The sequence below is a fragment of the Pan paniscus genome, chromosome 4 (assembly GCF_029289425.2).
Source record: "Pan paniscus chromosome 4, NHGRI_mPanPan1-v2.0_pri, whole genome shotgun sequence".
NCBI lineage: Eukaryota > Metazoa > Chordata > Mammalia > Primates > Hominidae > Pan > Pan paniscus.
This window is the reverse complement of record NC_073253.2, coordinates 67016542-67304899: the sequence shown is the minus strand read 5'-3', so window position 1 is coordinate 67304899 and position 288358 is coordinate 67016542. Positions and strand designations below refer to the sequence as shown.

Here is a 288358-nt window from a genome sequence, read left to right as displayed (position 1 = left end):
ATATCCCTGTGATTTCCTATGCCTGTCTTTACTTTAATCTCTTAATCCTGTCAGTTGAGGAGGATGTATATCATCTCAGGACCCTGTAATAATTGCGTTAAGTACACAAATTGTACAGCATGTGTGTTTGAGCAATATGAAATGTGGGCACCCTGAAAAAAGAACAGGGTAACAGCAATTGTTCAGGGAATAAGAGAGATAACCTTAAACTCTGACCGCCGGTGAGCCAGGCAGAACAGAGCCATATTTCTCTTCTTGCAAAAGCAAATGGGAGAAATATCGCTGAATTCCGTCCCTGAGAAAGAGAATGCGCACCTAGGGGTAGGTCTCTGAACTGGCCCCCCCGGGGCGTACCTGTCTCTTATGGTCGAGATTGCAGAGGTGAAATAAACTCCAGTTTCCCATAGTGCTCCCAGGCTTATTAGGAAGAGGAAATTCCCATCTAATAAACTTTGGTCAGACCAATTGATCTCAAAACCCTGTCTCCTGATAAGATAATATCAGTGACAATGGTGCCAAAACTTCATTAGCAATTTTAATTTCGTTTCGGTCCTGTGGTCCTGTGATCTCGCCCTGCCTCCACTTGCCTTGTGATATTCTATTACCATGTTAAGTATTTGATGTCTGTCACCCACACCTATTCGCACACTCCCTCCCCTTTTGAAAATCCCTAAAAAAACCTGCTGGTTTCGGTGGCTTGTGGGGCATCACAGATCCTACCAATGTGTGATGTCTCCCCCAGACGCCCAGCTTTAAAATTTCTCTCTTTTGTACTCTGTCCTTTTATTTCTCAAGCCAGTCGACGCTTAGGAAAATAGAAAAGAACCTATGTGATTATCGGCGCAGGTCCCCCGATAACCTGTGATCCTGTTTTGTGATATCAAGTGTTTTAAGTCTTTGATGTTTGACAAACTTTCCAAAATCCAATTCTAAATTCAGTCATTTTCATCTCATTAATTTTTTTGACATTGAGTCCCCTGAAATCCAAAGAGACATATTTGGCTTAGTTGGTATAATCACACAAGAAGTATTATCAAATATAAAATGATAGGTAACCATCTTTGCATTGTATTTATGTAAATGTGTTATTAGTGTTTTAAAATTGTATGAGATTCTTCTGATTGTGATATGTCTTAGTATATGTTTTCAGAACTAATTATGATTATTATATTCAAATGTTATATATCATAGATATAACCACATTTCTTTGTCAGTTGTGTCTTAAACCATGGCTATCGTAAGACTTTTGTCATCTACAATTATTGTTTTACTTTGATCCTTTCGTAGAGTGGTTTATAATCAGTTATAGAGCTCTGAGACTACCCTTTTTGTTGTTGTTGTTGTTGATGTTTGCTTTTTGAGACAGGGTCTCAATCTGTCACCTATACTGCAGTGTGGTGGCATAATCACTGCTCACTTCAGCCTTAATCTCCTAGACTCAAGCAATCCTCCCACCTAAGCCTACCAAGTAGCTGAGGCTACAGGCATGCACCGTACACTCAGAGAATTTTAAAAATTTTGTAGAGATAGAGTCTCCCTCTGCTGCCCAGGCTGATCTCAAACTCTTGGGCTCAAGCAATCCTCCCACCTCAGCCTCCCAAAGTGCTGGGATTACAGGCATAAGCCACCACACCCAAGATTTTAATACATTTATCATGTCTTCATTAACAAATACCAAGTGTCTATATTGTACTACATAGTGAACAAGGTCCCAGAGATAAGTAATCAACAAGCAGACATGGACTTGGCCATAAAGTGTTTGACACCTTCATGGATTGTAAAAAAAAAAAAAAAAAAAAAAAAAAGCATGACAACAAATCAATAAATAAAACAGTATTTATATGATAAATGTTATCAAGAAACTTAATGCAACTTAGTTGAAAAGGTAACTAGGAGGATGCTATATTAGCAACTATAGTAAGGATAGAATTGTCACAGATACTTCCACTTCGATATGAGTAATGCAATGAACAACACCAAAAAACAAACAAACAAACCTAGGCTGGGTGCAGTGGCTCGCACTTGTACTCGTAGCACTTTGGGAGGCCAAGGCAGGCGGATCACTTGAGGCAAGGAGTTCAAGACCATCCTGGCCAACATGGTGAAATGCCATCTCTACTAAAAATATAAAAAAATTTGCTGGGCGTGGTGGCCAACACCTGTAATCTCAAGTTACTCAGTAGGCTGAGGCAAGAGAATCATTTGAACCCGGGAGGCAGAGCTTGCAGTGAGCTGAGAACACACCACTGTACTCCAGCCTGGGCAACAGAGCAAGACCCTGTCTCAAAAAAAAAAAAAAAGGTGGAGTTACCATCATGAGAGAATATAAAGTACAAAGATTCTAAGACTAGAAAACTTTATTATGGGCCGGGCATAGTGGCTCATGCCTGTAATCCCAGCACTATGGGAGGCTGAGGCAGGAGGATCACTTGAGGCCACAAACTCAAAACTAGCCCAGGCAACATAGTAAAATACCATCTCTAGTAAAAAAAAAAAAAAAAAAAAAAAAAATTAGCTGGATATGTTGGTGTCTGCTTGTAGTCCCAGCCACACAGGAGGCTGAGGCAACATAATTGTTTGAGCCCAGGAGTTCAAGGCTGAAGTGAGCTGTGATGATACCACTGCATTCTAGCCTGAGCTACAGAGTGAAACCTTGCCTCCAAAATAAAAATAAACGTTTGTTACAGCCATGGACAAAGAGAAAGCAATTAATGGCCTTCAGTGAACTAAATGGGAGGTATCTAGACCAAAAAAATCTTGTAGTCTTCTGCCCAAGATGGCCTGCTGGCCTCTAGGCAAACATGATACATGATTAGATAAAGGTGGAAGTTTTGATTTAGTTTTGATTGAATTGTTAAACTACTGATGATACAGTGCCCACGTATATGATATTGACTCCATAAATTATCAGGTTGGCCAAAGATGTAGCAAAGGCATTTGTAAGAAAGCTGTAACTGATAACGCTTGATGGTATATTTCTACATTTTCTTCCTAAGTTTATCAGATTAGTTGACCCCTATATCAGCTGAGATCTTTATTCTCTAAGTTATGACACGCTAATTCTTGCAGGATGTAACATAATATAAATAACATGTAAAAGCAAAATACTATAGGCAATCATTTAACCCATTTCCCATTTGTCCTGAGAATACTTGCAAGTGGGGCTTGCAGCTGCAGCATTTACCCTCAGATCACTTGCAGATTTCTTTTTTTTCAGATAATATTATAATTGCAGTTTGTGTAAATCAACATTCCCTGAGAAAGTATCACCTGCCTTAACAGTTTTTGTCTGGGGAAGTTGAAAAGAAATAGTACATTCCTTTGCACATGTTGGAGGGAGAAGCATGTCTGCATAAGAGTCTGGACAGCAGGTCTCTGCCTGTGTGACATGGGTCTCCTTTGGGAATGGTCACTACTCTGTGTGTTATACCCATGCAGAGCACTGCCAACTCTCTACAATGCAAGGTTCCATCCACTGTTCACATCTGGAGAGACACATCCAGGCTACATGCTCAAAGAAATGCTAAAGAGGCCGGCCGCGGTGGCTCACGCCTGTAATCCCAGCACTTTGGGAGGCCGAGGCGGGCGGATCACGAGTTCAGGAGATCGAGACCATCCTGGCTAACACGGTGAAACCCCGTCTCTACTAAAAATACAGAAAATTAGCCGGGTGTAGTGGCGGGTGCCTGTAGTCCCAGCTACTTGGGAGGCTGAGGCAGGAGAATGGCATGAACCCGGGAGGCGGAGCTTGCAGTGAGCCAAGATCGCGCCACTGCACTCCAGCCTGGGCAACAGAGGGAGACTCCGTCTCAAAAAAAAAAAAAAAAAAAAAAATGCTAAAGCTAGTTTTCTGGGATCACCACTGGTACTTCTCGAGTAATACTGGCATGTAGGAGTTGCTCCTGCTCTCAGGATTCATTCTCCAGACACCTAGAGTCCATAAACCTTTCACCTAACAAGAGCTTTCAATCTTCTGCCTTCTGAATCTATTCTGTCATTCTCATTCTGTTTCATTTTTTTCACTTCCTGTTGTATAGTTGCATATTTTCCTTTTTTCTAGTAAAAAGAAGCATGGCTTTGAAGGGAAGCTTCAATTCAGACCTTTTCTTTCTGGTCTTCAAATCAGCTCCTGGAATAAACACAGAGTTAGCTGTGTTCTGAATGATCTCCTGACAGAGTCTTTATTCTCTCATTAGTAAGAGTTGTGAAAACTGCAGCCAATTCCTCATCTTTGTATTTGTGGCTCCCTTTATAGCCCCTGGAACACAGAAGGGTATCAAAACATGCTTGCTAAATGTTGGGATCAATCAGATTTTACAATAGTAAACAATAATGTTTAATTAGGTAATTCTATAATTGTATCCATTGATGCTTTGCAAATAGCATGTTTAACTCAGACAAATTCCAGTTTCACAGAGGATATGAGAAGGAAAAAAAATCCACAGCAAGAATACAACAAAGAAGGATTCATTTTACATTCGTTCTGATTAAGAATATCTTTCAGTTTATGATAAAATCAACGATAATATTGTTAAAAACTGACCTAATTACTTTCAACTAGATACTGTCCAAACATTAACTTTTTCCATCAAAAGTATCCCTGATAGTTACTTTGTAAAATGAAAGCACATTTGGCTTCCATTTCTGAGGTGGTTAAAATAAAGGCTACCGGGTTGGATAACTTACAGAGGTTCACACATCTAGAATGGCATGTAACCTCTCTGTAACCGAGCCAGTGGGGCCTGAGACTTCTTACTATTACACACAAGCAGAAGTGTTGAAATCTTTTTTCTTTCTTTCTTTTTTTTAGATGGCATTTTGCTCTTGTTGCCCAGGCTGGAGTGCAATGTGGCGATCTCAGCTCACCGCAACCTCGGCCTCCCGGGTTCAAGCAATTCTCCTGCCTCAGCCTCCCGAGTAGCTGGGATTACAGGCATGAGCCACCATGCCCAGCTAATTTTGTATTTTTATTAAAGACGGGGTTTCTCCATGTTGGTCAGGCTGGTCTCGAACTCCTAACCTCAGGTGATCCTCCCTCCTTGGCCTCCAAAAGTGCTGAGATTACAGACGTGAGCCACCGTGCCCAGCCTAAATCTTTTTTCTTTTTGTTTTTTGAGACAGGGTCTCACTCCGTTGCTCAGGCTAGAGTACAGTAAGCTGAATCTCGGCTCACTGCAGCCTCAACTTCCCAAGCTCAGGTGGCTCTCCGGCTCAGTCTTTCAAGTAGCTGGGACTATAGGCATGCACCACCTTGCCCAGTTGATTGTTGTATTTTTTTCGCCATGTTACCCACGATAGTCTTAAACTCCTGGGCTTAAGTGATCCGCCTGCCTCACCTCATAAAGTGCTGGGATTACAGCTCTGAGCCACTGCACCTGGCCAAAATCTTTTTAATACAGCAATTCAGCAGAAGACAAAACTGGGAGAGTGAAAGACCACATTAACAATTGGGCAACTATGCTTACCCAGCTCCTCAATAACACCCCATATCTGCTTTATACATTAACCCCAAGCTTTTCTCCTGGTAGAAAGGATTCTAGTCTCTGCTCTAGGACTAGCGATGTGATTTGGGGGCAATAATGAACTTTCTAAAGCCAGGCACCATAAAAACAGCTTTTCCTCCACAGACATGGTAGTACTTTTTCCTTTCATCTGCAAAACCAATCTGTCCTAATCTAGACAATTTCACCCCAGACGGTAGGATTTTATGTTAATATCATTAATTCTATCTCCTAAGGAAATTTGCTTCTAAGACTGAAGTTATCATCCAGTTTCTTGTTATCTGGTTAGAACCACCCAAGAGAGCAGAAGAGTATAGAAACACAAATGCTGGAGATTTCTAAGTTCCAGATACTCTGTCACCAATTGTGAGATGGATGCCATGAAGCAGCACTTTCCTCCTGGGGTGCAGCAGGGGCAGGACTTTCCTCTGGGGTGCATCAGGCCTGGGATTCAACAGACTAGGCACCAGGACTCCAGAGGCCACCAACCCTGAGCCCAGGGGATTGTGTGCCCTGTCTGCTCCATTGTATATTATTGCACACATACAAACAAATTCTGCAATACTTTAAATTTAGCAATTCAGCAGTAGAAGATAGTACTGGGAGAGTGAAAGACCACATTAAGAACTGGGCAATGACCAGCCTGGGCAACATGGTGAGACCCTATCTTTACAAAAACAACAGTAAAAAAAATGAGCCAGGTATGGTGGCACAAACTTGTATTTCTAGCTACTCTGGAGGCTGAAGGGGGAGGATCACTTGAGCCTGAGAGTTCGAGGCTGCCAAGGCCATGCCAGTGCATTCCCATCTGAGTGAAAGAGCAAGACCCTGTCTCAAAAAAAAAAAAAAAAAAAAAAAGAATTGGTCAAGTAATAGGCAAAGCATCCTAAGCAAAAAAAAAAAAAAAAAGAAGCCTGAGGCATCACATTATCCAACTTCAAACTATTCTGTAAGGATGCATTACCCCGAGCAAATTAATGCAGAAACACATATTGCATGTTCTTACTTATAAGTGGGAGGTAAACCTGATACACAGGAACATAAAGATGAGAACAGGGCAGGGTGCAGTGGTTCATGCCTGTAATCCCAGCACTTTGGGAGGCCGAGGCAGAGGGGCAGGGAGGGATCATTTGAGGTCAGGAGTTTGAGACCAGCCTGGCCCACATGGTGAAACTCCATCTCTACTGAAAAAAAATATATATATATACACATATATATATAATAATTTGTTATATATATAACAAATTGTATTATATATGATATATATTATAAAATACATTATATATAAATAAATATATAATATATATAATATATAAATATATAATATATATTATATATATAATATATAAATATATAATATATATATTATATATATTATATATATAAGATATATAATATATAATATATATATAATATATATAATATATATAATATATATAATATATAAATATATAATATATATATTATATATAATATATATAATATATAAATATATAATATATATAATATATATAATATATAAATATATAATATATATAATATATAAATATATAATATATTACATATAAATATATAATATATATAATATATAAATATATAATATATTACATATAAATATATAAATATATAATATATAAATATATAATATATTATATATAAATATATAATATATGTAATATATTATATATTATAATATATATAAATATATAATATATAAATATATAATATATATTATAATATATATATTATATATAAATATATTATATATAATATATAATATATATTATAATATATATTATATATAATATATATTATAATATATATTATATATAATATATATTATAATATATATTATATATAATATATTATAATATATATTATATATAATATATATTATAATATATATTATATATAATATATATTATAATATATATTATATATAATATATAATATATAATAATATATATTATATATAAATATATAATATATATTATAATATATATTATATATAAATATATAATATATAAATATATAATATATATTATAATATATATTATATATAAATATATAATATATAAATATATAATATATATTATAATATATATTATATATAAATATATAATATATAAATATATAATATATATTATAATATATTATATATAATTATATAATATATTATAATATATATAATATATAAATATATAATATATATTATAATATATATTATATATAAATATATAATATATAAATATATATATTTTAAGTTATATATATATATATAAATATAAATATAAATAGCCTGGCATGGTGGTGGGCGCCTGTAATCCCAGCTACTCGGGAGGCTGAGGCAGGAGAATTGCTTCAACTCAGGAGGTGGAAGTTGTAGTGAGCCAAGATCATGCCACTGCACTCCAGTCTGGGCGACAGAGTGCGACCCTGTCTCAATAAAATAAGATAAACATGAGAACAACAGGAAACTGAAGGACAACAAAAGGAGGTAAGGAGATAAGGGGGTAGAGGCTGAAAAACTTCCTACTGAGGACTATGTTCCACTGAGGACTACTGAGGACTATGTTCAATACTAGTATTGACAATATCAATAGAAGCCTTAGCATCACACAATAGACCCTTGTAACCTACACATGTACCCCCTGAATCTAAAATTAAAATTTAAAAAGTGGCCACATAACACACAATAGTATTATGAAATACCATAAAAGGCCAGGCGCGATGGCTCACGCCTGTAATCCCAGCACTTTGGAAGGCCGAGGCGGGAGGATCACCTGAGGTCAGGAGTTCAAGACCAGCCTGGGCAACATAGTGAAACCCCGTATTTACTAAAAATACAAAAAATTAGCTGGGCATGGTGGCGGGCGACTGTAATCCCAGCTACTCGGGAGGCTGAGGCAGGGGAATCATTTGAATTCAGGAGGCAGAGATTGCGGTGAGCCGAGATCTTGCCATTGCACTCCAGACTGGGCAACAAGAGCAAAACTCCGTGTCAAAAGAAAGAAACAAACAAACAAAACAAAACAAAACAGGTATTTTTATTTTAAAAATGGGCGACTACCCTGGCCTGCTCCTCAGTAACATTATGACACATCAAGCATCTGACAAGCATTGCTCTGGGGTAGAAAAGGATCCAAGTCTGCTCCAGTACTAGTAATGCATTTGGGGGCAATAATTAATTTTCTAACCAGGGTCCCCCAAAACAGATTTCCCTGCACCAGATAGTATTTTTTCTTTTCAATCCCTAAAGCAAACTATTTAACTAGATAACTTCATCTCAGATGATAGGACTTTATGTAAATCTCATTAATTCCATCTCTTGATGTAATTTGCTCCTAAGATTGTTTCCACCCACCTCCCTGAAATCTGATTTGGACCCCCAGGAGGCCAGAAGAGTATAAAAACGCAAAAGATGTTGACTTCTGAGTCCCACATACCCGGCGTCAGCTGGTGAATGAAAGACACGAAGGAGCTGCTGTGGAGCTGCTGTCTCCCCTCGGAGTTTGGCAGGCCCGGGATTCCGCAAAGGAGTTGGAGGGGCCAGATGCCTCCAGCCCTGAGCTCAGTACATTCGGTGTCCTGGATGCTCCCTTCCTTTCCTTATCACTGCGAGCTCTCCTGGGACGGCCTAGATTTCCACTGGGACCTACTTTCTGCTCCCTGCGTGCTTCATTGCTGAAACTGCCAGCGAAAAGATCTCTTTCTCAAGCCTCAGAGCACCTTGAGGCGGGGCGCAGAGTCGCCCGCTCTGGATCCCGCGCCAGAGACCCAGGAGGATCCGCAGGAGCCCTCGGGAGAGCAGGAGGCTGCATAGGGTCTCAACGTACTCCCGTCCCCGCAGCCTCCCTCGCAACTCGCCCCTCGCTCGGTAGGCAGACAACTCCAGCCGGACAGGTCCGTCCGAGGAGACCTTTCAGAGTGTCAGCCTACTGCTGACCTCGGAGCCACCAACCAAAGTTCCAAGACTGCTGGCTGCAGATTGCATGCGCTTGGGGCAGACGCCCTAAGAATGTGTCCACCGAGTCCAATGTGTCTTTGGAGTCCTGAGCCCTGAGATTTCCGCTAAGACCTTCCATTGGACGATCTCTTGTAACAGATGTTGTTACAGTAACACGTGAGTTCGCTCAAATGCGATGGAAGTTTTGCCTTTCGATCATTTTGTGCCTTTGTCTTTCCCCTTCTCAATAAAATCGTACACAAATGTGAAATTCTTGTTGCCTGTGTTCCTGTTGATGTTGGGTAAGGATGAGCCTCAGAGGCGGGGTGGCTGGTTGCTGGTGCCAGGACTATCACGGGGACCCTGAATCCCCTAGATTTGCTGGTTGCAGGGCAAACAAAAAGTACAAGAAGTGTGTGTCTTATGCAGAGATTGGAGGGGAGAATAGGCCAGGGGTCGTGCATGGCTGGTGACTCACAGACTGAGCCTACAGGAAATCCGGTGAACAGGCAGCAGACCTGAGAACTTACTGCAGGAAATTCTCCTGTTCTGAGGCCCTGGAATTTTTTCCCTCTGAAGGTTTGCACCTTTCTATCTTGAGGCCTTGTTAAACTCATAATTTCTGGAAGTTTTCTTCTAGACTCTTTAAGATTTTCTCCATAGGCTCATGTTCTGCATGTATGAATAGTTTCATTTTTTCACTTCCAATGTATATGCTTTCTTACTCCTTTTCTCACCTTATTGCACTGGCGAACAATTCCAGTACCTTGTTGAATAGAAATGGTTGGAGCGACTATCTTGGCCTTGTTCCTGATTTCATGAGAAAAGCATTGAGTCTGTCACTATTACATACAATGTTGCTACAGGTTTTTGTCGACGTTCTTTGCACGGTTGATGAAAATCCCTCTATTCCCACGTTGCTGAGAGTTAGTTTTTAAATTTTAAATCACAAATGCATATAGATTTTCTTAAATGCTTTTTGTGCATCATTTGACAGGATTATACAGTGTTTCTCATTGAGCCTATCAATAGGGTGAAATATGCTGATTGACTTTTGAGTATTAAACCAGCCTTATATATGGAATAAACCTTACTTGGGCATGGTATTGTTCTTTAACATACATTTCTGATTTCTATTTGTTAGTATTTTGGTGAGGATTTCTGCATCTATGTTTAGGTGCAATCTTGGTCAGTAGTTTTCTCTTAGTGTCCTCGGTTTGCCAGGAAAATGCTGATCTCATAAAATAAGTTGGGAAGTATTCCATATTCTTTTATTTTCTAGAATAAATTGTGTAGAATTTGTTATTTATTCTTTGAATATTAGGTAAAATTAGTCAGTGAAATGGTAAGAACCTCTAGGTTTTTTGTTTTTGTTTTGTTTTTTTTTTTTTGGAAGATTTTTGACCATGAATTCAATATCTTTAATAATTGCAAAAATTTACAGATTATTTTTCATGAGTTGGGTAGACTGGATCTTGCAGGATTGATGCATTTTATCTAATTTGTTGAAATTATGAGTACAGAGTTGTTGTTAGACCATTTTTAAAAGTTACCATTGTGGTCCAGGTGGGGTAGTTCATGACTGAAATTCTAGCACTTTGGGAGTCCAAGGTGGGCAGATCACTTGAGGCCAGGAGTTGGAGACCAGCCCCACCAACATAGCAAAACCCGGTTTCTACCAAAAATACAAGAAGATTAGCCGGGTGTGGTGGTGCATGCCTGTAATCCCAGCTACTCAGGAGGCTGAGTCACAAGAATTACTTGAACCCAGGAGGCAGAGGTTGCCATGAGCCGAAATCGTGCCAATGCACTCCAGCTTGGGTTTCAATGGGAGATTGTATTAAAAAAAATAAAAAAATTAAAAAGTTACCATTGTGAATAGGTTGATCAACATAAAGACACTGCTAGGTAACAGTCTGCCTCTCTAGATCCGCTTAAGGCTCTTCAGTCAGCACTGCGTTGCAAGAAACAACCTGTATGGACTGCACTGGAGAGCTACTTTTGCTCCCAGGCTTCTGATTGACTTTAGACACTGAAAGACAACAGCTGTTCAGAGATATGGATTAGTAATTTATTACCTTGTTTTGTTTCACCTAGACCTCAGGGTACTGAAATATTTTATCTGAAGTAAAATATAGGCTGGCTGTGGTGATTCACACCTGCAACCACAGCACTTTGGGAGGCCGAGGCAGGAGGATTACTTGAGGCCAGGAGTTCAAAACCATCTTGGGTAATAGAAAGATAAGCCATCTCCACACACACACATACATACACACACACACACACACACACACAGTAGCCAGGCATGGTGGCACGTACCTGTAGTCCCAGCTACTTATGAGGCTGAGAAGGGAGGATTGCATGACCCAGGATGGTTGAGGCTGCAGTGAGCTATGCTTGTGCCACTGCACTCCAGCCTGAGGGACACAGCCAGACCCTGTCTCAAAAAAAGTGAAAAAAAAAAAAGCCAAAAAATACTGTGGAGTGGCCCTTTCTTCAAGCATCTGCTTGCTTTCTCTAACACCACTCATTCTATTGCCCGTACTGAGCTTGAAATGATAATGCTTTCTTCAGGTGCCAGGTCTGGAGTGCTGGTGCACCTATCTCAAAACGCTGTCTCAAAACTCCAACAGGGAGCACCTAACGGTACTGGGTGCAACATTGCTAGCACGGAGCAAACAGCAGTCCAGTAACCTGGAAACAACAGGCTCTGCGAAACCAAGGACTCTGACAAAGAAAAATTGCCAATTCCAAACATAGCCTGTTTTAGAGAAATGAATGGCGTTGTCATCGAAAAAACACAGACTCGATTGTGACAGAAATACCGCCACAAACGCAGGTACAGGGACAGCCGACACCGAGAACCAAGGGAAGCGGCTGAGAGCTGCGCCTCCACGGAATAACTGCCAGCCGACACAGTGCGAGTGAGAAACCGGCCACTCCATGAAACGACCAGTACTGCCACGGAAAAGAATCCGACGTCGCCAACAAGCGGTGCTACCATGAGAAACGGCTGCTTTTGAAGAAAACAGCCAGGAACGCGACTGAAAGACACTTGCTCCCAGGAAGAATTGGCATTTGTTCCAAAACACAGCTGGATAAACCGAGAACCTTCGGAGTGGTTGCACCGAAACGGGGTCACCCAGCACCTCAGCGTCCTGGGCTCTAGCAAGCCTCACAGAAGCAACCGGCAGTGCTAACACCAAGGAGCACCTAGAGCGGCAAAACTAGCAGTAATGCCATCGACGAAAGGCCAGTTAGGCCAAAAGAATAGAATATTTAGTTCCGGGAATTATAGGCCAGCGCAAACCAGACAGCATAAAGCTGAGGGTCAGCAAAACAAAAATTAGGAACAATTTTTTTTTTTAAAGGGCAAGTTAGCTGAAAAACACACGCACACACAATAAAAACAATACATTTGGGAAGATTCATCAAATGAAAATTCAAAACTAAGCAAAACATGGAAAAATGGACTCTACAAAGAAGAAAATGCAAACACTTCTAAACAATGTGGTTTCACAGAGGTAATATCGCTGTCAGGCCTATATCAATATCTGCTCGGTCTCACCAGGACTTCTAACTAAGGGACTGCAGACACTGTTAAACCGCTACTTGCTACTCCTAAAATATCTTCTTCACCTACGTGCCTGGATTTCTATATTTAAAACTCAGGCATAAGTAAAGCAGGGTAAGTTATTATGAAACCGAAAGTTACTGGGACTAAGGAGTCGCAGGCATGGCTATGCTAGTACTGGTTGCGACTAAATATGGACTTGCAAGAGCTAAGAAATCACATTCACAGGGGCACTTAAAATCGAAGCATGCACTTGTTACTCGAAGAAATCCCTAACCCAGGACTCGCTCAGAATATTTCGAACGCAGAATTAAGCATCTTTATCGCAGGCGAAATAAGCCGATACTTATTTCGCTTAAGTCCGAACTTGCTATGCAGAGAAACCACAATCAGGGCTATATTCCGAGTGTAGGAGGTTTAAAACTCCCGAAAAGGCAGTCAAAGCAGGCAGGGCCAAGCCGGACCTGCTGTGCCTACCGGAATTGCTAAACCCAGTTGTGGTACCATTAAGTAACTGGTAGTTCTCTTATAAGCCAAGCTAAACTGTTCCAAAGAAAAAGACGCTGGAAACACTGCTAGCCCTGAGACCCATGAATAAGTAGTCTTTTCAATTATTTATTTATTTTGAGACAGGCTCTCGCTCTGCTGGAGGGCGTTGGTGCTATCCGGCTCACTGCAGCCTCGACCTCCTGAGCTCAAGCAACTCGCCCACCCCAGCCTCCGAAGCAGCTGGGACTACAGGTGCGCACCATCTCACCGGGCTAATTTTTGCATTTTTTGTAGACACAGGCCTCACCCTGTCGCCCAGGCTTTTCTCAAACTCCTGAGCTCAAGCAATCCGCATGCCTCCGCCGCTGAAAGTGCTGGGATTACTGCCGTGAGCCATGCTGCCCCGCCAGAATAAGTAATATTAAGAACTGGTCATCTGTGAAGTTGTATTAATATAAGTAATTGCGTGGTCCTTCCACGAGAAATAGCAAAGATTGATAAACCTCTCAGTCTTATGATCGTGAATAAAATTCCTGAGTGTAAAACAATGAATCGATATACTCAAAAAAAGAAAGACCGCTGTTAAAAATAAAATTAACAATTAAAATTAAAAAGACGTTATAATAACGTAAAAGACATGATATAAAATTAAATGTAAACAAACAATACATTTAAAAAGCAATAATTAGAAAAATAGTAGGAATAAGATTTAAAAATACAATGGAAAAAAACAAATTTTAAATTTGCCAAAAACTCTAAGAATTCTACAATCGTAAAATAGATTTCTCAAAGTGAAAACAGATACGAATGAAATATTTAATGAAATAAATACAAATATTTAAAATACAAGAAAACTGAAAGTAATAAGCGACGCGAAACAAGAAAGAAACATCAGGGAAAAAGAGAATTTAAAAACTGACAACCAGCAATGAAAGCACATCTTAACGTATTTTTATTTTCTAGGTGGAGACGTTTGGTAACTGAGAATCTTTTCAAGGAGGAGAATCCAAAAAACCTTCTGCTGCTATCTAAGGCTGCTTAGCTCCACAGATCCGTGAACAGCACGCCCAGAGTACAGAGAGCGCGGCAAAACCAACGCGAAGAATCCACTCCAGGCAGTCTGAGAAACCCGGGAGGTGGCGCCACGGCTGGAGGGCAGGAGGATGGCGGCGTTCCAAAAGGCACCCGCTGTCACAGACCTCGGTGTCCTGCTGTCTGTCCCAGGGATGGAGAGGACTGCTCCAGGGAAGCTGCTGGAGCCTGAGTCTGTCGGGTTCCTCTGCCTGCCCCACCTCTTCTACGGGTGCCTCTTGCTGCTTCTGTGTCCCCGGCCAACTGAACTCAGTGGGCTTCGCTGTACTTGGTTCCAAGGTGCTCTGGACTCCAGGAAAGAGTCCGTTTTGCCAGTAGACTCCGGGCAGCCGCCAGCAAGGGCTGGAAAGCAGTCCCAAATCACAGCTGTCCAGTGAGTACTCTCCTAGTACAGGATACAAAGGAAGAGGCCACGGCCCACGATCTTCTGAACTCACAATAGGTGGAGGCTGGGGCTCTGGCGCCACCTCTGCGGAATCCCAAGCCCGCTTCACACAGCCAAGAAAATGTTGCTCCATCCCTTAAGCCTCAGACCAACGTTTGCGCTGATCAAGGAGGGAGAGTCTCTGCACTACCATCAGCCTGAGTATTTATGCTCCGCAGAGCCCGTGGGCGGAGGCCAGTCAGATATTAAGAAACTCAGTAGTAACAAATGCACGAAAATTAGTAGACAAATGAAAAACGATAACATTTTAGAGAGTACATAGAACCAAAACGAACCGTAATTCCGACAGAAAAACATAGCGAGAAAAGAAACCGAAATGAAATGACACTAAGCAAATCTTGCAGAGAACTAGCGCTACAGAACGCAGGTATTAAAGAGCGCTGCAAGGGCCAAGAACCACCCGTTTCCGGGAAATGAGTGTTGCTGCCACCGGAAAACTGTCTGCTAGGGCTCTGCCCTAACCACCTTGCAAACGAGAAACTGGCGCGTTGAACTTAGCAAGCGCCGGCACCTAGCGGATAGCGCTGGTATTGCCAAACAAATATCCGTTTCGGCGCCATAAAGGGTGCTGCTAAAGAGAAACAGCATGGTCTTAGAACTAAGAGCGGTGCTTCCACACCTAAACAACCTGTTTGGAGGAATGAACCAACTCTGCTTCAATGTGTTGTACCAGAAAAATGTGTTGCGGCATTTAATTTGTTTTAATCCGTTCAATGTGTTTGATAGGTTTAATATGTTTTAACCCGTTTTAATGGGTTGTGACAGAAAAAGCGCCGGCTAATGGTACCACAGAATTACCAGTGCGAACAGCGGCTCGGTGCAATCACCGTTCTGCACGGCAAAACGGGGTTCAGGAAGTTCCTAGGAGATACTAGCGGTTGTAGGAGCGAGAAAGTGACAGCACTGAGAACCTAAGGACCCCGCGAACGGGAAATGTTACGTTGGGTGCAGCAACTGAGAAAACGCCCAGTGGGCGCCACTGGCAAACGTGCTAATACAAAACCGCCAGCTCCGCATAGGAAGCGGAGCCTCCAGACAGAACTCGGAACCTGATACCAGCGAGGCTAAGACCGAGCTCGGCTCCCCGGCTCCTGAGAGAATGAAAGTCAAGAAGCACGAATCTGAGACGCTCAAAATTAGAAGAAAAAAAATACATAATTTAAAATAATGAAAGTCTGAAATGCAAGTAAAAATGAAAAACACATCGGTAACGTTGTCCTCAGAGCAAGACACAAAAATAATTTTAAGGTAAGCAAAAGTTACAGAGAACCAACCCTACAAAGAAGAAATTACAAATATGGCTAAGCGATGCAATGCCTACCATTAGAATATTTCTGTCAGATCTAAACCCCTGCAGGTTGCTCCTGTCATAATTTCCTACGAGAAAAAAAAACAAAAATAGCCACGGTTAAACGTGTTTAGCTACGTCTAAAAAATCGTAGTAGCTGGTACATCCCGATTTGGTCTACAAGAGGAAGAAGTCTCGATGGGCAGGACTTGCTATTGTCAAAGGGAGCTTGGTAAAACTGAGAAATCGCGATCGCCGGCATTTCCTGACTTCCACGGGAGTTTTAAAAACACACAAGCATAGCTAAGACAGGACTCGATATTGCGAAACCAAACTTGGTATAAGAGCTCCCAACACTGCTAAACTGGTCATCACTAAACCTTTAAAAAAAAAAAAAAAAAGGATTCGCTGGTACCCAGATTTCCACAGGAGTTAACCATTTCCTGCGCAGCTAAAGCAAGTCTTACCAGTAGGAAACCGGAACTTGCTAGGACTAAGAAACTTGAGGCTAGGCTGACCCCATGGTTGTTATGATTAGAAATCCGAGGCCACTGGAAACCCGGAGCTGCTGACAAACGAGTCACAGAGTAACTTCGCCTTCGCATGGGGAAACGGGTGACTTCCTACGGCCTAGATATCGCAGCCAGGACTAGACCGGTGTTTGTCTTAAGTCAGGACTTGCTTGGGCTGAGAAAATACATTTTGGCTATTCCCCTACTTGGACAGAGGGTGGAAATCCCAGGCACCGCGAAATCGAAACTTGCTGGGACCAAGAAGCCAACGACGCGCGAAACCGTGGGGTCCTGCGACAGAGACGCCGGCGGCGCCGCCACAGGACTGCGTTCTGGAGGCCGAGCCGGAACCCGTGCGGCGGCGCTGGGAAGAGACTGTGCCCCTGCAGCTCCCCTGTCACCGGCTCCAAGGAGCGTCGGGCTCCCCCCGCCCAGCCCTGCAGCACCCATCCGGCAACGCCAGACTCGGCGCAACGGGGGCAGCTGCGACTTTAAATCTCTCAGATCCGCGGCCTGAGGGCTGCCGCCACCGAGAAATGGAGGCACAGAGCTGTGAACAAGAGACCACGGCTCGCCGAAATGGCGGTGCCAGGAGCCTGAAAGGGAATGCAGCCGGCGGGGTTGTCAAGGACAACATTTGTTTTGGCGCAACCAACGGTGCCGTCACCAAGAAACCGTCGACTCTGAGAAAAAAAGAGAAGTTCGGCTACCGAGAAACTCCGTGCAGCAAGTGCTGTGACAGCAAAACCGCCGGCTCCGCGCCGCTGGCGAAAGAGCCAACGGAAACGCTGGGTGCTGCGATCGCGACGCCGGCACTAGAGGGCCTCGGATGGAGAAAGCCCCGCACCGAGACGAGGAAACACTGCACAGCACGACTAGCAGTTGACACAAACAGAAAAGTGTCTCGTCTGCTCTCTGGGAGAAAGCGTGGATCAAAACCAGCAACTCAGTGGAGGGAACCCCGCAGCCACTGAAGAAGTTGCCCACGTGGCGGTGGGGCCAGAGAAACACCGCGATTTCGACGACAGCCGTAGGGATACGACAGAGAAACATGCGCGGCCACAGAAGTACATCCAGCTCCGCGCAATCAGTGGTTCTGCGATCCAGAAACCGCCAGCTGGGCTAGACTAGAAACTTCTAAAAAACTGTCGTCCCATAGCAGCTTTCCTAACCACGACAGACAGTCGCCTTTAGAGAGCACCTAACGGTGCTGAGACCGGCCTGGGCCAGCAAAAGCGCAGAGCGGTGCCGGTGCCAAGAAACGCCCGACTTGGTGAAACCAACCTTGTGACCACCGATTCCACTGGCTTCGCAGGACGCAACGGGCGAAGGCGCGGCTGAGAAACCGCAGGCTCCCTTCACCGATTATGCTGCGGGCTGGGGATGGTGGGGGGCACCCGCGAAATTGTGAAACCAGCGGCGCTGGGACCCAGCGATCAGCTGCCCGTAGCAAATGTCTGTGCAGTTGCAAAAGATAACTTTTGGCGGAAAGAAGGTTGCCGCCAGAGAGCATCCGATAACGCTGACAAAGGCGTGGCGTTGCTAGTGAGAAACAGCCGGCGCTGGGAAAGGAACGGTGCAGCGACCGACCAACTGCGCGCTCGGTGCCACCAAAGTGCTACTGGCTCTACCCACTCTGTCCCCCACGGGTTTAGGGAAGTCTGATGTCTTTTTCTTTTTTCCTCTGTCGCCTAGGCTGGTGCAGTGATGTCATCTTGGCTCAGTGCAGCCTCGACTTCCTGGGATCCAGCGATCCTCCCGCTTCAGCCTCTAGAGTAGCCGAGACCACAGGTGAGTGCTACCACCCCCGTCTAATTTATATATATTTATATATATAAATATATATTAAAATACATAATATTTTATATTTATATATAATATAAATAAATATATAATATTTTATATTTATATATAATATAAATAAATATATAAATATATATTTATTTACATATAATATATAAATAAATACATATATTTATATATTTATATATAAAATATATAAATATACAAATATATATATTTATTTATATATTATATAAAATATATAAATAAATATATAAATATAAATGTATTTATTTATATATTATATATAATATATAAATAAATATATAAATATAAATATATATTTATTTATATATTATACAAAATATATAATATATAAAATATATATTATATAAAATATATAATATATAAAATATATATTATATAAAATATATAATATATAAAATATATATTATATAAAATATATAATATATAAAATATATATTATATAAAATATATAATATATAAAATATATATTATATAAAATATATAATATATAAAATATATATTATATAAAATATATAATATATAAAATATATATTATATAAAATATATAATATATAAAATATATATTATATAAAATATATAATATATAAAATATATATTATATAAAATATATAATATATAAAATATATATTATATAAAATATATATTATATATTATATTATATAATATATAATATATAATATATATTATATATTATATAATATATAATATATAATATATTATATAATATATAAAATATATTATATTATATATATTATATAATATATAAAATATATTATATAATATATAATATATATTATATATTATATAATATATAAAATATATTATATAATATATAATATATAATATATTATATAATATATTATATAAAATATATAATATATATTATATAATATATAAAATATATAAAATATATAATATAATATATAAAATATATAAAATATATATTATATAATATATAATATATAATATAATATATAATATATAAAATATATAATATATAAAATATATAATATATAAAATATATAATATATAATATATATTATATATAAAAATATATTATATATAAAAATATATTATATATAAAAAATATATATAAATATATATATTAGTGACGGCGGTCTCGCTATGTTGCCCAGGCTGGTCTCGAACTCCTGAGCTCAAGCGATTCGCCCGCCTGGGCCTCCCAAAGTGCTGGGATCACAGGCGTGGGCCACCGAGGCCCGCAGGAAGTCTGTATTGTTCTTGCATTCCACCCAGTGCATTACGCAGGGGGAGAGTAGTGGGCTTATGCGCCGAGAACCAAGCAGATCCTGTTGGTCCCAGGAACAAAGTATAAACCATTCTGGTCGCCAACAGCTTCCTACGCAGGAAACAGCCATCCACCCTCTGTGACTGGGCTTTTCCAGGTCACCCCTCGCTGCCAGGCTCTCTTCCCGGTCCAGAGCCCACAGGATCCTACAGGAGGGGCCAACAACTGCTTGCCTTTGAAACTTGAAATTCTCGGTCTAAGGTTCCTTAGAAGCGTAAAAGGCACAGCGTTTTCTGATCGCAGCTTCAGGTCTCCCCCGCCTGTCCCGGTACCTCTCCTGCAGGACGGAACTCTGTGGGAACCGCTCGTTGATTCTGATGGTTAACTGTCAGATATCCTTGATATTGGGCATAGGATTTGCAAGAGGGCAGGAGAGAAAAATGAACTGCAAGACTCCAGCACAAGAGGTGGGATTGCTGGCAGATGTCTGCTCCCTCTCCAAACCTAATGAACATCTCAAAGTGCCATCCACTTTCCTATACCCTTGATCTGTGAAATGGATCACTGACGCTTTCTCTGTCTTTCCGGAAATGCAAAACAGGTGAATTTTCAAGCGCTTGAATTGTCTCTCACACTTTTCAGTCAAGAGTGGGGCTATAAACTCCTTCCTCATAGGAAATAATGAACTGCCACTGCTTGGAAGTAAAACGTATTTTTCCCATAAGCTTTCACATTTCCCAAAAAAAATTATACATCCAGATGTAATCCCCCCAAGAGGCTTACAGACCCTACCAGGAGCGTTCCCACGCGAACGCATCATCTCCCAATCGGATCCTGAAAACACCATGCAACCAATTCCATCCTTTTCTGGATCAACCTGGGCAGAGGACAGGTGCAGAGGAGCCCAGAGAAGGGCCTTGACAAGTCAGGAGACCCAATTTGGGGTCGCAATTGTCACTCACTCCCCAGGCGTTTGCTTTGATCTTCCCCTCCCACCATACTACTTCTTCTGCTACCTGGTTTCTCCCTGGTATTTGAGGATCCTCCAATTGCCTTCTGGTCTTACAGACGGGAGAATAAAGGAAAAATGGCATCGTTTCCACCTTAAAAGTTACAAGCACTTCACCAGATGGTACAGCCTAGGTAGAGCCTTTGTAAAACAAATGCCCGCCCACTGCTTCACCCTCCTCATTTCCACCTCAGCAAAGCATTTTAGCAGAAAAGCTGACCCAGAGCAGTAGCTCCCTGCTGTAATCCCAGCACCTTGGGAGGCTGAGTCAGGAGGATCTCTTTAGCCCAGAAGTTCAAGACCACCCTAAGCACAAAGTGAGATCCCGCCTCTACCAAAAAAAGAAAAAAAAAAAATTGAAAAATTAGTCGGATTTGGTCTCGAGTGCCTGTAGTCCCAGCTACTCGGGAAGCCGAAGTGGGAGGATCTCTTGAGCCCTAGAGACGCAGGCTGCAGTGAATGGTGATCTGGGACCGCACCACTGCAGTTCAGTCTGGGTGACAGAGGGAGACGTTGTCTCAGAAAATAAAATAAAATAAAAAATAACATAACTGGGATTACAACCTCTGTAAGAAGGGGTCACCTGAGACATAATTACATATACCATTAACAGAGGAAAATGCTGCAAATTATACTGTGTCCCAATGGTAAGAGGCCACCCATTTAAAAATATATACATATTTCAGAGATACTAAAGGAGAAAAATGTTTACCCTAGAACTGATTAAATTCAGGTATCCACTCCTTTATTTTCAATCTTTAGTGCCATTTTTTAGTTTGTTTATGTCTTGAAAATAGCATAGAGATTAGAGTTGTAATTTTTTATTTTTTAAATTATTTTTATTTTGTTCACTTATTTATTTATTTTTGAGACAGAATCTTGTTCTGTCACCCAGGCTGGAATGCAGTGGCACGATCTCAGTTCACTGTAACCTCTGCTTCCGAGGTTCAAGCCATTCTTGTTCCTCAGCCTCCAGAGTAGCTGGGACCACTGGCTCCTGCCACAACACCCGGGTAATTTTTGTATTTTTAGAAGAAACGGGGTTTCACCATGTTGGCCAGGCTAGCCTCGAACTCCTGATCTCATGTGATCCACCCACCTCGGCCTCCCAAAGTGCCAGGATTACAGGCATGAGCCACCATGCCAAGCCAAGTTGTAATTTTTTGAAACCTATTTTTTGATTGTATTTGTTTTTTTCACAGTGTAGCTCAATACACTGAAATGGTTGGGTAAGTGGGAAAATCATCTTCTCCACTCCTCCAGTATCTGTAAGGTGCAATTTCTCATAAACACTTTCAGCTTCTTGCCTCCCCTTTTAGTTCTCCTCACATATTGTGTGATGAAAATCATTATTTGTGACAGACACCATACCAACTATATTTTGTGCTTTATCTTGTTTCATTCTCAACCGAAAAATGTGGTAAGCACATGCTTTGTGCTGGGCTTGCTTCTTAGTTCTCTCCATTTTGTAGATGCACAGCCTCACTTAGGGAAGTTGGAGTGCATATAGCTCTGTCTGTGGCTGAATAGATGAATGTAATTTTAGCATTCAGTGTTAAGAAATCAACTCTTGGTGCAAATTTAAGGCTCATCTTCTAATGTAGTGTGTGTGTGTGTGTGTGTGTGTGTGATTTTACTGTGTCCCTTCTCCCTAATACTCCAGTTCAAGATAGCAACCTACGTTCTGAGTTGATTATTCTGGACACACTCTCTCAAAATATGACTGTTGGACACCAGAATACACCACCCCAATATACCAATATACCTCTGGCATATTGATTATTTCAGGCCTAGCATGGTAGCTCACACCTGTAATCCTAGTGCTTCGGGAGCCCAGGAGTTCATGAGCAGGCTGGGCACATAAGGAGTCCCATCTCTACAAAAGTATTTTTTAAAAATTAGCTGGGTGTGGTGGCATGAGCCTATAGTCCTGGTTACTAGGGAAGCCAAGGCAGGAGGATGGCTTGAGTCCAGAAGTTTAAAGTTACAGAGAACTATAATCATGCCACTGCATTTCAGCCTGGGTGAAAGAGTAAGACCCTGTCTCTAAAACAAAAACAAAATAGGGCTGGGAACTGGTGGCTCACGCCTGTAATCCCAGCACGTTGGGAGGGCGAAGTGGGCAGATCACTTGAAGCCAGGAGTTTGAGGCCTGGCCAACAGTCTCTACTAAAAATATAAAAATTAGCTGGGTGTGGTGGTGCATGCCTATAATCCCAGCTACACAGAGGTTGAGGCACGAGAATTGTTTCAACCCAGGAGGCAGAGGTTGCAGCGAGCCCAGATCATGCCACTGCACCCCACCCTGGGCGATAGCGCAAGAAGACTCTGTCTAAAAAAAAACAAAACAAATTAAAAAAAAAACAAAACAAGATGAGAGAAAACCTTCATCTGTACTGTACTGCTATACTCCTTACTCCTCTTTATGACAGAATACAGAAAGATAAAGACAAAGAAAAGACTATTCTGGGAGGAAAGGGGATGAAACAACATGATTCATACTACAAAGTACCAAAAAGTACACCAGAGTCGATACACCAGCACTAGTCACACAAATCCTTTTCTCCCATCAGTCAATATTTTGGACAGGAAAAATAGAGAGTGATTTTTACTGTCTACTTCACCAGATTCCACAGAGTGGGGCCTGGAATCTGGCTGGTAAAAATTCTTTATCCTTATGCTGGCTGATCAGCTCCTGGTTTCCCTCAACTGTGGGCTTCCAAAAGAGCCAAACTTTGGGTTCCTGCTCACAGAACCAAATTTTCAGGGGCCAAGGGAAATCTTTCTCTGCGCACTCTGAAAGTTTGCTCTAAAATCGACTCACAGAGGCAGATTAATAGGAGAAAACACATACAAAATGTATGATTGCTCAGCCCCTCAGTGAGGTGCAGGAGGTTATATACCATCTTGAGGTTACACAAAAAAGTGCATCATGCCAAAACAGGTTATAGGAGAGAGAAAACTTGTAAGGGTTCAGACTCTGTTAATCCTTCCTAGATCCAGACAAGAGAAGGCCCGTATGAATCAATGCAGATTTTCTACAGATGCAAATTTTTCCCACAAACAACAGCATTGCAGGGCTACTTATTTTGCTGGTTCTCTGGCAGCCATCTGAAAATATTTCAAATAAATATATTTTGGGGTTAAACATTTTTATTTCTTTCAAGGTGGAATATTAACTGTGTATGTCTCTTATAGATATAGTTTTAAATAAATAAGGGAATCCACTTTTTCTAATTTGTTAAGATATGTTTTGTTTTAATAATGACAAGGGGTTAAATTTTTAAAAGATTTTCTGCATCTACTGATATTATCACATGGTTTACTTCCTTTTTAATGTTAATGTGTTGACTAATATTAACTGATTTTCAAGTGCTAAACCAATATTGAGTTCATGGAATAAATCCCACTGGATCATGATGTATTTTTTAAAACATATATTGCTGGATTCAATATGCTAATACATTATAATTTTTATCACCTGTGATCATGAGAGCTCTTGGCTAACCAAAAAATTGGGGGATTGACAAGAGTGATATACAAAATAGGCATATAAATATTCATACTTGCTTGATATTTAAAAGGGCCTTTTAATTTTTCTGCCCTGCTCAGGCAGACTTATTAAATACTGGCATCATGTCTCATTCGGGGCCATTCAAAGGTCAATAGTGACCTGAATCATTCTATTTTTGTAGGCATCCTCATAATCTTTTCAATACAGATTGAATTATTTAGGATTCAGTCTGCAGAAGAAAAAAGTCAAAGCATATAAGGTAAACAGAGAGGCATATTTTATTGGCCTGGCTTCCACAGGAAGCATTAGCTAAAGTGAAAACTTATGTGCCACTTTTTAATTCAAAAGTGGTTTTTTTAAGAGAGTGGGAGTTAAAAGACAGGGTAATTAGAATAGGAAGGAGTAAGAGACAATTCAATGGTGTGCTACTGAGGCAGAAAATTTAAAAATAAATACGCATTCATTCACTCCAAGAAAAGTAACAGGCAGGGCAAGGGTTAAAAAGAAAGGAACAAGTTCTCCTCTGCCTAGCAAGCTCACTTCAAGGACAGTTATAAGATACCCCTGTCCGGAAAGCCAAGTCCAAAGGAATGGGCTCCAGACACCCGCCCCTGCTCCAGAGCAAGGTTGAATGAAAAAAAAAAAAAAGAAAGACAAATTCTTTTACTGTTACTCCTCTCCCAGGCTTCTTAAGCGAGATTATGTTTTACAAATGTCTGTATTTAGCCAGTTCTTGTTTTTCTTTCAATGCAGGCACAAGACCACCGGCTATGCAAGGCCACAAGTTATGCTATGCTATAGATTATGTGACCTATCATATGATTAGCTGCTTTTGTTTTACTTTTGTAAGCCAGCTTATAAAAACCCCACTCTGTCTTTGTTCTAGGCTCAGCTTTTTGGATGCAAATCCACTGAGCTGGTGCGTACCTAAAATAAACAATCCTCCTGTTCTCCATATCAGTCTCTCTGGTCCTCAGTTTCCTGCAACACTACCTCATTGGCCCACACTGGGTATCACGCAGGGTCAGAGGCGAATTTACCATGCAGCTAAGGAAGCTTAGCTTTTAGGATCCATTTGAACAGGTCTGTAATTTTGTACTCAAAATTTTTATTCTTTTTCTTAAAGAGAATCCCCCACTACTTTTATGAACATTGGGTTCTATTAACTGAACCTACCCTGAACACAACAGTTTGCTTGATCACATGGAACCATCTTCTAGGAAGCCCTATCTATGATAGCTTCTAAGAATAATCCACTTAGGATGAAAGAAAGGGGAAGAATATATCCACTGTGGGAGAAATAAAACAATCCTGACACAAAAAGACCCCTGTGTACCCAACAGAAGAGAGACAGAACACTAGTATTGAATTAGCCTTAACAGATTTACATGCATGTAAGGTAGCATGACAATAACTATAAAGCTGGCTCATATCTCATATGCTTTGAACAAAGAATGGGGAAGAATGAGAACTGCTTTTACTGCTTCAAAAGAAAAGAGGGTACACCTTGTGACAGTTTCCCCTATACTGAGAAACCCTCAGCTCGTCCTTGGAGGTGCTGTTAAAAAACATCTGGATGTTATTTTCCTATGGCCCGGGTACATTCTGGAGACCGGGCTTAATCCCTAGAGATATTATATTTCCACTGTTAGAACAAAGATTCAGAGTTGTTACCACGTTGAATGTAATATCACTGTTTTCTTTCTTTTGTGGTTTTTAGGAACAGAAACAACACACTCAGACTTGAGAAACTGGTCTGGTTTAAAAGGGTTCCTGGCCTTACAGGTGAGTAAGAAATGTCACTTCCTGGCAGGCTGAGGAACATCAGGATATTTGGAGGACCTTGACAAGGGAAGAATTCACCGAAATCTATAGGTATTCCAGGCAAAGTGTGACAGCAAGATCCTGGTATGGTTTCCTAGCCTTGAGAGGCTTTTAAAAGTCTAATTTGAGATTCCTTATTAAAAGATCCAGAAAAGCCAACCTAAAGAGAGCTTGTGTGGTAAAACACTATTCCTGCTGCACTTGTGTAAATATCAGGCCAACTTTAAAGACACTAAATTTATTTTGCAAGCAAATTACTCTTACTAATACTTTGATGATGTTTGATAAAAAGGGAGTAAGTATAGAGAAAAAACTTTCAGAGAAAAAAATATAGTGCACCTGTTATTAGACTCTAGCTCATTGTTTTTGAGGTTTTTTCGTCTACCTGAAATCTAGACTGGATCTTGAATTTTTTGTTTCCTGTAATATCTGGCAATGGGCTGGGTGTCAGAGCTCGCACCTGCAATCCCAGCACTTTGGGAGGTCGAGGTGGGAGGATTGCTGAAGCCCAAGACTTCGAGACCAGCCTGGGCAAAAGGCGAAACACCGTCTCTACAAAAAGTTCAAAAATTTGCTGGGCATGGAGGCATGCGCCTGTGGTTGCAGCTGCTTGGAAGGTGGAGGTGGAAGGATTGCTTGAGCCAAGGAGGTTGAGGCTGCAGTAAGCCTTGTTTGTGCCACTGCACTCCAGCCTCAATTACAAAGCAAGGACCCCATCTCAAAAAAAAAAAAAAAAAAAAAAGGGCTGGACGCATTGGCTCATGCCTGTAATCCCAGCACTTTGGCAGGTTGAGGCAGGTGGATCACTTGAGGCTAGGAGTTCGAGGCCAGCCTGGCCAACATGGTGAAAACCCATCTCTACAAAAAATACAAAAATTAGCTGGGTGTGGTGGTGTGCGCCTGTAATTCTAGCTACTCGGGAGGCAGGGGCAGGAGAATTGCTTGAACACAGAGGTGAATGTTGCAGTGAGTGGAGATGGTGACACTGTACTCCAGCCTGGGCGACAGAGCAAGACTTCACCTAAAAAAAAAAAAAAAAAGTCTAGCTATGGCTCTTAAAACTAATATTTCTGATTTTTCTTCTACCCTTCTGGCTTTGAACTGCTGAAATTAAACTGCACTTTTCCTGAAGTCTTGTCAGCTGAAGCTGGATGGGTTAATATAGACTGCAGAGAAATCACCACCACTCATACATGGACTACTCAGAAATTTCACCAGAACACCTCATGCAAACTGCAAACCAGGAAATTCTGTCAGATTGCCACTGCCTACCCCCATTCAAACTGAAGATACTTCAAGCTTAACATCTAAAAATTTCTGACTGGCTGCCCTCTGGACTAAAAAAACTGAGTTTATAGTCAGTTCCAATCATTAACCTTTGTTTTTCTCGTTTCAATGAAAATATCTTTTTTTTTTTTTTTTTTTTTTGAGACAGAGTTTTGCTGTTGTTGCCCAGGCTGGAGTGCAATGGTACAATCTCAGCTCATTGCAACCTCCACCTTCTGGGTTCAAGTGATTCTCCTGCCTCAGCCTCCTGAGTAGCTGCGATTATAGGAATGTGCCACCACACCTGGCTAATTTTGTATTTTTAGTAGAGACAGGGTTTCTCCATGTTGGTCAGGCTGGTCTCAAACTCCCTAGGTGATCCGCCCGCCTCGGCCTCCCAAAGTGCTGGGATTACAGGCATGAGCCACCACACCTGGCTGGAAATATCTCTTATTAAATGAATGATTGCTTAGGCCTAACTTTGGTGGATGCCATTCTGCAATCCCACCACCTGACTCGAGACAGTCCTGTTAACTGTTTAACTGGACTGACCTACTCTCAGGACTGAGAGACTGGTATAATGACTAGATAATATAGTGACCCAGTTCCTGAACCGAGAAACTTTATAAGGAGGTTTCATGGTACCTTGGCAATTGAGAAAACCACAGAAGCAAGAAGGTTGGTATTACCACAATCACTATGCCTTTCTGTGTGGCAGCTGGCCATAAAGGAATGCTCTGACCTACCTCCCCTGAAAGTAGAGCATAAAGCCCTTATTCCAGAGGAGTACTTCTTTACCCAGAGGCCAAAAGAATCTGAACAGACAGCCATTTCTGGGCTCCCCAGTGCCCATTTATTAGCACTAGATAATACACTTATTGTCCAATCATACTTCTACTTGACTTGTCCATAGAATCCAAGCCTAAAAATACATACTTTTCGTTGGGTCTTTGGTCCTCATTTCTGAGGGCTCCCTTGTCATGGAAAACTTTGTTAAATAATTTTTTAATGGTTTCTCTTGTTAATCTGTTTTGTTGTAAGATTGCAAGCCATAACCCTGGCAATGGGTGACAAAAAACTATTAACTTCTTGTCTCCTACAATAGACACTGTTAGTAACTGGACTCTACCCTCCCATGGAATTTCCCTCACTTCTTTTCTTGCCTGATTCAATCATAACAACCCTGCTGACTTTCAATTGTGCCTACAATTTTCACCTTAATCCTACCAGGTCCTGAAGAAATTTTTCCAGATGAATTAGTGATCATCTCCCAACTATTTGGACTTTGGTGTCTGCCATTCTGTATATGACAGAACATACTATAAAAGCACAGTCTGTACTGGACAGAATCATTTACTCCCTTTCCTAGACCAGCCACGTAGCTTGGCCTGATCTGGAGGCTAAAATATGGAGCCCCATTCATCATCTTTGGAAGAGCTGTCTTGAAGGCAGCATGTCCAGAGCCCCACATGCCACCTGACTTAAGCCTAAAGTAAGCTGGGATTGGGCACTGGACAACTTCACTGCACTGAGCCACCACTGCCAATGTCCCCAGTTCTGTGCACATATGAAGTGCAGTGCATTCAGGCTGCCATGCTGGGCTTACATAGGCTAGAGTCATTTCTGAAGTTTAAAGGGGACAAAAATGTTGTTGAGACCCACACTCTGGGGCCAATGGCTGAAACCACAGAAGAGCTACACTCACTTGAAAAATAAGTGTATGCTGAGATCGTTCGAAGATGGCCGAATAGGAACAGCTCCAGTCTAAAGCTCCCAGTGTGAGCAACACAGAAGACGGGTGATTTCTGCATTTCCAACCGAGCTTTGAAGAGAGCAGTTGTTCTCCCAGCATGGAGTTTGAGATCTGAGAACGGACAGACTGCCTCCTTAAGTGGGTCCCTGGCCCCCGAGTAGCCTAACTGGGAGACACCTCCCAGTAGGGGCCAACTGACACCTCATACAGCCGGGTTCCCCTCTGAGACGAAGCTTCCAGAGGAAGGATCAGGAAGCAACATTTGCTATTCTGCAATATTTGCTTTCTGCAGCCTCCACTGGTGATACCCAGGCAAATAAGGTCTGGAGTGGACCTCCAGCAAACTCCAACAGACCTGCAGCTGAGGGTTCTGACTGTTAGAAGGAAAACTAACAAACAGAAAGGAATAGTATCAACACCAACAAAAAGGACATCCACACCAAACCCCATCTGTAGGTCACCATCATCAAAGACCAAAGGTAGATAAAACCACAAAGATGGGGAGAAACCAGAGCAGAAAAGCTGAAAATTCTAAAAATCAGAGCATTTCTTCTCCTCCAAAGAATCACAGCTCCTCGCCATCAACGGAACAAAGCTGGACAGAGAATAACTTTGACGAGGTGACAGAAGTAGGCTTCAGAAGATCGGTAATAACAAACTTCTCCGAGCTAAAGGAGGATGTTCAAACTCATCGCAAAGAAGCTAAAAACCTTGAAAAAAGATTAGACAAATGGCTAACTGGAATAAACAGCATAGAGAAGACCTTAAATGACCTGATGGAGCTGAAAACCATGGCACAAGTACTACGTGATGCATGCACAAGCTTCAGTAGCCGATTTGATCAAGTGGAAGAAAGCGTATCAGTGATTGAAGATCAAAAGAATGAAATGAAGTGAGAAGTTAGAGGAAAAAAGAGTAAAAAGAAATGAACAAAGCCTCCAAGAAATATGGGACTATGTGAAAAGGCCAAATCTACATTTGATTGGTGTACCTGAAAGTGACAGGGAGAATGGAACCAAGCTGGAAAACACTCTTCAGGATATTATCCAGGAGAACTTCCCCAACCTAGCAAGGCAGGTCAACATTCAAATTTAGGAAATGCAGAGAATGCCACAAAGATACTCCTCGAGAAGAGCAACCCCAAGACACATAATCGTCAGATTCACCAAGGTTGAAATGAAGGAAAAAAAGGTTAAGGGCAGCCAGAGAGAGGTCAGGTTACCCACAAAAGGAAGCCCATCAGACTAACAGTGGCTCTCTCAGCAGAAACTCTACAAGCCAGAAGAGAGTGGGGGCCAATATTCAACATTCTTAAAGAATTTAAGAATTAAAGAATTTTCAACCCAGAATTTCATATCCAGCCAAACTAAGCTTCATAAGTGAAGGAGACATAAAATCCTTTACAGACAAGCAAATGCTCAGAGATTTTGTCACCACCAGGCCTGCCTTACAAGAGCTCCTGAAGGAAGCACTAAAGGAACAACCGGTACCAGCCACTGCAAAACATGCCAAATTGTAAAGACCATTGGTGCTAGGAAGAAACTGCATCAACTAACAAGCAAAATAACCAGCTAACATCATAATGACAAGATCAAGTTCACACGTAACAATACTAACCTTAAATGTAAATGGGCTAAATGCCCCAATTAAAAGACACAGACGGGCAAATTGGATAAAGAGTCAAGACCCATCAGTGTGCTGTATTCAGGAGACCCATCTCACCTGCAGAGACACACATAGGCTCAAAATAAAGAGATGGAGGAAGATCTACCAAGCAAATGGAGAACAAAAAAAGCAGGGGTTGCAAACCTACTCTCTGATAAAACAGATTTTAAACCAACAAAGATCAAAAGAGACAAAAGAGACAAAGAAGGCCATTACATAATGGTAAAGGGATCAATTCAACAAGAAGAGCTAACTATCTTAAATATATATGCACCCAATACAGGAGAACCCAGATTCATAAAGCAAGCCCTTAGAGACCTACAAAGAGACTTAGACTCCCACACAATAATAATGGGAGACTTTAACACTCCACTGTCAACATTAGACAGATCAACAAGACAGAAAGTTAACAAGGATATCCAGGACTTGAACTCAGCTCTGCACCAAGTGGACCTAATAGGCATCTACAGAACTCTCCACCCCAAATCAACAGAATATACATTCTTCTCAGCACCACACTGCACTTATTCCAAAATTGACCACATAGTTGGAAGTAAAGCACTCCTCAGCAAACGTAAAAGAACAGAAATTATAACAAACTGTCTCTCAGACCATAGTGCAATCAAATTAGAACTCAGGATTAAGAAACTCACTCAAAACCGCAAAACTACATGGAAATTGAATAACCTGCTCCTGAATGACTACTGGGTACATAACTAAATGAAGGCAGAAATAAAGATGTTCTTTGAAACCAATGAGAACAAAGACACAACATACCAGAAACTCTGGGACACATTTAAAGCAGTGTGTAGAGGGAAATTTATAGCACTAAATGCCCACAAGAGAAAGCAGGAAAGACATAAAACTGACACGCTAACATCACAATTAAAAGAACTAGAGAAGCAAGAGCAAACACATTCAAAAGCTAGCAGAAGGCAAGAAATAACTAAGATCAGAGCAGAACTAAAGGAGACAGAGACACAAAAAACCCTTCAAAAAATCAATGGAATCCAGGAGCTGGTTTTTTGAAAAGATCAACAAAATTGATAGACCACTAGCAAGACTAATAAAGAAGAAAAGAGAGAAGAATCAATACACGCAATAAAAAATGATAAAGGGGATATCACCACCGATCCCACGGAAATACAAACTACCATAAGAGAATACTATAAACACCTCTATGTAAATAAACTAGAAAATCTAAAAGAAATGGATAAATTCCTGGACACATCCACCCTCCCAAGACTAAACCAGGAAGAAGTTGAATCCCTGAATAGACCAATAACAGGCTCTGAAATTGAGGCAATAATTAATAGCCTACCAACCAAAAAAAGTCCAGGACCAGATGGACTCACAGCCAAATTCTGTCAGCGGTACGAAGAGGAGCTGGTACCATTCCTTCTGAAATTATTCCAATCAGTAGAAAAAGATGGAATCCTCCCTAACTCATTTTATGAGGACAGCATCATCCTCATACCAAAGCCTGGCAGAGACACAACAAAAAAAGAGAATTTTAGACCAATATCCCTGATGAACATCGATGCAAATATCCTCAATAAAATACTGGCAAACTGAATCCAGCAGCACATCAAAAAGCTTATCCACCATGATCCCTAGGGTGCAAGGCTTCATCCCTAGGGTGCAAGGCTCATTCAACATACACAAATCAATAAACCTAATCCATCATATAAACAGAACCAAAGACAAAAACCACATGATTATCTCAATAGATGCAGAAAAGACCTTCAACAAAATTCAACAACGCTTCATGCTAAAAACTCTCAATAAACTAGGTATTGATGGGACTTATCTCAAAATAATAAGAGCTATTTATGACAAACCCACAGCCAATATCATACTGAATGGGCAAAAACTGGAAGCATTCCCTTTGAAAACTGGCACAAGACAGGGATGCCCTCTCTCACCACTCCTATTCAACATAGTGTTGGAAGTTCTGGCCAGGGCAATCAGGCAGGAGAAAGAAATAAAGGGTATTCATTTAGGAAAAGAGGAAGTCAAATCCTCCCTGTTTGCAGATAACATGATTGTATATCTAGAAAACCCCATTGTCTCAGCCCAAAATCTCCTTAAGCTGATAAGCAACTTCAGCAAAGTCTCAGGATACAAAATCAATGTGCAAAAATCACAAGCATTCCTACACAACAATAACAAACAGAGAGCCAAATAATGACTGAACTCCCATTCACAATTGCTTCAAAGAGAATAAAATACCTAGGAATCCAACTTACAAGGGATGTGAAGGACCTCTTCAAGGAGAACTACAAACCACTGCTCAATGAAATAAAAGAGGACACAAACAAATGGAAGAACATTCCATGCTCATCAATAGGAAGAATCAGTATTGTGAAAATGGGCATACTGCCCAAGGTAATTTATAGATTTTTTTTTTTTTATTTTTTGAGACGGAGTCTCGCTCTGTTGCCCAGGCTAGAGTGCAGTGGCTTGATCTTGGCTCACTGCAAGCTCCACCTCCCGGGTTCATGCCAGTCTCCTGCCTCAGCCTCCCAAGTGGCTAGGACTACAGGCACCCACCACAATGCCCGGCTAATTTTTTGTATTTTTTTAGTAGAGACAGGGTTTCACCATGTTAACCAGGATGGTCTGGATCTCCTGACCTCGTGATCCGCCCGCCTCAGCCTCCCAAAGTGCTGGGATTACAGGCATGAGCCACCGCGCCCGGCCGGTAATTTATAGATTTAATGCCATCCCCATCAAGCTGCCAATGACTGTCTTCACAGAATTGGAAAAAGCTACTTTAAAGTTCACACGGAACCAAAAAAGAGCCCACATTGCCAAGACTGTGGGGGAAAGAAAGAGAGATCAGGCTGTTACTGTGTCTATGCAGAAAGAAGAAGACATAAGAAACTCCATTTTGTTCTGTACTAAGAAAAATTCTTCTGCCTTGAGATGCTATTAATCTGTAACGCTAGCCCCAACCCTGTGGTCACAGAAATATTTGCTGTGTTGACTCAAGGTTTAATGGATATAGGGCTGTGCAGGATGTGCTTTGTTAAAAATGTGTTTGCACGCAGTATGCTTGGTAAAAGTCATCGCCCTTCTCTGGTCTCAAGTACCCAGGGACACAATGCACTGTCGAAGGCCGCAGGGACCTCTGCCCAAGAACGCCTGGGTATTGTCCAAGGTTTCTCCTCACTGAGACAGCCTGAGACATGGCCTCGTGGGAAGGGAAAGACCTTACCGTCCCCCAGCCCGATACCCATAAAGGGTCTGTGCTGAGGAGGATTAGTGAAAGAGGAAGGCCTCTTTGCAGTTGAGATAAGAGGAAGGCATCTGTCTCCTGCTCGTCCCTGGGAATGGAATGTCTTGGTGTAAAACCCGAACGTACATTCTATTTACTGAGATGGGAGAAAACTGCCTTATGGCTGGAGGTGAGACATGCTGGCGACAATACTGCTCTTTACTGCACTGAGATGTTTGTGTAAAGTCAAACATAAATCTGGCCTACAAGCACATCGAGGCACAGCACCTTTCCTTAAACTTATTTATGACACAGAGTCCTTTGTTCACGTGTTTTCCTGCTGACCCTCTCCCCACCCTGCCACATCCCCCTCACCAAGATAGTAGAGATAGTGATCAATAAATACTGAGGGAACTCAGAGACCAGAGCCGGTGCGGGTCCTCCATATGCTGAGCGCTGGTCCTCTGGGCCCACTGTTCTTTCTCTATACTTTGTCTCTGTGTCTTATTTCTTTTCTCAGTCTCTCATCACACCTGATGAGAAATACCCACAGGTGTGGAGGGGCTGGCCCCCTTCAAAGACAATCCTAAGCAAAAAGAACAAAACTGGAGGCATCATGCTACCTGACTTCAAAGGATACTACAAGCCTACAGTAACCAAAACAGGATGGTACTGGTACCAAAACAGAGAGTTAAACCAATGGAAGAGAACAGAGCCCTCAGAAATAATACCATACATCTACAACCATCTGATCTTTGACAAACCTGACAAAAACAAGAAATGGGGAAAGGATTCCCTATTTAATAAATAGTGCTGGGAAAACTGGCTAGCCATATGTAGAAAGCTAAAACTGGATCCTTTCCTTACACCTTATACAAAAATTAATTCAAGATGGATTAAAGACTTAAATATTAGACCTAAAAACCATAAAAACCCTAGAAGAAAACCTAGGCAATACCATTCAGGACACAAGCATGGGCAATGACTTCATGACTAAAACACCAAAAGCAATGGCAACAGAAGCCAAAATTGACAAATGGGATCTAATTAAACTAAAGAGCTTCTGCACGCAAAAGAAACCACCATCAGAGTGAAGAGGCAACCTACAGAATGGGAGAAAATTTTTGCAATCTACCCATCTGACAAAGGGCTAATATGCAGAATCTACAAAGAACTTAAACAAGTTTACAAGAAAAAATCAAACAACCCCATCAAAAAGTGGGCAAAGGATATGAACAGACACTTCTCAAAAGAAGACATTTATGCAGCCAACAGACACATGAAGAAATGCTCATCATCACTGGTCATCAGAGAAATGCAAATCAAAACCACAATGAGATACCATCTCACACCTGTTAGAATGACGATCATTAAAAAGTCATGAAACAACAGATGCTGGAGAGGATGTGGAGAAACAGGAACACTCTTACACTGTTGATGGGAGTGTAAATTGGTTCAACCATTGCGGAAGACAGTGTGGCGATTCCTCAAGGATCTGGAACTAGAAATACCATTTGATCCAGCCATCCCATTACGGGGTATATACCCAAAGGATTATAAATCATGTTACTATAAAGACACATGCACATGTATGTTTACTGCAGCACTATTTACAATAGCAAAGACTTGTAACCAACCCAAATGTCCATCAATGATAGACTGGATTAAGGAAATGTGGCACATATACACCATGGAATACTATGCAGCCATAAAAAAGGATGAGTTCATGTCCTTTGCAGGGACATGGATGAAACTGGAAACCATCATTCTGAGCAAACTACCACAAGGACAGAAAACCAAACACTACACGTTCTCACTCATAGGTGGGAATTGAACAATGAGAACACTTGGACACAGGGTAGGGAATATCACACACCCAGGCCTGTCGTGGGGTGGGGGAAGGGAGGAGGGATAACATTGGGAGGAATACCTAATGTAAATGATGAGTTAATGGGTGCAGCACACCAACTTGGCACATGTATATGTATGTAATAAACCTGCACATTGTGCACGTGTACACTCGAACTTAAAAGTATAATAAAAAAATTTTAAAAAGAAAGTAGCATTTTAGAAAACAACTTCTCAATAAATAGCCTATAAACAAAAAAAAAGTAAAAAGAAAAATAAGTGCATCCTATAGACAACACAACACAATGGGCCATGACCCAGCCAGGAGATGCCAACCTGCGAAGTTGGACAGATAGATGCCTAGAGCAGAGCCCAGGCTGCCCACAAGAAATTGCTGAAAACTAAGGCTTAGGACAGACTGGAACCCAGAAAAGAAAGGAACCCCAGTCTTGGTCATGGCTCATGGCACCACTCCTTTATAACAATGCCCTGGAAGAAGCCCATGCACCTCAGTGGGAGCACTCATGCTGTTCTTGGGGAACCTTCATAGGACTGTGCCCTGCCTTGAGCTGGAAGTCTCTGCAGTAGACATCCTTCCATATTTTGTTCTTCATCTTCTGAACGCCTTCAAGGTTTTTCAATTGGAAAAATTCTATCTGCATAATCAACAATGTGCTAAGGAACTCTACTTTTAGATCTTCTTAGAATTCATAGTTCTTTGTACATGAGGATTAAAGCATTCTTCTGTATTCTCCACCTGTGAAATAGATTTGAGGTTGGTGGAGTCAGGATTGGAAACACATACAGGTGGGCAGGGGCATGAAAGGGACTGGGACCCAGATCAGAGCTGGAGGCTGAACTCCAGGGAGCCTTTGAATAGCTATGGATATCACCAGGGTGGGAAGGGACAGTGGTCCACTGTCCTGGGATTCTCTTGAAACTGAGCTTGGCCTCCCTGCTGAGAGCAGAGAACAACCATCAATAAATATTCCTTCAATGGTCTGAAGTTTACGTTTACAGGGTGGAGGTGGAAATTAAATTTAGGGAGCCATGAGGAAGACCCCCAGCCCTGTGCCTTTGGAATTGACAACCATGGCATTTCAGGGCATCAGCTCCAGGTCAGGCATTCTCAGGCAGTTGCATAATTCTGCCAATGTGGGGCCCGCCCACCTCAAAAATCCACATGGATTGGATCCAGCAAAACCAAATATTCAGCAAAACTTCAAGATCTAGCAACACTGAAGGCTCAAGTACATCACCGGTGCATACTTGGCCCAAGGAGGCTATTCTCTCACAATCTCTACCCAGCTCTGGGCCTGCAGCATCTGAGACTCACTCCTTCAAGCTGCAGATATCCCAGGAAAAAGATTTATGCATCCTCATAGCTTCAACATGCAGTGTGTCAGGCACAGAAAAATGGTTGTCTTCAGAAAGTGATAAAAAAAACATGCAGTAGCAATCACCCTTTGGACTTTGAAACTTTTCTGTCACCTTAGATGTCAGAAACTAAAACCCAGAAACTTGGTGTTGGCATTAATTTGGTCTAGCTATGAAGACTTTTTTTTTTTTTTCACACAGTGACAGTTCTGAATTTGAATATAAAGGAGCTTAGGTGCTATAATCTGAATGGAACGTGGGAATAAAACTGTCTTTGCCTTGTACTTCTTGTTAGATTAATTAAATACCAATTATCAGTATAAGAAAATGGCAATAAATTGTCAAAGTGGAATTGGAAAGTGTTTTTAGGATTTGGATATGAAGCAGGCTTCCCATGTGACCATTCTCACTTCTTATTCTGAAGTCTAACACTGTGCTTTTCTTTCTCTCCCTCTCTTCATTGATTCTTCTAGTGGCTGGTGTTTGGGTATTGTGGGAACTGAGCTTTCATCCCCTATGTTAGCCATAGAGATGAGGGCTTTGAGGGCACCATGGAATCCGATTGCTGGAAATAAATCAATCTTAAAGGAAAGGAAAATTTAAAAATCAGGTGCAACAAAAGCAAAATGAGAAAACTGCTAAACTCTACAATTCTATAAAGAAGAATTGCATAAAAAGGAAATAACAGGAAAAGGTAAGAAAATTTAAAAGGATATCAGAAAATATAGCATACAGGGTCAGAAAGATTTGAGAATATGACGAGATGGTTTTAGAAGGCAGGATGGGGCCGGGCACGGTGGCTCATGCCTATAATCCCAGCACTTTGGGAGGCTGAGGCAGACGGATCACGAGGTCAGGAGATCGAGACCATCCTGGCTAACACGGTGAAACCCTGTCTCTACTAAAAATACAAAAAAAAAAAAAAAAAAAAAAAAATTAGCCGGGCGTGGTGGCGGGCACCTGTAGTCCCAGCTACTCGGGAGGCTGAGGCAGGAGATTGGCGTGAACACGGGAGGCAGAGCTTGCAGTGAGCGGAGATCGCGCCACTGCACTCCAGCCTGGGAAACAGTGAGACTCTGGCTCAAAAAAAAAAAAAAAAAAAAAGGCAGGATGGGCTGGGCGCGGTGGTTCACGCCTGTAATCCCAGCACTTTGGGAGGCCGAGGCGGGCCGATCGCCTCAGGTCAGGAGTTCGAGACCAGCCTGACCAACATGGAGAAACCCCGTCTCTACTAAAAATACAAAACTAGCCGGGCATGGTGGCCCGCGTCTGTAGTCCCAGGCAGGAGAATTGCTTGAACCCGGGGAGGGGGTGGGGCGGAGGTTGCAGTGAGCCGAGATCTCGCCATTGCACTCCAGCCTGGACAACAGGAGTAAAACTCCGTCTCAAAAAAAAAAAGAAAGAAAGAAAGAAAGAAAGAAAAGAAAGGTGGCAGGATGGAATTTGGAAAAAATTAACATTTTAAAAATAGAAATGTAAAGGCGGATGGAAGGAGAGAAATTGAACAACAGGAAATGGATACCATGCATCTCTGAAATAATAACTGTTGAAAATTAGCGTGTCAATTTTAGGGTTTAATGCATTATTATAAACAAGTGGATAAACAAATATAAGTGCATATACCAGTTATGAAAACATGTCTTAAGGACTATGATTAGGACTTATCTATTACTCAGTGTCATGCTTCTAATGGCCAGTTGTGTTTTTTTTTAAAGAAAGAAAAGCCCCTATAAATGTGGCTCCTAAATATCCAGCCCTCGAGGTTGTTCCTTTGCAGGAGTCTGTTCCTTTTGGCCGGCTGCTGAACCTAGGGAGGCAGCGTGGGATGGAGTTGGCAAACATGCTGCAAGTCCACGACCCATGAAGAGCCGCTATGGTACCACTAGCAGTGCTAGGACCCAGAAACTAGCGAAACTGTTTAGGAGAAGCTGTGGGCTGGACCCACCAGCGGTGCTGCCATGGAGGTCAATCCTGCTTTGACAAGTGAGCGGTGCTGCAACTGAGAAAGTTCCAGTCTGAGGAACCAGGGGTACTGGGACACAGGAAAAGGAGTCAGCCAGCTTGCTTTAGGCACACAGTAAGGGAAGGGTCCCCAGAGAACCTCCGGAATAAAAGAACTTGCACAGGCGCCTGGCCTAAATGTGCCCTTGCTGACTAAGGGCCCGCATATGCACTGGGGCAATGGGGGTGGAGCCACCAGGAATTTGCGCCTTATACAAACAGGGAACCTAGCCCCATCAGCTTTTAAATAAAAGCCCTTGTATTTAAATATTAAGGGGGCAACCAGAAACCTGTTCTCAGGACCCCTCTTTTTGCTGTGAGCTTTCCTTTTCGCTTAGTAAATTCTACTGCACTCACTCTTCGATATCTGCGTGCCCATTTCTTCATGATGGTGAAACAAAAACCTGAACTTAGCCGGGCGCGATGGCTCACGCCTGTAATCCCAGCACTTTGGGAGGCCGAGGTGGGTGGATTACCTGAGGTCAGGAGTTCAAGACCAGCCTGGCCAACATAGTGAAACCCTGTCTCTACGAAAAATACAAAAATTAGGTGGCAGTGGTGGCGTGTGCCTGTAATCCCAGCTACTCAGGAAGCTGAGACAGGAGAATCGCTTGAACCTGAGAGGCGGAGGCTGCAGTGAGCAGTGATGGCGCCATTGCACTCCAGCCTGGGCGACAGAGCGAGACTCCGTCTCCAAACAACAACAACAACCTGGACTTAGCTGAGCTGAGGAGCCAAAATCCTGCATCAATATCAAGTGTCACACTGAATAGCGGTGTGTCCTGCGGCAAACTTTATTTTTGGCGCAGTTAAGGCATTGCTACTAAGAAACTCGTCTCTGAGAAATATCGGTGGTTGGAAGGTTGTAGGGTGCTTCCACCGAGAAAGCGCCTACCCAGTGAAATACGCCTGTGACAGAAAAACCGAGGCCAAGCCCTGCCAGCAGTCTTGCCCAATCACGGTGCTGAGACAGTGAGACAGCCAGCCCGGGGAAAGTAGCCTTGCTAGGACACAGGAAGCGATACCACAAAGAACGTCTGAGTCTTGTGAACAAGGAATGTTGTTTTGTTCAGCGCTACCAAGAGCGCGGCAACCGAGAAAACACGGAGTCGCCCCTAGTGGCGAAAGTGCGGATGCGAAACCGCTGGCTCGGCATAAGAGCAGAGCCGCGGAAGAGAACCCTAGCGGCGGGGAACTAGCTCGCCTTCAGTGCTCACGGGAGAAGGCAAGTTAGAAAGAACCTGAGACGTGACACTGAAAATCAGTAGAAGAAATACGCCACATTTATTCTACCGGAGAAGACAGTGGGTAAGAAAAAAATACCGTAACATTTAAATTAAAAAATAATTAAAATTTTAAAAGCAAATAGAAATTAAAATACACTGATAACCTCGCTGCCAGAACAAGATACACCAAAAAAAAATTTTTTTTTGAGTATACAAAACATACAAAGCATCCTACAAACAGAAAGAAATTGCAAACAGGGTCGAATGGTGAGATCCTACCATTATATTTGTCAGCACTAAACCCGTGCCTCTTGCGCCTATCCGAAGTTTCCTCGGATTAAGAAGAAACAGCCATGGTTAAACCGGTATTTGCGACACCAACAATTATCTGTAGCCTACGTACCCCAACTTCTACATGAGTGAAAAATCGCCAGCATAGCCAGGGCGAGACTATTGCGAATTCTAACTTGGTATGATTTAAAAATTCCAGACACTGCTAAATTTTTTTAAATTGCATTCTTCAGTACCTAGATTAATAATAAACCGCACGCATGGCTATAATGGGGGCTCCTATTACGGAACAGGAATTTGCTACTACTAAAATTATGTAGGCATGGTTAAAGCCAGAATTGTTACAACTAGAAATCGCAAACTGGAATAACTCCCAACTTGCTACGGTAAGAAATAACTAAACTCTGACTTGGTCAGACTAAGAAATCAGGAGTTTGAGACCAGCCCAGGCAACAAGGCGAAATCCTGTCTCTAGGAAGGATACAAAAAATTACCCGGGCGTGGTGGCGCGTGCCTGTGGTCCCAGCTACCCCGGAGGCTGGGGTGGGAGGATCGCTTCAGCCCGGGAGGCGGAGGTTGCAGTGAGCCGAGATCGCGGCACTGCACTCCAGCCTGGGCGACAGAGCCGGACCCCGTATCAAGAAAGAAAGAGAAAAGAAAAAGAACCAAAGAAAAAGAAAAGTCACCATCGCACGGTTAAGTCTGCCTTGCTACAGCTAAACAGTGACTTCCTAGGACCAAGAAATCGCAGCCAGGGCTAGACCGCTGTTTGCCCTAAATTGGGACTTGCTTAGGCTGAGAAATCACATTTTGGCTAGTTATTTGGACAAGAGGTAGAAATAGCGGGCACCGCGAAATCGAAACTTGCTAGGACCAAGAAGCCAACGACGCGCGAAACCGCAGGGGCCTGCGACAGAGACGCCAGCGGCGCCGCCAGGGGACTGGGTTCTGGAGGCCGAGCAGGAACCCGTGCGTCGGCGCTTGCGGCGCTGTGAAGAGACGGCGTCCGCGCAGCTCCTCTGCCTCTGGCTCGGAGGAGCGGCGGGCTCCCCCGCCCAGCGCCGGCGTCGCCCGGGAACCCCAGACTCTGCGCAACTGGCTGCGATTCCAAATCCCTCAGATCGGCTACCAGAGCGCTGCCGCCACCGAGAAAATGGAGGCACCGAGGAACAAGCTGTGCCGCGACCAAGAGAACTCGGCTTGGCGAAATGGCGGTGCCGGGACCCTAAGAGTGACGCCAGCCGGAGGAGTTCCCAAGGACAACATCCATTTTGGCGCAACCAACGGTGTTGTCACGCAGAAAATGTCGACCCTCGGAAAAGAGAGGTTCTGCGACCGAGAAATTCGGTGCAACAAGTGCTGTGACAGAAAACCCCCCGCTCGGCGCTGCTGGCGAAAGAGCCAACAAAACGCTGGGTGCTGCCACCGTGACACCGACTTTAGGACCCCGGCCTCAGATGGAGAAAGGAGGGCACGGAGCCACCACATAACTCCCTAATGTCTTCAAATAGCGAAAGTGCTAGCCGGAAACTGCCGGCTGGGTTTACCTATTGGTGCTCGTGTGGGACCAGCAGATTCGAGAAACCAGCGGGACTGGAACCTAGTACACTTCGGCAGTTGAGAAATGACTTACCAGGACAAATACTGCTTCTGGCTCGATGGTGCTGCCCATGAACATCCGCCGGCTCTGAGAAACGAGCTGCACTGTCAGTGAGAAACCGTGGGCACTGAGAAACGAGCGGACTGCAACTGATAACTGCCCACCCAGTGCCACTACGACAAAGTGCTGCTGGCACTACTCCCACCCTCCGTCCTCAAATCAGTCCCCTCTCGCCTAAGAAGACCTTTATTTTTCATAGCGAAGTCATACTGAGGGCCCCATCAACCGATCCCTTGCGATGCGCATGGGAAAAGGAGGCAGTATAGGGACCGAGAATCGGGCGGATTGGGCTGGCCCTGGTAACAAAGTAAAAGCCATCCGGGTCGCCAACCGTCTTCCACTGCAAGAAACAAACCTTCCAGTGGCTGGGCTCCGCCCTTCTCCTTGGTCAGAGCCCTCCAGGCTCCTCGGGGCGAAGCCGACACCTCATCCATTTGGAACTTGAAGTTCTCAGTCCAAGACCTCCGTGAAGAGTGAAAGACTCAATGCCTCCTGACCGAGGCTTCAGGCCTGCCCCGGCAGCTAGGTACCTCTCCAGGGGATGGAACTCTGTGGGAACTGCTATTTAATTCTGATGGTTAACTCTGTCAGATGGCCTTGATATATGGGAATAATCGTTGCAGGAGGGTAGGGGAAATAAGAATCGCAAGACTCTAGCACAGGACGTGTGGATTGATGGTGAGGCCTTTGCTCCCTCTCCCCTTGAAATCCTCAAAGGGCAGTTCCCGATTTCTATCACCTTTGAAATTCATCCCTGATGTCTTCTCCATCTTTGGGAAGTGCAATGCAATTTCAAGCTCTTGAATCTTCCCTCTCCCACATTTGTCAAATATACTGACGCTACAAACTCCTTTCTTACAGGAAACCTGAAACTGCCATTGAGCAGAAGGAAAACATCCCTTTCCAGAACCTTTCTCGTTTTTCTAAAAATCTGCACTTTTGGAAGTGATCCCCCAAAGAGACCTCCAGACTCTACCATGAGTGTCTCCAGCTGAACTCATCGTGTCTAATCCTCACCCTAGCTTATCCTGTTCAAATCATTTCCATCTTTTTCTGGATGAACCTGGGCGGATGTCAGACCAGAGAAGAGCACAGAATGTACCAGAGAGGTAAGAAGACCCATTTTGGGCTCTCACTTCTCACCCACTCCCAAGATGGCCACCTCCAGTCTTCCCCCCTATACCTTACCCTTTCTTCAGCTAGCCAAAACCTGCCCTGGTACTTGAGGCTTCTTCAATTGCCTTCTTTTGCAGGCAGTAGAATAAAGGAAAGAGGGCAGTGTCAATAGAAGAAAAGTTACAGCCACTTTATCTAATTGAAGATACTGTGCAGAGCCTTTGAAAAAAACAAAATATCTCACCCACCATTCCTCTCTCCGTTTCCACCCTAGCTTCCTATTTTAGCAAAAATGGTGGCATCAGCACCTCTGGAGGGAAGGGGTCACTCTTCCAGGTTAGGAATGTGGACAGGAGTTATGGAGCTTACTTCCCTAAAGGAGGAGGCATTCTAGTTCCGGCATTCAGATTCTGTCTGATTCCAATATGGTGTTTGTGTGGGGTGGTCAGAGAAAGGGCAAGTCGGGAACTGTATATTCCTCAGCAAGAGACTATAAGACATTTGCATTTGGAAAATCAGGAGAGATGCTGATATAGTTTGGCTCCGTGTCCCCACCCAAATCTCACCTTGAATTGTAATAATCCCCATGTGTCAAGGGTGAGACCAGGTGGAGATAATTGAATCATGGGGTTGGTTTTCCCCATGCTGTTCTCGTGTTAGTGAGTGGGTCTCACGAGATCTGATAGTTTTATAATTGCCTGGCATTTTCCCCTGCTGGCACACATTCTCCTGCGGCCCTCTGAAGAGGTGCCTTCCATCACGATTGTAAGTTTCCTGAGGCCTCCCCAGCCATGCAGAGCTTTGAGTCAATTAAAACTTCTTTCTTTATAAATTACCCAGTCTTGGATATTTCTTCATAGCAGTGTGGGAACAGACTAATACAGATGTGGTAGAGTTGGGTGCTGGGTGGCAATGCTAAGTGTATGCAGGTTCTAGGCACCAGATCAAATCTGGAATGCAAACTGTGGGACACAAACCACAAATGATGCCCAGCCTTTAATACTTTCTTTCATTGTTTGTCATATAGAAGAAGAAACAAAGAATAAAGAAAAGCATTTTTTTTGAGACGGAGTCTCGCTCTGTTCCCCAGGCTGGAGTGTAGTGGTACGATCTCGGCTCACTGCAACCTCCACCTCCCAGGTTCAAGTTATTCTCCTGCCTCAGCTCCCAAGCAGCCAGGATTACAGGTGCATACCATCACACCTGGCTAATTTTTGTATTTTTAGTAAAGACAGGGTTTCACCCTGTTGGCCAGGCTGGTCTCAAAGTCCTGACCTCAAGTGATCCACCTGCTTCGGCCTCTCAAAGTGCTGGAATTACAGGCATGAGTCACAGTGCCCAGCCGCAAAGTATATTTTTGTAAAATTTTATCAAGATAAACCTAGCTAAACCAATAAACTAATAATAACAAAACTTGGGTTATTGTTGACTAAAGGAAGGTGGCACAAAATGGAAACATTTTTAAACATTCAAAAAAAAAAAAAAGACTGGTCAGGCGCAGTGGCTTACACCTGTAATCCCAGCACTTTGGGAGGCCGAGGTGGGCGGATCATGAGGTCAGGAGATTGAGACCATCCTGGCTAACACGGTGAAACCCCGTCTCTACTAAAAATACAAATCCTGGCTAACACGGTGAAACCCCGTCTCTACTAAAAATACAAAAAATTAGCCAGGCGTGGTGGCGGGTGCCTATAGTCCCAGCTACTCAGGAGTCTGAGGCAGGAGAATGGCGTGAACCCAGGAGGCAGAGCTTGTTTGCAGTGAGCCAAGATCGCGCCATTGCACTCCAGCCTGAGCGATAGAGCAAGACCCTGTCTCAAAAAAAAAAAAAAACAAGGATAGTCTTTACACAGAAGTGCTATGCACAGGTGAATTGTCTGGGAAGTCAGGATGTTGCACAGAAGCTATGCAAGTCATAGATTAGAAAAGCAAGAATCCACATTCATGCTTTCCAGCATAGATGAGGAGATACTTTTTCTCCACCTTCTTAGATTCAATGGCTGGGCAGAGAGTGCTGTGAATTCATCTGACAACAGGCAGATTAACATGAGAAAAGGAATATAAGTTTTTTATTTTTTATTTATTTGTTTATTTTTTTTGAGACAGAGTCTCACTCTGTCTCCCAGGCTGGAGTGCAGTGGCTCACTGCAAGCTCCCACCTCCCAGGTTCACACCATTCTCCTGCCTCAGCCTCCCAAGTAGCTCAGACTACAGGCGCCCGCCACCATGTCCAGCTAATTTTTTTTATTTTTTAGCAGAGACAGGGTTTCACCTCCCAAAGTGCTGGGATTACAGGCATTAGCCACCGCGCCCAGCCAAGTTTTTTAATGTTTAATCTAATGTGCATGGAGGCATCATAGAAAGAACTGAATATCCAAAAGTGTGGTGAAATTTGAGACTTTAGATACCATCTTAATGATAGTGGCAGGAGGCAGACAAATCCTAGGGAGACAAGGGTGGGTCCCTGGTGAAACCCCACCTTCAAACCAAAGACAGTTTAAAGCATGAAAGCCAAGCTACAAGTCTCCAGTAAATCCATGGACCGGATTAAGAATCTCTCTTCTCCTTTAGCACACTTCCCTCTGATTGATCCACACACTTCACTTAGTGCACTTTCCTCTGATTGATCCCCACACTTCACCTATTTTACATATACCTGCCCTTCCCTAATTGTTTTTTTACACAGTTGTGTCCATCTTTGAGTGGTGCCTTTGTTTTAGCCTTTTTTGCATATGCACAAACCAATCAGCATGCACTCCCCCATTCTGAGCCTATAAAAGCCCCAGACCCAGCCACATTGGGAGAGAGACCACCCAACTTCTGGTGGGGAACCATCCTCGAATCCCCTGTCCACTGAGAACTGTTTTGTGGCTCAATAAAACTCCTCTCTGCCCTCCTCACTTTTTGATTTTCAGCGTAACCTCATTCTTCTTGGATGCAGGACAACAACTTGGGATCCACCTAACACGGGTACAAAGAAGGCTGTAACACGGGAAGCAGCTGTTGGGCCAAGCCAGCCCTGGAGCTGTAGGCCAGAGCAAGACCACAGGACTGACAGAGCTGTTAACACGCTGACATCTTTCGGGCTGCAGAGGGCGGGACTGAAAGAGCTATTAGCATGTTGTAACACCCACTCTGGGGCTTTGGGGTCACGGGCATCCCTGTTTGGGTGCCATCACATTCCCCTCATCTGGATGCCAGAGTCCACCATAGGAGTCACTTGCAACATGCCTGGTCCAGCCACAAGTCCCACACAGAGCCTGCTCCTGTGCTGGTGCTTGGAGCTACCAGTGGAACCCCACACTCACTAGCTCACACACCCCTCCCGCCAGGGGCTGAGTGCACAGTCACGGTGGCCACAGGATCTGCACCAGAGGACATGCCAGGCACAGCCCAGCAAGCCGAGTAGATGGGGCATCTCCTGTGGTTAGCCTGGGCTCCAGCAAGGCCTAGGTAGGGCATCGCCAGCCAGAGGTCTCTGGCTGGCAAAGTTGCCGAGAAACATCCTATGTCATTAAGGAGATGGGGAGGGGCAGAGGGGCACTTATGGAAATATGAATGATTTTTTTTTTTGAGACAGAGTCTCGCTCTGTCGCCCAGGCTGGAATGCAGTGGCGTGATCTTGGCTCACTGCAAGCTCTGCCTCCGGGGTTCACGCCATTCTCCTGCCTCAGCCTCCCGAGTAGCTGGGACTACAGGTGCCCGCCACCACACCCAGCTAATTTTTTGTATTTTCAGTAAAGACAGGGTTTCACTGTGTTAGCCAGGATGGTCTCGATCTCCTGAACTCGTGATCCATCCTCCTCAGCCTCCCAAGGTGCTGGCATTACTGGCATGAGCCACTGCACCAGTCACAAATGATATTTTAGAAGATAAATGGTCCTTTAGAAGAATAGATAAAAGATATAACAGTTTTTAGAGAATGTCTTTTTTTGGGTAGGGTGGGTGTAATCACCCAACGGTTTCATCTTGCCCATTGTCCACAAAGGCCAATGCACTGAGAACAGCAGCTTTTTTGCAGCAAAGAAAGACTTCAATAATTGCAGGGCTGGCCAAGTGGAAGGACAGGAATTCATTCCCAAATCCATCTCCCTGAGAATTCTTTTTTTTTTTTTTTTTTTTTTTTTGAGACGGAGTTTCACTCGTACTGCTGCCCAGGCTATATAGTGCAATGGCACCATCTTGGCTCACCGCAACCTCCGCCTCCCAGGTTCAAGCGATTCTCCTGCCTCAGCCTCCCGAGTAGCTTGGATTACAGGCATGCACCGCCACGCCCAGCTAATTTTGTATTTTTAGTAGAGATGGAGTTTCTCCATGTTGGTCGGGCTGGTCTCAAACTCCCGACCTCAGGTGATCCTCCCGCCTCGGCCTCCCAAAGTGCTGGGATTACAGGCGTGAGCCACGGCACCCGGCCAGGCTGAGAATTCTTAAGACAGGATTTTTTAAGGATAGTTTGGTAAGCATGGGGCTAGGGGATGGGTTGATGTGTTGGGTACTATGGGGAACGTGGAAGTGGAGAATAGTGTGGACTTTTGAAAGGATGTCTGCCTAGGAGTGGAGTTGGGCATGAGGGCAGGACTAAAAAAGAGTGAGTGAAGGAAAAGGTATGCAGGGAGCAGAAGAGTGGAGGGGTGGCTCGGGGTTTGGAGACTTGCCCGTCAATTCCCACAACAGAGACTTGGGAGGACTGGGTGGGTCCTGAAAAATTAGGTAAAGCAGAGTAGGTTGCCCGGTATTAAATAAGAAAAAATACTGGCCTACCTGCCACCATCAGGGTTACCCTTGTCTTAGATGAAGCAATGGTAGTTGCGGGGGCGTCCGTTCCAGGGCCCCATCAGTCTTCAGTGGCAAGGCCAGTGAGATCCAAGTAGGAGGTTTTGGCCAGCTCAGGAAGGGATGGGAGTGGTCCTTGTGGGGGCTGCTCACAGTCCAACTTCCAGTGGGGTCCTCTGCAGAGGGGGCATGGCCTGGTGGGCTTACCTGGGTTTGGGCATTGTCTAGACCAGTGGCCTTCATTGCCATACTTGAAACATGCGCCAGGTGGAGGTGGATTGCTAGGAGGCTTCTGTGTGGAGCTGCGGCCCTGTGGGCCTGCAGGGCCCCTGATGGCGGAGTCAAGCATTTGAAACTCTGCATGTTTTTGCCTTTTATTTTCCTCACCATGATTGTTAAAGACTTTGAAGGCTAAATTAAGAAGGTCTCGTTGTGGGTTTTGAGAGCCATCATCAAGCTTCTGTAGCTTACGCCGAATATCAGGGGTGGATTGGGACGTGAACGGAAGGTTTAAAATAGTGGTTCCTTCTGGGTTGGTTGGGTCTAGGTTGGTATATTTTCTCATGACTTCAGTTAAACAAGAGAGAAAAAGGGTCGTTTTTTCGTCAGGATCCTGGGGGATTTCTGAAAGTTTTTCATAGTTTATCACTTTATGGGCACCCTTTTTGAGTCCTGCAAGGAGACACAATCGTGGTCTCAATGGTAGCGTCCAGAGGCCCTGTCTTGATAATCCCAGTGGGGGTCCTGGTTGGGGACTGCCTGTGCGCCACTAGGCTGGGCAGGAGCTTGGTGATAAATTGATCAGCATGCCCCTGAGCTAGGGTCCAGATATGGTCCCGGTCTTCTGGGGTGAGGGTGGAAGAGAGGATAACGTAGAGGATATGCCAGATTAGTTCATAAGACTGGGTAAGGTACTGAAACTCCCTAATATAAGAGGTCAGGTCTTCTGGAAATGAACCCAGTCTTTTGTTAATTTGAGAGAAATCAGTGAGGGAGAAGGGAACGTGAACTCTAACAATACCTTCAGTTCCTGCTACTTCCTGAAGAGGGCACTCTAGCACAGGCACTAAAGTAAGGGTGGGGCATGGCCAAACATGGCACCTGAACAAGTGTGGATGGAAGAGAAGGAAGAACCTGGAAGTGGTTCCTGCTGAGTGTTTGAAGGGGAAAGGGGGATTGAGTTAACAGGCAGTGGAGGATAGATAGGGGCGTAAGGTGGTGGGATGGGTTTACAAGCCTCAGGAGAGGGCAGTAGGGGAGGAGAATAGGTACAGGCAATACTAGAATTGTCCTGAGGAGGGGGTGGTGTAGGAAAAGAAGCAGATACTGCTGACTGGGAAGATGGTGGCTGGGAAGATGGCGGTTGAGAAGACAACGAGGAGGCTTGGGCTAAAGAAGACGATTGAGAGGAAGAGGTAGGGGTTGGGAGGGGTGGACAGCAGTCTGCTGGATCTAACGAGGAAAAAGAGGTAGGGTTGGGAGGAGAAAGGCAATCAGGGTGGCGAGAATGGAGGAGAAGGATTTGAACAGGTGAGCAAGAATTGCAGAGGTCGGGTTGTGATCTGAGTGCAAAAAGGCCTGGACATAAGGAATTTCTCCCCATTTCTCTAGTCGTTGTCAATAATTGCTTAACTCAGTTAAAACTGTAAAGTCGAATGTTCCATTTGCGGGCCATTTGGACCCATTATCCAATTCGTATTGTGGCCAGACTGAATTGCAAAAAAAGACAAGGCGCTTAGGGTGGATATTTTGCCTGAGGCCTAAGGTTTGCAGGTTTTTTATGAGGCAGCCTAGAGGGCTGTTTTTTGGAAGGGAGGACCGGGAGTTTCCCATAACAGAGGGTAGGCTCAGGAGAACAAGGAAAAAGGAGACCGTCCTGGACAGCCAGAGGGAGACAATAAAAGGAGCAATCATCATCACCGCTGCCTTTTTCATTCCTAGAACGGGATCAAATGGATTAGACGCGTCTCCCTAAGACCAGGTGATGAGATGATCAGCGAGTGCCTGGCACACGCCGGAGCCTTGCTGGACCGACATTGGATTTTTGGACCGTAGACACCAAGAGAGGCCATGTGGCTTTTCCCTTGTTAACTGGGCTCCTAGGGAAACTTACCAATAGGCAAGACCAGTGACCAATGTGCATGCACAGAGAGGCAACTGGAGGCTGAGGAGCTTCCTTTGTCCTGCTGCTGTGGCCTGTTCTCCAGGGTGGAGGGGTAGGTCCATGGAGGATGTGGACCAGAGCCCCTCCCCGGTTTCGGCACTAGATGTAAGGTTCTTGTGTTGGTTCAAACCCTGAGAGCACGCCAAAAGACAACACGAAGTGGTGTGGAGCAGCAACATGCTGTTTTAATGAGCACGTGAGTGCAGGTGGGCTGAGGCCTAAAATGGCATCAGCCCCAAGTGAGGACGGGACAGGGGGTTTATAGTCCTCTGTAAACAGGAAGTGTCCCAGTCTAACATGACTGCTATGTAGTATGCGACGGCCTCTTTCTCGATCTTCAGGGGTACGTGTCTTCTGGCCAGGGAATGTGTCTTCCGGCTGGCTCTCTTCCTGCTTCTGCTATCTTGCTGACACACGCTGCTGGTGCAAGTGGCCTTGTGCCTTGGGACTGGGCCTGAGAAGGGAGGAGTTACTCATCCCTTCAAGCTTTCGGTCCCCGGGGAGAATCTTTCAAGTATGAACCTGGCCTTGTGAAAGCAGAGCTCCGGTTACACAGTGTATCCCGAATCCATGAATGTTATGATGGTGCTAATTTGAACCACTAAGAGGCCTTGTGAGAGTCTCTTCTTTCCCAGAAAATGTGGGGAACACAGAGAGTGTCTTTCTGGATAGACATACCCAAGAAACTTCTGCTGAGGAAAGTGAAAGCAAAGATACAACTTATCCCAGAAAGGGGAGTGCATATGTAGATGGTGATAAGTAATATAGCCTGAAGTATTCACACGGATATAATTAGAGTTAGGGTTATAGTTAAGGAGGAAGGGAAGGGAGACAGAAAGAAAGCAAGTAAGAAAGGAAGCAAGAAAAGATAAAACTGTGTCCAAGTTTCTTACTTGTATTAAACAGAGTGTTTTTCTAGATATTATTAACCAAGATAAGGAATCCCTAAAGAGAGGCAGGCTTGATTTAGAGCTGTCTGAGGGCTTCCAAAAGAGCTGTTCAGTGAATAAGAAGGAATCCAACCATGGAGCATCAGAGTCTAAGTTGGATGTATAGGTTTGTGTGTCTTCAGTATTGTCTTGTATTTTAAGACAGAATTAGATGTGCCCATCAGAAATGAGTGTATGGCATGAAAAAGTTGCAGATGGTAGGCCGCAGTGAACTCCAATTGTTTGGAAGGCTTAACTTGAACCTTCCTAGGCTAGAGAATTTTAAATGACTGAGATGTTTCTAACGTGCCTAGAGCTTCTTTTCTAATGAGCCCAAGGAGGGCTAGAATCTCTATCAGAGTTAGTCTGGGATGTAAAGGGGATCAGGATGTGCCACCCCAATATATGCCACTTTAGCCTATGGATTATTTTGAGCAGTTAAAAAATTAGAAATAGCAGGCCTGGTGCAGTGGCTCATGCCTGTAATCTTAGCACTTTGGGAGACCGAGGCAGGTGGATCACCTGAAGTCAAGAGTTCGAGACCAGCCTGGCCAACATGGTGAAACCCCATCTCTACTAAAAAAAAAAAAAAATACAAAAATTAGCCAGGCGTGGTGGGGCACGCCTGTAATACCAGCTACTCAGGAGGCTGAGGAAGGAGAATTGCTTGAAGCCAGGAGGTAGAGGTTGCAATGAGCCGAGATCGTACCACTGCACTCCAGCCTGCGTGATGGGAGCGAGACTCCATCTCAAAAAAAAAGAGAAAAAAAGAAATTAGAAATAGCAGACATATGAGGATCTCTGACCTCCCTTTCCTGCTGAAAAGCAGGGCATACATTTTGCTTTTGTAAAAAAATTTCCATTTATAAAAGCTTCCACCTCTCCCCTACCTGGAAGAGAAGGAAACTCTTCTACTCTAATACTTGAAGGGGGCCTGCCTCTCCACACCTGTGGGTATTTCTTGCAAGGTGGAGACGAGACACTGAGAAAAGAAATAAGACACAGAGACAGTATAGAGGAAGAAAAGTGGGCCAAGGGGACTGGTGCTCAGCAAGTGAGGACCTGCACCAGCATTGGTCTCTGAGTTCCCTCAGTATTTATTGATCACTATCTCTACTATCTTGGCGAGGGGGATGTGGCAGGACTATAGGGTAATGGTGGCCAGAGGGTCAGCAGGAAAACATGTGAGCAAAGGACTCTGTGTCATAAATAAGTTTAAGGAAAGGTGCTGTGCCAGGATGTGCACATAGGCCAGATTTATGTTTGACTTTACACAGACGTCTCAGTGCAGTAAAGAGCAGTATTGCCGCCAGCAGGTCTCACTTCCAGCCATAAGGCAGTTTTCTCCTATCTCAGTAAATAGAATATATGATCAGGTTTTACACTGAGACATTCCATTCCCAGGGACAAGCAGGAGACAGATGCCTTCCTCTTGTCTCAACTGCAAAGAGGCCTTCCTCTTTCACTAATCCTCCTCAGCACGGACCCTTTATGGGTGTCGGGCTGGGGGATGGAGGTCTTTCCTTTCCTACAAGGCCATATCTCAGGCTATCTCAGTGGGGGGAAACCTTAGACAATACCCAGGCTTTCTTGGGCAGAGGTCCCTGTGGCCTTCCACAGTGCATTGTGTCCCTGGGTACTTGAGATTGGAGAATGGTGATGACTTTTACCAAGCATACTACCTGCAAACACTTTTACCAAGGCACATCCTGCACAGCCCTAAATCCATTAAATCTTGAGTCAATATAGCACATGTTTCTGCGAGCACAGGGTTGGGGCTAGGGTTACAGATTAACAGCATCTCAAGGCAGAAGAATTTTTCTTAGTACAGATCAAAATGGAGTTTCTTATGTCTTCCTTTTTCTACATAGACACAGTAACAGTCTGATCTCTCTTTCTTTCCCCCACAATGCTTGTTTGAGGACATGTATTTATCACCAGAGAGGACTTGAAACTGCATAACAAACCGTACTTGCCAGACATTTCCTAATCACCTTCTCACTGTTTACTCCCTCCCCCAATAATCGCAAAGCTCCCTTTCCCTTTGACTATTCTATTCTCTTCACAATTTATCACCCCTTGTTAAATGGTATGTAAGCCCCCAGCCCTAAACTCCTACTTGGGTTTTCACTTCTCTTTTGTGAAGCCTCATTATGTATGCAAAATAAAATTTTTCTACTGTTAATCTGTCGTTTATCAGTTGAAGTGACAGGCTGGGGCTGGGCGCGGTGGCTCACTCCTGTAATCCCAGCACTTTCGGGAGGCTGAGGTGGCCGGATCACGAGGTCAGGAGATCGAGACCATCCTGGCTAACACAGTGAAACCCCGTCTCTACTAAAAAATACAAAAAATTAGACGGGCGTGGGCCGGTCGCGGTGGCTCCCGGCTGTAATCCCAGCACTTTGGGAGGCCGAGGCGGGCGGATCACGAGGTCAGGAGATGGAGACCATCCTGGCTAACACGGTGAAACCCCGTCTCTACTAAAAATACAAAAAATCAGCCGGACGAGGTGGCGGGCCCTGTAGTCCCAGCTACTCGGGAGGCTGAGGCAAGAGAATGGCGTGAACCCCCCAGGGGGCGGAGCCTGCAGTGAGCCGAGATTGCGCCCCACTGCACTCCAGCCTGGGCAACAGCGAGACTACGTCTCAAAAAAAAAAAAAAAAAAAAAATTAGCCGGGTGTGGTGGCGGGCGCCTGTAGTCTCAGCTACTCAGCAGGCTGAGGCAGGAGAATGGCGTGAACCCCGGAGGCAGAGCTTGCAGTGAGCCAAGATTGTGCCACTGCACTCCAGCCTGGGCGACAGAGCAAGGCTCTGTCTCAAAAAAAAAAAAAAAAAAAAGTGACAGGCTCTACACACTGAATTTAAGAAGGTAGAGGTCAGGTTTTTTCATCATCTACAAAGGTATTCTGCTTCTAAAATGAGTTAGAACAATGGATTTGACCACAATCAGATGGACATTAAGGGTAAGAAAGAAAAGTGGCTCAAAGCAGCCTGAGGAATGTAAGTATGCAAAATTTATCAGGCTCAGAGAGACTTGAGCAAGATCCTTCAGTCATATCCCTCTCAGCCATACCCAGGAATAACTGTTTCAAGGCATTCTGACAGGGGCGGCAACTCAGCTCTTGCCTGTAATCCCAGCTACTCAGCAGGCTGAGATGGGAGGATCACATAAGCCCAGGAGTTTGAGACTGCAGCAAGCTATAATCAGGCTACTGCATTTCACCCTGGGCAACGGAGAGAAAACCCATCTCTAAAAAAAGTTAAGATAAATAAAAAATAAATAAGCAAAAAATAAATTTGGAGCCGGGCGCGGTATCTCATGCCTGTAATCCCAGCACTTTGGGAGGCCGAGGTGGGTGGATCACCTGAGGTCAGGAGTTTGAGACCGGCCTAGCCAACATGGTGAAACACCATCTCTACTAAAAATACAAAAAATTAGCCAGGTGTGGTGGTGGGCGCCTGTAATCCTAGCTACTCGGGAGGCCAAGGCAGGAGAATCGCTTGAACCCAGGAGGTAGAGGTTGCAGTGAGCCAAGATCGCACCGTTGCACTCCAGCCTGGGCAACAAGAGCAAAATTCCATCTCTAAATAAATAAATAAATTTTGGTGTTTTTTTTTTTTCTTTCCTGTTGTTTCCAGACTAATAACCTAAAATGTTACCACAAGTTGGGCAATGTGAGTCTCACTCATTACCTTCTTTTTCCTGAAATTAGTGACATAAAAAAAAATGTATAGCCAACAATAGCTTATGTTATTTTAATAAACCAATGTACAATTTTGTTTGTTTGTTTTGTTTTTGAGACAGAGTCTTGCTCTGTCACCCAGGCTGAAGTGCACCCAGGCTGAAGTTGGAGGCTATGGTGAGCTGCACCACTACACCACTATGGGAGGCCGAGGCGAGTGGATTGCCTGAGCTCAGGAGTTCGAGACCAGCCTGGGCAACGTTGTGAAACCCCGTCTCTACTAAAACACAAAAAATTAGCCAGGCCTGGCGGCGTGTGCCTATAGTCCCAGCTACTCAGGAGGCTGAGGCAGGAGAATTGCTTGAACCCGGGAGGTGGAGGTTGCAGTGAGCCGAGATTGCGCCACTGCACTCCAGCCTTGGTGACAGAGTGAGACTCCGTCTCAAAAAAAAAACAGAATATAAGGTGAAGGCCAAGCAGGGTGGCACATACCTGTTGTCTCACCTACTCAAAAGGCTGAGGCCAGAGGAGGATTGCTGGAAGTGAGTTCAAAGCCAGCCTAGAGAATATATTGAGACTCTGTCTCTAAATTTTATATATATATGGTGAATTCACCTTTACCATGTCTTTTATGTATAAGCAATGGGATTGATTAGCAAGTAATGGGACTCTGAAATCAAAGGGGTAAATTTGGGTAAATCTTTATAAATATAATAACCTTGAACCCCACAAATCTCTCTAAGCGTCCTTTAAAAAATAGACTTTCTGTCTGAGTAGGTGAGTCCTTTTTTTTGTTTGAAGATACTAGAAAGCTCTTACTTGAGACAGCTCCTAAAAGAATGTCAATTCAACAGAAGTCTCATAGCCAGTATAACTAATTCTAACCCCCTAACTAGAGTCAGATACTAGGATACCCCTAAGGGACAACAATGAAATCTGAATTTGGGTGTCATTGCTTACATATCAAAACAGTTGCAAGAGATAGTTAATTTATATTTGCAGAAACCATATGAATTTGTATGAAAATGATTTTTTAAAGTGCTATATCAAGAAAACTAGAACATAATGCAGAACAAATAAAATTTACTTATATGGGTGCCAAGAATAGAAATTCTGGGTTCCGCATACATCAGCATCTAGAATAATCTGCAGTAGGTATGGATGGTTGATTGAGGCCTTTATTCAATGGTAGTCTACAAAGAATAAGACAGAAGTAAGAACTTTCCTGTTAAAATGGAAAGATAGAGTAAACAAGTTTAGGAATATCTCATAAGCCACTGATTCCATTCTTAGGTCTATATCCAAGGGAAGTTCTTGCACGTGCACACAAGGAAACATGGAAGAGAATGTCCATATATGTACTGTTCACAGTAACAAAAATTTGCTGAGGAGGAAGGAACTAAAACTCCAACAATAGGAGAGCGGATAGAAAGGAACATATTATATTCACAGAACGGAATATTTTACAAAAATCAGAATAAACTACAACATTACTCAAAATCATGGCTGCATTATAGCAACATAATATTCAGAGAAAAAGTTTAAAAGACTACATAGAACTGTCAATTGAGGAAAATGACAAGATAAGTCTCAATCATTTTAGGAGGTTTATTTGCCAAAGTTAAGGACATGCCCGGGAGACAGGTCTATGCCTTTCTCTGATGATGATTTTGAGGGCTCCAAATTTAAAGGGGAAAGGGCAGGATATTGAGAAGCGCACAGTTTTCACATAAACCAAAGGGGCAGAGGAAAAATATGGGGAATCTGCATTTTACATAAGACAACAGACAAAATGGGGTAGAGGGAACAATCAGATATGCATTTGTGTCTGGCGAGCAGGGTGACTGCACATGTAAAGATAAGCTATCAATTTGCATTGCCATGGTGAAGTTTTAACAGCTCACCAGGAATTTCCCTGTGGGCAAAATATGGGAGAGGCATGTAGCTTTTCATCTTGTAGCCATCTTATTTAGGAATCAAAAGCGGGAGGCAGGTTTGTGTGACCCAGTTCCCAGCTTAACTTTTCCCTTTGGCTAAATGAGTTTGGGGTCCCAAAGTTTAATTTCCCTTCACAGAACACAGTTTTATTTTATAAAATTAACAAAAACACACAATATGTAGATACATATTGATAAAAATAAAACTATGTAAAAAGGTAAACAACAGAATATTCAATTTAGTAATAAAATAACCAACTGTGGATGGTTATCTTGAATTGAAGGGTTGGAAATAAGGGATACAGGAAAATCACACACAATAAACTAAATTGGAAGATGGGCCTAATGCTAACACCAAAAATGGACCTCTTGACGGCAGAATTGCATTTATCTATCCAGCCTCAGGAAGAGTTACACAACCTCAAGTTTCCTCAAGTGAGGCTGTGTGTCTACGAAATGTGGGGCATGGAGAAGCAAGCATAGCACAGTTTTCCAGGAGGAGCTGGCTTAATAAAAGAGGGTGGAATGTGAGGGGCCAAACTTTTCATGTGTAGATCCCCTCTCAAACTCTACAACCAGATAATTCATTAGTTTAGTGGTGAGAACTAAAAGATGAGACATGAAACTAAAATTATTCAGGTATAATTGTACCTTATAGAAACTGGACAAGGGGGATGCCACTTTTCCCACTTATACAATCATTCAGTGTATTGAACTACCCTGTGAAAAGATAAGTACAATTGCATTAATAGATTAAGTAAACTACAACAAGGTATGGGGTCACACACCTGTAGTCCCAGCTACTCAGGAGGCTGAGACAGGAGGATTGGTTGAGCTCAGGAGTTAAAGGCTGTAATGAGTTATAATCATGCCACTGCACTCCAGTATGCGTGACAGAGTAATACTTCATCTCTTGAAAAATAAAGAGAGAAAGAAATTATAGCTTCAAACTCTGTGCTATTTTGAAGACATAAAGTAAAATGATAAAAAGAGTTGAAAATAAAGGAGTGGACAAAGATACATCTGAATCTAATCAATTTTTTGAACTTTTATTTTAGGTTCAGGGGTACATTGGGTATATTTTAGGTTCTGGTGGGTGGAGGGATGTCCTTTAGTTCTGTCCTTTGTCCAGTACCCATGAAGATAAGCTGTTAATTTACATTGTTAGGGTGAAATTCAACAGAACTATTTTAGGGTACAGATATCAAGGTCCACAAGAAATTTCCTTGTGAGCAAACTGAAGATGGTATATAGCCTTTTGTCTTTGTAGCTATCTATTTAGAGGAAAAAATAAGAGGCCATTTTATGTGACTTGGGTCCAAGCTTGACTTTTCCCTTCAACTTAGGGAATTTGGGGTCCTAGTGTTTTTATTTGCCCTTCCTAGCTGTTATATGTAAGTTGCTCTGGTGATTTTTCCTGAAGTTTATATTGCCTAACTTCAGTTGGCAGGGCTTTAAGAAAAAGCACAATTTTAATCTTTAGTGAGTCTAACCAAGAAAAATGGAAACATCAGTTCAGAGACTTGTAGAGACAAAAATATTTAGTATTTGGTCTAAATTGTAGCCAAATAACAAAAACTCAAAAACAATGGGCAGGGCTAGAGTCTAATAACAGGTGTACTATAGTGTTTTTTCTGAAATGCAATTTTTCTTTCTTTCTTTCTTTTTTTTTTTTTTTGAGATGGAGTCTTGCTCTGTTGCCCAGGCTGGAGTGCAGTGGCACTATCTCGGCTCACTGCAAGCTCTGCCTCCTGGGTTCACACCATTCTCCTGCCTCAGCCTCCTGAGTAGCTGGGACTACAGGCACCCGCCACCACACCTGGCTAATTTTTTGTATTTTTAGTAGAGACGGGGTTTCACCATGTTAGCCAGGATGGTCTCGATCTCCTGACCTCATGATCCGCCTGCCTCGGCTTCCCAAAGTGCTGGGATTATAGACTCGAGCCACCGTGCCCGGCCCCCGCAATTTTTCTTTCTTTAGTCTCTCATTTATACCAAAGACAAATCATAGTAAGACTAATTTACTTGTAAAATGTTTTAGTCTTACTATATTTGGCCTGATTCTTTGCATAAAGTATAGCAAGAATAGTGATTAGTGATATAGGCATTTTTTAAGTTGGTGTTGCTAGAACTTTTTCTTTCTTTTTTTTTTTTTTTTTTTTTTTTTGAGATGGAGTCTCTCTCCGTTGCCCAGGCCGGAGTGCAATGGCGCGATCTCTGCTCACTGCAACCTCTGTCTCCCAGGTTCAAGCAATTCTCCTGCCTCAGCCTCCCAAGTAGCTGGGATTACAGGCACTCACCACCGCACCTGGCTAATTTTTATATTTTTAGTAGAGATGGGGTTTTGCCATGTTGGCCAGGTTGGTTTCGAATTCCTGCCCTCAGGTGATCCGCCCACCTCGGCCTCCCAAAGTGCTGGGATTACAGGCATGAGCCACTGTGCTTGGCCACTAGAACTTTTTCATAAGGAATCTCAGGTTACACTTTTAAAAGCTTCTTAAAGCTGAGAAGCCAAGCCAAAGATTTGCCATCAGACTGTGCTTATAAAACCAGTGTATAAAACTGTATAAAATATGTGTGTATAAAACCAGTGAATTCCTCTCTTTTTGAGGTTCCCAAAATATCTGGAGAGTCCTGGGCCTGTCATAAGGTGATATTATTTACTTACCACAAGATCATCAGGAACCTCGTAAGGGAGCCGTGTAGATGAGGCACCAAGCCAGTCTTTCCAAGGGGCTTTTTATTTGCTCTATGAAGACAACCTAAATTGCTCAAAGCAGTCTGGTCATATCCAAAAATATATCATTCCAGTTAAAGCCTTGGTAAAATAACCAGTATATCCAATTGTGAGCTGTTACAAAAGAAAGCAGATTCTTACTGTGTATGCAAATAACTATATTGCCATAAATTAAGAATACTCACAAATAGCTTCCAAATTTTGGAGAAATCAGGTAGAGAAAGGTAAATGTTTCCTTTTTTTTTTTTTTTTTTTGAGACAGAGTCTCGCTCTGTCAACAGGCTGGAGTGTAGTGGCGTGATCTCGGCTCACTGCAACCACCACCTCCCAGGTTCAAGCGATTCTCCTGCCTCAGACACCCGAGTAACTGGGACTACAGGCGCGTGCCACCACACCTAGCTAATTTTTGTATTTTTAGTAGAGATGGGGTTTCACCATGTTGGCCAGGATGTCTCAATCTCTTGACCTTGTGATCCGCCTGCCTCAGCCTCTCAAAGTGCTAGGATTATAGAAGTGAGCCACCACGCTCGGCAAATGTTTCAATTTTATTCACAAAAGTATACTTTACCCAATTGTTGTAAATTATAAATATTAATGTTTAAAATAAAAGTTTTTCTTGACTCAAAAACAAAACAGGAAAAGAATCAGCAATATTTTAAGCAAAACAGTTACAAAAATTATTTTAGTCTTTTATCAGTTTAGTTCCATGTAATTCATTCCTGTTCTGCTTGAAGTTATCAACTTTCATGAACCTATTAACTTTGTTTACTAGAGTCTTGAAAAATTTCACATTGTTCAATGTTATGATCTCCAAAGTTATCAAAAACCTGTATTCAAGAGTACTTGTCAGGATCCTTATTATGAATTTTTTTGAAGAAGAATCAAATTTTGGACTATAGCTGATTATAAACTGTCTTTCAAGAAGAATGAAAATAAAACAATAAATGTCTATGGATGGCAAAAGACTTAGAATAGCCGTAATTAAAGACACAATTGACAGCCAGGTGTAGCGGCTCATGCCTGTAATCCCAGCAATTTGGGAGGCCAAGGTGGTCGGTTCACAAGGTCAGGAGATCAAGACAATCCTGGCTAACATGGTGAAACCCCATCCCTACTAAAAATACAAAAAAAAAAAATTAGCTGGGCGTGGTTACAGGCGCCTGTACTCCCAGCTACAGGTAGGAGGGAGGTAGGAGAATGGCATGAACCCAAGGAGGTGGAGCTTGCAGTGAACCGAAATGGCGCCACTGCACTCCAGCCTGGGTGACATAGTGAGACTCTGCCTCCAAAAAAAAAAAAAGACACAATTGACAAGAAAATTTGCTTATTTCTGTGGCATATAACAATTTAACACAATAATCATATGACTCATAACATAGGCCAAGACATATCATAATTTTAGGAATCTCATACAATTTTGGAGCACATATTAATAACACATTTCTGCAAATGTAACTCAAAGTTAAATGCCACTTCTATTTGACAGTGTTTTCCATATGATTTTTATATACCAAAATTAAAAGTTAGTTTCAGGTCAAAAAGACTTAATTTTAGAATATAAAATTTGATTTTGAGAAGTTTGTCAACTATTAAAGGCTTAAAACACTTGATAGGAAAATAAGAAAGGTTTCAAACCCTGGATCAAAATAGAATTACACATAAGTAATCCTTATCTTACACAAATAAGTTACTCATTTAGCCAAAGTGATAATTCAAAGATTTCAAAAAGCAAAAACCCTTACTCTTTGATAGAGAGGAGACTCAGTTCTCTAAACAATCAAAAAGACAAAGACAGCATGAGGCAAACTCTCTTTTTTCTTTTGCAATGTATTTAAAAGGTGAACAAAAAATCTTGCATTTGTTATCTCTTATATGGAAATTTTGTTAAAAAATTTTTATCTCTATATCTGTATATTATTAATGCTAAAGCTAATTTTAGTAAAACCTTATGAACAGGTCTATCTAACCTCAATTAGTTTTGACCACAGAAGATAAGATTTGTATAAACCTTTTATAACCTTTTATAATTTTTTAAATTTAGTTTTATCTGTTATTAACTATTAAAAATTTAAAACATTAAAACAAACATCTAAACTAAGCTAGGTGTGGCAGCTCACACCTGTAATCCCACCACTTTGGGAGGCCGAGGCAGGAGGATCCCTTGAGTCCAGGAGTTCAAGACCAGCTTGGGTAATAAACTGAGATCCCGTCTCCACAAAAAAAATATTTAATTAGCCAATTATGGTTGTGTGCACCTACAGTCCCAGCTACTTGGGAAGCTGAGGCAGGAGGAACCCTTGAGCACAGAAGTTTGAGGTTATATAGTGAGCTGATAACACCACTGCAGTCCAGCCCGGGCAACAGAATGAGACCCCGTCTCGAAACCCTCAAAACTGAACAACATTTTTCTTACCAACAACTATATTTTTATGTCTTTTTAATAACCTTTTTTTTTTTGAGACTAAATCTTGCTCTGTCACCCAGGCTGGAGTGCAATGACACGTTCTCGGCTCACTGCAACCTCTGCCCCTCGGGATCAAGCAATTCTCCTGCCTCAGCCCCCTGAGTAGCTGGGATTACAGAAGTGTGCCACCACAACCAGCTAATTTTTGTATTTTTAGTAGAGACAGGGTGTCGCCATGTTGGCCAGGCTGGTCATGAACTCCTGACCTCAGGTGATCCACCCACCTCCTCCTCCCAAACTGCTGGGATTACAGGCATGAGCCCCTGCGCCCTTGCCAATCTTCTTTATTTAAAACATCTTTTTTGTATACGTTGCATATAGAAGTGTTTTTGTGTATGTTGTATATATTTTGTATGTAGAAGCATTTTTTGTATCTAGAAGGCTTTTCTTTTCCTTTTTTTTTTTTTTTTTGTGAAATAGAGGATCTTACTCTCTTACTCTGTTGCCCAGGCTGGAGTACAGTGGCATGATCATAGTTCACTGCAGCCTAGACCTCCTGGGCTCAAGCAGTCCTCCCACTTCAGCCTCCTGAGTAGCTGGGACTACAGGCATGTGCCACCATGCCTGGCAAATTTTTTTTTTTTTTCATAGAGACAAGGTTTCACCATATTGCCCAGACTCATCTTGAACTCCTGGGCTAAAGCAATCTACCAGCTTTAGCCTCCCACAGTGCTGGGACTACAGGCATGAGCCACCATGCCTGGCCTAACCTAGAAGTTTTAATTATACATAATAATTATAATATTATTATATTATTATGTATATAATATTATATTATTATGTATATAATATTATTATGCTTAATAACTCTGATTTTTAGTGAAAAATCAAGGAAATAAGTAATTTTAACTGTTATATACCAGATGTAGAGACCAATACAAAGGAAAGAGCTCTCAAGACAGTCTCTGTAGGACCTAATTTCTCTCAGAATGGCCAGGAGGCACAGCTGGACTAGGGAAAGTGAGGCACAGGTCATGTCCCCAGTCCTCACAACGGCCACTGGTCTAGGCCACTGGTATGGGCCTCTCATATATATATATGGCTTGAATATCAGCTTTTAGTTAAGCTGACTTCTGACCATGTAGCTCTTTTTTAATTAAAAAAATCTTTCAAAATTTCTTATTATCAGATTTTAGCTGAGACAAACAGCTAACATTGCTGGCTTTTGAACTTTTTAACCAAAGACACCCTACATAACCAAGAATGCATGAGGTGTCTCCAAAGACGCACAAAGAAGTACTCACAAGATCCAGAACTAACTTCAAAGATAGCTCAAAGAAGTAAGAGTTTTGCTAATCACAAATGGGGTATAATTTGTATCTGTCTGATTATATTCTCTCTAGGGTCTCAGCTTCTCATCTGGCCATCACAAAGGCCCAAAAAGCCCCATGTGCCCTTACAGATGGAATACAATCAGAAGCTGTCCATGGAAAGGAAAAAGATGAAAAACAAATGGGTACCCCCAAAAGTAAAAAGTCACATGATTATCAAACCAAAAGGGGCTGATTCCCTGCCCAGGAGTCAAACCCAGGCCACTCTGGTGAAAGCAGAGAATTTTATCTAAACTACAAGGTGGAGCAGACTACTTAGTGAATCTTGAATGGGATCCAAAGTAAGGAGTTTGAGCTCATAAAGGGTTTTAACTTTGTTTTCAGTTAGGGGTTTGCTCTTTAATTTTGTCAAGAGAATTTCTAAGGCTAGCCATGACACCATTGTATGTCTTTCTTTTAATGTAATCTTCCTATAAATACAAATAAGGCAATTGTTGAGAATGAGAGATCTTTAAAAATGTTTTTTGAGTTTAGGAGTCTTTCTAATTTAAAGGATCCATCGTCTGGACATTGGAAATTAGAATTTCCACTGGTATACTTAATTCAATGCAACAGCCTCTTCATTGGAAAACCCAAGATATAAATTTCTAGGTTTAATGTAAGTTTTTATCATTTAAGAAAAAGATGTTTCTTGAAGAGGCATAGAAGTGGCAATCCCAAAGAGTCTCTCCCTCAAAAATTTACTCCCAGGAATAGGCCAAGATAGAAAGATTCTTATTGCCACACATGGTTAAGGATGCTGTTTGTGCATACAGTGCCTCTGGTGACTTAGAAATTTGTGGGGATCACCAGTCACAGACCTCTTAATTTGTGACACCAAGTAGGCTCTTTTAGGATAGGACTTTCCTAGCACTAACCAGGCAACAAGGGTTGAGGCAACAAAAACCCTGTAGAGATGGGACTTTTAAAGACAAACTACCTCAAGAGCTTGACACATTTGGAACAAAAAGTGTATTGCTTCAAATCTTATATGACTCTGGTTCCCAGCCATTTTCAGACTGGCCACCAGACATGATCCAAAAATCATGCCACCCAAATGACGGAGACAGAGAGTGCTCCCACTTGGTCACAGGTCAAGCTCAAGGACATAAAACAAGACAAGAAGGGAACCTCATCCAGTTTTTATTTTGGAAACCCACAGCAAAGTTTATACGCTGCTCTGATCACAATCAAAACTGACCAGTTTTCAGGGTTGGCTTGAAAAACGGGCTTATAGGAGGTTTAGGCCCATGTTCCACCCTATGGTGTCCTTCTTTATCACAGAACAACACAAAAAGACAAAGAAGAAAACTGTTTCTGGGAGGAGAAAGACCAAACAATACGAATATTCATACCAAACAGTACATCAGATTTGTTAGACCCACTACTAGCCACACAAATTTTTTTCTCCTATTAATCAAAATTTTGCAGAGGAAAAAGAGACATACAGTGATTTTTGCCATCCACTTGACTGGATTCCACAGAGAGAGACCGAGAGGCTGGTTGGTAAGAAAATCTTACCTTTCTGCCATCTAGTCAGGTCCTAGGTTCCCTTCACTGCAGTTTCCAGAACAGCAAAGAGACTTTGGGATCCTGCTGACAGCACCAAAACTGTAGAAGCTAAGGGAATATTTCCCTTCATCCTCTGAAGGTTTGATGAAAAATCAACTGACAAAAGGCCAATTACTAGGGGAGATGGCATAGAAATTTACTAGCATGCATTGGGGGAAAGTCACAAGTGATTACCCTAACAATGGGGTATGAATGTTTATATACCAATTTAAGGTTACCAGAAAGAATGGGGGCTTAAGTCTGGCTACATCAATACAGGTTTTCTCTACAGATGAAGGTCTCCCTCATAAAACACAGTTTTTAGGACTACTTCTGTTTGCAGGCCCTCTGAACCACTATCATGAAGTATGTCAAACAAATAGATTTTGGAGTGAAATGTTTTTATTTCCTCAGGAAACCAGCCCTAACAACTCTGAGGCAAGAAGAGGCTTCAGGACTGGATATGGGACTTAGGTGACAGAAAGTCTCCTACCTCTTCAAAAGCGCAAACATACTTTATTTCTGTTAAAGAGAAAAATGTAACACAGTTGTTAAGATGGTAAAGCAGACTTCATTCAGCATTATTGCCATAGGTGTACTTTGCAGTAGAGGATTGAGATTGGGATCAGCTCCTAATACAAGGAAAATAAGGGATTTACAGCCAAAGACTGAGAGGTAGGGATGGAACGTGGGGCAGGACAGGGGTTAGTGAATGGAAAATTACTAAAAGTATACGTTAATTTTTTCTAAAGTGACCTAACAGTATTCTTGCTATAGGCAGACCAGGGTGATCAGATATCAATTGGAGAATAAGGAATGTGGTCAGATATCGAGGGCGAATCAGATATTGAAGATAGGGGATGCTGGCTAAAACTGGGCTCTTGAGGCAATGTCCAAGGTCCAAGCATAGGTGGGAAAGGGGTGAGGAGACTGTGTCTAGGGTTTGGTCAAGGAGGGTCTTTGTCAGTCCCTTCTACTTCACTCTGTAAAACCCCCTAGTAATTTTATTGGAACCTTAGGGAAGGTGTTACACAAACACAATTTAAGCTCAAGGTTGCCAGGAGATTTTGACCCCTTCATCCTAGAAATTCATGTGGTGGCCACTGTGATGAAGGAAACCCACATATCCTGGAAGAGGGAAGGCCTTGCCCATTTCTCACAAATCTGCTCATCCAGAATTGGCCTCACCAGTTAGGAGACTCAATTCATTTGGACCAATCCTGTCTTTCCACTAGAACTTTCCTGGCTCTACTTAAGCCCATTTTCCCCAAATGTGCTCTTCCAGAATTGGCCTTGTGAAGTGACTGCTTGGTTCTCTCCGCTTCTTCCTCATGCATCTTCCCAGTTCAGCATAAGCCACCATACTGATCCTAGGTTGACCCTTCTTCAACACCTGGAACAGCATCCAGGAACCTAGACAGACGTCAATTTGGAGATTTGTTTGGCATCCTGGTCCCCACCCAAAATTGAGGTCCTAGCTCTGCAAACCACCCCCAGAGTACTCTGGTATCTCCATCCTGCACTCCTGGCTTCTCTTTCCATTCCCAGCTTTCCTATGGTGCAGGAAGGTGCCTCCCCTTTGGCCCCACATCCCCAGTAACTTATTTGAGACAAAGTTGCAATGTAAAAAGCCATGTTTGCTCATTTCCGTTGCCAGCATAATTTCACAAAGCCCCTGACTCTGTGACGATGTCCTTCTGTCTGGGAGAATGCTTTAAAAACAAAACAGGGGCTGGGCACAGTGGCTCATGCCTGTAATCCCAGCACTTTGGGAGGCCGAGGCAGGTGGATCACTTGAGGTCAGGAGTTTGAGACTAGCCTGGCCAACATGATGAAACCCCGTCTGTACTAAAATACAAAAATTAGCCAGGCGTGGTGGCAGGTGCCTGTAATCCTAGCTACTCGAGAGGCTGTGACACAAAAATCACTTGAACTCGGGAGGTGGAGGTTGCAGTGAGCCGAGATCGCACCACTGCACTCCAGCCTGGGTGACAGAGTGAGAGTTTGTCCAAACAAACAAACAACAACAACAACAACAAAAACAGGCAGGATACAGCACATTGCCCCCCACATCTCCTGTCTGAGTCACTATGTTCCTTAAAAGATAAATGAGCCGGGCGCAGTGGCTCATGCATGTAATCCCAGCACTTTGAGAGGTCAAGGCAGGTGGATCACCTGAGGTCAGGAGTTCAAGACCAGCCTGGCCAACATAGTGAAACCCCGTCTCTAACAAAAATACAAAATTTAGCTGGGCGTGGTGGTGGGTGCCTGTAATCCCAACTACATGGGAGGCTGAGGCAGAAGAAACACTTGAACCCAGGAGGCAGAGGTTGCAGTGAGCCAAGAGCGCGCCACTGCAGTCCTGCCTGGGCGACAAGAGCAAAACTCCATCTCAAAAAAACAAACAAACAAACAAACAAAAAAACACATAAATGAACTCAGTCCTTGCACATAATATGTGACACATATTTTCCTACACATAATATGTGACAGGGTTAGTGATTATGCTCTATAATCTATAACCAGATGTACTCTTGCACCCAAGCATTGATGTGATTCTGCTTTAATGTAAAATCTGAGCAAGTTTGACGTAAGTTCTGAAGGCATACTGAAACCTCCATGACCTGTATATAAGTTATGAGCAGAAACGCTGTTTCTAAGCAGTCTGCAAAATCTCTCTAAAAGACTCCTCCAGGGCTGTAAGTCCTCAGTCTGTAGTCCTCAGAAAGACTTCTAAATAAAACTAAATTTAAATATTTAAAAGCTTGATTTTTTTTTTCTTCAGTTGACATTAACAAAGATTATCTCCTTGACCAATCTCTAGACAGGTTCCTGGGAGTACTCTTTACTAAGCTTCAACCTTGGTCTATAAAGACTTGAAAAACACTAACACAGTGTCTAACAGCTCAAGGCCACAACTCTGGGATGACCCTAGCCCTCCTTTAGATGCCTGACTGAGAAAGATCAAGGCTACAAAAAGAATATACTGTGTGTTCCAGGCAAGACCTGAAAATAGGGCTCCTGTCTCCCAGCCTCTGTGGGAGGGCAGGAGCCTAGCTTTGTTTAGCCCCAGTTAGGAGACTCAGTTCATATGGACCAATCCTCCCTTTCCACTTTCTATAATTTTTCACTTTCCTGTTTCTACGCAGGTCTTCCTCACTCACACACCTCCCTATTCCCTCAGTCTCCCTTTAAAACACCCAGTCACGTCTATACCAATAAAAGTTGTGTTCATGCTGGCCTCCTCCCTATTGCACCAAGGGCCATGCACCTGTCCTGGCCCAGGCCCGGCCACCAGCTCCTCTGCTCCCTGTCCTTCCTCAGCAGCCAAACCAGAAACATGCATGGGTAAGAATTTTGCATTTTTGCACAGTTTTATCACGTGGGCAAAAACACATGTACAAAGTTCTCTGCAGGCACGATCTCTACCATTGTGTTTGAGCAAACCTAGAGGTGTCATGGTAGCAATACCTTTTGGCACAGGATCACCCATTGAAGAGTCTCAGTGAAAGAAATCTCAAGGAGGCCAAAGGCAGGTGGCAGAGGCAGCCTTGCATCAACTCAGCCACTGCTCCTGGGCTCTACTCCCAACAAGACTTGGAACACTGGGTGGTGGCTGTTGGGAGGCAGGAGGAGGGTGATGCTTGGTAGGTCTCCATCATCTGATTTCTCAGGCTCCAGTTGTCTGTTCCTGGAGCAGGGTGATCCAGCCAAGTGAGGCAGTCAGGGAGTGCATTGGCAGGGCTCAAGGGAGGCTGTGACCTGGGGGCATCTCTGGGGGCATCTGTGTCTCCTCCTGGGTTGCAGTCATCGGTTCCTAGGTGGGTGGTTCTGTGCCCGTCCTAAAGGTGCTAGGCACTCTGGGTTCTTGTCTCAGGTGGGCCCATTTCAGAAGTCCACAGGAATGGGAAAGCAATTCAATGTCCTGGTGGTCCCAAGAGAGGTGACCCAGCTTTGGATAGAAAGCAGGCTGCCAGGGACTTGAATCCTCTTGTACACTGGAACATGCTCTACAGAATCCCAGGCCTCAAGCACAAGTTGTTGAAAGTGCTTCACATCTGTCCTGTTTCAGGTGACAAAGGATGAGTGCCCTTTTTTGTGGTCTTCTGGCTGATTAGGCAGTCCCAAGCAGATAGGGGGCAAGCTGGGTGGTGACAGGAAGCCCAGAGCTGATCGCAACAGAAGAATGGCCTGGTGTTATAAACATAAAAGCCAATCACCTTTGATGAAATTTTCTAGAATGAAATCCTTTTGGTGACAGACTGGGTTAGAAGTTGAAAAGAAGAGTATTAGCTTCCTAGAAGGAAGCTCTTTTGGGGGACACTGGCTTGTAGTATGCTGCATGATTTGGGGCATGATTATTGCCCCAAATCACGTAGGTAGTTCTGAAACCCAGGTCTCTTAGCAGAGGAATTCTTGGGGAGATGCCTAAGGAATGGTTTGGGTTTTGGATTAGAGGTGGGGCAGAGATAGTTGTACATTCCTAACTTGGACTTTCACAAGCCCAGTTTTGGCTTTTACTGATGAATTGCTAAGTTAGAAGGATTTCAGAATGTGTGTGTATATGTGTAATAGCAAGAAGCCAAGTTTTCCGGCTGGCTGACTTGGTTATTTTATCATCTCTGAAATGGAAGTGAAATTTGCTCTCATTTTACAAGGTAGCTTTCATGAAGGCATTCCATATAAAAGTGACTATTCAACATAGCATAGCAGAAAATAATTTGGTCAATTGCTATTAATACTAATATCATTATTATTGATTTTATCATGGATTCAAAGATAAAGTAATGAGAACAAATGTAAAACGGTACCTTTCTTGGAGTATTCTGTCTGAAAGTGGATTATGTTTCCTTCTCATATCATAGCCATAATGAAATTGTATTGTAATACGTTTTCATCTGAGTCAAACATTCTGTTTGCAAAAACATCAAGGGGTATGAGAACTAAAAATAAAATCCTAAGGCCTCCAACCAATTGAATGGACCCTCTATTGGCCAAGGGGACCCCAGAGAAACCTGAGTTCCTAGCTATGACAAGACAGGAGGTCAGACATAGCTTGTTATACCTACTCCCTTTTGCGGTTTAAATATGACTGACTAGCATTATTATTACAATAGGGATCATGAGACTGACAGAACAGACTCCTTATAGCATTAAGACACCAAACTATAAATGAGACCTAAGGCTGTGCCAGGCAAGGGTTGAATCACACATCTCTACACTTAAAAAACAAATTATGTTCTAACTACCACAAGGTTTTTTTTTTTTTTCTAGCAGCTAATCAAGCGCTGGCCTCGAGATAATCACTATTAAAACCATTACAGTTCATCCATCGCCAGACAGTGACTAACTGAGGCCCTTGTTCCACAAGCTATAAATGCAGCTTTGATTGGACAAGAGACTGATTTCAGTAACTTTCTCCTAATAAGAAGACCACCAGCATGGACTGTTCACAGAGGCTGTGCACTTGAGTGCCTTCGTGTCCCTGTTTCACCTTTTGACATATATGGCCTAACTGTAATACATTTGAATGTTGTCTCCACCCCAGAATGAATATGGGCTGTATGTAACAGGCATATTTATTCAGTACACATGCATTAGGAACACATTCATGAATATTTATATGCCTCCTGTAACCTGTTGAATATGTATACTTGGTCAACCCATTCAACATAAATCCCTGTTCCACCCTCCACTTCCTCAAAGTGCCTGCTTCTGTCTTTGGCTGGGGACTACACTTTCCAGCCTGTCAGAATAACCACCCTACAGGCCATAACACATTATAAGAAATAAAATTAAGTCTGTGCATGGTGGCTTACACGTGTAATACCAGCACTTTGGGAGGCCAAGGTGGGCAGATCACTTGGGGCCAAAACCAGCCTGGAGTTCAAAACCAGCCTGGCCAACACGGCAAAACCGCGTCTCTACAAAAAAAAAAAAAAGAAAGTTGTCCGGGGACAGTGACTAACACCTGTAATCCCAGCATTTTGGGAGACTGAGGCAGAGGGGTCACCTGAACCCAGGGGTTTGAGACCAGCCTGGGTAACATGGAGAAACCCCATCTCTACAAAAAGCACCAAAATTAGCCAGGCATGATGGCACAAGCCTGTAGTCCCAACTACTAAGGAGGCTGAGGTGGGAGGATCTCCTGAGTCTGGGGAAGCTGAGGCTACAGTGAGCCATGATTGTGCCATTGCACTCCAGCCTGGGTGATAGAGTGAGACCCTGTCTCAAAAAAAAAAAAAAAAAAAAAAAAAAAGAAAATCTCCTTTCTAAATTAATAATTGTGTGATTCTTTTAAGTTGACAGATACAAATACAGATTTTTTTGGTCAAATATCATTCTTACTGTAAAAGTCTGATTATCTTCAACATTTCACAAGCATGTGTTGATATCCTTCCATATGCCAGATGCGGTGATGGGAGCCATATACACAAAGATGAAGGACTGGCTACAGCTTTCACAGACCTTACAACCTACTGAGAGAGCAAAGACACAGTGAAGAGACCTTTCAGAATACAGTCAAACTCCAAGATCATTGGGAGAGCTTATTTGAAGACCAGAAAGGTTACTGAACATGGTGACTCTCTTCAAAGCCAGACCTTTGTCCTTGAATTTAGGGCTTAAAAAAACAATAGTAGGGCCGGGCGCGGTGGCTCATGCCTGTAATCCCAACACTTCGGGAGGCCAAGGTGGGCAGATCACCTGAGGTCAGGAGTTCGAGACCAGCCTGGCCAATATGGTGAAACCCTGTCTCTACCAAAAATACAAAAAAAAAAAAAAAAAAAATTACCTGGGCTTGGTGGGGGGTGCCTGTAATCCCAGGTACTCAGGAGGCTGAGACAGGAGAATCGCTTGAACCCGAGAGGCAGAGGCTGCAGTGAGCCGAGAACGCGCCATTGCACTCTAGCCCGGGCGACAAGAGTGAAACTCCATCTCAAAAAAAAAACAAAAACAAAAACAAACAAACAAAAAAAAACAGTAGAAAACCTAATGAGAAACCATGGCACAGGAAAACAGAATAGCAGAACAGTCAGAGGAAGCATAGCACTAGAAGTTTACCTATTTGAAAGATTTATGAGACACTTAAGACAGAAGAGCTCTGCCTGTCTGGTTAAAATGGTGGGACAGACAAGATTTATTTGAGCTCAACAGCACTTGAAGTCCACTGGAGAGGTGTAGAGCAGCTAGCCCATGTTATGGTTGCAATGGAAAAAAGTCAATAGGGTGAGAATCAAGAATGGATCCATCTTGTGGATGATGACATCATTCAGCAACAAGGTACAATTGCTACAATAGAGGATCATATTTCCAAGCCAGGTCCAAAGAGGCATCAGGGCTGTCAAGCTTAGGTATAAATGTTGACAGAATCTTCCTTTGGATTACCTAAGGCTCTGAATTTCTGGGAAGATCTTGATGCCCTCTAACCCCAGCAAATTGATGCTAGCTATACATTGAATCTGACAGTGGCAGCTCAAACAGATTTTAAACACATTTTGTATGTATCCATTCATACACATTTACATATTAAAAACATGTCTTCAAGTTTGAGCTTTCTTGGTGTATCTCAGGTACCTTTTGACATGGTTCTCTTTTTATTGTATGTACTAATAGAGTGAGAACCTACTTATTACTTGGGGACTGCACCAAGCCATTCATGATAGCTCGACCCCCATGACCCAAACACCTCCCTTTAGGTCCCACTTCCAATATTATCAAAATCTTTTTTATTTTATTTATTTATTTATTTATTTTTTGAGATGGAGTCTTACTCTGTTGCCCAGGCTGGAGTGCAGTGGCGCGATCTTGGCTCACTGCAAGCTCCACCTCCTGGGTTCATGCCATTCTCCCGCCTCAGCCTCCCAAGTAGCTGGGACTACAGGTGCCCGCCACCACGCCTGGGTAATTTTGTGTGTGTGTGTGTGTGTGTATTTTTAGTAGGGACGAGGTTTCACTGTGTTAGCCAAGATGGTCTTGATCTCCTGACCTTGTGATCCGCCCGCCTCGGCCTCCCAAAGTGCTGGGATTACAGGTGTGAGCCACCGCGCCTGGCCTTTTTTATTTTTATCAAGACAGGGGTCTCTCTGTGTTGCCCAGGCTGGTCTTGAACTCCTGGCCACAAGCTATCCTCCCACCTTGGCTTCCCAAAGTGCTGGGATTACAGGTGTAAGCCACTGCTCTGTCCCGAACCAAATTTCAACATGAGATTTGGAGGGGGACAAATATTCAAACAATATCATTGAGATTAAAAATTATTAGAGAAGTTTCAGGGTTAGAGCCATGCTTCAGTTTAATCCTCAGCATAAGAATTATGTAGAACTAAGACAAAATGATGAGGAAAAGATTGCTAGAATAATAAGGAATTGTTATATATCATGGAAATATTGACACAAAACTATCAAAAATAATTGAGGGCCGGGTGTGGAGGCTCATGCCTGTAATCCCAGTACTTTATGAGGCCGAGGCAGGTGGATCACAAGGTCAGGAGATCGAGACCATCCTGGCTAACACAGTGAAACCCCGTCTCTACTAAAAATACAAAAAATTAGCTGGGTGTGGTGGCAGGCACCTGTAGTCCCAGCTACTCAGGAGGCTGAGGCAGGAGAATGGTGTGAACCTTGGAGGCGGAGCTTGCAGTGAGCCGAGATGGCGCCACTGCAGTCTAGCCTGGGTGACAGAGCAAGACTCTGTCTCAAAATAAATAAATAAAAAATAATAATTATTGAAGCTGCACGTGGTGGATCATGCCTGTAATCCCAACACTTTGGGAAACCAAGGCAAATCTTTGGTTTCTGATGACCCAGAAGTGTAAAAGTACAAAACTGGAAGACTATCGCATCCTTCTCCTCACTCTCCGCACAGATGTATTGTTTCACCATCTAGGAGCTTGAAGCTTTGAAGGACTGTAAGTTTATCTGCATGCAAGAGCAGAGATCCCAGGTTACTGCCTGCCTGCACAGGACAGAAGTCTGGACAGCTTCCACGTGCTGAGTGATACTCAGAGAACACCCAGTTTTGCTAAGATGGGAACTACTCTGTGAGCAGGGAAATGACTGGGACTCAGAGACTTTCTCATTGCCATGAGCATTTTGGAAGGCTGTCCAGACAGGCCTGTTTGTGGACAGATGTCCCAGTTTCAAGTGCCTTCAAGGGAAGTGAGTGCTACAAACAATGTGGCTGAGTGAGACTAAGAAAAGCCAGAAGACACAAGAGCTGACAGACATGAGAGACTAGGGTCATGTTGTCCATGTGGACAGGGATCCTGGAACTCTGCCCTTCTCTAAGGGCTTTTCTTTCCTACTTAACATCCTGCCCTCTCAGCACTGGTGCTATAGCCACCAGCCTGCCCAATGCTGAGTTCTTCTTACTGCACATGCCACCTCTTGGATATCTTTCAAATCATGTATCCCATTTTATTTCCAAGGGCTTAATCATTTTGGAATTTGCAGTTGCACTCTAACTTATTTTTTCCCAATCCTTTATTGAAAAGCACATTTGAGCCAGGCGCAGTGGCTCACACCTGTAATCCCAGCTCTTTGGGAGGCCGAGGCGGGCGGATCACAAGGTCAGGAGTTCCAGACTAGCCTGGCCAACATGGTGAAACCCCATCTCTACTAAAAATACAAAAATTAGCTGGGCGTGGTGGCAGGCACCTGTAATCCCAGCTACTCGGGAGGCTGAGGCAGGAGAATCATTTGAACCCAGGAGGTGGAGGTTGCAGTGAGCTGAGATACCGCCATTGCACTCTAGCCTGGGCGACAGGGTGAGACTCCACCTCAAAAAAAAAAAAAAAAAAAAGGAGAAAGAAAGAAAAGGCCGAGCGCAGTGGCTCACACCTGTAATCCCAGTAGATTACAGTAGTAATCAGTAGTAGAAGAAGTGTGACAATTCTAAATAGATCTAGAAGCAAAATTCTTTAGTACATTAGTACGTGTCATTCATGAAGAGAGTTTTTCTAATTGAAAAATCTTTAAGTCATTCAGAAGAATAAAACTGAAAATGTTTCCAATAACTGAGCCCTAGAAGCTCTTAGGTCTGAAGGGTTCAGTCCCAGTGAAGTCCACAAGGGCAATATGAGGGCCCTCACTGGGGTGTCTCTGCATGGGGAAGCAGGTAGTACTGTGAGCCAGGAGCAAGTCTGGGGTTCCTTTCCTTTCCTGCTTCCACCATGTATTTAGCCTTTTTTCACAGCTTCAGGGGTGGCCTGTGCTCTCCAAGGCACTCTGGACATGTGTCTGTCCACCTCCCCAAGTGCTGGCTTTTAGCTAATGTAAGCTCCATTGGGATGCAGCATCTGTGTCTTCTTGAAGGAATTGCGGCATCTTGGCAAGTTCAGTCATTGATTCTTAGGCAGGTGGGTCTCAGTGTTTTGGCCTCTCTCAACTCTGGGAATGTCTCCTTGCCCTGTGTATACCAACACAACAGCCAACATGCACGAGAGTTCAAAAAGGGCAGCTGGGGTGATACTTACCTGATTCGGTGTTTTCAGATTTCTGAGTTTCACCCTTAGGGAGCTAGTTTGCAGTTTGGTTCTTTGCAGTTTGGTTCTGAGAGCCATTCCTGAAGTTCAGTTGAAAATCTGCCTTCACCTTTCCATCAAATTTTAAGTTATCTTTAACCCCTAATAAATCTCTATATGCTTAAACTATTTGAGTGTGCTGTTTCTTTTCCTAAAAACCAGAAAAGGAAATATGAGTGATATCACATTCAATTTTATGTCTACAAACTTATTACATCCTTTTTAAAAATAATGTTCTTAAAGAAATGAATCTAGGCCGGGCACGGTAGCTCATGCCTGTAATCCCAGCACTTTCGGAGGCCGAGGTGGTCGGATCACGAGGTTAGGAGATTGAGACCATCCTGGCTAACACAGTGAAACCCCGTCTTTAATAAAAATACAAAAAAATTAGCCGGGCGTGGTGGCAGGTGCCTGTAGTCCCAGCTACTCTGGAGGCTGAGGCAGGAGGATGGTGTGAACCTGGGAGGCAGAGCTTGCAGTGAGCCGAGATCGCGCCACCACACTCCAGCCTGAGCGACAGAGCAAGACTCCGTCTCAGAAAAAAAAAAAAAAAGAAAGAAATGAATCTAGATTCCTTAATAAAACATGTAAATATTCAAGATATATTTTGTTTTTAGGATATTTTGAGAATGTTTATTTTTTATGATCACAACTTTTAGATAAGAAAAACACAAAAGAAGAAAAACTCTCAACATTTCATCTTGAAAGTTTATAAATATTTTTTCTTAATACTCTCCCACAAAGAAGTACAATATTTAAATAGACATTTTGGTCTCTTTTGTACATGTTAATTCCTATCTTTTTTATTATTATTATTTTTTTCATTTTACTTTGTGTGTGTGTGTTTTGACGGGGGCGGGGGGCGGGGGGCGGGGGGCAGTGTCCCCGTGTTACCCAGGCTAGTCTTCAACTCCTGGCCTCAAGCAATCCTCCTACTTCAGCCTCCCAAAGCCCTGGGATGACAGGCATGAGCCACCACGCCCTGCCAAATTCCATTAACACAGTGTTCAGAACAGGAGCAAGGAGCTCCTCCAATCCCTGCTGAGTACCGAACTAGTCCAGAAATGGGGGCATCAGGAGTGTGATGTGCTTAGGAAATGGGAGTGCTTGTGGTTGGGTGGGGTGTGGGAGAGAACTATGAAACTGAAAGTGAAACATGAAGATGAAAGTGCTGCTTCTTAGATGAAAATTGTCCAAGGAAAGTTTTCCCACGTAACCAGATTCCAGACCTACCCCAATCCCAAGTCCCAGCTGTACCTAGATTGTATGATTGAATTTGAGACCCATAATTACAGCTCCATTGTCACTGACCATGCTGGAGCCTCCCACACACAATCCCTAGTCTACAGGCCTACCCTGCTTGCAAACAGAAAAATGTCATTCTCTAAACCCATGCTAGGATGACTGCAGAATAGGCCAGAATCAGACGTCTGTCCCCTACCACTTGCTCTTCTCCAGCCCAATTATTTGATCCAAAGCATTAAGAAGCAGGAGAATGGTAGAGATGTCAGGGAGAGCAACAGGAAGGCGTCAGAAAGGCACCCTGGCACACTCGGACTAAATGTTAGGAGGACTCAGTAGAGGCATTTCAGGGCTAAGCACAGTTGCCGGGGCTGTTGTCTGTCTGCTGAATCTTTCGGCAGCCCAACCCATGTCCGCAATTTTGACTTCTGGCAGCTCTCTACCCTTGGCCGGCTTCCCCCTCCCAGAAGCCCTCAAATCCTGACCACAGACAACCCCACCACACACCCCTTGGCCAACAAAGCCAAGATACCCAGGACCAAGGGCCAGTTCCCCCAATGAGCCTTCCCACCACCACCCGCCCCGCCAATCTCCTCTTTCCTCAACGACCAACCAGGAACACAAATGTAATCCTAGCACTTTGGGAGGCAGAGGCGGGTGGATCAACGAGGTCAGGAGCTCGAGACCAGCCTGACCAACATGGTGAAACCCCGTCTCTAGTAAAAATACAAAAATTAGCCAGGTGTGGTGGCATGTGCCTGTAATCCCAGCTACTCAGGAGGCTGAGGCAGGAGAATCGCTTGAATCCGGGAGGTGAAGGTTGCACTGAGCCGAGATCGAGCCACTGCACTCCAGCCTGGACGACAGAGCAAGACTCCGTCTCAAAAAAAAAAAAAAAAAAAAGCCTGCATGAGTCCTGATGATGGCCTTGGAAAAGACGATGAGGGCACAGGATCTAGGAGCTATCAGAGCAAGTGAATCTAGGGAGAAAAATAATGTGAAAGAAAGAAAACTGAGAGGACAGGAAGCCTTGATTGGGAAATATAAACAACAACAAACCAGGAGAATTGAAGAGTGAATCAAACTACAATGGACATATCACCTTTTGTCCACTAGAGACACTACTGCCACATGCCCTCCCTCCCAACGGTAACCTTCATTTTCGGGGGGGGGGGGGCGGAAGAGTGGGGAGAAAGACAGTTTGGCTTCGGGTTCCTGCTGGCAGATCCATTCTGTCCTCGGTCCTCGTCCCCTTGGTTTTGTATCTTTGAAAGCAGGGAATGACACTGAAGAGGACTAGCGGTGCGATCCTGCATTTTAGTTGAAGGACCAAATCTCATCTCTCCCAGTGTTGGGACTGATGACTCCTGCACTACTTGATGATCTCCGGTGCCTTGAGGGGAGGACCATGGACTTGGATGGTTTCAGCAGCCCAGCGGATTTCAGCGTTTGACAACCTGGAAGTTTTGCTGCCCCCTCACGGTGGTAGAAAAGCGGTGGGTCCTGCACAGGCCGAAGAACCACTAGAGGGCAGCAGCACACGGGCTCCATAAGACTGTTGTTGCGTGTCGACCCTGGCTCATACAGTGCTAAGAGAATTGATCAATGCTGTCGTTCTAAATTCAGCCACGATGAGGTGGTGCTGCTTTCCACAGACTGGGATGTTTCTAGAACTTTCTAGGACTTTCATGTCTAGCATACACCTGAGATGACTGTAGAAAGTCCCTCAATGAGTCAACTCTTGGTTTTATCCCTAATAAAATGGGTTCATGGGGTCAGGAGTTGAGGTATTTACTGCCTTCCCTCCCCCTCCACACACACATCCTTTATGCTTAGATTTTTCCATACCAGAAATTTGAATCATGTTGGGAAAGCATGAAAGACAATCATCCACTGTAAGTTTAGTAACAGTTTGGCAAAGCCTGAAAATTATGTGTAAAATAGTGCTTTAGGAGTTCTAGAAACTGAATAACAAACTCATTTTCTGGTATCTTGACTTTCAGAAGGCAAATGAATCATTCTTAAAACCGTTTAGTTTAAAAACAAATGTCAACAAGCATTTGTTGAGTGTCCGCCATGAAGCAACCACTGTACTAGGCTCGTGGTACAAAGATGACAAGACCAGGGCCAAGACAAGAATTTGGGCTGAGGGAGACAGCAGGCACATTTGACGTGACACTTCTTATATGTGGAAGGCCTCACAGACAGAGCTACAGTGACAGGACTGAAAGATGCTAATTCTTCAACTTTAAATTTTTGTCCCCCTAGGGCACGATGAATTATTAACAATATGTTATTTCTTAGAATTCCGAAAATTAGCTTTTGAAAAGCATGATTATATTGTATTATATTCTGATTTGTGAAAAAGTAGAAATTTGTTAAATGTAAATATTTAAAATAGGCTACAATTTTTGGAAACTTGGGATTTCTTGATTTTTTTTTCTTTTTGAAACGGAGTCTTGCTCTGTCCCCCAGGCCGGAGTGCAGCGGTGCGATCTCGGCTCACTGCAAGCTCTGCCTCCCAGGTTCACGGGATTCTCCCGCCTCAGCCTCCATAGTAGCTGGGACTACAGGCACCCGCTACCACGCCCGGCTAATTTTTTTGTAATTTTAGTAGAGACAGAGTTTCACTGTGTCAGCCAGGATGGTCTCAATCTTCTTACCTCGTGATCCGACCACCTCGGCCTCCGAAAGTGCTGGGATTATAGGCCTGAGCCACTGCGCCTGGCCGATTTCTTGATTTTTTAATATACCAGGAACCTCTAAAATGAAAGTGGCCCTGATGACCTCTAGGAGACCACAGAGAAGATATAGTCTCAGTTTCCTCAAAAAAATTCTAATCTAGGGGAGAGAGATACATTAATAGGCCACTTTAGTACCATGTAAGAGGAAGCTTTCTTAAGCCCTATGCATGAATCCTTTAAGACAAACCAATATCAACAATTTGCCAAAAACATGTCCTAAACTGCACTGCTCAGTGCTGAGAGAAAGCATGCTGAATTTTTAAAAATATTTTTTTTAGTCAGAGCTATGAGAGTGCTGAATTTTATCATTCTATGTATTCTTTATTTTTCAATTAATTCCATGTCCTATTCTGCTATTCTTATTTTTTCAATAAAGATTCTAAATGTGTTGATACAGCTACCTTGTCTGTTTTTATGTAACTAATGTCATCTTATTAAGTGATATTATTAGTAATCTCTATTTCAGGAAAACACAAGTTATTTGATTACAAGTATATTCAAATCACGGGTCTGCACTAAAACCATCCAGATCTTCTCCCTGTCACAGGTTATCAATACAACCCTCAATGTCTCTATCTTCACCACTATAATGTTATTTTTTGGCCAGGACTCTGTTTGCTTGGCCCTCAAAGAAAACAACAGGAGCTTAAAAGATTCAGAAGAACCCAATGAACATATAAAAGTGTTACCTTCATCACTAAAAATAATGCTCTGGACTCTAAAGTTTACACACAAGGGGTGATGAGGGAGGGAGCCTGACTAAACTCATGCTTTCTCACTATCGCTCCCTGGTTTTCTCCTAGCCTTTTGAAACTCATTGATCACTATCACTATCAAGCTAGCCATGAGCATGGGCACTGATTCCCTTTTAACTCTGTCTGACCCAACTAAGGACAAAACATTGATTACCAACTTACACAAAAATGGAATATTTAAAGGAGTCTTTAGTGATAACATCTCAGAAATGAACAATGAGAATAAATCCAAACAATCTTTTTTTTTTTTTTTTTTTTTGAGAAGAGTTTTGCTCGTTGCCCAGGCTGGAGTGCAATGGCGAGATCTCAGCTCACCACAACCTCAGCCTCCCGGGTTCAAGCGATTCTCCTGCCTCAGCCTCCCAAGTAGCTGGGATTATAGCATGCACCATCATGCCTGGCTAATGTTGTATTTTTAGTAGAGACAGGGTTTCTCCATGTTGATCAGGCTGGTCTCGAACTACTGATCTCAAGTAATATGCCCGCCTTGGCCTCCCAAAGTGCTGGGATTACAGGTGTGAGCCACCGCGCCCAGCTCCAAACAATCTTAATAAAAAGGAGGACTCAGATGTGGGTTAAAAGCCTAAGGTGCTACACCCTAGGAATAAAGGAGAACTGGTAATAAACTAGTCCTCAAAAGGAAGTAAGTTAATCTTTGAATTATCTCCCTTTCTTTTTTTTTTTTTTTTTTGAGACAGTTTCGCTCTGTCGCCTAGGCTGGAGTGCAGTGGCGCAATCTTGGCTCACTGCAACCTCCACCTCCTGAGATCAAGCGATTCTCCTGCCTCAGTCTCCCAAGAAGCTGGGATTACAGACATGTGTCACCACACCCGGCTAATTTTTGTATTTTTAGTAGAGACAGGGTTTCACCATGTTGGCCAGTCTGGTCTCGAACTCCTGACCTTGTGATCCGTCTGCCTCAGCCTCCCAAAGTGCAGGGATTACAGGCGTGAGCCACTGTGCCCAGCCGAATTATCTCCATTTCTAAAATTGAATTAAGGTTATCCCAATTGCCAATACCCCTAGCTGCCAACCAAAAGCAAAATTCTTCTATAGAGAAAGATAAAATTATTGCAGGCCTCAAAGTATTTGTAAAAAATTTCCCATACAGTATCCAGCATTCAATTTTAAGAAAATGAAAGACAATAGAACATGAAGAAACACTGAGAGAAGCAACAACGAAACAGTCTCTAGATACCGAGACACAGACTGTAAAATACCATTCAATATGAATAAGAAAATAAAAGACAAGATTGAGAAACTCATAGAAAATTAGAAATGATAATAAAGAAGCAAAAATAACTAAAACATAAAGCAGCCATGGCCAGGCACGGTGGCTCACGCCTGTAATCCCAGCACTTTCGGAGGCCGAGGCAGGTGAATCACTTGAGGTCATGAGTTTGAGACCAGCCTGGCCAACAGGTGAAACCCCGTCTCTACTAAAAATACAAAAATTAGCCGGGTGTGGTTGTGGGCTCATGTAATCCCAGCTACTCGGGAGGCTGAGGCAGCAGAATTGCTTGAACCTCGGAGGCAGAGGCTGCAGTGAGCTGTGATTGCGTCACTGCACTCCAGCATGGGTGACAAAGTGAGACTCTGCCTCAAAATAATAATAAATGAAACATATAGCAGCCAAATCAATAACTCAATGAGTTTAACAGAAGATTAGCACAGCTGAAGAGAATTAGTGAACTGGAAGAAAAATCAGAAGAAAATGTCCATGAGGAAAGAAGGAGAAAAGACAAGAGATGGGAAATACAGAACAGATGGGAAAAGACACAGAGTGTACAACAAGAAAACCTAATAAACAGGTATTTGGAATCTCAATAGGAGGTTGAGAATTGAGCAGCAGCAACATAAAAAATATTGTGTCATGTCCTTCTGTCCTCTGTGGTTTCTGATCAGAGGTTTGCTGTCATTTGAATTGTTTTTCTCTGTAGGCAAGGTTTTGGGTTTTGTTTCTTTTTCTGACTGCTTTCAATAATTTTTTTGCCTTTAATTTTTATAAGCTTAATTACGTTTCTTGGTGTCGATTTATTTCAGTTTATACTTTCTAGGGTTTGGTCAGCATCTTGAATCTGTACCAAATCTTACCACATTTGGGATGTTTTCAGCCATTATTTCCTCAAGTACTTTCTCAGCCTCACTCTTTCTCCTCTCCTTCAGGGTTTCTGAGAACACAAATGTTAAATCTTCTATTACAGTCCCACAGATTCCTGATGCTCTACTTATTTTTTTCCCCTGTCAATTTTTTCTCTGCTCTTTAAATTGGGTTGTTTTGATTCTTTTGTTTTCCACTTCACTGATTCTCTGTATTCTCTAGTATGCCGGTCAGCTCATCCACTGAACTTTTAATTTCAGTTATTGAATTTTCAGTTATAAAATTTCAATTTGCTTCTTCTTTATATTGTCTATTACTTTACTGAGGTTTAAAAAAATTGTTTCGGCCAGGCACAGTGACTCATGCTTGTAATCCCAGCAGTTTGGGAGGCCAAGGCGGGCAGATCACGAGGTCAGGAGATCGAGACCATCCTGGTTAACATGGTGAAACCCATCTCTACTAAAAATACAAAAACAAAATTAGCCGGGCGTGGTGGCGGACGCCTGTAGTCCCAGCTACTCGGGAGGCTGAGGCGGGAGAATGGTGTGAACCAGGGAGGCGAAGTTTGCAGTGAGCCGAGATTGCGCCACTGCTCTCCAGACTAGGCGACAGAGCGAGACTTCATCTCAAAAAAAAAAAAAAAAAATTGTTTCAAGCGTGTTCATAATTGCTCCTTGAAGTATTTTTTATCATGGCTTTTATCATGGTTTTGTCTACTAATTACAACATCTCTTTTATCTGTTGGCATGTATTTACTGTCTTTTACGTTTAGTTTGAGAGTTTCCTGATTTTTGCTTTGAAGTATGAGTGATTTTAAAAATTGAAACCTGTATATTTTCAGAAGTTATGAGACTCTGAGTTTTCTTTGAACCATCTATTTTACCTGGCTTTTTATGACACTGCTCCCGTAGAGGAAGGAGGTGGGGTGCCAGCTCATTACTGCTAGATGGAGGTAGAAGTCCAAGTTTCCCACCTGACCTCCATTTGACACCCAAAGAGGAGGTTGCACCTGGTTATTACTGGGGCGGAGCAGGAGTTCTGGCTCCCCTCATGGCCTGCATCAGCACTGCAAGTGAAGATGGTCCTATTCCTGCGGAATAATGGTGAAAGTCCTGACTCTCCATCAGGCCTCCTCTGACATTACCTTAGGAGAAGAGGAAAGAGAACCTTGTTACTGCTGGGTGTGGGTGAAAGTCTGAGCTGCTACTTGGCCTCTGACACCACCCTAAAAAGGTGGGAATTGAGGTGCCTCGTTATAGCCTGAAGAAGGCAGATGCTTAGGCTCCTCACCACAACAGGTCTTGCTCTGTCACCCAGGCTGAAGTGCACTGACTTACTGCAGCCTCAACCTCCCCGGGCTCAGGTGATTTTCCCACCTCAGCCTCCTGAGTAGCTGGGATTACAGACACGCCACCACACTTGGCTAATTTTCCTGTTTTTAGAAGAGATGGGGTTTTATCACGTGGGCCAGGCTGGTCTTGAACTCTTGAGCACAGGCAATTCGCTGGCCTCAGCCTCCCAAAGTGCTGGGATTACAGGTAGGAGCCCCTGTGCTGGCCACCACAGCCTTTCTGACATGGATGCAGGTGGGGTCACATTTCTTACTGTGGTATTTGGCCTCAATACTAGGACTTTTGTCTAAAAGTTTTGTTTTGCTAGACAGCCCCTTTCCTGAGCCTTTGGCTAAAGAGCAGGCTTTCGTTAAGAGTTTTGTTTTTGCCTGTGCTCATTGGCACTCCTGGCTTGCCCAGCTTCTTTAACTCAAAGTCTGTGACATGTAAAAAAGAAAATTCAAGGAGTTTGCCACTGTGTTGTTCTTCAGGTTCTGAGATGCCTATAGTCAGTTTGCTTTTTCCTCTCAATCTTTCGGGGTTTTTTTTTTTTCTTTTTTCACTCTGTCCCTCAGGCTGGAGTGCAGGGGTGCGATCTTGGCTCACTGCAACCTCTACCTCCAGGGTTCAAGAGATTCTCCTGCCTCAGCCTCCCGAGTAGCTGGGATTACAGACGCCCGCCACTAGGCCCAGTTTAGTTTTTTGTAGAAGCGGGGTTTCACCATGTTGGCCAGGCTGGTCTCAAACTTCTGACCTCAGGTGACCTGCCCACCTCACCCTCCCAAAGTGATGGGATTACAGGTGTGAGCCACCTTGCCCAGCCAATTTTTTTTGTTTTCTAGATCACATCCAGAGTTTTAAATTGTACTTAGTGGGAGAAATAAGGAAAAATACAACTACTCTAGCTGCCCAAAAATCAAAGTCTTGTGTTCATTTTGCTTTTATAAATGTTGTGGCCGGGCGTGGTGGCTCACGCCTGTAATCCCAGCACTTTGGGAGGCCGAGGCGGGTGGATTTCCGGGTCAAGAGTTCGAGACAGCCTGGCCAACATGGTGAAACCCCGTCTCTACTAAAAATACAAAAACTGCGTCCAGAATTGGTTCCTTCCAGTGGGTTCTTGGTCTGGCTGACTTCAAGAACGAAGCCGCAGACCCTCGCGGTGACTGTTAACAGTTATTAAAGATGGTGTGTCCGGAGTTTGTTCCTTCAGATGTTCAGATGTGTCTGGAGTTTCTTCCTTCTGGTGGGTTCGTGGTCTATGCTGACTTCAGGAGTCAAGCCGCAGGCCTTCGTAGTGAGTGTTACAGCTCTTAAAGGTGGCGCGTCCAGAGTTGTTCATTCCTCCCAGTGGGTTCGTGGTCTCGCTGACTTCAGGAGTGAAGCTGCAGACCTTTGTGGTGAGTGTTATAGCTCATAAAGGTAGTGCAGACCCAAAGAGTGAGCAGCACCAAGATTTATTGCAAAGAGGGAAAAAACAAAGCTCCCATAGCAGGGAAGGGGACCCAAGCCAGTTGCCACTGCTGGCTTGGGTGGCCGGCATTTATTCTCTTATTCGCCCCGCCCACGTCCTGCTGATTGGTCTATTTTACAGAATGCTGATTGGTCCATTTTCACAGAGTGCTGATTAGGGTGTTTACAAACCTTTAGCTAGACACAGAGCACTGATGGGTGCATTTTTACAGAGCGCTGACTGGCGCATTTACAAACCTTTAGCTAGACACAGAGCGCTGATTGGTGCATTTTTACAGAGCGCTGATTGGTGCATTTACAAACCTTTAGCTAGACACAGAGTGCTGATTGGTGTGTTTACAATCCTTTAGCTAGACAGAAAATTTCTGCATGTCCCCACTCAACCCAAGAAGTCCAGCTAGCTTCACCTCTCAAAATTAGCCTGGCATGGTGGCTTCTGCTTGTAGTCCCAGCTACTCAGGAGGCTGAGGCAAGAGGATTGCTTGAACCCAGGAGGTGGAGGTTGCAGTGAGCCGAGATAGCGCCACTGCACTCCAGCCTGGGTGACACAGTGAGAATCTGTCTGAAAAAAAAAAAAAAAAGTTGTGTTGGCCTGGTGCAGTGGCTCACACCTGTAATCCCAGCACTTTGGGAGGCCGAGGCAGGCGGATCATGAGGTCAGGAGTCAAGACCAGCTTGACCAACATAGTGAAACCCCATCTCTACTAAAAATACAAAAAATTAGCCAGGTGTGGTGACGGGTGCCTATAATCCCAGCTACTTGGGAGGCTGAGGCAAGGAGGTGGAGGTTGAACCCGGGAGGTGGAGGTTGCAGTGAGCCAAGATCGCGCCATTGCACTCCAGCCTGGGCAACAGAGTGAGGCTCCATCTCAAAAAAAAAAAAAAAAAAAAGTTGTGTTAAACCATTACTTTCTGAGTTTTTGGCACCCCAAACAAATGTCTCACTCTCCTCACTCTAGCCCTGGCCTTCTTTGGAAATCATCTTAGAGGCTGCCTATACAGCAAGTGAAAATAAAGGTGACTTCAGACAAAATCTGTGAGAATTTGTCGCCACCAGAAAGTGAAAATAGTTTGAAGTTTGGAAGTAGAAATTAAATGATGAGTAACAAAGGATTTACCCTTATGTGCAAATCTGAATGGAAGTTAACCACGTGAAACAATCAAAACAACGTCTTGTGGGATTTAAAATATATGGATTTAAAAAGCAAAAGACCTGGGTGGAGGGAGAATGAAGGAAATTAAAGTGTCATTTGTTTGGGAAAAGGGTAACTGTGATTTAGATGTTTTAAATCTAGAATTCATGATGTAATCTCTAGGTTAACCACTAAAAGAATATATAACTATCAAGTTAATAGAGAAATTAGAATCATTAAATAATCCAAAATAAGGTAAGAAAGAAAAGTAACAGAATAGTAAGACAAGTAGAAAACAAATGTTAACGTAACCGATTTAATCCCAAATATATTAGAATGACATTAAAACTGACGAACTGGCCGGGCGCGGTAGCTCACGCCTGTAATCCCAGCACTTTGGGAGGCCGAGGCAGGTGGATCACGAGGTCAGGAGTTCAAGAAACAGCCTGGCCAAGATGTTGAAACCCCATCTCTACTAAAAATACAGAAAAAAATTAGCCGGGTGTGGTGGCGGGCACCTGTAATCCCAGCTACTCCGGAGGCTGAGGCAGGAGAATCGCTTGAACCTGGGAGGTGGAGGTTGCAGTGAGCCAAGATCACACCTCTGCACTCCGGCCTGGGTGACAGAGCAAGACTCTGTCTCAAAAAAAAAAAAAAAAAAAAAAGAAAGAAAAAAGTGATGAACTGGGGCACTCCAGCGCTAAGAGGTAGAGGAAAAGAGGTTGATCCACAAAAAGATCAACGAGCAGGGTCCAATGAGTTCCATGTTTGCAATAAAAATAAAACAATAAAGGCAGCAACACTTGGATATTAGTGGACCCTTTGACAATAACAACATCCTGGAGGTCTCCAATCTAGGAGAGCAGCAACTATTTCCACACCTGGTTATTATTCCATTTCATATTATTATGCCAAGATGGGACAAGAGCCAAACTTGGACAAAGGATTTAGCAGCCACTGTGAACAACACTGCTGAAAAGAAAACTTCTGGCCTGGTGTGCAATCCGTACTTAGCACACTCTTCTGTGATTTTTGCTACCTGGCCCCTGTCCTGCCTTCTTTCCCAGCACCACAGGAATGATGCAGTACCCTCCAAATTGGGAGTTTCCAAGCCAGAATTAGAGTTTACTAAGTAAAGGCCAATATCCACCAGCTGGGAAACAACTAAGTAACTTTCCTTAAGTGCGTGCTACTTTCCTGAGTCCAGCAGGTTGCCTGAAAAAGAAAAGAAGGAAATAGCCCTAAAAATTGTGTCAGTTTCTTATTTGTGGCATATGTAAAATATCATGTGCTCTTCCAAAAAAGTTTGGACCTGTCATGATCCTTTTTTCATCTTGCTGCATCTGAGGGATCATTGGGGATGCCCTGAATTTTCAGTTCCTTTGGGCAAACACAAAGACAAGCTCATTTTTTGTTCCATAAATGCTTTTTTTTTGAGACGGAGTCTCACTGTCACCCAGGCTAGAGTGCAGTGGTGGAATCTCAGCTCACTGCAACCTCCACCTCCTGGGTTCAAGCGATTCTCCTGCCTCAACCTCCTGAGTAGCTGGGATGACAGGCGTGCGTTACAACGCCCGGCTAATTTTTGTATTTAGTAGAGACGGGGTTTAACTATGTTGGCCAGGCTGGTCTCGAACTTCTGACCTTGTGATCCGCCTGCCTTGGCCTCCCAAAGTGCTGTGATTACAGGCATAAGCCACTGCACCTGGCCACTTTTTTTTTTTTTTTTTAAATCCAGCAGGTAGAATGTAAATCTTATGCTGGAATACAACGATAATGACCGCTTGCTGAAAGCTAATGTATACCAGCTATTAATCCAAGTGTTTCCTGTATGTTACCTCATTTGCTTCCCACAACACTGTTTCAAAGGTGAGGAAATGGAAGCTTAATGAAGTTAAACTACTTGCCTGAAATCACCCAGCTATTAGGTTGAAACAAGATTTCAGCTCAGGCTCCCAAACCAACCTTCTTAACCACTCTGTTATTTCCTTCCTAATGTTGCCTTAAAACATATAAAAGTGCCTGGATACCACTAGGGTAGCCAGAACTATTTGTCAATTCTTACTAAATTTGAATAATCTATTTTGATTCCACAGAAAATCTATAAACCTGCTTATTAACTGGCACAACATCTGCACCACAGGGAACTGTGTTTTAACACTAACTTATTCTAAGTCATTTACCATGTACCTGACTACGAATGTTACTAGTGGAAATCATAATGTCTGGCAGATTGCTATCATATAAATTCCTGGCCACCAACTCCTACTGCATGCTGTTACTGCTGTGCTTCCTGTTGATGCTACTGTGTTATTACTGTGTCCAGGGTCCATTTCAAATCCTTTCCATTCTGTTCTGTGGTAGGCAGCGCCTATGATTGTTCCCAATGATCATGCCTTCTGCTATTTGTGCCTTTGTTCATTACTTTCCTTTGAATGTAGGCTGCCCCTGGTGGCTTGCTTCTAAAATATAGAATATGGCAAGAGTGATGGAATGTCACTTCTGAGATTGGAATACGAGAAGACTTTGGTTTCTGTCTTGCTCACCCTTTCTTGCCCTCTCTGATGGACTCTAGCTGCCATGTCCTATGGAGAGCCTGGCATGAACAGAGGCCTTGCGGAGAAATGAAGCCTTCAGTCCAAGAGCCAGGGAGGAAATGAATTCTGTCAAGAACCACTTGAGTGACCTTGGAAGCAGATCCTTCCCCATTGGAGCCTTGAGATTAAAGCCACCTTACCTGACAACTCGATAGGAGCCTTGTGAGTGACCCTGAAAGCCCAACTATGTGACACTTAGATTTCTGACCCACAGAAAGTGTGAAATAATAATATTGTTTTAAGCCACTAGGATTTGGGGTAATTGGTTACATCGCCTTCGATAACTAATACATCTTCCAGTCTCAAACTTCTTCATATCCAACACATAAATACTTTTTCTCTCCTATTCTTGAATTTTTAGTAGATGACCTGACCATCTATTTCAGGAAGAAAATAGAGGTCTTCAGTTTGATAGGAATTTCCTTAACTTTTTGAAAGCAAATCTACACTCCTGATAACTTTCAATCCATTAATCCCTCTCTTGTACAATTAGCTCCTTTTCCTCTTGTACTTTTATTTTCTTCCTCTGCTGGATCCTTCCCCCTCACCATTTAAATAGCCTAAGTCTCTCCCATCAAAACACACAAAAATAGTAAAACTGGCTAGACTCTATAGGTACTCCTTTCAACTCTTCTCTCATTTTTAAATGAAAGTTCTAAAACTGCTGTCCCAATTTTCCTAGCTATTCCTTAACCTACCTGAATATAGACTTCTCACCTCCCCTCTCTTCCCCTCAGAACTCCATTAAATCTTTTCTTGCTAAGGTCTTCTGCCAAAGACATTCATGATGCTAAATATACCAGACCATTTCCAATCTTTTTTTAGCTTGACCACTTGGCAGCATTTGGCACTGCTAACCACACCTTTTTTTTTTTTTTTTTTTTTTCCTTGAGATGGCGTTCTGCTCTTGTTGTCCAGGCTGGAGTGCAATGGCGCCATCTCGGCTCACTGCAACCTCTGCCTCCTGGTTTCAAGCGATTCTCCTGCTTCAGCCTCCAGAGTAACTGGGATTACAGGCGCCTGCCACCACACCTGGCTAATTTTGTATTTTTAATAGAGACGGGGTTTCTCCATGTTGGTCAGGCTGGTCTCGAACTCCTGACCTCAGGTGATCCTCGGCCTCCCAAAGTGTTGGGATTATAGGCATGAGCCACTGCACCTGGCCCACACCCTCTCTTTTGAAACACTCTCCTTTCACGGCCTTATTGATGTCATACTCTTCCAGTTTTCCATCTTTCTTCAGCTGCAATACTCAGTCCTTTCAGCTTCTTCCTTTTCTACTCAATCCATAAACATTGATACTTTTTAGATAAAAAGTCCTACACTCTCTTCCATTCTGACCCTATAGACTAGGAGTCCCAAACTCAAATGCCTTCAGGGACTAAGCAAATAAGGAAAATGAATGATAGCTGAGTCTAAAACATTAGAAATTGGTGGGGATTATAGTGAACTGGACAGCTCAAATCCTATGTAGAAAAGGGTTCTCCATTTGGTTAAATTCAATTGCTGTAAAAGAAGAGCAGTCCTATATACTGGAATTTCCAAAAAGCCTATTTTTGTGTCCAATTTCTTCATCTTAAGAAATACCGTGGCCAGGCACGGTGGCTCATGCCTGTAATCCCAGCCCTTTGAGAGGCGGAGGCAGGCGATCACCTGAGGTCAGAAGTTCGAGACCAGGCTGGCCAACATGGCAAAACTCTATCTCTACTACAAATACAAAAAATTAGCCAGGCATGGTGGCGGGCTGTGTGAATAATAACAATTATGATAATATTTAATTTAATTTATGTGTTATTTTATATTTATTTATTTTTTTGAGGCAGAGTCTTGCTCTGTCACCCAGGCTGGAGTGCAGTGGCACAATCTCGGCTCACGCCATTCTTCTGCCTCAGCCTTCCCAGTAGCTGGAACCACAGGTGCCTGCCACCATGCCCGGCTAATTTTTTTGTATTTTTAGTGGAGACGGGGTTTCACCGTGTTAGCAAGGATGGTCTCAATCTCCTGACCTCGTGATCTGTCCGCCTCAGCCACCCAAAGTGCTGGGATTACAGGCGTGAGCCACTGCGCCCAGTTTATTTTTTTTTTTTTGAGACAGAGTCTCGCTCTGTTGCTCAGGCTGGAGTGCAGTCGCACGGTCCCAGCTCACTGCAACCTCCGCCTCCCGAGTTCAAGCGATTCTCTTGCCTCAGCCTCCCGAGTAGCTGGGATTACAGGCGCATGCCACCATGCCCGGCTAATTTTTGTATTTTTAGTAAAGACAGGGTTTCACCGTGTTGGTCAGGCTGGTCTCAAACTCCTGACCTCATGATCCACCCACCTCGGCCTCCCAAAGTGCTGGGATTACAGGCATGAGCCACCAGCTGATGATAATATTTTAAAACACCAATTCAATCTACAAGCAGCTAGCCTATCACTCCTGCAGACTCTCTTTAAACAATCCCATCTATTCTTAACACTTCAATATTCCTTTTATGCTGTAAACTTGCAAATCTCTATCTCTACGGTTAGTCTTTTTCCCTAAACTATATGTAGGCCCATATATCCAAGGGCCTCTAACATTATCTCCTTATAATAACACCTCTGGTTCCATCCTCTCTCCCCATCCAGCTCCGCCAGTTGTATTTCCTATTTTGGTAGATGGTGCCAACAATCTACTGGCTCAAGCCAGAAATCCAGGAGCCATCTTTGACTATTCCTTCTCCCTTGTCACCAATATATCCAGCAATATTTATCGAGTATCTATGGCATGCTTTACAGCCAATGTTGGTTCTATCTCTAGATTTTTTTTTTTTTTTTGAGACAGGGTCTCACTCTGTTGCCTAGGCTGGAGTGAAGTGGCACCATCTTAGCTCACTGCAGCCTCAACCTCCCTGAGCTCAAGCGATCCTCCCACCCCAGTCTTCCAAGTAGCTGAAACAATAGGTGCACACCATCACTAATTTTTTTGTATTTTGTAGAGACGATGTTTCACCATGTCACCCAGGCTGGTCTTGAACACCTGGGTTCCAGCGATCCTCCCCGACTGGGCCTCCCAAAGTGATGGGATTACAGGCCTGAACCACTGCGCCCAGCCTATCTCTAGATTCTGACCAGCTCTCTAATTCCATTTTCCCCCATGGTTTCATCTACATTACTAACAGTCTCCCAGTTGATCTCTATTCCTAGCAGCTTGTCCCATTTAATCTGTTCTCCATATTGGGGCTAGAATTATCTCTTTAAAAAGTAAATCTTAGGATGTCACCATGCGGCAAGGCTTCCCCTTGCAAAAAGAAAATCTGACATCTTCAACACTTTTTATAAGGCACCCTTGTGCGTCTATCCAGCAACATTGTTTCAGTTTCCTGAATGCTATAATCTTGGTGCCTTTGCATGTGCTATACTGTTGGCTAAGAACACTTAGACTTCACATCACTTAAAAACATTTTTTGTTTTAATACAGATGGGGTCTCGCTATGTGCCCAGGCTGGCCTCAAACTCCTGGGCTGAACTCCTCCTCCCCAACTCGGCCTCCCAAAGTGCTGGGATTACAAGCGTGAGCCACCGCGCCCGCCCACATCTCTTCTTACAGGTCAACTGGCTTTCCTTGACACCCAGTTACTTGTTCAGGTGTTGCAAAACTCATCAGTAAGCACCTAGGCAATTACTGTTCAAAATATCTATGCAGTCTACTAGACTTAAGATTCAGAAAGGCAGAAACCACATATACCTTGTTCACAGCTGGACTTCTCAGTGTCTAGTACTAGGATTCTCAATACATATCTGTTGAAGTTATGATTACATTATTACCATATAGCTATTTGAGTTCCTCCGTAATCCCAATTCTCAAGTTCTTTGAGAGAAAAAAATAAGTAAATCTCAATTATAGAATTATCCTCAAAATGTATTTATATATAATATTTCTTTGGAGGAATTAAGGAAGCAGTCACATGCAGCTGACTGTGGGTCACTGGACTTTTTTTTTTTTTTTTTTTTTTTGAGACGGAGTCTCGCTCTGTCGCCCAGGCTGGAATGCAGTGGCACTACCTCAGCTCACTACAACCTCCACCTCCCCGCTTCAAGCTATTCTCCTGCCTCAGCCTCCCGAATAGCTGGGATTACAGGCGCCCACCACCATTCCCCGCTAATTTTTGTATTTTTAGTAGAGACGGGGTTTCGCCATGTTGCCCAGGCTGGTTTCGAACTCCTGACCTCATGTGATCCACCCGCCCAGGCCTCTCAAAGTGTTGCGATTACAGGCATGAGCCACCGCGCCGGCCTGGACTCTTTAAAGGAGTGGGGAAGGCCTGCACTAACGGGATCCGGTGTAAATAATTCTGAGCAGCTCCCGGTCCTGAGCCCAGCAAGCACGTGCTGCGGCAGGGCGCGGGGAGGGCGCGCTTCGCGGAGGAAGATTCCGGGCGGCCCGAACGTGCTCGCGCCCGTCGCTGCCGCTGCCGGGGCCGCGGCCGCCCGAGTGCCCAACCGAACGCACGTGCGCCAGCGGGGCCCGAGCAGAAGGGGAGCCCCGGCTCTCACGAAGAAAATGGAGGGCGACCCACGGGTTAGGGGTCAGGAACGGCGTGGGGCGCATTATGCCCTGGGAGGGGAAAGCACGGAACAAGAGGCTCTGAGGGACGGAGAGGAAGGAGGGCGACCCACGAGCTAGGTAAGGCGGGCCAACCCAGGTCTCGGAAGGAAGGGGGCGGGGCAGGACGGGGCGGGAGGGGCCGCGCAGTAGCTGGGCTGTGAGGACGGTTGGCGAGTTCATTCCGGGCTCGGGTCGGGAAGTGTCCGCCCCTGGAGTCAAGCTGGGGAGGGTGAGAGGTTGAAGGGCAACGACTTAGGTTCCCAGCTTCTGGCCCTGCCAGGCCCTGCACTAGCCCAAGCCCACCGCTGCCCGGTTTCTTCTCAGAGAGCAAGCTCTCGCCCTTCGTGAGCGCCAAATCCCCGCGCTCGGCCCCGCCCATCCACTGAGGGGTGTGGGTAGGGGCGTGGCCCGTTCCCTTGCTGGTCGGCGCCCGGAAGGCGTCCGCGTCAGCCGGAGCTCGACGCGGTGACGGTGTGCGTCGACGTAAGTGACGCGCAAGCCTGGGCCGCTCCTCCTTCCCTCAGTGAGTGCCGGCCCGGTCGGGGCGGGGGAGAAGAGGGAGGGCGGGGGAGGGAGAGGCGACCCGAGAGTCGTTGTGGGTCGCGGGCCGGACCGGGTCCCGGGGCGGTGGGAGCCCCGGCCGGGCAGAAGGGCTTGGCGGGCCGTTAGAGGACCGCCACGGCTGTCGAGTCCCCTCCCTTGTTGGACTTGCGCGCCCTGGCGCTCGGAACCTCCGGCGCTGTGCCCACCCCGCTCTAGCTCGCGTCTCCCGACTCCAATTAGGTCAGGCTCGGAGTCCCGCGGCCGCGGCTCCGGTCTTAACGCGCCGGGGCCGCTCGGCTCGCCTTTCTTCCCTCGTCTTTCTCTCCTCTTGCTTCACCCTCCCCCCTTCTTTTCACGTTGCTGGGTTTTTTTGTTGTTGTTTTATGCTTTAGGGGTTTTGTTCCTCGGCTCGAGCTCATGGGTGTACATTATCATGCTCTTCTTTTGTAGAGCAGCCCGACGGCCATGGAGGCTGAAGAGACGATGGAATGCCTTCAGGAGTTCCCTGAACATCATAAAATGATTCTCGACCGATTGAATGAACAGCGAGAGCAGGACCGGTTTACTGACATCACCCTAATTGTCGACGGTGGGTAGGGCAGTGGGCAGAGGAGCGAATTTTTGGCTTCAGTTTTTTTCTGTCCTTCGGACACCCGCCTTTTTTTTTTTTTTTTTTTTTTAAACCCATCCTCTATGGTCTCCCTACCAAAGTCTGCAGAGTGCGTGCACTGGGACCAGATTGCACTTGTCAGTGTCTACTCACACAGCGTGCTGCAGAAGGCTGGTTGGTCAGTCATGCCTTCCACGTAGTCTGGTGTTCATCTCATTTTAACTTCTTACATCCTGTTGAGTGCAAGATGATGTCGTTGGGGACAGATTGTCTCAAAATGTTTGGTTGATAGCCTCTTGTTGGTAAGCTTTGAGAAGTCCCTTAGAGGAGTCATTTGGGAAGTGTTGATTTTTTTTCTAGTTTCCCAAATGGTCTTGAAGGGAGAATGAGAGAGATTCCTTTGCAGCACTCATACCCCCTTTGAGAATCTCCAAAATAAAATGGGGTCTTTACCAGGCTTAGGAGTTGCCTCTATAATGGAAGGAAATCCAGCGTGGGTATGTTTTCTGTTTAGCGAAAATAGGTTTCTCAAGGTAACCTGTTTTTAAAATTATGGGTCTACCATAGATGGAGCTTCCAAATATTAGGCATATTAAAATGTTTTTCATAGCAGACATATGTAGCTTTGTGCTTATGGTTTTTTTCTCTCTTTCCAAATGATATGTGACCTTTTGGGTTGTCCTTTTATTTAGCAGTTTCAACTGAGTTGGATATGGTTCTCACTACTTAATTGGAAACAACAAAGTGTCAAGAGGCTCCTTACCTAGTGTTGTAAATTAGCCTTTATAAAACTAAAGGGGTTTGAAGTGAAGATTTAGCTTTATATCTAATTGAGATTAACATTTGCCAAGATAGCTGCCAAGAATATTCTGCATTTAGTTCAATAATTTCTGTAGTTATGTAATGAAGGAAGACCTATTTTGCTTTATATGATTTTTAAGTCTATTTTGTAGTTATACATTTGATTTTCGTGCTTGTGTATGATTTTCTTTTTTTATTTTACCTAGGACACCATTTTAAAGCTCACAAGGCTGTTTTGGCTGCTTGTAGTAAGTTCTTCTACAAATTCTTTCAGGAGTTTACCCAAGAACCGTTGGTGGAGATAGAAGGTAAATGATTCTTGTTGTTGTTTTATTTAATAAATCAAAGAAGCCATTTTATTTAAATGCTTGTTTTAAATACAATACTTAGCAAACAATTGGTGAAGCAGTTTTAGACAGTTTATCAAGACACCATAGGAAATAGGCATCAGTAGTTCCTGTAGGTAAAGGTAGATAAATTGTTCTTTTGATACCTGAGAAGTCTTACTTTCAGTGAAGTGCTTGGTTGAATGATCTGCCAGGAAAAACTTAGATGGTAGATGTTGGTCTTTTCCATTGTGGAAACTGGTGGTCATTGTTTTTTGAAAACAAGTATTAAACGTGAATTACTATCTTTGTTCAGTGGGCTTATGTTTCAGACTGCTGGAGATGCTGCAGGTTACAGTAGAAGCTTTTACTGTACTCTATAGCAGAAGTAGTGATGTATTAGCAGAGGTACAGATGACATGCAGTGTGAAGTGGGCTGCCATAATAGGGAGAAAGCTAGGAAAAATGAACTGAAGAAGCATTTAGAGGAAATTCTGGCTCTACAATGGGATGGATCAATACCTGTTACCTTGAAGCAAAAAGTGATTTTTGTACTTTCTAGACATTTTTCTAATAATAACCTGCCAAGTGCCAGGCGTTGTGATATGTGGTTTTGTGTATTGTCTGAGGCTCACAGCAATCGTTTGATGTTGGGCAGGATGGCTTGTGCTTGTAGTCCCAGCTACTTGGGAGGCTGAGGCAGGAGGATTGCTTGAGCCCAGGAGTTCGAGGCTAGCCTGGGGCAACATAGACCCTGTCTTTTCTTTTCTTTTCTTTTCAAAAAGGGAAGTGTAAGTTATTTGTAATAATTTACACTTCAGGAAACAGACTCTAAAAGGTTACTTGCCCAGGGTTGTCCAACTAGCAAGGAATTAAGTTTGTGCTATTAATTACCATGCTTTTTCTTCTGCTACTGCAGTAACTCCTCCCCTACCACCAGCATCAAAATCTAAAACAGCAGGAAATAAATGTTTGCCTACGTAGTTGCAGAATTTTAGCTTCTTTTAGGGTTCTTGGGTTTTGGTTTTATATCTATTTCATTGTGTACGTATTCTTTGTTCTGAATGGGTTGCCTAGAAACATTCCTTTTTTCCCTTTGATGCCTAGGGGAGTAAAGAAAACAAAAAAGAGTTAAGAATATTCTTTAATTTTGGTATATTCCAGTTTAGCATTATAGCTGATATATTTACAGCTAGAGTATCTTTTAATATCTATAATCAGGACAGAGACATAAGTATGAAAATCCACAAAACTTAATAAAGTGAGAATCTAACTGCCCAGATGATAGTGGTTTCTACTACAAAGCAAGCCTCCATGAATTCATTCACACCTGAGGTTTATTAAATATGTGACCCCAGGCGGGTTACTTTACCTCAATTGCATACTTTTCTCCTCATCTGAAAAGTGGGTTCATAGGATTATAAAGACTAATTGCGATAACATGCAGAGTGCATGGCATGATATTTGGTGCATTGTCAAAGCTTGATAAACAGGGTCCAGTCTAAGAAACATTAGGGAGACCTCTTCTTTACAAAAAATTTAAAAAATTATTAGCTGAGTCTGATGGCACATGCCTGTGGTCCCAGCTATTCAGGAGGCTGAGGCGGTAGGATTGCTGGGGCCCAGGAGGTCAAAGCTGCAGTGAGCCATGATTTTGCCACTGCATTGTATTGTAGCCTGGGCGACAGAGCAAGGCCCTGTCTCAAAAAAAAAAAAAAAAAAAGTCAGTTTATCATATTGAATATCTATAATATATCATGTACTATGTTAGACCCAGGAGATGATGAATTAATGAATAACATGTCCCTTAAAGAAGTCGGAAAATTTCATAGCAGGTGAGCAACAGGCAAATAAATGAGTGCAAAAAGTATTACAAAGACTATTACTGTGAAATGGTATCACTGAAGAGGGAGAATGAGTGGTTTGGTCTTCCTTAGAGAGGAAAGATTTCAAAGAGGAGTTTTGAGTCTGAGCAGAATTTTTTTTTTCTTTTTTTTGGAGATAGATTTTAGCTCTTGTTACCCAGGCTGGAGTGCAATGGCGTGATCAGGCTGTTCTCAAATTCCCCACCACAGGTGATCCACCCGCCTCTTCCTCCCAAAGTGCTGGGATTACAGGCGTGAGACCACGACTGGCCAAGTCTGAGCAGAATTTTTAAGTCTTAAAAAATAAGTGGCTGGCCGGATGCGGTGGCTCACGCCTGTAATCCCAGCACTTTGGGAGGCCGAGGCAGGCGGATCACCTGAGGTCGAGAGGTTGAGACCAGCCTGACCCAACATGGTGAAACCCTGTCTCTACTAAAAATATAAAATTAGCCGGGCGTGGTGGTGGGCACCTGTAATCCCAGCTACTCAGGAAGGCCGAGGCAGGAGAATCGCTTGAACCCAGGAGGCGGAGGTTGTAGCAAGCTGAGTCACGCCATTGCACTCCAGCCTGGGCAACAAGAGTGAAACTCCGTCTCAAAAAAAAAAAAAGGAAAAGTGGCCCAAGCTGGAATATTTGTTGCTGGTAGAATGAGCACACATTACCTGGAGAAGTAGAAGTAGAGCCTGGTCTTCTGAAGACTAGTCACCTTGAGATTTAGGTCTGTGGCACACACAAGTCTTAAGTATTTGAATTCTAGATAGATAAGAAAGCAAAATAGACACACACTTTATTTCTGTCATTTGGTCAGATTCAGGTTTAAATAATTAATTTGGTTCAGTATCTTAAGCCCTTAACTTTGGGGTTACAGTACTGTCTAGCAAGGTCACCTGGCTGTGGAGAAAGCCCTGGGCATATAGTTAGTTAGAAAACTTGAGTTTTAGCCCTGGCTTTAACTGTTTGTGTGCTGTGTGACCTTAGACATCTTGGCTTCCTTATTTTTCATGTCACATAATTTTGGAGTATGTCATGGACATTTGAATATTTTGTTACAAAACTGGATGCTGTTAAAATCCTCTGGAAAATATTTTTGGTTTTTTGGTTTCACTTTAGCGGGCAGTTAACCTGGTTAGGTTCAGACTGCCTCTGTGGGCTGTGGATCCAGTTTGAACTTAGTTTTCAAAACCTTCGTATTGCTGTTCAGGTCCCAGGTGTGCCATCCATGCCATTGTGCAATTCTCAACGCCTTTGCTCTGCCGCCTTAGGTCAGTTCACACATGGGCATGTTGGTGGTAAACTTGAGATTGTATACACAAATTTAGAGGACGTTTCTTCTCTCCATGACTTCCCTTGTACACAAGCTCCCAAGAGTTTCTTTTCGTGGTTCTTTGGTGAGAAAACTGGAATTTTAGCTTCTTTGTGCTTTCATACGTTTTCTGTAGAGGGGCTCATTTCCTGAACAAAATGGAGAGAGAGAAAAGTTAGAGAAAAAAATAAAATGAATTCCCTCTTCCATACTCTTCCGATCATCGTCTTTTTCCTAGTTCTTTTGTCAGAAGAACTCTCTTTTAGAGTTTAGGAGACAGCTACCAGCCACAGGTGTGCAGACTCAGGATTGGGGCTTGCTTTGAGGCAGAGCTGAGAGAGAAGAAAAATTACCAGATATCCACCCCTCCCCATTGTCCCTCTCCCATTCATCATCTTTTCTAGTTCTCTAGCCAGAAGGAGTTTCTCTTGGAACTTTTCTCTGTCTTCACTCACTGCACAGTTAATGAGATTTGGGCTGTCCTCAAGTCTAAGCTGACACATGTGGGAGAAAAAAACCAGGAAACTCACTACTGTTTTGAGTTTTGATTTCTCTCCCCAGTCTGCTTGCTTCAACTTACTTTTCAGAGTCCTTGTATATTTGCTTTATGTATTCTTTCCAGGATTTTTAGTAATAATCAATGGACAAGATAGGGTGGAGTGTGCTTTCTCCATCTTAGCTAGAACTGGGACCCCGTCCCCCACTCGTAAAATATAAGTAATGACTTAGCATGGCACATTAGGTGGGCATTAGAGACACCAGGGAAGCGATTACAAATATAAATGCCCAGGTTGTATCTCCAGATAATTAAAAATCTTTCAGGGGTAGGATCCAGAAAACTATATTTAAAAGTTCTCTAGGTTCTTGATATACTATGTAGGTTGTGGTCTAAGGACCACTACATGGGGATCATTTGGAAACTTGTTAGAAATGTAGACTCAGGTTCCATTCCAGACCTGCTGAATTGGAACAAGATCCCCAGATGGTGCCTACGCACAGTAAAATTTGAGCAGCACTGCCCTAGCATGATTCTAGTGTGCAGTCAATGTTGAGGACCACCGTCTTAGAGGATTGCATAAAAGCAAATGACGTGTATATAAATTTAGATTGTAATATTCTCTGAGTATAAACTCATTAGGTGCAAGCTGAGCTCACCCTCCATGTTTTCTGTGTTCCTGGTTAAAGTAAGTTACCTTTGATGAAAACCACAGGTTCATCTTTGACTTCAAATCAGATTTGTTGCTGTTGAAGCTAATTGGATCCCAGCTCAGCTTTGTAGCTTGGATTCACACCATATAAAATCTTCAACAGACATTCATTCCTTTGTTCAGAACACACAACCTTCTAACGTGAACCTCCAATTTTCTAAATTCATTCTTTTTCTACTTCACCTGAAACCACAGATCCATGGCACTTAGTTTCTCTGTAACAGCAGCTCTACCATGTTGTCCAGAAATTTTAGCCCCTACTATCAAGAACAAAACATCCTTGTACATGTTTATACATCTTTTTGAGTAGGAGTTTTCCACCAGTTGCAGGGATTCCCTGAGTCTAGAGTAATGCCACAATGCTGCTCCCTTTTACTCCTTTCTAAGCATTTCTGTCAGGGAGAAGACTTAGATTCAGTTGTTCACTTTAACATTTTCCTTAGATACTCTCTTAGAAAAGTTGTATTCTGCGCACTTCTGTTATGAAGGGAGTAAGGGATTGCTGAGATTTGTTAAGTTACCAAACTAGTCTTGATAGATGTATAATTATTACATATCCACCATCACTTCATTTAGCTGGGCAAGTGTTATCAGTTTGGTTCATGTTAGCTAATTAGGTCACTGGTTTGTTCCTAGGACAGTGTTGGGCTGGTCATATAAGTTAGAAGCACCTGGGGGCTGGGCACGGTGGCTCACGCCTGTAATCCCAGCACTTTGGGAGGCCGAGCGGGCGGATCATGAGGTCAGGAGATCGAGATCATCCTGGCTAACAGAGTGAAACCCCGTCTCTACTAAAAATACAAAAAAAATTAGTTGGACATGGTGGCGGGCACCTGTAGTCCCAGCTACTTGGGAGGCTGAGGCAGGAGAATGGTGTGAACCTGGGAGGCGGAGCTTGCAGTGAGCTGAGATGGTGCCACTGCACTCCAGCCTGGGCGACAGAGCGAGACTCCATCTCAAAAAAAAAAAAAAAAAAAAAACACCTGGGGTGCTCATAATAAAAAAACAAAAACCCAGATATTTATCCCAGTTTTGATTCCAAAGATCAGGTACCAGTACTTTCTTTTTGGAGACAGGGTCTTGCTCTGTCACCCAGGCTGGAGTGCAGTGTACCATCATGGCTCATTGCAACCTTGACCTCCTGAGTTCAAGCAGTCCTCTCACCTCAGCCTTCTAACTACAAGCACATACCACCAAGGCCAGCTAGTCTTTATATTTTTATTTATTATTTTTTATTATTACTATTTTTGAGACGGAGTCTCACTCTGTTGCCCAGGTTGGGGTGCAGTGTGGTGTGATCTTGGCTCACTGCAATCTCCGCCTCCCGGGTTCAAGCAATTTTCATGCCTCAGCCTCACAAGTAGCTGGAATTAAGGCTCCCACCACCATGCCCAGCTAATATTTTTTGTATTTTTAGTAGAGCTAGGGTTTCACCATGTTGGCCAGGCTGGTCTCAAACTCCTGACCTAAAGTGATCTGCGTGCTTCAGCCTCCCAAAGTGCTGGTATTGCAGGCATGAGCCACCATGCCCAGCCTAGTTTTTGTATTTTTTGTAGAGAAGAGATCTCACTACTTTGCCCATGCTGGTCTTGAACTACCAGCCTTAAGCTAATGCTCCTGCCTTGGCCTCCCATAGTGCTAGGATTACAGGCATGAGCCACCACACCCAGCCCTTGGTACCAGTACTTTATTTAGTCTATAGGTGATTCTCATCAGTCAAGACAGGGAGCTAGGTCCACAATTCCTTATTCAAATCTTCTCGGAGGCCAGACATACTTCTCAACATTCCAGATTTTAGAATTTTTCTAAGGGTAATGAAAAACATAATACTCACAAATACTAATAGTTTAGCAGCATAGCATGTTAGTATTCACTCTTAAGTGGGATAAAGATGACATAGCCTCATGTCAGCTGAGATCAAATTTTGCTGCCAGATTTATGGAGAAACTTCTGTGTTTTTTGTTTGTTTGTTTGAGATGGAGTCTTGCTCTGTCACCCAGGCTGGAATGCAGTGGCACAATCTCGGCTCACTACTGCCTCTGCCTCCTGGGTTCAAGCAATTCTCCTGCCTCAGCCTCCCGAGTGGCTGGGATTACAGGTGCGTGCCACCATGCCCGGCTACTTTTTGTATTTTTAGTAGAGACGGCGGGGTTTCACCATGTTGGTCAAGCTGGCCTCAAACTCTTGACCTCGTGATCTGCCTGCCTCGGCCTCCCAAAGTGCTGAGATTAGAGGCATAAGCCACCACACCCAGCCGAAACTTCTGGTTTTAAGAGAAATGGGAGGCCAGGCGCGGTGGCTCATGCCTGTAATCCCAGCACTTTGGGAGGCCGAGGTGGGCAGATTGCCTGAGCTCAGGAGTTCGAGACCAGCCTGGGCAACATGGTGAAACCCTGTCTCTACTGAAAATACAAAAATTAGCCGGGCATGGCAGCGCGTGCCTGTAGTCCCAGCTACTGGGGAGGCTGAGGCAGGAGGATTGCTTGAACCCAAGAGGTGGAGATTGCAGTGAGCTGAGATCAGGCCACTGCACTCCAGCCTGAGCGATAGAGTGAGACTCTGTCTCCAAAAAAAAGAAGAAGAAAGTAGAGGCAACGTGGCTGAGAGATAATAAGGCAGAATAAAAAAGATCTGGCATTGATTCAGTATGGTGGTGAGGGAGAGAAAGAAATAATGTATACATTTTGTGAAATGAGTAATATAAAAGTAAGAGCAGATTCAAAATGATATTTTTTCTTTGATAACTTTCTTCTCCTAACTTCAAAATTAGTTTTCCTGAGTGTTAATAGTGCTGGTTGTTAAATGAGAAAAGTTTTGAAGTGGTTGATGCTTCGATTCTTTTACCACATTTTTTAATTTTAATTTTAATTTTTTTTTGAGACAGCGTTTTGCTCTTGTTGCCCAGGCTGGAGTGCAATGGTGTGATCTCGGCTCACCGCAACCTCCGCCTCCCGGGTTCAAGCGATTCTCTTGCCTCAGCCTCTCGAGTAGCTGGGATTACAGGCATGCACCACCATGCCCAGCTCATTTTTTGTATTTTTAGTAGAGATGGGATTTCTCCATGTTGGTCAGGCTGATCTCGAACTCCCGATCTCAGTTGATCCACCTGCCTCGGCCTCCCAGAGTGCTGGGATTACAGGCATGAGCCACCCCCGGCTATTTTGTTTGTTTTTTGAGATGGAGTCTCACTCTGCCACCCAGGCTGGAGTGCAGTGGCATGATCTCAGCTCACTGCAACCTCCATCTCCCGGGTTCAGGTGATTCTCCTGCCTCAGCCTCCTGAGTAGCTGGGATTACAGGCACTCACTAACCACACCTGGCCAAGTTTTGTATTTTTAATAGAGATGGGGTTTTGCCTTGTTGGCCAGGCTGGTCTTGAACTCCTGACCTCAGGTGATCTGTCCGACTTGGCCTCCCAGAGTGCTGGGATTACAGGTGTGAGCCACAGCGCCCGGCCTCCAAGCTTACCACTGTTTTTTATTTTGAGATGGAGTTTTGCTCGTTGCCCAAGCTGGAGTGCAAAGGTGCAATCTCGGCTCACTGTAACCTCTACCTCGCAGGTTCAAGCGATTGTCCTGCCTCAGCCTCCCGAGTAACTGGGATTACAGGCGTGCACCACCACACCCGGCTAATTTTTTGTATTTTTAGGAGAAATGGGGTTTCACCATTTTAGCCAGGCTGGTCTTGAACTCCTGACCTCAGGTGATCCTCCTGCCTTGGCCTCCCAAAGTGCTGGGATTATAGACGTGAGCCACCGTGCCTGGCCCTTATCACATTTTTTGACCACCTCTGTGTTGACATGGCATATGTACATGTACATTTTGTACATATGTGCGTATGTACAAAAAAAAATGGGACTTTAGTATTATGAGTAAGAGATTGTGAACCTATAGTGAATGAGAACATGTATCTTCAAACTTTTCCAAGCAGGAAGGAAAAGTTTGAAGTTTTTATCCTGTTAGTATCCTATTTAAAATCTTTGTCAGAGACTTAGGAGTCAGACCATCTGGGTGTTATCACTTCATAGAGTTGTTATGAGAATTAAGTGAGTTAATGCTTGTAAAGTATTTAGAGCCTTGCTTTATATATATATAGTAAGTGTTACGTATGTGTGTTTGATTAAAAATCAAAATTTCATTCTACTTTGGAAACACTTACACATTGTTTTAAAAAGGATTTTTCTTGTGCTTTTAAACTTTTGGCCAAAACTTCTGAAAGACAGCAAAAGCTAGTTGTATTTTCCTTGGGCTACTCTCATATACTAAAGAATAAATGAAAGCAACAAGGAGAAAAAATACAAAGGGAACCAAATAAAACTAACCTTCAGTGAGTCCAGTTATTTTTGTTTGCTTATTTGGTAGAGTGTAACTTGGTCTTTTTATATTTTATGGTGTTTCTCAATATTCAGATTGCTTTTAGATGTTTTGAAAATGAGTTTGCTGAGGCTCAGAGGTTCTGAATTGCCCCAGATCACTCAGTTCATGGAAGAGCTGTGAGTAAAACATGAAAGTTCTAACTTCCTGAATGGTATCCTTTTTTTTTTTTTTTTGAGACAGTGTCTCGCTGTATTGCCCAGCCTAGATTGCAGTGGCATGATCTCAGCTCACTCTAACTTCCACCTCCTGGGTTCAAGCGACTCTCCTGCCTCAGCCTCCCCAGTAGCTGGGATTACAGGCGCGCGTAACCACACCCGGCTAATTTTGTTATATTTTTGGTAGAGATGGCGTTTCACCATGTTGGCCAGGGTGGTCTCGAACTCCTGACCTCAAGTAATCTGCCCACCTCGTCCTCCCAAAGTGCTGGGATTACAGGCATGAGCCACTGCGCCCAGCCAGGAACGTTTCTTTACACAAATAGAGGATGCTGCTTTGAACACTTAAATGATATTCCACCAGCATTCTTACTGCTGTCCTGAAGGCCGCATTCAGATGTGTAAAACAGATGGGAAGAACATATTTTTGTGAATTGCAGTTTTACCTATTGTGTGCGGTTTGGACTTGGGCATTTCTTAGTCTAAAATCTATGTTAAATGTAGGTTTTCTTTTTGTTTTTCTTAATAGTGTCTCGTAGCCTTTCATTAGCAGACTGAACCAATAATATATAGCATTGAGATATAAAGAAACAGTATCACTTTAGGACTAAATTTTAAACACAAAACCGTCAAAAGTATCAATGATAAATGCATAATTTTGAAAGTGACTTTAGGCCTGGTGTGGTGGCTCACACCTCTAATCCCAGCACTTTGGGAGGCCGAGGCAGACGGATCATGAGGTCAGGAGTTTGAGACCAGCCTAGCCAACATAGTGAAACCCCATCTCTACTAAAAATACAAAAAATTAGCCAGGCGTGGTGGTGGGCACCTGTAATCTCAGCTACTCGGGAGCCTGAGGCAGGAATCGTTTCGATCTGGGGAGGAGGCGGACGTTGCAGTGAGTCGAGATCACGCCATTTCACTTTAGCCCAGGCAACAGTGGGAAACTCCATCTCAAAAAAAGAAAGAAAAGAAGGTGACTTTAGTATTTATTCATTTATTCCTGCTTTGTGTTCTTGCATTTTAGGAAGCACTGTTAGGTACTGTGATATGAGTGTACAGATCAAAAATCACTTTCCTGAAGTAGTTTACAGTCAAGAGATGTCCATGAATTGTCATTATCAGAATGGGTACAGAGTTTACAGAGTTGAACCTTGGAGAATTAAAGAATGTTTAATGGTTAACCCATTTATGCCTGAAATCATAATTTTTTGAATTTGAAAAATCAGACCTTGGTGATGACCTTGAGCAGTAGGATATTAATAACTCCCACATGCTTAGCGTTCAAATAATGGAACACTAGGCATAAATGGATTAAATAATGCAGGAATGGAAAGTGTGAACAGACGTACAACTGCTGTAGAGCTTGTATCAGTTGTCAGAAACCTTCCAACAAAGAAAAGCTTAGGACCAGATGGGTTCATTGATTAATTCAATGAAATGTTAAAAGAAATTAATGCCAGTCCTTCTCATAGCCTTCCAAAAAAACCGAAGAGGAAGAAATATTTCCAAATTCATTAGTAGGCCAGCATTACCCCAGTACCAAAGCAAGACAGGCCACAAAAAAGAAAACCCAAAAAAGGCCCAATATCCTTGATGAATATAGATGCAAAACTTTGCAGTGAAATACTAGCAGAGTGATTGTAACAGCAAGGTACAGGTATCATATTCCATGACTAAGTGAGATTTACCCTTAGGATGCAAGGATAGTTCAACATAGGAAAATTAGTTAATGTGATATACCATACTAACAATAAAGAAGCAAAATGACGTGAGTATCTCAATAGATGAAGAAAAAGCCTTGGACAAAATTTAATACCCTTTCCCAGTAAAAACTCTTAAACAAACGAGGAATAGAAGGAAATTATCTCAACATAATAAAGGCCCACAGCTAGCATACTCAACGGTGAAAAACTGACACTTTTTTCTCTAAGATCAAGGAACAAGACAAGGATGCCTACTCTTATCACTTCAATATAGTACTGGAAATCCTCGTTAGAGCAATTAGGCAAGAAAAAGAAGTAAATGCCATCCAAGTAAGAAAGGAAGGAATCAATCTCTTTTTGCAGATGACATCTTATATATAGAAAACTTTAAAGACAACACAAAAAACTACTAGAACTAATAAATTTAGTAAAGTTGCAGAATACAAAATCAGCATACAAAAGTCAGTTGCTTTTCTTTTTTTCTTTTTTTTTTTTGGGGGGGGGAGACAGAGTTTCACTCTTGTTGCCCAGGCTGGAGTGCAGTGGCGTGACCTCGGCTCACTGCAACCTCCGCCTCCTGGGTTCAAATGATTCTCCTGCCTCACCCTCCCGAATAGCTGTACAGGCTCCCCCTATCACACCCAGCTAATTTTTTGTATTTTTAGTAGAGACGAGGTTTCACCATTTTGGCCAGGCTGGTCTCGAACTTCTGACCTCAGGTGATCCATCCACCTCAGCCTCCGAAAATGTTGGATTGCAGGCATAAGCCACCGCGCCCGGCCATCAGTTACATTTTTTTTTGAGACTGAGTTTTGCTCTTGTTGCCCAGGCTGGAGTGCAATGGCGCAATCTCGGCTCCCCACAACCTCCGCCTCCCAGGTTCAAGCAATTCTCCTGCCTCAGCCTCCCGAGTAGCTGGGATTACAGGCATGCACCACCACGCCTGGCTAATTTTGTATTTTTAGTAGAGACGGGGTTTCTCCATGTTGAGGCTGGTCTCGAACTCCTGACCTCAGGTGATCCACCAACCTCGGCCTCCCAAAGTGCTGGGATTACAGGTGTGAGCCACTGCGCCCGGCCATCAGTTGCATTTTTATACACTAACAATGAACTATCTGGAAAGGAAATTAGGAGAACAATCCCATTTATATTGACACCATAAAGAATAAAGTAACTGGGAATAGGCTTAACCTTTCACCTCCTTAGGTGAGAGACATGCAATACTGAGAACCATAAAACATTAAAGAAATTGGGCTGGGCACAGTGGCTCACGCCTGTAATCCCAGCACTTTGGGAGGCGGAGGCGGGTGGATTGCTTGAGGTCAGGAGTTCAAGACCAGCCTGAACAACATGGTGAAACCCTGTCTCTTCCGGAAAAAAATACAAAAATTAGCTGGGTATGGTGGCCCATTCCTGTAGTCCCAGCTATTCGGGAGGCTGAGGTTGCAGTGAGCATGGATTGCACCATTGCACTCAAGCCTGGGCGACAGAGTGAGACTCCGTCTCAAAAAAGAAACTAAAGACACTCAATAGATCTTCATGGATTTGGAACACTCAGTATTGTTAAATTGTCCATACAGATTGAGCATCTCAAATTTGAAAATCTGAACTGCTTGCCAGGTGCAGTGGCTCACGCCTATAGTCCCAGCACTTTGGGAGGCCGAGGCGGGCATATCACAATTTCAGGAGTTCAAGACCAGCTGGCCAACGTAGTGAAACCCTGTCTCTACTAAAAATATAAAAATTAGGTGGGTATGGTGGTGCGTGCCTGTAGTCCCAGCTACTTGGGAGGCTGAGGAAGGAGAATCACTTGAACCCGGGAGGTGGTGGTTGCGGTGAGCTGAGCCTCTGTACTCCAGCTTGGGCAACAGAGTGAGACTTGGTCTCGAAGAAGAAAAAATGAACTGCTATAAAATTTGGAACTGCTATAAAATTTGAAACTTTCTGAGCATCAACATGACTCAAAGGAAATGCTTGTTGGAGCATTTTGGATTTCGGATTTTCAGATTTGGGATGCTCAACCTGTGTCAAGTATAATGCAAATATTTCAAAATCCAAAACAGTTGTGATCCCAAGCTTTTCATATGAGGGATATCCAGCCTGTATTACAGAAAGTGGGCTACAGATTCAATACAGTCCTTCTCAAAATCCTGATGGAATTTTTTTTGTTTTATGGAAACAGGAAAAGCAGTTCTAAAATTCATATGGAACCACAGAAAATCATGGACTAGCCAAATCAATCTTGAGAAAGAACAAAGCTAGAGGCATCATACTTTTTTTTTTTTTTTTTTTTTGAGGAAGTCTTACTGTGTTGCCCAGGCTGAAGTGCAGTAGTGTAATCTTGGCCCACTGCAGCCTTAGCCTCCCAAGTAGCTGGGATTACAGGTGCGCGCCACCACCCCCATCTATTTTTTTTTTTTTCAGTAGAGATGGAGTTTCACCATATCGACCAGGCTGATCTCGAACTCCTGACCTCAGGTGATCCACCAGCCTTGGCCTCCCAAGGTGCTGGGATTACAGGCATGAGCCACTGCAGCCAGCCGACATGATACTTCTTGATATCAAAATATTTTACAGAGCTACAATAACCAAAACAGTATGGGACTAGCTTAAAGAGACATACAGACCAAAGGAGCAGAATAGAGAGCCCACAAATAAAAACATGCAAATAATATCGTCAACTGATCTTCAGGGATGCCAAGAATGCACAATAAGGAAGGAATGTTTTCTGCAACAAATGATGTTGGAAGAACTAGGTATTCACATGAAAAAAGATGAAATTGGACCCCTATCTTCTACCATAAAAAAGAAAAAAACTCAAAATGAATTGGAGACTTAGACATAAGACCAAAAAATGTAAATCTCCTGGAAGAAAACATGAGGGGAAGCTTCACCACATCATTCTTAGTAATTTCGTGGATGTGACGTCAAAAGCACAGCCAACAACAGAAAATAAGACAGGTGGGACTACATCAAACTAAAAAGCTTCTGTACAGCAAAGGAAACAACTGAGTGAAAAGGAAATCTAAGGAATGGGAGAAAGTATTTGCAGAACCAAATAAATGATAAGGAATGAATCCCAAAAATATATGAGAAACTCCCACAACTGATAGTAAAAAATATCTGCCCAATTAAAAACAGTCTAAATGATGCAGAAAAAAATTAAATTAAAAATGTTTTTTTAAATGTGCTAAGAACTTGAATAGACATTTCTCCAAACAGATGGCCAACAGATACATGAAAAAAAAGTTCAGTGTCACTAGGCATCAAGGAAATGCAAATCAAAACCACTATGAGGTATCAGTCACTTCACACCTTTCAGGATGGCTATCAAAAAAAAAAGACAACTAGTATTGGTGAGGATATAAATAAATTGGAATCCTTGCACAATGTTGGCAGGAATAGGTGCAGCCATTATGGAAAACAGTATGAATGTTCCTTAAAAAATTAAAATACCATACAATTCAGCAATCCCACTTGCTGAACATTTATCCAAAAGAACTGAAATCAGGATCTTGAAGTTTTAGCACTCCTATGTTCATTGCAGCACTATTTACAGTAGCCACGAGAGGAAATAAATATTCGTCAACAGATTAATGGATAAAGAAAATGTAGTATATGTATCCAATGGAATACTATTCAGCTCTTAAGAACAAGGATATTCTGCATATGCAACCACATGGATGAACCTTGAGGACATTATGCTAAGTGAAGTAAGCCAGTCACAGACATACACTGCATATTTCCATTTATATGAGGAATCTAAAATAGTCACTTCCACTCATATGAGCTATCTCAAATAGATTGAAAGAGTGGAATAGGGGTTGCTAGGGGCTGGGAGGGAGGAGGAAATGGGCAGTTACTAATCAGTGGGCATAAAGTTTCAATTGAGCAAGATGAATAAACTAGAGGTCTGTACAACATTGTACCTAGAGTCAACAATAGTGTACACTTAAAAATGTGTTAAGTGGGTAGATCTCATGTTCTTATTACAATAAATGTTAAAAGGTTTCATTGAACATGTGACATTAGAGTTGGACCTTTAAGGGGTGGGTGGTAGGATGAGTATAACCAGAGATGAAATGATTAAGCATCCAACTAGGGGGGTGTTAATAAAGGCAAGTCAGGCTGGGTGCGGTGGCTCACGCCTGTAATCCCAGCACTTTGGGAGGCTGATCGGGCAGATCACCTGAGGTCAGGAGTTTGAGACCAGCCTGACCAACATGGGGAAACCCCATCTCTACTGAAAATGTAAAATTTAGCCAGGCGTGTAATCCCAGCAACTCGGGAGGTTCAGACAGGAGAATCTCTTGAATCTGGGAGGCAGAGGTTGTGAGCCAAGATCACTGTATTGCACTCCAGCCTGGGCAACAAGAGTGAAACTCCGTCTCAAAATAAATAAATAAAGGCAAGTCAGCTATTAGAAAGTGCAGGTTTTGTTTGAGAAATAGTATATAGTGTGTGTGTGATGTCGTTTAAAATTTGGAAAGGTAAATAGGAAAATAATGTGAAGGGCCTTGAAATAAAGACAGAGAGGTACTAAATTTTGTTTGCTAAGTTGTGAAAAGCTATTGAAGATTTTGGAGCTGAGTTGGCACAGCTGTAATCTCCCTGGCAAGAAATGTAGCATGTCTGACATGTAATAGCCAATTCATATATTTGAGTGATAGAATCTTACTGTTCTCCAAGAGCCTCAGGAAATTTAAAGTAGTTTAAGATTTTCCAGCTAGGTAGTGCTGAAATTTGGCTGTAATATTATTGTATTGCTAATGAGAATTTTTCCAGAAAATAGTTTTCAAAAATAAATACTCAACAAGCTCCAAGCCCTGGGCTTTTCTTTCTTTACTAAACATTGTAAGATTTGAGTCAATATGATTACATGCTCTAAATGTACATCTTCTTTACAGGTGTTAGTAAAATGGCTTTTCGCCATTTAATTGAGTTCACATATACAGCAAAATTAATGATACAAGGAGAAGAAGAAGCCAATGATGTATGGAAAGCAGCAGAGTTTCTACAAATGCTAGAAGCTATCAAAGCCCTTGAAGTCAGGTACTTAATTTCTTTAATGGGGTTCAGATAGTCATATTCAGTCATGTTCATTCTGTTAGTGAAGAACTTACAGTATGTGTCATGCCATGAAGAACAGAGTTCTTCAGAAGAATTAAGAATATTTAAGGATCTATTAAAAAATTTTCTGGATACTGATTGTTCTTTCACTTGACTTTGATTTTCTGATCATGTGTTAAAACTGCTAATATTAAAGTAGCATCTTTGGTATGTAATAAAATAAGTCTAGACAGCTTTTTAAGGATCTGGATCCTTATAAACTGTTTTGTTGGATTCAAGTTATTGTTTATACCAAGCCTTATCCTACAAAGGGTTTGGCTTACAAAGATTAACATAATACTGTTTAAAAATAAGGAAATAGATGGAAATAAATAAATTGGTTTAATAAGGAGATAATCATTTCAAGTTAGAAGTATGATAGCCAAAAATGCATACCATAAGTCTATAGTAGATGTGCTAAATCTAGCTCTAAGTGCACCTAGTTCAAAGAAAAAGAGTATTCAGTTACATTATTCCTTGTTAGAAGACGAGAACAAATCAATTGCTGAGGAGCCATTCCTATTCCTAGTATTAAAATTTCTCCTGAGAAGTATTAAGAAAACATTAGGCCAGGCCCAGTGCATTATGCCTGTAATCCCAGCACTTTGGAAGGCTGAGGTGGATGGATAGCTTGTGCCCAGGAGTTCACAAACAGCCTGGGCAACATGGTGAAACCCTGTCTCTACGAAAAATACAAAAATTAGCTGGGCGTGGTAGTGCATGCCTGTGGTCCCAGCTACTCAGGAGCTGAGGTGGGAGGATCACCTGAGCCTGGCAAGGTTGTGGCTGCAGCGAGCTGTGATCACGCCACTGACTGCATACCAGCTAGGGGGAACAAAGTGAGACCCTGTTTTTTTAAAAAAGAGAAAACGTGAAAGGATATAATGAACAAAGACCTCAACATCCTTACTTGATGAATAATGGCAGTGTAACATAGTTACTAAGAATAAGAGCTCAGGAGTCAGTTTCCCTGGGTTAACATCCTGCTTCTACCACTGTGTGGCCTTAATTAAGTTACTTAACCCTCCTGTCAGCTGTGTCCTCCTCTGTCAAATGAGAGTAATAACGGTACTTTCTACATGGGATTTGATTGTGAGGGTTGAATGAATTAATGCATGCAAAGCGTTTAGCATGGTGTCTGGCTAAATGACTCTGAGTACTCTAAGTATGAACTATTATCTCCTGGTACTGTTTTTTATGTTTCTCAATACAGATCATTGGCGTGATGCCAAAACAGTTTGGTAAAATCAGTTTCACATAGCGGCACAATGATTTAATCTTAACTCACTGTTGTGGTTTAGTTAAAAGATAAAATTTATTTCTCTGAGGACTCTACTGGAATTTTATTTTATTTTTTTGAGATGGAGTCTTGCTCTGTCTCCCAGACTGGAGTGCAGTGGCACAGTCTTGGCTCACTGCAACCTCCACCTCCTGGGTTCAAGCAATTCTCCCTGTCTCAGCCTCCTGAGTAGCTGGGATTACAGGTGCCTGCCACCATGCCCAGCAAACTTTCGTATTTTTAGTAGAGGTGGGGATTTCGCCATGTTGCCCAGGCTGGTCTCAAACTCCCAACCTTAAGTGATCTGCCTGTCTCAGCCTCCCAAAGTGCTGGGATTACAGGTGTGAGCCACCGTGCCTGGCCGAATAAAAGTTTTTTTTTAAGAGATAAAAATTTAGATAACTCTAAGAATACTGAACTGTACTCGTCCATAAATATCATCTCTTAGTTTGACAGTTCAAGATTAAACCTTTCTGACAAGAGCTTGATATGTATATATATTCTTTGATGCTTAGCACCTGGCATATAACAGGTGTACAGGAAACATTTGTGAATAGATAGATGGATACATGCTAATTAAAACCAGATCAGTACTCTTGCAGAGAGCCCTGAGCATGGATGTCAAAATAGAGATGCGTTCTGAGGATATAAACCTGATCAGGCCATCTCTTCTCAAAAAGATTAAAGGAAATATATATGGATGGGGTGATGTCAGATTGTGGTTAAATATTGAATGAGAGCCTTCCAAAAGAATGTTCTCTGTGGCCCTTTTGCTGCTCATGATAGTGAGTGGTATGTCACTTTGGAGAAGATTCAAGACTGGGATCCCAAGCCTGGCGCAGTGGCTCATACTTGTAATCCCAGCACTTTGGGAGGCCAAGGTGGGCGGATTACTTGGACCTCAGGAGTTTGAGACCAGCCTGGGCACCATGGTGAAACGCCAACTCTATGAAAAATACAAAAATTAGCTGGCACTGTGGCGTGCAGCTGTAGTCCCAGGTACTCAGGAGACTGAGGTGGTAGGATCGCTTGAGCGTGGGAGACTCAGAGGTTGCAGTGAGCCGAGATTGCACCACTGCACTCCAGCCTGGGAGAGAATGAGACCCTGTCTCAAAAAAAAAAAAAAAAAACTGGAATTCCAATAGTACCTAAAACCATCAGTGCTTTTCAGTATAAACACAGTAACATGTTGAATTGTTTCTTGAACCAGATAGGCATGTAATATGTTCTGAAGAGTTCCCTTTGAAAAGAGGAAGACAGTAGTATTATATGTTGGCTGTTTATAATAATGCAGTGTTTAAGCTTCTACAGGGATGGTTTCTGTTGACTTTTTCCCCCATGCATGAGCCGTATTTTACTGTTTCTTTGTATGTCTCATCATTTTTTTTGGTTAAAAATTAGATTTTTGGCCTGGGCACGGTGGCTCACACCTGTAATCCCAGCACTTTGGAAGGCCGAGGCGGGTGGATCACTAGGTCAGGAGTTCAAGACCAGCCTGGCCAAGACGGTGAAACCCCATCTCTACTAAAAATACAAAAAAAGTTAGCCAGGCGTTGTGGCGGGCGCCTGTAATCCCAGCTACTCGGGAGGCTGAGGCAGAGAATTGCTTGAACCCGGGAGGCGGTGGTTGCAGTGAGCCGAGATCTCACCAGTGTACTCCAGCCTGGGCGATGGAGTCTTGCTCTGTTGCCCAGGCTGGAGTGCAGTGGCATGATCTCGGCTCACTGCAACCACCGCCTCCCGGGTTCAAGCAATTCTCTGCCTCAGCCTCCCGAGTAGCTGTGATTACAGGCTTCCGCCACCACACCCGGCTAATTTTTTTGTATTTTTAGTAGAGAGGGTGTTTCACCGTCTTGGCCAGGCTGGTCTTGACCTCCTGACCTCGTGATCCACCCGCTTCGACCTCCCAAAGTGCTGGGATTATAGGCGTGAGCCATGGCACCCGGCCAAAAATTGGATATTTTTAAATAAGTTTTATTTAGATCCCACCCCCTACCTCCCCACCCCCATTCTGTCTCTCAGACATGATTTGTTTGGGTTTGGTTTGGTTTTTTGAGACAGGGTCTTGCTCTGTCACCCAGGCTGGAGTGCAGTGGCACAATCTCAGCTCACTGCAGCTTCAACTTCCCGGCCTCAAGAGATCCTCCCACCTTAGCCTCCCAAGTAGCTGGGACCACAGATGCTTGCCACCATGCCTGGCTAATTTTTCTATTTTTTTTGTAGAGACAGGATTTCACCATGTTGCCCAGGCTACTAGTCTCGAACTCCTGGGCTCAAGAGATGTGGCCACCTCAGCCTCTCAAAGTGCTGGGATTGCAGGCATAAGCCACCATACTTGGCCAGACATGGTTTCTTTTTTTAATCTTTCAAGCTTTTTTTTTTTTTTTTTTTTTTTGAAGACAGAGTCTCACTGTTACCAGGCTGGAGTGCAGTGGCGCGATCTCGGCTCACTGCAACCTCTGCTTCCCGGGTTCAAGCGATTCCTTTGCCTCAACCTCCCGAGTAGCTGGGACTACAGGCACACGCCACCACGCCCAGCTAATTTTTGTGTTTTTAGTAGAGATGGGGTTTTCACCATGTTGGCCAGGATGGTCTCATCTCTTTACCTTGTGATCTGCCCGCCTCTGCCTCCCAAAGTGCTGGGATTACAAGCACGAGTCACTGCGCCCGGCCTCAAGCTTTTATTTAAGTGCAGTGATCCAGGATGGATTTTAGATCTTGTTGAAAGCAGCCACATCCATGGACTGCACATAGTCCTCAAAAGCAGTGATCTGCTTCTCCACTGTTGCAAGTTTATCATCTTCAACTACACGCTGTATTTGAAGTTTCTTAATTTCCTATCCCACTGGAACTAGTTTAGATGAGCCAGACATCGTTTCTTATTGTTGTTACTGGTTTAGCGACTTTCCTGGACTTCTGTAATCCCTTTCCTGTAATTCTGTACAGTCTACATTTTGTGTGTATGGCCACTGAAGTCTGCATAGGTAGTTTACTGAACAAACTGATCATTGGACAGAAATTTTCTTAAAAGTCTTAAACCAGTAAGTCTCCACATTTTTGTTGGGGAGCTCTTTATAGGGTACACCATCAGTGTCCCATCAAGCAGTTTACAACTGCTTTAGCCTTTACTTCCTGTGTTAACAGAACCTTAAGGTCAGATAGAGATGAGAGTTGCTAAGGTCTTTCCTGGACATGTATACAGCTCTGTGCATGTGTATGGCCTTCTAGGTTCTCTGGAATATGTCAGAGCTTGTTTTTTTTTTTTTTTTTTTTTTTTTCTTGAGACGGAGTCTCGCTCTGTCCCCAAGACTGGAATGCAGTGGTACGATCTTGGCTCTCTGCAAGCTCCGCCTCCCAGGTTCACGCTATTCTCTTGCCTCAGCCTCCCGAGTAGCTGGGACTACAGGCACTTGCCACCACGCCCGGCTAATATTTTGTATTTTTAGTAGGGACGAGATTTCACTGTGTTAGCCAGGATGGTCTCAATCTCCTGACCTCGTGATCCACTTGTCTCGGCCTCCCAAAGTGCTGGGATTACAGGCGTGAACCACCGCGCCTGGCCTTTTTTTCTTTTTTTCTTTTTTTTTTTTTTTTTTGAGACACAGTTTTGTGTTGGCACGATCCTGGCTCACCGCAACCTCCGCCTGCCAGGTTCAAGTGATTCTCCTGCCTCAGCCTCCTGAGTAGCTGGGATTATAGGTGCTCACCACCACGCCCAGCTAATTTTTTTTATTTTTGGTAGAGTTGGAGTTTCACCATGTTGGCCAAGCTGGTCTTGAACTCCTGACCTCAGGTGATCCACCCGCCTCGACCTCCCAAAGTACTGGGATGACAGGCATGAGCCATCACGTCCAGTCTGTCAGAGCTTTTTAAAGCCCCCTGTGAACATCTCATTCTCCAGTTTTTCCTTTCAGTTTTTGTTCAGCTTCTTGATAGCCCAAACTTGTAATGCCACCACACTAGTTGCGATGATAAACAGTTGCCATTGATTGTTTTTTGACAAATGTCTTGTAGTTAAGGCTATTTGAAAAGTGAGCTGTGGGTCAGATCAAATCTCCAGATATTTTATCCTGTCTTAGATTTATGTTTTAAGGAAGTGGTACACGTAAAGCTCTTAAAACAATATCTGCCACATAATAACATGATTATGCATATGTTCTTTTCATTTCTTGGAATGCCATCTGTCTGCTTGTTCATGGCAAAATTTTACTCATCTTTCTGGTCTCAGGTGAGAGCCAACAACCTGTTCTCTGAAGCTTTTCCTTACTGAGCCAAGCAGATTGACTTAGGCACTTCTATTATTCTGTATTTTTATGTTTTACATTTTCCATTACAACAATAATCATATTAGTGTTCCCACATTTTTCTAATAGTCTCCAGCCTCTCTGAGGCAGGGATTATGTGTTTTTTTCATCTTCAGGAGGCATTTGTGGATGGGTTTGAAAAACTACCTCGAAATTATGCCTCTGAGACTCAGTTGCCAGGTTTATGTCCATTCCATCATAAGCCTCTAAAATCTCTTTCCTTGCTGTTCAGTTGTGAATACAGGCTGGCTTATCCCACTCTGCAAAACAAAAGCCTGGTAGGAGCACTTTTTCTTGTTTTTTAATTACTCCTGTTTGGGATAGGGATCTGAGTTCAGAGGTCATACCTGTAGTTAAGACAAGCTTAAGAAAACTGGCTAAGAAGTAGTTTACGGCCCGGGTGCAGTGGCTTATGCTTGTAATTCCAGCACTTTGGGAGGCCAAGGCAGGTGGATCACTTGAGGTCAGGAGTTTGAGACCAGCCTGGCCAAAATGGTGAAACATCGTCTTTACTAAAAATACAAAAAATTAGCCGGACATGGTGGCACGCCCCTGTAATCCCAGTTTTCACAAGGCTGAGGCAGGAGAATCGCTTGAATCCGGGAGGCGGAGGTTGCAGTAAGCCAAGATCGCACCACTGCACTCCATCCAGCCTGGGTGACACAGTGAGACTCCATCTCAAAACAAACAAAAAAAGAAGTGGTTTACAGTTTACCTCAACACTTGTACTTGAAAAGAACAAAAGGAAACCGTACTTTTTCAACATAAGATGCACAATTTTTTTCCTCATTTTAATATATTTCAAATAGGAATTCCTTTTAAAAGTGAGTGGCCAGGCAAGAGTTAACAGTTAGTTTCAACTGTTAATAAATTCTAGTAGTTATTTGTGTTACCGATACCAGACAAGTTGAGTTTGTCATTTAAAATGTCTTCCAACTGATTATACCATGAGTTGGTCCTTAAGCGCAAAGTTATGGTAGAATTGGTATTGGAGCATTCCAAAGTGGGGTATTAATTTCATATTAATGGAGCAAATATTTGTCATCAAAGGAGTGACCACAAAAGCAATAACCAAGGGCTTTATGGGGCCTTAGGAAGACATATAATTTAACAGGCTAAACAATTTAGGAATAAAAATTAATTTAGCTGGACTACTTAAGGCAACTGTATAACTATTTTGCAAATACAGAAGGTGCATGAGGTGCTCTTCTCACATATGCAGTATGGAATTATTTTTGGAATGTAGTGTAAACTTTCTGAACGACACTGAAAAGAAATTAGGACCTCATTTTGCTTTGCTGACATTACATTATTGTTAACTTAAAACTGCGTATGGCCAGGCGCGGTGGCTCACGCCTGTAATCCCAGCACTTTGGGAGGCCAAGGTGGGCGGATATGAGGTCAGGAGATCGAGACCATCCTGGCTAACATGGTGAAACCCTGTCTCTACTAAAAATACACAACAAAATTAGCTGGGTGTGGTGGCGGGCACCTGTAGTCCCAGCTACTCTGGAGGCTGAGGCTGAGGCAGGAGAATGGCGTGAACCTGGGAGGCAGAGCTTGCAGTGAGCCGAGATTGCGCCACTGCACTCCAGCCTGGGCGACAGAGCGAGACTGTGTCTCAACAACAATAACAACAAAAAACTGTGTATGAATCGGGCGCAGTGGTTCATGCCTATAATCCTAGCACTTTGGAAGGCCGAGGCAGGCAATCACCTGAGGTCAGGAGTTCGAGACCAGCCTGACCAATATGGTGAAACCCTGTCTCTACTGAAAATACAAAAATTAGCCGGACATGGTGGCGTGTGCCTATAGTCCCAGCTACTCGGGAGGCTGAGGCAGGAGAATTGCTTGAACCCTGGTGGTAGAGGTTGCAGTGAGCTGAGATCACGCCATTGCATTCCAACATGGATGACAGAAACTCCATCTCAAAAAAAAAAAAAAAATATATATATATATGTATATATACAGTGATACAGACACCACCACAGTCAAGATCAGGGGAACACTTTTATCATTCTAGAAGCTTGTCTCATGATTGTTTGCAGTTGATCCTGATCTCTAGCCCCAGGCAATCATTGATCTGATTTTTATCACTAGTTTTTCTATAGTGTACCGTGCAAAGTTCATGTTTGACTTTATTTACCTTAGCATTGTGTTTTAGAGATTTGTCCAGGTGGTTGTGGGTGTTATTTTGTTCCTTTTCATTGTTGAGTAGTATTCCACAGTGTGGGTATGCTACAGTTTGTTTATCTGATGACTTTTGCATGTTTTTTTTTTAAGATTTTATCTATTAAAATAATGCTACTGTATACAAATCTTTGAGTGGATATATGCTTTCATTTCTCTTAGTAAACATCTACAAGTGGAATAGAGCTTAGTTGTTTGGTATGTGTACATTTAACTTTGGAAAACAGTTTGGAAGTTTTTAAAATAATTCTTTCTTTTATTTTATTTATTTTATTTATTTATTTATTTTTTTGAGACGGAGTCTCGCTCTGTCGCCCAGGCTAGAGTGCAATGGCGTGATCTCGGCTCACTGCGAGCTCCGCCTCCCGGGTTCACGCCATTGTCCTGCCTCAGCCTCCGGAGTAGCTGGGACTACAGGCGCCTGCCACCACACCCGGCTAATTTTTTGTATTTTTAGTAGAGATGGGGTTTCACCGTGTTAGCCAGGATGGTCTCGATCTCCTGACCTCGTGATCCGCCCGCCTCAGCCTCCCAAAGTGCTGGGATTACAGGCGTGAGCCACCGCGCCCGGCCAGTTTGGAAGTTTAAAAAAAAAAACAAAAACAGTTTGGAAGTTTTTTGGTTTTATGGCCGGGTGTGGTGGTTTATGCCTGTAATCACAGCACTTTGGGATGCCGAGGCAGGTGGATCACCTGAGGTCACGAGTTTGAGACCAGCCTGGCAACATGGTGAAACCCATCTCTACTAAAAATACAAAAAAATATCTGGGTGTGCTGGTGGGCACCTGTAATTCCAGCTACTTGGGAGGCTGAGGCAGGAGAATCGCTTGAACTTGGGAGGCAGAGGTTGCAGTGAGCCAAGATCATGCCATTGTACTCCAGCCTGAGCGACAAGAGTGCTTTTTTTTTTTTTCTCAAAAAAAAAAGTAGTTTTATATGCTGGGTATGGTGGCACATGCCTGTAATCCTAGCACTTTGGGAGGCTAAGGCGGGAGCATACCTTGATCCCAGGAGTTCAAGACCAGCTTGGGCAACATTGTGAGACCCTATCTCTACAAAAAAAAAAAAAAATTTTAACTAGCTATGTGTGGTGGCACATGCCTGTAGTCCCAGCTACTTGGGGAGCTGAGGTAGGAGGATTGCTTGAGCCCAGGAGGTTGAGGCTGCAGTGAGTAGTGATCGTGCCGCTGCACTCCAGCCTGTGCAACAGAACGAGACCCTGTCTCAAAATAAAAAGTGGTTTTATCCATTTACATATTTGTGTGCAACACAACTACTTATGCCCTGTCTTCACCAGCACTTGATATTGTCAAGGGTTTTTTAAACTTTAGGTCAGGAGATGACAAACATTTTATTAAAGGGACATAAATATTTAGACTTAAATGCCATGTAGTCTCTGTTGCAATTACTCAGATCTGCTGTTGTAGCAAGGCAGCTATAGACAGTATGTAAATGAATGGGTGTAGCTATGTTTTAATAAAACGTTGATGTAAAACATGCTACTACTGTTAGGCCAGAGTTTGCTGACTCTTGCTTTAGTCATTCTAATTGGATATGTAGTGGTATGTTATTGTAGTATTAATATTTTTAAAACTTTAATAAGGTATAATATAAGCTGCACATATTAAAGTACACAGTTTGATGACTTTTAACATGCATGTATATTCTTGTGAAGCCATTATCACAGTGATAAACACATCTATCACTCTCTAGTTTCCTTGTGCAATTTTGTAATCCATTCCTCTCTCCCTATTCCTATCTTCATCCCTACAATTTTATGTGCATGTAATAGTATGGTAGTGCTTGTCTAATTTCTTTCACTTGCCATAATTATTTTGAAATTCATGCCGGGCACAGTGGCTCACGCCTGTAATCCCAGCACTTTGGCAGGCCGAGGCGAGCAAATCACCTGAGGTCAGGAGTTCAAGACCAGACTGGCCAACATGGCGAAACCCCGTCTGTACAAAAATTAGCTGGGCATAATGGCGGATGCCTGTAATCCCAGCTACTCGGGAGGCTGAGGGGGGAGAATCGCTTGAACCTGGGAGGCAGAGGCTGCAGTGAGCCGAGATCGTGCCATTGCACTCCAGCCTGGGAGACAGAGGGAGGAAAAAAAAAAGGCTGGGCACGGTGGCTCACGCCTATAATCTTGGCACTTTGGGCGGCTAAGGCGGGTGGATCAAAAAAGAAAGAAATTCACGTATATTAGTGTGTGTATAAGTAGTTCATTCCTTTTTCCTGCTAAGTATTCCATTGTATGGATATATCACCATTTATTGATTCACCTGTTGATGGACATTTAGGTTGTTTCCAGTTTTTGGCTATTACAAATAAAGTGGTTATGAACGTTTGTGTAACAAGTTTTTGGACATACGCTTTCATTTTTCTTGGTAGATACCTCTTAGTAGAATAGCTGGCTTGTATGGTAAATATATGTTTAATATTTTAAGATACTGTCAGACTCTTTTTCAAAAATGGTTGTGCCATTTTACATTCCATTCTGCAGCCTATGAATGCTCCAGTTTTTCACAGCCTTGTTAATACTTGATACAGTCAGGCTTTTTTTTATTTTAGCTGGGCTGGTGGGTATATGGTGATTTAAATTTGCATTTCTCTAATGACTAATGGTGTTGGATATTTTTTAATCGGCTTTTTTGCCATCTGTTTGTATTCTTTGGCAAGGTGCCTGATCAAATCTTTTGCCTGTTTTTAAAAATGGGGTTATTGTCAAGAAGGGGGCAGCATTGTGGGGGTCTGAGATTTTATCCTGTTTGCAAGGTAGTAACTTTTTAGCTAACAGTTTCCTGGATGCCCGCAAGAGACATGAGACTCTTGAGTCAGAAAAGGGCTTGATTACTTAGAGCAAAGAAAGCAGCATGAGTTCCATGTTTGTATCAGTGTTTCTTGTTCCCTGTCCCCCTAGTCCCACAGGGGTGACACAGTGGCCTAGGTGTGTACCGTGCTCACAGTTGTTTGCATCACAGTTGAGGAATTCTGAGCTTTAGGAAACCCAAATCTTCTATAATGAGCTGCAAGCAAACCTGCCTAACCTTTGCTGTAGAGGAAACATTATTATACTGGACAATAAATAAACCTACTCTCCACTCTGGAAGAGGACAGGCTCTGTTTTCCAAAGTCCTTTGCTATACAGACAACTTTGAAAAGATAGTCCAAAATAAAAGGCTCTCAATGTCTTTGTTTATAAGACATGCAGAAACATTATGAGTATCCATGGAGAGTTGTCTTGTTCCATATCCTTGTTTCTGTATTATCCTGGCTGGTACTGAATTTTCCCCATAAGTACAGCACTTCTTTAGCCGCTCTGATTAATCTGACCGTAGGGACCAGGACCTGGCTGGGTGCGGTGGCTCATGCCTGTAATCCCAGCAGTTTGGGAGGCCGAGGCGGGCGGATCATCTGAGGTCAGGAGTTCGAGACCAGCCTGGCTAACGTGGTGGAACCCCGTTTCTACTAAAAATACAAAAAAATTAGCTGGGCACGGTGACACATGCCTGTAATCCCAGCTACTCAGGAGGCTGAGGCAGGAGAATTGCTGAGGCCGCAGTGAACTGAGATCGCGCCATTGCACTCTGGCTTGGGCAACAAGAGTGAAACTCTGTCCCAAAAACAAAAAACACGGGGACCAGGACCTAATCCATTCAGTTTTTCTCATACTGGATTTATTTAAGGATTTATTGAAGTCAACAGAACTTCAAGCAGCAGGATTTGGCCACCCTGCCGTGTTGACCTTAATCATGCACCCACCACACTAAGGTTCATTCTGGACTCAGCCAACTGAACAAATCCCTAGAAAAACAGGTGACTTTCCTTTTCGGTTTCTGTATTGACTTTTCCACTTAGCCCTGGGCATTAATCTAAGTACAGCAAGATGCTTTACAATTATACAGGCTCCACATTGTCCCATAGGGAAGATGTCTACTAGGGCAAGTTTTTCATTCATAATAAACCTGGCCCCAGTGGCTTGAAGCTGACATAAATGCCTTCCAGAGCCCAAGTGATATCAGTGAACATATCAGCTTAAGTCATGCACAATGTTGTACCACTTTTTTAATTGGATTACTCCTATTAGGGAAAACTGCCCACGGGATGTGCATAAATAAGTCAGTTATTATTCTAGGAAGCATCCCTTTGAGAATTTCTAACCAAGAGTATCCTTAAATGAGACCTTCACAGTCACCCGAGGGCTGCTTGATCTTCCTTAAACACTTGATGGTCTCTTATAACCACCTCTTAGGTGTAAGTCATCATTTTGTTTTGTTTTGTTTTTTTGAGACGGAGTCTCACTCTTTGCCCAGGCTGGAGTGCAGTGACGCAATCTCAGTTCGCTGCAACCTCTGCCTTCTGGGCTCAAGCAATACTCCTGCCTCAGCCTCCCTAGTAGCTGGGATTACAGGCATCTGCCATCTCACCCTGCTAATTTTTGTATTTTTGGCAGAAATGAGGTTTCTCCATGTTGGCCAGACGGGTCTCCAACTCCCGACCTCAAGTAACACACCTGCCTCGGAGTCCCAAAGTGCTGGGATTACAGGGACGAGCCACCGCGCCTTGCCAGTCATCGTATTTTTGTGAGGCAAGGAAATTAGTACCTGGCTTCCACACAAGAAGCACAGTCCCAGGGGCACATAGGAACCCTGAAAGGAAAGTACTATTTGCAATTGTTCGTGCCTCCAAAGTAGGCACGAACCTGCGTCAGTGTAGAGGCACAGATTGATATAGCCTCCAATGTAGTCTGCTTTCCCAGTTCAATTAGAATGATTCAGTCTAGCTCTAGTTTTTGGAGAGACTGAGGACAGGACAGTCAGTTGACTTCTTTCCTATTTATTTATTTATTTATTGAGATGGAGTCCTGCTCTGTCACCCAGGCTGGAGTGCAGTGACATGATCTTGGCTCACTGCCTCTACCTCCCAGGTTCAAGTGATTCTCCCGCCTCAGATTCCCTGGTAGCTGGGACTACAGGCACGTGCCACTAAGTTGAGCTAACTTTTGTGTTTTTAGTGGAGACGGAGTTTCACCACGTTGGCCAGGCTGGTCTCGAACTCCCGACCTCAAGTGATCCGCCTGCTTCAGCATCCCAAAGTGCTGGGATTACAGGTGTGAGCCACCACTCCCAGCCGAGTCTGTCCTATTTATCACAAGCTCCTGAATGCCAGCTGACTTGAGTAGTAACTGTCCACCTCATGGACTGATCTCAGCTATGAGAATGGTAGTGGAGCATGGTGTTTTGCCTGCGACACACAGGAGTCATCCCCAGCTGTTTTTAGAAGACATGTTGGTAAAATTAAGGGAAACCACTTGGCAGGGAATGGCAAACACAGCAGTCAGTTTAAAAATGCTTATAGCCATTGGAGAGACCTGCAACTGAGCATTTTTCTTAATTTGAAAGGTTCTAGGGGCAGTTCTGAAAGACAAAGTTGGTTTGTTTTGTTTTGTTTTTGGAGGCAGGGTCTCACTGTGTCACCCAGGCTGGAGTGCAGTGGTGCAATCACAGCTCACTGCAGCTATAACTTCCCAGGCTCAGATGATCCTCCCACCTCAGCCTCCCAAAGGAGCTGAGACTGTAGACATGTGCCACCATGCCCAGCTAATCTTTTATAATTTTTTGTGGAGATGGGGTCTTACTATGTTCTCCAGGCTGTTCTTAAACTCCCGGACTCAAGCGATCCTCCCGCCTCAGCCTCCCAAAGTGCTGGTATTATAGGTGTGAGCCACCACGCCCAGCTTGACAAAGATTATTGTCCCTCCCTGCCCCATATCTTCTGGAGTCGTAAGATGTTTCTCTCCCTAGATGGCAAGATTGTCATTCCTCCTTCACCTCTTTTCCAGTCATCCCCTCCTCTTATCCAGACCTTTCATCTGGTAAGGTCAGGTACAAGAAGGGCAAGGACATTTAAAACTTAGAGACCCATTATGTTTCCCACTTTGGCTCACATGGGCTATTATAAGTGAGTGTACTTGGCAAGCAGTGAATTCAATCAAGTGGTCAGTATTCCTATAAGATGATGTCACTCCATTAAGAGAATCCAGATGGCTGAACTAGAATGAAGTTCGAATTTCCTAACCCTGGCTTTGACCAGGCTGTCACCTTTAAGAGGTACCAGGCTATTCCAGGATTATTGTTGGGGAAAAGAAAATGTTTAAGAATGTTCAGGGCGGGCCAGGCGCGGTGGTTAATGCCTGTAATCCCAGCACTTTGGGAGGCTGAGGTGGGCAGATCACCTAAGGTCAGGAGTTCGAGACCAGCCCTGACCAACATGGTGAACTCCCATCTCTACTAAAAAAAAAAAAAAAAAAATGCAAAATTAGCTGGGCCTGGTGGCACATGCCTGTGATCTCAGCTACTTAGGCTGAGGCAGGAGAATCACTTGAACCTGGGAGGTGGAGTTTGCAGTAAGCGAGATCGTGCCATTGCATTCTAGCCTGGGCAACAAGAGCGAAACTCCATCTCAAAAACAAACAAACAAACAAAAATTCAGGGCACAGAATCCTGCTTTTTCAGATTGGGTTTATATTACTTCCCTCCCCTTCTGTCTTCATCATTATCCACAAAGTAGCCAAGAAGACATGATCCCTTTCTAGGGACAGCTAAATTCAGTGATCAAACTGCTTTACTCAGATTTTTGGGCAAAGAGGAGGTGAGGGAAGTAGAGTCAGAAATCATTTTGAGTCATTGTTTGAGAAAGCTGTCGCCATACTCAACAAGGTACTCAGTATCTATGGATGGTAGCATGAAACATCCATCAGTACCTTGACTGTTATTGATTAGCTTTTGTGGTCATTTTTGTATATGTGATAAAACTGAACCATTATCAGACTGCAGATGGTATAGAAAGGTGAACATAAGACATAGATTAGTTTCAAGAGCCACAGTAGTGTGGCCAGAACCAGCTGATGAAACTGGAACAGGAACAGTGTAATCTAAAGAAATGTCAGCATGGCGGGGCGGCTCACACCTGTAATCCCAGCATTTTGGGAGGCTGAGGTGGGCAGATTGCCTGAGGTCAGGAGTTTGAGACCAGTCTGACCAACGTGGTGAAATCCTGTCTCTACTAAAAATACAAAAACGTTAGCCAGGCGTGGTGGCGTGCACCTGTAATCTCAGCTACTTGGGAGGCTGAGGCAGGGGAATTACTTGAACCAGGGAGGTGGAGGTTGCTTTGAGCTGAGATTGCACCACTGCACTCCAGCCTGGGCTCCAGAGCGAGACTCCGTCTCCAAAAAAAAAAGAAGTGTCAGAAATGTCGGCAATGGTGAAGCACCACTGATAGCCCTGCAGTGGGGTCACAGCTCCAGTACAGTCTGCAAGGAACAGTCAGAGACAATGCTCTGTGTGTTATGTGATCCTTCACTATGAGACAAGCAGACCAAGTTGTAACAGGTGTCAAGTCTGACGTAACAGTGGCAGACTTCTGCCTAAGAAACATAGGGTCCTCTAATTTGTGCCCAGTCTCTGATGGTGGTGCATGTGTTACCATATCCAGAATAATGTTGGCTGTAGGCTTCATTAGTGGCAATCTGGGCAGTGCAGGCTTGGTTAGCATCTTGATTCCAGTTGGTCTCATTAGAGAATAGTCCCTAAGGATCTTGCACATCTGAATGAGTGACCCAGATAATTCCGGCAACAGCTGCTATTTTTTCCACAGTTGTGGCCCCAGAGGCGTGGATGTCTTTAATCTGCCAAGTCTTCCAAGTAGCAGACTAAACAGCTAGACCATTGGCAGCAATGGAAGTGCCAGTAAAAATATAGCAAGGTTAATTTGGGGGAATGTTGACCAGAGTCATGAGGACAGCCTTGAGTTCTGCCCACTGAGCAGAATGACCATGTCTGCTTTGGGTTTTCATTGTTGGTGCAGAGGCTGAGCACTTGCAGCAGCCCAGTGAACACCATCAAATTTCAGCTTAGCCAAGCCATCAGTTAATTAAGGGCTCCATTAATCTAGTGATTTTGCTTTGGGCAACAGTTAGGGAGCTGCTACTTTTTCATGATGGCTGAGGGGGCCCACTACTTTCTTAAGTATACCATTTCTATTTGACAAGTGACACTTGGTGGGCATTTCTCAGCTTGTTAGTCATGAAGTCTGAGTTTACTCACCCCCAAATGGGAATATCAGACTGGAGAACCTCAGGGCCTGTATCAGTAGTTAGGGATCAGTTTCAACAAGAGCCCAACAGCAAACTAATTTTCTCAGATTTGGTGTACCTTGGGAGCTGTGTCAGGGTTCAGCAAGTCCAAAACCCAAGTAATAACCGTTGGGTAGAGGCTGCCTCCTTTTGCCAGAAGCTCTAATCTACAAAAGCATCAGGCTCAGACTAGTAGCTCAAAGGGTTCATTAGCGCTGTGGGGCCCTAAAGGTAGAGAGAATGCACTGCAGTTCGATTGTTAACTTCCAAAGCAGCCTGTTGGTTGGAGCCCCACTTAGAGGTTGCTGTTTTGCTTGCAGGTTAGTTGATAGAAAGGAGAAAGTAGAATGCCTAAGTAAGGCACATACTGTCCAGCACCCAAAGAGTCCAGTAGGATACTGGGCTTTATTTTTGTTGGGAGGAGGATAGGAGAAGAAACAGTTTTTCTTTTACTGCTGGATGGATGGAGTGTTATGAATCTATCTTTATAAACTTTACCTGATGAGTAGGCCTCTGAAATTTGCTGGGGTTTATCAGCAACCCCTGCTGATGGAGGTGTGATAACATTGCAGTCAGCCTTTGAGACTGAGACTTCTGATTTACCAGTCAACAGGATATCATCAATATATAACATAAACTAGACATCAGAAGATAGAGACACTGCACTAAATCCTGACCTCACCACTAGCGGCAAATGCCAGGGAGGTTTGCAGGTTTGCTCCACTGTTCTGTTAGCTTTTCTTCCCAGTTGGGGTGATTCCCTCTGGTACTTATGGGATGAAGAAGTATAAATGCACTTCCTGCTATACATTCACATATTGAAGCAACAACAGTATACATAGAATCAGCCGTACCACAAGGTCAGGATAGCGTCCCTTTCCTGCTGTGAACCATGCCCAAACCCCATCAGTTAAAAAATGCAAGTCCATCCTCTCCCCATGGAAAAGTGGTATGGTGAGTTTGGCACCTTAATCTGACATAGCCATGGAAGCTTGAGTCCTCCCATTCCTGAGTTTTCTCCAGTATACTTGGATGAGTATATTGCTTTCAGTCCCCTTTGGGAATAGGGAGAATTTGGCTCCACTCCTAATTATCTTTCTCCTAAAAGCACTGAAGTGAAAGGAGAGGGTAGAGGAGGAAGAGATGTGGAGGGAGAAAAGTGACTGTGCCAATAAGTAAGGCACATTTACTTTTGGTTTCAAGCAGCACAGAAGCTGCACGTGGCTTGACTAAACAAACCTCCAGTGTTTTCAGCCCACCCAATGACCTCAGTCAGTGTAACGTCATCCCTGCTGACACCGATCTATTTCAGCTTCGGGGATTCCTTGATTCATTGGCTCCCTGCATATTACTTTGCATTTGGGGTTGTGAGGTTTATGTCCTTTTTGACTTGACTCAGGTTTGACTTGGACAGTAGTGACTAAAGAGTACACCTTGGCCAGGCGCAGTGGCTCACGCCCATAATCCTAGAACTTTGAGAGGCCAAGGTGGGAGGATCACTTGAGCTCAGGAGTTTGAGACCAGCCTGAGCAACATAGTGAGACCTTGTCTCTCTACCCCCACCAAAAAAAAAAAAAAATTACACCTTAATTCTGGACATTGCCGCCCTGTTGTTATTTGTTTGCCTGGTTTTAACATAAAGGTTAGGGAGCTTTTCAGCAGCATTGACCGCAAGAATTCATATTACTTTGGATCCTTTTCTCATTCCCTGGTGAGAATCTTCATCAGCATTGTAAACCCAATTGGACTGGAAGGCTCTATATATTCAGTATCTTATCTATGGTTTCCCACAGGAGTTTGTCTCAAAGACATCTCTCAAAGAGGGCCCTTATAGAAGCCAAGACTGACTGCAAAAAAAACTTGGAAACCTTTTACTGTCCTCTCCAAATGAATCAAAGGTGGACATGATAAACTACAGGAAGGACGGAGCCCAAAGCTGGCCCAGGTTTTATCGTTCTTCCTTGATAAGCATTATGTTCTCCCCTCATCTCCCATGTGAACCGTCCAAAGCTGTGACTCACCTGGCTTCTGCCTATAGCAATCGCAAATTTCCCTTCTTTTACATTCATTGTAGGTGCATATTATTGTAACTTGTCTGAAAAGAGGCAGAACCTTCTGTCCCACCCACCCATTCCCAATGAATCTTAGTATGGTTGTTAACCATGGGGCAGACATGGTACCAGGTTGATAAAAGAGTCTCTCTCCCACAGAAGAGTTTGCAATAACCAGGGCACCATTTCAGCAGCTGTTCTTGAACTTGCTGCCCAATACTCTTCCTGCAACCACCTTCCAAGTTTTGCTTCATAAATAGGTACTTTTGTTTCCTAAAGCTACTACTGTAACAAAGTACCATAAACTGGATGGCTTTAAACAACAGAAACGTGTTGTTTCTCAGTTCTGAAGGCTAAATGTCTGAAATCAAGGTGTTCATAGTGCCATGATCCCTCCCAAGACACTAAGGGGAGCATCCTTTTTGCCTCTTCTGGCTTCTGGCTAAAAGGTGTTTCTTGGCTTATGGTAGCAGAACTCCAATCTCTGCCTTCATCTTCACATTGCCATCTTCTCTGTCTTCATAATGGCTTTCTCCTGTGTCCAGGTTTCTTCTTCCTTGTAGAGACACTAATTATATTGAATTAAGGCTTGTCTTAATAACCTCATTATTTTTTTTGAGACTGAGTTTGACTCTTATTGCCCAGGCTGGAGTGCAGTGGTGCCATCTCGGCTCACAGCCACCTCCACCTCCTGGGTTCAAGCGATTCTCTTGCCTCAGCCTCCCGAGGAGCTGGGATTACAGGCATGCACCGCCATGCCTGGCTAATTTTGTATTTTTAGTAGAGACAGGGTTTCTCTGTGTTGGTCAGGCTGGTCTCAAACTCCCGACCTCAGTTGATCCGCCTGCCTTGGCCTCCCAGAGTGCTGGGATTACAGGCGTGAGCCACTGCACCCGATGTTGTTTTTTTTGTTTTGTTTTGTTTTTGTTTTTGTTTTTTTGAGACAGTTTCACTCTTGTTGCCCAGGCTGGAGTGCAATGGCACGATCTCGGTTCACCACAACCTCCACCTCCTGGGTTCAAGTGATTCTCCTGCCTCAGCCTCCCAAATAGCTGGGATTACAGGCATGTGCCACCATGCCCGGCTAATTTTTGTATTTTTAGTAGAGATGGGGTTTCTCTATGTTGGTCAGGCTGGTCTCGAACTCCTGACCTCAGTTGATCCTCTCGCCTCAGCCTCCCAAAGTGTTGGGATTACAGGCGTGAGCCACCGCGCCCGGCCAGATGTCATCTTAACTCAGTTATATCTGCACACTTACTTCCAAATAAGGCCTATTCACAGATATTAGGGGCCAAGACTTCAACATACCTTTTGCCGGAACACAATTCAACCCATAATAATAGGCAGTAAAGTAGAGGGCCATTTATTGCTTTGTTGACTATACAGTGTAGTCAACATGTTTGCTGCTGGTTCCCGTGGACTTCCCTCAAATCCGATCAGTTGCTCTGTGATGCCTCATCCTTCCTTTTCCAGAAAGCCTTTTTTTTTTTTCCCCAGCATCTTATTCTCAATGCCAAAAAACTGGCAAGAGCTATGAGATTTTACTCTACTTGCAAGCCTACAAGTTTTCCTGCCACAGTGTCATGGATGCTGGAAGAAGATAGAAGACTTCTGAGTCAGAAAGAAAGGACCTTATTACTCTCTACATAGCAAGCAGTATAAATTTCATTTTTATACCAGTTTTCCCTTCCCCTCAAGTCCCACAAGAGTGACATAGAGTGGCCCAGGTGAATGCATAAGATTGATTTATATTATAGCTGAAGAATCTCCAGCTTAGGAATCTCAAAATTTTTATAGTGGACTACAAACAAACCTGCCTAACGTTTTTTCCAGAGTGGGGGCATTCTCTTTATTATATTGGACAATAAACCTGCCCTTTCATGTACTATACTATACTGCAAACATCCAAACCGAAAGTTTTCAGTTCACGAGATGTGAGGAAACTGAAGAGACTCAAGGAGAATTGTCTCCCAACAGGTGTCGTCTTTTACTGAGTTTACTGAGTTGTGAGAATCCTTTCTTCACTCTAGATATAAGATATTTAGGCTGGGCAGAGTGGCTCTTACCGGTAATTCCAGCACTTTGGGAGGCCGAGGTGGGCAGATCACCTGAGGTCAGTAGTTCAAGACCACCCTGGCCAACATGGTGAGACCCCGTCTCTACTAAAAAATACAGAAATTAGGCAGGCATGGTGGCAGGAGCCTGTAATCCCAGCTACTCAGGAGGCTGAGGCAGGAGAATCACTTGAACCCGGGAGGCAGAGGTTGCAGTGAGCCAGGATCGTGCCACTGCACTCCAGCCTGGGCCACAAGAGAGATACTCTGTCTCAAAAAAAAAAAAAAAACCACACACAAAATATTTGACAGATAAATGTTTGTAACTATTTTCTTCTGATCTTTGACAGATAAATGTTTGCAACTATTTTCTTCTGGCCTGTGGCTTGCTTTTTTATTAACTGTATTTCAGAGGGCAGTTTTTAATTTTGATGAAATCTATTTTATCAATTTTTGCTGTTATGATTTCTGCCTTTCGTATGCTGTTTAAGAAATCTTTCAGCTGGGCAGGCTGGGCACGGTGGCCCACGCCTGTAATCCCAGCACTTTGGGGGAGGCCAAGGCGGGCAGATCACAAGGTCAGGAAATCGAGACCATCCTGGCTAACACGGTGAAACCCCATCTCTACTAAAAATACAATACAAAAAATTAGCTGGTCGTGGTAGCGGGCGCCTGTAGTCCCAGCTACTTGGGAGGCTGAGGCAGGAGAATGGCGTGAACCTGGGAGGCGGAGCTTACAGTGAGCCAAGATCATGCCACTGCACTCCAGCCTGGGTGACTGAGCGAGACTCCATCTCAAAAAAAAACAAACAAAAAAGAAGAAATCTGTCAGCTGGGCACAATAGCTCATGTCTGTAATCCTAGTACTCTGGGAGGCCGAGGCAGGAGGATCACTTGAGCCCAGGAGTTCAAGACCACCCTGGGTGACATAGTGAGACCTCGATTCTATCAAAAATAAAATTAGCTGAGTGTGATGGCATGCATCTATAGTCCCAGCTGCTTGAGAGGCTGAGGTGGGAGGATCACTTGAGCCCAAGAGGTTGAAGCCGCAGTGAGCCAACATCACACCACTGCACTCCAGCCTGGGTGAGAGAATGAGAAATCTTTCACTAACCAATGTCACTAAGGTCTTCTCCTGTTTTCTTCTAGAAATTTACTAATTCTTAAATTTAGGTCTGTGACCCATTTTGAATTAATTTTTCATGTACGATATGAGGTAAAGGTTGAGGCTTATTTTTCCCATGCACATAATTGTTCTAGCACCACTGTTAAATGATTACCTTGGAACTTTTCTTTTTTTTTTTTTGAGACAGAGTTTCGCTCTTGTCGCCCAGGCTGGAGTGCAATGGTGCGATCTTGGCTCACCCCAACCTCCGCCTCCTGGGTTCAAGCGATTCTCCTGCCTCAGCCTGCCGAGTAGCTGGGATTACAGGCATGCCACCATGCCCAGCTAATTTTGTATTTTTAGTAGAGACGGGATTTCCCCATGTTAGTCAGGCTGGTCTCAAACTCCCAACCTCAGGTGATCCACCTGCCTTGGCCTCCCAAAGTGTTGCAATTACAGGCATGAGCCACTGCACCTGACTGGCACCTTTTTTTCCCCCATAAAAATCAGTTGACTAAGCGTGGGTCTATTTCCATGGACTTTATTCCATTAATCTTCGTGTCTATGCTTTCACCAGTACTATTGTCTTAATTACTGTAGCTTTAAGTCTTGAAATCAGGTAGGATAAGCCCTGCAGTCTTGTTTTATAACTGTTTATATAAATTTTATTGCCACTTTATCAGTTTCTTCAAAAAAGCCTGGTAGGATCTTCTTATAGATTTTTTAAACCCCTACATTATGTATTTCAGGAACAAAGAAAACTCAGCTCCCTTAGAGGAAAATACCACAGGAAAAAATGAGGCCAAAAGAAGGAAGATTGCAGAAACTTCAAATGTTATCACTGAGTCATTGCCATCTGCAGAATCAGAACCTGTTGAAATTGAGGTAGAGATTGCCGAAGGCACCATTGAAGTGGAAGATGAAGGCATCGAAACATTAGAGGAAGTGGCTTCTGCCAAGCAGTCCGTAAAGTACATACAGAGCACAGGTTCCTCTGATGATTCTGCTCTAGCACTGTTGGCAGATATTACCAGCAAGTACCGTCAAGGTGACAGAAAAGGGCAGATTAAAGAAGATGGCTGTCCATCTGACCCCACGAGCAAACAGGTAGAAGGTATTGAAATTGTGGAACTTCAGCTGTCACATGTGAAGGACTTGTTCCATTGTGAGAAATGTAACCGTTCATTTAAATTGTTTTACCATTTTAAGGAACACATGAAATCACACTCCACTGAGAGTTTCAAGTGTGAAATATGCAATAAACGATATCTTCGAGAGAGCGCATGGAAACAGCACCTAAATTGTTACCACCTTGAAGAAGGTGGAGTCAGTAAGAAGCAAAGAACTGGGAAAAAAATTCATGTATGTCAGTACTGTGAGAAACAGTTTGACCATTTTGGACATTTTAAAGAACATCTTCGAAAACATACAGGTAATGAGCAAATACTTTGTTAAAATTTTTTTTTCCCACATGCACTTCAAATTTAAGTATCTAAATCCTTTTTAAAAAAAATAGTGCCTCAGAAGCCATCTAATGTATTATCTCTAATGTGTAGGCTAAGTACACGTTTTTATAGTATTACATGTTCAAATATTGGTGCTTTAAATGCAAATCAGTATCAACTTTGGAAGTAATTGTTACTTTTATGCCTTGCCCAATTTTTATATTTTTCAAAGAAATAGAGAAAATAGTTTGTGACTTATTTCCTAAAGATTGTAAATAATTAAATCTTATAGCGAGACTTTACCATTTCTATTTTTACATTTCTTGTGTCGTGTTACTTACGGTACATTTACAAGCAATCCCTGACAGCCAGGCGCGGTGGCTCATGCCTGTAATCCTAGCACTTTGGGAGGCCGAGGCAGGCGGATCACCTGAGGTCAGGTGTTCGAGACCAGCCTGGCCAACATGGTGAAACCTCATCTCTACTAAAAATACAAAAATTAGCCAGGCGTGGTGGCGGGCACCCATAGTCCCAGCTACTCTGGAGGCTGAGGCAGGGGAATCGCTTGAACCCGGGAGGCAGAGGTTGCAGTGAGCCGAGATCGTGCCACTGCACTCCAGCCTGGTCGATAGAGTGAGACTCCATCTTAAAAAAAAAAAAAAGCGGCCGGGCGCGGTGGCTCATGCCTGTAATCCCAACACTTTGGGAGGCCGAGGCGGGTGGATATCTGAGGTCAGGAGTTCAGAGACCAGCCTGACCAACATTGTGAAACCCCGTCTCTACTAAAAATACAAAAAATTAGTTGGGCATGGTGGCAGGCACCTGTAATCCCAGCTACTTGGGAGGCTGAGGCCGGAGAATTGCTTGAACCCGGGAGGCAGAGGTTGCCATGAGCCAAGATCACGCCATTGTACTCCAGCCTGGGCAACAAGGGCAAAACTCTGTCTCAGGGGAAAAAAAAAAAAAAAGCAATCCCTGACATGTTTATACTTCTTTTCTTTTGTTTGCCTTTTTTTTTTTTTTGGCAGATGGAGTCTCGCTCTGTTGCCCAGGCTGGAGTGCAGTGGCACGATCTTGGCTCACTGTAACCTCCGCCTCCCGGGTTCAAGCGATTCTTCTGCCTCAGCCTCCCGAGTAAGCTGGGACTACAGGCGAGCACCACCACGCCCCTGGCTAATTTTTGTATTTTTAGTAGAGACGGGGTTTCACCATATTGGTCAGGCCAGGGTGGTCTCAAACTCCTGACCTCGTGATCCGCTAGCCTCGGCCTCCCAAAGTGCTGGGATTACAGGCATGAGCCACCACATCCGGCCCATGTTTATACTTTTTAATGTACATTGAGTTACCTGCTTTGGCACAGTAGGTTAGTAGGCAATATATGTTCATCTCTCTCCACCTTTTCAACAGCAAATATGTCAGGCCTGGCGGACATCCAGGGAGCTGAGGAGAATAAGGTCTTTATACTTCTCCTGGGAGCCATGCAGGCATGATGGAAATGTCCCGAGAAATCTACCTCAGGGCCTCGCCCCACATAGTTTCTTCATCCGCTATTCCAGTCGTCTCCCTGTCAAGAGTCCCTGACCTTGCTCAGGTTTCTTGCTTGCTCCCACTCCCCAAACAACCTTTGCTGGGTCTCCTACGCCAGACACAGTAGCTACCACCAACGAATTGAATCTTGGATAGTTCCTAAACCTACTATTACAAGGGTATGGAGAGAGCAGTTAATACAGCATGCTAAGTATTAGACTTCTGGACATTTGTTCCCAAGTCTTTGTTATATGTGGTGGTTAAGGCTGTTTAGACTGTTAATACAGTAAATACAACATAGATAGCCTACAGTATTCAGAATCTTTCTCTTTGATGCTGGAGTTTGGAGAGCTTCTGGTAAAAGTTTTTTAAAATAGGTTTGTCACTGTCAGTTGGTATACATCACTTGAAATTAAGGAACCACATAGATTCAGATGATGTTATCCCCCTCACTGTCCAAACTTACTGTCAGTATTCGAGGACTGAGTAAATACAGGAATAGCAAAGGGATCTTGTACTTAAGGCTCAGTATGGATTTAAAAGTCTTTAAGGTACTTAGTTTGGATAACTAATAGGCGTTTATGAAATCTTTTGGGAAAATGCTTTCTGATTTCAAACATGTATATATACAGTCTACTTTTGAACAACGTGGGTTTGAACTGCTTGCATCCACTTACATGCAGATTTCATTCAACTAAATATGGATCAAAATTATAGTATTCCCAGGATGCAAAACCCATGTATGTAGAAGACCAACTTTTAGTATGTGTGGTTCCACAGGGCCGGCTGCAGGACTTGAGTGTGCGTGGATTTTGCTATACGAACCAATCCCCCGCATATACCAAGGGACGCCTACCTGTTTTATATAATATTTGGAAACTGCCTACAGTTACAATTTTTGGTCCTTAGAAAATGAATAATAGTCTGTTGGTGAACATTTTTGTGGTAATTGGGTTAATTATGCAAAACGATTGTTATACCAGCAGCACAATAAACAAACATTGGTAAGTAACTTGCAAACTTTGATAGCAGTTTCCAATACCCCAGCAGATAATCAGGATAATCAGTAGCTTTTATAGCCTGTGAATGTGAAAGTAGCCGCAGTTACCTCTTTTACCCAAAACATTGCCTACTGACTTTTTACCTCTTAGAAAATAGGACAACACGGACCACTTTGGACATCTTTAAATGTGCCTCTCAGGTCTTAGATTTTTTATTTTGGTTTGGACAGCAGAATATAGGGTTAAATACATTATGTTGTATGTCTTTGTCTTTCCCTTAGAAATGACATAAGTAATTTAAGTAGTTGTTATAAATTACTGAACCATATACCCATTGGAGGAACAGTTGAGCACATAAAGCAAACCGAACCCCCACTTCATTGTTTTTTAACTTCAACCAATTTCTATACCGGTAATTAGTTCCAAGATAGTTGTTGTTCTCTTCTCTCCTCTCCTCTCTCTTCTCTCTCTCCTTTGAAACAGGGTCTTGCTGTGTTGCCCAGGCTGGAGTACAGTGGCGCGATCATGGCTCACTGCAGTCTCAACCTCCTAGGCTCAAGTGATCCTTCTACCTCAGCTTCCTGAGTAGCTGGGACTACAGATGTGTGCCACCAAGCCCAGCTAATTTTTCTGTTTTTTGTAGAGAGGCGGTTTCACCACGTTGCCTAGGCTTGGAACATAGGCATGAGCCACCATGCTTGGCCCTGTATTTCTTTTTTTTTTTTTTAGCTTTAACAACAGGAATTCATTTTCTCACAGTTCTAGAGGTTAGAAGTCCAAGATCAATCTGCTGGTTTCTTTTGAGACCTCTCTTTTTGGCTTGCAGATGGCTAACCTTCTGTGTCCTAACATGGTTTTATCCTCTTTGTGCATGCATCTCTGGTGTGGCCTTGTATTTCTTAATAAGACTGGAAAGTCAAAATTACTTCTTGATCTGTGGGCTGCAGAATGGCTGTTGTGTTTGCAGACTGAAAACAATATTAATCTCCTTGTACCTCTCCCTCTGAACTCTTGGGTGACCAGCTGCATTGTCAGTGAGCAGTAGTATTTTGAAAGGAGTCTTCTGAGCAGTAGGTTTCAACATTGGGCTTAAAATAGTCAATAAACCATGCTGTAAACAGATGTTCTGTCAACCAAACTTTGTTCTTCCGTTTCTGTAGCCCAGGCAGAGTACATGTAGTAAGATTCTTAGGGACCCTAGGATTTTTGGAGTGATAAATGACTGATTGGCTTTAACTTAAAGTCACCAGCTGCATTAGCTCCCAACAAGAAAGTTATCTGTCCTTTAAAGCTTTGAAGCCAGTCATTGACTTCTCCCTAACTATGAAAGTCCTAGATGGCATCTTCCAATACAAGGCTGTTTTGTCTACATTGAATATCTGTTGTTTAGTGTAGCCACCTTCATCAGTGATCTTAACTAGGTATTCTGGATAACTTGCTACAGCTTCTGCATCAGCATGTGCTGCTTCACATTGCACTTTTATGTTATAGAGATGGCTTCTTTCCTTAAATTTCATTAACCTTTTCTAGCTTCTGCCCTTTCTTCTGCAACTTCTTACCTCTCTCAACCTTCATAGAATTGAAGAAAGGGCCTTGTTCTTGGTTAGGCTTTGGCTAAAGGGAATGTTTGTTTCGTTTAATCTTTTATCCAGGTTACTCACTCTTTCTCCATAAGCAGTAAGGCAATTTTGCTTTCTTACCATTCATATGTTCATTAGTGTAGCACTTTTAATTTCCTTAGAGAACTTTACCTTTTCAGTCACAACTTAACTACCTGGCATAGGAGACCTGGCTTTCGGCCTGTCTCGACTTTGGTATGCCTTGCTCTCACAGGCTTCATCACTTCTGCCTTTTGATTTGAAGTGAGAGACAAGTGACTCTTTGAGACAGAGTCTTGCTCTGTCGCCCAGGCTGGAGTGCAGTGGTGCGATCTCGGCTCACTGCAAGCTCTGCCTCCTGGGTTCACACCATTCTCCTACCTCAGCCTCCCAAATAGCTGGGACTACAGGTGCCCGCTACCATGCCTGGCTAATTTTTTGTATTTTTAGTAGAGACAGGGTTTCACCGTGTTGGCCAGGATGGTCTCGATCTCTTGACCTCGTGATCCACCCCCCTCGGCCTCCCAAAGTGCTGGATTACAGGCACGAGCCACCATGCCCAGCCGTGACCCTTTTTTTTTGACACGGAGTCTCGCTCTGTCGCCCAGACTGGAGTGCGGTGGCGTGATCTCGGCTCACTGCAACCTCTGCCTCCCGGGTTCAAGCAGTTCTCTGCCTCAGCCTCCCGAGTAGCTGGGATTACAGGCACCCAACACCAGGCCTGGCTAATTTTTTTTTGTATTTTTTAGTAGAGACGGGGTTTCACCATCTTGGCCAGGCTGGTCTTGAACTCCTGAGCTCGTGATCCACCCGCCTCAGCCTCCCAAAGTGCTGGGATTACAGGCATGAGCCACCGCATCCGGCTGAGACACGTGACTTTCACTTAAACACTTAGAGGCTGTTGTAAGGTTATTAATTGATCTAAATTCAATATTGTTGCCTCTCAAGGAATAGAGAGACTAGAGGAGAGAGGGAGGGAAGAGAGAAAAGCTGGTTGGTGGAATAGTCAGGATGCATACAACATTTATCAGTTAAGCTCTTTGTTATGGGTGTGGGTTCAGGGCACCCCAAAACAATTGCAGTAGTAACATCAAAGATCACTGATCACAGATCATTATAAGACATAATTTAAAAATTTAAATTTGAAATATTGCAGTAATTACAGTGACAGACGTGAGGTGAGTACATGCTGTTGGGGAAAATGGCAGCGATAAACTTGCTTTACACGGGGTTGTCACAAATCTTCAGTTTTTCAAAAAGTCCAATAAAGTAAAGCACAATAAAATTAGGTCTGTAAGCAGTTTTAAACTATGTTTAAGTTAATAAAAAATGGATCATTTTTCCTTGTAACAAACTGTGAAGACAGGAGACAGTCCTCTTCCTGTTTCTTATTCTCAAAACGTATATACCCCATTAGTTTCATATTTTGCATATTTTTATTAGTTTAATGGTTTGGTTTCTTGTATGTTCGTAAAGCATGCACTGTAATCTGTGGCTTGATTTGTAAAATTTTAGCTATTTTTTGTCCTCTGAATTTATTTTTATTTGGAAAATAGTAATGATAATGCCATATACCACTAGGCCATGAATATAAAACAGTGTCAGTGTCCCTGCCTTCAAGGAGCTCAGGATATGCTGGCAGGGGACAAGCATGTGCAATCTGTGTAACATGTTAAGTGCTGACCAAAGTAAGCAGAATCCTGTGGGAATGCCTGCCTGGGTTGCTTGTTTGTGATGGAAGAGACAAAGGTGATATCTTAGTCTGTTCTGTTGCTTATAACAATACCTGAAACTGGAGAATTTATAAAGAAAAGGAATTTATTTCTTACAGTTCTGGATGCTAAGAAGTTCACTGTTATGAGGCCACATCTGGTGAGAGCCCTGCCAGTGGCGACTCTGCAGAGTCCTGAGGCCATGCAGGGCATCACATGGTGAGGGAGTTGAGCATGCTAGCTCAGGTTTCTCTTACTCTTCTTTTAAAGCCACCCATCCCATTCCCATGATAACCCATTAATTCATTGATCCATGAATGAATTAATCTCTTCATGAGGGCAGAGCCCTCATGATCCTATCACCTCTTAAAGGTCCTACCTCTCAATACTACCATATTGGGGTTTCGGTATTAACCTGAGTTTTGAAGGGGACAAACATTCAAACTATAGCAGGTGGCTTCTGGGGGTCGTTACCCTTTGATGACTCAGAAAGGAAAAGGAATTAGCCTCGAAACAGGTATTCCAGGCAAAGGAAATGAAACATACACAGTCACAGAGGAATGAGAGGAAACAAATTGTTTGGATCACTGTTAATAGGGCATTATGGCCAGAGGGTTAGGTCCAATTAGAGGAATGCCAGGAGATGTGGCCAAAGGGGTTGGAAGGGCTAACCATGTGGCATGCACTTGGCCATCATATGGGAGATCTAGAGTGGAGTAAGGGTAAGAAAGAGGGAGAGTAATGAGAGATGAGTTTGAGATCATGTAGTTATTTTCATAAATTCCATAAATGAGTTTGAATAATATCTTGGAAGACTGGGTCATTTTAAAGGAGTTTCAGCCAGGCAGAGATCTCATCAGATTGATATTCTAGAGAGATGACTGGCAAGATAGATTGGAGTGGGTTGAAACCTGCTAGCTCAGTGAGGAATCTTGGAGTCGTCCAAACCAGAATGGGAGGTTGGGTAAAGGCAGTGTTAGTGGAAAAGAGAGATTTGAGTAACATTAGGCAGCCTGGATCAATAGGATTTGGTGGTCGGTGAGGTGCAGGAGTAAAAGAGCTGGTGACTCCCAGCTTTCTGATGTAGATGGCTGTTTGATTGGAGGCTAATTAACTTAGAAAAAAATATGTAGAAGAGTAAACAGATGGGGAAGGAGGGAAATACCAGACATGTTGACAGATATATCTGTGGGACACAGTGTCAAAGAGAACCTAGAGGTAACCTTTAGCCATGTTTTCAAACAATTACTCCCTAGTTTCCAAGAAAGGTAGTGTGGAATCATAGAGGGAGTGTGTGTCCAGAAATCAGAATTTCAGTTCCATCTCCAGTTCAGCATTTGCCAGCATGATGAACTTGACCAGTCACTTTATCTTTGGGCTTTTCTTGTCTGTGTAAATAAGGATAAAGATACCTACTTTATAGGGTTGTGACAAATAAGAAAATGATGAAAGCGCATTGAAAACTGTACTGTCCACACATCTAAAATAATTAATATGTTTCTATTTCTACATTTTACTGAGCTTACTTAATTTTTTAAATAGGAAAAAGCTCAGATGGCACACAATGAAAATTGAGTCTCGTTTCTACTCAGGTAGATCTCTTGAAGTAACTACTGCTATCCTTTTCTGATTTATCAGATACATTCCTTGCATTTTCAGGTAGCCATAGACACTTAGGTACGCATGCTTTTGGGAAAACAAGCGAGCATGCGGTAGTACGGCATTATGCCATTTAATTTATCTTGTCATTTTTAAAAATATATGGAACATTTATGAGTATTTAAATTTTCTTCCTGTGGCTGCACAGTATTTTAATCTATGGGTATATCATCAACTACTATTGATGAACATTTAGGTTGTTGCTAGGCTTTTGGTATTACAGACTATGCTGTAGTAAGCATACTTGTACACATGCCTTTTCATATGTTCAAGTAATTTCATTTTTAAGAGCAGAATTGCCAGGTCAAAGAATATGCACTTTTTTCTTTTTCTTTTCTTTTTTTTTTTTTTCGAGACAGAGTCTGGCACTATCACCCGGACTGGAGTGCAATGGCGTGATCTAGGCTCACCGCAACCTCCGTCTTCTGGTTTCAAGCAATTCTCCTGCCTCAGCCTCCCGAGTAGCTGGGCTTACAGGCACCCGCCGCCACGCCTGGCTAATTTTTTGTATTTTTAGTAGAGACGGGGTTTCACTATGTTGGCCAGGCTGGTCTCAAACTCCTGACCTTGTGATCTGCCTGCCTCGTCCTCCCTAATAATATGCACATTTTATATCTTGACAAAGATTATCAAATTGTCATTTAAGGAGAGGCTATGCCAATTTGTTTCCAGGTCTCACGGATAATGAAAAATTATTCATTGATAAAACCACTAAACCATTTAGTGATATTGCCCATCATTTTGGGAGTTGAAAAGAGTTTCTTTATTACACTAATTCCAGCTAATTAGGTCTTTTCTCTCAAATTAACTTTGCATCACATAAAAATTGTACAAAATAAGCTATAAATGTTTTGTCAGATAATACATATAGCTCAGTTACTTGACTGTGTCATTCTATTTAAGCGTGAGGCTCACATCTAGGACCTCCTCATTACTGGGGCTCCACCTTCCATCCTGGAATCATTCAGTTATTTACTCCTACCTGCTGGTTGCTGAGGACTGCTGGAGAAAATTCATATCTCAAACCTTAAGCACTTCAGTGTCTGATTTATCTCTTTTTCCTAATTGCTATTTCAGAGCTTCTCCATATATTCAAGACCTCTGTCCACACCCCATCTCCAGCAGATTACTTATCTTCCAACCCCCAACTTACCTGTAACAGCATTCATCTTTGTCCCCTCTTTTTTTTTTTTTTTGAGACGGAGTCTCACTCGGTCACCCAGGCTGGAGTGTAGTGGTGCAATCTCGGCTCACTGCAACCTCCGCCTCCCAGGTTCAAGTGATTCTCCTGCCTCAGCCTCCCAAGTAGCTGGGACTACAGGCGCCTGCCACCATGCCCAGCTAATTTTTTACTTTTTTTTTATTTTTATTTTTTTATTTTTTTAGTAGAGATGGGGTTTTACCATATTGACCAGGCTGATCTCAAACTCCTGACCTTATGATCCACCCGACTCAGTCTCCCAAAGTGCTGGGATTACAGGTGTGATCACTGCACCCGGCAATTTTTTAAATTTTTTTTTAAATTTTTTTGAGACAGAGTCTCGCTCTGTCGCCCAGGCTGGAGTGCAATGGCCTGTTCTCGGCTCACTGCAACCCCTGCCTCCTGGGTTCAAGTGATTCTTGTACCTCAGCCTCCCAAGTAGCTGGGATTACAGGTGCCTGCCACCACCCCCAGCTAATTATTTTTTTATTTCTAGTAGAGACAGGGTTTCACTATGTTGGTCAGGCTGGTCTCCAACTCCTGACCTCACGTGATCCACCCTCCTCGGCCTCCCAAAGTGCTAGGATCACAGGTGTGAGCCACCGCACCTGGCCTGTCCCCTCTTCTTTTATTCTAGAGAAAGAGGTTTCCCTTTTCTTCAAAGCCAATTCTGGATCCCATGCCTTGATGTCCCTCTAAAACCATGTCCCATCTATCATTCCATCTCCTTTCTCCATTGCCTCTTTGCCCATCAACAAATAAATAATGGATGTCCCTCCTGGCTTAAAGAATCCTGTTATTGGCTGGGCACGGTGGATCACTTGAGGTCAGGAGTTCAGGACCAGTCTCACTAACATGGTGAAACTCTGAGCTGAGATCATGCCATTGCACTCCAGCCTAGGCAACAAGAGTGAAACTCCGTCTCAAAAAAAAGAATGCTATTATTGACATGCTCCCCTCTAGCTAGTCATCTCTCTTGTAGGCCATTTTATTTATTTTTTTTTTTGAGATGGAGTCTCGCTCTGTCGCCCAAGCTAGAGTACAGTGGTGTGATCTCAGCCTACTGCAACTTCTGCCTCACGGGTTCAAGCAGTTCTGTCTCAGCCTCCCAGGTAGCTGGGACTACAGGCTCGTGCCAGCACGCCCAGCTAATTTTTGTATTTTTGGTAGAGTCGGGGATTTGCAATGTTGGCCAGGCTGGTCTTGAACTCCTGACCTCAAGTGATCCACCTGCCTCGGCCTCCCAAAGTGCTGGGATTACAGGCGTGAGCCACTGCACCGGGCCAGCCGTTTTATTTTTAAATAGAGATGGGGTCTCACTATGTTGCCCAGGCTGTTCCCGTCAAGCAATCCTTCTGCCTTGGCCTCCCAAAGTGCTGCTGGGATTACAGGCGTAAGCCACCATGTTTGGCCTTGTAGGCCTTCTTAAAGGAATTTTGGTAATGACTGTTTTCATTGTCATCCTTCTCACTCACTCTTGCCCCATGGCAGTGGGCCTTCTGATCCAATTACATCACTGGTTAAAGTCATTTCCTTGTTTTCTTTACTTCTACTTCTGGCTCTTTCATTTCCTTCACTAGCCCATCTACCTGCTGTTTTAACTTGGTGTTTCACTGGGTTCTGCCCTTGATTTTTGTTATCATACAACACACTCAGAAATGTTTTCCTGCCTGGAGGTTTTTACTGTCACTTAACCCCTAATTTGGCCAGGTGCAGTGGCTCACGCTTATAATCCCAGCACTTTGGGAGGCCAAGGCAGGCAGATCACCTGAGGTCAGGAGTTCGAGACCAGCCTGGCCAACATGGTGAAACCCCGTCTATACTAAAGATACAAAAAAATAGCCGGGCGTGCCGGCGCACACATTTGATCCCAGCTACTCGGGAGGCTGAGACACAAGAATAATCACTTGAACCTGGGAGGCGGAGGTTGCAGTGAGCCGAGATTGTGCCACTGCACTCCAGCCTAGGTGACAGAGTAAGACTCTCAAAAAAAAAAAAAAAACCCTAATTTATATATAAATCACCTTCTATTTGGCTCCAGAATTATCTTTACAGCTATCTACTGGACATCTCCACTCTGTTCTGAGAACCTTCAACTCAGCAGACACAAAACTGAATTTATAGTCTTTCCCAGCATACCCTGCTCCAAACCTACATGGACCTGTGTCCTGTTTCTTTTATTCTCATTGGTATTCTAAGCCAGGGATCTGAGAATCTCCATCACTGTTTCCTCCCTCCTTACTCCTCACCCACCGTACTGTTTTATACCTCCGTGCCTCTTTCTTTTTTTTCTCCTATTTCATTCCAGGCCGAATTGACCCCCTCCTCTGTGCTACTGCAGTACATATTCCATCGCTCTTTTCTGTGACACATCTTTTATAGTGCATTGCATTTGTTTATTTTCATGTATTTCATCTTTATACCTTGGCCTTTGATAGGAAGTTTTTTGCAAAGAAGGACAGTTTATCTTCTTACCTTCATCACCTAGCACATGGTCTAGCACATGGTAAGTGTGCAAAAAATGCAGAAAGGATAATGATGCAATTCCGCAAAATAGAGATTGATCATGATTTTTATCTAAGGGAAAATAATTTTTTTAAGAAGTGCAAAGACATGGAACAGAATTTAGATGCAAATTATATTTGTCAAAGCATGTATACAGTTAAATATTAAATTTTATTATTTTTGCTACCTCTAGAAAAGTCTTTGGAATATGGTGAAAATATTTGAATTCTGAATTGTGATTTCTCCTTTTAGGAATTTAGTATTAAAATTACCCAAAAAGAAAAAGTAAACGTTTAAAATTATTTGCTCTTAGGATTTTTCTTAATTTGCCAACGTATCTTTTTTCCCCTCTAATAGGTGAAAAACCTTTTGAATGTCCAAATTGTCATGAACGATTTGCTAGAAATAGCACTCTCAAATGTCACCTCACTGCATGCCAAACTGGAGTAGGGGCAAAAAAAGGAAGGAAGAAGCTCTACGAATGCCAGGTATGTGCAGATACATGCATTCAGTTCTTAACAAAGGAGTCTTGTGTTTGCAGTCATCAAAAGCAAAGGGAAACAGAGTCTCAAGCAAAGGTATAGGGGCTGACGGTTTGGAAAGAAATGAGAATAAAGAACATTATTGTCTTGGGGACTAAATTAGTTTTTTTTAACCCAACCCTAGATGACACCAATGTCAATAACAACTATGTCCTAAATAACAATCTGGAACTATAGTTAACCATGGAGTAATTATTAAAATTTGGGGTGGGGATTGGTGGAAGCATTTCAGCTGTAATTAGATTTTTCCCCCCCATGATTAGTGTATTTTTATATCAAATGTCAAACAATTATTACATTATTTGATATAAAAATACAAAAATTACATTATTTGGTAAATGTTCTATGTTATGGGAGAAATTAAAATATTGTTATTTTATGTTTCTAGAATTTATATGATGCTTAAACAATGAAGGCAGTATTGAAATGTTTCTCAAAATGTATTTAGGTGGCCAGGCACGGTGGCTCACACCTGTAATCCCAGCACTTTGGGAGGCCGAGGCGGGTGGATCGCCTGAGGTCAGGAGTTCAAGACCAGGCTGGCTAACGTGCTGAAACCCTGTCTCTACTAAAAATACAAAAGTTAGCCAGGCGTGGTGGCAGACGCCTGTAATCCCAGCTAGTTGGGAGGCTGAGGCAGGAGAATCCCTAGAACCCAGGAGGCGGAGGTTGCAGTGAGCCGAGATCGCACCATTGCACTCCAGCCTGGGCAACAAGAGCGAGACTTTGTTTCAAACAAAAGAATGTATTTAGGTTACTAGCTGTGTCAGCTAGAAGTCCAAATGAACCAAAGAATTATGAAATAGCTTGGACTAGATTCTATTGCAGGTACCATATTTATAACATTTACAGAATAAGCCTTCAATCTTTTCTTTACAGAAAATAAATGCATTCATATTTCCTTCAGTTTGGATATAAGTATTGTCTACATTATATTTTTGGTTATTTCAGGTCTGCAACAGTGTGTTTAACAGCTGGGACCAGTTCAAAGATCACTTGGTAATACACACTGGAGATAAACCCAACCATTGTACTTTATGTGATTTGTGGTTTATGCAAGGAAATGAATTAAGGAGGCATCTCAGTGATGCTCACAATATTTCAGAGCGTCTAGTAACGGAAGAAGTTCTTTCAGTAGAAACACGTGTGCAAACTGAACCTGTAACATCAATGACTATTATAGAACAAGTTGGGAAGGTGCATGTGCTACCATTGCTTCAGGTTCAGGTGGATTCAGCACAAGTGACTGTGGAACAAGTCCATCCAGATCTGCTCCAGGACAGCCAGGTGCACGATTCACACATGAGTGAGCTTCCAGAGCAGGTCCAAGTGAGTTACCTAGAAGTGGGCCGAATTCAGACTGAAGAAGGTACTGAAGTACATGTAGAGGAGCTGCATGTTGAACGGGTCAATCAAATGCCAGTGGAAGTACAAACTGAACTTCTAGAAGCAGATTTGGACCACGTGACCCCAGAAATCATGAACCAAGAGGAGAGAGAGTCTAGCCAAGCAGATGCTGCTGAGGCTGCCAGGGAAGATCACGAAGATGCTGAGGATTTAGAGACCAAGCCAACAGTGGATTCTGAAGCAGAAAAGGCAGAGAATGAGGACAGAACAGCTATGCCAGTTTTAGAATGAAATTACACATGAATATATTTTTTAATTTACTTGTTGGGTTTTTTAACTGATTATGGGCAGTATGACTGTCCTTAATTAAGCCTAACAGACAAGTGGACCAAAGTTAAGCTGTTTCCTGTTGTGCTGAACTGTTTTCCGTTGAAACACATTGATTCCCCTCCCCCTACTTAATGCCACAGAGGAGGGATCTTTTCCATAACTGAAGGGGAGTTTTGAGAAGTATATTTCTGGAAACTTAAATGGATTATATTCTTATTATATAGTTGGGTACGAATGTATCTATTTTCATTGTGGTAAAAGTTCTTCCTTTTCTCTTTCCCAGGTCATGTTCTTCCTCAAATTTTTTCCATATTGTAAAATCAAACTTAAATCATTAGAATACAAGTTTATGTATTCTAATGCATGTTAGAAAATTGAATAATATAGGAAACACAAGGCTGCATGATGAAAAGTGCATTGTTACTGTGCAGTTAAATTTTGGCTTCTGGCTTTCTTTAGTTTGAACAAACGTTCTTGTCTACCCCAGTAGTCACAGATGCCATCTTTGCAACAGAAAGAGTGGTGGTGGCAAAATTTCTAGAACGTTAAAAAAAAAAAAAAAAAAATCCACACCCATGTGCCTTCTCAAAGCCAACTGAACTTCTATAAAGCATCTCTGGTTCTTTCAAAGTTTGTGTTGTAAGGAGCAATGTAGATGATGCTATAATACTTTATATTTTTGTTTATAATGACAACCACCAGTTCTTTTTCACTTAAGTTAGGTTGAGAAATTTTATTTAATGGCCAGTGAAGGGCCATTTTCAATTGGGAAAATTTATTTACATCTGTGGTAAACTTTATTTTGATGAAAAGTTGCACTAGTATTTTACCACCAGATGAGAAAAAGATGAGCAGCATTTAAAAATTAATGTATTTAAAATAAAGTACAGAGAAAGACATGTATATAATTATCAGGCTTTGTTTTGAATGGAATCTTTTCCCCCGATTCTTAATGTAAAGATCTTGTGCTATAACTTTTAAAGCCATACAAATAAGAGTGCTAAACTGTGGACTTAAAAGTAGGTGTGTAAATATTTTTAATCAGTATTACTTGGAAAATAAAATATAACAAACCCATAAACCAATATGCTATTTTCTTTACCTGTTAAATGTTAAATATTGGGAGTTCTTTACATTTTTTAAGTAAACTTTAAAATTATGTGTTCATGACTCTTTTTTAAAAAATTACCAGTGTGAAAGTTTATATCTGGGCAGAGATAGTTCCTCATGTGTCTTTACCCGTGTTAACACGACTGATGCATGAATTGTGATAAATTTTCCATCACACCTCCAACCCCCCAAAATCAGCTCAAAAGCATGGAAGTAGTTCATATTCTTTGTGCTAATAGTTCTTACATGGTAGGCACAATAGCAGGAATTCTCCACTTAACTGTGTCAAATGTAAAAGACCAATGCGATTAGCCCCCTTTGGTAATCGTGACGTTAAATGGTATCACATTTACAAAAATTCGCTGAAGAGAGTGGCTTCCCAGCATTGGAGAAGTCAGATTTAGATATAAATCTGGAGATAGAGCCAACCATTTTATTAAGGGGGCCACGTTTTTAAGATCAAAATAAGGGTATGAACACTTCCAAGTGTGTACTGTTTGGTAGTTGGGTATCTACTGCAAAGCTTATTTAACAGTATAGTTTTTATTTGAAATTGGAAAATATCGATAATATAATTAAATTATATCCCAGTGAATTTTCAGTTTGCCTTAGGATGCCAATGTTCCTGAGTTGTTTAAGAAAAAAAACCCTAACAGATAGTGGTCTCAAATATGTAAATTACTAGTTAGTATCTGGTGAATTTTGAATGCTGAAAATAGCGCATACTATGCCCTAAAGCTAAGGTATGAAACAAGGATTTTAAAACAAGAGTTCTGACCACAAGGTAAAGATCAAGGGCAAAGGTACATCAAAGTGTTAAAATTATTTGAGTTTTCACATTTGTCAAGACCTTTCGAGGTAGATTTGAGATGCAGATATAGTTCATTTTTCTTTTCCCAAAAGGTATAGAAGCTATCAGTGTACCCAGAATGCCAGTAAATTTGATTGCAAAAGTAGAGGAAAACTATCTACTGGTGATAAACTGTATGTTGAATAACATTTTGTAGTTGGAAAGCACTTTATGTAGAACATAAAACAGCTGTTAACAACTGATGTATATTTGCTTCAAGTACTGAAGCAAACTGGATATTTAGTCCTCCAGTGTTCTACTCTATTTGTACTGGAGTTTTAAGATAAGTCTACAGTATGAGCTACCAAGTTGGACAGTAGAGTGTGCAATGATGATCACATAGAAATAAGTCCCAAGTGCACTGAGAACGATGAGAGGGTTTTCTGTCTCTACTCCGTTTCAACAGCAATTCTCAGACATCAATTGGGTGTCCAACAATTCAATCTGACACCACCCAGATTTAGAGCAAGTTAAGTGCTCAGTACCACAAAATTGCCCCCGCTTCAGACACCAGCCACAAATGCGATCAACAGGCTACCCGCGCCTCTGCCCAGCCAACCATAAATTTAGGGTTCTTATGGCCTTCCCATCCCCCCAAGTTCAATAATGCATTGAAACAACTCAGGAAAGCACTATACTTAACGACTACAGTAAGTATACAATTCAGGGACAGCCAAATGGAAGAGATGCATAGAGTAAGGTGGGTGGAGGGGGTTGTGGAGGAGAATAGTAGAGGTTTCTCTGCCCTCACTTGGCATGCCACTTTCCCAGCATGTTGATGTGTTCAACTCAGAAGCTCCCTTACTGACATTTTATAACCTAGACTCATTAAATTATTGGCCTCCGGGCTCAATCTCCAGCCCCTCTTCTCCCTGGAGGTCTCGGGTGGGGGTAATAGTTGTAGCCCTTTAATACAACTGGTTCCTCTAGTGACCCATGCCCATCTTGAAGCTATCTAAGGGCCCTCTGCCAGTAGTCATCTCATTAGCATAAACTGGTAAGATCAAAAGGGGCTTGTAATGAATAACAAAAGACATTCTGGAAATTACAAGGATTTTTGGAGCTGTGTGCAAGGAACCAGGGAGAAAAACCCAAATCCATTTTTTTTTGTTTTGTTTTTAGACAGTTTCACTCCTGTTGCCCAGGCTGGAGTGCAATGGCACGATCTCTGCTCACTGCAACCTCCACCTCCCAGGTTAAAGCGATTCTCATACCTCAGCCTCTCGAGTAGCTGGGATTACAGGCATGCGCCACCATGCCTGGCTAATTTTTGTATTTTCAGTAGAGACGGGGTTTCACCATGTTGGTCAGGCTGGTCTCGAACTCTCAACTTCAGGTGATCCACCCACCTCAGCCTCCCAAAGTGCTGGGATTACAGGTGTGAGCCACCGTGCTTGGCCTATTTTTTTTTTTTTTTAATTACACCACACCTATCATTTGAGATTGAAAGAAAAACTAAACTGAATACATTAGCAATACATTTAAAAGCTAGACATCTTTTGGATATGTACAAAACCAGAAGGCTCTTGTAGTCTTACCAGTTTAAAAAGGCTACCTGGCTGGACGCGGTGGCTCACGCCTGTAATCCCAACACTTTGGGAGGCCAAGGTGGACAGATCACCAGTTCAGGAGTTTGAGACCAGCCTGGGCCAACATGGTGAAACCCCATCTGTACTAAAAATACAAGATGAACCAGGCATGGTGGCGGATGCCTGTAATCCCAGCTACTCAGGAGGCTGAGGCAGGAGAATCGCTTGAACCCGAGAGATGGAGGTTGCAGTGAGCTGAGATCGTGCCACTGCACTCCAGCCTAGGCCACAGAGCAAGACTCCGTCTCAAAATAAATAAATAAATAAAAATAAAAAGGCTACCATACTCAGATAATACTGAATGTAGGCACATTTTCATGAGAATTTGAATGCTTCTGCTCCCACTAGTTTGAACTTGGAATTAAAGATGTCATTATTGGAAGGGTCCATGAAAGTTCTCTGGACTAACTACCCATTTCATAGTTTGAATAAGCCAACAGGCTTATTTAGCCATAGAGTGAGGCCTAAATGTAGATACCTTTACCAATCAAGTGGATTTTAATTCACATTTTCAATTTAACATGGGTTGGTTGTTTTAAACAAGTGATTCTATGATCATTAAACTAGTCACACAAAAAGTATTTTATAACTCTTAGATGCAAAATTACAAACAAATGCCTGACCTAGAAAGTTTAGCCTGATTTTGTTGGAGAAAACTAATAGCTTTGAATTCATTAGGTTAACACTGACCTTTGTGTTAATTACATCAGGAGAGGGAGATCTAGATTGTTTTTCTTGTGTAATCTGCTGAGCTGTGCTATACCTCTTACAGGATTTGTCATGAAGAATTCAAATGAGAAGAAGGAATTAAACCCTCATCACCCCATCAGTTAATAAAATCCTTCATAGTTAGAAGCCTAGACATTTATTACTTTAAAACCCATAAAAAACAAACAAACAAAAACCAGAGGCTGTCATAATAGTCTGAACTTCTTAAAACTCTACTCCCTGCCCTGCAAATGTAACTTCATTAATTCTATTGACATGGTAAAGAAGGCAGCATGTGAATTCAATCTTTTTCTCTTCGCCCTTCCTGCAATTCAATCTTCTCTTTGCCCTTCCTGCAACCCAACATGTCCCTATAAATACTTTTTTTTTTTTTAGACAGGGTCTCGCTGTGTCACCCAGGCTAGAGTGCAGTGGCACAATCTCGGCTTACTGCAACCTTTAACTTCTGGGCTCAAGCAACCCTCCCACTTCAGCCTCCTGAGTAGCTACGACTACAGGTGCGTGTACCACACTCAGCTCCTTTTTGCATTTTTTGTAGAAATAGTCTGTCTGTGTTCCCATGCTGATTGAAATCTCTTGGGCTCAAGCGCCTCGCCCTCCCAAAGTGCTGAGATTACAGGCAGGGGCCCTGTGGCCAGCCGAGTATGACTCTTAACTATTCAACTGAAGCAGTATCCTCACCTTTATATTTGTACCAAAATGCAGTCTGGGAAAGAAAAATTTTATTGTAACATAATAGCTATCCTTTATGATTTTGCATACATACATTTAGTTATCTCAATGACCTCACTGAAGTTACTGTATTATTAGCTATCATTTTATAAACAGAGGAAAGGAAGAGAAGGAGAAGCTGAGAAAGCTTGTTGGAAGTGGAGCCAGTATTTGAACTGAGCAAGCCTGACTTCACAGACTACACTCTTGGTCACTAAAATAACTCTCTATGAGATTTCTTTGTGGTTGGCCACACTGGATTGCACAAAGCATAGGACAATCAGCTACCTTCTTTTTTGGAACCCATACCAGCTCTTGATGGAGTTGGAAGTGGAAAGGACAAGAAATCAGAAAAGCCAGCAAGATACATGCAGCCAATTGCCTTTTAGTATCTTCTTGCCCTGAGACTACATCATTTAGGGAATGGTTCTCTAACTTCAGCAAACATCAGAATCTTGTTGAAACACACATTGTTGGACCCCACACCTGTTTCTGGTAGAGGGTGTCCAGGTTCTTGGCATCTTGAACAAAGAATTGGACAAAATAAACAAAGCAAGGAAAGAATGAAGCAACAAAAGCAGAGATTTATTGAAAATAAAAATACACCCCACAGGGTGCGAGCAGGCCCAAGCATAAGGGCTCAAGGGCCCTGTTACAGAATTTTGGAGAATTTAAATACTCTCTAGAGGATTCCATTGTTTACTTGATATATGCCCTGTGTAAATGAAGAGGATGCAGTAAAGTTACAAAGTCATTTACTCACCATATGCCCTATGAAGAGGATATTTCCTGTCATAGCTGACGTGTGAATTGGCCTTAGGTTCCCTGCCTCTAGACCGTATTTTCCTGCCTCATCTCCCCACTGAGAGATGTGAATCCCCATAAATCTTTATGGGAGGAGGAGGGACCTATGGTCTTTCTTCTGTAACTGCTACATGCCGGCTTGGGGTGTAGACCGTACCTACTGGGGATAACAGAACTCTCTCTTTGCTCTGTCTAGTGGAGGCAGGGTAGCTTGATGGCCATGGGTGGTTTCTTCACCTGGAAGTGGCTGGAACCTTTGTTGCATAATCAACTGAAACTTCATAGTTTCTAGGCAAGAGGAAATGAATTTAACTAAAAGATGTAGGCGGGGCACAGTAGCTCACACCTGTAATCCCAGCACTTTGGGAGGCCGAGACAGGTGGATCGCCTGAGGTCAGGAGTTCAAGACCAGCCTGGCCAACATGGTGAAACTCTGTCTCTATTAAAAATACAAAAAAATTAGCTGAACGTGGTGGCAGGCGCCTGTAATCCCAGCTACTAGGGAGGCTGAGGCAGGAGAATCGCTTGAACCCAGGAGGCAGAGGTTGCAGTGAGCTGAGATCGTGCCATTGCACTCCAGCCTGGGCAACAAGAGTGAAACTCTGTCTCAAAAAACAAAAAAAGAAAAAGATTTAATGGGAACTTCATGGGGTGGATACCAATGCTGTCAGGAATGTTTGTTATAGACATTTGCAGGAGAGGGCCGGGCGCAGTGGCTCACGCCTGTAATCCCAGCACTTTGGGAGGCCGAGGCAGGCAGATCACGAGGTCAGGAGCTCGAGACCAGCCTGACCAACATGGTGAAACCCCATCTGTACTAAAAATACAAAAATTAGCCGGGCATGGTGGCGCACAAGCCTGTAATCCCAGCTACTCGGGAGGCTGAGGCAGGAGAATCGCTTGAACCTGGGAGGCAGAGGTTGCAGTAAGCCAAGATCGTGCCACTGCACTCCAGCCTGAGTGACAGAGGGAGACTCTGTCTCAAAAAAAAAAAAAATAATAAAATAGAATAAAATAAAATAGGAGAGATTTGCAAGAGAAAGAAACAAAACCTGGCTTGTTCTAGAATCTATGTGTTTCTTTAAAGTCTTAGCACAAGCAACTCCATTTTGGTTTGGTTTGGTTTGGTCTACTGGGGCCTAGTGCATGAGCTTAGTCCAAAACAATAGCCTCCCAGAATTTTGTTTAAAAAACCCCTTTTGGGGCAGGTTCTCACTTTGGTGAGAGTGTGACCAAAACTTAGGGCCTTAGTGCCACTCTCAGTTACCATCATCTTGGGTTTCCAGTCTTAGCACGTCATTTATAGGTTATGATGTCTTCCTAGTTGCACATTTTTTTCTTTTTTTTTTTTTTTCTTTTTTGAGACGGAATCTTGCTCTGTCGCCCAGGCTGGAGTGCAGTGGTGCGATCTTGGCTCACTGCAACCTCTGTCTCTCAGGTTCCAGCGATTCTCCTGCGTCAGCCTCCCAAGTAGCTGGGATTACAGGCGCTCACCACCACGCCCGGGTAATTTTTGTATTTTTAGTAGAGGATGGGGCTTCGCCATGTTGGCCAGGCTGGTCACAAACTCCTGACCTCCGGTGATCCTCCTGCCTCGACCTCTCAAAGTGCTGGGATTACAGGCATGAGCCACCACACCTGTCCGGTTGCATATTTCTTTCAGCTCCTGTCATTCCAGTTGAAGAGAGATCATATGACATTCTAGAGATGGCTGCATGCAAGCGTTTAAAACCTTTGAAAGAATACAGCACACCAGGGAGACTACTATTATGACCATTGGGAGGATAATACCAAGAGTTCGAAGTATGCTCCTTACCTGAGGTTCCCATAAACCAAACCTCCTAAAATCAAATTGATCAAAGAATGACTTAACTAAGCAGTTTCTTTGTTAATCTGCTACAACTGAATTTCTTTCTTTTTTTTTTTTTTTTGAGACGGAGTCTTGCTCTTTTGCCCAGGCTGGAGTGCAGTGGCGCGACCTCCACTCACTGCAAGCTCTGCCTCCCGGGTTCACACCATTCTCCTGCCTTAGCCTCCCGAGTAGCTGGGACTACAGGTGCCCGCCACCAAGCCCGGCTGCTCGGCTAATTTTTTTTGTATTTTTTTTTAGTAGAGACAGGGCTTCACCGTGTTAGCCAGGATGGTCTCAATCTCCTGACCTCGTGATCCGCCCGCCTCGGCCTCCCAAAGTGCTGGGATTACAGGCGTGAGCCACCATGCCCAGCCTACAACTGAATTTCTATAATACCTGATGTTTTCTCCAAAGGCCATGAGTGCCAGCAGCTGCACAGATACTTCTCTGTTCAGCTAATCCTATCATAACTTTCACAAGAGAATACAAAGGCTGTTGTGTAACTGTAGCCTTTACAGTAGCATCTGCGTAGGCTGGGAGTGGTGGCTCACGCCTGTAATCCCAGTACTTTGGGAGGCAGTGACGGGCAGATTACCTGAGGTCAGGAGTTCAATACCTGCCTGGTCAACATGATGAAACCCCGTCTCTACTAAAAAAAAATACAAAATTAGCCGGGCATGATGGTGCGTGCCTGTAATCCCAGCTGGTCGGGAGGCTGAGGCAGGAGAATCACTTGAACCTGGGAGGCAGAGGTTGCAGTGAGCCGAGATCATGCGGTTGCCCATTGTACTCCAGCCTTGGCAAAAAGAGTGAAACTCCACTCAAAAAAAAGAAAAAAAAAATCTGCTATAGAGTCTATTATGGGGGATACATTTCTAATTATTGCCTTTTTTACTCTAAACTATGGAAAAATGACCTAATGAATGATGTCCTAGAAGAGTGAAGGCCTTCCAGGAATGTTCTCTCTAGACCATAATGTGGGTTAAGAGGAGTTAGTCACTGTTCTGTTTCTGACTGATCATGAGGCAGCATATGTACCATTAAAGTTTGTTACCTACATTGGGCCGTCATTTTTTTTTTTTTTTTTTGAGACAGAGTCTTGCTCTGTCACCCAGGCTGGAGTGCAGTGACGAGATCTCGGCTCACTGCAACCTCCACCTCCTGGGTTCAAGCCATTCTCCTGCCTCAGCCTCCCAAAGAGCTGGGATTACAGGCGCCCGCCACCATGCCTGGCTAATTTTTGTATTTTTAGTACAGACAGGGTTTCACTATGTTGGCCAGGCTAGGCTGGTCTCTAACTCCTGACCTCAAGTGATCCACCTGCCTCAGCCTCCCAAAGCTCTGGGATTACAGGCATGAGCCACCATGCTTAGCCTTGGGCCTACTATTTTTTATCTATGGTTATCCATGTATAAGGATGGCTGTAGACTTCTTCACAAATAAAAGTATACCCCATAAGTGCATATAACAGACCCCTTTCCACTTTTATTGTTCATAGAGGCATAAGCAAGAAAAAAATATTCAGAGTTTCATGATAGAAATCTTAATCTGTGAACGTGGGAAAAGTTGTTCACATCAAGGATGCCATCTTCTTCTGAGGAGAAACTTCTCTGGTTAGTCTTACCCCAAGGGTTCCAATGGATGTACAGCTCCAAGAGCGTGGAGGGAACCCTTCTTAGCAGTTCAAAGTTCCGAGGTTTTGTTGTAGTGCGGATGGCAAGAATAGTTTTTCTTTAATGTTCTCAGAAGGTTCAAATCATAAAAAGCTTTCTTCCCTGGTGAAAGTACACCACAGCATAATAATTTACCATTGTAACATCAGCCCTCTTGCATGGGAGAGCTTGTATACCACCAGAAAACATACATTGAAAATAATAACTGAATGAAATCCCTTTATAAAATGTTTAAGGCCAGGCGCAGTGGCTCACGCCAGTAATCCCAGCACTTTGGGAGGCCGAGGTGGGCAGATCACGAGGTCAGGAGATGAAGACCACGGTGAAACCCCGTCTCTACTAAAAATACAAAAAATTAGCCGGGCCTGGTGGTGGGCACCTGTAGACCCAGCTACTTGGGAGGCTGAGGCAGGAGAATGGTGTGAACCTGGGAGGTGGAGCTTGCAGTGAGCGGAGATTGCACCACTGCACTCCAGCCTGGGCGACAGAGCTGACACTCCGTCTTAAAAAAAAAAAAAAAATGTTTAAAAGGCCCATCAGGTGACCAAATATACCTGAAGCTTTAATTGTTTTTTCCAGGAATATGGGATCAAACATTAGTTATAAACTATTTTAGTAACTTACAAGTCACGACACCAATGTATTCAATTTGGATCATTTTATCTTTTCCATGATGAGTCATGGAATGCAGAACTATTAATAATAAAATCTTTAAGAACTCAGGAATGACAAGGTGTCCATCCTGGTTGTCCATGAGTCCATGCTTAATTAACATTAGACTTATATCCTCTTGAATACCAGTAGTTTTTCCAAATTAGGTGCATAGCACTGATAACTGATGGGTTATCATGGGCGATTTGACTTAGACCATGGAGTTTATTTAAACTGTTTGTTTGTTTATTTTCGAGATGGAGTCTTGCTCTGTTGCCCAGGCTGGAGTGCAGTGGTGTGATCTCAGCTCACTGCAACTTCCACCTCCTAAGTTCAAGCAATTCTCCTGCCTCAGGCTCCTGAATAGTTGAGATTACAGGCCCACACCACCATGCCCAGCTAATTTTTGTATTTTTAGTAGAGATGGGGTTTCGCCACATTGGCCAGGCTGGTCTCGAACTCCTGACCTTGTGATCCACCCACTTCAGCCTCCCAAAGTGCTGGGATTACAGGTGTGAGCCACTGCACCCAGCCTAAATTGTACATTTAAACAATTTTAGTATCAGCAGTTTAACATGAAAATCTGACAAAGTATTTCCTTGGTATTAATTTTTTTGTTCTACTTGGGTTAGTAGCTTTATGCAAGGAAATTTGGTTATTTCTGTGGTTTACAATAACAACATAATAACCATAATTATAATTGATAGCATATACTTAGACATTAGAATTTTAGAAATCCCATACATATTGAGTATACTCAACACACTTAAAGTATCAAGAAGCCTAAAATCCAAAAAGTTAGTTTAAGGTTAAAAGGCTAAGGCCGGGTGTGGTGGCTCACACCTGTAATCCCAGCACTTTGGGAGGCCAAGGAGGGCGGATCACCTGAGGTCGGGAGTTCCAGACCAGCCTGATCAACATGGAGAAACCCCGTCTCTACTAAAAATACAAAATTAGCTGGTCATGGTGACGTATGTCTGTAATCTCAGCTAGTCGGGAGGCTGAGGCAGGAGAATCGCTTGAACCTGCGAGGCGGAGGTTGCAGTGAGCCGAGATGGCGCCATGACACTCCAGCCTGGGCAAGAGCGAAACTCCATCCCCACCCCCCACCAAAAAAAAAAAAAAAAAAAAGTTAAAAGGCTAGCATGCTCCATTAATTGCTGTGGGCCCGACAAAGGTAGCTTAGGAATTCCAGATAAATGGAACAAATGGTGGCTTGCTAGAAATGCATAGGAAACAAAATAACTATCCATAGAACCAAATTAGATCCTTATCTATATTTTTTTAAAAAGTTGCCAAACTGCTGATGCATTTCTCTACAATACTTCTTACTTTACTTTTATTAAGACTAAGAGCTTTAACTGTGAAAATGTTAATTAGCCAAATGTCTCCAATTCTCTATTAGGTTTTAAAGAATATTTTATTATACAAACTTTTCCCATAGTTTTCTCCCCTACTTAATGATTCCTTACTACATCGTTCCATAAATAACCTTTCCACATCTGTAATTTGAACTAACTTTTTGTTTTTTGTTTTTGAGACGGAGTCTGGATCTGTTGCCCAGGCTGGAGAGCGGTGGCGCGATTTCGGCTCACTGCAAGCTCCGCCTGCCGGGTTCACGCCATTCTCCTGCCTCAGCCTCCCGAGTAGCAGGGACTACAGGCGCCCACCACCAGGCCTGGCTACTTTTTTTAAAAGTTTTTTGTAGAGACGGGGTTTCACCGTGTTAGCCAGGATGGTCTCCATCTCCTGACCTCGTGATCCGCCCGCCTCGGCCTCCCAAAGTGCTGGGATTACAGGCATGAGCCACCCCGCCCGGCCTGAACTAATTTTTGGATAACTTCTGAATTAGACAAAATTATTCTTTTTCTCACTAATAACATAACCCTTTCTGGCACATTTTGTAAACAGAATTATATGTTAAGGAGAATTCTTATCCTTGGTAACTTAAAACTTTTGTGAGACCCTAAAAAGCAAGAAATCCTCAACTATCAGATACGGGCATTTATACATAAGAACAATTCCACAATTTTAGAAACACATTTCCCCATATCACAACCCTTTCTTTTTTTTTTTGAGATAGAGTCTCGCTCTGTCGCCCAGGCTGGAGTGCAGTGGGCAATCTCGGCTCACTGCAAGCTCCACCTGCAAGGTTCATGCCATTCTCCTGCCTCAGCCTCCGGAGTAGCTGGGACTACAGGCGCCCGCCATCACATCCGGCTATTTTTTTTTTGTATTTTTAGTAGAGACGGGGTTTCACTATGTTAGTGAGGATGGTCTTGATCTCCTGACCTCGTGATCCGCCCGCCTCGGCCTCCCATAGTGCTGGGATTACAGGCATGAGCCACCGCGCCCGGCCACAACCCTTTCATAATTGGAAATGACCCAGATATTAAATGAGCGTCAGAAATAACTCTAAAATTTTAATTTACACAAAAAGCTTACCTAAAATATTTATTCCATTCACTATACTCAAGTCTTTCACTTTTTGTTTGTGTGTTTGTTTGTTTTTTTGAGACGGAGTCTCACTCTGTCACCAGGCTGGAGTGCAGTGGTGCGATCTCGGCTCACTGCAACCTCCGCCTCCCAGGTTCAAGCTATTTTCCTATCTCAGCCTCCCGAGTAGCTGGGACTACAGGCACACGCCACCATGCCCAGCTAATTTTTGTATTTTTAGTGGAGACGGGATTTCACCATGTTGGCCAGGATGGTCCCAATCTCTTGACCTCGTGATCTGCCCGCGAGTAGCTGGGACTACAGGCACACGCCACCATGCCCAGCTAATTTTTGTATTTTTAGTGGAGACGAGATTTCACCATGTTGGCCAGGATGGTCCCAATCTCTTGACCTCGTGATCTGCCCGCTTCGGTCTCCCAAAGTGCTGGGATTACAGGTGTAAACCACCACCGTGCCTGGCCAATTCTTTCACTTTTAACAAGGGAGCCAGGAGACATCAATTAACATGTAAAATGAACATTGGTTAGGTCAGAAAGGCCAGGGATGCAGCTTGGGGCTTCCAGGTCACAGGTAGGTGTGAAAGGAATGGTTGCATTCTTTTGAGTTTCTGATTAGCCTTTCCAAAGAAGGCAATTAGATATGCATTTATCTCGGTGAGACTGAAAAGAATATGAGGCAGGCCTTCCCCAAGCAGCTCCCAGCCCAAATCTTCTCTTCAGCCTAGTAATTTTTGGGGGGCTCAAGATATTTTCCTTTTATAAATTACTCTCATTCGTCAAAAGAAAGCACACAAACCAAGATTATTTTGTTTTGGCTGGGATTACAGTTTTATAACCTTCTATGCCAAACACTGACATCTCAAAATATCTAGCAAAGACAAACGTAAAATTCAGACAAAATGTATGCTGACAGTTCCGAAGGCATTTTTATTTTTATTCCACCAATAATTTTAAAGCTAGCTTATATACACCATGGAATACTATGCAGCTATAAAAAAGAATTAGTTCATGTCCTTTGTAGGGACATGGATGAAGCTGGAAACCATCATTCTGAGCAAACTATGGCAAGGACAGAAAACCAAACACCGAATGTTCTCACTCATAGGTGGGAATTGAACAATGAGAACACCTGGACACAGGGTGGGGAACATCACACACCGGGGCCTGTAGTGGGGTGGGGGGAGGGGGGAGGGATAGCATCAGGAGATATACCTAATGTAAATGACGAGTTAATGGGTGCAGCACACCAACATGGCACATGTATACATATGTAACAAACCTGCATGTTATGCACATGTACCCTAGCACTTAAAGTATTAAAAAAAAAAAAAGGGCTGGGCGCGGCGGCTCACGCCTGTAATCCCAGCACTTTGGGAGGCTGAGGCAGGTGGATCACGAGGTCAGGAGATGGAGACCATCCTGGCTAACACGGTGAAACCCCGTCTCTACTAAAAATATAAAAAATTAGCCGGGCGTGCTGGCGGGCGCCTGTAGTCCCAGCTACTCGGGAGGCTGAGGCAGGAGAATGGCGTGAACCCGGGAAGCGGATCTTGCAGTGAGCCGAGATAGCGCCACTGCACTCCAGCCTGGGTGACAGAGCAAGACTCCGTCTCCAAAAACAAAAACAAAAAAACACACACACACACACACACACACACACAAAACTAGCTTATTTAGTTAAGTTATACTTAAGTCATGTGAACTTCAAAATTGCTTAGGTTTCTTTACTTAATTTATGAGTGCTCTTTTACTTAGAAGCCAATTTTGGTAGATACAACATATAACAATAAGTGTACATACAAATAAACACATCTAAACATGTATATGCACACACAAATGAAGATCCAATAGCTTGGAATCTTAGACATGAGATATCACACCTGTTGTTATGCCTGCAACCCCAGCATTTTGGAAGGCTGAGGCGGGTGGATCACCTGAGGTCAGGAGTTTGAAACCAGCCTGACCAATATGGTGAAACACCATCTCTACTGAAAATACAAAAATTGGGCTGGGCGCGGTGGCTCACGCCTGTAATCCCAGCACTTTGCGGGGCCAAGGCGGGTGGATCACGAGGTCAGGAGATCGAGACCATCCTGCCCAACATGGTGAAACCCCGTCTCCAGTGAAAATACAAAAATTAGGCCTGGTGCGGTGGTTTACACCTGTAATCCCAGCACTTTGGGAGGCCGAGGTGGGCGGATCTCGAGGTCAGGAGATCAAGACCACGGTGAAACCCCGTCTCTACTAAAAATACAAAAAATTAGCCAGGCGTGGTGGCGGGCACCTGTAGTTCCAGCTACTCAGGAGGCTGAGGCAGGAGAATGGCGTGAACCCGGGAGGCGGAGCTTGCAGTGAGCCGAGATCGCGCCACTGCACTCCAGCCTGGGCAACTGAGCAAGACTCAGTCTCAAAAACAAAACAAAACAAAAACAAAAACAAACAAACGAACAAATTAGCTGGGCGTGGTGGCATGCACCTGTAGTCCTAGCTATTCGGGAGGCTGAGATAGGAGAATATCTTGAACCTGGGAGGCAGAAGTTACAGTGAGCCGAGATCACGCCACTGCACTCCAGCCAGGGCGACAGAGTGAGACTCCACGTCAAAAAATATATATATAAATAAATAAAATAAATAAAAATAAAAACAGAGTCACCATGCTAGTTTTAATTCTTTCAGTTTAATTTTTTTTTTTTTTTTTTTTTTGGAGACAGAGTCTCGCTCTGTAGCCCAGGCTGGAGTGCAGTGGCGCGATCTCGGCTCACTGCAAGCTCCGCCTCCCGGGTTCACACCATTCTCCTGCCTCAGCCTCCTGAGTTGCTGGACTACAGGCACCTGCCACCACGTCCGGCTAATTTTTTTTGTATTTTTAGTAGAGACGGGGTTTCACCGTGTTAGCCAGGATGGTCTCCATCTCCTGACCTCGTGATCCGCCCGCCTCGGCCTCCCAAAGTGCTGGGATTACAGGCGTGAGCCACCGCGCCCGGCCTTTCAGTTTAATTTTTATTGGATTTAACAGAAATAAGAAGGAAAGCAGAAAAAGTTGCTAAACCTCAGAAAAAGGTTTTTTTACAAGAAATATTAGTTCTTACAAGTTTCCTATAAAGTTAAGAAAAAAGGGATTTTAATAATACTAGTTGTTGTAAATAAGTGATTCAATTTTAAGCTATCAATTCACCCCTGCTGTGAAAGATACTGAAATCGGCACTCTCAAACCTCTTGATTTAATTATATTTGCATTATCATAAAGTCAGTGTGCAGGTTAGTGCAAGAGAAAATTCATGAACAGAAGGTAGATCTGAAGAAATTACCTAGAATGCAGCACAAAATGTTAAAAATCTAGAGAATCTGAGAAAAGACATGAAATAGAATGAGAAGGTCTGACACACATAGTATAAAATAGAGATTCCTGAAAGAAAGATAAAAGTTGGGAAGGGTTCTGTTATGGACTAAATTTTTGTATCTCCCAATTCATATATTGAAATTTTAACTCCCAATGTGATGGTATTAGCCTAAAGTGTTCAGTAACCTTTTAAGCTACTAGAACCTATCATCGCCTCTGCCTTGTGCATGCTCTTTGGGGTGTGATGGTGAGGATCTATGTCACAGAGAGCTTCTGTCAGATTGGGTGTTTGAGGCTCTTGGTTTCTAGGCAATTTCTCTATGAAATTTTATTCTGTGTATTTGAATTCAAGGGTCTTTTATATCTTTAAAAATATGTAGAGTTTCTCCCTGCATTTTATTGCATTAGAAAGAAAATAGACTGATGGCATGTACTATTTTAAAGATTACTCTTAAAAAAAAAACAACAAACCTCTTGTCTTTTGAGGAGGGGATGTCTCTTTAAAAACAAATATTCTCGAGAGAACACTTGTTCTACATAAATAGATGACCACTCTCAGAAGCCAAGGAAGCAGTTGTTTCAGGTTCTTTCAATTTTCTTTCCAATCTCAACCGTCAGTGCATGGAGCTGTCCAAGGTTTTTATTTCTTGCCCTTCCCGTTCCTGACCCCTTTAATCATCACACAAACAGGCAGCAGAGACAAAGTAATGAAGAACACCAACTCTGGAGTCAAACAAACTGGGTTAGAGTCCCAGAGCCAGCATTCAACAGTTGTGTGATCTTGATCAAATCCTATAACCTCTCTGGGCTTCAGTTTCTTCATCTATCAAAACAAGGATGACAGTAACAGTACCTAACCCATAGATTATCATGAGGATTTAATCAGTTACTCTTTGTAAAAGAGTTTATTACAATGCCTGGCAAATAGCAAAAAAGGAATTTTGGGGTTCCCTAGTTTCTACCATAAAAGAATTGTAGACATGGGTTATGTTGCTACTTAACAGTTTTGCTCTTGGAAATATTGCTCTGGCAATCAATACAGGATGGAGAGCAGGAGGAAGTAGAAAGAATGCTCGCAGAACTATGACTTAGGGTGTCTAGTCCTGGCTCTGCCATTAATCAGTTGTGTGACCCTTGCTAAGTTAACTGACACCTCTGAACTTAGTTGTTTTTTTTTTTCTGTCTCTGTAAAAGGAAGGGCTTAAACTTCAGTAAATAACCGGTATGTTTTATTTAGTATTTTGCGAATCCCATTTCCAACTCTACGTTCAATCCAGTGACAGTATTTCTAGTTTATAAAATAGAAAAATAATCTTTGGCATCTGAGGGTCACAGCCGAGAGTATCTCCCTAGCAGGAGATTAGGGAGCCAGTGACAAAGTGGCACCAGGGGAACCGATGTATGCCAGGAATCCAGGCAGAGGGTGACATTAGCACTTCTTTCCGCAGAACCTAAACCCTGCCCGACTCACCCGGAGGAGCTGTCACGGTGGTTTGCTGGAAACCCCCTTTCTGTTGGGAGGATTACTGGGTCACGGTCTCCCAAGGACATGGAAACCCTTGCTGAAGCGCTGGAACCGCTCGGCACGAGGCGTACGTCGGTGGGAGCTGTGTCAGCCCGCTTTCGGCGGTGTAGCTGCTCCCATCCAGACTCTAGAAGGGGTCCTCTTTGCGTCAGGCCCAATTACCCCCCTCCCCGAGCGACTGCACTGGGTGTCCCTGCGCCGCGCGTCCCCTCCCTCTCGCCCCTCCCTCCTGGCTGCCATAGAAACCAGCTTACGAGGTCCAGGCCGGCGTCCGGGTGCACTACAGGCCCCCCGTCCCTCCTTCCCCAGGCCAGCCCCTCGCTCCGGATTGGTCCTTCAGGAAACGCTGTGGGGCGTCTCGGTCCCCGCTGCGGAGCCGGCCTAGGCTGGAGGGCGGGGTTTGCCCTGGGCCGCTGCCGGTCAGGTCGGCCGCCCCTGACAGCTCCGGGAGCCTCAAGCGCGACAGCGGCGCCCTCACCTCGGGACATCCACACACCGACCGCTCCTGCTCCAGAGGCAACCACCCAGCGCGCCTAGCCTGGCGCCATGCAGCGAAGCCCAAGAGCTGGCCTCGCCACGAAGGTAAGCGAGGGGCTGGGGGACTCGCCGCCAGCACCCCCACCCCGCCACCCTTCCTCTGCTAGGCTGCAGACCTGGGTGGCTGAGGAGGAGGCGCCTCTCCTCCCCGCGACCCAAGGGAGAAAGGAAGCCCTGCCACGGGGTGTCTGCGAAGTGGGGTCAGAAGAAGGTTAGGCGCTTTCTGGGGCGTACCCCCACACCTGCCCAGGCCAATCCGCACGCGAGAGGAGGGGGCATTAGAGCCAGGGCGAGAGCGTGCTCGCGCGTGTGTGCCCGTGTCATGTGTGGTGCCCGTGTCATGTGCGGCGCCCATGTCTATGTGCGCGCGTGTGTGCACCCATGTCTCTGTATGGTGTGGACACTCGTGTCTGCGTGCGCGTCCACACGTGAGCCGAGGAGGGCAGCTTAGCGCCTAGCGTTGCGCACAGCGGGTGCGCTGGACCAGAGCCCTAAGGCACCAGACAAAATCTGGAGAGTTTGTTACAAGGGCAGAGGACCGGCGTGACCTCCCCACGCGCGCCGGCCGGTGCTGCTGGTGGAGGGAACTGACATCTAACGCATGTGGCCCAGGAGAACAAAACCTTCCATTGCACCCCACGCCGCGACGCTCCCCAGCGAAAGGTGCTTCTGTTGGAAGACCGCACGAAGTAAGGAAGAGCCTCTTTTCCTCTTCCTGGATATCCCTCCAGGAATATTAGAAGCTCCAGGACTCCTTGATACGACCAGGAAAAGATCGCAACCGGGTCTTTAAAATATCGATTCCAGCCAGCTTCTGCGTGCTTGACACATCTTGGCAGATGGAGAAGTCAAGGCAATAGATAACATGGGCAGCAAAGATTCTACTATAGCACTTCTTTCCTTTCCGTTTTTTCCTTCCCTCCTTCCCTCCTTTTCCCTCTTCTCCCTCCCTCCTTTCCTCCTCCTCCTCTCCCCTTCTCTTCTCCTCCTCCCTCCCTTTCTCCCTTTCTCCTCTCTTTTCCCCTTCCCTCGCCTGTTTTAGTCCTCCTGAGTACAGTAGACAAGAGGGCTCTCTGTCTACCCACCCTCCCCCACCCCATTCCTCATCCCGTTTCAAAATAAGAGCGAATGAATCACATTCTAAGCTCTTACCCGTGCAGTTCTGACAAGTTTGGAAGTTACACAAATCGCGTTTGCAATTGAGGCCGCGGGAATCCAAAAGGGAAACAAACGAAACCAGATGAAAAAAAGTGATTCCAAGTCAAGATTTCAAATAGGAATCTAAGGTGAATATTTGTTTATGGTAATAAGATTTTTTTTAATGTTTGAAAAGTATGTATCACACTAGCTTGCATCATCAGTATTCAATGTGATTCACAGAACCGCTTCAAAAGATGGTTTCTGTTAGTGTTGCAACAGCACTTCTAATTCTGGTTGTCATGGTTACTGCAGAAGTCGCCCTGCTCTATTGAGAGGCTGTCTAGTTAGAAGCAGGAACTGTTCTCCAGAGGACCTTCTCTTGTACCCTCGTGTCACCATGGTAATAATTGAGTTTATGAAAATGTACTTACTTTTTCCCTTAAAGTACTAAAATCCCAAGGCATGTTGTTGTTTTTTTTATTTTATTTTTTCAGAGTTTGCAGTCTATGCAACACAGCTTTCCGCTCAGACAAATGAGAGTAAACACTGCCCTCCAGCAAGTTAAATGGCCCCAAATAGTCATGCTGCCCAGCTCTCTTCCCACAGCTCACTGCACGAACAGAGGACAGAGGAGGGTGTTAGATGTTCCAGGAATCCTGGCCTGAGCCCAGATCGCCCTCTCCATTTAGCATTTACATTTGGAAGCCTAATTAGCTTTCTAATTAGGAGATGGGAGAATGTAGGGGGGGATTCCTGCGAGAGGCTAGTGGGGAAAAAGCTGAATCCAACTCCCCATGGACTGGTGTTTGGTGTGCCATTGAATTTGCCTAGTAAACCCTCATGGGTTTATTTTTAGCTGGACCACTGTTAAATGGTAAGCCTGGAAAAACCTTCAGAGAAGCCTCCTTCTGTGTTAGGAAAAAATGTGGATTGGATATTTGGTTTGAGGTGTGTGCTTTTTTTCTAACTACATTTAAAGACAGGTTTATATGAAATCTGAATTCCCCAGTAATAACTACAGATAGGTTATAGAGCCCTTTATATTCTTGGTTTAACCCTAGGTTTTTAGTTGAAAAGGTTTAATTTGGGGCAAGCAGTGGTACCATTTCAAATACTTTTATCAGCAAATGTTGGTTTCTTTAAAGAACCGTCATTCATTACACATCCACGATTTCTGAGCTTCAAATTCTAACATTGATAGCATGTGATTAGACAGCTTGAAGCCCTCAGACTTACAGTTTTGTTTTATTTTCTTTTTGTTTTTAGAGACTGGGTCTCGCCATGTTGCCCAGGCATGTCTCAAACTCCTGGGCTCAAGGGATCTTCCTGCCTCAGCCTCCTGAGGAGCTGGGACTACAGGTGCATGACAGACTTATCATACATTTTTAAAAAAACAAAAGCAAAGATTTTTGTCTTAGTAGGTTAATGTTTTTGTCACATATATAGTTTCATTTTGAGAAACTTAAAAATTAAAATATAACTTTAAATCCAACTTCATTCTTTGAATCTGATCACTGTATTTCTCTAGGGATTAAAGAGTTTTAATTCATTGGTTGATTTTCTTTCACTTGTTGAAAGGACGAACTGTTCATAAAATTTTTTTCATTCTGTATTTTGTCATTTCCTATTGTCATTCTAGAAAAAGGTCTCTAGAATTGAAGTTTTAATTTTCAGGAGAAGAAGAAAATATTCAAATTGCTTATGAAGATAATAGTCTACAACTTGAATTAACCACATCATAATTCTTAAATTACTTTCTCTCAAGAACTTCAGGGTTAGCTTAGCCATTATTATACAGCATCCTGAGGAATATTAATCAGTTTTACAGATGGACAAGTTGTGTTCAAAAGCCAAGTGATAGGTCGGTGCCGTGGCTCAGGCCTGTAATCCCAATACTTTGGGAGGCTGAAGCAGAAGGACTGCTTGAGCCCAGGAGTTTGAGACCAGCCTGGGCAACATGGTGAGACCTTGTCTCTATAAAAATTTTTTAAAAATTAGCTGGGTGTGGTGGTGCATGCCTGTAGTCCCAGCTACTGGGGAGACTGAGGGAGGAGGATTGCTTGAGCCTGGGAGGTTCAAGGCTGCAGTGAGCTGTGATTATGCCACTGCATTCCATCCTGGGAGACACAGAAAGACTCTGAATCCAAAAAAAAAAAAAGTGATTTCAGCTAACCACTTGGAAAATCGAGACAAAAATCTAAATTGTCTGACATGAGCATTATGAATATGAGCATTAGCCAAGACTTAGAGAAATTCAGGGCATGGATGGCGGGAAGAATTTAAGATTAGAGAGCAAAATAAAACTGTTAAGGGGAAAAAACTGTAAGGAGAAAGCAGATTAATAGAAAGTAAAAGCGAAAACATCAAGTGAAAAGAGGGTTGCACAGAAGGAAAACGAAGTTGCAGAATAGGAAACTAAGAAGAACTCCACTCTTCATCTTCCACAGAGAACATTGATGGTTTTCCAGAAAGCAGTCAGTACCCTATTTAGCAAAATCGTGTGACTTGGGAGGCCTTAGCGGCAGATCTTAGTTCATTCTGACTCCCTGCCGCCCATCCAAGTGGTGTGGGCTGAGCCAGCTGTCTTTTCGGGTCTCCTGAACTAGCTGCTCATTAGATCTTTTCTCCCTAATCCTAAGGCCATCAAGAAGCTTTCTGTGTCTCTATTTGTTGGAATTATCTAGTTGGGATAATATATGGATACACTTGATTACATAATTGCATCTGAAATTTTTCTTTTTACTTTAAAAAATTGTTCAAATTGTTATCATCACAATGCATTCACCTAATTTTATGAGAGTATATTAAAAGCTTATAACTGGCTGGGCGCGGTGGCTTACGCCTGTAATCCCAGCACTTTGGGAGGCTGAGGTGGGTGGATCATGAGGTCAGGAGATCGAGACCATCCTGGCTAACACAGTGAAACCCCGTCTCTACTAAATATACAAAAAAAAAAAAAAAATTAGCCAGGTGTGGTGGTGGGTGCCTGTAGTCCCAGCTACTTGGGAGGCTGAGGCAGGAGAATGGCTTGAGCCTGGGAGATGGAGCTTGCAGTGAGCCGAGATCGCGCCACTGCACTCCAGCCTGGGCGACAGAGCGAGACTCTGTCTCAAAAATAAATAAATAAATAAATAAATAAATAAATAAATAAATAATAAAAGCTTATAACTAAAACAACAGTCCCAGTCTCCAGAGGCAATCATTTTGAACTCTTGGCTGTTTGATCACTTACCTCCCTATGTCCAAATAATTAGCTTATGTTGCTGTTTTTTCTTTTTTTCTTGAGACAGGTTCTCACACTGTTGCCCAGGGTAGAGTACAGTGGTGTGATCATGGCTCACTGCAGCCTTAAATTCCTGAGTTCAAGCAATCCTTCCCCCTCAACCTCTTGAGTAGCTGGGGCTATAGGTGCACGCTACCATGCCCATGCCCAGCTTTTTTTTTTTTTTTTTTTGGTAAAGACAAGGTTTCACTATGTTGCCCAGCCTGGTCTCAAACTCCTGGGCTCAAGCAATCCTCTCACTTCGGCCTCCCAAAGTGCTGGGATTACAAGCATGAGCCACCATGCCTGGCCACTGGTTCTTGATTTATCAATTTTGGACAGAATCTATTGACTTATTTATTTTTATGTTTTATTTAGAGGCAGGATCTCACTCACCTAGACTACAGTGCAGTGGTACAATCATAGCTCACTGCAGCCTAGAACTTCTGGGCACAAGTGATCCTCTCATTTCAGACTCCAGAGTAGCTGGGACTACAGGCATGCACCATCATGTCCAGCTAAGTTTTATATTTTTGTAGAGTTGTCGGTGGTAGGGGGGGCGGGCCTCTCTATGTTGCCCAGGCTGGTCTTGAACTCCTGGCCTCAAGCCATCCTTCTGCCTTGGCCTCCCAAAGTGCTCGGATTACAGGCATGAGCCACCATGCCTGGCCAAATTAGTTCTATTCTTGGCTAATAAAATACACCTTAGTCATTTTTAATCATGAAGATTTTTAAAGAGCCTTTTAAACTTTTTGGAAATTTGAAATGTAGCCAAATACTCCCTCAGATGTAATCAACAGCGCCAGCCCTTGAGCTCCTACAGAACACAGAGGTACTGATTTTTCCACCCTTTATACTGCCTCAATTTCCATGATCCATACTCCATACCCCCTCTCCCATTTTACCATTTCCCTGACCTACATTTCTCTATCTTTCAGTACTTGCTGAATCACACCTGGAAATTCCTTCAGGCCTTATCTCCTTCCAGATGTTCTCTTTTGGGCCCCACCCTGTCTGTACCTATCTCTAGTTTAGCCTTTGGCCATTATATTTAGATGATCTGTTTATGCATCTACCTTGCCCCACTAGCTGTAGATTTAGTTATATCTACATTGTTCCTGGGGGTAACTTGTACACTTAAACATGGAGGACGGAGCTTAAAAATAATGTTTGTTGAACTGAACACTTCATCTTGATATTGAAGGAGTATTCCATAGTAGAGTAAGAGGGGTAGCAACCTCACATTGCTTAGAGTAGGGGTGAGGGCAAGGAAGTAGGGGGAAAACATGATCTATTTCTTTTCTTTTCTTTTTTCCGATGGAGGAGTCTTGCTCTGCACCCGCACCTGGCCAATATGATTTCTTTCTTTCTTTTCTTTCTTTCTTTCTCTTTCTTTCTTTCCTTTCTTTCTTTCTCTCTTTCTCTCCTTTCTTCCTTCCTTCCTTACTTCCTTCCTCCCTTCCTTCCTTTCTGTCTTTCTTTCTTTCTGTCTTGCTCTCTCTCTCTCCCCCTTCCTCCCTCCCTCCCTCTCGAGCTCGCTCTCTTTCTTTCTTTCCTACTTTCCTTCCTTCCTTCTTTCTTTCCTTCTTTCTATAGTGAAAACTGTCTTTATTTTTATTGCCTTTTATTTTCAACAATGATTACTTGAACTTAAAAAAAAAGAACGGACTTTATTAAGTAATGGTTACTGAAAAGCCAAACCTTTCCAGCCCACTTCATATTGTCTTTTAACCATTTCAGAACATGATCTATTTCTTATCCTCCTACTTTCTAGCAGCATCTGTTTAGAGGGGATTTCCTGTGGCACACACAGCTCCTGCTCATGAGACAACGTGAAGAAGCCTCATCTGTTGTGTGTGAAGCACAGACCCTGAGGTCAGACAGTCTTGGGCTTGAAATTAAACTTGGATGTTAATTGCCTGTATGGCTTTGGACAAGTTACCAAGTCCTTCTGAAGTTTAGTTTCTTCATCTGAAAAATGAGGATAATAGCAGGCACCTTTTAGGGCTGTTGTAAAGATTTTTAAAAATATGTATAAAGGGCCAAGCACGGTGGCTCACACCTGTAATCCCAGCACTTTGGGAGGCCAAGGTGGGTGGATCACCTGAGGTCAGGAGTTCGAGACCAGCCTGACCAATATGGAAAAACCCCATCTCTACTAAAAATACAAAATTAGCTGGGCATGGTGGCACGTGCCTGTAATTCCAGCTACTTGGGAAGCTAAGGCAGGAGAATAGCTTGAACCCGGGGGGCAGAGGTTGCAGTGAGCTGAGATTGTGCCATTGCACTCCAGCCTGGGCAACAAGAGTGAAGCTCTGTCTCCAAAAAAAAAAAAAAATTATATATATATATATATATATATGAAAAATGTATATATCTATAAATGAAATGCCATCTCTACTAAAATATATATATATATGTATAAAGTAGTTGAAATGAAATAATGACTAGTCTTCTAAGTTAGGAATGCTTTGGCCTGCAATTAACTGAAGAATCTTCCTGCTTAGCTAGAAGTTTATTTTTCTTGCAGAAGAAGAGGTCTAGATAAGCAATTAAGAGCTTTGTTTTAGCTGCCATCAGAGACCTAGTTTATTCCTATCTTTCTGTTCTGCTATCCATCCTTTTGCCCTCATATTTATCACTTCATGGTCTCTAGGTGGCTACTACTCCTCTGTAAGTTCCACAGGGGAAGGAAATGAAAGGAGCTGCTCCAGCTGCAACTATCCTCTTTCAACAGGAAAGCACTAATTATCAGAAACACCACACTAAGGTCTTACTGGCCAAAACTGTGTCTCAGAGCTATCCCTATCTTTGAGGGAGAAAGGGAAACTAGGATCGCCAGCTACTATAACAGAAGGCAAAGAAAGGAGAAGAGAGTTAGTAGTGATGTTGAGTGAGCCAGGCTGCAGTGATGTCTGCCACACTATCACTTATTGATAGGGTGGCCATATGTCCCAGTTTGTCAGTGCAACCCCGGTTTACACCTGTTGTCCTAGTGTGATTGTTATTATTATTTTTTGAGACAGAGTTTTGCTCTTGCCCAGGCTGGAGTGCAATGGTGTGATCTCGGCTCACTGCAACCTCTGCCTCCCGGGTTCAAGTGATTCTCCTGCTTCGGCCTCCTGAGTAGCTGGGATTACAGGCATGTGCCATCACGCATGCTCAGCTAATTTTGTATTCTTAGCAGAGAAGGGGTTTCTTGGCCAGGCTGGTCTCGAACTCCTGACCTCAGGTAATCTGCCCACCTCGGCCTCCCAAAGTGCTGGGATTACAGGCCTGAGCCACTGCACCCGGCCGTTCTAGTGCAATTATTAATAGCACCCCATTCTCAGAGGTGTCTTGGTTTGAATGACAGATTCTATGTTCACCCTTCTTATTGAGCACTTGCTATTTATTGTAGGCTCTCATTAAGTAGTAGTTAAGTAGCAGCCTGGAGTCTCGCTCTGCCTCCCAGGCTGGAGTGCAGTGACGCGATCTCGGCTCACTGCAAACTCCGCCTCCCGGGTTCACGCCATTCTCCTGCCTCAGCCTCCCGAGTAGCTAGGACTACAGGTGCCCGCCTCCACGCCCGGCTACTTTTTTGTATTTTTAGTAGAGACGGGGTTTCCCCGTGTTAGCCAGGATGGTCTTGACCTCCCGACCTCGTGATCTGCCCGCCTCAGCCTCCCAAAGTGATGAGATTACAGGCGTGAGCCACTGCGCCCGGCCAGTAGTAGTTACTAAGACAGCTAGAACACAACCGTAAGATACACAAGTCAAGTTTACATGCAGTGATTGCTTGTGTAGTACAGGCAGGAGGTACACTGAGTTTACAAGGGAGAGGAATGAGTGTGAATTGACAAAGAGTTGAGGTCAGCTGGTCCGGATGGAGAGGAAATAATATGGGGAAATTGTAACACCAAGGCGAGAGAAGTAACTGGGTTGGACCCAGTTTAAAATATGCAAAAGTGGCTGGGCGCGTTGGCTCAAGCCTGTAATCCCAGCACTTTAGGAGGCCGAGTCGGGTGGATCACAGGGTCAGGAGTTCAAGACCAGCCTGGCCAAGATGGTGAAACCCTGTCTCTACTAAAAACTACAAAAATTAGCCAGGCACGGTGACAGGCTCCTGTAATCCCAGCTACTTCAGAAGCCAAGGGAGGAGAATTGCTTGAGCCTGGGCGGCAGAGGTTGCAGTGAGCCAAGATGGCGCCGCTGCACTCCAGCCTGGGCAACAGAGCCAGACTCCATCTCAAAAAAAAAAAAATCATGCCTGTAATCCCAGCACTTTGGGAGGCCAAGGCGGGCGGATCATAAGGTCAGGAGATCGAGACCATCCTGGCTAACACGGTGAAACCCTGTCTCTACTAAAACTACAAAAAATTAGCTGGGCATGGTGGCGGGCGCCTGCATTCCCAGCTACTGGGGAGGCTGAGGCAGGAGAATGGCGTGAACCTGGGAGGCGGAGCTTGCAGTGAGCGGAGATGGAACCACTGCACTCCAGCCTGGGTGACAGAGCAAGACTCTGTGTCAAAAAAAAAAAAAAAGGAAAAGTACACAGTTGATATGCCAGGGACTTTTCTTTGAAGACTAACAACAAAGTTTTCATGCTGCCTTTGAATGATGAACACTTTGTAATATGAGGTACAATGCTAAGATATGATTGGGTCTAAGAGCATTCTTAGAACTGATGACACAAAATAAAACAGCAATTCATATTTGTGAAGCCAAATATATTTTTTTGCTGTTAGAAAGCCTACCACAAAAGTTTAACATGTGAGAAGAAAGATATTTTTCTGACCGGGCGTGGTGGTTCATGCCTGTAATCCCAGCACTGTGGGAGGCTGAGGTAGGTAGATGATGAGGTCAAGAGATTGAAACCATCCTGGCCAACATGGTGAAAACACGTCTGTACTAAAAATACAAAAATTAGCTGGGCGTGGTGGCACGAACCTGTAGTCCCAGCTACTCAGGAGGCGGAGGCAGGAGAATCACTTGAACCCTAGAGGCAGAGGTTGCAGTGAGCTGAGATCGCGCCACTGCACTCCAGCCTGGTGACAGAGCGAGACTCCCTCTGAGCGAGACTCCCTCTCAAAAAAAAAAAAGAAAGATATTTTTCTAAATTATTTTCTTGAGCCTATAGTAGATTGTGACCTTGAGCTATTTGATAATAAATCCTCCTCTATCAAGAGAAAATATTTGCAGCTTCCAAATTTTCTTTTGAGTTAATATTAAAGGAAAACATTTATGGTCATTAATTTTTTTTCTTAGCTTGACTTTTAAATCCCTCCAATTTATTTTTATTTTTATTTTTCAGAAACAGGATTTCCCTCTGTCATGCAGTCTGGAGTGCAATGGCATGGGCATAATTCACTGTAGCCTCAAACCCCTGGGCTCAAGAGATCCTTTCTCCTCGGCCTCCCAAAGTGCTAGGATTATAGGTGTAAGCCACTGTGCCTAGCCCCCAAATTTGTTTTAGATATTTATTCATTCTGTTAGGCTGGTTGGTGAGCTGATATAGCTGAAAGAGACAAAGTAAAGACATTTGGTCCTAGTCTCATCCCTGCCACTGTCTCTTTACCCCTCTGGGTCTGTTTATTCCAATACAAAATGCGAGATTAAAAAATCCTACAAGCCCCTCCCCAGTGGACTCCTAAAAGTCCCCTAGGGTGCTTGGGTAATCAAGGGAAACTGAATCAGCCAGTCGGCTTGGAGCCTCAGGTTAATTTGGTTTAGCCAAGTATTAAGAAGTAAGATTGCAGAGGAAAACTGAGATAAGACCCTGAAGTGCCTCACATCCAGCTAAGTAAATTGCCATTTGTTTTTGCCATTTACTAAGCAGCGTTGAAGAAAAAGGTCAGTGTGAAAACGGGTGTGCTGGAACGGTCAGAAGGAGGAAAGACTGACAAGGGATAAAAATACTTGTTTTATTCTGAGTTTTGAGTTATTTTACAATGTTCAGTGACCTCACAACATACCTGGTTCAAATTGCAGAGTAGTAGACCCTAGAAAGCCTCACTGCCATGCTCAGCTTACCTGCTGCTGGCTCCATGTCCTGAGATTTTCAATGGCGCCTCACAATTCTCATCATCTAGACACAGTCTATTGCTGGTTGCTCTTCAGCTCCAGCCTTTCGATGACTGTTTTGCTTCTGCTGGAATGTTTGTTGGTAGCCTTTAGTTTTGCTCCTAACCGCCTTCCACCATCCCCCCAGCCCCACCGCCCCGCCATAGCTCCTTCACTACTTAGCAGCTGCACAAGAAGACCTCCCTCCTAGGCTCCACTCAGTTCCCAAGAAGAGCAATTCTTACTGCTCTAGGATTAAATTTATGCTACTGCTATTAACATTTTAGGATACCTATAGTGTTAAATCAAGTTCAGCCTAAAGCTGCCTCCCTACATATTTTGAGTTTGGCCTAAAAGTTTCTCTGTACATTGTGAACTACAACCTAAATGCAGTTGTTAACGGACTGAAGCCTACTTTTGTGCCAGTCACCGAGTTTTGGCCAATGAAAGGTGGCCAACTGTTCAAACCATGTTCAAATAAGGCAAACGTTGAACTGTGACCAATCCAGCTGTTTTTGTACCTCACTTCCATTTTCTGTGCATCACTTTTCTTTTTCTGTCCATAAATCTTCCACCACTTGGCTGTGCTGGAGTCTCTGAGCCTACTCTGGCTTGGGAGGCTGCCCAATTCATGAATAATTGTTTGCTCAGCTAAACTCTGTTAAACTTAATTTGGCTAAGGTTTTTCTTTTAACAATAGTCATATAGTATACTAATCTATGGTGTTTCTTTATTGAACTATGGTGACATTACCAGAGCTAGTCTCAACTTTCCATAAAAAATCCCTCCTTTGGCTGGGCACAGTGGCTCACGTCTGTAATCCCAGCACTTTGGGAGGCCGAGGCAGGCAGATCACCTAAGGTCAGGAGTTCAAGACCAGCCTGGCAAACATGGTGAAACCCCGTCTCTACTAGAAATACAAAAATTAGCTGGGCATGGTGGCAGGCGCCTATAATCCCAGCTACTCGGGAGGCTGAGGCAGGAGAATCACTTGAACCCAGGAGGCAGAAGTTGCAATGAGCTGAGATCTCGACACTGCACTCCAGCCTGGGCAAGAAGAGTTAAACTCCATCTCCAAAAAAAAAAAGTGGTGTAATTTGTGTATTTACTATCACTGATAGTTCCAATGGTTTTTTTTTTTTTTTTTTTTTTTTGAGATGGAGTCTCACTCTGTGGCCCAGGCTGGAGTGCAGTGGCTTGATCTCAGCTCACTGCAACCTCCGCTTCCTGGGGGGTTCAAGAGATTCTCCTGCCTCAGCCTCCTGAGTAGGATTACAGGCACGTACCACCACTCCTGGCTAATTTTTGTATTTTTAGTAGAGATGGAGTTTCACCATATTGGCCAGGCTGGTCTCGAACTCCTGACCTCAAGTGATTCGCCCACCTCGGCCTCCCAAAGTGCTGGGATTACAGGCGTGAGCCACCACACCCAGCCTGATAGTTCCAATGGTTAATTCAAAAACAAGGCACAGTCCAGGAGTGGTGGCTCACGCCTATAATCCTAGTGCTTTGGGAGGCCGAGGTGGGTGGATCACCTGAGGTCAGGAGTTCAAGACCAGCCTGGCCAACTTGGCAAAATCCCGTCTCTACTAAAAAAATACAAAAAATTAGGCGGGCATGGTGGTGGGTGCCTGTAACCCCAGTGACTTGGGAGGCTGAGGCACAAGAATCAGTTGAACCCAGGAGGCGGAGGTTGCAGTGAGCCAAGATGGTGCCACTGCAGTCCAGCCTGGGCAACAGAAAGAGGCTCTGTCTCAAAAAAAAAAAAAAAAGTCACAGCTGGGTGTGGTGGCTCACGCCTGTAATCCCAGCACTTTGGGAGGCTGAGGCGGGTGGATTGCTTGAGCCCAGGAGTTTAAAACCAATGTAAGCAACATGGCAAAATCAAATATACAAAATTTAGCTGGGTGAGGTGGCGCTCACCTGTAGTCCCAGCTACTTGGGAGACTGAGGTGGGAGGATCTCTGGAGCCCGGGAGGTCGAGGCTGCAGTGAGCTGTGATTGCACCACTGAACTCCAGCCTAGGTGACAGAGGGAGACCCTGTCTCAAAAAAACACGAACAACAACAACAAAAAAACAAAAACAAGGCATGTCAAAGAATCTTCCTTTCTAATTCTCCTGCCTGCTCTTGCTACTGTCACTGACTTATGCCATCCCAGGCTGATGCTGGACTTCATGGCAGTGGCCTGTTTCGTAGTGTTAGGTTCCACTGCACACCAGAGGGAGGCAGCAAGTGGAATTGGGTGAAACTGGACCCCAGACTGGCCTTGTCACTCACTAGCTCTCTGAGTTTGGACAAATGTCTCATCCTCTTTAGTAATCTCATCAAGGCAGTGAGAATTTTAATATCTATCTTATAGAGTTTGTTGTAATGGTTAAATTAGTCACATAAGCATATGCAGCACAATGTCTGGTGTACAGTAAGTGCTTAATAAAAGTAGCTTTTAGTATACTTTCCCTGTTACATTGAATAAAATGCTAGCAACACTACTCTAACACCAACTAAAACAATGGCTACTTCCAGCTGGGTGTGATGGCTCATGCTTACAATCTCAGCACTTTGTGAAGCCAAGGTAGTGGGGACCGCTGGAGCCCAGGAGTCAAGACCAGCCTGGGCAACATAGCAAGACTCTATTTCTACAAAAAATACAAATTAAAAAAAATGGCTACTCTCAAGTGTCCTTCAAAAAGTGTTACTGCTTTGTGGTTTACATTATATCACCTTTCACAAATTATGTTTTACTTCTTGTTTGCTTGTTTTTGTTTTGTTTTGTTTTGAGACGGAGTCTTGCTCTGTTGCCCAGGCTGGAGTGTAGCCTTGCGATCTTGGCTCACTGCAAGCTCCACCTCCCGGGTTCACGCCATTCTCCTGCCTCAGCCTCCCGAGTAGCTGGGACTACAGGTGCCAGCCACCATGCACGGCTAATTTTTTGTATTTTTAGTAGAGACGGGGTTTTACTGTGTTAGCCAGGATGGTCTCGATCTTCTGACCTTGTGATCCGCCCGCCTCGACCTCCCAAAGTGCTGGGATTACAGGCATGAGCTTCCGCGCCCGGCCTGCTTGTTTTTACTACTAATATTTATTTGGTGCCTACCATATCCTAGGTTGCACTACATACTAGGGAATATTGAAAATATGAAGATAAATCAGCAGGTCAGTCTCAGAGAGGCTAAACATAATGAGAATATAAATTTATACTCTGTCGGTTCAAAGTCTGAGCAGAGTTCAGTGGAAATACTGACATGGAGCAATTAACTCTGGGTAAGTAGAGAAAAGAAAATACCGCCGGGCGGGGTGGCTCTATGCCTGTAGTCCCATTACTTTGGGAGGCCCAGGAGTTCAAGACCAGCCTGTGCAACATATTGAGACCTTGTCTTTACTAAAATTTTTAAAAAATTAGCCAGGAGGGGTGGTGCGTTCCTGTAGTCCCAGTTACTTGGGAAGCTAAGGGAGAAGGATTGCTTGAGCCCAGGGATCAAGGCTGTAGTGAGCCATGATTGCGCCGCTGCACTCCAGCATGGGTGACAGAGTGAGACCCTGTCTCAAAAAAAAAAAAAAAAAATAGGTTGGGGGAGAAAAAAAGAAAATCCAAGAAAGTAAATTAGGAGGGTCTTGAAGGCTGAATAAGAAAAGAGCAAGTGCTAGTCCTGGCCTCCCTGGTGCAGCGCACTCCCTGCCTGCTGCAGCCTGACTCGGCCCCCCCGTCTCCCAAGGCCACTCCCCCAGGTATGGCACAGGGCCTCGCCTCACTAAGGCAGCAGCACAGCACACTTGACTTCATGCTTGGCACCAAAGCTGATGGTGAGACCATTCTAAAAGGCCTCCAGTCCATTTTCCAGGATCAGGGGATGGTGGAGTTGGTGCACACCTGGAAGGACCATGGCTATTTAGCAACATGCACAAACAAGAATGGCAGCTTTGCCAATTTGAGAGTTTACCCACATGGATTGTGTTGCTGGATCTTCAGAGTTACAATGGCGATGCACAAGGCAAAGAAGAGATCGATGGTATTTTGAACAAAGCGGAATTGAGTCAGGACAGTACTGGGCGGGTAAAACGATTACCACCTAAGTTCGAGGAGGAGCCATCAACAGATATTGGCCCATTACCTATGGGCGCCTGGTTGAATATGACATAGATTGAGGTGGTGTATGATGAAGATTCATCTTATCAAAATATAAAAATTCTACACAGCAGTTTGGAAATATTCTCATCCTGAGTGGGGATGTTAATTTGGCAGAGAGTGATTTGGCATAAACCTGGGACATCATGGGAAGTGGCAAAGATTACACTGGCAAAGAGGTACTCATTCTGGGAGACAGAGATGGGGGCATATTGTGTGAAATAGTCAAATTAAAACCAAAGATGGTCACTATGGTAGAGCTTGACCAAATGGTGATCAATGGATGAAAGAAATATATGCGAAAAACGTGTGGCGATGTCTTAGACAATCTTAAAGGAGACTGCTATCAGGTTCTAATAGAAGACTGTATTCCGGTACTGAAGAGGTACACCAAAGAAGGGAGATAATTTTATTATGTGATTAATGATTTGACAGCTGTTCCAATCTCCATGTCTCCAGAAGAAGATTCCACATGGGAGTTTCTCAGACTGAATCTTGACCTCTCAATGAAAGTATTGAAACAGGATGGGAAATACTTTACACAGGGGAACTGTGTCAATCTGACGGAAGCGCTGTTGCTCTATGAAGAACAGCTGGAGAATTCTTCATAGAACAGTTGCTCTATGAAGAATTGTTCTGTGGAATTCTCAAAGGAGATCGTCTGTGTCCCTTCATACTTGGAATTCTGGGTATTGTACACTCTTTGGAAGAAAGCTAAACCTTAAAGATGAATAGCCCCTAACCACATGTGTTGCAAATAGCCTTCCTGACCTCCATATGCTGTACATGACATCAGAATGAGTCAGGCAATTGATTGTGAATTCCTCAAAGTTTTCCTTTTTTTAAACTATTATTTTTAATTTTAAAAAGCAAATGGAAAATCTGTATTTTGATGAGCTTAGGGTGTTATTTTTTTGAAAGTCAGCTGAAGGATGGTTAGACAGCACAGCGAAGACTGCTAAATGCACTGACCCCCCCTGGAATGTGATTTTTGTTCCTTTTTATTTCAATGTGGGCTTTTGTTTTTGTTTTTGTTTTGGTAGATCTTCAGTTTGAATGTTTGGAGGAATGAACATCGTTGTTTTGTGCTGAAGGAAAGATCTTGATGGTGTTTCTTTCCCCAATAATTGACTTAGATATTAAAATTTGGTGCTTTCAAGAGAGAGTTTAAAAAATGAATAGGAATTGCTTCAATTAAAATTACAAAAGAGAAAAAAAGAGAAAAAAGCAAGTGTGGTTGTGTGCAGTGGCTCATGCCTGTAATCCCAACACTTTGAGAGGCCGACGCGGGCAGATCACAAGGTCAGGAGTTCGAGACCAGCCTGACCAATATGGTGAAACCCTGTCTCTATTAAAAATACAAAAATTAGCCGGGCGTGGTGGCAGACACCTGTAGTCCCAGCTACTCAGGAGGCTGAGGCAGGAGAATCGCTTGAACCAGGAAGTGGAGGTTGCAGTGAGCCGAGATCGCGCCACTGCATTCCAGCCTGGGCGACAGGGCAGGACTCCGTCTCAAAAAAAAGAAAAAAAAAGGAAAAAGAAAAGAGCAAATGTGTTCCAGTTAGGGAAAACTGGGTATGTAAAGCCACATGGGCATGAAAGGACATGTTATGATAGGGGAAATAAAACTTAAGGAATAAATGGTATAATTGAAGCAGATCTCAGAACTTTCCTTCAAGGCTGGATATTTAACTGCAAGTCTTTGATCTTTGGGGGAAAGGGACTAGAGATGGTTGGAATCCTGGGTAAACACTGACCTTTTAGTATTCTAGAGGTGAGATTTAATTCACTGCTAATTAGTGTTGGTTTTGGCTCCCCTAGGGAAGTGTAAACATAAAGAAGGCAAGGAGCAGGAACTCGGGCAAAGGCAAGTCCATGGGTGTGTACATTTCCAGAACTACTTGGAGAAATTGAGAAGTGCAAAGAAGGTCTTGAAAATAGAACAGGAATTATGTCTCATGCTTTAAAATAAAGTAAATTCTGCTGGAAGCGACTAACACATCACACCCTAAAAATAAAAACAGAGGGAAAATGGAGCCTCTTTTACTGTTGGTGTGATCATTTTAACCTCAGCAGCTTTCCAAGGGAAAACCATAATCAGGTTGTTTTTATTGTCTGCAGGCTGGAGCAAATGCTGGTTTGTAAACATTGTAATGCCTCCAACTCAATAGCCTTAAGAATGTCTACCCGCATTTGAGGTATGCTTCACTGGGAGACATAAGAGTGTTGTGCAAAAGCAATGGGGCAGCTCATCAAACCCACAGTGTTTCAGAAATTTTCCAGCTAGAGAGGTGCTCTGGTTTAGGGGCACATTGAACAAACTTGCCTTTGTTTCAGGAGAAAACACTGGAAAGGGTTTTGCTTTTTTTGTTTGGTTGCTTTTAAATTTTTGCCTTTTATTTTTCTTCATAGAACAGTTGTTTGTGGTGATTTTTTTTTCAACAAGAAAAGGATGTTTATGAGAGAAGTATCTATTTCTGTATCTTCTGGTATCCATGCTACCTTTATTTATTTATTTTAATTTTATTTTATTTCTTTTGTTTTTTGAGACACAGAGTCTCGCTCTGTTGCCCAGGCTGGAGTGCAGTGGCGTGATGTCAGCTCACTGCAAACTCCACCTCCCAGGTCCAAGTGATCCTCCCACCAAAGCCTCCAGAGTAGCTGGGATTATAGGCGCCACCACGCCCAGCTAATTTTTGTATTTTTAATAGAGATGGGGTTTCACCACGTTAGCCAGGCTGGTCTCGAACTCTTGACATCAAGTGATCCATCCACCTGGGCCTCCCAAAGTGCTGGGATTACAGGCATAAGTCACCACAGCCGGCACCGTGCTACCTTTAAAAACATCTGAACAATTCAAATCAATTCAGCCAGTGGTTACAGAGTCTTCCCTGGTGCCCAGAATCTGAAATGAGTAAGATTGAGGACTTGCCCCACAGAAACGCACATTACAGTGGGGAGGACAAGTATGTACACAGTAACTGAAACACCAGACAGGATTTGAAGATGTTGGAAATACCAGAGGAAAAGCTGAATTCCGCTTAGGGTATTAGAAAGAGAAGAGAACAGGAGGGGAGGGGAAGGGAGGAGAGGGGAGGGGAGGAGAGGGGAAAATTTAAGCTGAATTTGAATAATAGGTAGAATTTCAACCATTAGATCGTTGTGATAAGAAAAGGAATAAAATTAATCTCTTGTAAAACAAGAATTTAAAACAAATTTTGTGCTCAGTAACAAAGTAAAACCAGTTTTTATTATTTATTTATCCATTCCATAAACATGTATTGAGTATCTATGAGGTGCCAGGCACTGTTTAGAGATAGAGATGCATAAAATATCTTCCCTGCTCAGGTGAAGAGAGATGTGCACATAAAAACTTATACTACAGAGAGTCAATTATCAACAGAGGGGTGCATAAAATACTCTGGGGCACCACGGACTGGAGGGAGTCAGAGACTTCACATAGGGACAGAGACTTGGAGGTTCAGTGGGGTATGGGTTGAGGAAAACATTATACGCAGGGGGAATGTCATGCATTGTCATGTACAAAGACATAGAAGCATGAAACTGCATGGGATTGTAGGCGAGCCAAGGGGTAATTTCCCTTCACCCTCTGCAGGTTCACTGAAAAGTCACTGACATGAAGCAGATTAATAGGAGAAAAGGCATGCAAATTTGTTTAACATGTATGCACGGAGGCTTCAGAATTAAGACCCAACCCCCCAATGAGGTACAGAAGCTTATCTACCACCACATCTTGATGTTACAGAAAGAATGGGGTCTTGGAGCTGGGTGTGGTGGCTCACGCCTGTAATCCCAGCACTTTGGGAGGCCAAGGCAGGCGGATCACTTGAGGTCGGGAGTTCGAGACCAGCCTGGCTAACATGGTGAAACCCCCATCTCTACACAAAATATAAAAATTAGCCAGGCATGATGGCAGGTGCCTGTAATCCCAGCTACTCAGGAGGCTGAGGCAGGAGAATCACTTGAACCCAGGAGGCAAATGTTGCAGTGAGCCGAGATTGCGCCACTGTACTCTGGACTGGGTGATAGAGCGAGAACCTTTCTCAAAAAAGAAAAAGAAAAGAAAGAGGAAAGAAAGAAAGAAGACTTGGATCCTGGCAAAAGAGATTATGGGAGGGGGGTGGAAAGGAATTCTGTTAAGGGGCAATGAACCAATAGGGAACAGAGACTAACTTGTAAATAGGTCTCTTTGACAGTGAAAGGTTCTGGTCTGCTCAGTTGTGGTTACATTCTTACTCTTGTAGTGGGGAAGAAAAAACAGTTGTTTTCCTTGGAACTGGATCTTAGGCAGATAGGAACTTCAGCTTTCCCAAAGAAGTTGTCTGTCTAAGATCCACACCCACCAAGGTCTTTGGGAACGACCATGGGGACTGGGGGGAATGTCAGTGAGACCTTGCAGTTTCTTCAGTTCAGCATGTCAATATATCATATTCTGGAATATTGGCTGCTAAGCCCCAACAGGATGTTTGTGAGACCTCAAGTACTTGGAGACATCTCAAATATAGGGCATATGGAGGGCGGCAAGTGGGAACAGGGGAGATGAGAAATGAAGCTAGAAATAAAGCCAAGGAGCTTTCTAGACCATGCAATGGAAATCTAATTTTATCCTACAGACATTTTAATGAAGGATTTTAAGCAGGACAGTACTGTGGTAAAATATACATTTTGGAATAATCACACAAGTGGTTTGCTGGAGAATAAAATTGAGCTGGGAATAAAATTAAGATGGGAAGTAGGGAAGCCTGCTAGAAGGTTCTTAAAGCCACCTAGGCACAGAATGGGATTAAGACCGTTAGAGTCCATCACCCTTCATCAAACCACACATGCAACTCAAAATTCAAGCAAAGCTAACCGTATAAGACTAACAAAAACAAAATTCGGATTTTTCTTAGGATGATTACCTAGATGCATTGAGAAATATATATATTGAATATAAAAGTATTTTAAGACTTTTATTTCCGCCTCTCTTGGATGCCCCTGGTCTGCTGGTGCCTTAAAGCATGTGCATCTCTACCTACTGTGGGATCCCAGGATGGAAATGTAAAAGGATTGGGGTGGTGTGGAAGTGGGAGGATCAACAGGATTGGGTGAGGGGAAGGTAGAGGACAGGAATGGCACCTAGGTTTCCTGCTTGGCCAACGGATCGCACATCATTTCTGGGTTTCTGTTCCTTATCCTTCCCAACACATGGCAGAGGTCTCCTCCCAGACAGGAATGGTCCCAACCTGTTCCTGTTGCAGAGGCCCTCTATCCTTTGAGCCTAGTCCAGGCTCCAATAGGGATTTTTAAATACTCTCACGTGAGGACCAAAAATAAATCCCTCCACAGTCTTTAAAATGCTCAGGACCAGAGTCAGCCTGTAACATACCATGGTTTCAGCACCGTTGTCATGAGGCTCCAGAAGCAACCCTGGGGCTCAGGAGAGGAGGGCTCAGCAGGACTCCCTCATTCCTTCCTCCCATCTCTAGTCCTCCTCCTTTTAGTGGCTCCTGTGTACAAAGATAACTCAGTCCCCTCAGTCACTCTGGGACTGTGGCTCAGTGACAAAAGCAGAAGATGCAGCCTGATAGAGACACCAACTCTAAACGTCTGGGAACAAGGCCCCAGGCAGCAACTAAATATATCACTGCGATTGCTCCTGAATGTTCTAGAGCACCAAAGACTCTGTTGGGAAGCATATTCTCACCATGCACTTGGGTCTAGTGTTCATTGCACTGTTTTCCTTTCAAGAGCCTCAAAGCCCTAACTTCAAGAGCAAACAAAAGCAAATTTAGAATGTGTACCAGATATATTCTCAATTATAGCTTCAGCTTCCCCTCTGTGTTCGCCCAGGTGCAGAGTAGAATATGGGCTCCCATATGTGCCATTTACTGTTTTTCATCAATATTTAAGCATCCACCTTTGCCAGAGGGTGTATTCAGGCAACTGGTAACTATGCCACCATTTCAACCACTTATTTGGTGCCTGATATCACTTTTTCTAAGTCATCCTATTTCTGGATTCAAAACTTTGAAAAAAATCTCCATTTTCTTTCTTTCTTTCTTTCTTTCTTTCTTTCTTTCTTTCTTTCTTTCTTTCTTTCCTTCTTTTCTTCCTTTCTTTCTTTCTTTTTCTTTCTTGTTTCCTTTTCTTTTCTTTTCTTTTCTTTTCTTTTCTAGTTGGAGTCTCATTCATTGTCACCCAGGCTGGAGCACAGCGGCACGATCTTGGCTCGCTGCAACCTCCACCTCCCAGGTTCAAGTGATTCTCGTGCCTCAGCCTCCCAAGTAGCTGGGATTACCTGCATGCACCACCGCATCTGGCTATTTTTTTTTTCTTTTTGAGACGGAGTCTCGCTCTGTCACCCAGGCTGGAGTGCTGTGGCACATTCTCTGCTCACTGTAACCTCCACTTCCCAGGTTCAAGTGATTCTCCTGCCTCAGCCTCCAGAGTAGCTGGGATTACAGGTGCCTGCCACCACGCCCGGTTTATTTTTGTATTTTTTTAGTAGAGCCTGGGTTTCGCCATATTGGCCAGGCTGGTCTTGAACTCCTGACCTCAGGTGATCCACCCACCTTGGCCTCCCAAAGTGCTGGGATTACAGGCGTGAGCCACTGCCCGGGCCAATTTTTGTATTTTTAGAAGAGATGGGTTTCACCATGTTGGCCAGGCTGGTCTCAAACTCCTGATCTCAAGTGATCTGCCTACCTCAGCCTCCTAAAGTGCTGAGATTACAGGCGGGAGCCACCATGCCTAGCTCTTTCTCTCTCTCTCTCTCTCTTTCTTTCTTTTTTCTTTCTCCTTCCTTCTTCTCTTTCTTTTTTCTTTCTTTTTTTTTTTTTTTGTCTTACCTTTTTACCCAGGCTGGTCTTGAACACCTGGCCTTAAGCAATCCTCCCACCTCGGCCTCCCAAAGTGCTGGCATTACAGGCATGAGCCACCACACCCAGCCAAAAATATCTCAGTTTTGGAATGCTGGACTCGACCATCCCAGGCATCTGAGCCAGTTGACTGTATCAGGGAGGATTCACTCACTTTTACACACATGGTTATCAGAGACAGGCCACATTCTCAGATCCCAGTAGAGATATATGCATATTTTTAGCCCTTAAACCAAGAAAATCTCTGTTGTAATTATAAGTAGGCAAAACAATATCATCATCAACAATAAAAACACAGCCAGAAGTATACATGGTAAACTTGAAAGAACTTGAATTCCCGACTTCTACCCCAATTTCATTTCCCTCCTTCCTGGCAACAACTGGGCCTTCATTTGTGCAGAACTTTCCTTGAACTTTGCAAATATCTTTCCTTATTTATGAATAGATGTCCAATTACATGAATAGTGACTATCATGAAGCTCTCAGAAATGTGCCCATTTTGCCGGGCGCGGTGGCTTACGCCTGCAATCCTAGCACTTTGGGAGGCCGAGGCGGGCGGATCACGAGGTCAGGAGATCGAGACCATCCTGGCTAACACAGTGAAACCCCATCTCTACTAAAAATACAAAAAAATTAGCTGGGCATGGTAGCGGGTGCCTGTAGTCCCAGCTACTCGGGAGGCTGAGGCAGGAGAATGGCGTGAACCCAGGAGGCGGAGCTTGCAGTGAGCCGAGATCGCGCCACTGCACTTCAGCCTGGGCTAGAGCAAGACTCCGTCTCAAAAAAAAAAAAAAAAAGAAAAAAGAAATGTGCCCATTTTGTGGACTTCATGGTTATTTAACTTACACCCTCCTTATCTTCACACTTATAATTAATTATTAAATTTCAAGCTAAAGTTGTACAGAGGTGGGGGTAGATGTGAACTGAGAATCAGAAACCTTCTCCATGCATACTTCTGAATATTTTTATGTTCAGGCTGTGATCTTTTTGTAGTTTTCTGCATTTAAATAATGTCCAGTCTCTAGAGCTCAAGCTTTGCTCATGAGCTGCCCTGTGAGATGACAGGTCCTCATTATCTGCTTTCACTTACCTCCTTGGGGAAATGTTTTCAGCCAAAAATACTGGGTCAATTAGCAAGTACTATGGAACAGTGTGTAATTCTCAGAACTGGCTCCCAAAGCCCTCTGGCTCCCTGGTGAGCAACACTTAAATGCCTCTCCAACATTGTGTAATCACTTCTTCAATCAGCCGCACATCAGTTCCCGCTCTGGGGAGGGAAGTGTGCCTAATTACATTTGCCTTTCTCTTCATCACTCATGAAGGATGAAGGTCTTCTGTGCGGATGCCTCCTGGGCCCAGCAGTTCTTGGAGTAGTAAAGGCTTAGCCAGCAAAAGGCCCATCTTTTTTTCTTTTTTCGAGATGGAATCTGGCTCTGTTGCCCAGGCTGGAGTGTAGTGGCGCAATCTCGGCTCACGCAGTCACCGCCTCCTGGGCTCAGGTGATTCTCCTGCCTCATCATCCTGAGTAGCTGGAATTATAGGCGTGCGCCACCACGCCCAGCTAATTTTTGTATGTTTAGTAGAGACGATGTTTTGCCATGTTGGCCTGGCTAGTCCCCAATCCCTGACCGCAAGTGATCTGCCCACTTGGGCCTCCCAAAGTGCTGGGATTACAGGCATGAGCCACCATGCCTGGTCCCATCTTTTCCTTTTAACAAGCAGTTTACTTTGCTTTCCCAAGCCAAGTAGACCTGCATGAGCTTTGACTTCATGATTCTTGTTCTTTAGTGGATTTACGTTATTACTTACTACGCTCCCTTCAGTAATCCCTACGTTATTACTTACTATGCCAGTTTGGATCTGACATATTTTCTCTTCCTGTAAAGTCCAGAATGACTGCAGATACCTACATAATTTATGGTTTTCCTGGCTCCCCAGGAAATACATCACTGGGGATGCAGGCACTCCCCGGAGGCTTTTCTGTTTCCTATCATGATGAATATTTATTTGATTTGAAAAAACCAACTCATTCTTTTGATCTTGGTGTACATATAGGTATATACCTATAAAGAAATGTAAATATCCTTTATTGCCATTTTATTTCCTGAGTAGCATTTTAAAATGTAGTATTGTTTTGTATGGACTAAATAAGGCTTTTTCTGAAGACCCCAGGCATGGTTTTCTGTGAAGTGAGTTGAGGAAATGGAAACTGGTGAGTCTGACTCTGTGTTTGCTCAGGGCTGGTACTAAGTGAGCCCCCTATGAATTTTGAACTGTCATTCATGATAATTGAGGAAAGAAAAGCTGTATCAGGAGAGAAATCAGATGCGATGACCATGAACACAAAAAGCTGCCTTTTTTCTCTGAGATGCAGGATGTGCATTTAAATATTAATCTCTTGAGATGAGTGCATTTCATATCTTTTGGTAGTGCAATAAAGAAAGGTATCAGAGCTTGAGTAAAAAGATACAGAAATATTGGCACTTAGTGCATGAAGGCTTTTTGGAAGAGGTGAGCAAGAAGTATTTTGGTAACTGCGGACAAGTCATGTAAACTTTTTGTCCTTTGTCTCCTAATCCATAAAGTGAGGAGGTAGGAGGAGAGAAGCACTGAGGTGTCTTCAATTTCTTGCCTTCCCCGATTGTATAAGTCTTTATATTTTGGACAGTTTGAGCAAAGACCAGTAGGCAGGATCTAAATAAAAGTATGAAAATGGAGACAGTTGTTGAGAATGTAAGCTGGCTGGAAAATGTGGGCAGAGATGGGAATGACAGAAAGAGAACATAAATGGTCTGGAATCAGAAAGTTATATTTAATCCAAAAATGTGGTCAAGGTAGGAAAAGGATTTTGGGAGCCGCTGGATGGATGGTCTGCATGAAGTGAATATTTTCTAGTGTGACATTTTAATTCCTTTAGTTATTTTAACAGCTTTATTGAGATATAATTCAGATACCATACAATTCACTCATTTAAAGTATACAACTCAATGGTTTTACATATTCAGAGAGTTGTGCATACACCACTACTATCAATTTTAGAACATTTTCATTACCCTAAAAAGAAACCCTGCTTTGCTTAGCCAGCTTTACCAATCTCTCCCCTCATACTCCAGTCAACCATGAATCTACTTTCTGTCTTTATAAATTTGCCTCTTCAGAACGTTTCATGTAAATGGAATCATAAAATGTGGTCCTTTGTGACTGGTTTCTTTCGCTTAATGTAACGTTTTCAAGAGTCATTCATGTTGTAGCATGTATCGGTGCTTCATTTCTGTTTATTACTGAATAGTATTCCATTGTATGGATATACTACATGTATTTATCCATTCATCAGTTGATGAATATTGGATTGTTTCCACTTTTTGGCTACTATAAATAAAGCTGCTGTGAGCACTCATATACAAGTTTTTGTGTGGACACGCAAAAAAAAAAAAAAAAAAAAGAGTCCTGCACCATATTACGTTCCAACCAGCAGCATATTATGGTTCCAGTTTCTCCACACCCTTGCCAACACTTGTTACTAATTATCTTTTTTATTCTAGCAGGTATGAAGTGGTATCTGATTGTGGTTTTGCATTACCTGACGGATAATGATGCTGAACATCCTTTAATGTGCTTATTGGCCATTTGTATATCTTCTTTGGAGAAATGTCTATTCAGATCTTCTGTCTATTTTTTTTTTTTTTTTTTTGAGATGGAGTTTTGCTCTGTCACCCAGACTGGAGTTCAGTGGCACTATCTTGGCTCACTGCAACCTCCGCCTGAGTTCAAGAAATTCTCCTGCCTCAGCCTCCCGAGTACCTGGGATTACAGGTGTGTGCCACCATGCCTGGCTAATTTTTGTATTTTTAGTGGAGACAGCATTTCACCATTTTGGCCAGGCTGGTCTTGAACTCCTCACCTCAGGTGATCCACCCACCTTGGCCACCCAAACTGCTGGGATTACAGGCATGAGCCTCCGTGCCCAGACCTCTATTTTTCTTTTTTTGAGACTGAGTCTCAGTCTGTCGCCCAGGCTGGAGTGCAGTGGCTCCATCTGAGCTCACTGCAACCTCATCTCCTGGGTTCAAGTGATTCTCCTGTCTCAGCCTCCTGAGTAGCTGGGATTGTAGGCACCCACCACCATGCCCGGCTAATTTTTGTATTTTTAGTAGAGATAGGGTTTCACCATGTTGGTCAGACTGGTCCTGAACTCCTGACCTCAAGTGATCTGCCTGCCTCGGCCTCCCAAAGTGCTGGGATTACAGGCGTGAGCCACCGTGCCCGGCCTCCTCTGTCTATTTTTAATTGGGTGATATATTAGTATGTTTTGCATTGCTATAAAGGAATACCTGAGACTGGATAATTTATAAACAGACCTATTTGTCTCACAACTCTGCCAGCTCTACAAGAAGCATGGTACCATCATCTGCTCAGCTTTTGGTGAGACCTCAGGAAGTTTGCATTCATGGTGGAAGGCAAGAGGAGCCAAGGTGGCACATGGCGAGAGAGGGAGTGAAAGAGAGAGGAGGAGGTGCCATGCTCTTTAAAACAACCAGCAATCCGTGGACTAACAGAGAGAACTCACTCACTAACACAGGGGACAACATGAAGCAATTCATGAGGGATCCTTCCCCATAATCCAAACATCTCTCATTAGGTCCCACCTCCTTCATAATTGAGGATCAAATTTTTCTTCTTTTCTTTTTTTTTTTTTTTTTTGTGAGTCTCATTCTGTCTCCCAGGCCCCAGTGCAGTGGCACAGTCACATTCACTGCAGCCTCAACTTCTCAACTCAAGAGATCCTGCCACCTCAGTGCCCCCACTCCACCCACCATGAGCTGAGATTGCAGGAATGATATGGTTTGGCTGTGTACCCACCCAAATCTGATCTTGAATTGTAGTTTCCATAATCCCCATGTGTCATGGGAGAGGCCAGGCAGAGATAATTGAATCATGGGGGCAGTTTCCCCATCGGTTCTTGTGATAGTGAGTGAGTTCTCATGCGATCTGACGCTTTTATAAGGGGCTTTTCCCGCTTTTGCTCAGCACTTCTCCTTGCTGCTATCATGTGAAGGAGGACATGTTCGCTTCCCCTTCTGCCATGATTGTAAGTTTCCTGAGGCCTCCCCAGCCCTGTGGAACCATGAATTATTAAACCTCTTTCCTTTATAAATTATTAAACCTCTTTCCTTTATAAATTTTCAGTTCGAGACCAGCTTGGCCAACATAATGAAACATATGAACATAATGAAACCTGAGCTGGGTGTGGTAGGGCATACCTGTAATTCCAACTACTCAGTAGTCTTTATTAGGAGTCTCAGGTATGTCTTTATTAGCAGCATGAGAAAGGACTAATACAAGGCATGAACCACCACACCTGTCTAATTCTAAAAATTTTATTTGTAGAGACAGTGTCTCACTGTGGTGCACAGGCTGGTCTCAAACTCCTGGGCTCAAGGGATCCTCCCACCTCAGCCTCCCAAAGTGCTGGGATTGCTGATATGAGCCACCATACCTGTCCTGGGGATCAAATTTCAACATGAGATTTGGAGGGGACAAATATCCAAATGATATCAGGTGATATTAAAACAATTATTGAGTTGTGTTACTTACAGATTCCATATACAAATACAAGTACCTTATTAGACACACAATTTGCAAAAACGTTTCCTGTTCTGTGAATTATCTTTACACTTTCTTGATTGTGTCTTTTTTTTTTTTTTTTTTTTTTTGAGATGGAGTCTGGCTCTGTCGCCCACAGGCTGGAGTGCAATGGTGCAGTCTTAGCTCACTGCAACCTCCGCCCCCTGGGTTCAAGTGATTCTCCTGCCTCAGCCGCCCGAGTAGCTGGGACTACAGGCGTGTGCTACCAAACCCGGCTAATTTTTCTATTTTTAATAGAGACAGGGTTTCACTATGTTGGCCAGGCTGGTCTTGAACTCCTGACCTTGTGATCCGCCCACCTCGGCCTCCCAAAGTGTTGGGATTACAGGCGTGAGCCACCGTGCCCAGCCAATTGTGTCCTTTGATGCATACGATTTTTAAATTTTGATAATGCCCAGTTTATGTATTTTTTCTTTTATTGCTTATATTTTTGTATTTTTGGTTTCATATCTAAGAAACAATTGCCTAATCCAAGGTTGTGCAGATTTATGCCTATGTTTTCATCTAAGAGTTTTATATCTTTAGCTCTTACATTTAGGTCTTTAATGCATCTTGAATTAAATTTTGTTTATGGTCTAAGGTAAAGGTCTAACTTTATTCTTCTGCATGTGGATATCTCTTTTTTTTTTTTTTTTTTTTTTTGAGATGGAGTCTCACCCAGGCTATAGTGCGGTGGCACCATCTCGGCACACTGCAACCTTCACCTCCCAGGTTCAAGCGATTCTCCTGCCTTAGCATCCCGAGTAGCTGAGATTACAGGTGGGCACCACCACGACTGGCTAATTTTTGTATATTTAATAGAGACAGAGTTCCATTGGCCAGGCTGATCGCAAACTCCTGACCTCAGGTGATCCGCCCGCCTTGGCCTTCCAAAGTGCTGGGATTACAGGCGTGAGCTACTGCACCTGGCCCACGGTGGCTCTCTTTATTTTGTAGTTATATATTTTTATTTTCTTAAGATTTGCTCTAAGGCATACAATATAAATTTTAACTTAATCAAAAGCTAGTTTAGATTTATACTAACTTCATTTCAGTGGGATCCAGAAACTTTATTCCTTTGCAGCTCCATTTCCTCTTTTCCCTTGTTATGCCATTATTGTTATGTGTATTACATCTGTATATGTTAAAAATATGACACATAGTTATAATGATTACTTTATATAATGTTAAGTGCTTTGAAGAAGCCGAGAGAAGAAGGTAGTAAGCATAGGGGGGTCATGAGAGAAGAAGGCAGTAAGCATAGGGCGGTCATGATAAGCCCCGAGAGTGCAGAGATGCCCTCTGCTCTGCCCTCATGACATCCCCTCTCCTGGAACAGTGTCTGCCACATATTGGTGCTCACTTGATACACAAATGAATGAATGATGATCTCCATATAGACATTAATAAATGAACTCACAGCGAGTCCCAATAAGGTGTGGAGATAAATAAGAGATTAAGAGAATACTGTTAAGTGAGTTGTGGTGCTGTTGGGGCAGAGAGAAGAGTGCCTTTCTGATTTGTCAAAAGAAAAACCTTAGGCTGGGTGCTGTGGTTCATGCCTGTAATCCCAGCACTTTCGGAGGCTGAGGTGGGCCGATCACTTGATGTCAGTAGTTCTAGACCAGCTTGGCCAACATAATGAAACCTGAGCTGGGTGTGGTAGTGCATACCTGTAATTCCAACTACTCAGGAGGCTGAGGCATGAGAATTGCTTGAACCTGGGAGGCAGAGGTTGCAGTAAGCCAAGATTGCGCCACTGCACTCCAGCCTGGGTGATGAGCGAGACTGTCTCAAAAAAAAAAAAAAAAAGAAAAAGAAAAGGAAAAAGATAGAAAAGAAAAGAAAAACCTTAGATGAATTAAATTTAAAGAGTTTAATTGAGCAAAGACCGATTCTCCAATTGGGCAGCCCCCGAATCAGAACAGGTTCAGAGAGGCTCCAGGGCAGCTGTGTGGTCAAAGAAGATTTATGAATAGAAAAAGGAAAGTGATGCACAGAAAACGGAAGTGAGGTACAGAAACAGCCGGATTGGTTATACAGCGTTTGCCCTGTTTGAACACAGTTTGAACAGTTGGCTGCCTTTGATTGGTTGAAACTTGATGACTGGCACAAGGGTAGGTTAATCTATTTATGCATTTAGTTAGGTTACAGTTCACTATTACAGAGAAACCATTAGGCTGAACTTAGAATATTTAAGCAGGCAGCTTTAGGCTAATCTTAACAGATACAAGTAGCTCCTTGAGGACAGGAACTATGTCTTATGCATTTTATGCCCAGCACAGTGCTTAGCATGTAGTAGATGCTCAGTAAATGTTGAATAAACGGATGAAGCATTCTGTGGTTAGTGCAGATCTTGGAGGAGGAGGCATGAGAGTTTCAGTCCCTTTGCTTTCCAAGTGGACAGACACTACCTCCGGCTCACTCAGTGTCTATTATGGCTCTATACTGGTGCTGCTTCTGAGGTCCTGAGGCCATCTATTTTGTTTGTGAAAAAGTTCTAGCCTTGCCTTATGTCCCACATTCCCCAGGAGATTGTCAGCTCCCTTTGTGAATTCTGAGCAGGATGTCCAATCACTGAAGGATGAGAAATACGATATTATGGTTTAGGACAGAGCAGAGGAAAGACAGGATGAATTTATAATAATCAAATTGGTGGGTTGCTGGGTGGGCAGTGAGAAGAGAGAGAAGAAAACTATTAGTGATAGACTAAGGCAACTGAGAGAAAACCTGTGGTATTCCACATTTATTTACTCATTCATTCACCCCTGAAACATTTATCAAAAGCCTACTTTGGGCCAGGTGTGGTGGCTCACACCTGTAATCTTAGTACTTTGGGAGGCCGCAGTGGGAGGATTGCTTAAGCCCAAGAGTCAAAGTCAATACTGGGCAACACAGAGGGACCCCATCTCTACAAAAAATGAAGAAAAAAAATTAGCCGAGCATGGTGGCGAATGCCTTTAGTCCCAGCTACTTGGGAGGCTGAGACTGAAGGATCACTTTAGCCCAGGAGTTCGAGGCTGCAGTGAACTATGATCTTGCTACTGTACTCCAACCTGGGCGACAGAGTGAGCCTGTCCCTTAAAAAAAAAAAGAAAAAAGAAAGCCTGCTTTGTAGCAGGCTAGAGACAGCATATATCAAAGTGTTCAGCTTACCTTATACCAAGTATTAAATCCTGGACATTAAAAAAATGTTAGATTGTGCTGGGCACAGTGGCTCACGCCTGTAATCCCAGAACTTTCGGAGGCCGAGGTGGGCAGATCACGAGGTCAGGAGTTTGAGACCAGCCTGACCAACACGGCGAAACCCCATCTCTACTAAAAATAGAAAAATTAGCCTGGCGTGGTGGTGCATGCCTGTAATCCCAGCTACTCCGGAGGCTGAGGCAGGAGAATCGCTTGAACTTGGGAGGCGGAGGTTGCAGTGAACCGAGATCGTGCCACTGCACTCCAGCAGTGGCAACAGAGCGAGACTCCGTCTCAAAAAAAAAAAAAAAAAGTTAGGTTGTTATAAAAACATTCAGGAAATAACGATATAGCACACAGTGCTGCTTAAGAACCCTGAGGCTGGGGCCTCCCTGCCTGGGCTTGAATCCCAGCTGGGGAGAGTCACCTGATAGCATCTCCTTGTGCTGACTAAAGCTCCCTGTTCTGTAAACCTGATATATTAGCACCTACCTTCTAAAATTCTTGTAAGGATTAAATAGTTAATACACATACAGTATCTAGAATAATGTCTACCACATAAAATGTGTTATATAAGAGCTGTTATTGACATAATTATTAAGGGCCAGAATAGTTCATTGAGATTATCCTCTAAATTTCAATAAAATTTTGGATATCTCATTTTCCATATTGCCTTGCTACCTAGACATTTTCATAGTAACAGCCATGTACGTACATATCTATCATACAGCTTGAGCTATTAAGAACCAACAGCTCTCTTCTTATTAATGTTACTTTCCTTTTGTTAAATGATTACCATGGCAAAGAGCTGTTTTCTGCCTTTGAAAAATCAGCTTCACTCCAGAGGTTACCAGAACAGAGAAGAAAATCTGATAGGTGGGAAACCTTTGAGCCCCTAGATGGATAATTCAGAGGGCAGGAAAGCAGCTGCTTTTGTTTCAAATTAGGTTGATATAAATGAATTCCTGCCTGAGATTTCAGTGCTTTGGCAGATCAATGGGCTCAGGAATCAAAGGCATCAAAGGTGATGTTTCTAATGTGAATGTATGAGCCTTTTAAAACACTAATTAAAGACTGTCCCTCGTTGGTTTTATTGTGCAAAAATAGCAGCATCATGAAAGATTCTTTTTGAGGGTTAAAAAAAAAATCCATTGATTAGAAAGATACAGTAGAAAGGTTGAATATATTACTTTATTTTCACTTATTTTTTTTTGTCTTTTTGTTTTTTTTTTCCTTTTTCTGGAGAACGGGGTCTTGCTATATTGCCCAGGCAGGTCTCGAACTCCTGGGCTCAAGCTATCCTCCCGCCTCTTGCCTCCCTGAGAGCTGGGATTACAGGCGTGAGCCACCGCACCCGGCCTATTTTCATCACTGAATACAAGAACCTATGCGCTGTCCCCTCACCCCTAACACCCCCAGTCGAAGTGTCCCATAGTCTACCTGCATTGCTTGGACCCCTGAAGTACAATTCATTTGTACAATTAAGATTTGTTAGGCTGAGGCAGGAGAATCGCTTGAACCAGGGAGGCAGAGGTGGCAGTGAGCTGAGATTGTGCCATTGCACTCCAGCCTTGGCAACAAGAGCAAAAAACTCATCTCAGAAAAAAAAAAAGAAAAAAGATTTGTTTTACTGTGGAACTATAAGGTCTGTTCCAGTCAATTTCCTTAGTAGAAACACAGATTGTACAGTTGTTCCTCAGTAACTGAGGGATTGGTTTTTTTACCTAAAAGGAAGAAGCTGAGACAAAATTAATATAAGTAGAGGGTTCATTTGGGTCAAGTTTAAGGATTACAACTCGAGAGCACAGATTCAAGTTGCCCTGAAAATACTTTCTGATTAACAGCAATAACAAGTGAATTTTTTTTTTTTTTTGAGACAGCTTCTCGCTCTGTCACCCAGGCTTGGGGGCAGTGGCGCGATCTCGGCTCACTGCAACCTCTGCTTCCTGGGTTCAAGCAATTCTCTGCCTCAGCCTCCCAAGTAGCTGGGATTACAGGTGTCCACCATCACACCCAGCTAATTTTTGTATTTTTAGTAGAGATGGAATTTCGCCATCTTGGCCAGGCTGATCTTGAACCCCTGACCTTGTGATCCACCTGCCTTGGCCTCCCAAAGTGCCGGGATTACAGGCCTAAGCCATTGCGCCTGGCCACAAGTGGATTTTTAAAAGGGGGACAGATACAAAAAGAGTGGGCTGATACAAAGTTGTTTTCCAGGAATTCTCATTCATTTACAGAAATAACATTGATTAGCGATTGACTATATATTCTTAAGCTACAGTGTCAGGGTTATAGTGGCCAGTGTGGAATTATTAGTTTAGTTTTTAGCTAATTGTGGCAATAGCAAGCAGTGTTAACAGATGATTGCATATTGCACCACTACACTCCAGCCTGGGCAACAGAAAGAGACCCTCTTTCCAAAAAAAAAAAAAAAAGAGATAACTACATAGCTCAAAAAGGCGTGATTACTGTCTTATTTTAATACCTCTCTCTGGACCTAACAATTAAAAGGACTTGCATTCCTCAGATAAAAGTTATTTTCTTTTTTTTAAGTTGAACAATTTTAATTAAGTTACTCGTAAGCAGTAAAATTTTATGCAGTTTCGTGAAAAGTCCCATGTTTCACATGCTTAAATTATGTTTCATTGTCTTTACTTGAAGGTTTTGAAGGTGGGACCTTCTTCTGAATCTTTCTAGTGGTTGAATAAAGTACATATTCTGGGGTGCTACTCACAGTGAATTTATGGCTTGTCCAAATAAATTTACTAGCAATAGGTGATTTTATAGGAGGATCTTCAGTCATACAGTGAAGCCAATGAAGCCACTCAAGAGGCACCAGGCTTCCATCCACATCCCAGGATGTGCTTCTGCCATTCATTTCAGTAGCGTATATAACCTCTCTGTGATGGCCAGAAAACTGCTTGTTATCTTCATAGTATTTGCTTCCCTATTTGTCTTCAAAGTCAAAAAGGGTCACCACCCTTAAGAAGCTGACAGCCTGACAAGAGAGACAGCCTGATATAAAAGTCATAACTGTACAAAGTTGTGGAGAAAACCACAATGTTAACTGCAGGTGTTGGAAGTACAAAAGAGAACTCTACATGGTTTATGGTGAGTGGGTCAGTGAGGGAAGCTTCCTGAAAGAAGTATCACTGAAATGAGTCTTAAAGGAGCAGTAGGAATTTGCAGAAGGTAGGAGCATGCCTGGTGCCTTCAAGTAAGAGTGGAGGAGACCAGCATGGCTGGAGTGTAGTTTCAAGGGTGTGATTGAGAGTGACTTTAGGAAGGATGGGGACCATATTGGGCAGGGCCTTGAATGCCCTTTTAAGGGTTTTAGCTTTTACTCTAAGTGAGATGGGAAGCCATCAAAGGGTTTTGAGTAGAGAAGTGACATGATGTGATATTTTTAGAAGGATCTTTCTGGATGCTTTGTTAGAAACAAACCCTGTTAAAGGTGGGCAGGAGGCAGGGAAGGACAGAGGCTGTAACTGTAACAGGATCAAAAGCCAGTAGTGGCTTACACTTGATGGTAAATGTCTGTGTTCTGGAAATATTTTGAAGGTAGAGCCAATGGGATTTGCTGACAGATTGGTGTATGAGAGAGAAAGAGGAGTGAGGATGTTTGGCTTCAGCTAGAAGGATGTCTTGCCATTTACCAATATGGGGAAAACTGTGAGAGGAACAAGTCTGGAGAAGAAAATCAGAAGTTTAGTTCTCATACTTTAAAGTAAATATGAGAGATTACTCCCCAAAGGACAGTAGTTTTTCCTAAAGAGGAACTAGATGGAGGACATGGTGAAGATAAAGTCATCTTCTGAGTGTCAAGTATAATGCACTCAGCATGATGCCTGTGATGGCAGGTAGAGCGGGTGGATGAACCCCTCAGTGCATGGATCCTGCTCTCAAGGACAGCTTGTGAGGAGGCTTAACTCACACAAATGAGCTAGAAAGATATGAAGTCAAGGACCAGATTATGGGATACAGATCTCAAGTGGCACAGGATAGTAGCAGAGGGAAATGTGAGTGTGGTAGTCAAAGTAGTCTGAAGTAGTCAAAGAAGGCCTCTAGAAGGCAGTGGGGGCAGGAGCCATCCTCACAGTATGGGGATGACTTGGACAGAGTGGAAAAGGGTCAAGATTGTGAGAACAAGCAGGTTCCATTTGGGGCACAGATAATCCGTGCCTAGCTGGAAGAGTTGCTGGGAGGATTTTAAAAGAATTGGTTCACCGGGCGCAGTGGCTCATGCCTGTAATCCCAGCACTTTGAGAGGCTGAGGAAGGCGGATCACCTGAGGTCAGGAGTTCAAGACCAGCCTGACCAACATGGAGAAACCCTGTCTCTACTAAAAATACAAAATTAGCCCGGCATGGTGGCGCATGTTGGTAATCCCAGCTACTCGGGAGGCAGAGGCAGGAGAATCGCTTGAACCTGGGAGGCAGAGGTTGCGGTGAGCCGAGATTGCGCCATTGCACTCCAGCCTGGAGACAGAGCGAGACTCCGTCTCAAAAGAAAAAAAATAATAAAATAAAAATAAAAAATAAAATAAAAGAATTGGTTCTTGGCACATAGTAAGCACTTGATAATAGATAGCTAACAATATTTCTTATACTGGGGGAATAGCTGGAGATAGAACTGTGTAAAACTCTCTTGAATCCAACCCGTCTTCCATATCCCTGTGTTTCCCACTCCTTTGCTACCCTTTGCCCTTTTTCCTTTCCTGGGTTGTGCTCTAACACTTCTAGTAGAGCACCTTCAAATATGACTTTCTAGGTTGTCTGAGGGGAGAAAGGGAATTGGGCTATGCTATTTCACAAGTCCATCTAGGGTTTATTATGAGTTTTTAAAAAAATTATTATTTATTATGGGTTTTTATTATTTTTATGGGTTTTATTAATCTCATCCATGTGGATACTACAAAGGTCCAGAAGGGGGCAATGTGACACTTGGACTTAAGAGTTTTTTTCACAAATGTTTTGGAATTCACCCCATATTGTCTAATCCAGGATCTCAGAAGGGCAGGGCTGGAATGATCTGTAAACATCATAGGTTCCAACATTCTCACTTGCCAGTAAAGATACTGAACCTAGAGAGTGGAAAAGACTGGCTCAAGGTCACAAAGACATTTCGTGGGAAAGCTGAGACTGTAACCTTGTTCTGACCCTGAGTGTATATTATTCCATGACCTCACTTGGTTGTTTAATTTGGGGGAATCTCCCTCAGAAGCACAGTTTCTCAAAACTGTGTCATTTACTGATAACTTTTAAAGGAATTAAATTCTCATAACTCCTTGGTTGAGACCTTTTTTTTTTTTGACTTGGAGTCTCACTCTGTCGCCCAGGCTGGAGTGCAGTGGCACAATCTCGGCTCACTGCAACCTCTGCCTCCTGGGTTCATGCCATTCTTCTGCCTCAGCCTCCCGAGTAGCTGGGACTACAGGTGCCTGCCACCACACCTGGCTAATTTTTTGTATTTTTAGTAGAGACAGGGTTTCACCGTGTTAGCCAGGATGGTCTCGATCTCCTGACCTTGTGATCCGCCCACCTCAGCCTCCCAAAGTCTTGGGATTACAGGCGTGAGCCACCGTGCCCGGCCGAGACCTGTTTTATTATAAATAAATATAAACAAAAATTTTACATTAAAGATACTGAAAATGTACAAATATAAAACTCCAGTTTAAATTTATTTTCCCAACCAGGTGCTGTGGCTCACTCCTGTAATCCCAGCATTTTGGGAGGCTGAGGCAGGCAGATCACTTGAACCCAGGAATTCAAGACCAGCCTGGCCAACATGGCAAAACCCTGTCTCTACAAAAAAACCCCTAAAAATCAGCTAGGTGTGGCAGGGCACATCTGTGATCCCAGCTACTTGGGAGGCTGAGGTGGGAGGCTCTCTTGAGACCAGGAGGTGGAGGTTGCAGTGAACTGAGATCGTTCCACTGTACTCCAGTCTGGGTGACAGAATGAGACCCTGTCTCAAAAACAATTAATTAATTAATTAACTTTCTTTTCCTTAAAGCTCGTATACATATAAAGCAAAACAAATTTTACTGAGTTAAGCACACAAAAAAACCTTCAAACCAATGAAATTTAGGTTAACAGTATTACATGAAAAATATAGATGATACTGTTTTGTCGAAATTAATTTGCTACTCACAAGTGAATGTAGTACTTTTTAAAACAATAACACGCTTACTTGCTTCACCTTAGTTTCTTTAACATGACCAGTCCTCAATACTTTTGGGCCAGGTGTGGTGGCTCATGCCTGTAATTCCAGCACTTTGGGAGGCCAAGGCAGGTGGATCACATGAGGCTGACCTGAGTTCGAGGCTAGCCTGGGCAACATGGCGAAACCCCGTCTCTACTAAAAATACAAAAATTAGCCGGGCGTGGTGGCAGGAGCCTGTAATCACAGGTACGCGGGAGGCTGAGGCAGGAGAATTGCTTGAACTGGGAGGTGGAGGTTGCAGTGAGCTGAGATCGCGCCATTGCACTCCAGCCTGGGCTACAAGAGCAAAACTCCATCTCAAAAAAAAAAAAAAAAAAAAAAAGATTCTTTAATTTAATTTGCCTGAAGGTATAAATAATTGGAAATACCTTGATGTATCAGAAAACTAAAATCAGGAATCTCTGTCATTGGTCCACTGTACTTTATATCTACCTATCTAAACCTTTATAGGCTATACAGATAGATGTAGACAAGACAGATAAAATCTGTCTCTATTTATACATATTCATGAATATCAACCTATATCTGTATCTTTTTTTTCTTTTTTAAATTTTAGCCTTTTTTTTTTTTTTTTTTTGAGATGGAGTCTGGCTCTGTTGCCCAGGCTGGAGTGCAGTGGCACCATCTCAGCTCACTGCAGCTTCTGCCTCCTGAGTTCAAGTGATTCTTCTGCCTCAGCCTCCTGAGTAGCTGGGACTACAGGCTCATGCCACCATGCCCAACTAATTTTTGTATTTTTAGTAGAGATGGGGTTTCACTATGTTGGCCAGGGTCTCGAACTCCTGACCTCGTGATTTACCCACCTTGGCCTCCCAAAGTGCTGGGATTACAGGTGTGAGCCACCAAGCCCAGCCTAATTTTAGCCTCTTTTTTTTTTTCTTTAAGAGCGAAGACTTCCTTTGAAATATCTCTATCTTTACCTATAGATAAACAGATACCAATTACATATAAATTTCAAGTTATAAAACTAGTTGTACATGTTATAAAATGTTCAAACAACCCAGAAACAAATGGAGTAAGAAATGAAAGCCCTCTTGCACAAACATTGGGTTGCCATAACAAAGGTCGAAACAATAAAGGCTTAAAGAAGATAGAATCTTATATCTCTCACATCATAATATAAAAGGTAGCAATCCTGGGTTGATCTGGTGACTGTGTAGTGATGGGTTTCGGCTCCTTCTCGGTGGCTCTGCAATTCTCAACACATGGCTTCCATCTTGGTCCAAGGTGGCTGTTTCCATTTACCCCACTGTGTCCACATTCTAGCTAGCAGGAAGATGGGAAGAAGGAAGAGGCGAGAGGTCATGCTTCTTTTTTTAAAGGTCACAACATGGAAGTCACGTATGTCACTTGTGCTCACAGCCCATGACTGGAACTCAGATACATGGCCAAACTAAACTATAGCCAAAACTGGGAAATACAGTCCTCAGTTGGATAGCAATGTGCCCAGCTAAAACTTCTCTGTTATAGAATAGTGGTTTTCAAATTTGGCTGCACAACAGAATCACCTGGAAAACTTAAACAAATAGACACCTCCCACTCCATAGGTCAATTCAATCACAATATTTGGGGGGCAGGGCCTAGACTTCTGCATTTTTTGAATGCTCTCTGGTGATTTTCATGCAGGTTAAGGTTGAGAACCACTGCTATAGAAGAAAGAACAGATGAAGGGGGGATAACAACCCCCATCACCCTCATTTTCACTCCTCCCCAATTCTGTACCTCACACTCCTTCCCCATTTGTCACCCACTAGTTCAATCTGCATTTTACCAGAGCTTTTTTTTGTGCATGTACAGGTACGCACTACGTACATATGCACATGGTCTGTCCTGACACCCAGTAGTGACTCCAGCATTTCTATATGGGTGTGTCTTGGAATAGTAATATTACTAGAAGAGGCATGAGCCTCTGTATTTGCATGGCACTTTACACTAATCAAAAAATATATTATTTTCTTGGCTGGATGCTGTGGCTCACACCTATAATCCCAGGATTTTGAGAGGCTGAGGCTGGGGGATCACTTGAGCTCAGGAGTTCAACACCAGCCTGGGCGACATAGTGAGACACCATCTCTACAAAAAATAAAAAATTAGCTGGGCATGTTGGCACAAGCTTGTTGTTGCAGCTACTCAGGAGACTGAGTTGGGTGGATTGCTTGGGTCCAGGAGATCGAGGCTGCAGTGAGCCATCCTCTCATTACTGCAGTCCAGCCTGAGTGACAGAGTGAAACTCTATTTATCTCTTCCTCTATCTATATCTATATATCTATATTTATAAATGCATAATTTTCTTATGTGTGTCAAAGAATGACGGCTAATGAAGAATTTGTGGTGGTGTGAAAGCTAAAGCCATCTCTTGGTTTAGCCCCTGCAAGCATCATAATATTGAATCGTTTACCTTTTCCCAGTGGTCTGAAATGCCACCTCTATTACATATTAAATTTCCATATATATGAAGATTTTTTTAAAGTATTATTTATTCTGTTAGTTCAGATTGTTACTACATACTTGTTCACTTTTAAAAAACATTTATTGTTATTATTGTTTTTAAAACCCATCACAGAAATGGACAGTTTGGGTCTGCAAAAGCATTCATGTTTTAAAGCATAGGTCAGTAGTTGTATATTAGAGCATACACTGCTACATAAAAATTAACTGATCAGACCACAACTTTTCAATGTTTAAAACAGAATAAGCTTCCCTGTAAAAGCAGCACCTTTGTGACATTTTCACTTTAGTATTCCTCTCTTTCTTCCTCACCTTCTCCTTCAACAGAATCCACACCAACCTCCTTATAATCCTTCTCAAGGGCAGTCATGTCCTCACCGGCCTCAGAAAACTCTCCTTCCTCCCTTCTCTCATCCACGTACCAGTGAACAAAAGCACTCTTGTCATACATTCAAGTCAAACTTGTGGTCCAGGCGAGCCCAGGCCTCAGCAATGGCTGTGGTATTGCTCAGCATGCACACAGCTCTCTGTATCCTGACCAGGTCTCCACCAGTCACAACAGTGGGAGGTCTGGCAGTTAATGCCAACCTTGAAGCCAGGGGGGCACCAAACCACAAATTGGATGATACACTTGGTCTTGATTGATGGTGGCAATGGCAGCATTGACGTCTTTGAGAACCATGTCACCACGGTAAAACAGGCAGCAAGCCATGTATTTACCATGGCAAGGCTCACATTTCATCATCTGGTTGGCAGGCTCAAAGCAAGCACTGGCAGTCTCTGCTACAGAAAGCTGTTTCATGGTAGGTTTTTTCAGCAGAGATGACGGGGCATATGTGTCCAGAGGGAAGTGGATGGGGGGATAGGGCACCAGCTTTGTCTGGAATTCTGTCAGATCAACATTCAGGGCTCCATCAAATCTCAGGGAAGCAGTGATGGAGGACACAATTTGACCTATCAACCTATTCAGTTTAGTATAGGTTGGGCGTTCAGTATCAAGGTTCTATGCCAGATATCATAAGTGGCCTCATTGTCTACCATGAAGACAAAATCAGAGTGCTCCAGGGTGGTGCGGGAGGTGAGGATGGAGTTGTAGGGCTCAACTGCAGCTGTGGAAACCTGGGGTGGTGAGTAAATGGAGAACTGCAGCTTGGACTTCTTGCCATAATCAACCGGGAGTTGTTCCACGAGCAGGGAGGTGAACCCAGAACCAATTCCTTCACCAAAGCTGTGGAAAAACAAGAAGCCTTGGCGATCCTTGCACTGGTCAGCCAGTTTACAAATTTGGTCCAAAACGAGGTCAGTGATCTCCTGGCCAATGGTGTAGTGCCTTCAGGCATATTTACTGGCAGCATCTTCTTGCCTGTGATGAGCTGCTCAGGGTGGAAGAGCTGGTGGTAGGTGCCAGTGCAAACTTCATCATCAATTATCATGGGTTTCAAGTCTAGAAACACTGCCCTGGGCACATGCTTGCCGGAGCCCGTCTCACTGAAGAAGCTGTTGAAGGAGTCATCTCCTCCCCGAGTTGTCTTGTCACTTGGCATCTGGCCATTGGGCTGGATGCCATGTTCCAGGCAGTAGGGCTCCCAGCAGGCATTGCCAACCTGGACACCAGCCTGGCCAATGAGATGGAGATGCACTCACTCATGATTATTGCTTCACGGCTGCCGAGTCGATGGTGGAGACAAGGAGAGATTGTTTCTTCTTACAGTGCGACTCTTAGGTGGTTGATATAAGAGAATCTGCCTATTATTTTCTTTCCTTCTTCTAAGGCAAGAGTGACACTTAAAAAAAAAAAAAAACTTAACCTTCCTCTTGTCCCTAACTACTGCCACCTCTCACTTACCTCCAGTGTTGGGTAAATATTTAAAAATTATCAGATGGGTTGCCTATTCTGTGTGAAGGGATCACTTACCAGGTATGAGAGGCTCTTAATAAAGGTTTCAAATCCACTTGAACATTTTATGATGATAAAACTAGGAGCTTTTGTTCCACAACACTCTTTTCCTTATCCATGGCCATAGCCTTGCGGCCTGTTACCCTGATAGACTTTCTTGAGTTTTGCTCAAATAGAAAACGAGGTTTTTCTAACACCCTCAAGGGCATCGCTGAAGTGTTCTCTGCTTCTTAGTGAGCACGCTACATTAGAGCTGAAGAAAGTTACAAGGCAGCAAAAGAGCAGTTTCTGCTTTGACTTACAAATATTTTTAATTCCCTAAAAATAAACCATTAGCTGCAAACGGGTATGAGTGTTCCCGCACCGTTTCCTAAATTAGTTATTTCTGAGCAGATGAAGAATACATTTTGTTTTGCTGCTCAGGGCCACCTTCTTGTGATTCAATGCATGATTCCATTCAGTATCTTCATGCTATTCCTTTTGTTTGGAGGCAGGCGTAAGTCCTCAGAGAAGATGGGAAGATTTGTGTTTTGGAAATAAATGATAAATGAGATGAAAATTTTCATTGCAGAAAGTCGGGTTTCTATTGGGACATGACTTCATTCTCTACCTCAGATCTTTGAAATTCATGGTTTCACATGTTGTAATGTTTACTTAAATACACAGTTTTCACCTTCACAGAGCTAACAGTCAGGAAATCAAGGGCAACTGCCTTAACTTCAGATGGCCTTAGTTTTGGTTTTGGCTTTTGTATCTGTGAAAAGGGAATGACCATACCTCACTTTACAGAGTTGTCATGTCGTGTCATTCATTCATTCATTCATTCATTAAATGCATGCATTTAATGAGCACTGTTGCCTGTTGTAAAATGCCTAGCATCTTATTACAAATATTATATTTTTTGATGTGGCTAATTTTAACAATTATTTTAAAAATTGTATTATAAGCAATTTTAGATATACACAAAAATGGTGTATAGAACATTACAACCCTCCATGTACTCATCACCTAGCATAAAAAATTCCCAGCTCATGGCTAATCTTGTTTAATTTAAACTCCCATTGGCTGGGCATGGTACTTCATGCCTGTATTCCCAGCCCTTTGGGAAGCTGAGGTGGGCAGATCAACTGAGGTCAGGAGTTGAAGACCAGCCTGGCCAACATGCGGATGGGGACTTATTTTATAGTATTTTATTTATTTTGTATTATTTTGACACAGTCTTGCTCTGTTGCCCAGGTTGGAATGCAGTGGCGCGATCTTGGCTCACTGCAACCTCCACCTCCTGGGTTCAAGCGATTCTCCTGCCTCAGCCTCCTGAGTAGCGGGGATTACAGGTGTCTGCCATCACATCCAGCTAATTTTTGTATTTTTGGTAGAGGCAGGGTTTCACCATATTGGCCAGGCTGGTCTCAAACTCCTGACCTCACATGATCTGCCCACCTTGGCCTCCCAAAGTGCTGGGATTATAGGCATGAGCCACCATGCCCGGCCTATTTTAAAGCAAATTCCAGACATTATTTTGTCTGACAATAATTTTTAAGGATTAATGTTTGATCCCATTCAAAGCTTAATGAAACCTTTTTAACCATTTTAAACTGCATTTATAATTTGTTTCATTTCCTTTTAAAAAACTTTATTTGTTAAAAAAAAATGCTTCCAGAATACTAGTAATTCTTTTACAAATATAATGATTTAAACATATAGACAAGGGTGAACCTTAAGCTCTTTTAAATACATTTCATTCAGTGCTATTTTAAAACAATAAAAGTTCAACTTAAAATCACAAATCTAAATTAATTATCCAATTCTTCATTTTAAATTAGAGTCACAAAACTATTTTGTTATTTATTATGCCAAATTATCTTCACATAACAAGTACATTGAAATACCAATTTCATACAAGTTCATCAGACAAAAATATTAATACTGGAGGGTTTGAGTCTCTTAAGTATTTTTGTTTTTAACACTAAATCTTCTCAAGGTTAAGAGATACTCAATTGTCAAGCTACTACTGTGTCATCCCAGACCCCACAGATGGGTAGCTCCCACCTCATCTGCTGCATTGGTGGATTAAACTCAACTATCTATTTTCTGTTTCATTCTATACTGAATCGTTTTCATAATCTTCCTGTTGGGACCTAAATTCTTACAGATATTTGACAGCTTTGTCCACCTCTGTGGTTAGAGTCATAAGGAAAATGTCAATGACAAAAATGTATTCAGTAAGGATGAATTAGATGCTTAAATAAACTTGGGGACCACTGAATTAAACAGACATTTGTTTGTGCGTGTGGTTTTAAAACTACAAGACTGTAAGGTACTAATGCAAATATCTAAGAGGGGTATAATGTGCAGCAGTTCCAGATGTATTTGACTATGGATCTATGAACTATTCCCTCCCCATCTTTTTTTTTTTTGGATGATTCTCCCATGAAACCTAGAACAGAGCCTGGAAATGGCCAACCTGGAGGCCAAATCCAGCCTGACACTTCAGTTTCACTTCACCAGTGTTTTAAAAGTAGTTAATCTATACTTTAAAAATTGAGAGTTGACGGGCATGGTTGTTCATGCCTGTAATCCCAGCCACTTTGGGAGGCCAAGGAGGGTGGATTACTCAAGACCGGGAGTTGCAGATCAGCCTGGACAACATGGCAAAACCCTGTCTTTACAAAAAATAACCAGGCATGGTGGTGTGTACCAGTAGTCCCAGCTACTCAGGAGGCTGAGGTGGGAGAAACACCTGAGCAATGGGATGTCAAGGCTGCAGTGAGCTGTGATTGCACCACTGCACTCCAGCTTGGGTGAGAGTGAAATCCTGTGTCAAACAAAAAACAAAACAAAATTTAAAAACCACCAAAAAAACATAAACATTTTAAAAAAAAATGGAGTCGCCAGGCTTGGTGGGTGGATTGCACCTGTAATCCTAGCTACAAGGAGGCTGAGGCAGAAGGATTTCTTGAGGCCAAGAGTTCAAGACCAGCCTGGACAACATAGTGAGACCCTGCCTCTAAATTAAAAAAAACTAAAAAATAAAAAATTGACGGAGTTTACCAAAAAATTCTTAATTGCCAGTTTCTTTTCAAGAATTATAAGATCTGGCAAAAGTAAACCTGCATTCTGGCATGGCTGCCCTGGCTGGAGCTGAGCAAGGGCTGCCTCACCACGCCAGGCATAGGCACTGCACTTGGTCACTGACGTAGAACTCCTGCACTGTTCTAGGCATTTGAGTCTGTGGCATTGACGGCAAAGGGAACCTCAAGTGTGGTAGAAGTATATATGGGAAGAGCTGATGTAAACCCATCAGACTGGATGGACTGTCCCTGGATGCTGGGTGTGAACTGGATGAGGGTAGACCTGGGCTGAGTAGCCCTGCTCTGAGACGAAGTAGGGGAGATGTGGTGTCACAGAGCAGAACTGCTGTCCTAGAAACCAGCCCATATGGACTGCTTTTCTATTTGCTTTGGAATTTCCCCCATTGCACTGCATGGGGATCTTGACATGTGTGCTGCGAAATAAAGAGCTGAGCTAAAAGCAAAGATGATGCAAATGATTTCAAAATGGTAAAATAAACTTTCAAACGAGATGAATTTGCTAATTATTCTCCCTGAGGGTGCACCTGCCTGAGAAGGATTATAACTGAGGACTAGCTGTCTTGAACTTTGTTGCCACACATAGAGAAAACTCAGCTTTTCTTTTAAGGAAACCAATGCTTGGCCTTGCCAACCAATGAAAAGTTTGCCTAAGAGCCTCGCCCAGAAGTTTTGTAAGTTAAACTCAGAGAGAACAAAGGTGAGATGGTTTTCATTGATATTATTTTCACAGTGAGTTATAAGTCAAGAAAATGAATTACCAAGTAAGCTCTGTTTTCTTTCATCTTATTTAATGCATTGCTATATAGCAACAGCAAGCTAATAATTAAGGACTATTCTACCTGCTCCAGAGGCTTTGATCTGCAGTGATGTGACTCCATAATTTTGTCTGGTTGAGTTTCTAAGCTCTCATTAATGTCCATAAAAATTGATCAAAATCTAAAGGGCAAAGGCAAAAGAACAACAACAAAAAACTCACTTACATCTGAAATTTTGTTTTTAATTAGGTATGTGATCACTTCCATTATTTGCTTAGCTTTCAACATTATGAAGCTTGATGTTTTGGACTCTACTATAAAGTAGTCAAAAATCTATACTATTTGGAGCAACCCCACAACCTGTGCTTCAGAACTCCTATTTCTATATTTCTAAGGAAAATCTCTGGGAAAAAATTATGCAAAATAAAAATGAATATTTAAATACCCATAGATACACACACCGAAACGGGATTTATCTTTTCTTTTAGATTTTTTCCTTCTACTTTTTTATTCCATTAGAATGTGTAAGAATTCAGAGTTTTTTCTCACTGTACTGTTTTTTAAATTTGTGAGATTTGCTGGCAATTCAGGTACAACAGAAACCATATGTATGTTTTACTTTATTGGGAGCATAATAGTGTAACGGGAAATTCTAATAATTAGATGTTGGACTTTCTGAATTGATTACCCAGTTTTCGTGTCTTCTATATTGCTTACCTCTTCTAGATTTTTCTTTCACAATTCTTCAATTTAATTTTTTTTTTTTTTTTTTTTTTTGAGATGGAGTCTCGCTCTGTCGCCCAGGCTGGAGTGCAGTGGCACGATCTCGGCTCACTGCAAACTCTGCCTCACGGGTTCACGCCATTCTCCTGCCTCAGCCTCCCTAGTAGCTGGAACTACAGGCGCCTGCCACCACGCCCGGCTAATTTTTTGTATTTTTAGTAGAGATGGGGTTTCACTGTGTTAGCCAGGATGGTCTTGATCTCCTGACCTCGTGATCCGCCCGCCTTCAGCCTCCCAAAATGCTGGGATTACAGGCGTGAGCCACTGCGCCTGGCCAATTTAATTCTTTAATTTCCAAGACAGCTCTTTCTTGTTGTCTGAATTGTCTTTGAAAATTTTTTTTTGTTTTTAGCATTTGTTCTGGTTTTATGGATCCAATATCTTATCTTTTATCTTCTGCTTCCTCATGGCTCTACATTTCCTTCAAGTTCCTTTTTGTTGTAGAGATTGTTGTTTAGGTTGAGCATGGTTTCTTTCTTTCATTTTGGAGCCTTTCCTCAGATGTCTCATGCCTCTTGACTGAACATTTATTCAGTCATTCATTCTAAGCAGAATGCACTGAAACTTGGTTGGAAGCTCCCTGCGTGTGCATGAAACTGGCACTTGGAGGATTTTGCGGTAGATGGCTGTGTGGCTTTCTTAATGGAGAACTTTCAAATGTAGGTTTCAGAAAGTCTTTTCTCTTGAGTTAGTCTATCCAAAAGAGGAGTAGCCAACCTCGAGGTTTTTATGCTTATTTTCCTCCATTCTGGGAACCGAGAGTGCAAGGAGAAGAGAATGAGGGATTCTACAACACAGACTTTTACCTAATCCTCTGTCCTGTGCCTTGTGTTCCTGAGTTGGGGTGGGGTAGAGAAAGTAACAACCTATCTTTGAGGAGGGAAAGGCTGGCAGGGGCGGGGGGTGGGGTCTCACTGCTCTAACTTCAAACAGTTTCCATGATTTTGATCCTGCTTTATTCCTCTAACCTTTGAGGTACTTGGTCTCTTATAGTTTGAAGCCTTTTTGAGCACTCAGAAAGGTGAGTCTCATTGGCATGCCCTTATGTAGGAATTTAGGTTGCAGTTTTCTTCCTTGTCTGCAAAGTTGCTTATCACTAATTTTCTTGCCATCTCTCCATCTCCCCAAAAATGTATTGACATTTCTCTGCTGCTATCTCCTCTCTTATTTTTATTTATTTTTTTAAGTTGGAGTTTCACTCTTGTTGCCCAGGCTGGAGTGCAATGGCACAATCTTGGCTCACTGCAACCTCTGCTTCCCGGGTTCAAGTGATTCTCCTGCCTCAGCCTTCTGAGTAGCTAGAATTACAGGTGCCCGCCACCATGCCGGGTTAATTTTTTTGTATTTTTAGTACAGTCGGGGTTTCACTCTGTTGGCCAGGCTGGTCTCGAACTCCTGACCTCATGATCCGCCTGCCTCGGCCTCCCAAAGTGTTGGGATTATAGGCGTGAGCCACCGCGCCTGCTTTTTTTTGAGATGGAATTTCACTCTTGTTTCCCAGGCTGGAGTACAATGGCGCAATCTTGGCTCACTACAACCTCCGCCTCCCAGGTTCAAGTGATTCTCCTGCCTTAGCCTCCCAAGTAGCTGGGATTACAGGCATGAGCCACATGCTTGGCTAATTTTTTATATTTTTAGTAGAGACGGGGTTTCACCATGTTGGCCAGGCTGGTCTCGAACTCCTGACCTCAGGTGATCCAGCATGTCTGGCCTCCACTCTTATTCTTTTTATCCTCATGGGTTTGTAACTTTCCTCCTCTTATTTTGCCATTTTGAGGTTTTTTGTTTTTTGGAATAAAGTAGAAATAAATGAGATCATTAAATTCTCCATGTTTCACCAGAAGTCCTGAATTATCTTTTTATTTTAAAAGCAATCCAATAGATATTAGAGAATCAGGTATGATAATTTTCCTGTGTAACCAAAAGTAAAGCAAACTTATTGTACACCAACTATGTAAGGTGGCAACACATTAAATATTTTTAATTGTTTCCTTTTTCTTTTCTTTTTTTCTTTCTTCTTTGAGACAGAGTCTCGCTCTGTTGCCTAGGCTGAAGTGCAGTGGGGTGATCTTGGCTCATTGCAGCCTTGACTTCCCAGGTTCAAGTGATTCTCCCACTTTGGCCTCCTGAGTAGCTGGGACTACAGGTGTGTGCCACCCAGCTAATTTATTTTATTTTATTTTTTTTGTAGAGATGGGGTCTCACTGTGTTGCCTAGGCTGGTCTTGAGCTCCTGGACTCAAACCATCCACCCATCTCGGTCTCCCAAAGTGCTGGGATTATAGGTGTGAGCCACCACAACCAGCCTATTTTCTTTTTAAAGGTAAGTATACGCACATGAAAAAAATGTAAATCGTATGAAAAAGTAAGCAGTAAAAAGTATACCTTTTTTTCCACTCCATTCCCCTGTCCAACAAGTCCCTTCACCAGATGCAATAACTCTACCTGTTTTTAGGGATTCCTTCCTCTTTCTTACACTTTTTTTTTTTTTGAGATGGATTCTCTTTCTGTTGCCCAGGCTGGAGTGCAGTGGCGTGATCTTGGCTCACGGCAACCTCTGCCTCCTGGGCTCAAGCGATTCTCCTGCCTCAGTAGCTGGGATTACAGGTGTGTGCCACCATGCCTGGCTAATTTCTTTGTATTTTTAGTAGAAACGGGGTTTCACCATGTTGGTCAGGCTGGTCTCGAACTCCTGACCTCAAATGATCCACCCACCTCAGCCTCCCAAAGTGCTGGTATTACAGCTGTGAGCCACCACAATCGGCCCTTTCTCACACTCCTGATTATCACTTTATAAACACTCTTCCCACCTCTTAACAGTATATCTTGGATACTGTAACCCATTCTTTTTCACATCCATCTTTATGTCAGAAATACACATCTTTGCACATGTGTGCAAAGAGAAATTCTAGAAGTAGAATTGTTGAAGCAAAGAACACATACACTTGTAATTAATAGTTACAGTCAAATTACCTTCCAAGCAATTGTACCAATTTATACTTTCAGTAACAATGAATGAGAATTCCTGTTTCCCCATACTATCTCTCACCATTGCACTATCAAAATTCTTTTTGCAGCTTTCAAATTTAATATGTGAAAAATCTAATTTTAGTGTAGTTTATGGGTATTTCTTTAATTATAAGTAAGGTTGAGTACATTTTTATATATTATGGAGTCATTTGTATTTTCTGTGAAATGTCTGCTCATGTTCTTCATCATTTTTCTTTTTTGGGAGGATATTGGTATTTTTCTTTTCTTTTTCTTTTTTTTTTTTTTGAGACGGAGTCTCGCTCTGCCTTTAGGCTGGAGTGCAGTTGTGCTATCTCGGCACTCGGCACTGTCTCGCCTCCGCCTCCTGGGTTCAAGTGATTCTCTTGCCTCAGCCTCCTGAGTAGCTGGGACTACAGGTGTGCACCACCACGCCCAGCTAATATTTTGTATTTTCAGTAGAGACGAGGTTTCACCATGTTGGCCAGGAGGGTCTTGATCTCTTGACCTCGTGATCCCCCACCTCAGCCTCCCAAAGTGCTGGGATTACAGGAGTGAGCCACCGCGCCTGGCTGGATATTGGTATTTTTAAAATCAATTTGTAAAATTCTTTACTTAGAAAATTTTTTATTTTTTATTTGTTTATTATATTTGTTGGAAAGTTTTCCCTATCAGGTTATCATTTGATTTTTGCCTGTCTGTTTATGATACTTTTGGGCAAACAGAAAATTACAGTTTTATGTAGTCAAATTCAATGTTTTCTTTAATGGCTTTCGCTGAGACCATAAAAAAATTTCTGATTCTTTTCTAGTATTTCATGATTTTGTTTATTTTACATTTACTTAGATGATTTATTTGGAACTTATTTTGAAGTAGGAGTGAGATAGGAGTTTGGCTTTTCCCCCAATTGACTTGCTAGCTGTCCCAAGTTGCAATTCATCCTCAATGCAAACCACAGCAACATTTGTAAAAGTGTAACAAAAACACTTTATCTGATCTAAATGGAAGATTAACTGTCTCCTCGACCACTAAGGCAAGACAATTGGTTCAAGACCGTTTTGCAAGAAGTTTCATTTGTAGGTGTTAGGGTACGTAATTCAAGACAGAGACTGATCATATTTGGCAATTGTACCTGTGCCCTCCCTTTCTGTTGAATTGGGAAGGGAGGGAGAGGAATTCCTGGGAGGCACCTGAAGTCTCAAACTCTACTGTAAATCCCAGGGCCTGAATAGAGCTCAGGATATAGACCCCAAATCAGGAGAGTTGGGGAACAGGAAAGCAGAGAACAAGCCCTGAAGCCGCAGCTGGGCAGGAGATGGAGGGGAGCAGGTGCAGAGAGAGGCAGGAAGCCTGGTGCCTGTGGGGAGCTGATTCTTTCAAAGGGGCAGGGATGGGGGAGACTTGCATTTCGAAGCAGTTCTGTCACAGTTCTCAGGGGGATGATGGACTTTGGACTAAGCTTTTACCTCCACAAGAAGATGGGGCCAGGAATTCTAATAGCTAGTAAAGGGAGCCCAAATCTTAGAAATGTGGATTGAAATAAACTGAGATAGTTAAATTCTAGGATAGTGTTAGTAGTTAAAAAACAAAAATATTTACCTCTACTAAATCTTACCTAATTGTAATGGTGGATTAATTGGTAAATTAGTTCATTCCTTCTTCAACAAACTTTTATCAACTACTGCACAGAACTCCCAGAGACAGAGGGAAGAGTAAAGCACAAGTTCCTGCCCACCTGGTGCTTTTTTTTTTTTTCAGACGGAGTTTCACTCTTGTTGCCCACGCTGGAGTGCAATGGCATGATCTCAGCTCACTGCACCCTCTGCCTCCTGGGTTCAAACAATTCTCCTGCCTCAGCCTCCCTAGTAGCTGGGATTACAGGTGTGCGCCACCATGCCTGGCTAATTTTTGTATTTTTAGTAGAGATGGAGTTTCACCATGTTGGCCAGGCTGGTCTCAAACTCCTAACCTCAGGTGATCCACCCACCTCAGCCTCCCAAAGTGTTGGGATTACAGGTGTGAGCCACTGTGCCCGGCGCCCTCCTAGTGCTGATGTAGTTGTGGCCCAAGTACATTAGTAACAAGGACAGCACAGTAATGAGGACACAGAGCCAGTAAGTTCTTCAGAGAGTCTGTTAGAACACAAAGTGATCAAAAGTACTGCATTCTATGGAAAATCTATATTTTTCTTTTTCCTTAGGTTATGCTAAAGTTTCTTGCAGAATTACTACTTCATTCTAGTCTGTCATAAGCTGCATGGTGTTTTTCTGCCAGGAATCTGGGGAGATCTAGTGCCACTTGACTTTCACAGAGATTCTTAACCTGATGGGTTTCAGAATGTCATCTTAAAATTGGATGCAAATTGTATGGGTGAGGGTTTTTTTTTTTTTTTCCTCCTGGGGATAAAGTCATAGGTTTTGTTAGCATCTCAAAGGAGTCTGTGAGCCCAGGATGATTAAGAATCAGTGATTTTGGCTGAGTACAGTGGTTCACACCTGTAATTCTAGCACTTTGGGAGGTAGAGGTGGGTAAAGAAAAGGAAGAAGAATCAGTGACTTAGATTTTCTTCACTCTAATTAAGAACCTTTACCTTTTTTGTTTGTTTGCTTTGTTTTGTTTTTTTGAGACAGGGTCCGGCATTGTCACCCAGGCTGGAGTACAGTGGCTTGATCTCAGCTCACTGCAACCTCCACTTCCTGGGCTCAAGCCATCCTCCCACCTCAGTCTGTAGGTGTAGCTGAGACTACAGGTTCACACCCTGCTAAGTGGTACACCACCACACCCTGCTAAGGGGTACAACACCACACCCTGCTAAGGGGAACTTTATCTTAAAAATGTTTTTAAAAAACATCCTAATCGGTCTCTAACCTAGAGATGTGCTTAGTTGCTAATACCTGGTCCTTTTAAGCCTATGTTCGTCATCCTTCTTCCAGATTCCTTTCTCCCTATCCAGAAATAGGAGCAGTACTGGGCATCAACCTCCTCTTTACTTCCCTTATTTATGTTTATTTGGCAACCCCATACTTATCCTTAAGTATAAGGTTAGGAAGCCTTATTTATACTTAATTGTAATAATGTGATATTATTGAGCAGAGTTGGAAATCCATACTTCCAAGGCAGTCTCTCATGTTTTCAGTCAAATTTTTGGTTTGGAATGCTCAAGTCCAAAAATCAAGTTTAACACATATTTACTTAGTAAACACTTTCTATATGTAAGAACTTATACTCCATTTTGAAGGAGAGAGGAGGTGAGCAGGACATACATATGAGTCAAAACCAGTTCCCACCTTCACTGAGATGGGACATTTTGGAAAATGCACGAAGTGCTGTGGGAATTCAGAGAGGAAGAGAGTATTTCCTGCTGGAAAGTGCAGAAAAAAAAACATCCAGATGACATCGTAGGTGGGCAGCATTTCTTATCACTGGCAATGCTGTAAACCCTCCTTTTCCACATCTTCAAAATAAGGTGCTGGGCCTAGAAATTGACACCTGCTCAGAAAAATTCAAAAAGTGAATGTAGGAGGAAAAATCAGCCTTTGTCATAAAATGACATAGGAAGAAAGAGTGGAAGCAACTAGTATAGGACAAGTTGTGCAAGAACATGAAGTAGTAAAGGAGATAAAATATTATTATTTGAATAAATATGAGAAATTTTGAAAACGATTAGTAATCCAGAATCTTTCATCATTGCTATCATATTATTTTTAAAATTTGGTTTTAAAGCAACACAAGGCAATGTGCATATTTTCTTAAACTTTAAGGAATAGAAAAATTGTTTTGCTAGAAATATGTACAGACCTTAGGGGCTTTTCTAAAATGTAGGTTGAGAGGTGTGTGTATATACTCTTTTCTTCTTACTAGATCACAGGTAATCAAGCATCTACTACTGATATGAGTCATAAATTTGTGGAGTACTTTTAGATCAACGCTTACAAAGCAGTTTCACATTCATTACAAATCCTGTACAGTACATTAAGCATAGGCTAATAAATTTCTTACTCTCTATTCTTAGGATGAACCAGCCAAATTTTCAAGACAGCTCACGGCTTAGAGGAAGGTTCATCTAAATAAAGGCCGGCTAAAGTGACATTGCAGGGATTAAATCCTTCTTTGGCTGCCTGTGTGACCAGAAGGCTTATTTGCAAGTTTCTTCTTTCCTGGGGTCCAGATTATTAGGTCTCCAGCGCCCTGCAGCTTGACAGAAAGAGAAGCATGAAATGAAGGTCAGAGATGAGATCCCGCGGCAGGGACTTGGGGGCCTCCCAGGGGCATTTACACACCAGAATGCAAGATTCTCTGGCCATCAAGGGAAATAGCAAACAGAAGCCTTTGTCCTGGGGCACAGCCACCTACCACAAAGCATCAGACTCCACGTCTGGTCAGAAAGTTCCTGGAGTCCCATCAGGCCAGTGGGTATGTAACATGTGCCTAATTGTACAGCTAGAGCCTGCAAGTTCAGCGTGAGGGAAGGTGGGAAATGTCTTGAGTGAGGCGAGCAGCTCCTGGCTGGGCTGGGCAGACTCAGCTACCACGTTCACTGCCTTCCTCTCACTAAAGCCGAGAGGGAGGCTGCTCAGCTCTCAGGAAAACTCTTTTGAACCCTGGGCACCTGCTGTCCTCAGTTGGCATCTCCCACCCTCTGAGCCTCTTCTGCTCCTGCACAACCTGCCTCTTCGCTGAGATGGAGACGTGAGCCCCCGTGGACAATGACTGCAGTGTATATGAATGGAGGTGGCCTGGTGAACCCCCACTATGCCCGGTGGGATCGGCGCGACAGTGTAGAAAGTGGCTGTCAGACCGAGAGCAGCAAGGAGGGTGAGGAGGGACAGCCCCGCCAGCTGACGCCCTTCGAGAAACTGACACAGGACATGTCCCAGGATGAGAAGGTGGTGAGGGAGATCACGCTGGGGAAACGGATAGGCTTCTACCGAATTCGAGGGGAAATCGGAAGTGGAAACTTCTCCCAAGTGAAGCTCGGGATTCACTCCCTAACCAAAGGTAGGATCCGACTTCCCAAGGGTCATCCCTGGCAGTATTGGGACCTAGTGTAGGAGCGGGATTAGGTGGCCAGGGCCAAGGAAGCAAGTAAAGTGACCTCAGCAGAGCCCCTGCAAGGCCCACATCCTGTGCCAGCCGCCTTCTGTGGTCTTCTCAGTTAATTTTCACAGTAACCATGTGAGGTCAATATTTTTTTCCATTTTGCAGATAGAGAAACTGAGATCCAAAGAAGGCAAATGTGTCTTCAGTTCCATCTTAGAGGTTTTTGACTCCAAAAACCCTTCCACCATACCATGCAGATAAACCCACTCAAACATGAGAAGAATCTGTCCTCTCCGGTGAGGCCCTTGAGAAGTGGAGTGGAGCGTGGCTTGGAACCAAGCCACCTCATCTCCCAAGCCCATATTTATAGTTTCCATTTACATTTGTGTCTCAGTAACAATGGCACAGTGCGGGACAGGAGATCCCCCCGATGGGCGCTGTCTCTGGATAGCAGGGTCCAGTTTCCCTTCCATCCAGAGGCTGCGACTTCTGTCATATTTGAGAAAAAGGGATTTGATCTCAGAACCTTTTCTGTTCAGTCCACCCTGCCCTAGCTCTCATTGTTTGGCTCCTCACTCCCCATTTGCTTGGCTACCGGACACTCTGAGATTCTGGACTAGCAGCGCCCAGCACTTTGGCCTCAGGGAGAAACCATATGGAGAGCCCAGCACCCCTCTGCTGCTCCGACCCCATTGTGGGCACTTCCCCAAGGTACCTGTAACTTAGCAGAAGTCTGGGGATTATCATAAGGGACTTACAAGACAGAAAAAGAACACTTTACAGCTCGGCATAATTTACTGAGTCCTAAAACCCATGGACTCTACCGTCTCCCTAGAGGCCCTGATTGACATTTTCTCTGCTTGGACTCGGCCAGCCACCATGTCTCCAAGGCCCCTCTTTTCTTATATTAGAGTTGTCTTTTGCTTCCTTTTCTTCTCCAACCCCCAATCCCATGCCCCTCCAATCCCTGTGGTTGGCCTTTATAGAAGAAGCTCCACATACATGTTTGCATACATGTACCTCCCCACCGCAACTGACCCACACACTCCCAAGTCACTGGAGTTTCACGTCTTCTATACTCTTGCTCTGAAGCCTGTGTATCTGGGTTCATGTCTTCACATCTTGGCTACTCTGCTTACTCATCTGGGTAAATTACAGTACTTGTCTGAGCCTTAGATACTTCATTTATAAAATGCAGCCAATAACAGTGCTTACTTCATACGGTATCATAAGGATTAATAAGTGCTCAACAAATGTTAGTTAGTTGCTTAATAAGCCTTGCCTTGCCTTGCCTCTGTGCAACCAAAGATCAACTAAAGTATCTTTATCAGAAGTTCATTCCTGCCCATCCCAATACACAAACTGAGATCAATGCAGCTGCCATGCCCTACAGCCATAGTTTTCAACTGACTGCACATTAGAATTACCTGGGAAGGTTTAAAAGAGAATTAGTGCCTAGAACCCACCTTCAGAGCTTCTGATGTGATTGGTCTAGAGTGGGACTGGGCATGGGTAGTATTTGAAAACTCTCCAGGTGATTCTAACTAACAACATGTAACACTAAGAAATACTTGCCTACAGCAACTTGCACATACTGCAGACAGCTTTTAAAATAGTACTTTTTTGGTAGTTGCCACAAATGGGTACTCTAAGTATTATTTGTATTTTAAAATCAATTATGAGGTATTGTGTCAGGTTTCCATGCTACGTTTAACTTTCAAATTTCATTTCACTTGAGAGAATATTCATTTATTATTCATTTAGGTGAACAACAGAAGCACTATATTAGGCCTTGGGGGATATAAAGATGAAATAGATACAACCTTCATCCTCAAGGATAAGGGAAGAGAAGTTGTGTACAAATAAATATAATACAAACCAGAATTTGATAAACATAGAAGAGAAAAGCTATGAGCTTAAAGGAAGGAAAGAGACTCTTCCACCTTAGGACTACGGTGAAAGGCTTTAAGTGAAGACCAAATTTGAGCTACACCTCAAGGAAGGATAAGATTTTGGATGGGCAGTGATTATAGGACAGAGGAGGGTTAGGGGGTTAGTTAGAGGAGAATGTGAACAAACGCATTAATGTGGGGAAATGACATATAGTACAGTTACCCTAACAGTAGGGGAAGTAGGGTAAAGGGTTGGAAAACTTAGTTGTGGCTGAATCATAGGGGACTTTGACCATTATCCAAGGATTTTGGATTGTTTTTCTTACAATGAAGACTTTAAAATTTTTGTGATTAGAATTGGGCTTTTGGAAGGTTAACCATATAGTGATGAGAATGAAGGTTGAAAAGCAAGAGATGCAGGAGACAGGGAGCTATCAGGAATCTATGGTGATGGTTCAGCCATAGGGAAGAATATCCTGAGCTAGGTGGATGTCAGTCAAAATAGAAAAGAGGAGGGAGCTGGTGATACCAAAGAGAAGAATCTGGAGGATTGGTGTGTTAGTGTTTTCCAGAGAAACGGCACCAATAGAAAAGAGAGAGAGGGAGAGAGAGAGACACTTACAAGGAATTGGCTCACACAATTATGGAGACTGCCCCCAAGATCCACAGTCAGCAAGCTGGAGGCCCAGGAGAGCCAGAGGTATAAGTTCCAGTCTGAAAGCCAACAAACTCAAGACCCAGGAAGAGCCACGTTCAGCTTGAGTCTGAAGGCCAAAAAAGACCAACGTCCCAGGTAAAGGCAGTCAGGCAGAAGCAGTTCCCACTTGCTCAGTCTTTTTTTTTTTAAATTAATTAATTAATTATTTTTGAGATGGAGTCTCACCTTGTCACCGAGGCTGGAGTGCAATGGCGTGATCTCAGCTCACCTCAACCTCCGCCTCCCAGGTTCAAGTGATTCTCCTGCCTCATCCCGAGTAGCTGGGATTACAGACATGTGCCACCTTGCCCGGCTAGTTTATATTTATTTATTTATTTATTTATTTATTTATTTATTTATTTGAGACAGAGTCTCACTCTGTTGCCCAGGCTGGAGTGCAGTGGCAAGATCTAGGCTCACTGCAAGCTCCGCCTCCCGGGTTCATGCCATTCTCCTGCCTCAGCTTCCCGAGTAGCTGGGACTACAGGTGCCCGCCACCACGCCCGGCTAATTTTTTGTATTTTTAGTAGAGACGGGGTTTCACCATGTTAGCCGGGATGGTCTCGATTTCCTGACCTCGTGATCTGCTACCTCGGCCTCCCAAAGTGCTGGGATTACAGGCCTGAGCCACCGTGCCCGGCCCTTACTCAGTCTTTTTGTTCTATTCAGGTCTTCAACTGAGAAAACACCTGCACAGACACACCCATAATAATGTTTAATGAAATGTCTGGGCACTACATGGTTCAGTCAATTTGACACATAAAATAAACCATCAGAGTTGGTAACTGATTGGATGTAGAACTGAAGATGGAAGGATGGACGAAGGCAATGACCTTGCTTTAGTTGACTATGTGAACCAAAACAGGTGATGCCTTTAATAGGAATAGGAGAAAGAGCAAATTTGGGAGGGAAAAAGTTGAGTGAAAACACTGACATCCAGAAGGAGCTGTCTACTGGGCATGCTCCAGTCATGGACAAGGGCATGAGGTCAGACCAGGATTTGCATTGAGAAGATTGTGGAAATGGATGCAGTCACTGAAGGAGACTGTGGAGAAGGGTGATGAGCAACATTTTTACACTTAGTAACTAGTTCTACATCCTAGTTGACATTTTATGTATGGATTAGTTTTTTTTTTTTTTTTTTTTTGAGATGGAGTCTCGCTCTGTTGCCCACGCTGGAGTGTAGTGGTGTGATCTTGGCTCACTGCAAGCTCTGCCTCCTGGGTTCATGCCATTCTCCTGCCTCAACCTCCCGAGGAGCTGGGACTACAGACACCCACCACTACGCCTGGCTAATTTTTTGTATTTTTAGTACAGACGGGGTTTCACCATGTTAGCCAGGATGGTCTCGATCTCCTGACCTCGTGATCTGCCCGCCTCGGCCTCCCAAAGTGCTGGGATTACAGGCATGAGCCACCGCTCCTGGCCGGATTAGTTTTAAATATGCTAATGGAATCATTCACTGTTGCTCCATGAACACTATGATTTTTCAATGTCATTAAATATAGATTTTTAAAATATATTTATGTGTATATATTATCTATATATGTGTATTTATTATCTATACTCTCATCTTTTAAAGAGGACATATTGTTTCACATAGAGCTGCGGCATAAATTCTTTAACTTAGCCACTATTGGTTAACATTTGGATCATTTCTAAAGTTTTGCTCTTAATTATAATGCTACAGAGATTATTCTTTTCCATACTTCTTTGCATATACGTATGATTTCTCTCAGCATACATTCCTAGAAGTTAGCTGTCTTGGTCAGAGGGCATGCATTGGAAAATTTTAACACACAGCACCAAAAGAGCAGCTTTTGAATCCTTATTCATAGAGTACATCCATCTGTAACTCAAATCTCATAGGGACTAATGTTGCTTTTCAGTAGTCTAGAGCCAGCATGAAAGACAAAAGACGAAACACATAGGGCGATGAAAGGCCAAAAATCGAGACAGAAGATGTGATTTGGAAGGTTACAAGAGAAGTTGGATAAAGCCAAACAAGGAGAGGAATTTAGAAAAAAGTGTCCAATGCTGCAGAAGGGTCACAGAGCTACAGTCTGAGCAAAGGCTACTGCATAAGGCCAACTTTGAGAAGTTTTATACAAGTGTGGGTTCAGATGTTAGATTCCAATAGAAAGGAAGCAGGATGGGACAGTAGGAAAAGCGTGGACTTGGGGACCAGACAAATTTATCTGAAATACTCATTCAGTAACTTACTAGGCTTCTGACTTTAGGCATATTAATCTCTTTGGTCCTCAGTTGCCTCAGCTGTAAAATAGAGATAATGATTTTTAGAATTGTTGGGGAAATTGGAAATAATATATGTGAAGTACATGACATATAGTAACCACTCAAAATGGTAGCTGCCATTGCTATAACTTTACTTTTTAATTAATCTTATTTAAAAAAGGTATTTAATGTTATTACAACAATAAAAACCAGTATCACTTACTATGAATAGAAGGTGATGGTAAAAATAAATACAATGCAAACAAATTAAAAAACATTAAAGGAAAATTACAAGTAACAAAGTAATTTTTAAAACATGCTAACAATCAATCTCAGACTTTCTCTTTGCCTTAATTAGGAGAATTAAAGGAGTGCTGAAATGGGAATCATGTTTTTACGCTGTGATTCAGTGCTATTTAAGGCTGTTACCATGCCCTAAAATCATTTCAACCTCATGAGTCTTAAAGGTTCCACTTTGGGAAGCACTGACATCATCTAGTCCTTCCATGTTTTACAAATGAGGAAATGGAGGCTCAGAAGAGGCTGTCCCAAGGTTTAGAACCTGTTTACAGGAATTCACATGGAATTGAGTACTCACATGTATTGAGTACAGGGGAATTCTATGGACCCACAGCAGGGAAGTAGGGCCGGGTCTTAAGATGATATTCTTTCGATCTTCACTTTCTCTGGGGCTGTGTGCTTTCTCATTTCTACTTTTCTTGATGAATTTGTTCCATCTTTATACCTCTTTCTGCAAAAAGGTTTTCCACACTTAATTATCAGAAGGTATATCATGGCCAAAAATGGTTGTTGCCAGTCCCACATCTACATAAACTCTCAACGTTATTGACCGCCTCCATCCCATGTGTTTCATTCTGTTTCAGTTCAAATTTTAAAGAGAAAGAATATACTTAATTACTAGCCAGCTGAAAATGAACTACCTTTGAGTCAAGGGCATGCCCGCGTCAGTGAGCTGTAACCCTTTGAGTCACGTGGGCCACTACTGTCTCAGCAGAGCCAAAGGTCCAAAGAAGTCTCTGGGAAGGGAGAAAATTGACAGACATATCCACCATAGAGACATTAGCTAGCTAAGCCGAGAAGTTTCTACAAGCCGGGAGCAAGACAGTGCCCAATTCTGTGGACAGGATATTATGTGAAAGGACAAAAAAAAAAAAGGTGGAATAATAATTAGTGTTTATATACTGACTTACTTCTCGGGTTCCAAAGACTTCTTGTCTGTCGTATTACAAAATTAACTTCATACTTGTCCCCGTGAGTTTCAGAGAGCATGGCATTTTCCCACTGTGTGGGTGTGGGTGGGTGCCTTGTGTGGCCTCACTGACATGCCCTCCTTATACATAACCTGCTACAAAGTAGCTCTATTGTCAAAGAAACAGTCTCACCCGCTGGTTCTGGGACAGTATGTGCAAAAAGGGACAGGAAAATAAATAGCAGTTTGTACAAATATGGCCCCCACACCAAACCAACTTGCCCAGAATTGTCATCCGGTTTTCTAGGAATATAAGGACAGTTTGAATAAGATAATAGAGGAGATTCCCAGGAAAGCAGAGAGTTTCAGTGCCAGGAGCAGCTCCCAGGACAGTAGTCTAAAAAGTTGAAAAAAAAAAATAAAGAAATACAAAGCGCCGAGTGCTCTGGATCTCTACAAAGGAGGCTCCAATATGGGTCCCTGCTGGCTGGGGTTTATTTTTATAGCTCACAGTTTGGAATTCCCTTGGGCTCTCCAAGCTGATAGTGAAGGTTGACAGTCATCATGAGCCCCCTTTTAGGCTGATTAGAAATTTCTCATAAGAGATGATACACTTGGCTTCTGAATATTTTATGTCCCATCTGTTGTCACAAACAAAAGAAGTGGCAGCGGATGTGGGTGTTTTTTTCTGTTGCTGCCCTTCTGACTTCTTCCTTCTGCTACTCTAGTCTCATGTTTCTAGGATCCTTTCTTCCTCCCACTTTATTTATCTATTTATCTATTAATTCATTCTTTCCTTCCTTCCTTTTTTTTTTTTTTATCTTTTGAGGAAGAGTTTTGCTTCATTGCACTCGACACCATGACTGGCCTTCATTCCTTTATATATATTATATAATTATATATATATATAATATATAATATGTGTGTGTGTGTGTGTGTGTGTGTAAGCACATGCCTGATAAGGAACTTACAGCAGTTTAACAGAGGCAGACAGGAAACAATTGATGAGTGCTGTCCAGAGTAAGGCAGCAAGAATGTGCTTACATGTGCCCAGTGAATCCAGGAAGGGTCTATTGAGCAGGAAAAGCTTGCAATAGGTCTTGAGGTCTGAGGAGCAATTTCACAGGAGAAGGGGGAAAGAGAACTCCAGAAAGAGAGATAGGATAGAAAGTACATGGAAGCATGAACCAGTGTGGGGAGTATTTGGAGATTTAAAAGTAATTCAGCAAAGCTAGAGCATGAGGTGCACCCACAGAGTCATGGGAAAGAGATAAGGTGGATGGGGCTTGATCATGGAAAATCTTCTTGCATATCTGGATTTTGTCATTTAGGTATTGGAAAGCTACTGAAGAGTTTTTTTTTTTCTTTGAGACGGAGTCTTGCCCTGTCACCCAGGCTGGAGTACAATGGTGTGATCTCTGTTCATTGCAACCTCTGCCTCCTGGGTTCAAGTGATTCTCCTGCCTCAGTCTCCTGAGTAGCTGGGATTACAGGCACACGCCACCATGCTCGGCAATTTTTTTTTTGTATCTTTAGTAGAGATGGGGTTTCCCCATCTTGCCCAGGCTGGTCTCGAATTCCTGACCTCGTGATCCGCCCGCCTCAGCCTCCCAAAGTGCTGAGATTACAGGCATGAGCCACTGCGCTCAGTCGTTTAGGAGCTTTAAGCAAGCCATTAATGCAAGTGATTAATATGATCTTATTTCAGCGTGGAATGTGAATTGAAGTTGGAAAGTAAGGAGAGTCAAGGAAGTCAGAAAAAAATGTTAGTCAGATGGTCCAGATGGATGATGATGTTCATCTCAACTAAGGAGAAGTGGCAGTGAGAATGGAGAGAAGAGGATGCATTTGAAAAATGTCTTAGGATATTGGAAAACCTTGTGATCAATGGTATGGGTGAGAGCAGGACGGGACATGGGAGAGGAAGAATTGACAATGACTCCCAGTTTCCAGTTTTAATGCCTTACCAGTAAATAATTACAGGAGAAGTAGATTTGAGAGTAAATATTTGGAAGCACTGACTTGGAGGTATATGGAATTCATGAAATGAATGGGTCTAGCAGCTTTCTTGGAGCCCAAGAGAAAGTATGATACATAAAGACTTGAGGCTTAACAAACTCTGGGATGTAGTGAAATCTTGGGAGTCCTAGTTACAAGCTCCTTGGTGTCAGATACTATATCACATTGATCCTTAAAGTTCCTCCATGTGTGTTATAAATAATAAACACTCGACAAATATTTGGTGAATTAAGTTAGTATAACTTCTCATGAAAAGCCAGGAGTGGTGGCGGAAGAAATATTCGAGGGAGCAGTGCATAGCGTCACCTTCTGGTAGGTGCTGTATGCTGTGATCTCCCTGGAGGACAGGGCTAGAGCACGAACTCAGTCTGTAGCAGAGCTTCATAAAGATAGCCCAATGGTTTTGTCGTTTTGCTTTTTCTAGAGATGAAGTCTCAACTATGGTTATCCAGGCCGTTCAAGAACTTCTGGGCTCAAGCAATCCTCCTGCCTCAGTTTCCTAAGTAGCAAGGGGGACAGCTATGCACCACTGCACCTGGCTGCTCACTGGTTTTAAAAATTGATTCCCCCCTCTTGAATACATTCATTAAAATAGCAATTCAAAATTGTATTTTCTTACTTTAAAAATGGTTAGTTAGTGATTTAGGGAATTCACCCTAAAAATAAATCATATATTGGAAATACTACAACCAAAAAAATGTTCATTGTCATGTTATTTATAGTGTGGAGAACTAGTAATAACTTATGGGATCCAATGATATAGGAATGGTCAGGTAAAGCATATACACTGAACAGAAGATTCCATAGCCATGAGAAATCATGATTATGAAGACTCTGTGGTAACATGGAAGATGGGCAGGACATGAGTGTAAGTGAAAAGCCATGTGCAAATGGAGTGCACACTATTATGATAATACTTACTCCAGGTTCTTCAGTGAGATTATTCACTCAGCAAATACTTGTTGAGCACCTACTATGCAATAGCCACTATTCTAGAGACTGGTGATACAGCAGTGAACAAAATAGACAGCAATCTCTGTCCTTATGGAACTTACACTCTAGTGAGAGGGAAGCCAGACAAAAATAAATGTGTAAAATATTCATTGTATTATGTAGCGATAAGTGATAAGGAAGAAAAGAGGGCCGGGCATGGTCGGTCATGCCTGTAATCCCAGCACTTTGGGAGGCCAAGGTGGGTGGATCACGAGATCAAGAGATGGAGACCATCCTGGCCAACATGGTGAAACCACAATTCTACTAAAAATACAAAAATTAGCTGGGCATGGTGGTGTGCACCTTTAGTCTCAGCTACTGGGGAGACTGAGGCAGGAAAATCGCTTGAACCCAGGAGGGGGAGGTTGCAGTGAGCCAAGATCGTGCCACTGTACTCCAGCCTGGTGACAGAGCCAGACTCTGTCTCAAAAATAAAAAAAAAAAAAAAAGAAGGAAAGAAAGAAAGAGCAGGAGGGGAGATAGAAAGCATTGAGGATGACAGTTTTTAGATAAGTTGGCCAGGACAGCCTTACTGAGGCGGTAATAATTAAACTGAAAGAAATGAGGGAAATGGCTATACGTGGGGGAACTCCATCAAGCAGAAGGCATAGCAGGCGTAAGAGTGTCCAGATGGGAGATGCCTGCAGTACTCTTGAAACAGCTGAGGGGAAAGGGCAGAGAGTAACAGGGAACAGATTGTGGAAGACCAAGTTTGTCAAAGTAAGAAGTTTGGCTTTTCCTGGGATTTTACAGGAGCCATCAGAAGGAACTGGGGATTTCACAAAGGGAACCAGGGATTTCCTGGGATTTCACAGGAGCCATCAGAGGGAACTGGGGAGTGACATGATCTGGCTTATGCTTTAACAGTATCACTCTGGCAGCTTTGTTGAAAATAGACGCAGAAGGCAAAAAAAGAGAGATCAGTTAGGAGCCTGTTGTATTAATCCAGGCAAGAGATAAAGGTGGTTTGGACTAGGAAGGTAGCAGTGGAATGCTGAGAAGTGGCTGGAGCTTGGCGGTATTTAAAAGGTTAAAGATAGCAAGATTTGCTAACAGATTGAAAGTGGAATATTAAAGAGAAGAGTCAAATACTCAAAAGGTTAGGTAAACACAAGAACAGTTTACACTGACTGAAATGGGGAAGATTGTAGGAGAAGCAGGTTTGGGTCAGGAGAAATCAAGAGCTCAGTCTTGAACATGTTATGTTTGACATGCCTATTACACATTTATGACACTACAGAGCAGACGTTGTGAGTGCCTCCCCCATACCCCCTTGGGCCTTACCATTTCAGTGCTTGCAGGACTGACCTTCAATGGCTAGTCTCTCTGTCTCTCTGCCTCTGGGCTTTCTCTAGCCATTGGAGCCTACTCTGCATGCATGGTAGCCCAGAAGTACAGAATGCACTTCCTGGTGGAGTGACCGGCAACCACTGACTGGTAGAAGTTAATGTATAAATACTCCAGTTCTCTCACTCTCCTAATAATGAAATTCAGGCATAACTCTTAGCAGGATTCACTGGACACTTGTTTAATAACACCCTCTATGGGCTGCCTTTCTTGTCTCACTTCCCCATTCTTCTACTAGGGTTTTCTAGGATCACCTCCCTCATAAACTGCTTGCACTTGAACCTCTGCCTCAGAGTCTGGCTCTGGCCGAACCCAAACTAAGACGACACCCAAGTGAGCAGGGTATTTATGCATATGGAATCACCAAGGAGGTGATTGTAGAGAAGAGGTCTAAGAACTAAGCCTTCAGGTATCCAACATTGAAAAGGAGGCTAGGGAGGTGAAAAGGAGGCTAGGGAGATGAAAAGGACACAGCTAAGGAGTCTTAAATGAAGTGACGAGAAGTAGGAGGAAAGCCAGGAGTGTGGGTTGTCCTAGAAACCAAGTGAAAAAGGTATTTTTAAGAGGAAGATTGAAGCCTGAGAACTGCCCACTGATTTTAGCAATTTGGAGGTCATTGGTGACCCTGAGGAGGGCATTTTTAGTAGCATTATCTCTTGGGTTCAAGAGAGGATAATGAGGGGAGAATTAAAGACAGTAAAGTGACTAACTCTTTTTTTTTTTTTTTTTTTGAGATGGAGTCTCGCTCTGTCACCCAGGCTGGGATGCAGTGGCGTGATCTCGGCTCACTGCAACCTCTGCCTCCTGGGTTCAAGCAATTCTCCTGCCTCAGCCTCCTGAGTAGCTGGGACTACAGGTGCGTGCCACCATGCCTGGCTAAAGAGACGGGGGTTTCACCATGTTAGCCAGGATAGTCTCGATCTCCTGACCTCATGATCCACCCGCCCTGGCCTCCCAAAGTGCTGGTATTACAGGCGTGAGCCACTGCGCCCAGTTTTGACCAACTCTTAAAAGGGGTTTTACTATAAAGAGAATGAGAGAAAGAGGTCTAATGCTAGAGGGGGAAGTGGAGTCAAGAGAGGCTTTTTTGTGATGTTTTTTATAACTTTTTTTTTTTTTTTGAGCCTCTCATGGTGGCACATGCCTATAGTCCGCAGCTACTTGGGAGACTGAGCTGGGAGGATTGCTTGAGCCTAGGAGTTCAAATCTAGCTTGGGCAACATAGCAAGACCCTGTCTTTAAAACCAAAACCAAAACCAAAAAATCCACACACATATAACCTTTTTATGTTTACCATATGTCAATACCAAAACAGTTTAAAAATCATGAGTATTCATTTTGATGAATTTTCCAAACTGAAAAGACCCCTGGAAGCACCACCAACATCAAGACAGAGAACACTTCTGGTACTCAGAGCGCTGCCCTCCACCTGCTCGTCATCCTCCACTCTATTCTCTACATCCTGAAGTGTAACCACTATTCTGACTTCTAATACCATAGATTGCTTTTGATTGTTTTAAACTTTACATAAATGGCATCATCCAATATGTATTCTTTTGTCTTACTTCAATTGTCCAATTTTGAGTTTGTGACTACCATCCATACTGTTTTATGTAGTTCAGATGTTTCATGCTCATTGCCATATATACAGTAATTCATTGTATGAATGTAGTACCACAATTTGTTTATCCATTCAACTGTTGATGATGTGACTAGTTTCTAGTTTCCAGTTTGGGGCTATTATGAATAACATTGATGTGAACATTCTAGTACAAGTCTTTTTGGTAAACTTTTTTTTTTTTTTTGGGGGGCAGGGTTTTGCTTCGTCACCCAGGCTGGAATGTGGTGGCACAATCACAGCTCACTGCAACCTTGACTTTCTGTATTTGAGTGATCCTCCCACCTCAGCCTCTGGAGTAGCTGGAACCACAGGGGCATGCCATCATGCCTGGCTAATTTTTAAAATGTTTTGTAGATATGGGGTCCTGCTATGTTGCCCAGACTGGTCTCAAACTCCAGGGCTCGAGTGATCCTCTTGCCTTGGCCTCCCAGAGTGTTGGTATTACAGATGTGAGCCACTGAGCCTGGCTCGTATGCATTTTTATTGGGGACATTTTTACTTATAAATTTTTTTCAATGACTTTTGGGGTACAAGTGGTTTTTGGTTACAATGATGAACTGTATACTGGTGAAATCTTAGATTTTAGTGCACCTATCACCTGAGTAGTGTACATTGTACCTAATACGTAGTTTTTAATCCCTCACCCCCTCCCACCCTACCCCTTCTAAGTCTCCAAAGCCCATGCCTTTTCATACCCATAGCTTAACTCTCATTTCTAAGTAAGAACATACAGTATTTGATTTTCCATTCCTGAGTTACTTCACTTGGAACAATGGCCTCCAGCTCCATCCAAGTTGCTGCAAAATACATTATTTTATTCTTTTTCATGGCTGAGTAGTATTCTATGGTATATACACCACGTTTTCTTTACCCACTCATTGGTTGGTTGGCACTTAGGTTGGTTCCAGATCTTTGCAATTGTGAATTGTGCTACAATAAACATGCATGCAGGTGTTTTTTGATATAATGACTTCTTTTCCTTTGGGGAGATACCCAGTAGGGGATTGTTGGATCAAATGGTAGATCTACTCTCAGATTTAGATTTTAATTTACTTTTAGATTTTAGATATAGAAATCTCCATTCTGTTTTCCATAGAGGCTGTACTAATTTACATTCCCACCAGCAGTGTATAAATGTTACCTTTTCACCACATTCATGCCAACATCTACTGTTTTTTGACTTTTTAATAATGACCATTCTGGCTGGGGTAAGGTGGTATCTCACTGTGGTTTTAATTTGGATTTTTGTGATGATTAGTGATGTAGAGTGTTTTTCCATATGTTTGTTGGCCATTTGTATGTCTTCTTTTGAGAAATATTTATTCATATCATTTGCCCACTTTTTAATGAGATCTTTTTTTGTTTTTTGTTTGCTAATTTGTTTGAGTTCCCTGTAAATTCTGGATATTAGTTCTTTGTCAGATACATAGTTTGCAAATATTTTCTCCCATTCTGTGGATTTCCTGTTTGCTTTGATGATTATTTTTTCTGTTGTGCAGAAGCTTTTCAGTTTAATGAGGTCCCATTTATTTATTTTTGTTTTTGTTGCATTTACTTTTGGGGTCTTAGTCACAAATTCTTTATCTAAGTCAATGTCCAGTAGAGTTTTTCCTGTTTTCTTCTATAATTTTTGTGGTTTCAGGTCTTAGATTTAAGTCTTTAATGATATTGAGTTGATTTTTGTATAAGGTGAGAGGGATCCAGTTTTATTCTCCCACATGGGGCTATGCAGTTTTCCCAGCAACATTTATTAAATAGGGTGTCCTTTCCCCAATTTATGTTTTTGTATGCTTTGTTGAAGATCAGTTGGTTGTTAGTTTTAAAAAAAGAGAAAAATCTACGAGTCTTTGGAAGGAATCTTTAGGGTTTTCTAGCTATATGATCATATCATCAGCAAACAGAGATGGTTTGACTGTCCCTTTTCCACTTTAGATGTCCTTTAGTTCTTTCTCTTGCCTGATTGCTCTGGCTAGGACTTCCAGTACTATGTTGAACAGAAGTGATGAAAGTGGGCATTCTTGTCTTGTTCCAGCTCTCAGGGGGAATGCTTTCAACTTTTCCCCATTTGGTATGATGTTGGCTTTCGGTTTGTGATATATGGCTTTTGTTATTTTGAGTTATGTTCCTTCTATGCCTAGTTTGTTGTCATTGTTTTTGTCATAAAGCAATGCTGGGTTTTGTCATGACATTGTTTTTGTCATAGAGCAATGCTGGATTTTACTTAATGCTCTTTCTGCATCTATTAAGATGATCATATGGTTTGGTTTTAATTCTGTTTATGTGATTTATCATATTTATTGACTTGCATATATATATAGAGAGAGAGAGAGCACAGATTTTTTTATTATTATACTTTAAGTTCTGCAGTACATGTGCACAATGTGCAGGTTTGTTACATATGTATACATGTGCCATATTGGTGTGCTGTACCCATTAACTGATCATTTACATTAGGTATATCTCCTAATGCTATCCCTCCCCCCTTCCCCCACCCAATGACAGGCCCCGATGTGTGATGTTCCCCACCCTGTGTCCAAGTGTTCTCATTGTTCAATTCCCACCTATGAGTGAGAACATTCGGTGTTTGGTTTTCTGTCCTTGCAATAGTTTGCTCAGAATGATGGTTTCCAGCTTCATCCATGTCCCTGCAAAGGACATGAACTCATCCTTTTTATGACTGCATAGTATTCCATGGTGTATATATGCCACATTTTCTTAATCCAGTCTATCATTGGTGGACATTTGGGTTGGTTCCAAGTCTTTGCTATTGTGAATAGTGCCACAATAAACATATGTGTGCATGTGTCTTTATAGCAGCATGATTTATAATCCTTTGGGTATATACCCAGTAATGGGATGGCTGGGTCAAATGGTATTTCTAGTTCTAGATCCTTGAGGAAGTGCCACACTGACTTCCTCAATGGTTGAACTAGTTTACAGTCCCACCAACAGTGTAAAAGTGTTCCTATTTCTCCACATCCTCTCTAGCACCTGTTGTTTCCTGACTTTTTAATGATTGCCATAACTAGTATGAGATGGTATCTCATTGTGGTTTTGATTTGCATTTCTCTGATGACCAGTGATGATGAGCATTTTTTCATGTGTCTGTTGGCTGCATAAATGTCTTCTTTTGAGAAGTGTCTGTTTATATCCTTTGCCCACTTTTTGATGCAGTTGCTTGTTTTTTTCTTGTAAATTTGTTTGAGTTCTTTGTAGATTCTGGATATTAGCCCTTTGTCAGATGGGTAGATTGCAAAAATTTTCTCCCATTCTGTAGGTTGCCTGTTCATTCTGATGGTAGTTTCTTTTGCTGTGCAGAAGCTCTTTAGTTTAATTAGATCCCGTTTGACAATTTTGGCTTTTGTTGCCATTGCTTTTGGTGTTTTAGACATGAAGTCCTTGCCCATGCCTATGTCCTGAATGGTATTGCCTAGGTTTTCTTCTAGGGTTTTTATGGTTTTAGGTCTAATGTTTAAGTCTTTAATCCATCTTGAATTAATTTTTGTATAAGGTGTAAGGAAGGGATCCAGTTTCCACTTTCTACATATGGCCAGCCAGTTTTCCCAGCACCAGTTATTAAACAGGAATCCTTTCCCCATTTCTTGTTTTTGTCAGCTTTGTCAAAGATCAGATGGTTGTAGACGTGTGGTATTATTTCAGAGGGCTCCGTTCTGTTCCATTGGTCTATCTGTCTGTTTTTGTACCAGTACCATGCTGTTTTGGTTACTGTAGCCTTGTAGTATAGTTTGAAGTCAGGTAGTGTGATGCCTCCTGCTTTGTTCTTTTGGCTTACAATTTTCTTGGCAATGTGGGCTCTTTTTTGGTTCCATATGAACTTTAAAGTAGTTTTTTCCAATTCTGTGAAGAAAGTCATTGGTAGCTTGATGGGGATGGCATTGAATCTATAAATTACCTTGGGCAGAATGACCATTTTCACGATATTGATTCTTCCTATCCATGAGCATGGAATGTTCTTCCATTTATTTGTGTCCTCTTTTATTTCATTGAGCAGTGGTTTGTAGTTCTCCTTGAAGAGGTCCTTCACATCCCTTGTAAGTTGGATTCCTAGGTATTTTATTCTCTTTGAAGCAATTGTGAATGGGATTTCACTCATGATTTGGCTCTCTGTTTGTCTGTTATTGGTAGAGGAATGCTTGTGATTTTTGCACACTGATTTTGTATCCTGAGACTTTGCTGAAGTTCTTTATCAGCTTAAGGAGATTTGGGGCTGAGACGATGGGGTTTTCTAGATATACAATCATATCATTTGCAAACAGGGACAATTTGACTTCCTTTTTTCCTAATTGAATACCCTTTATTTCTTTCTCCTGCTTGATTGCCTTGGCCAGAACTTCTAACACTATGTTGAATAGGAGTGGTGAGAGAGGGCATCCCTGTTTTGTGTCAGTTTTCAAAGGGAATGCTTCCAGTTTTTGCCCATTCCATATGATATTGGCTGTGGGTTTGTCATAAATAGCTCTTACTATTTTGCAATGCATTCCATCAGTACGTATTTTATTGAGAATTTTTAGCATGAAGGGTTGTTGAATTTTGTCAAAGACCTTTTCTGCATCTATTGAGATAATCATGTGGTTTTTGTCTTTGGTTCTGTTTGTATAATGATGGATTATGTTTATTGATTTGCGTATGTTGAATGAGCCTTGCACCCTAGGGATGAAGCCAACTTGATTGTGGTGGATAAGCTTTTTGATGTGCTGCTGGATTCAGTTTGCCAGTATTTTATTGAGGATTTTTGCATCAATGTTCATCAGGGATATTGGTGAAAATTCTCTTTTTTTGTTGTGTCTCTTCCAGGTTTTGGTATTAGGATGTTGCTGGCCTCATAAAATGAGTTAGGGAGGATTCCCTCTTTTTCTGTTGATTGGAATAGTTTCAGAAGGAATGGTACCAGCTCCTTTTTGTACCTCTGGTAGAATTCAGCTGTGAATCTGTCTGCTCCTGGACTTTTTTTGGTTGGTAGGCTATTAATTATTGCCTCAATTTCAGAACCTGTTACTGGTCTATTCAGGGATTCAACTTCTTCCTGGTTTAGTCTTGGGAGGGTGTATGTGTCCAGGAATTTATCCATTTCTTCTAGATTTTCTAGTTTATTTGCAGAGAGGTGTTTATAGTTTTCTCTGATGGTAGTTTGTATTTCTGTGGGATCGGTGGTGATATCCCCTTTATCATTTTTTATTGCCTCTATTTGATTCTTCTCTCTTTTCTTCTTTATTAGTCTTGCTAGCAGTCTATCAATTTTGTTGATCTTTTAAAAAAAACAGCTCTTGGATTAATTGATTTTTTATTTTTTTAAGGGTTTTTGGTGTCTCCATCTCCTTCAGTTCTGCTCTGATCTTAGTCATTTCTTGCTTTCTGCTAGCTTTTGAATGTGTTTGCTCTTGCTTCTCTAGTTCTTTTAATTGTGATGTTAGGGTATCAATTTTAGATCTTTCCTGCTTTCTCTTGTGAGCATTTAGTGCTATAAATTTCCCTCTACACACTGCTTTACATATATCCCAGAGATTCTGGTACGTTGTGTCTGTGTTCTTATTGGTTTCAAAGAACATCTTTATTTCTGCCTTCATTTTGTTATGTATCCAGTAGTCATTCAGGAGCAGGTTGTTCAGTTTCCATGTAGTTGAGCAGTTTTGAGTGAGTTTCTTAATCCTGAGTTCTAGTTTGATTGCACTGTGGTCTGAGAGACAGTTTGTTATAATTTCTGTTCTTTTACATTTGCTGAGGAGTACTTTACTTCCAACTATGTAGTCAATTTTGGAATAAGTGTGATGTAGTGCTGAGAAGAATGTATATTCTGTTGATTTGGGGTGGAGAGTTCTGTAGATGTCTATTAGGTCTGCATGGTGCAGAGCTGAGTTCAAGTCCTGGATATCCTTGTTAACTTTCTGTCTCATTGATCTGTCTAATGTTGACAGTGGGGTGTTAAAGCCTCCCATTATTATTGTTTGGGAGTCTAAGTCTCTTTGTAGGTCTCTATGGACTTGTTTTATGAATCTGGGTGCTCCTGTATTGGATGCGTAAATGTTTAGGATAGTTAGCTCTTCTTGTTGCATTGATCCCTTTACCATTATGTAATGGCCTTCTTTGTCTCTTTTGATCTTTGTTGGTTTAAAGTCTGTTTTATCAGAGACTAGGATTTCAACCCCTGCTTTTTCTGTTTTCCATTTGCTTGGTAGATCTTCCTCCATGCCTTTATTTTGAGCCTATGTGTGTCTCTGCATGTGAGATGGGTCTCCTGAATACAGCACACTGATGGGTCTTGACTCTTTATCAAATTTGCCAGTCTATGTCTTTTAATTGGAGGATTTAGCCTATTTACATTTAAGGTTAATATTGTTAAGTGTGAATTTGATCCTGTCAGTATGATGTTAGCTGGTTATTTTGCTTGTTAGTTGATGCAGTTTTCTCCCTAGCATCAATGGTCTTTACAATTTGGCATGTTTTTGCAGTGGCTGGTACTGGTTGTTCCTTTCCATGTTTAGTGCTTCCTTCAGGAGCTCTTGAAGGCAGGCCTGGTGGTGACAAAATCTCTCAGCATTTTTTGTCTGTAAAGGATTTTATTTCTTCTTCACTTATGAAGCTTAGTTTGACTGGCTATGGAATTCTGGATGGAAAATTCTTTTCTTTAAGAATGTTGAATATTGGCCCCCACTCTCTTCTGGCTTGTAGAGTTTCTGCCGAGAGATCTGCTGTTAGTCTGATGGGCTTCCCTTTGCAGGTAACCCAACCTTTCTCTCTGGCTGCCCTTAACAATTTTTCCTTCATTTCAACTTTGGTGAATCTGACAATTGTGTCTTGGAATTGCTCTTTTCGAGGAGTATCTTTGTGATGTTCTCTGCATTTCCTGAATTTGAATGTTGACCTGCCTTGCTAGGTTGGGGAAGTTCTCCTGGATAATATCCTGCAGAGTGTTTTCCAACTTGGTTCCATTCTCTCCGTCACTTTCAGGTACACCAATCAGACGTAGATTTGGTCTTTTCATATAGTCCCAGATTTCTTGGAGGCTTTGTTTATTTCTTTTTACTCTTTTTTCTCTAAACTTCTCTTCTCACTTCATTTCATTCATTTGATCTTCAATCACTGATACCTTTTCTTCCACTTGATTGAATTGGCTACTGAAGCTTGTGCATGCATCACATAGTTCTTGTGCCATGGTTTTCAGCTCCATCAGGTCATTTAAGGTCTTCTCTATGCTTTTTATTCTAGTTAGCCATTTGTCTAATCCTTTTTCAAGGTTTTTAGCTTCTTTGAGATGGGTTCGAACATCCTCCTTTAGCTTGGAGAAGTTTGTTATTACCAATTGTCTGAAGCCTTCTTCTCTCAACTCATCAAATTCATTCTCCGTCCAGCTTTGCTCTATGGCTGGCAAGGAGCTGCATTCCTTTGGAGGAGAAGAGGCACTCTGATTCTTAGAATTTTCAGCTTTTCTGCTCTGGTTTCTCCCCATCTTTGTGGTTTTATCTACCTTTGGTCTTTGATGATGGTGACCTACAGATGGGGTTTTGGTGTGGATGTCCTTTCTGTTTGTTAGTTTTCCTTCTAACAGTCAGGACCCTCAGCTACAGGTCTGTTGGAGTTTGGTGGAGGTCCACTTCAGACCTGTTTGCCTGGGTATCACCAGCAGAGGCTGCAAAACAGCAAATATTGCAGAATGGCAAGTGTTGCTGCCTGATCCTTCCTCTGGAAGCTTCATCTCAGAGGGTCACCCAGCTGTGTGAGGCATCAGTCGGCCCCTACTGGAAGGTGCCTCTCAGGCTACTCAGAGGTCAGGGACCCACTTGAGGAGGCAGTCTGTCCGTTCTCAGATCTCACACTCTGTGCTGGGAGAACCACTACTCTCTTCAAAGCTGTCAGACAGGGATGTTTAAGTCCGCAGAATTTTCTGCTGCCTTTTGTTCAGCTATGCCCTGCCCCTAGAGGTGGAGTCTACAGAGGGAGGCTGGCCTCTTTGAGCTGCGGGGGACTCCACCCAGTTCGAGCTTCCCAGCTGCTTTGTTTACCTACTCAAGCCTCAGCAATGGCAGATGCCCCTCCACCAGCCTCGCTGCCACCTTGCAGTTCAATCTCAGACTGCTGTGCTAGCAGTGAGTGAGGCTCCATGGGCATGGGACCCTCTGAGCCAGGTGTGGGATATGATCTCCTGGTGTGCCATTTGCTAGGACTGTTGGAAGAGCACAGTATTAGGGTGGGAGTGTCCCGATTTTCCAGGTACCTTCTGTCATCACTTCCCTTGGCTAGGAAAGGGGATTCCCCGACCCCTTGCACTTCCTGGGTGAGGTGATGCCCTGCCCTAGTTCAGCTCACACTTCGTGGGCTGCACCCACTGTCCAACAAGCCCCAGTGCGATGAACGTGGTACCTCAGTTGGAAATGCAAAAATCACCTGTCTTCTGCGTTGCTCATGCTGGGAGCTGTAGACTGGAGCTGTTCCTATTTGGCCATCTTTGAACCTCCCCCCTGACTTGCATATGTTAAACCTTCCCTCTATCTCTGGGACAAAGCCCATTTGATCATGATGTATTATGTTTTTGATTTGCTATTGGATTCTGTTTGCTGGTATTTTGTTGAGGACTTTTGCATCTATGTTCATCAGGAATATTGATCTGTAGTTTTCTTTTTTGTTATGTCATTTCCTGGGTTTGACACAGGGTGATACTGGCTTCATAGAATGAGTTTGGGAGGATTTTCTCTTTCTCAATCTTTTTGAATAGTCTCAATAGTATTGCTTCCAATTCTTCTTTGACTGTCTGGTAGAATTCAGCTATGAATCCATCTGGCCCTAGGCTTTTTTGTTGCTGGCAATTTCAATCAGTAAATTTTACTTAGTCAGTCTCACTGCTTGTTATCTGGTCTGTTCAGGATTTCTATTTCTTCCTGATTTAATCTGGGATGGTTGTAAATTTCCAGGAATTTATCCATTTCTTCTATGTTTTTTAGTTTGTGTGAATAGAGATGTTCATAGTAATCTCAACTGATCTTTTGTATTTCTGTTTCATTGGTTGTAGTGTCTCTATTTTCATTTCTAATTGAACTTATTCAAAACTTCTCTCCTCTTAGTTAATCTAGTTAATGGTCTATCAATTTTGTTTATCTTTTCAAAAAACCAACTTTTTGTTTTACTAATCTTGTGTAATATTTTTGTTTCAATTTCATTTATTTCTGCTCTGGTCTTTGTTGTTTCTTTTCTTCTCTAGCTTTGGGTTCCTTTGTTCCTGTTTCTTTAGCTCCTTGAGGTGCGATGTTAGGGTGTCAAGTTGTGATCTTTCAGACTTTTTGATGTAGGCATTTAGTGCTATAAACTTTCCTCTTAGCACCACTTTTGCTGTATCTCAGAAGTTTTGACAACTGTGTCATATTATCATTCATTTCAAGTAATTTTTAAATCTTCATCTTTATTTCATTGTTAACCCAAAATTTATACAGGAGCAGATTGTTTAATTTCCATGTATTTGTATAGTTTTGAGAATTCCTTTTGGAGTTGGTTTCTAGTTATTTCCTACTGTGGTCTGAGAAGATGCTTGATATGATTTTGATTTTTAAAAATTATTGATACTTGTTTTGTAGCCAATCATATGGTCTATGTTGGAATATATTCCATGTGCTGATAAGAAGAAAGTATATTCTATAGTTTTTGGGTAGGATGTTCTGTAAATATCTGTTAGGTCTACTTGTTTTAGAGTATTGTTTAAGTCATTGTTTCTTTGTTGACTTTCTGCCTCGATGATCTGTCTAGTGCTGTCAGTGGGGTGTTGAAGTATCCCACTATTATTGCGTTGCTCATTATCTCTTTCCTTAGGTCTAGCAGTAATTGTTTTATGAATTTTGGAGCTCCATAGTTAGGTACACATATATTTTGGATTATAATATTCTCTTGTCAGATTAATCCTTTTATCATTATATAATTGTAACCACCTAACAGGTTATTTCTGCCCACTGCACAAGCAAAATCAATTCATGGCATTGTGGTGAAGAAGGTGTTTAATTGATGCAAGGCCAGTCATGCCATGTGGTCAAACCAGGATGGAGATATTACTCAAATGAATCTCATCAAAGGCTTGTAGGTTAGGGGTTTTTCAAAGGCAGTTTTGGGGAAGGGATTGGGCTGACCAGACCAGGTGCTTGCTGCTGATTGTTTGGGTTGGAGATGAAATCACAGGGAGTTGAAGCTGTCCTCTTGTGCTGAGTCACTTCTGTGGGGCCACAGGAGTGGTTGGTGGGTCCATATGGGTCCAAGTGAAGCCATCGGTGTCAGACATGCAAAAAACCTGAAAAGATATCTCAAAAGGCTAATCTTAGGTTCTACAGTAGTAATGTTATCTGCATGAGTAATTGGGGGAGTTGCATATCTGTGACCTCTGGAATAATGGCTGTCAATCATTTATATCCACACCTTAGCAAAATTCAGGCTCTTCTCCTCCTCCTACGTCTGGTGGTCTCTCATTAGCTTTACAAAGGTGGTTGAGTTTTGGGAAAGATTATTATCATTTAAACTACAAACTAAATGTCTCCCAAAGCTAGCCAAGACTAAGCCCAGGAATAATTAAGGCAGCTTGAAGGCTAAAGGCAAGAGGGAGGTTGGCTACATCAGATGTCCCCCACTGCCATAATTGTCTCAGTGATATAATTTTTGCAAAGGTGGTTTTATAATGACCTTCTTTGTCTTTTTCTTTTTTTTAACTGTTGTTGCTTTAAAGTCTGTTTTATTTAATATAAGAATAGCCACTCCTACCCAGGCACGGTGGCTCACACCTGTAAATCCCAGCACTTTGGGAGGCCGAGGCAGGTATATCACCTGAGGTCAGGAGTTCAAGACCAGCCTGACAAAGATGGTGAAACTCCATCTCTACTAAATTTACAAAAACATTAGCTAGGCATGGTGGGGGGCACCTGTAATCCCAGCTACTCAGGAGGCTGAGGCAGGAGAATTGCTTGTACCCGGGAGGCAGAGGTTGCAGTGAGCTGAGATTGCGCCTTGCTCTCCAGCCTGGGCAACAAAGTGAGACTTCATCTCAAAAAAAAAAAAAAAAAAAAAAAGAATAGCTACTCCTGCTAGCCTTTAGTTTCCATATACACAGAACATCTTTTCCCACCCCTTTACCTTGTGTTTATGTGAATCCTTATGCATTAGATGAGTCTCTTGAAGACAGCAGATATTTGGTTTGTGATATTTTATCCATTCTGCCAATCTGTATGTTTTCAGTGGAGCATTTATGCCATTTATGTTTAATATTAACATTGAGATGTAAGGTACGATTCTCCTCATCATGTTGATTATTACCTGGATCCTTTTGTGTGTGTGTGTGTTATTGTTTTTATTTTTTTATTTTAATTTTTTTGAGACAGAGTCATGCTCTGTCACCCAGGCTGGAGTGCAGTGGCGAGATCTCTGCTCACTGCAAGCTCCGCCTCCCGGGTTCATGCCATTCTCCTGCCTCAGCCTCCCGAGTAGCTGGGACTACAGATGCCCGCCACCACGCCTGGCTAATTATTTGTATTTTTAGTAGAGATGGGGTTTCACCATGTTAGCCAGGATGGTCTCGATCTCCTGACCTCTTGATCCACCCCCCTTGGCCTCCCAAAGTGCTGGGATTACAGGTGTGAGCCACCGTGCCTGGCCATGTGTGTCTGTTATTGTTTTATAGGCCCTGTGAGTTTTATGCTTTCAAGAGGTTTTATTCTGATGCATGTCAACTTTTGGTTTCAAGATTTAGAAGTCCTTTTAGAATTTTGTGTATGGCTGGTCTGGTAGTTACAAATTCCTTCATCATTTGCTTGTCTGGAAAAGACTTTATTTCTCTTTCATTTATGAAACTTAGTTTTGCTGGACACAAAATTCTTGACTGACACTTATTCTGTTTAAGGAGGCTAAAGATTGGACCCCAATCCCTTCGGGCTTGTAAGGTTTCTGCTGAGGGGAAGATTTTTATCAATGACATAAATGTGTGATGATGGAAACAATCCAGTGGGAAGAGAAAATCGATGCAGGAGAGAAGAAAGAAAGCGTTTTTGGAGGGCTGCTCTTTAGTATATGAGAGTAGATGGAATCTATTCAACATGTAAAGGAGTCTTAGCTAGGCCTTAGATAGGAGTAGGAATTGTTTATCCAAAGTAAAATGAAGGAAGAGAGATTCCAGCAGGTTGGAAGACATGGTGGGAAGGACTTGAGGAAATTCTCCTCTATTGCTTATTTTACTCAATAAAGTAGGAAGCAAGGCTACCAGCTGTGAATGAGGAGTGGAAGAAGGCATTAGAGACTTGACGAGAGAAAAGAAGCCATGAAAGAGTTATACAAAAGTGTATGAGGTTTATTGGACTAGGGAAAGTATGTCTGCCAGGCGCTTTAAAGGGCCAACTGAAGTTAGTGACCAGAAATTCAAAGTGAGACAAGCCATTATGTCCAACAGCATGGGTGCAGGCAGAGAGTAGTGGGAAGCTGGATTTAACCAGAGTCATGGTTTAGCAAAGTGAACACAACAACCTGGGAGAGAGACAGGGGAACTTAGGGAGTGCCCGAAGGCATGATAACATTAATAGAGATCCTCCTCCAGTGAATGTCACCAGCCTCCCAGTTGCTCAACTGAGAAACCTTGACCTTTTCCTCAACCCCTAACACCCAAACACCAAGTGGTATTGATTTCACTTCCTAAATATCTCCTCCTTTCCTCATTGGATTAAGCTACTGTAATTTGTCTTCATGTTTATATTGTTTCCCCCATAGCAGCCAGAGGTGATGTTTTAGAAATTACAAGCCTGATCATGTAACTACCTACTTACAAGCTTCCAGCAGCTTCTTTTTTTTTTTTTCAAGTGGCAGTTTTAAGTTTGTGGGTTTTTAATTTATATATGTGAAATAACTTTTTATAGGCAAAAATAATAATAGCATGCTTCTTACTGCCCTTAATGTGAAATGACTCACAAGACCTTGGTGTGGCCAATTCTCCAGCCTCTTTTTTGGCTTATATTTTTCCTTCTTCCCCATATGCCAGCCCTACTTTCTTCTTTCAATTCTTCAAAGTCAGTCATCTCTGAGGGTGCATATACCCCCAGAGAATGCCCAAGATGATTCACTGGGATGAGGGAAAAAAATACTAGAACTTCCTTTTATATTTATTTGTGATTATATATTTTTAATTTCTGTGATTATATATATTGAAAATGTGTAAATCAGTAGTACATGGATACACTTTATAAATACATATACATATATTAGAGTAGTGCTCAAAAATGTTTTATTATGCACATGCAGTTGTAAGAATATGTTCAGAGACCACATGTACCATTTACCCAGTTTCACACAAACTTGCATCTTGCAAAACTATAGTCATAACCTTGATATTAATATTGATCTAATTCACTGATCTTATTAAGATTTTCCCAGTTCTTGTATTCATGCATGTGTATGTATTTTAACTCTATGGAATGTTATCACATAAATAGGTTGTTATATTCCCCACAACAGTAAAGATACAGGACAAGTCCATTATCACAAGGGCCCTTCAAGTGGCTCTTCTGTAGCCACCTCCTAATCCCCTATACCCTGTCCCTGACTCCTGCCAGCCACTAATCCATTCTCCATTTCTATAATTTTGTCATTCCAAGAAAATTATATACAAGAAATCATACAGTAGTAACCTTTTAGGATTGGCATTTTTCACTCACCACACTTCTCGGGCAATTCATCTAAGCTGTTGTATCAATAGTTGGTTCATTTTTATTGCTGAGTGGTATTCCACGTATGAAGGTACCACAATTTGTTTAGCCATTCACCAGCTGAGGACATGTAGATTCTTTGCAGTTAGGAGCTATTATCAATAAAGCAACTAATGATGTTGAATATTAAAAAAATGTTTTATTGACAAAGGAAGCCAATCAAAAAAGCTTGTAGACCATAACCCTAATGTTTCAGGTCTTTCCTACCTCAAGATCTTCTGTCCTACCCATCCCTACTTTTAGAACCTCTCCCTACTTTTCTCTAGCTAACTCTTGGACTCCAGAGAAAGTGTTAAAAGTCTTCCCTAACCCCCAGACCAGGGGTATATCCCCCTGTTTTATGCCCCTAATGCTCCTGGCACTTTTCCCCCTAAGCCCACTGTACCTGATATTTTCTATCTGCCCCTCCAGATCTACTCTCCACCCTTCTTCATTCTGCTCTCAGCCCAGGACTACATCAAATCTCCTTAGTCCTCTGGGTTCCAGTTGACTTTGATCTCTAGGGAGCCCTTGCAGGGGAAGGAAGGAGAAGGAGGGCCTGATTTTATTCCTCCAGCCCCTCACAGTAAGGCTGACTCAGGCAACTTTTGTGTCTAGAAGGAAAGCCTCAGCTTCTCTCTACACAAAACTATCTTCCTAGGTTTTAATCTCTGCTCCCTTCCCTTTGTCCCCTTGGTCCTGTAGATGTATTTTGCTTGGTCTAATCTAGGTTTTAAAATTTGAATTAGTTGTTGATACTTAATAATTGGAAGATTTTGCATAAAGTTTCAGATGTCTGGCTTCTCTTGAAAAAAAATCAGAAGGTTTGACAACACTGAGCCTCCATTCCAAATAGTAACCATTGTGTGGCCTTGAGTAGAGCCACCTCTTCCACTGGGGCAGCTACTCTTAAGGATTCACCATCCCCACTAACTCCCTGTTCCATACAATAACCTTGCTTTGCTATTACCACCCTGGCACTAGGAGTCCTGGTTTAAAGAATGTGTTGCCCGCTAGGTGGGACCTGTGTCAGACTTCTCATCAGATTTGGAGAAAGGGCATGCTGGCCTCTCCCATCTGTCTACTTCTCTCTGTCTCCCCTTGCGCCACATAGAGCACCCTCTCTCTGGGGTTTCTATCATCCCCTCCTAGACTCCCACTTGCTCCCAGGCTTGCTGCTCCTCTCTGCACTTCTCACATCTTGCCAGAGTGCTTTTTTTTTTTTCTTTTTTTTGAGGTGGAGTCTCACTCTGTCACCTAGGCTGGAGTGCAGTGGTGTGATCTTGGCTCACTGCAACCTCTGCCCCCTGGGTTCAAGCAATTCTCCTGTCTCAGCCTCCCAAGTAGCCAGAATTACAGGCGGCTGCCACCGTGCCTGGCTAATTTTTTGTATTTATAGTAGAGACGGGGTTTCACTTTCACCATCTTGACCAGGCTGGTCTTGAACTCTTGACCTTGTGATCCACCCGCCTCGGCCTCCCAAAGTGCTGGGATTACAGGTGTGAGGCATCACACCTGGCCCAGAGTGCTCTTTTTAAATGGGACTCAGATTACAACCCTTTTTCTTAAAACCTTGCTATGTTTTCTCATTGCCCTATAGTTAAAGCCTGCATTTCTAAAGCAGTCTCCTGGCTTATCTGACCTTTACCTACTACCAGGCTGATCTGGGGCCACCCCTCCTCATTCTGCTTTTCCAGAACAGTGGGTTCCTCAAGCATACACCTTATGTCTTGCCTGGGCAGCACACTTGCCAAGCTCCTAGGCCAAGTATGAGGCCTCTCTCCTCACTTCCTGGTCACAATTTAAGTGCCCTTACCCAGATAGTGCCTTTCCATTCTCTGTCTGTATCTCTTCTTAATGGGTGCTATGCTTGTAAGAAGGGATTTTTTTTTTAGTCTTTCTCTCATTGGACTGTGAGAACAGTGTTTATCTTTTTCACTGCCTGGTGTATAGTAGGTGCTCACTGAACATTTATTGAAAGAGCAGATTTAGAGATCTAGCTCTTCATGGAATAGCAGTTTCTACCACCTAGCGACAATGTGGAATACCAGGGCTTCTAAAGTGTTTAGTATGATCATACATTTATGTTATGAGGCCTGCCTGTAGGGTGATTGCACATGAGGTGAGGCCATCGAGGCACCTAGGGCAGAGGATTTAAGGAAGCTTTCACCCTTACAATGCCTCTCCTGCCACACTCTAGACCTGGCTCTGGGAGGGAAGCCTTTGCTAAGAACCATGAAAGGAAAGGAGAAAAAGAAAACTAGGGTGGTGCTAAAGGGAGATTTGTGACGGCAGCCTGACACCTACCACCTGATTCTTGAACACTCACTGTGGATAGAATGGTGTATGGTGGCCACAGGGAGGAGGGGGCAGCAGAGTGATGATACCTTAACTGACACCTGAGTCAGTAATGGGAGAACTGAGGAGAAGCAGTGGGTTCTTCTACAGGAAATCGAAGGGTGGAATTCATTAATCTAGCCCTTAAAACAACAGCTTACCCAACATGCTACACAAAACCAGGTTTCTGTTTCAGATAAATAGGTGAAGGGACTCTTAATCCTAAAGACTGAAAAGTAGAAAAGAAAGGGGAAGAAGAGTGCCTCAAGGATTGCCATTGGAGGTTCTTTTGCTGGGGCTGATTGCCAGCTGAGATTATTCAAGCCCCGGAGCAAACATTCTGCTCCTGCTCCCTTAGAGCTGCCCTCCCACCGCTCAGTATTGCCTCCTGCAAGGGGCGGGCTGGCTGCAGCAGACACCAGTGAACCCTTTTTCCATTCCAGAAGTCCCAGTGGACCTACTTTAATATACCAATAACACTCCTATTTTAAACTAGCTGTATCCATTTTCGTTCTAATAGTCCCAGTGCTAAAGTTTTTCAAAGCAGTTATTTTGTAAGTAGGTCAAACAGGTACTTTGGGATCCTGTTCTGTCTGTTTGCTTGCCAGGTAACCTCTTTGTTATCTAATTCAAAGTCTGGTACAGTTTGAACCAAAACAAAAAAGGAATGATGTTTCACTTTGGAGTCAAGATTCATTCATTTTCTAACATTAATCATTTTCGTTACACAATAAGTCTATATTCATGATAAAAAATAGAAAATACGAATAAGCAAAACTAAATTGAAAGGAAAACCATCTGTGATCTGCCAATTAGAAAATCTCTATTCTAAACATTTTGGTAAATATGCTACCAGATTTTTATCTATGCAAATGTGTATTTGTATTTTTCCTCACTTGTATAGTGGACATCTTTTCATATTAATAAATAAGTTAGCATCATTACTTTTGATAGCTTCATGGTGTGAAATTATAAAATTAGGCCTACCACACTCTATTTTAACTATCTCTCTTGCTGGGTACTTAAGCTATTCCCAATATCACAGAAGCCTTTTTATACATGCATCCTTGTACATGCATCAGATTCTTTAAGATTGCCGAAGGTGAAATGGTTGGGTCCCAGGGTGCAACTATTTTTTAGCATTTCAATACATAATACCAAAGTGCAATCCAGAACCATTGTACCAATTAATGCTCCCGCCAGCAGCACATTGCAGTGTTGATTTCCTCCTGGCCTCACCAGCACGCTGTCAACACTGGGTACTGGTGTGTCGTGTACATAACATTACATGCCAGGCACTGAGAGTGAAATAAAACAGTTCATGTTGGGAATTGGGCAAGAGAGGGAGATAAACAAGGGAGGTGACATCTACAGACCGGTTAGCTGAGATTACAGTACATTGGGGCTCCAAGTGCACAGAATCTGAACATCATGTTCATCCTAGGACAAGTGTTGCAGAGGCTTCCTGAAGAGGTTCATTCTGAGGCTTACCTTGAAGGATCATCAGGAATTAATGATGAGTATATTAAGCCATTCTCGCATTTCTATAAAGAAATGCCTGAAATTGAGTAATTTTTTTTTTTTTTTCCCCAAGACGGAGTCTTGCTTTCTCACCTAGGCTGGAGAGCAGTGGTGCGATCTCGGCTCACTGCAACCTCTGCCTCCCTGGGTTCAAGTGATTCTCCTGCCTCAGCCACCCGAGTAGCTGGGATTACAGGTGCCTGCCACCGGGTCCATCTGATTTTTGTATTTTTAGTAGAGACAGGGTTTCACCATGTTGGCCAGGCTGGTCTCAAACTCCCGACCTCGTGATCCTCCCGCCTTGGCCTCCTGAAGTGCTGGGATTACAGGCGTGAGCTGCCGCGCCCAGCCAAAATTGAGTAATTTATAAGAAAAAAAGGTTTTATTAGCTCATGATTCTGCAGGTTGTACAGGAAGCGTGGTGGCATCTGCTTCTGTAGAGGCCTCAGGAAGCTCCAATCATGGTGGAAGGTGGAAGGCACATCACACTGTGAAAGCAGGAGCAAGAGTTGGGGGAACATGCCACAAGATCCCACCACTTTTAAAGAACCAGATCTCATGTGAACTCAGAGCGAGAGCTCACTTATCACTAAGGAGATGGCCCAAGCCATTCATGAGACATCAGCCTCCATGACCCAAACACCTCCCACCAGACTCCACCTCCAACATTGGGGATTACATTTCAATGAGATTTGGGTGGGGACAAATGTCCAAACTATATTGATGAGTGAAAGCAAGAGTAAAGAACAGGGAAGGAATGATGGAGAGAATGATCCAGATAGAGAAAATCTTCTAGGCATGAATGTTCAGCACCTTTTCAGGGAGCAACAAAAAGTTCTGTATTGGTTGCAATGAAGGGTGCATGGGGCATTGGGGATGGTGGACAGGAATGACGGACAGTGAGGCTGATGAGATGAGCTGGGTCTCATCAAGAAGTTCTCTCCGGGCTTAGCAAAGGAGCTCTAGCTTTATCTGGAAACTTTCCTTGGGAGGCAGGACTTGGCATCAAAACCTGTGTGTGGAAGACTCACACCGATCCAAGGGAAGGGCACTGATACTGGGCTCAAGCATTGCTTTGTCATTCCCTAATGAGCTCTCTCAGCTTGGGAACAGCCACTCTCTGTCTAGTAAAGGAAAGGAGCTGATCCAGGTCCTCTCCAGTTCTAACTATGCTCCTGTGAATTCTGGCACAATTTTTACTTTTTTTCCTTGCAGAAAAGGTGGCCATTAAGATCCTGGACAAGACCAAGTTAGACCAGAAAACCCAGAGGCTACTATCCCGAGAAATCTCCAGCATGGAAAAGCTGCACCATCCCAACATCATCCGCCTTTACGAAGTAGTGGAGACCCTATCCAAGCTGCACTTGGTGATGGAGTATGCAGGGGGTGGGGAGCTCTTCGGAAAAATTAGCACTGAGGGGAAGCTCTCTGAACCAGAAAGCAAGCTCATCTTCTCCCAGATTGTGTCTGCCGTGAAGCACATGGTGAGCAGGGGTGACGAGTGAGAACCTTGCTCCCATTGCACTGACACTGGGAGCACAGGGCTTTAGGTTACTAACCCTCAAGTGTCCCAGAGGGCTTTTGTCCTACAAAGCAGACAGTAGTCCCTTCTGAGTCAGAAGTCTGGCTGGGATCATGCTCCTTGCCTGTGAAGCAACAACCAGGGATGTCCAGTTACACGTCAACCTCCTAGCTTCTGCAGACATTGGCAGGAATCACTGGGAGCAGCTGATGAATATTATCCACTCCCTGGCCATACCCATTTCTCCAACCTCATCTTCCACTATCTGGATAGCTGGCTCCTCACTGCTTCTTGGTTTTGCTTTCCTACTTCTGTCTAGGATGCCCTCATATGACATCTCACATTCTAAATCCTATCCATACTTCATGCCCAGCTTGGTTCTCTCTCTCTCTCTCTCCCCCACTCCCCCTCTCCGTGTGTGTGTGTGTGTGTGCGTGTGTGTGTGAGAGAGAGAGAGAGAGAGAGAGAGATGTTCTTCAATCTCACATCAGTTATACTGATATTTTGCCTTCAGTAAGATCCCCTAGCTATTATTGCCTCTGTGCCCAGTAGATTAACACTTGGTTGTGTCTTTCTTTTTTCCCTTCCTTCCTGCCTGCCTTCCTTCCTTCCTTCCTTCCTGCCTGCCTTCCTTCCTGCCTGCCTGCCTTCCTTCCTTTTCTTCCTCCCTTCCTTTCTTTTCCTTCCTTCCTCCCTTCCTTCCTTTCTTTCTCTTTGTTTCTTTTTTTTTTTAGACAGAGTCTTCCTCTGTCACCCAGGATGGAGTGCAGTGGCATGATCTTGGCTCACTGCAACCTCCGCCTCCCGGGTTCAAGCGATTCTCCTGCCTCAGCCTCCCAAGTAGCTGGGATTACAGGCATGTGCCACCATGCCTGGCTGATTTTGTGTTTTTAATAGAGATGAGGTTTCACCATGTTTGTCAGGCTTGTCTTGAACTCCTGACCTCAAGCGATCCACCTGCCTCGGTCTCCCAAAGTAGTGGGATTACAGGCATGAGCCACCGTGCCTGGCCGGTTGTTTCATTCTTATTTTAGTTCTTTGGTTACTTCTTTAGATAAATCTGGACTCCTAGTGCACACTCTGTAGTTCTCCCAAGAACTGGCTGTTTTTTTGCCTCCTTAATTTTGGCCGTATTGCGGGCCATACAGGAGGAACCTGACTTGCAGACCTGAGTATCACTTTTACTACCAAAAGTTTTAGTCAGTCACCATCTTTACTCAGATCCCAGTTGAACGGATCTGTCAGAAAAGAGACACTTGGCTAGGGTCTATATTAGTTGAGAGGCTATTTCCAATTCACTTCTCAGCCTGCATCGTTGTGGGAGCAAGAACTGGGATCAGTGAGCCACAGTGAACCTCATTACGTGCCAGGCACTGAAAAAGTCAAATAAAACAGTCCATGCTAGCAATGGGGCAAAAGAGGGAGAATTTGCAAGGGAATCTGTGGCCTAGAGGGCCCAAAATAGCAGTAGGGAAGGAGAGGAGGAAGAAAAAGAAGTGAGCCAGGGAGAAGAGCTTGACTGTAGTGGTGGTGGATGTTTCAGACCTGTGATATATGACCAATCATCATTTAAGTGGCTTTGGGCTGTGGTGAGCTTTCCCAGGGCCAGAGAATAAGCCAGACCCATACCAAGTGATAGAACAGATGGGCAAAGAGTCTTCCACATTCTACTTGGAAAAGTAACTTGGTGGGAGAACAGAAGAGAATCCAGCAATAGAAGGTACAGATGTTAGTCTTCAGCAGCTCTACTCCCTGCCATTTCTCCAACGCTCTGCAAACAGGAAGTGTGTTTCATAGCCATAGATCCACATCTTATTGAGTTTGTTTATATGCCAAGACCATGCTGAGCACTGTTCTCATCATATATAGTTAGCATCCTATATAGTTCTCACCACAGCCTATGGTTATCAGTATCCCACTTTACAAAGAAGGAAACTGACATTCACAGTACCCAGCTGGTATAGTTGAACCTAGAATTGACCAGACTGTCCCCTCCAAAGCCTGGATTCTTATTCCAGGAGGGCCATGAGGCAAGGTGACAAACACAAAGCCATTTTCCAAGAGCCCTTGGGACTGAACAGGTCAAGGGTCCTCTGAAGATTGTCTGGATTCAGGATGCAAGGGTGGGAGTGGAGCATGTGCCCACAATCCACAGTGTGTTCTGTGGCTAGATCCTTGCCAAATGCAACCACCTCCCTTTGGCTGAATTCTGTAAAGATAAAAGAGTCCACCCCAAAAAGCATGGCCGGAAAGTCAGGGGAGGGCTCCAAGCCTTCCTGGTCAAACGATCCATCAGCCAGAAAAACCCATGTATGACCTCAACAACTAAGGATTACTGTTTCATTGTATTTCAGAATGTGTAGTTTCATAAGGTCTGGGTCTTATTTCTGGTGTTAGTTTCTGAGTCCACATGTGTGGAACAGACTCCAACCTTTACCACATAGAATAGGAACTTTGGTCTATTTGGGGAGGTGTGGGCATTACATTGGGCTAAAGGTTATGACAGGGTTTGCTATCATGACTTAAGTTGATCCTCACTGAATTTGTTATTCCACCATCATTATCTCACTGTTTCAGAGCAACTGATACATTTTTTATTTTGACATTTTACTGTAAAAATAACTTTTCTCTATGTCTTCTTCCACAGCATGAAAACCAAATTATTCATAGAGATCTGAAAGCAGAAAATGTATTCTATACCAGTAATACTTGTGTGAAGGTGGGCGATTTTGGATTCAGCACAGTAAGCAAAAAAGGTGAAATGCTGAACACTTTCTGTGGGTCTCCTCCCTACGCTGCGCCTGAACTCTTCCGGGACGAGCACTACATTGGCATTTACGTGGATATCTGGGCCTTGGGGGTGCTTTTGTACTTCATGGTGACTGGCACCATGCCATTTCGGGCAGAAACCGTGGCCAAACTAAAAAAGAGCATCCTCGAGGGCACATACAGTGTACCGCCGCACGTGTCAGAGCCCTGCCACCGACTCATCCGAGGAGTCCTTCAGCAGATCCCCACGGAGAGGTACGGAATCGACTGCATCATGAATGATGAATGGATGCAAGGGGTGCCATACCCTACACCTTTGGAACCTTTCCAACTGGATCCCAAACATTTGTCGGAAACCAGCACTCTCAAGGAAGAAGAAAATGAGGTCAAAAGCACTTTAGAACATTTGGGCATTACAGAAGAGCATATTCGAAATAACCAAGGGAGAGATGCTCGCAGCTCAATCACAGGGGTCTATAGAATTATTTTACATAGAGTCCAAAGGAAGAAGGCTTTGGAAAGTGTCCCAGTCATGATGCTACCAGACCCTAAAGAAAGAGACCTCAAAAAAGGGTTCCGTGTCTACAGAGGGATAAGACACACATCCAAATTTTGCTCGATTTTATAAATTGCACTAGACTGCTTGTAATTAACCAAGAGGATTGTTGCTGCTTCTAAATTTTTTTCAAGGACAACTTGAGGGGAGACATTTTTGTAATTTTTAAATAAACTTAAATTTGAGATATGCATTTTTTTCTCCAAAAAGTCTATTAGCTCAGATTCTGGCTTGATTTGGGATCTTGTTTTATTATCAAATTTCAGCATTCATTCATTTAATCAAGAAATATTTATCCAGTGCCTCCTGTGTGTCAGGCACTATTTAAGGTGCTAGGGAAACAGCAAGAAATAAATAGGCAAGGTCCCTCCTCTCATGTGCAGGATGTTCTAGCCCAGGACAAAGGTACTAACAACTACATTTTTTAAAAAAGAGAAAGATCAGTGATAGATGCTATGCAGAGAATTCAAAAAGGGTGATCTGATATCAGAGGCTTGCTACTTTGGATTAGTCATTAAGGAAGGCCACTTTGAGTACATATAAGTTTAAGATCTGAATGAGAAGCAGGAGTGTCTTTTACAAAATGCCAGAGCATTCCATGCAGCTAGGGGTTTCAGACTCAGTTCCCCCCAAAACAGAGCCTAAGACAAAGGCTTCCATATAAAGTAGTTAGGGCTTTCCAGAGGCCCCACACTACACAGCCTGAGTAGCAGTTTGCTCAGAAGCCAAAATTGCTGCAATCTTTCTTTTATGGGATGCACTTGCAACTGGCAGCCGTGTTAAATGGGTGGGAGGAATACACCAGATACAATATATGTGCTTCCAAAGTCCAGAGGGACCTACTAAATCCTATGCCTCTATCTTAGTGTTAAGAGGTGGGAGGTGCAAGAAATTGTTCTTTACTATAGAAGAAATATCTAGGCATGCCTCAACTCATTGGTCTTCTAAACTCTTCATCAATGTGGCATGCCCCGGATTCTTCACAGAGTCTATAATCCACACCCTGGCACATGTAAGCCTTACTAGGGCATTGGTAATACTTGCCACTTCCTGATAGCCAATCCCCCTAGCATGCTCTCACAATATAGTGGGCCAGCATGATGTCCTGTAGAATGTCAAGATGATCAAGGTCCTTTTGGATTATATTGTGATATAGAGAAGGAGATTTAAGATTGTTTTGGGGCAATAGAGTAAATGAGAATCGCTCTCCATCCCAGAGAAATGTGAACTGCTTTTGATCCTCCTTTCTGATGGAAATTTAGAAGAATGAATTTGCCAAATCAATAGCTGCATATCAAATGCCAGAGGCTGCCAGTAAAGATACCACATCCAATATGGCAGCTACAACTGAGACTAGCAGTAGTCCATCATCATTCTCCATTATCCATCTGCTCTTTTTCAGAAGTGTGATGGTAACTTAAATGAGATTATGATGGAGCCCATTACACTTGCATCCCTAAAATTTTTTGATGGTGACACTGATGTCTGCCATTCCTCATGTGGATTGCTCATGATTTATTAACATGGCCAGAAAGAGGTTTCCTCTTTCTCCTGTAATGGTTGTTACTTCACAGGTCTAAGACCTCCACAGAGGTCCAAGTATATTGATCCCAAATATGTACTTAGAGATTGGGAGAATAATTCCAAGGTGGGAACCATTATGTGATAGACTTTGGCCAGGACTCCCTTTATCATATGGTTTCCATAACCCCTCATCTACGTACAAAGCCATAATGGTATCCGGTTCTGAAAAATTCTGGGTATGTACATCATATATACTTGTGAAAGCAAGGCCTTTCCTCAAGACCAGTCCTCCTTTTCATTGTGCACTGGATCTGTAAATTGACTTAGCTCTGGAAGCTGATGAAGAGACCGTGATTTTCCCATTGTGACAGGCTACCTTAGCTTTATGCTCACCAGTTTTCCTTGTTTTTTCTTTTTTTTGGTCATACAAGTCAAGTAACAGAGTAGTCAGCTGTCTCCCAAAATTCCATGATTTATTAGCCATTGTCACAAAGCCCTGCAGATCAAGGCAGCCTGATTGATTTCCACTCCAGCCTTACTGTTTATTATATTGTGTCCACCTTGCCTCTGACATTTAAGTAATAATACATGACCTCTACCATTCTAGTCTCATCATCCCCACTGATGATATCATGCTCAATTCCATGGCAGCATTTCCTACCATCAACCCCTGCCTGCAATGGGCAGCCACCACTGAGCTTTTCTTACATGCTGCTGCAGCCCTCACCAGTGCATTCCTTTTTTAAAAAAATTATTTTCTATTCATATACAATTGTACATATTTATGGGGTACATGTGATATTTTGATACATGTATACAAGGTGTAATGATCAAATCAGGGTATTTAGGATACCCCATCACCTCAAACATTTATCATTTTTTGGTGTTAGGAAGACTTCAACTTTTCCAGCTATTTTGAAATATACGATACATTATTATTAACTATAGTCACCCTGCTCTGCTATCAAATAGTATAACTTATTCCTTCTAACTGTATGTTTGTACCCATTAACCAACCTGTCTTCATCCTCCACCCCTACCATCCTTCTCAGCTTATTAAGCACCATTCTACTTTCTACCTCCATGAGATCAACTTTTTAGCTTTATATACAAGAACATGTGATATTTGTCTTTCTGTGCCTGGCTGATTTCACTTAACCTAATGACCTCCAGTTCCATCCATGATGCTGCAAATGATATGATTTCTTTTTTTTTTTTTTTTTTTTTTTTTTTTTGAGACAGAGTCTCACTCTGTCGCCCAGGGTGGAGTACAGTGGCGCCATCTCAGCTCACTGCAACCTCCGCCTCCCGGGTTCAAGAGATTCTCCTGCCTCAGCCTCCCAGTAGCTGGGATTACAGTCACCTGCCACCACGCCCAGCTAATTTTTGTATTTCTAGTAGAGATGGGGTTTCACCATGTTGGCCAGGCTGGTCTTGAACTCCTACCCTCATGTGATCTGCCCACCTTGGCCTCCCAAAGTGCTGTGATTACAGGCATGAGCCATCACGCCTGGCTGATTTTATTCTTTTTTATGGCTGAATATTCCATTGTGTTTATATACATTTTCTTTATCCATCCGTTGATGGAAACTTATGTTGGTCCCATCTCTGCTATTGAGAATAGTGCTGCAACACACATGGGAGAGCACAGGTATTGCTTTGATATACTCATTTCCTTTCCTTTGGATAAATACCCAGTAGGTGGACTGCTGAATCCCACGGTGGTTGTATTTTTAGTTTTTTCAGAAACTGCTATACTCTCTTCCATGATGGCTGTACTAATTTATATTGCCACCAACTGTGTGTAAGAATTCCCTTTTCTCTAGAAAAATACAAAAAGAAAACAAAAAATTCCCTTTTCTCTGCATCCTCACCAGCATTTATTATTGTCCTTTTGATAATAGTCATTCTAACTGGGGGTGGGATGCTATCTCATTGTGGTTTTGATTTGCCTTTCCCTGATAATTAGTGATGTTGAACATTTTTCCACTTACTTGGCCATCTGTATGTCTTCTTTTGAGAAATGTCTTTTCAGATCCTTTTCCCATTTTTTAATGAGATTATTATTATTATTATTATTATTTGCTGTTGAGTTCCCTGTATATTCTGGATATTAGTCCCTTGTTGGATGAACAGTTTGCAAACCAGTGCATTTTACATTGCCTTAGTGAAGGCAATGTCTTCCTGAGGAACGTAGTTAGACGGTTGTTCAGTCTCACATAATGAATCCATTCTAACATTCGCACCTCCTGGAACTTTCCAACTCTTTCTTCAATACCATACACCAAGGCAGTTCCACCATCTTCACCTCATTTACTGTGTGCCACAATCATATCCAAGCCTCAGCAGCCATCCCAACAGAATATTATGACCAAATTCAGGTGGTGTTCACTTCTAAGTCATGGGTAAACATTCCTATAGTAATCTTTTTTTTTTTTTTTTTGAGACGGAGTTTCACTGTTGTTGCCCAGGCTGGAGTGCAATGGCATGATCTTGGCCCATTGCAACCTCCCGGGTTCAAGCAATTCTCCTGCCTCAGCCTCCCGAGTAGCTGGGATTACAGGCATGTGCCACACGCCCGGCTAATTTTGTATTTTCAGTTGAAACGGGGTTTCTCCATGTTGGTCAGGCTGGTCTCGAACTCCCGACCTTAGGTGATCTGCCTGCCTCAGCCTCCCAAAGTGCTGGAATTACAGGCACGAGCCACTGTGCCCGGCTCCTATAGTAATCTTTCTTATCCCGCCTTATAGTCTTCCCTCAACTTCCACCTTTGGCTTAACACCCTCAAAATCATTCACACACATTTTCCCCTGGTTCCTGACAGTATATATCAGGTTCTGCAGTTCATTCAGTATCTACACTATTTTCCCCCAGACGGAGGTTGTATTTCTCCACTCAGCCTCTACTGAGAAGTCACCCTGGTTCTTGGTTTGGAGAATAATAAGGGTTCTGGAAGAGAATGTGGAGGTCAAGAGCTGCCTCACTGGAAGCCTTGGCAGGGTCTTCAGGCAAGGGAGCATGAGCTGCTTCTGCCAGCCCCACATTAGGAAAATCCAGGTTTGCAATATTTTCAGGGTCATCCACTGTATTACTAACTTAGGTCTCAGTGTCCTATTCTCTTTTTGTCAAACCTAAACTTTCATAAAGGAAAATTGTCAAGACTTAGTATTTTCCAACCTTACAACTAGATACTGGGCCTATTTCAGGTAGTTTTCTCTCCACTGCAGGAGATAAGGCTCTCCTTCAACCTTGCCTTAAACAGACAGTTGGCTGACTTGAGCCTGTTATTTTGTTTTTCAGGCTTCCAAAGCAGTTAATAAAAGCTGGCCAAGTCCACAGACTTTATCACTGCCCCTCTACTGTTCCAGTGCCATAGGTACTACAGGATCCAATGCTTCATATTCTACCTACACCTACAGATGACAGTGTCAGTGGTGACTGTGCTGCTCCTGCATGCCACAGGCTATCACCACTCTGCTTACCAACACTGCACCAGTGTTCTCCTGATGTCATCACAAATTCACAAACTTAGTGGCTTAAAACAACACAAATGTATCATCTTACAGCTCTGGGAGATAGAAGTCTGACATGAGTCTTAGTGGACTAAAATCAAGGTGTTTCCAGGGCTGTGCTCCTTTCTGGAGGCTCTAGGGGAGAATCCATTTAATTGTTAACTTTCTAGAGGTTGCCTGCATTCCTTAGCTCATGGTCCTCTTCCTTCACCTTCAAAGCCAGCAACATTGCATTTCTTTGGCCAACCTTCTGTAGTCGCTCTCCCTTGACCACCAGCCAAGAAAGGTTCTCTGCTTTTAAAGACCCACATGGTAAGGCTGGGCTTACGCAGACAATCCAGGATAATCTCCCCACCTCAAGGTTCTTAACCTTACTCACACCTGCCTCAGACACTTAAGGTAGCATATTCAGATTCTGGGAATGGACAACTTTGGTAGGGGTTGGGAGGGCATCATTCTGCAATGAGGTTTTTGTCATTTGGTGAGTAAACCAGCTCCAATCTCCCATCCTGAATGCCTGCTTTCTAGGGCCATTCTGGGTACCAATCGTCTTAGTTTGGATTCCCCAAAAAACAGAGCCTGAGAGAAAAGCTTGAATGAAAGTCATTTATTTGAGAAGCGATCCCAGGATGCAAGAGAGATGCACAGGAGTGAAACAAAAGAGGAAAGCCAATATAAGGATGGTTATTGCCAAACCCGCCACAGAAGTCTCCTCCTCTTTTGAGGAGACTTACGAAATGCATTTCAGAACTGTCTGCCCAGGTGATGAAAGGAGTAATCATATCCACTAGCAACTTTCCACCTAGGTCAAGGATGGCCCCATGGGCACCTAACTCCTCTGCACCTTTGGGCTGTGCAATTGGGAGTACCAAACAAGTTCTGCAGACATTCCACATCAGGGAGGCTGAAGTGAAAGGTATACAGCTAGAATCCAAAGAGAGGTACTATCATATTCTCTGAGAACCTGGTCAAAGACTTCATGGAATTAGTTACCACCGCAGTGACTGGAGTAGAAGGCAGGGCAGAGAAGATCTGAAGTGGGGCCCAACATTTCTGATGCGTAGATCAAAGGCTTAACGCTGGAATAAAACTCAGCATGTTTGAGGAATGCAAGAGAAGGGAGAGTGGGTGAAGACATACTAAGCCTTGGTGAGTATGGTACTGAGTTGAAGCAGGAAGAGATCAGATCCCACAGGAGTCTGCAAGGCTGAATAAGGAATATACATAGAATGAATAGTGCTTACTACTGAATAAAGTAGTCCAGGAAAGACATTCTTTTTAATATTAAAAGATAAAGCCCCAATATATAAACCATCTGAGGATTTCTAATCATAATCTTCAGCATCAAATTACTGCCTTTATAACATAATTTGGGGAGATGAAAACAAAAATCACAGATCAACTATTTTCTCCCACCACCAGTAAAGAAAAAATGAGGAACCTATGACTTAAGAGCAGTTGCTAGAAATTTTAAAGAAAGGGTTCACTTTTATGTCAAGATCAGACAACTTTAAATTATTTAAAGATCCTGTTACCCTTGCTCTGTTGACTGCCACTTCAGTGTTTCTTTCAGGACACTCCAAACAGCAGACAAGAGATAAAGTGTTTCAACTGTGTCACAAGAGGACAGAAAGTAGCTGTTTGCATCTGTTTGGGTCTAGTGTCAACCTCAAACTTACTCATTAGTATCCATAAAAATAAAAACTTAGGACAAAAGGTTAAGTGTACAAATAGAGGAAACACACATTCCATAAAGGAGAGGGGGAAAGATTGAATTCTTAAAGCCATACTAAATAATATCCTAGAATGTGCAAGCAGAAGTGACCTTAGAGAATGCTAGCCTCTAAATGACCCAGAAAGTAAATTACGACTAAGTATGAAAGCCAGACATGACATGATGATAAAATATGAGCTGATCAGTATTAGAAAATATATAATTCGGTTTATTTCCTAATTCATAGAATCCTAAGAGTTGATGGTGCTCTTAGGGATCATCTAATCCAAAATTACTGCCAATGCAGGGATTCCTTCTATAAAACCCCTGGGGATCACTAGCAACATGGGACTTTTAGGTTGGAGACTCTAGCTGGTAGTGGGCAGTTCTATGTTCACCACTAAATTTGCTCTTATTTGATTGCCAGCCCTTAGTCTTAGCTTTTTTAAGGAAAACAGTAACTCATTTCATAAATATTTATAGCAAAGTCTATATATGCTTGCCACGCAATTTGAGAGTTAATTTCTTTGTTTCAAGTGTAGGAATAATTATCAGTGTAAATTCCTCCATTCTAGATGAACAGCTCCTTAAAGACAAGACCATACATCTTGTACATTTTCAAATTTCTGCCTTAAACAGAGCACCTTGCTTATATTAGGATTTCAAATGTTTGTGAAATGATAAATGAATGGAATGAGTGAACGAACTGAAATGAAATTAATGCCCATATTTAAAAATAGAATATTAGCTAATTTCTTGCCGAAGTTGTTAGTTCAAGAGTGAAAAAGAATACTCAAGTATCTGAAACATTTCTCTAAAACTTTATTTCAAAGTTATTCACCTCACCGTTAATAAGGTGTATGATTAATGCTCTGTGCCAGTATTTGCAGGCCTGCCCATTGCCGGCAATGGACTTTGAGAAAACCCATTTCCTGGCACCCAAAAGTTAAATTACTCTTTTCAAAACATACCGATCTCCCCAACACTTGCAAAAGTATTACATGCACCATTTTCCCACCATTCTTTAAATCAGAACTTACATTATTAATCTACATCAGTGAATGTTAAATGAAGTCATTTTAACAAATTATGACTGTACAAATCGAAATACTACTAGTTAATATCAGACAAGAGTATCTTACAAACACTACTATTACATATTACCTTGTAATCTGAAACATTATATTTCATATTTGTGTATATTTATTTTAGATAACTGAAACTTCACAGAATTTAACAGCAAATAAAGTTTAAAAAATTTAGTTCTGTACATTAGTTCCAACTATCCCTATTTTACAATCTATAAGGCTCATGTCATAGTTCAGCACCAAAAAGATCTACACAAAACTGTTTAACCAATCTTCTTATCTATCCTATGTGATAGTTTTGTTTGTTGTTGTTTTTTTTTTAAGGTAAAAGTCCTACTTCAGACCTTGAAGTGGAATACTTCTAGTCAGACTAGGTAAAAACTTGGGTCATACCTTATTTTCATTGAACAGATACTAAAAAAAAAAAAAAAAGGAAAAGGAAAAGAGCTGTGTTACACCATGACTTTAGGTTGTCAGCCTCTATGTTGAATTTATAACACTGAAGCATCAGAAATAGCCTAATAATGCCCTGCCCCTATTCTTCCCTTCCATTTTAAATTTTTAAAAAAGTAACCAGAAAAATGTTTCATTTATTCTTTAAAATAAGGTGCAAAGAAGGACTGCAACAACAAACTCCCTCATCTACACCTCCAATAACATCTCACTGTTGTTCAGCATAATCTACCATGAACTGATTCAGGAGCACACCTAGAGCTATATTCACAGCTCCTGAATGTACCATGTTTTCTATACCAGAAGCCTCTTCAATGGCAGTGTTTCTCTGTTCAGAGGTTATTACAATAACTTTTGTCACTGCTGGCCTGGACTTAACATTCCAGATTCCAGAGCCAGTGTTTTATTGTCCCAACTCTTTTCTTCCTCTTTAGGATTTATCAATTTTAGAAAAAGGGCATGTTTGTTTTGCTATTTTCAAAGGGTTTGTGCATATCACATTTTACCACATTTTACCCCAATTTCACCACACTGGGGAATGTTGTCACATTCCCCAAGCTAGAAATGTTTTCCAAAAACCACAGGTACTTTCTGTAATCTTGTTGTTCAAAGTACAAAATCTTACATGTTAAAAAAATTTTTAATTGGAGATTAGTACCTCTGCTTTCTTCTGACAGAAGTACACAATTCATTATACCATGTTTAAAAACCAAACATCATGCATACAAATGGCCAAAGAGGTATGAAGTTTTACAGAGCCCTTAACATCATTCGAGTACATTTGGCATTGGCCAGACCACAACAGGAAGCATGTCAGCAAATAGAGCAAAGAGACTTTCCCAAGTACACGATAGTCATCCAGGCTCCATGTCAGTCACATAAAAATTTACGTAACATGTAATCCTTTAAAATTATCCCCAGATATCCCATTCCTCCAACCGTTCCCATACTCCCACCCCATGCCCACCCCCTCCCTGAAGTCTTGCACCTCACAGAGTATCTTAATGTTCCCCATTACTAATGACAGCTGCTTCAGGTTCTGCTGCTGTGGCAGGGAGTCTTGGTACTTTCTTGGCAGGGCTTGGAATATGCTAAAATGAAAGGAAAAAAGTTGATGGCTCTTATGATTCTTTCCCCCACAAGAATCATGGCACCAATTAAAGTTTCTGTAAAGAAACTTAATAAAGGACAACTCTGGAGAAGTTTATGCTAAATATATATTTTATATAACTTTTCATGAAGGGAACTCAATATCCATTTTTCATCTTATGGTGAATTTAGTATACAATTATCCATATGGGGGGGAGAGGAAGCCTGCCACAGAGACCCACCACATACAGTATTTTACTTGTTACGTCTTGTATTTGCAACTCAAACAGTGGCGGTTTGACTTGCTACCTAATTTGTATAATAGCAAAAAGCAAGATTATCCATTTACCAAACTTGTAGTAAGCAGATAAATAAGTAGTTTCAAGGTTATAAAGTCCTTAGTTTATAACCTGGCTTCAATACTCACTACCTATAATCCTGGGCAAGTAATGTAACTTCGTGGAGGCTCATCTCTAAAGGGAGGACAGTATCATTTATAAACTTCAAGGAGGTTGTTGTAAGGATTAAATAAGAAAACGTAGGTAAAGTGCCTAGCAGGTAACAGGAATTCAAATCATAGCTATGATTGTTACTTCTTGACAATTTGAGGACAGATTTTGACCATGATCTGGGATGAGATGTGAAAGGATCCTTGTCCCTCTACTCCATCTCTCACAAAGACACACACCACAAATGAACCTTCTCTCTATATCAGTCTTCCTTTAAATCCTGGTATCATTAATAAAACCTAGTATTTACTGTATATTCTTTTTTTTTTTTTTTTTGAGATGGAATCTTGCTCTGTCGCCAGGCTGGAGTGCAGTGGTGTGATCTCAGCTTACTGCAACCTCTGACTCCCTGGTTCAAGCGATTCTCCTGACTCAGCCTCCTGAGTAGCTGGGATTACAGGCACGTGCCACCAAGCACAGCTAATTTTTGTATTTTTAGTAGAGACAGGGTTTCACCATGTTGGACAGGATGGTCTCGATCTCCTGACCTCGTGATCTGCCTGCCTCAGTCTCCCAAAGTGCTGGGATTACAGGCGTGAGCCACTGCACCCGGCCTTTACTGTATATTCTTAAAATATTAATAATTCAAATGCAAAGCACTTTATACAATTGGAAATAGTACAGCTAGAATCTACTCCCAGAGCCCTTACTATGAATTACTCTTCTTTACTGACATTTATTTATGTTGCTAAATCCCAGTTAGGTCTCCTAAACCCTAAGGTATGGAGATGGGAACTCTTTTATTTACCTCAGTTGCTATGTTTGAATGCACAAGTCCTACTCCTTCATCCAAAGTGTCATCATTTGGAGTGGGACGCCGAGCGTAAGTTCTTCTGTGCTTTTCATCCACCCTAACTAAGTACCACGTTCCTTCAAAGAGTGAATCTATTGAACCCTGGGGAATATAGTTGACTAAAGGAAAGGGAGAGAATATCTACAATTAGTTATGATATACAATTCATCTGGTAATAAAGCTAAAGATAAGTTTCATATATCCCAATAATTTTCACTGACATCAGATTAGTACTGAGTAAAGTCTTGATATCCTTATCGTATATGTAGCATCCTTAATGATATCAGCCCTCCAAATGGGTTAACTTAAAGAACATTTAATATTTTTACCCAAATGATGGGTGTCCTCTCTGAGCTTCATGTTTTCAGCGAAGACATCTGGTGCCACACCAGTTCTTGAATCAAGCCTTGATTTAAGATCACATAAACTTGCTGTTATTTTATCAAGAGCAGACCCTAAAATAGCGAATAATTCAACATTAAAAGATTTTTTGAAAAAGCATGTCCAAAAGAAGCCTAAGTAAAATGTTACCAAATGAGACAAAACAACTTTTCATTTTCGCTAAAACTACTGGCTACTGATTAGTTAAAAGATAAGATGATACCTAGAATGGCAATCATTAAAAAGTCAGGAAACAACAGGTGCTGGATAGGATGTGGAGAAATAGGAACACTTTTACACTGTTGGTGGGACTGTAAACTAGTTCAACCATTGTGGAAGTCAGTGTGGTGATTCCTCAGGGATCTAGAACTAGAAATACCATTTGACCCAGCCATCCTATTACTGGGTATATACCCAAAGGACTATAAATCATGCTGCTATAAAGACACATGCACACGTATGTTTATTGTGGCACTATTCACAATAGCAAAGACTTGGAACCAACCCAAATGTCCAACAATGATAGACTGGATTAAGAAAATGTGGCACATATAAACCATGGAATACTATGCAGCCATAAAAAATGATGAGTTCATGTCCTTTGTAGGGACATGGATGAAATTGGAAAACATCATTCTCAGTAAACTATCGCAAGAACAAAAAACCAAACACCGCATATTCTCACTCATAGGTGGGAATTGAACGAGATCACATGGACACAGGAAGGGGAATATCACACTCTGGGGGACTGTTGTGGGGTTGGGGGAGGAGGGAGGCATAGCATTAGGAGATATACCTAATGCTAGATGACGAGTTAGTGGGTGCAGTGCACCAGCATGGCACATGTATACATATGTAACTAACCTGCACAATGTGCACATGTACCCTAAAACTTAAAGTATAATTAAAAAAAAAAAAAAAGATAAGATGATACCTATTTGACAAATCTCCTATGATGTCAGACTAGAAATCTCTTATTGAGTATCTGCCACCAGACAAGTTAGGAAACAGGCAGAATTTGAAACTATAAATAACTTGTCTACAATTAATCCATGGTATAATTATTTTATTTTTATTATTTTTTATAGAGATGGGGTCTCACTATGTTGCTCAGGTTGGCCTTGAACAACTGGCCTCAAGCAATCCTCCCACCTCAGCCTCCTGAAGTGTTGGGATTATAGGTGTGAGCCATTGCACCTGGCCCATGGTATAATTTTAAAAAGTAATGTCAAGTTTTCATCAGTTTATCTCTACATTTTTGCTCTTTCCTGCTCAGGGAAAGCACAAAAGTGACCTTAAATATAGCCAAGACCATAAGCCTATAAAAATTAGATAACTTAGTCCTATCCTTTATCCAGATAAGGTAGAATTTTTTTTTTTTTTTTTTTGTATAGATTTTTAGGGCAGAGAGTAAAAACCTACTGAAAGAAGTAATGAAGACTAAAATATTGTAATGATCTGTGGGACAGATTCAGGTGCTCACTTGAGAAGACTGCTAAATCAACTTCCCCAGAGTAGTTCTCAATACATTCTTTTTTTTTTGACAGAGTCTCGCTCTGTCACCCAGGCTGGAGCACAGTGGTGTGATCTTGGCTCACCACAACCTCCCTCTCCTGGATTCAAGTGATTCTCCTACTTCAGCCTCCCGAGTAGCTAGGACTACAGGCATGCACCACCTCACCTGGCTAATTTTTGTATTTTTAGTAGAGATGGGGTTTCAGCCATGTTAGCCAGACTGGTCTCGAACTCCTGACCTCAGGTGATCTGCCCGCCTCGGCCTCCCAAACTGCTGGGATTACGGGTGTGAGCCACTGTGCCTGGCCTCAGTTCTCAATACATTCTTGTTGAAAGATTCAGCACTTACCTGGTGTAGCATCTTGTGTGACTTTAAGAGAGTACAGAGTGGCAGCCAAACCAGAACCATAAGAAAACACTCCAATTCTCTTCCCTGCTAATTGCTGAGGTGAGTACCTATGTAGGGTGTAACAATAGTTAAGAAGTTTAACTGATCCAAAGCTACAGCGTGTGGGAAGCTATAAAAGTAGCAATAAAAATTTAGGCTATAAGTAAAAGTAGAATCTAACTTAAAGTTTTAAGGATCTAACTCAAAGTGTTAATATTGCAGTAGGGAATCTAACTTAGTTTTAATATTGCAGCATGTGAGTTTTCATCTTGTGGGGAATGACAGAGCTTGTGAAAGTCATGCCACAAAACAAGTTACTTCATCAACCAGGTATTTATGGTTCAACTGTAGGTCAAGAATTAAAAAACCATGAAAACAGAAGCCAGGAAAGCCAGTATGAAATTAACAAATACTTCTGGAAGTAGCCTCAACCCATACATCTTTCAAGTCAATGGACAATAGCAGATTAGAAAGCCTCAAGATAAAATTTTCTGTGATCTACCACCAACATGCTTGACACCAGATTTGGTCTTAGAAATCTAACATCTCCCAAATAAGGGGAGTTAAGTAGTAGGTGAAATTTATACTTACTGTGCTAGAACAGATGCAAGGGAACCATATACTGAAGATGTGTACATATTTCCATTTTGATTTGATACAAGTAAAGATGCCTTTGTTTTCTGACTGAAGAGTTCAGAGCTAGCCTTCATAAATGCCTTCTCCACATCTCTATCAAAGTAGGTGTCTTCTAATTTAACATCCCTGAAAGATTTATTTTACAGTTTTACAGTGTTCAAAGCCTATGTTTTTATTACACTAAACAGCAGGCCTAATTAGGATTCAAATCTTTAAGTGTATATAATTGTTTTCTCATTTATTAAAAGCCAAGTAGCAGCAATCTAATTGCTATAGAAATCATAACAGTTGTATATATATGGTTCTTTTTCTCAAAAGTTTTCATAATCAAGTTAAGACTGCTTGATTTCAATAGGTTAAAAGATGCACTGTAGCTTTATTGTCACTGAATAGAATACTATTTCAAGTCCATAATAATGTTTATTTAGTTAGAAAAGTCATGGTATTACAGGAGCCAAGTTTTAAAAGTCAAGTATAATTTTATCAGATAGAGAAAGGACACACAAGAGACACAGGGAGAAACAGAACGAGTTGAACACGCATAGCATGCTAGGGAGCCTAAAGTGAGAAAAAGACAGGTGGAGTACAAAAGCTGACTTTAGCTGTGGTAGTGTGCAGGATGGAAAAGGGCATGGGGGCAGGGGTGCTGAGAGAGGTAAGGAGTTAAGAGGCTGCTGTAGTGAATATAGGCCCTTGTGCAGTTACTTTATCGTGACAACATGAATGGAGCTGAAAGAAATAAATCAGAAAATCTGAATAGAAATGTCTAAAGAATTTGTGCATGTTAACTACCACTTCTCTGGACTTAGATTCTTCACTGATTGAGACACACAGATTAGACCGGATGACTTCTAAGATTCTTCTGACTCTCAATTTCTCAGGTCTGTACAAATAACAGCTTAACAGATATTAAAAATGCTCTAATATAGAAGGAAAAAACTCATAATAGCTCCTCTTACCCAAAGGCTTCCAGGCCACTATAGATACTATTTTTATCTCTATTCTGGTCATTAAGGAAGTCATTCAGCAACATCCGAGCTAGAGATTTCTGAACCAGTTTACAATATGGTGAGTGAAAGATCATGAAGCCAAAATCATTCAAGGTAAAATCTTTATCATTTCCCTCTGAAAGAGAAGTCCAAGGAAACTATGAAATTCATATAAGCCATGAAATTTTAAAGTTTGACTTTAGAATAAAGCTAGGATATTTGTATATGTTTAAACAGCAACCACAAATACACTGTATAATGAAACCTCTCTATACCTTAAAATATACATTTAAAAAGACACTCAAAGATGAAACAATATGTACTATGTCACTAATTTTCAAATTTAAGATTCATACACATTAGCAGGTTACATAATCAATTTAGTGGGTTAGGATTAGTATTTTTTTTTAAAATAAAAGAGTATTTTAAAAAACAAAATGCAGTAGAAAAATAGCAAACTGAATAACTTGCAGGAAGGGTAAGTAATGTCATGACATTTTTGTTTCAGTCTGGCATACACATACAATGTAACATGTACTTCTTACTGTGGGTCCTAATAAAAAAGTTAGAAAACCACTATTCTGTTAATATATACTGCAAGAATGCTTCTTATCCAGAGTGACTAAATTCACTGATATTTGTCATTGAATATGATTTTTAACCCCTTCCCATAACCTCTAAAAAGCAAAGTTGGACTACAGAAAAAGTATACTTTATGTAATAATGTGTTATGATAGCATTAACTCAAATACTGTCCTTTCAGTGCCTCAACAAATTTCCAGATTAATGATGACAGTAAAAAAACAAATACAAATTCACAGGTCAAGTGCAAAGAGATTATTTTTGGGGTAAGATCACTTTAGTAATTCATTTTCATCAGTTTTCCCTGAATCACAGCTGTAGTCCAAAACCTTGTTAAAATACCTCTCTCAAAAGATGAATAAAATTCAACTTACCTTCTTTTCTCCACTTTGATTTTCTTACAAGGGGTAAACCGACCTAAATATTTTTGCAGAGATACACCTCAGTTCCAAAGTTTACCTCTTCTAGTAAATTACACTTTCCCAGAAACTATGGGAAAATGTTGTTTGGTGAATGAGGAATTAATGGTAAAAGGACATTAAATGAAGAATGCCCACAAAGTAGTTGCTTACCAAAGATACCTAGTATATTAGACTGCTCTTAACTGATACCAAAACCAAGGAAAATGGGTAAAACTTACCTTTCTGCCACTGGGCACGGATCTTTTTGCAGTAGACAGAATAGCAGCGGTCTAATGCACTGAGGTAGCACTGTATGGAGAGTTTTCCATCTACTATAGGATATTCAGATAGCATATCAGGCTTGTAAAAATCATAGGCATGTTGCATATGTGTCCCACGAAGCCCTATTAGAACCAAAAAGGAAGATGTCCATATATTTCTGCTTCTTGATGTCTGTATGTTAATAAGTATACTGCATTATCTAAGGACCTTCCTTAACTATCTGATCAATTCTCACCACTTACAGTAGAGAAATCGCAAGCTGAAGCCAATATAAGTGAAATGATACATAACAGTATCCATGGGCAGTCCTAAGACTCCTTTGGTATACAACTTTCCATGCCAGTTTCATAACTCTAACAGAGTTCACAGTTACTCTACTACACTGAAGACAAATTAAAATTGCCAGTGACTATCAGCAAGTTACTATTTATCATTTGAACCCTACATTAACCCACTTCTCTGTAAAGTGGGGATGACACCACCTACCTCATAAAACTGCTATGAAGATTAAATACAGGCCAGGCATGGTGGCTTACGCCTGTAATCCCAGCACTTTGGGAGGTTGAGGGGGGCGGATCACCTGAGGTCAGGAATTCGATGCCAGCCTGGCTAACATGGTGAAACCCTGTTACTAAAAATACAAAAAATTAGCCAGGCATGGTGGTGAGTGCCTGTAATCCCAGCTACTCAGGAGGCTGAGGCAGGAGAATCACTTGAACCTGGGGGCAGAGGTTGCAGTGAGCCGAGATCGTGCCATTGCACTCCAGCTTGGGCAACAAGAGTGAAACTCGGTCTCAAAAAAAAAAAAAAAGAAAAAAAAACATAAATATGATAACACACATAAAGCTCTTAGCAAGTAGTACCTGCATTTAATGACCATTAAGTAAGCGACAGCTCCTATTTCTATTTTCAAATTTCTCAGCATATTGTGCTAAAAAAAACAAAAATGCTTTCCCAAGCACTTACCTCGTTCAAAAATTAAAGGAGCATTTGGCCCAATTAGCAGAGCTACTGCTCCAACTCCACCTGTAGGTCTAGCATTTCCTGTGGCATATACAGCAATATCTCCTGCAACTACCAGGGCATACCGTCCTGAAAAATATTTTTTGTTATTTCACAAGAAGGAATTCAACACTATAACCACACATGGAAACTGAAGTCTGTTATATTTTCCCCAGAATATGCTTTTCCCTTCTTTGATAAAGAAAGAAAATGCTCTAATTTTTTTTTTTAATTCATCTGCCAAGGCTCTGTCATCCATCTGACTAAATTTTGAATAGACCATTTGTCCTACAAGATAAGATAACCAATTCACAATTCGGATAACGACAGACAGGTATAATATCTTTCTTAATATATCCAAACAAGGATAAATTACAAAAGTTTGCATATTGCATTAATTAAAGTGTCATTTGGGTCTATTGAACCTTAGAAAAAAATTTTGGGGGACGGCGGGGAATAGGCATGTAACATACCATCCCAAGAGCTGGATTCAATCCAGTTAACAGCATTGAAGACAGCAGCTGTGCCTCCATAGCATGCATTAGTTGTGTCGATTCCTTCTATATCTGTATTCCCAGACTCTTCAAACAGCTGCATCAAATTAGTCTTCACAGACTTTGATTTGTCGATGATTGTCTCTGTTCCAACTTCCAGCCGCCCAATGCAATCATAGGAAAGGTTATTTCTCTCCATAAGATTCTGAACCACAGTCATGCAAAGAGAGTTAATATCTTCTCTATCTGTGCAGAAGCCCATCTTGGCCTGGCCCAAGCCAATGGTATACTTTCCAGCGTCTACACCATCATATTTTTCCAACTCTGCTTGATCAACATATTGAGAAGGAAAATAGATCTCAAGGGCAACGATTCCCACATCTTTTGGCCAGCAAGCTTCTGCATTCAAAGGAAGTGATCCAGGCATGGTGAAAGAGCTTTAGAAAGGAGAAACAGAAAAAAAATTGTTTTAGGTTATAAGTTGCTGGTTTTCAACTTTGAAATTGAGAAACAGATATTAAGAGTTTAGCAATCACCTGAAGTATTAGTTTAGCTTCTTTAAGTTTAGTATTTAGGGCACTCAATTGTGTACATGTGAAGTAGCAATTATTATATGAATAGAATATTATCATTCAAAATTATAGTCTTTTAGAAAGGTTTCCATTTTATTCAAAATTGGGCATCTCTAGATTTAAAACATGATTATTAGAGGTAAACAACACTCAAATAAGATTTTCTACATTGTAAAGAACTGTAAGATAAAATACAATGATAATTTAGAAATATGGCTGACAAATCAGAATTACCTGACCACCTGAAAGTTTTAATAAATTAGGCCGGGCGTGGTGGCTCATGCCTGTAATCTCAGCACTTTGGGAAGCTGAGGCAGGCGGATCACGAGGTCAGGAGATCGAGACCATCCTGGCTAACACGGTGAAACCCCGTCTCTACTAAAAATACAAAAAAATTAGCCGGGCGTGGTGGCGGATGCCTGTAGTCCCAGCTACTCAGGAGGCTGAGGCAGGAGAATGGCGTGAACCCGGGAGGCGGAGCTTGCAGTGAGCAGAGATCATGTTACTGCACTCCAGCCTGGGTGACAGAGCAAGACTCTGTCTCAAAAAAAAAAAAGAAAAAGTAAAAATCAATCAATCAATCAATCATGTATTCATCATAGATAAACCAGTCCTCTTTTAAAAAAGGGGCTAAAAAGTAGTGTCTAGATTTACTTACCAATAGTAACAAAAATCACTAGCTACTCAAGACCATTGTTGGGCATTTAACTTACCAGAGCTTCAGCTTCTTTAACAGGTTGTATTAGTCAGGAAAAGAAAAATTACTATAGATATTTCAAACAGAGGGGAGTTTTAATGCAGGGAAATAGCTACAAACTTGTTGGCTGGGCTGGAAGAACAAAGCGGGAAAGGTGGTTCTCTGATCCCATGAGCCTGCACTCCTGCTGAAGCTGCTGGAGCTACAGTACTAGTACCTCTGCTGCTGAGCTGGAACCCAGAGACCCAAAGTCCCACTGTTGGTGCTGCCACTGACAAGAACAAGAGAGGTACCTTCTTCCCACCTTCTAATATTTCTTGAGTACTTCCATCAGCCCTCTAACCAGAACCCAGATGGCATAAGAACCAATGAAATGTAATTGTGAGGCTTTGAAGAGTGGCACAGCTCCTCAGTTTTAGAGAAAGAATCCTAAAACCTAAAATTCTACAACTCAATTTCCTTTTTAGGTATAACATCATTGGATGGTGCTACTTAGGTGGCAGAATTTCACTGACCCAAAGGTCTTGGGTTATGAGTTACCTGGGCCGAACTGATTCATGAACATTCTGTATGACTTGTTTGTCAACCCACCACTAATTTGATACTTAAAAATGAAAGTCATATCCTGTATTTATGTCATTTGTCCTCTGCTGCTCTGCAATTAAAGGTCTTAAGGGGCCAGGTGCAGTGGATCATGCCTATAATCCTAGCACTCTGGGAGGCTGAGGCAGGAGGATCACTTGAGCCCAGGAGTTCAAGACCAGCCTAGGCAACATAGCAAGACTCTGTCTCAACAAAAAAAAATTTTTTTAAATGAGCTGAGCATGGTGGTGCATGCCTGCAGTCCCAGCTACTAGGGAGGCTGAGGCAGGAGGATCACTTGAGCCCAGGAGTACAAGGGTGTAGTGAGCTGTGATTGCACCACTGCACTCCAGCCTGGGTGACGGTGAGACCTTGTCTGTAGAGAGAGAAAAAAAAAAAAAAAAAAAAGAAAAGACTTAAGGGATACCAGTTGTATCTTCCTTCCAAACAGAAGAATCTTTTTTTTTTTTTCATTCATCCAAACAATGCCAACATGTTACATGCTAAACATTAGGGATGCTTAATGGTAGACTTCCTTATCCTCTCAAATATTCACTATTTTATGGGATAATAAGAGAAAAACACATAATAATAAACAGGTAACAACATTGAGAGCCACATTATATAATGGAGAACTACCTAACCCAGCCTGGTGGTAGGGCAAGGAGTGTTAGGAAAAGCATCCTGGTTATAGGGGCCTGACTTGAGCCCCAGGAATGGGTAGGAGTAAGCAGTAAAGCACTGAAGAAACGGAGGGTAGTAGATTTTCAACAGAGTGGACACCATGAAGAAAGGCAAGCTACAAGGAATTACAAAAAACTTTACTTGTCTATTGGAATGAAACATGAGCTGAGTGGATCAGGTAAATAATAGATTAGGATAACTAGGTAAGGGTTAGGTCATGAAGGTTCTGGTATGCTGATATTGAGGGCTTCAAATTTATCATGAAGATAGTAAGAAGCCATCGGAGAGTTTAAAAAAAGGAATAACATGGTGATATTAGTTGTCAGGTCAGTGTTTTTCCAACTCCGGAATCAATTTAGTGGATGGCAAGCACACATTTAAAAAAATGAAACAGAAAAGAACACAAGATATAAGATTGCATGGCACAGGGTAAATGTAAAGATTTTTCTTGACTCAACCTTTTGTTTTAATTATTCATACATATATAAAGTATACGTAAGTTGCAATACAAAGTGTATTTTTACTGGGGGCCACAGTCAAAAAAGTTTGACAGCCACTGTTTTATCCTCACTAATGCTGTTTTACAGTCACTGGTGCTGTGAATGGATGAGTTAGGAAGCTGATATGGCAGTCCAGATAAGACATGGGTCATGAATTAGAGCATTTACTACATGTGGAGCGAAGAGGAACAGCCTCCAAAAACATGGAAAAAGCAAAAGAACTAGCAGAAACTGTAACTGACTAGATGTTAGGGAAAGAAGAAAATGTATAGAATGACTTCCAGATTTCCATCCTCAAGTGTTTTATGACTTGACAAGCACACTGTCAGATACACTAAATGAACAGAGATCCTCTCCACTTTGTTCTACTCCACTTCTTCCACACAAACCCTGTTTCCTTTATGCCCTTTTCCCTGGTAAGTGGAGTTCAGCCAAACCAGCGCTCAGAACCACCACTGAGGAAGTGAAGAGATCAGGCTCAGACAAGCTGCTTTCGTTCCTGTCATTTCACCAACATCTCCATACATTTTTCCAGTTCGGTTTTCCTATCTACTTCCTTCCTATATGGGACTTAACACAAGATTCTTAACTTTCATGTATGCAGTTTATACTAGAAAACACACAAAGAGAACTACACTAAAGTCAACATTAAGGATAAATGCTAAATACTACCCAATCTTTCCCCATCTTACAACTACTTACCTACATAACCCTCCCTCTACTCTTTACTCTCAAATTATTATATTCTTTATCCAAAAACATTTAGTGCTTTCTTCAACAACCTACCTTGTGCTTCTGCTTATTGAAATCCTTTATAGCCCTAGATCACATAGGTCACATTTTACCCATGACACCTTTCTAAATTACCTTTTGCATTTCTTGCCTATCCTTCTACACCATCATACTTCATCAATTAAAAGTCACTTTTTTGGGTAACATTTCAGAAATTGGGATTCCTCTTACAATTGCTATCAGACAGAAGCCAATTATGATGTTGTCATTGCTTACACATGGGAAAATAACAAAACTGCCAGCATGACATTTGCAGATGACAGTCAACAGCCTGAAAGAAATTCCCAGAAATGATACTGGAGCATTCATTTCACCCTCTAGGAACCAAATGGACTGGGAAGGAAGTAGAAGATGGGGAATCCCTAAGCAGGAGTCAAAGTAGGCTGGCTTTGCATAATTGCAAAGCTGAAGGCCAGCACCAAAACCTTCGCATTCTTTTTTGGGATCTTGAAAGGAATGCTACATCACCAATTCTCTTGGCGGCACAGAGGATGTTTAATGGAAAATTACAGGTATTAACAACTCTGACTCCAAAAACAATTCAGAAGGCAGACTCTAAATATGTGAAATTTAGCAATTCCTTATGTGTTTTTTCACTTGTGTTTTCCATCTTATTGAATGTGCAAGTGACATATGACAAAAATCTATGTCTAACTCTAAAAGAGCTCTTTAAAAAATTCTAAGTAATCAAAAAAGCATTGTATCTTAATTTAATTGGCCATGAAGCATCTTAAATTTATTACATCCTAGATTCTTTAGATAGTACGAAATATAGCATTCAGTGCTTCAACTGTGTTACTTCCCAAATATCTGCCTGTATTATGGATTGAAATGTCTGGGTTTCCCCACCAAATTCATATGTTGAAGCCTTAACTCTCAATGTGATGGCATTTGGAGATGGGGCCTTTGGAAAATAATCAGGTTTAGATGAGGTCATGAGGATGGGGCCCTCATGATGGGATCAGTGCTCTTATAAGAAGATACCACGAGAGCTTGCTCATGCTGTCATACTCTCTATGCCATGTGAGGACACGGGCAATCCAGGAGGAGAGCCCTCATCGGGAACCAACCATGCTGGCACCCTGACTTCCAGACTGCAAACCTATGAGATCATAAATGTCTGCTGTTTAAACCACCTACTCTATGGTATTTTGCTGTGGCACCTAAGCAGATTAAATAGTCTGGTCACCTCAACTAAGTCCAAGTTCCTTAAGGTCTCCTCATGTCTTAGACTACTGTATGGCCCGTTTTACCAGACATAGTATATATACCGCTGCTACTCAATTCCACAATGGAAAGAAAAACTCCTAAACACAACAGTCTACTTCCGAATTATATCCTCTTAATTCCTAAATTACTGGCCATATTTTTGTATTCAATACAGGAAAAACAATGTCATCACCAACATTCAGGGACAGGGGCATAAAGAAAGACTAAGGGAGGCTCATTCTTGTTAAGACCTAAAGCTGAGGAGGGTAAAGATAAGGCTTTTACATTCCTACTCCATTCATCTTCAACTCCTTTCCTGTGTCTACAACTCAGATGGAGGACTACTGATTTTCTGGATATGAAGCACTTGAAATGTTCTACATCCATCCTCACTCTGGGCTTCAACAAACTCTCCCCATCAATTTTTTGATAAAGTTGGTGCCCACTTTGCTGAAGTTGAAATGAAAATATAAAAGGGCTGTCTAATATGCCACTAGGCATGGATTCTAAGTTTATAGTAAAATAAGATACTGGATAGTCCACAAGAAAGGGCCCTACAACTACTGTTATCAGAAAAAGACTAGTCCATAGGCTTATAAGCTCCTACATATGATCTCTTAAGTCACCAAAGTAGGAGTAACCACCTTCCCAGCCTTTCCCACAAGGCTACCCTTTAGATTCTTTTCAACTCTTCAAACTGCTTTAAACATGCTGAAGACAGTATGGTCTTCCTTGCCTGGCTCAATGGTTTTTAACACTATTGGAAATAAAGTGAACAGGGAATATATCTTTTTGAAGGTATAAACCAGTTTGCAATATACTTGTACTCACTAATAAATTCACTTTAGTCTTTTAAGAGCATCATGTAGCAACACTGGCAATATATTTAATTATCCTTATAATGCTTGTACAATTCTCTATAAAAAGTCATAATGCAAGGCTTCCATTTCAGAATTAATCTGTATTTGTCACAGTCTGACCAGCTCTGATCAATTCTTTGTATTATAGTACTCCTAAAATAAGATACAACTCTATGACTCCTAAATGTCCTACATTAAATACATGACATGTTTCATTTGAAAACAAACAAACAAAAAATGTAGGTTAACTAAAATAACCCACATACATCAAATGGAAAGTGAAACACAATTCTGACTTTGATGGAAAAAAACATTTTTACATTGTCCAAGTCAGTCAATATTACTCATTCTCTGAGGGTTTCTGACAGCCAATGTGTTTTCCATTATGTTCTTGGTAAAAAGTCATCTAATCTGAAATATTTAGCCTTTGGTTCAAATTCAGAAAGAGAGTGATTAAGTTGACAGGAAAATTAATACAGAGAAATAATTGCTTTCATGACATTTTGAAGAACAGAAAGTTAATAGTTTCTGGTCTCAAATGTTACTTTTTTTTTTTTGAGACAGAGTTTCGCTCTTGTTGCCCAGGCTGGAGTGCAATGGCGTGATCTCGGCTCACTGCAACCTCCGCCTCCCAGGTTCAAGCGATTCTACTGCCTCAGCCTCCCAAGTAGCTGGGATTACAGGCGGGTGCCACCACACCCAGCTGATTTTGTATTTTTAATAGAGATGGGGTTTCACCATGTTGGTCAGGCTGGTCTCAAACTCCTGACCTCAAGTGATCCACCCGCATCAGCCTCCCGAAGTGCTGGGATCACAGGCGTGAGCCACCGTGCCCGGCAAATGTTACTTTTAACTATCCTATTGAGCATGTGCTCTTACATTGTCCTTTCAAATGCTCTCTGAAATAGGCTAGATATAGTTAGATATAAATTAGGGAAAAAAAGACTAGTTACAGGTCTGAGGTGCTCACATTATGGTATTCACTCTTTACCCTACCAGAGAATAGAATATTCTGGTTAATTCACTATTTAAGAATAAAGAGGCCGGGTGTGATGGCTCAAACCTGTAATCCCAGCACTTTGGGAGGCCGAGGTGGGTGGATCACTTAAGGTCAGGAGTTCAAGACCAGCCTGGCCAAAATGGTGAAACCCCCTCTCTACTAAAAATACAAAAATTAGCTGGTTGTGGTGGCGGGCAACAGTAATCCCAGCTACTTGGAAGGCTGAGGCAGGAGAATCACTTGAACCTGGGAGACGGAGGTTGCAGTGAGCCAAGATCTGAGCCAAGATCGTGCCACTGCACTCCAGCCTGGGTCACAGAGTGAGACTCCGTCTCAAAAAAAAAAAAATTTAAAAAATTTAAAAAAAGAGATAAATCACAAAAACTTTCAAGTAGAACATAATTTTAAAAATCTGATGGTTAAAAAAATTACATGTGTTTTTAATTTTTTACAGATAATGCATTTTATTATTTTCAGAGTACTATATTCACCATAAAATAAGTCTAAAGAGAATAATGAGGACTCTGTATTTATAATAAAATACCCACATTTTCTTTTTAAATTCTATCCTTAAAAAAGGAGAGAAAAGGCAACTTTCAGAGAACTTTGTAAATCTTTCAAGTCTTCCAACAAAGTAGTACCAACAGAGGACTAAAGTCTTAAATAAGTCTCATTAAAGTGAGGGCTCACTCCCTCTGGTGGACAAAAGAAACTCCATATGCTATTTCCAGAATCAGTAAAGCAAGATAAGGAAGCCTTGTTAATGTTTTCTGAATGCTTCCTGCCTAGAATACATAAAAGACCTATATAGTTATTCTGAGAATAAATCTGGAAATGAAAGAGAACTGGAAAGGGGAAAAAACGGGGAGGGAAACTAGCTGATGATACTGGTGCAAGGGAAGTCCTAACCTAGCTCCTCAATGGCTGTGTTGGGGAAGGACTTCAGCATCAGTCTCTCCTAAGTGAGCTCTGCCTCTGCTCTCTTCTCTGTCATAGGCCAACAGTTCTTTCCAAACTGCATGTCTAACCATTGTCAAGATGCTGCAGGTTGAGCATTCCTAATACAAAAATGCAAAATCTGAAATGCTTCAAAAACTGAAACTCTCTGAGCACCAACATGATGCTCAAAGGAAATGCTCATTGGAACATTTTGGATTTTGGATTTCCAGATTAGGGGTGCTCAAATGGTATGTTTTCTCAAATATTCCAAGATCCAGAAAAATCCAAAATCTTTAACACTGCTGGTCCCAAGCATTTCAGATAAGGAAAATTCAATTTATATTTCAAACTGCCAAGTTTCTCCTCTATTATTTAGGCTTAGCCTCTCTGCATGAAACAAGGAGCTTTTGGAGAGCAGGAACCGTGCTTTGTTCATTTTTGTGTCCCTGGTACCCAACCCACTGTTTGGCATATGGTAGATGCTAATGTTGAATAAATGAAATGGTACTAGACTTCTAATCTAAAGTCATTAACACCCATAGGAAATCATAATCTTGAAATACAAAAAAAGCAGAATTGTAAGAGAAGCACTCCCTGACAATATGAGAAAGCAATGGCTGCAAATAATTAGATTACCAGTTGAAATACATTTGCAATTACTGTCCATTCTCACATAATTTTTTTTTTTTTTTTTTTTTTTTAGACAGAGTCTCACTCTGTTGCCCAGGCTGGAGTGCAGTGGTGCAATCTCAGCCCACCGGAACCTCCGACTCCTGGGTTCAAGCGATTATCTTGCCTCAGCCTCCTGAGCTGCTTGACTTACAGGCACCTGCCACCAAGCCTGGCTAATTTTTTTGTATTTTTAGTAGAGACTGGGTTTTACCATGTTGGCCAGGCTGGTCTCAAATTCCTGACCTCAGGTGATCCACCCGCCACAGCCTCCCAAAGTGGTGGGATTACAGACGTGAGCCACTGTGCCTGGCCCATTCTTACATAATTTTAAACATTCATCCACAGCCCAGATACATATCTTTTGAGGCCATAATTTAAAAAGCACTAATGGCAGTCATGCTTACCTCTGATTGTTTCTGATTAAATAGTCCATGTAGTTATATTTTATTACATGTACTTTTTATCTTATGAGTGAACACTAATTTTTAAATTTTGTTTCTAGATTTTAAACATTAGTCTAATAAACATAAAATTAGTTTCCTGAAGCATTAAAGCATTAACAGAATTTTAAAGATGAGGTAGAACCCTAAAAGGGGTTTGAAGAACATATGGCACAAACAAATCGTTATTTGCTCTAGGATACCAAGTTTCCTCCTTCCATTAGAGAGGAATACTTTCCTTAAGCAGCATGACAGGATGTCATACCTGTGTGAAGGATAGAGAACTGCAGTCTCCAGGTCTGTCACTGTTTCCTCCTTCGGGCACTAGGAATTTCAAACAAGAACTGCTTTTAAAGTTATAAATCACTACCCAAATTCAAATACTAATGAATCCAATTCAAAGTAAGTTAAAATAAGCAATTCCTTATCCAATTACATTATGCAGAATAGAATTTGACATTTGCTTAGAAAAAATCATACTTAAAGCTTATAGAACATTTTCCCCCTTATTTTCATAGCCCTTATAGTGATAGGTTCAGTCCTGGTAATAAACGGATATAAGAAGCCTACTATTGCAGGAAGGAATAAACAAAAAAACCTCAAGGAAATAAGAAGCCCATGTCACCAATTGAGGCTTTAAACCAAGGTTTTCAAGAATTGGGGGAAAGGAATATAAACAAGTTGTAATGAGTTAGCAAATTTCTAGAGTAAAGAGATAGATGCAGTCAAGAGCCTGCACTGCATGTAACAGATTGTGGCTTTGGCAGCAATTTTGGACCTCGGTTTCCTCATCTATAAAATGAAGCTAATACAGTTGCCCTCCCCAGATCATTGTGAAGGATTGCTGAGGTGATAAAATATGTGAGGACACTTTGTAACACAAAGCACCAATACATTGACTATTACCTTAGTTCTTATAGTTCTTATAAGTGTTTTTCAAAGAAAATAAAGGTATTTTTTCTAGCAAGACCTAATCATTTTCAACACTGCCACCTTCACCCTCCCAACCTTTTATAAAGTGATTTTCCCTCTTACTGCTTATGTTAAAAAATTAAGCATTTAGACAAAGGAGCATTAAACATTATTATGTAAATTAAGCAGAAATAATTTGCGAATGTGACTGGAACATATTCTTCAGTCCATCTGTTTTGAAAGACTGATTATTACTTGAGATGGCAACTTCTATGTTTAACACAGCATACACCATTTCCTCTGCTCTCTATTTAATTACTGGCAAATTTAGCATCTGCCCTTAATGGATTCACTGGTGACTACATTCGGATGTTATTAATATTTAATAAAGCTTTACTTTTTTTACATAATTACATAATTTAAGAGCTCTTCAGTCGTAGCGCCTTTTACTTCATTAACTAAGTTTACTACCCACCTATGCCCCCCACCCCATAAAAAGAAATAGATCTTGAGTTTTGTAGGCAAAGAATACTACAATATTCCAAAAATGTCTCTAATTACAGTATTATACATACTTTGAGAAAATAACCTATCTTTGTTCTTTATTATCTCAAATTATGCCTTTGTCTTCTGCAAATTAAGCAGACCACAGAGACCAGTTCTTGAAAAACATGATTCCTTCTCCATGTTAAGACCACTTAAATAATAATATTTCTTCTTGATGTTCATGTATGTATATGCATTTGACACTACTTGTATCAAGGAAATTTTCCTTGAACTGCCTATATTCTGCCTTTCCTTGCACTGCCTATATTCCCTCAATTTTTTTTTTTTTTTTGAGACAGGGTCTCCCTCTGTCACCCAGTGACATGCAGTGGCATTCCAGTCACTGCTCACTGTAACCTCGACCTCCCAGGCTCAAGTGATCCTTCTGTCTCAGCGCCCCCAAGTAGCTGGGACTACAGGCGCATGCCACAATACACAGCTGATTTTTGTATTTTTTGTAGAGATGGGGTTTTGCCATATTTCCCAGGCTGTTCTCCAACTCCTGGGCTAAACCAATCCACCCACTTTGGCCTCCCAAAGTGCTGGGATTATAGGCGTGGGCCACCTTGCCTGGGCCCCTCTTTCTATTTTGATTACTTAAATTGGAAAGGGATGTTAGGTGGGAGAGACACAGAGAACAAAGAAGAAACAAATAGAAGATTCAGAAAGGATTCCTGTGCTACTTAAGGATTTCTCTATTCTGGCTAAACCAGTATTGCCAAAGTCTCAAGCAGATCACAAGCTTATTTCTAACAGGTCTTTTCAGAGTAAGTGACAGAGGGAATCAACATGGGTCAAGAAGCAGTTAATGAATGGCAAGTAGCCAGGCAGGTTACCACAAAGCAGGTTTGCAGACTCATGGGATGAAATATAGGCACTTTGAGTCTGGCAAAGACTAAAACACAAGAATGATAAGACTGCCTAGGGCCAACCAGATTTATGCAATGGTAGTTTCTTCTGGAGTTTACTCAGTGTTCTGAATACTTCCTTCTGGCTCCCTCCTTAGCCTTGATTCAAAGAAGTGGTTGGAGAAGTTCATTGCCTACACATTTTGGTATGTAAACTATAAAATATAAACAGTTACCTATTGATCTTTCTCATTGTTACAGGAGATAAATCTAGGAAATTAAGAACAAGTTGGCAACCTTTCCTCCTTAGGAGCAAGCAAGTAAAAACTAATGTTAAGAAAGACTTGCTCAAACCTGTACACTCTGGTATAGTTCTCCAAGTAAAAAGCATGGACATCCCTGCCTCCTCCCAGAGTTACTGGTCTGCCTATCAGAGATTCTACTCATCTTCAAGGCCCTGTTCTAAGTCACCTCTTCCTGGAAGCTTTCCTCGATAAATCACACAGAAAATAAGTTTTCTAATCAGGGACCTGCACTTCTACAGAGGTAGGTCATTCATACCCGAGTCTACATAGCCTACTCTCTATGGAAAACTAGTTATGGGCAGTCTTCTTATCCATACAGGATTCCTACACTTCTTTTGGGAGAGGGGCTATATATTTTGATTTTTTGAAATCCCTTTGAGACCTTGAAGTAAAGGGTACTCAAATGTCACATTTTTCAGTGGCTGAATTTGGAGTTATAACTACTAGAGGACAAATCTTTTAGATTTAATACTTGTAGCAGCCCTCGGTAGTAAGTGCTTTCTGCTATCACTTTTTAATTTTTTTTTAAATTTATTACTGCTCCTTGCAGAGCAGGGCTACTCTATATGTAGTGTGTCCAGAGTAGCCTGCTATCACTTTTGAGATGAGCTGCAGCACCATAATGTCTAGTTTAAAGAAATTGGCTCTTTACTGCTACTGTTCAAGGCATATGGTAGGTTTCAATTGTTCCCAGATCCCAAGGTGAAAAATGTAAGAAGCCCATATGGAATCAGAAAACATTTGTTGGTCTTACAATCATTCCCATATGCACCCACAACTAAAAACCCTGCAAAGATGAAGACAACACTTCAAGCTTTCAAAGATTAGCCTCTCCGCTACTGGTGTAACTACACTCAGTTGACAGACATTAAGTGAACATCAACACACGCCATGCATTAGGATGAAGACATTAAGAATCTAGTTCTAGCCAGGCATGGTGGCTCACGCCTGTAATCTCAGCACTTTGGGAGGCCAAGGCGGATGGATCATTTGAGGTCAGGAGTTCAAGACCAGTCTGACCAACATGGTGACACCCCATCTCTTCTAAAAATACAAAAAAATTAGCTGGGTGTGGTGGCACATGCCGGTAGTCCCAGCTACTCGGGAGGCTGAGGCAGGAGAATCACTTGAACCTGGGAGGCGTAAGTTGCAGTGAGCCGAGATCACGCTGCTGCACTCCAGCTTGGGCGACAGAGCGAGATTCTGTCTCAAAAAAAAAAAAAAAAAAAAAAATCTAGTCCTATCATTAGGACAGGTAATATGTATCCCACCTTTTAAATCTATACTACCTTCTTGAAAAACATAAAAATATCACACATCCTTCTATGATATTTGGTTCCACGGTAACCCAGCATAAAATTATAAGGCTATATTCCTTTCTAAATGAAACTAATTGGAGAGTCTGATACGTAGCAAAACAAACTTCTCCAGCTACATCTCATATCCAATTCCACTGGATTATGGAAGATCCAACCAGGTTTTAAATGATTCTAGAGGACACAGGAAACTGATGTTACAACAATATCGGGTTTTTGCATTTATTTCTTCTGAGAAAAGCTATCTAAAATCTAAGTCAAAATCTCAAAATCAATCCACAGTTAAAAGAAACAAGATGTAAAAGCAATCTGGAGGGATATTTAAGATGAAAAACAAAATTAAAACAAGGCCCAAATGACGTGGCCTACGGCTCCAAACATAAAATATCCTTTTACACTCCCTCCCCACAGCGTAAGTCAGACCTTCTGAGTGCTGGGGTTACTGATGATTATACCAGAATTGAGCTGAACTAAAGTAGAACCGAATAAAGGGCAAACTTACAAACTTAGGTGAGAAATATCTACAAAAGTAGACACAAAGAAAGCCTTTCTCTCTTCCCATAAGGTATGCTATCCCTGCCCCCTTCTTCACACAAAAATAATTGCAATTTTAAAATAAAGTTTAAGGAACACAAGCTGCTTAGGTGTCTCAAGTGCAAAGAACTACTGACACGGATAATGTTAATGACTTTCAACTGCCTCTCATCTAATAGTATCTGTGCAATAAAGTCCAAAACACATCTCAGAAGGAAAAATGTTAACTCTAGGAGCACTTCCATTTGTCTTAATTTTGTTGTTTATCTTGTCATTGTTTTTCATATTCATGCCTCAAAACAGAGCAAATGTTAGTTAGCAGCAGCCAGAACACATCATCCTACTGCAGCAGGTGGCAAGAGCATCCTCGGGAAGGTGGGGAGCTGCAACAGAGGTGAGCAGTGAAAGCAGCTACTGATGCCTTAAGGCTAAGGCCACAGGGACAAGCATGACAAACAGGCACAACCTCACATTATTTGTTCCCCAAATCCCTCCTCCAGAGTGGATCAGAATAATCGTTTCTCTACCACTGGTCAAGGCCAGACGTGGGTTTTCAAAGACTCCATATACTTGCTTTGAAATATCCTTAGCTTAATCCAAAACCTATTTGTGGGAGGACTCTGTGAGTGCCTGCCCATTACACTGTATCACCTAAAGCTGGTCCCGAAGGTATTAGCAGGAGAGAGATGTGGGATTTCAGAACACCAAGGAAGCCTATTCTTTAAAACGTAGACAAAAAAAAAAAAAAATATGGAGGCAGGAAGGCGGGAGGCAGTGATCTATGAGATTTGAAGCAAGTACAGACTGAGCCCCAGTACTTAGCCAGGTCTAAATCACGGTTGTGAACGCTTTCTTGCACCTGAGCTGAGGAAGAAAAGTAATGCTACCCACTTCCCTTCTTTCCATCAACTCTATATGTGGCAGCAGGACACACCCCCTGCGAACCTACCAGCCTCCGTCTAAAGAGGATCTTACCCATCCTTTGGCGTCCACCCTTAACCAACGCTCTGGAAACGCCTTGGTAGCCCAACTGTCTTTTCTCCCCCTCCTGACACCCCCCACTCACCTCTAGGCGGTCACAGCTGCCTCTCTGGCACCTCCAACTCCTATGTCGTTAGAACACCTAGACCTCAACGCCCTCTCGCGTTCTCCCCTCCGCGACTCGCCTGTGTTCTCGGATCTTCTCAGATCCGCTACGGTCGGCCTCAGGTCCCTCACGAGGGAACCCCCGCCCGGCCCCGCTCACGGTGCCCCATCCTCCCGGGCAAAGTCCACGCCTACGTCCTGACCCAGAGCCCCAGCTCCTTCGGGCCTAGTCAAGGACACCGCCTCTGTCTGGCCCACACCCCGCTCGCGGCACCTCCGCAGCCCAGCTCTACTCCCCAGCGCGGGACACTCACCAAGCGTGACCGAGCGGCAGCAGAGGAAAGGGAGTGAGCCACGAAAGGACAGTCCGCGGCGCCTCCCCTTCGCCACCAGCTTTATAGCCGCCAACCCACCCGACTCCGGCACCGCCGAGAGTCGCTGGGAGGCGGGACGGTGGCTCCAGCAGCCAATCGCGGCCGGTAAAGTTGCCCGGCAGCGCCCGCCCCCCAGTCCGGCTTCTACCAATCAAAAGGAAACTAGAGGCCATGACTCGCTAGGATTTTCCCTCGTGGCTGGAAGGGCGGGGAGAAGGGGCGGGGACAAAGTCTCAGGGCCGAGGAAGTGGTGTGAGAGACTGACGTGCGGTGGCACGAGAGCCCAGTTGCCAATGACGGAGCTGCGAGATACGGCGAGAGCCAACGGGAGCGGAGTGAGAGGTTCTCCGACCAATTGGGACTAAGTGAGAGGAGATGCGGGCCAATGGGTACTCCGCGTCCCACCGCTGGAGAGATGGTCAAATGTGGGAGGCGAGGTGGTCCCAGCTTGGGAGTCTGTCAGGTTGCCTAGCAACCAGAACTAGGCTTCACCTGAAAGATTTCTGAAATACTGTACTTGATTTGAATTCAGTCTTAACGTTTTCTAGCAAAGTGTGCCTAGATTGCAAATTGGAGCAGAATACTTCACCCAGAACTTGTATATGTGTAAATATTCTAAATACCCGATTTGTAAATACTCAAATATTGTCTCCTTTATTCAAAACTACCTTGACTTAAAAAAAACAGAACAAACAAAAGTGCTCTTGAGACAAAGCTTTCTAATTAAACCTAAAACAAAATGGTTTCAGGATTAGGCATCCGTGGGGAGGGTGCAGAGCCTTGCCTTTGAAGGGAAGTTGATACTGAATTCAAGGATTTTTGCCAGGCCATGCACTCTGAGGAAAGGGACTCCATTTGGCCTGTTGCCCACTGTATCTTCTAAGCTTCATATGTGGTACCTGCCAAATAAAAGGCTGTGGAAAGGCCACGTAATTGTCGGCATAGTAAATCCATCGGATATGGACTGCCTAACTCCCCCAGCAAATAGGAGCAATTCAAGCTAGAGGAATTCACTGAAACACTATTTGGGGGAATCCAAAGGAGGACACTTGTGGCTTTGCAATAAACTCTGCCTCTATCTAGTCAGAGAGAGAAGCCATAATACTTAGCTTTGGTGGGGGACTATGAGTGAGGTTCGGAGTTGTTTGTATCTCTCCCCATCTCAATTTAATTAACAGGAATGCTATTGATAAGGGGTCATTGGTAATTCTGTGATTCACACAATTATTGTTATGGGAGATTTTTTTAACCACTATAGATGCTAACCTAGTAAGACACATTCTCAGCAGCAAAGTGGCAAAATATATTGGAAATGGAACCACTGTGAAGTGGTGGCATAAATGACTTGGGGGAAGAGGACCACTCAGGAATGATTTCCATTCCACAGTATTGCCCATGACTCATTTCATATGTATGTAAAGTAACTAGATAGTAAACAGAGAGAGAGAGACATTGCCTGATTATGATCAACAGCAATTTGGGGTGAGGTAGGAGATTAAAATTCTTGGCATATTGGAATATGCTGAAAGGCAGTAAGGACAAACACAAGAAAGAAGATACAGTTTTGTCGTTAGGAATCGCAAATAATTCCAACTCCAGGAGTACACAATGGGAAATGATTAGCCAGACGGTCATGAGAATGACCATCTTACACAACCGGAAATTTCTACAAGGAACAGACCGTCTTTTTGATCATGTTAATCTTCAATTAAGCAAAGTGAGCATGATTATTGATTACTGGGAAGCCAAACAATGGAGAACAAAAAGAGTTAGTAATTAGATACAGAAGATCTTGTTATAAATAAAGTTTCCATGCCGCAAAAGAAATAGCAGTCGAATATAAAATTTTCTTTTTAATTCTCAGCAAGGCAAGGTACTTCTATAGAAGGATGCACCCTTACAGATGGAGCAATGGTGAGTGCACACTTGGACGAGGGAGGGAAAGGGGTTCTTATTCCTGACGCACGTGGTCCCCACTGCTCTGTCGTTGCCTTATTGGCTAGGGTTAGACTGCAAAGGCTAAACTAATTCCGATGGACTAATTTAAAGACAGTGATGGCGGAAAAATGGTTATGAAATGAGTCAGGGTGAAGAATGAATTGGAATGAGTCAAGATGGAGTACGTAATCAGAATGAGTCAAGGTGGAGAATGAGTCAGGTTGGAGTAGGTAATCAGAAAATGTTGCTTTACTAGGAAGCTACGTTTAAAAGTAGAAGGCAAAGAATGGAACATACTGACATATTAATTCTTTGAAGAGAAATTTAGAATTCATATTTAACAACTTCCTCCTCTTGCATTTTTCTTACAGCTTTCTCTTCAAACTTATTTAGCATGTCTTGATTTAGTTGTTCTGCTTGATTTTCCAAAAGAAGAAGCTTTTCTGGATGAGGTGGAGGATAGTTAAGGGAGGTTTTAGTAAGTACCGTTTCTATGAGCCTCTGCACCAACCCACAGATGCATGGTATGACATAGCACCTGACAAGAATAAGTACACCTATTATGACTATGAGGGAGGTAAGAATTGGGGCTATTATTCCTTTCCATTTACCGAACCACTTTTCTAGCCATCCTGTAAAGGGATCATTTACCCCTGAGTTGCTGGCTAACTCATTGGGTAGAGCAGTCAGACCTCGCAATGCCTTTGTTATACTTCCATTAGGGGTGGCGTTGTTTGGGATGAGGGTGCAACATTGAGTTTTAAT

The 288358-nt window shown here is 42.6% G+C and overlaps 5 protein-coding genes, 1 long non-coding RNA gene and 1 pseudogene across 24 annotated transcripts; 3 read left to right on the top strand and 4 right to left on the bottom strand.

Moving 5' to 3' along the window:
* Positions 1–14312: 14312 nt before the first annotated feature.
* Positions 14313–15173, bottom strand: ANXA2R (annexin A2 receptor). The gene has a single exon (XM_003810994.5). The coding sequence runs from the start codon at positions 15118–15120 to the stop codon at positions 14539–14541; it is 582 nt and encodes a 193-aa protein (XP_003811042.2). The 5' UTR covers positions 15121–15173; the 3' UTR covers positions 14313–14538.
* A 78175-nt stretch (positions 15174–93348) lies between these two features.
* Positions 93349–148776, top strand: ZNF131 (zinc finger protein 131). Of its 14 annotated transcripts, none has more exons than XM_055112405.2 (8): positions 93572–93781; positions 94697–94835; positions 95864–95965; positions 111505–111649; positions 133578–133935; positions 134038–134260; positions 145834–145964; positions 146970–148776. In XM_055112405.2, the coding sequence occupies exons 2-8, from the start codon at positions 94712–94714 to the stop codon at positions 147654–147656; spliced, it is 1770 nt and encodes a 589-aa protein (XP_054968380.1). In that variant the 5' UTR covers positions 93572–93781; positions 94697–94711; the 3' UTR covers positions 147657–148776. The 14 variants fall into 14 exon arrangements, with proteins under 14 accessions (XP_054968379.1, XP_054968374.1, XP_054968380.1 ...); XM_055112408.2 differs by having other exon boundaries at positions 93574–93781; positions 94702–94835; XM_055112407.2 differs by lacking the exon at positions 93572–93781 and adding an exon at positions 93835–94226.
* On the bottom strand, positions 95961–165203 carry LOC129397781 (uncharacterized). The gene is made up of 3 exons (XR_008625384.1): positions 164932–165203; positions 98512–99301; positions 95961–97086 (listed from the first exon to the last, which is right to left on the bottom strand). It is a non-coding gene; the product is annotated as an uncharacterized LOC129397781 (long non-coding RNA).
* A 25-nt stretch (positions 165204–165228) lies between these two features.
* NIM1K (NIM1 serine/threonine protein kinase) lies at positions 165229–253628 on the top strand. 3 transcript variants are annotated; one of them, XM_055112413.1, is made up of 5 exons: positions 165245–165567; positions 213175–213305; positions 217983–218968; positions 249804–250072; positions 252758–253628. In XM_055112413.1, the coding sequence occupies exons 3-5, from the start codon at positions 218677–218679 to the stop codon at positions 253505–253507; spliced, it is 1311 nt and encodes a 436-aa protein (XP_054968388.1). In that variant the 5' UTR covers positions 165245–165567; positions 213175–213305; positions 217983–218676; the 3' UTR covers positions 253508–253628. The 3 variants fall into 3 exon arrangements, with proteins under 3 accessions (XP_054968387.1, XP_054968388.1, XP_054968389.1); XM_055112412.1 differs by lacking the exon at positions 213175–213305 and having other exon boundaries at positions 165229–165567; XM_055112414.2 differs by lacking the exons at positions 165245–165567; positions 213175–213305 and adding an exon at positions 165670–166808.
* Positions 177351–198725, top strand: LOC100974711 (spermine synthase). The gene is given in 5 exon segments (XM_063604481.1): positions 177351–179913; positions 179916–180035; positions 180038–180108; positions 180110–180158; positions 180161–198725. Coding segments are annotated over 5 exon segments (1113 nt in total). The 5' UTR covers positions 177351–179696; the 3' UTR covers positions 180817–198725.
* Positions 204600–207171, bottom strand: LOC103784875 (tubulin alpha-1A chain-like; annotated as a pseudogene).
* A 7359-nt stretch (positions 253629–260987) lies between the features above and the next one.
* On the bottom strand, positions 260988–285850 carry HMGCS1 (3-hydroxy-3-methylglutaryl-CoA synthase 1). 4 transcript variants are annotated; one of them, XM_003810999.4, is made up of 11 exons: positions 285596–285734; positions 280000–280058; positions 270767–271224; positions 270258–270383; positions 269249–269413; positions 267997–268162; positions 266993–267163; positions 266363–266469; positions 264447–264572; positions 264073–264236; positions 260988–262817 (listed from the first exon to the last, which is right to left on the bottom strand). In XM_003810999.4, exons 3-11 carry the CDS (start codon positions 271212–271214, stop codon positions 262728–262730), a joined length of 1563 nt encoding a protein of 520 aa, XP_003811047.1. In that variant the 5' UTR covers positions 271215–271224; positions 280000–280058; positions 285596–285734; the 3' UTR covers positions 260988–262727. The 4 variants fall into 4 exon arrangements, with proteins under 4 accessions (XP_003811047.1, XP_003811046.2, XP_014200405.1 ...); XM_003810998.4 differs by lacking the exon at positions 280000–280058 and having other exon boundaries at positions 285596–285850; XM_014344919.4 differs by lacking the exon at positions 270258–270383.
* Positions 285851–288358: the final 2508 nt, after the last annotated feature.

What these genes read in the sequence shown, in the direction of transcription:
- ANXA2R (XM_003810994.5), bottom strand. Translation starts at nt 15,120, where the DNA reads ATGGAGCAACATTTTCTTGGCTGTGTGAAGCGGGCTTGGGATTCCGCA.
- ZNF131 (XM_055112404.3), top strand. Translation starts at nt 94,712, where the DNA reads ATGGAGGCTGAAGAGACGATGGAATGCCTTCAGGAGTTCCCTGAACAT. An exon ending in CATCACCCTAATTGTCGACG is followed by an intron (nt 94,836 to 95,863) that starts GTGGGTAGGGCA and finishes TATTTTACCTAG; the next exon opens with GACACCATTTTAAAGCTCAC. An exon ending in ACATCTTCGAAAACATACAG is followed by an intron (nt 134,261 to 145,833) that starts GTAATGAGCAAA and finishes CCCCTCTAATAG; the next exon opens with GTGAAAAACCTTTTGAATGT.
- NIM1K (XM_055112412.1), top strand. Translation starts at nt 218,677, where the DNA reads ATGACTGCAGTGTATATGAATGGAGGTGGCCTGGTGAACCCCCACTAT. An exon ending in GATTCACTCCCTAACCAAAG is followed by an intron (nt 218,969 to 249,803) that starts GTAGGATCCGAC and finishes TTTTCCTTGCAG; the next exon opens with AAAAGGTGGCCATTAAGATC. An exon ending in TGTCTGCCGTGAAGCACATG is followed by an intron (nt 250,073 to 252,757) that starts GTGAGCAGGGGT and finishes CTTCTTCCACAG; the next exon opens with CATGAAAACCAAATTATTCA.
- HMGCS1 (XM_003810998.4), bottom strand. Translation starts at nt 285,828, where the DNA reads ATGGCCTCTAGTTTCCTTTTGATTGGTAGAAGCCGGACTGGGGGGCGG. An exon ending in CACACAAGATGCTACACCAG is followed by an intron (nt 264,573 to 266,362) that starts GTAAGTGCTGAA and finishes TCGCTATTTTAG; the next exon opens with GGTCTGCTCTTGATAAAATA. An exon ending in ATTCAAACATAGCAACTGAG is followed by an intron (nt 262,818 to 264,072) that starts GTAAATAAAAGA and finishes CTTTCATTTTAG; the next exon opens with CATATTCCAAGCCCTGCCAA.